This window comes from Salvelinus alpinus, chromosome 14 (genome assembly GCF_045679555.1).
Source record: "Salvelinus alpinus chromosome 14, SLU_Salpinus.1, whole genome shotgun sequence".
NCBI lineage: Eukaryota > Metazoa > Chordata > Actinopteri > Salmoniformes > Salmonidae > Salvelinus > Salvelinus alpinus.
The window spans coordinates 21,154,432-21,436,303 of NC_092099.1; the positions used below are offsets into that span (position 1 = coordinate 21,154,432).

Here is a 281,872-nt window from a genome sequence, read left to right on the forward strand (position 1 = left end):
ACCGGTTCCAACTCGCCCAACATGCCTACAAAGGATCTAATAAGTTACCTGTAAACTTGGTCCAAACATTTCAAACAATGTTTCTAATCCAACCTCAGGTACCCTAATATGTAAATAATCGATCAAATTTAAGATGGAATAAACTGTTTCCAATACCGGAGAAAAACAATGAGGGGCGCGCTCTCATTCACGCGCACCAAAAGTCTAGAGTCCAAAGAATACGACTACTTCTTCACTTTTAAAAAACCCCAACATTGAACAATTTCTAAAGACTGTTGACATCTGGTGGACGCCATAGGAACTGCAATCTGGGTCCTAATAATTATGCGTTCCCATAGAAAAGCATTGGAAAATCCAATGACCTCAAAAATATAATTTCCTGGATGGATTGTTGTCAGGGTTTCGCCTGCCAAATCAGTTCTGTTATACTCACATACATTATTGTAACAGTTTCAGAAACTTCAGAGTGTGTTCTATCCAATATTACCATGCATATGCATATCCTAGCTTCTGGGCCTGAGTAACAGGCAGTCTACTTTTGGCACCTCAGTCATCCAATCTTCCGAATACTGCCCCCTAGCCTTAAGACGTTTTAATGATCAAGGTGTTTAATCAGCTTCTTGATATACCACACCTGTCAGTTGGATGGATTATCTTGGCAAAGGAGAAATGCTCAATAACAGGGATTCTAAACAAATTTGTGCACACAATTTGAGAGAATTACAATTTTTTTGCATTAATAACATTTCTGGGATCTTTTATTTCAGCTCATGAAACATGGGTCCAACACTTTACAATTTGCATTTATATTTTTGTTCAGTAATACAATGGGAGTGTCACTCCCTGATCTGTTTCACCTGTCTTTGTGCTTGTCTCCACCCCCCTCCAGGTGTCGCCCATCTTCCCCATTATCCCCTGTCTATTTAGACCTGTGTTCTCTGTTTGTCTATTGCCAGTTCGTCTTGTTTGTCAAGCTTACCAGCTTTCGTCCTGTCAGCTCCTGTCTTTTCCCAGCCTCTCTTTTTATCATCCTCCTGGTTTTTGACCCTTTCCTGTCCTGACCCTTTACCCGCCTGCCTGACCATTCTACCCGTACCTGAGCATGCCTGCCGTCCTGTACCTCTGCTCCTACTCTGGATTATCGACCCATGCCTTGACTTGTTGTTTGCCTGCCCCTGTGGTTACAATACACATTGTTACTTCACACAGTCTGCACGTGGGCCTTACATTGATTCGTGAAAGGAGTATGTCAGTTACTTCTCCCATCCGTCAACTGATGCAGTATGCAGATGATGTATCATTGCCAATAATGTATATAAACTCTGCAGTGGAGGCTGCTGAAGGGAGGACAGCTCATAAAAATGGCTGGTATGGCGCTAATGAAATGGGATCAAACATATAGAAACCATGTGTTTGATACCATTCCACCAATTTCGCTACCACCATTACCACGAGCACGCCCTCCCCACGTCCTCCCCAACCAACCTCCTGTGAAACCCTGGATTGCTGACGCTATGTATTGTCCAATGAGAGGCTTTGAAGCCACCGGTTGTCAGTGGTGTAAAGTACTTTTGTAAAAATACTTTAAAGTACTACTTAAGTAGTTTTGGGGGGTATCTGTACTTTACTTTATTATTTATATTGTTGACAACTTTTACCTTTACTTCACTACATTCCTAAAGAAAATAATGTACTTTTTACATTTACCCTTACACCCAAAAGCACTCATTACATTTTGAATGCTTAGCAGGACGGGAAAATAGTCCAATTCACTCACTTATCAAGAGTACATCCTCTGATCTGACAAACTCACTAAACACACATGCTTAATTTGTAAATTATGTCTGAGTGTTGGAATGTGCACTTGGCTATCCATATATTAACAAAAACAAGAACATTGTGCCGTCTGGTTTGCTTAATATAAGCAATTTTAAAGGATTTATACTTTTACTTCTGATTCTTAAGTATATTTTTGCAATTACATTTACTTTTGATACTTACTTGAGTCATTTTCTATTAAGGTATCTTTACTTTTACTCAAGTATTACAATTGGGTACTTCTTCCACCACTGCCGGTCGGCCATATTTGCACTCCTCAGAAAAGCAGTCCTCAATAGCAGTGGTTCTCAAACCTCTACTCGGGGACCCTTCGACGTTACACAATTTAGCCCTGATCTAGCTCACCTGATTCACATATTCAAGGGCTTGATGATTAGTTGATAAGTTGAATCAGGTGTGCTAGCTCTGGAATAGATCAAATACAGTACATGGAACAGGTAGGGAATCCCGAGGAGAGGTTAAAGAACCACTGCTCCATAGCAATGAAAGGAATTCTACAGTATTTCATTTAAATGTTCAAGGACAAAATTTTATTTAAGTAAAAAAAAAGAAGTGAAATGGGGACAGTAGCATTCGTACTTTCTATATACAGTACAAGTCAAAAGTTTGAGTAGGACACACCTACTCATTCAAGGGTTTTTCTTAATTTGTACAATTTTCTCTTGGCATTCTCTCAACCAGCTTTAAAAATTGTCATAAGTCACCAAAGGCCATAGCACAGTAAAAGGCTGTCATACCCATCAGTATTAGGTGTAAAATTAAAATGGCCTTATGGAACACATTCTATCCTTTATATTTACTGTATCTCAATGTAAGCGGGTCCATTTTATTGCCATTCTTTAGCTCGTTTCCTCATGATTTATTCTGTGAGACAGTGGGATTCGACAGGGAATGTATATCATGGCGAAAGAAGAGGATAAAGTCCACCAGAAAAGCACAATCATCCTCCACCTGCTTTTGGACAACGTGCAAAAGTCCCCCAAAAAACAGCCGCAAGCGGGTTTGACAACATACCTGATGACTGCGCCCGTATATCCATCCGTTGCATCACTCATTCCTGGGTGTTTCTTGACAGTCTAGGCTGACAACACCTCTATAGGCTCGTCTGTAAACATGTCAGGAACACAAACTGCTCAAATTCCAACCATAACAGGACTGGGGTGGACTGAGTGGGAATGTAACATTTTTATATGGTCATGATCTATCAATTTTATAGTATCGTTAATAATGTGCCTGAGAGGGGCTTTTAAGAGGGGGAATCTATGTGTGGGCAGTGGCGACCCGTTATTCAGGGCAGGTGGGGCAGAGCTCCACCTTTCTAGCAAAATAATAAATAATACAAATAATACTTTTTTTGGGGGGGGATGCCTGTTTTACATTTTATTTTGGCATTAATACATGTCACATAAGTTTGCAAACAACGTAAAAAAAATTGTTAATAAGGCTGCAAGCAAACTTCATCTGTTTTTTGCTTTCTTTAGTAAGGCAGTTCCCGAAATGCAGGTGTTTCAGCCTAGCTCAGTGCTTTCTGTGGTGGTGGGGCAGTCAGCAGAAAATACGGAGCGTAGGGGTAGGTAATGTTCTCTAGTTGCGCGGTGACTGGCTCAGCGTTCTGTCACTCAAGGGGAAACTACTTCACTGCCAAATCTACTTCACCGCCAAAGCCATTCAAAAGCGAATGTGTAAGGCCGTTCAAAAACGTTGTACTTCTGATCCTCTTGATTTCTCCCCTCTCTCTTTGAGGATCATAAGTACAACATTTGGCAAACTGCTGTGGAAAAAAGAGCCTGGCTCTTTCAAGTTCTTCACGGGATAGAGGATATCGAGTCAGAGTAAAGAAAGTGCAGATTGTAAAAATTGACCAAATGTTCTCTTCGTGACACAGCTGGGAGATGGCGGAGGCCAAATTCTGATTTGATCTCCACAGGGCTGCTGGCTCGGGTTTGCAATGTCATCGGGCTTCAAAGTGCTCCGCTGTGTCCTCCACAGAGAGAGCTGTGTTGAACTCCTGTCAATAGTTGTCAAATTGCAATCGCTCCACCTCATACATGCTACAAATCACCAGCCGGTCAGAAAGATCTCCCCTCTGTTGGAAACTCTACTGGGCTTCTGAAAAAGTGCGATTCCCAATGTGAGTATTGAGTGCACTGCTCTTTTGAACCCGGGAAATTAGTTAGACTGGTTTGTGGATGAGTTACGAGTTTGAGGATGTTTCATAATTGTCAGTGACTATTTAGGACTTTTTTTACTGACATAGGGCTGGATTCAATACCTATCGCTGAAGTATCCCGGAAGAGCCACGTTAACATTTACCTTGGATGCAGACTCTGCAAATGCGGGAACAGCCAGCCCTAAATACACTGAGTGTATAAAACATTAAAAACACCAGCCCCTTCCATGACATAGACTGACCAGGTGAATCCAGGTGAAAGCTATGATCCCTTATTGATGTCACTTGTTAAATCCACTTCAATCAATGTAGATGAAGGGGAGGAGACAGGTTAAATAATTACTTTTAAGCCTTGAGTGAATTGAGACATGGATTGTGCATGTGTGCTAATTCAGAGGCTGAATGGGCAAGAAAAAACATTTAAGTGCCTTTGAACGGGGTATGGTAGTAGGTGCCAGGCGCACCGGTTTGAGTCAAGAACTGCAACGTTGCTGTTTTTTCATGCTCAACAGTTTCCCGTGTGTATCAAGAATGGTCCACCACCCAAAGGACATCAAACCAATTTGACACAACTGTGGGAAGCATTGAAGTCAACATGGGCCAGCATCCCTGTGGAACACTTTTGACAGATTATAGAGTCTATGCCTCAACGAATTGATGCTGTCCCGAGGGAAAAAGGGGTGTAGAAACTCAATATTAGGAAGCTGTTCCTAATGTTTGGTATACTCCATGTATGTTTCAACATCCCAGAGACCAGTTCTAGTCCATGGACTGAAGGTTGAGTACACACATCTATGAACTCGACGCAGCTAGAACTACAGGAATATCAGTACTTTATAAACCTCTTCACTCCCAAGTGTTGTTACACTATTTAATTTGATTTTACTAGGCAAGTCAGTTAAGAACAAATTCTTATTTACAATGACGGCCTAGGAACAGTGGGTTAACTGCCTTGTTCAGGGGCAGAACAACAGATTTTTACCTTGTCAGCTCGAGGATTTGATCTAGCAAGCTTTCAGTTACTGGCACAACACAACCACTAGGCTACCTGCCGCCCCACTAGGTGTGCATAAAAGATAGCAATATACAGTATTGTAGGTAATTATTTGTTATAATACTGTTTTAACACCCAGTCCCTCCACGGCCAATAAACTGCTAGTGCTTAACACGAGCTGCACTATATCCCTTATTTTGAGTTGTTACCAGATTACCATGGATGGTTTAAAGAGAATGGGTTTCTGCATCATCAAGGGGGGTACTATATGGAATTGTTTTAAGAAGGTCATACAAGGATCATTTAGCTATTTGATTTGGAATTTTAAGACCCCTTGAAGTATCCCCCCCAAAAATGTAAAAAAATATGTTTTATGAAAATGTTTTTGGGCCATACTACTATTATCCCATACGAACGCATTGAACGACAGATTCACTAGAAGGAGCAGATAGTACTCTCCAAAAATCTAAAGGAGTTTGTTCTGAATTGTCTGTCCTATATCTGAGAGATGTAATAAAGATTAGAAAACATTTGTAAAAAATACTTTTCTGAAGAGTCTCCATATATACTTCCATACATTTTTTCAACTGGTACCAGGAGACCTTCAGACGAGTCTTGCGAGAAGACAGATTTTTGGGATGTCACATGGTCTGACAAACACTGCTCTAACTTTGTCACCTTTCACCACAGATGCTGAAGTGCATAGGCGGATGAGGTAGATTGAGAAGCATCCAATGCAAAAAAAAAGAAGATATCTCTAGCTTAAATTGACCGATTTTTATAAAGTTGTGTTTGTTTAGTGTTAGTCTATAGTAAAAGGTGTGTATGCTACTTGATGTATGTCTTCATGTTCAGGCATAACTCCATCTCGTACATACAGTATATACTGTACAATCTATATCCTCCTTTATTTTTCTCCCTCTCTCATTCCCCGTCACTCTAGAATCACAGACTTGTGTTTTGTCTGGCCGAAGCCCTTGCATTTCTCCTGAGGTTGGGACCAATCACAAGGTCTTGGGTTGTTCTTAAAAATAACCTTATGGTTCTATTCCCTCCACCGACAGGCACTTGATCCCTTGATGTCTGCAGACAAGGCCAAGTGCACACGGTCCATGTAGCCTACACACTTTCTCTACTCCTTGTTCCATCTGTGTCACACACCCATTGACATATTTGGGTTGGTAATTAAGAAATACGAAGCAAAGCAAGGTATAAGATGAAAGGTCTGACTTTGGTGTGTGAGATAGTTGTGAGCCAATTCCTTTCGCACGAGAGCCTTGAGGAACTGGCATTGGTGGTAGTAGAAAAGAAAGGCAACTGCCAGAGACGTTCCCAATGGCAAGACAGACATTTTGGGCCTAGATTGAGGTGCACTTGCGTTATATTCCGTGCAGGAACATGTCATCATTTGAAAGGGGATCGTGTTGAAGTGGGGACTCTAATGGAACCACACCTTATCTAAACAAAGTACCCAATTTAGACATTGGCGTTTAAACACATTCCTTGCTGAAAAAGAGGGAGTCTTGAAGTTTGAATAGCCCCATCATTAAAGTGATTTGATGAAGCAGAAGAAAAACTCAAGAAAAAAATGAATAAATCTGCTGAAGGAAAATATGACCGTCCCAAAATATGACTTCAAATGAATGTCACTCCAGTAATTGCGATGAATAAATAATGAGTGATTGAGACAGGACAGAGTCAAGTACACAGGGATAGGGTTACAGAGTGCAAGGTCTGGCACATTTCATGGGAATATAGAGGAGGGGGGAAAGTATGAGACAGTGTTTGCAGTCCTGTATGGCTTCTTAAAACCAACACTGTAATTGTTTATCTGGGCAGAGCATAACAGAGACATACATATGTAATTTGTCGCCAATGCAATTTGCATTTCTGCTTTGTCCGATCACTTTTTCCCCTCTCTTCGACTTCTGGAAATATCCACAATGAGACATGCAGTATAGCAACAAGTTGTTATGGGGGTTGATACTACCTACGTGCACAGTTGTCAGAAAAATACTGCTTTAATTTAGGTAATATTTCACATTTAAATGTACAGTATCATAACCTTTATATTGTGGAACATCAGAGATAAAACAAAGGGTAGGACTATATCAACAATGGGTCACAACATTTGGTTGGTTTATAAGAGTGTAGCAGGTGTCACTAACAAGGTACAGTGCTTACATGGCAACACCCTTTTAGAGTGAATACTGTGGGCTATAGGATATAACTTCTAGTGCTTTCATCAGGCATAGATCACATCCTGAGGAGAATTGGGCAATACGTTCATTTGAATCATGTGTTTTGTATCCAGTAACGGTGTTATTATTTGAGTTGTTTGGATATTTGACTCATCCTTCTCAACCATTGAGGAAAACTTAACAAAGCCTACACAGCATTTCCTTCTGATCTAAGCCTTTCAGATGCACTATGTATAAAAACGTATGTGGACACCCCTTCAAATTAGTGGAATCGGCAATTTCAGCCACACCCGTTGCTGACAGGTGTATAAAATCGAGGACACATTCATGCAATGTCCATGGACAAAAAAAATACAAAAAATGTCAGATCTCAGTTTTAACACTCACTACCGAATTCCAAACTGCCTCTGAAGGCAACGTCAGCACAATAACTGTTAGTCTGGAGCTTCATGAAATCGGTTTCCATGGCCCGAGCAGCAGCACACAAGCCTAAGATCACCATGCTCAATGCCAAGCGTCGGCTGGTGTAAAGCTCGCCACCAATGGGCTCTGGAGCAGTGGAAATGCTTTCTCTGGAGTGATGACTCACGCTTCACCATCTGGCAGTCCGACGGATGAATCTGGGTTTGGAGGATGCCAGGAGAATGCTACCTGCTCGAAAGCATAGTGCCAACATTAAAGTTCGACGGAGGATGAATACTGGTCTGGGGCTGTTTTTCATGGTTCGTGCTCGGCCCCTTAGTTCCAGTGAAGTGAAATCTTAACTCTACAGCATACATTGACATTCTAGACGATTCTGTGCTTCCAACTTTGTGGTAACAGTTTGGGGTAGGTCTTTTCCTGTTTCAGCATGACAATGCCCCCGTGCACAAAGCGAAGTCCATTCAGAAATGGTTTGTAGAGATCAGTGTGGAAGAACATGACTGGCCTGCACAGAGCCCTGATCTCAACCCCATCAAACACCTTTGGGATGAATTGGAACGCCGACTGTGAGCCAGGCCTAATCGCCCAACATCAGTGCCCGACCTCACTAATGCTCTTGTGGCTTAATGGAAGCAAGTCCCCCGCAGCAATGTTCCAACATGTAGCGGAAAGCATTCCCAGAAGAGTGCATGCTGCTATAGCAGGAAAGGGGGTACCAATTCCATATTAATGCCCATGATTTTGGAAAGAGACGTTTGACGAGCAGGTGTCCACATACTTTTGGTAATGTAGTGTTGCTGGCTTATACAAGTATACAGACTTCCCCTGTGAGTCAGTTTGATCTTTTCATACACAGATGTAGAATCTTAATTTAAGCCAGTTTGCTACAGCAGGAAAATAATCGTGGAGCAACAGGAAATGTGAATTATTATGTGGATTATAAAGTATGGACATCTTTTTGTAAGGGTTGATATATTTTTGGTTAGGGCAAATCAAGTCTGAGATTTTAGAGTGGAAATTACAAACATTAGAAGCCATTTTAAACCTTGACTACATTACAGGTTTGCATTTCCAGCTGTGATGGAAAATTCTCAGGAAAAAAAGAGTGATCAAATTAAGATCCTCATCTGTAATAGAGGAAATATGAGAGAAAAGACTGTAGTGAGCGTGACAGGCCCAAATATAATTGGGGAAATGTTAGCCATCGGCAAGGAGCAGATAAGTAGTAAAACCACAATGCATCTGAATGGAAATCGGCATGGAGCCGTTTAAACATTGCCTTGTCAGTAATTTATGGCTTTCTCTCCTCAGGAGGATCCAAACTTGGCATACTGCATCCCTCTTTCAGTCTGCGCCGCGTTGCTCATGGAGCAACATGCACGCAAAGACACAAACAATCACTAGTTCATTTCTCAGGGTCAAAGAAACATGGATAGAATTTCGTCCAAGCAAGCAGAATATTTATTGGAGATGGAAAGAGAGTGGTGGGAGGGTTGGAAGGCAACAAGATGTAAATGTTTTGATGGTTAACAGGCTTTTAGTGGAGCAGCACTCCAGATGGCAAGAGTCCAATTTCATCAGTTTACACCTGGATTTGACTTGGTGATTATCTGAATGTTTAGATACAATATACAGTACCAAACAAATTTCTAATTTACTTTTAGCTCACAGTGAAGTTCATTGCACTGTTATGAGCATGTTACTGTGGTAGACTTGTAATATGTAGTTTGTGATATGATATTGCTCTACATTCTGTCAAATCTAGGTGTCCAGAACCAAATAATATGTTCATATTGATGCCACAGGAATGTTTATCTTAGGTACTTCATTTTAATTGGCATACTGACAACACAGTATACAGATACAGTATAATGCCAGCATTCAATATCACCAATAGTACATTATCGTGTATATCCCTTCTGTAGCCCTTTACACTCTTACCCGTACACATGTTGAAAATTGCAGATTTGGACACTGATAAGCGACTAAATTGATACGCAGTGGCTGTACAGTAACATGCTATACATGACGTCAGAGCTCAGGATCTCTGCTTCACAGCTCTGTATGGGTATGATGGACAGCCATTCTGAACTTGACCCCAACCCTCCCAATAATGTTGCAACTTTTGCAAATGTTTTGTTGTCTGAGTGAGGGAAATGCTGTACATTACGAGTGTAACGGATGTGAAATGGCTAGCTAGTTAGCGGGTACGCGCTAGTAGCATTTCAATCAGTTACGTCACTTGCTCTGAAACCAATATGTAGTGTTGCCCCTTGCTCTGCAAGGGCCGTGGCCTTTGTGGAGCGATGGGTAACGATGCTTCGTGGGCGACCGTTGTTGATGTGTGCAGAGGGTCCCTGGTTCGCGCCCGTGTCGGGGCGAGGGGACGACGTAAAGTTATACTGTTACATTGATGCTGTTGACCCGGATCACTGGTTGCTGCGGAAAAGGAGGAGGTTGAAAGGGGGGTGAGTGTAACGGATGTGAAATGGCTAGCTAGTTAGCGGGTACGCGCTAGTAGCATTTCAATCAGTTACGTCACTTGCTCTGAAACCAATATGTAGTGTTGCCCCTTGCTCTGCAAGGGCCGCGGCTTTTGTGGAGCGATGGATAACGATGCTTCGTGGGTGTCAGTTGTTGATGTGTGCAGAGGGTCCCTGGTTCGCGCCCGTGTCGGGGCGAGGGGACGTACTAAAGTTATACTGTTACACGAGGAAGCCAAACACCTGTGAGACCAAATGTGCACTTCACCTTTCCATATCATAAAACTCATGTAACATACAGTGTCAACGTTTATGATAACTATGTTTGATGTACAGTTACAAGATGACATGGCCTTGTGAAAGCCTAACACTGTAAGTTCATATTTTATAATTTAGCTAGTAGCTTTCAAATTATGCCCACCTGTCCCAGATTGCGATTTAAAAAGGACAATTTTTGGATTGCGTAAACAACAACAGTAGTTGTGTAAAGGCGGGGATGCAGGGCTGTGTTCCAAACAAAACAACTACATGTTTGCTTGCTCTAGTTCCTCAATGGCACAGCTAGAAGAGATTAAAAAAAGTACCTTATAAATTAAGACTATTCTTTGAACTGTGCATTGGAGAGTTGTGTGGCCACTTGGAAACACTAGTTAGACCTCTCACTCAAACCATTGTCATTTTTTGGTCTTATGTTGCATCTAACCAACATTTCCAAGAATATTCTTATCATGTTACTGAGTATTTTCAGATTTTGTTATCGACAAATGCAGCGAAAATTCCAGTTAATGTAAAATGCACATAAAATCAACAGTGTAATGTTTGGATTCAGTCTTTGTGTCAGGTGAACTGTTGTGTCTTCACCTTTAGTCTAATCATTTTCTCATAATCTCCAAATGATTACGTTTTAATTGCTACTATGGTTATGCATATGCTTTACATATTTCTTCTGTAATTTAGCCCTGACCATACAGGCCATTTCCCACGAGTGTAAGGGGTTAAGGAGAGCCTAACACAGTAATGTTCTGCTTGTCATTCATCTGGACTTAAATGCACATTCAAATGAGCTGTAACAATTTCAGAAATATTGTCATTAATTTGAACTTTCCTAAACAAATCAGCAATCATGCTGTTTTTAATCGTTATTTAAAGTCAATACATGAACTGTGGATACAATGCATCAAAGGCAGTGAAAATGAAATTTGATCCTCCAATTTTACATTTGTATTATATGTCATTAGATGACCATTGTATTTAGCTATTATAATTAAAGCAACCGTCTTTCATTTGTTTTCAGCCAAACAGCAGACCCGTCACTTGGTTTTCTACAAAGCTGAGGAGACTGGAGAAATGTAACCATGGGGTGGTAGGAAGGTTCTTCTAAATCATTTTATATTCATGAAAAAAATGGGTAATATCATTAATTAAAATGGCCATTGAACAACAGTAACGATTGTAGATTGTACCTTTGAGACCAACTCAATATGCATGGTGGGCTAACAGTTCAGTTTCACTCTCCCTCCATTATTAGTCTTTATACCCCACTGCCAGTCACGGGATAGTCACACCACATGACACAGCGATTCATATCCAAAGAGAAAAATACATCTTCAGATATTTAATTTGCTGAGCTTTGAAGTAAACTGGCTTTTATTGTTTTATTGTTAATCCATACATGGGGCTGGCGGAAGCGGCCAGGACAGTAAAGCTGTCATATTGTTTTAGAGTATTATCTCTGATGAGCTCTGGATGAGGAGAGTATGGATGAGATAGGTGGCTGGCTCAGGATGAAGTGCTAACCAGTGTTGTGGAGCCCAAACAGAGAAGCCACAGCAGGAGGTGAGTATCTGTTTTAATAATGGGATCACTATAAAGACAAATGTACTTAACTCTGAGAAACAGTGCAGGTTTCCAGTAGTGCAAGTTTGCTTTAACATGGCCCACAGCCATAACTGCGTAGAAAACCTTCTTGGCTGGGAGGGGCAGAGGGTGCATTTGTTACGAATCTCTTTATAGAGTATGAAACAGGATGGAAAAACATAACTGATCAATCGTTTTAACTGTGGTCACGTCTGTACTCTCTTAATTTCTGCAAAGGAGTGGGCAGGGTGTGTCAACCGGGTCTGTCTCTTTACATCTCCCCCTCTATCCCTGATGCCTGTCATAGTATGGTTGAAATAGACTGTCACAACTTTGTGGAAAGTAGATTTGTAGGTTCCATTTGTTTTCATAGGGCTTCATTGGTTCTGTGAGATTGCAAAAGTCCACATGTTGCAAAGCTCTGACGTTTCCCAAGAGAAGGAGATCAATGGTTTGTGAGAAATTGATGAATGATGGAGAAAAAAAATATATATATATAACAATTGCTTGCATTTATAAAATTGTGTTTTGCACCCACTTTACAGCATCAACACCTATCCAGTCACCTCTGTTGTCCTTTAATGTAGGTACTGCAAGTCTACATAGACATTTGCTAAAGTTTCATGATGTCTGCTTCCTACACACACTTTATTTTTCTAGCAGTGACATCGATAACATACTAACATCTATTCTGAAATACTGAACTGGGTTCAGTTCATGAGACAGCTCATAGCCAAGATACATATGTGAGCTAAAAAGCAGTTAAAAGCTTTATAAAAACACATTTTTCAAAGTACTCTGTCGCCTGAAGTAACTCTCCCACCATCAGAATGCTGATCTAATTCCCTGTTGGTTTATGACTTTTGTTATGGAAACTAATACATGCCCACACAAAGTGGATTTATGTCTAAGGAAAATTGCTCAACAATAGATTCGGCTGTGAGACCGAGTGGCTTCAAACTCAGGTCTCCTGCTTTCTAGGAAGCTGTGTTCGCCTGCTGAGCTAAACCCTAGGGTAGCTAGTGGAAGGGTTCAGGTCTCAGGCAAGGTTATTCATTGTGCAAGTGTACAGTCGTGGGCAAAAGTTTTGAGAATAACAAAAATATACATTTTCACAGTCTGCTGCCTCCGTTTGTATGATGGCAATTTGCATATAATCCAGAATGTTATGAAGAGTGATCAGATGAATTGCAATTAATTACAAAGTCCCTCTTTGCCATGCAAATGAACTGAATCCCCCAAAAAACATTTCCACTGCACTTCTGCCCTGCCACAAAAGGACAAGCTGACATCATGTCAGTGATTCTCTCGTTAACACAGGTGTGAGTGTTGACGAGGCCAAGGCTGGAGATCACTCTGTCATGCTGATTGAGTTTGAATAACAGACTGGAAGCTTCAAAAGGAGGGTGGTGCTTGGAATCATTGTTCTTCCTCTGTCAATCATGGTTACCTGCAAGGAAACACGTGTCGTCATCATTGCTTTGCACAAGAAGGGCTTCACAGGCAAGGATATTGCTGCCAGTAAGATTGCACCTAAATCAACCATTTATCGGATCATCAAGATCTTCAAGGAGAGCGGTTCAATTGTTGTGAAGAAGGCTTCAGGGCGCCCAAGAAAGTCCAGAAAGCGCCAGGACCGTCTCCTAAAGTTGATTCAGCTGCGGGATCGGGGCACCTCCAGTACAGAGCTTGCTCAGGAATGGCAGCAGGCAGGTGTGAGTGCATCTGCACACACAGTGAGGCGAAGACTTTTGGAGGATGGCCTGGTGTCAAGAAGGGCAGCAAAGAAGTCACTTCTCTCCAGGAAAAACATCAGGGACAGACTGATATTCTGCAAAAGGTACAGGGATTGGACTGCTGAGGACTGGGGTAGTCATTTTCTCTGATGAATCCCTTTTCCGATTGTTTGGGGCATCTGGAAAAAAAGCTTGTCCGGAGAAAACAAGGTGAGTGCTACCATCAGTCCTGTGTCATGCCAACAGTAAAGGATCCTGAGACCATTCATGTGTGGGGTTGCTTCTCAGCCAAGGGAGTGGGCTCACTCACAATTTTGCCTAAGAACACAGCCATGAATAAAGAATGGTACCAACACATCCCCTGAGAGCAACTTCTCCCAAACATCCAGGAACAGTTTGGTGACGAACAATGCCTTTTCCAGCATGATGGAGCCATAAGGCAAAGTGATAACTAAGTGGCTCGGGGAACAAAGCATCAATATTTTGGGTCCATGGCCAGGAAACTCCCCAGACCTCTATCCTATTGAGAATTTGTGGTCAATCCTCAAGAGGCAGGTGGACAAACAAAAACCCACAAATTCTGACAAACTCCAAGCATTGATTATGCAAGAATGGGCTGCCATCAGTCAGGATGTGGCCCAGAAGTTAATTGACAGCATGCCAGGGCGGATTGCAGAGATCTTGAAAAAGAAGGGTCAACACTGCAAATATTGACTCTTTGCATCAACGTCATGTAATTGTCAATAAATGCCTTTGACACGTATGAAATGCTTGTAATTATACTTCAGTATTCCATAGTAACATCTGACAAAAATATCTAAAGACATTGAAGCAGCAAACTTTGTGAAAATTTATATTTGTGTCATTCTGAAAACTTTTGGCCACGACTGTACTTAGAACAGTTGAGATTACATATATGCTAACAGTGTTGGGGTTGGTGCAAATGCTATTCACCATCACAAAAAGTTGTGGAGGCCCTACTCTCGAGGCATGGCAAATGTAGAAAACCTGACAAATTATTTTTGAAAAAGATTTTGTGCATGTGCTGCTTTTTCATGGAGCAGCGTGCTACATGGGGTATGTACTGCACACTCTTAATCCCTATGGTGTTTCAGAGAAATAAAGAGAGTAGTATTAGCTGTGGCAGGGAACTATGAAGTAGACAGCACTGAGAACCTGGATTCTACATCAAAGGGAGACTGGCATGGGTCTACAGTGGACCTCTGATTGGTAATCGTTTGCACATGCAAAAAAAAAAAACAACAACAACCTTTAAATGGATCCTCGAAGAACCTTTTGGGGTACATTTCTTTATTAACCCCCCCTATTGTTATTATAAGTAATAATAATACGCATAACAAAAACACAATATTTTAGTTGTCAGTGTTTATTATGATTTTAGTGGCAAAGTAGAATAAATAAATCTAAATATGAGGTAAATTCTCAGTCCAATGGGTTTTTCCTCTGGCGTGTTGATGTTAATGTGTTGATGTTCTCTGTATCCATAGACAGAATGATTTTGCACTGCATGTTGAGCAAACAGGTTTCCTGTTATATTAATTAATCAGCGGTGTAGGGAGTGTCTGTGAATAAAAAAAATAGTCATTATACAAATGTTTAACAAAACATGCATACGACAGTATTGATACCTTGGTTTGTGTGGTAAATGTGAATTTAAAAAAATGTGATGATGGTTTTCATACACATACCTTGTCCATAATGTAGAGGCTTATGGGATTTTCATTGAAGTGGTAAGGGAGGAGGATGGTACACACCATTACCGATTGACATATCTTTGTATGCCTCCTCATCTGTATACCTGCAGACACACACAAAAGTGAGCAGTTCAGTCATCTGTACCCAATACAGCTAGCCTTCAACATATTCTTATAGCATTCATATTCTTACCTCTTTGTTGATTGGTATCCATTGAATTGTCCTTTTTCTGTTTAGAAAGATTTGCACAACTGTGTAAAGATAGATGGTATCATCATAAAACAATATCAATTTAGATCAAATAAGGGACAAATCTTACCTTAAATTGAGGAGATCTTTACATTTTTCAGTTAACCTCACTAGAGTATGTGGGACGCTAGCATCCCACCTCGTCAACAGCCAGTGAAACTGCAGGGCGCCAAATTCAAAACAGAAATCCCATAATTAAAATTCCTCAAACATACAAGTATTTTACACCATTTTAAAGATGCACTTGTTGTAAATCCAGCCACAGTGTCCGATTTCAAAAAGGCTTTACGACGAACGCACACCAAACGATTATGTCAGGTCAGAGCCAAGTCACAGAAAAACACAAAACCATTTTTCCAGCCAAAGAGAGGAGTCACAAAAAGCAGAAAGAGATAAAATGAATCACTAACCTTTGATAATCTTCATCAGATGACACTCATAGGACTTCATGTTACACAATACATGTATGTTTTGTTCGGTAAAGTTAATATATATATCCAAAAATCTCAGTTTACATTGGCGCGTTATGATCAGTAGTTCCAAAACGTCCGGTGATTTTGCAGAGAGCCACATCAATTTACAGAAATACTCATAATATACATTGCTAAAAGATAAAACTGTTATGCATGGAATTTTACACCAACACTTGTCACGTTCACCGTCTTCAAACTCCCTGTCATAGATGAGCCAAGGCGCAGCGTGCATGTAATTCCACATTTCTTTTAATCGTAGTGAAACCTTCACAAAAAGAACAGGTAAACAGAAACAAACGTGACGCAACCGTGGCGCACACAAACACACACAAAAAATAAATAATTACCTACAACATTAGGTGGGAAAAAGGCAGCCTAAGTATGATTCCCAATCAGAGACAACGATAGACAGCTGCCTCTGATTGGGAACCACACTCGGCCAAAAACAAAGAAATAGAAAACATAGAATGCCCACCCCCAAATCACACCCCGACCTAACCAAATAGAGAAATAAAACGTCTCTCTAAGGTCAGGGCGGGACACACTTCTCCTTAATGCAACCGCTGTGTCAGATTTCAAAAAAAAATTACGGAATAAGCACACCATGCAATAATCTGAGTACAGCGCTCAGACACAAACAGAAGCCAGAAATAGCATTATAAAATATTCACTTACCTTTGATGATCTTCATCAGAATGCACCAACAAGAATCCCAGTTCCACAATAAATGTTTGATTTGTTCGATAAAGTCCATCATTTATGTCCAAATACCTCATTTTTGTTTGCGCGTTTAGTACACAGTCCAAACTCACGAGGCGAGAGCAAGTCCAGGCGAAAGTTCAGACAAAAGTCATATTACAGTTCGTAGAAACATGTCAAACGAAGTATAGAATCAATCTTTAGGATGTTTTTATCATAAATCTTCAATAATGTTCCAATCGGAGAATTCCTTTGTCTGTAGAAATGCAATGGAACGCAAGCTAACTCTAACTCGAACGAGCGTGGTCAACTCATGCCACTCTGGCAGACCTCTGGCTCATTCAGCTCCCATTCCCCCCTCCTTCATAGTAGAAGCATCAAATAAGGTTCTAAAGACTGTTGACATCTAGTGGAAGCCTTAGGAAGTGCAATATGACCCCATAGACACTGTATATTCGATAGGCAATGACTTGAAAAACTACAAACCTCAGATTTCCCACTTCCTGGTTGGATTTTTTCTCAGGTTTTTGTCTGCCATATGAGTTCTGTTATACTCACAGACATCATTCAAACAGTTTTAGAAACTTCAGAGTGTTTTCTATCCAAATCTACTAATTATATGCATATTCTAGCTTTTATGGCTGAGTAGCAGGCAGTTTAATTTGGGCACGCTTTTCATCCAAAATTCCGAATGCTGCCCCCTACCCTAGTGAAGTTAAGTGCCTGCACCTGCTGTCCTTTCAAATTCAAATCCAAATATTTCAGTTGGGCAGTTAGGTTTCTGCAAGAACCTCCACCAACTAAGGAGGTTCCTCGATGAAGCCCACCTCCTATGGATTCTTGGAAGAACATTTTGTGGGCAATTTCCAGTGCCAAGAACCCTAAGGTTCTTCAAAGAACTTTGAGGAGCTTAGAACCCCTACTTTTTAGAGTGTGAGGTGGAATGTTATTTATATCATAAATCATCGAATTGTAGAATACAATGGGGCCTGAAACAATGCCTTGATGTACACCAGATGAGATGGTACTGGATCTAATAAGGCATTTCCTATGGCATCATATGCAGTTGGAGAGGTAGGATGTAAAGCAGCTTAGAACAGTACTGTCAAGGTCTATGTGATCTCTCATTTAGGTGAACAGCAAAGCAGCAGTGGTGTAACAGGTGTCCAAACTCAGTGCGGTGGAAAATCTTGATAGTGCATAGATCAAGTGTTTTAGCTATTGACAATCTTTCACATACAATGTAGTTCATGGATTTAATAAGTAACAAAGCAGGAGTAAAGAACAAAGATCTTACAGGCTATATGCCTGATATACTATCAAATAACTGTCAGTATCAGAGACATTTTACAGCAGTGTCACGTTCCTGACCTGTTTTCTGTTGTTTTGTATGTGTGTGATGGTCAGGGCGTGAGTTTTGGGTGGGCATTCTATGTTGTGTGTTTCTATGTTGGTTTAGGGTTGCCTGGTATGGCTCTTAATTAGAGGCAGGTGTTTTGCGTTCCTCTAATTAAGAGTCATATTTAGGTAGGTTGTTTCACTGTGTTCGTTGTGGGTGGTTGTTACCTGTCTCTGTGTTTGTGTTCTGCACCAGATAGGTCTGTATCGGTTTTGCACGTTTGTTATTTTGTAAGTTGTTTGTAGTGTTCACTTGTTCTTATAATTAAACATGTTGAGCACTGGCTACGCTGCATTTTGGTCCTCTCCTTCACCCCAGGAAGAAAACCTTTACAGAACCACCCACCAAGACCGGACCAAGCAGCGTGGCAACAGGCAACGGCGGCAGCAGCAGCAGCAGCGGGAGCTAGCAAGGCAGAGTGGCTGGAAGCCCGAGAGGCTCCCCAAAAAAATTCTTGGGGGGGGGCACACGGGGAGTATGGCTGGGTCAAGTGGGAGATTTGAGCCAGTTCCCCGTGCTTACCAGAAGGAGCAGTGGGCTAAATTGAGGTACGAGTCGGAGAATGTGGAGGAGTTATTGGACAGATTGGAGGAAAGTGAAAGGATGGGAGATTATGAGACATTTGATGAGTTGTTGGTGATATTGGGGGAGAGCGAAGAGAGAGAGATGTTGGTTTGGCGTAGCATACACGGTACTCGCCCTGAGGTGTGTGATTACCGTGGAGAGCGGGAGTACGGGCAGACACCGTGTTATGCGGAAGAACGCACGGTGTCCCCAGTACGCGTGCTTAGCCCAGTGCGGGCTATTCCACCTTGCCGCACTGGGAGGGCTAGGTTGGGCATCGAGCCGAGTGCCATGAAGCCGGCCCAACGTATCTGGGCTCCAGTACGTCTCCTCGGGCCGGCGTACATGGCACCAGCCTTACAGGTGGTGTCCCCGGTTCGCCTGCATAGCCCAGTGCGGGCTATTCCACCTCGCCGCACTGGCAGGGCTACGGGGACCATTCAACCTGGTAAGGTTGGGGAGACTCGGTGCTCAAGAGCACGTGTCCTCCTTCACGGTCCGGTATATCCGGCGCCACCTTCCCACCCCAGCTCAGTACCACCAGTGCCTACACCACGCACCAGGCTTCCAGTGCATCTCCAGAGCCCTGTTCCTCCTCCACGCACTCTCCCTATGGTGCGTGTCTCCAGCCCAGTGCCTCCAGTTCCGGCACCACGCACCAAGCCTCCTGTGCGTCTCCAGAGCCCTGTACGCACTGTTCCTTCTCCCCGCACTCGCCCTGAGGTGCGTGCCCTCAGCCCGGTACCTCCAGTTCCGGTACCACGCACCAGGCCTAGAGTGCGCCACGAGAGTCCAGTGTGCCCTGTTGTTGTTCCCCGCACTAGCCTGAAGGTGCGTGTCCTTAGCCCGGTACCTCCAGTTCCGGTACCACGCACCAGGCCTACAGTGCGTCTCAGCCGGCCAGAGTCTGCCGTCTGCCCAGCGGCGCCTGAACTGCCCGTCTGCCCAGCGGCGCCTGAACTGCCCGTCTGCCCAGCGGCGCCTGAACTGCCCGTCTGCCCAGCGGCGCCTGAACTGCCCGTCTGCCCAGCGGCGTCTGAACTGCCCGTCTGCCCTACGCCGTCTGAACTGTCCGTCTGCCATGAGCCTGCAAAGCCGCCCGTCTGCCATGAGCCTGCAAAGCCGCCCGTCTGCCATGAGCCTACAGAGCCGTCCGCCAGACAGGAGCCGCTAGAGCCGTCCGCCAGACAGGAGCCGCTAGAGCCTTCCGCCAGACCGGATCAGCCAGAGCCTTCCGCCAGACCGGATCAGCCAGAGCCTTCCGCCAGACCGGATCAGCCAGAGCCTTCCGCCAGACCGGATCAGCCAGAGCCTTCCGCCAGACCGGATCAGCCAGAGCCTTCCGTCAGCCCGGACCTGCCAGAGTCCCTCAGCCCGGACCTGCCAGAGTCCCTCAGCCCGGACCTGCCAGAGTCCCTCAGCCCGGACCTGCCAGAGTCCCTCAGCCCGGACCTGCCAGAGTCCCTCAGCCCGGACCTGCCAGAGTCCCTCAGCCAGGACCTGCCAGAGTCCCTCAGCCAGGACCTGCCAGAGTCCCTCAGCCAGGACCTGCCGCCCCTTATCCCGGTGCTGCCCCTTATCCCGGTGCTGCCCCTTCATTTAGGTGGTTTTAGTTGGAGGGTGGTCATTGGGAGGGGGATACAGAAGCGGGGAGTGACTATGGTGGTGTGGGGACAGCGTCCGGAGCCTGAGCCACCACCGTGGTCAGATGCCCACCCAGACCCTCCCCTGGACTTTGTGCTGGTGCGCCCGGCGTTCGCACCTTGAGGGGGGGGTTCTGTCACGTTCCTGACCTGTTTTCTGTTGTTTTGTATGTGTGTGATGGTCAGGGCGTGAGTTTTGGGTGGGCATTCTATGTTGTGTGTTTCTATGTTGGTTTAGGGTTGCCTGGTATGGCTCTTAATTAGAGGCAGGTGTTTTGCGTTCCTCTAATTAAGAGTCATATTTAGGTAGGTTGTTTCACTGTGTTCGTTGTGGGTGGTTGTTACCTGTCTCTGTGTTTGTGTTCTGCACCAGATAGGTCTGTATCGGTTTTGCACGTTTGTTATTTTGTAAGTTGTTTGTAGTGTTCACTTGTTCTTATAATTAAACATGTTGAGCACTGGCTACGCTGCATTTTGGTCCTCTCCTTCACCCCAGGAAGAAAACCTTTACAAGCAGAGATACTGTATCTGTTCTATCTTTGAATTCCATGGGCCACATGGTGTGATTCCATAGGCTTTGTTCCAGAACCATAAAATATCAATATGATGCATTGACGTTAGAATAAATGTGGAGCCCACATATGGACTAACAGTTGAACACCAAGCAGTCCTTTTAAGGATTGCCCAAGATCTCTTGGCTATGTTCAGATTCCAGACACACATGCATACCTTCACATCTTCACTCTCTCCAGTACACTTGCCACACATGTATTATGCAAGTAGTGTGCACATGTATATGCACACACACACACACATGCATGCACGCACGCACACACTCTCTCTCTCACTCATCGTCATGGCAACTAATTTCCTAACAACATAAGGTCAACTCTTCAGTAGCTAAGCTAACCCCCATCATCCATCCCCCACAACCCTTTCATGGCCTGCTCTCTCAGGCCATGGTTGTGTGATTGTGGGAGGAGGAGAAACTGTCATATTTTCCTTCTGACTCGCATCTCCCCACAGCTGGACACAGCGTTCCCAGTTCCATTAGGCCGCAGCTGTGACTGTGAGCCAACCAGACACCTGGATCTGACAGCTGAACACTGCGCTCAGCAGAGGAGAGATACGGATGGCCCCTGTTAGTCAAGTCTTTGACTGGAATTCCCTTTCTTTGGGTCAGTCAACAGAGTTTCTTGTTACAGTACGCCATTTCCAATCAGAATGTGTCACTGCTGTAGTGCTTGATTTCTGAATTGTTTCTGTATTCTATCAAAATTACACATGGATTTTTTAGCCCATATTTAAAAAATGTATGTTCTTCAAGTGTCTGCAATCATGTGGCACTCTATTGTATTTTTGTAGGTATACTACATTATTTGCTTTGTTCTTATTGAGGCAATTCTTTAAACCAAATCATTGAGGTTACTCAGTAAATTGTGATGGGCCCTCAATATGAAATGCATGCATGGGCCTTTGGATCTAATAAGTGTTTGCTAGAGTTAATAAATACATGACAACAGTAAGTGCTCAGGCTGTAGACACACAAAAGCTTTTATATTAACTATAGTGTCCCACCTAAAAATCTAATTTTGTATAATTGTCCATTATTCATGCAAGTCTTTATGAGTGTCAATGGCACTTAAACATGACTTAATTTGAAAAGGGGTAATGGTGTTCCTCATTTATTGCCTGGGTGTATTTGAAACATAAAACGCCTGAACTCCGGCTAGCCTTGCGAAGCTAATCGTTTCTGCAATCGACAAACCTTTTTTTCTTCTTTCCTCAAGTTGAAGTGATTCAGGGCTCCTCACTCACACAACACCTGGGGAGTTTTGTTCCTTACAGTTCGTAACCATGACAGTTCATAACCATAACCATAACACAATGACTATTTTCCAATAACACACTTTTCATAGATCAAGCAAACAGTCCTTTCTGACACTCATCATTGGCATTTATATACAACAATTTCTTTGATTAACTTTTCTCCCATGGGAGCTCACAAATCTTCTAAGGTTCTCATGTGTTGCAATACTGTGGTTGCACATTTACTAAAGTGAACATCAATCCAGTGTTGATGATAGAGTATTGTCAGTGGTGTAAAGTACTTTTTGGGGAGAATCTGTATATTACTATACTATTTATATATTTTTACTACTTTTAAAACACTACATTCCTAAAGAAAATAATGTACTTTGTACTCCATACATTTTTCCCTGACACCCAAACGTACTCGTTACATGTTGAATGCAGGACAGGAAAGTTATACAATTCATGAACTTATCAAGAGAACATCCTTGATCATCCCTATTACCTCTGATCTGGCGGACTCACTAAAAACACATGCTTCGTTTGTACATTGCATTCAGAAAGTATTCAGACCCCTTGACTTTCCAAATCTTGTTACATTACAGCCTTATTCTAAAATTGATTATATCGTTTTTTCCCCCACGAATCAATCTATAAACAATAACCCATAATGACAAAGCAAAGATTTTTGCAATGTATAAAAAAAAAACTGAAATATCACATTTACATACAGTTGAAGTCGGAAGTTTACATACAATTAGGTTGGAGTCATTAAAACTAGTTTTTCAACCACCACAAATTTCTTGTTAACAAACTATAGTTTTTGCAAGTCAGTTAGGACATCTACTTTGTGCATGACACAAGTAATTTTTCAAACAATTGTTTACAGACAGAATATTTTACTCATAGTTCACTTTATCACAATTCCAGTGGGTCAGAAGTTTACATACATTAAGTTGACTGTGCCTTTAAACAGCTTGTAAAATTCCAGAAAATTGTGTCATGGCTTTAGAAGCTTCTGATAGGCTAATTGACATCATTTGAGTCAATTGGAGGTGTATCTCTGGATGTATTTCAAGGCCTACCTTCAAACTCAGTGCCTCTATGCTTGACATCATGGGAAAATCAAAAGAAATCAGCCAAGACCTCAGAAAAAAATGTGTAGACCTCCACAAGTCTAGTACATCCTTCGGAGTATTTTACAAATGCCTGAAGGTACTACGTTCATCTGTACAAACAATAGTTAGCAAGTATAAACACCTTGGGACCACGCAGCCGTCATACCACTCAGGAAGGATATGCGTTCTGTCTCCTAGAGATGAACGTGCTTTGGTGCGAAAAGTGCAAATCAATCCCAGAACAACAGCAAAGGACCTTGTGAAGATGCTGGAGGAAACAGGTACAAAAGTATCTATATCCACAGTAAAACGAGTCCTATATCGACATAACCTGAAAGGCATTTAGCAAGGAAGAAGCCACTGCTCCAAAACCACCATAAGAAAAGCCAGACTACGGTTTGCAACTGCACATGGGGACAAAGATCGTACTTTTTGGAGAAATGTCCTCTGGTCTGATGAAACAAAAATAAACCTGTTTGGCCATAATGACCATCGTTATGTTTGGAGGAAAAAGGGGTAAACTTGCAAGCCGAAGAACACTATCCCAACCATGAAGCACGTGGGTGGCAGCATCATGTTGTGGGGGTGCTTTGCTACAGGAGTGACTGGTGCACTTCACAAAATAGATGGCATCTTGAGGAAGGAAAATTACGTGGATATATTGAGGTAACATCTCAAGACATCAGTCAGGAAGTTAAATCTTTGTCACAAATGGGTCTTCCAAATGGACAATGACCCCAAGCATACTTCCAAATTTGTGGCAAAATGACTTAAGGACAACAAAGTCAAGGTATTGGAGTGGTCATCACAAAGCACTGACCTCAGTCCTATAGAACATTTGTGGGCAGAACTGAAAAAGCATGTGCGAGCAAGGAGGCCTCCAAACCTGACTCAGTTACACCAGCTCTGTCAGGAGGAATGGGCTAAAATTCACCCAACCTATTGTGGGAAGCTTGTGGGAGGCTACTCAAAATGTTTGACCCAAGTTAAACCATGTAAAGGCAATGCTACCAAATACTAATGAGTATGTAAACTTCTGACCCACTGAGAATGTGATGAAAGAAAAAAAAGCTGAAATAAATCATTCTCTCTTCTATTATTCTGACATTGCACATTCTTAAAATCAATTGGTGATCCTAACTGACCTAAAACAGCACATTGTTACTAGGATTAAATGTCAGGAATTGTGAAAAACAGAGTTTTTCAATGTATTTGGCTAAGGTGTATGTAAACTCAGTACTTTGTTGAAGCACCTTTGGCAGCGATTTGTCTTCTTGGGTGTGATGCTACAAGCTTGGCACACCTGTATTTGGAGAGTTTCTCACATACTTCTCTGCAGATCCTCTCAAGCTCTTTCAGGTTGGATGGGGAGTGTCGCTGCATAGCTATTTTCTAGTCTCTCCAGAGATGTTTAATCGGGTTCAAGTCCGGGCTCTGGCTGCACTCAAGGACATTCAAAGACCTGAAGCCACTCCTGTGTTGTCTTGGCTGTGTGCTTAGGGTTGTTGTCCTGTTGGAAGGTGAACTTTCGCCCAAGTCTGAGGTCCTGAGCACTCTGGAGCAGATTTTCATCAAGGATTTCTCTGTTCTTTGTTCCGTTCATCTTAACCTCGTTCAGACCAGAGAATCTTGTTTCTGTCTGTCCACTCTACCTGATTGGTGGAGTGCTGCAGAGATTGTTGTCCTTCTGGAAGGTTCTCCCATCTCTACAGATAAATGCTGGAGCTCTGTCAGTGTGACCATCGGGTTCTTGGTCATTTCCCTGACCAAGGCCCTTCTCCTCCGATTTCTCTGTTTTGCCGTGCAGCCAGCTCTTGGAAGTGTCTTGGTGGCTCTAAACTTCTTCCATTTAAGAATGATGGAGGCCACTGTGTTCTTGGTGACCTTCAATGCTGCAAAAAAATGTTGTACCCTTCCCCAAATATGTGCCTCGACACAATCCTGTCTCGGAGCTCTACAGACAATTCCTCATGGCTTTGTTTTTGCTCTAACATGCGCTGTCAACTGTGGGACCTTATATAGACCCCCAAAAAATTGACAGTTGTGTGCCTTTCCAAATCATGTCCAATCAATTGAATTTACCACAGGTGGACTCCAATCAAGTTGTAGAAACATCTCAAGGATCATCAATGGAAACAGGATGCACCTGAGCTCAATTTCGAGTCTCATAGCAAAGGGTCTGAATAACTATGTACAAGGTATCTGTTTTTTATTTAGAATTTGTTTTAAAAAATCTAAAAACCTGTTTTTGCCTTGTCTTTATGAGGTATTGTGTGTAGATTGATGAGGAAAATGTATTAGAATACAGCTGTAACGTAACAACATTTGGAAAAAGTCAAAGGGTCTGAATATTTTCTGAATGCACTGTAAATTATGGCTGTGTTGGAGTGTGCCCCGGGCTATCCGTAAATAAAAGTAAAATAAAAAACAAGAAAATGGTGATGTCTGGTTTGCTTAATCTGAGAAATGTAAAATTATTTATACTTTTACTTTTGATACTTGAGTATATTTGAGCAATTACATTTCCTTTTGGTACTTAAGTATATTTAAAGCCTAATGCTTTAAGACTTTTATTCAAGTATTATTTTACTGGGTGAATTTAACTTTTAAAGATACCTTTACTTTTACTCAAGTATAACAATTGGGTACTTTTTCCACCACTGAGCATTGTCAGTGTTGTATAAGCTTAGAATTTCCAGTTTAAATATGATGAAGAATTTTATAGAATAAAATGTTTGCGTGTTAAATAATCTTCGTCTTCCACTTCATGTTGTATCCTAAATATTTTGTTCTCTTTTGACACAGTAGAGAACTGAAGAGGAACCTTATACATAGGCACAGTAAGGGTTAACATGAAAAACATGTCTGTTTAGAGACAAACGTTGCCGCTGCTAAAACTGCAGCATAGGGGTGAGATGAAAGCCAAAGGTGAGGACATGCTGTAATTAGCAAGATTCTGGCCCTCTTTTCCTGAATCGATCTAATCAGGCTGTAAACACAGCTGCTGTCAAGGAATGCCACTTATATAAAACATAAGCTGGCTATGTGAAACTACCTTTGACCCAGCGGGAACCTGCCCCTGTGAGAAATATATAGCCATGGGTCGCTGTGGAGGGAGGGTTGAAAAGGATTATCATAGCTGGGTATAGAATATCATGTGGAGGAAAGAGGGGTGTTGTTGGGAGTCGAAGGTCGACTAGTGTCAGCATATACAGTACATGCCTCATCGTGGTGGGAGGCTGCTAGTGAAATATTAATATTCACTATGCCCCCACAGCATGGAATCTAAATCATCCCAAAGGGCCTTCTGATGCTAGAGCATATCATGCTTTTGAGTGAACAGCAAAATCCATTAGGCAGAGAAGGATGGCATTCTGAATGGGGAAGAGAGGAAGTATGGCTCTGAAATTTTAAAGAAGCCCAGACACTGTGCTGCTTTATTCTATCAACATCACCGCGGGTGAGTGCCTCCAATCAGGGTACGGGGTACTTTTCAGCGTGAAATAGGATGACGTCATCCCACTAAAAAGGATGATTCATTGGTTTAGAAGGGCCCACAATGTCCCCTTTAGAAATAAGAGATATGCTCAGACTTGAGTTGCTTACTTGTCTGATTGTTGACAATGTGATTTGGTGATGGAGAAATGGTTGTGAAAGAAGGAATAAGAGGTGCATGATGAGATCAGAATAAAGAAAGGAGATAAGTATCAACAAAGGGAAGACAAGAAGATGGCATGACAAGAGAATGAGAGAGCCAGTGAGAGCGTAGACGGTAATGGGCAATAAAAATAAAAAAGAGCTGTTTAAAAAGACCTGTTCCTCGAACCTCACTAGTAGAGGGTAGAGGAAAAGTATGGAGAAGACAGACAAGATCGTCCCTATGTTCTCTTGTGAAGCTGCAGTGTCTTGGACGTCTAAAGCCATCCCTGGGCAAGGGGCAGGCAGTGTTACAAACCTAGGGTAGCTCACAGCATGGGCCTGCATATCCAAACAGAACAAGTAAAGCAGGAAATCCAAAACAAATCTACTATTAAACTGTGGTACCCTGCCTCAAGTCTTTCTAGTGGAGGGTGGTGGGTAGAGGGAGAGAGAGAGATAAAGTTAGAGTGAAACCATTGTATTATCACGATGAAGCTTCTGTCAATGTTTTCTTTGGAGATATTAAGCTAAGAACTAGTCTTTTGAGCTAAGGACGATTGTTTGTTTCCTATTGTTTGTGGAGGGCCATGCTTGGCTAATGTTGAGATACATCTAAAGAGCACCAATATTTTCCAGGAAATTGAATAATGTGGCACGATGTGCCTAACTTCCCAGAACCTTGAGTTTACTTTGCGATGACTAAAGATGAAGGCATCTTCGCCGGCAGAAAGGCTGTACTCTGGATGAATAAATATAGGGTTTTTATTAGCTAAGCCAAGAAATGAACAAAAAATACCACTTTTCCACCAGCCCGGAAAGAGAAACTGGAGCGTTGCCCCACCTGTTGGAAGAATAAAACTCAACAAAACGGTATAAATTCACACCCTATAATCGCTATGGTTACTACTAACCACAGGAAAAGCAAAGTGATCCAGAGTAATGGAGGAATGGGGGAAAAATTGTCTCCTAAGGAGCCTGTCAGAAGCCTGTTCATTCTAATCAGGGATCATGGATTAGCATGTGCGAGTTCTGGGCGAGGGTAGCGGTAGAAAGGCGGTGGGAAGATCTGTCATATTGGTGTGCGAGTATGTACTGTTGCCTCCTCTTAACCCATGCTTAGCTCGGAGGAGAATGGAAGGGGAAAGCCATCCAAGTGTCAGTTCTCCGCTCCCCAGACTGGGACTCCTCTCCTCTAGATCTATGCTGCTATCCTCTGCTCTCCACCAACTCCAGACAGGCCCAAGCATTTCTATTCCAGGCAAGTTCAGCACTTGGCTGCTCTGGCGAGGAAGGGAGGGAGGAAAGGAGGGTGGATAGAGAAAGAAATGGACTTTGAGTTAATGCACTGACATGATGATCAGACTGTATGCATACAATCATCCCATGTCCCCATCCACAGCAATCACACTAACATCACGTTCAACCAGCATACAAGCATTTTAAACTCTTCACCACACCCTTTCAACAGAGCCTTTGGCCTAGATACATATTTGTTTTTATAGTCCTATGTCACTTTTGAATGCTGATATCAATATTAATGACAAATACTCAGCTTTAAGAGGAAGACGTGAAATTCAAACCAGAGCACATCTCTAGAGTTCACTGGTTCCTTGCATGAGAGCAGCACTACAGAGGTTTCCGTCTTCATTTACCCATCATCCACCTGTCTCCGTTTAAAGCCCCATAGAGGGTCATATTCAGCCGGGGTCCGAGCCAGCAGAACCATTAAAATCAAACGTGCTGGAGGGCCCGGCGTCTGTGCGTACGGAATTGTTTGGGCTGAATGCTCCCATGATTTATGCATATACACTTCATGACCACATACAGGGGAACTCTTATCTTTGGAATGCTAGCGAGAACTCGGTTAGATGGGCCAAGAGAACACTCGGTGGGCCAGGAGTTACCCAGAGCCATGCAGACTAGTGCCACATGCTGATCATACCTGGAACAGGCATTGTAGTCAAACTGTCTTCATTTCCCAAACAGTTTCACAATCCAAATCGCTCAAAACAGCAGTCAAACAAAAAACACTGTATCCTTCGGAGACAAATAGGGCAGGGTCTCGCAATAAAACAGATGAATGTGAAATTCATAGGGGGCCCCGAGAGTTTGACCCTGAGGTGAACCCTCGATTTAGGTGAACCCTCTGAGCCATCGACTATATGAACAGCTACTAATTCATAGCTAAGATTACCTGGGGCTACAGAGATATGAATCTCCACACACAATAAACACAATGGTGAAACACTATATAGATTATTTTATTGTAGCAGCTGACAAGAATAGGGGCAATGAGGGATTGAATGTCTTGGTGACTGAATGCCGAGGCTGATCCTGCTTGTAAATTGCTCTGGCTCTAACATAATGGGGTTTTGTGCAATTGCTCATCTTGTTTGGAGGTGGGATGGGACGTCGATGTTTGGTTGGGTGAACAGTGAGGGGACAGGTGTTTCTGAAGGCTTGCAGCGTGTGGTTTGTGGAATGGCGGAGGGGATAGAGACAATCTGTTTGCTCCGGCTCTGCATTTCGGCTCTGCATTTCTCAATTTGGGTTTAGGGTTACACGGAGAGGTGAGAATGGTTTAGTAATGCAAACCGTCCAACACACATGCAGCTCCCAAAACAACCCACATTTACTATACTCAGGGCTCTAAATTAAAATGTTTAACTTAAAAAAGTTAGGAGCATCATATAAAATTAAGGAACAACAGAAACATATTTTTTTATTGATTGAGATATAGCCTCCATTTGGCCCTATGAATCATACTTACTTTTGAAGCACAAGATATCACGTGTCCTTTCTTTCTGTGCCACCAAATGTTTGCATATACTGGTAAAGTCAAAAGGTTGTTAGTATTTTTGTTTGTTAACCAAATACTGCCATTTGACACTACAGTGGTTTCTACTTTAAAAGTTGTGTCATACTGCAGCACACCTTGCGGGCTGCTCCAGCATTCTGTGGCATTTATTTGTCAGGCATTTTTTAGTTAGTTAGTGCTAGTTTGATCACCAGAGGGCCTCTTTGAGAAGCATTTGATAGTCCCATATTGTTATTACCAAAGAATGTAAAACCTTTTTTGTGATAACCTAGTATATGCGATTGATTTTAAGAAATTTGGCTTAATTAATTTGATTAATATTATGGTGTTTCTATTCTGAGAAAAATGAAAAATGAAACCCTCAGGGTTTCCGTTAAGATGGAATGGAAAATATGGCGCTGTACAACGTGACGGCTGGGATTAGGCTACAGCATAAGAGGATTGTCAGATTCTAAATTAATATGTAAGGGGCATAACATTTCCACACCCTAATTGTAGTGTAACCGAACTTTCAGTTGAGCATACTTGCTCTTTGCGTTCTTTACTTCTCTACCAGAAGTTGATGCTGTTGCTATGCAACCTCTTGCTAGCTAGTTTGCATAACAAATTACTAGTTAGACATTTTTCAACTTTGGATGTGTTCTTAAATTCAATCTGGAGAGCCTGCGCTCATAAATTCAGAGCGTTGTCAGATTGTCAGTTTGTAAATTCAGAGCGGAGCGCACTCAAATGAGACCACTCTGACCATTTTACTCACCCTAGCAGAGCTGGTTAGGCATTTTTCATGTTATCCAGAGCGTTGGTGACTGTAACTGTGCTGCTGGAAACAATTTAATTACGTTTTTTTGCAGACATTTACTGACACTGGCTATATTCAACGGGTGTTGAGCTCTCGTAAATTCATTATTCTGCGCTCTGGTACACTCAGATGAGAGTGCTCTGAAAACATAGCTGCTGTCTCTGCCTGGCCGGTTCCCCTCTCTCCACTGGGATTCTCTTCCTCTAACCCTATTACAGGGGCTGAGTCACTGGCTTACTGGTGCTCCGTCCCTAGAAGGGGTGCGTCACTTGAGTGGGTTGAGTCACTGAGTCACTGATCTTCCTGTCTGGGTTGGCACACCCCCTTGGGTTGTGCCGTGGCGAAGATCTTTGTGGGCTATACTCGGCCTTGTCTCAGGATGGTAAGTTGGTGGTTGAAGATATCCCTTTAGTGGTGAGGGGGCTGTGCTTTGGCAAAGTGGGTGGGGTTACATCCTTCTTGTTTGGCCCTGTCCGGGGGTATCATCGGATGGGGCCACAGTGTCTCCTGACCCCTCCTGTCTCAGCCTCCAGTATTTATGCTGTATCCAGTATTTTGTCAGAAAATAATTATTTGCTCAGTGTATATCAGTGTATATTTGTTGTGTAGTTGGTTGGCTTTACTAGTTAGGAAGCTGAGATCTCTTTGTTGGCTAGCTAATGTTTTGAGAAGAACAGGCTAACGTTAGCTCCCTGTAGAATCTAGACAAGATGGGATGTGCAGCTGCTTCTATCCGGCTGTTGCAGTGCCCAGATGAGGTAAAAGCAAACTGCTACAGAGATAAAAAGGTAAAATCTCTCAGATTATATCTTGATTAGCTAGATTTCAATGTTGTACCAAATCAAAGATACACATTTTATTGGCTTGCTAAATGAGCTGATTTTCCTGAAAATGTCTATCTGATAAAGCAAGCTAATTGTTGTTGTTGTTCTAATGCAATGTCCATGAAATGTTACAGCCACAACATTGGTATTATATTCCGTATTAAGTTTTTATCTATTTGTACTGTATTGCTATCCATCTCATGTTGTGCAGATCATCAGCATGAAGAAGATTGAATTCTGTTGACTTGTCAAGTGGACTAAACTCTCATTAAAATAACATTGTGCCTCTTTCAGATCTGCCAAGCACACATCTGCCTCTGACAACTTCTCCCCATGCTGACCACCGATGGACACTACCCATGAGAGCTGCCGTTGATGCGTTCCTGGCCAAGCACCACAGGGAGAAAGACATCCTGAAGTGTGTGGATGGGATATACAGCTCCGCCATCAGCTCTACCACCAGTATCATGACTGTGTCATTGTCATTAGCTGCTACAGCTAAACTCATTTACTAATGTTTATTGCACCATACAGTCTTGTTTTTTCCCATACAAGATCAAGGGCGACAGAACCTCATAGTGTTTGGGTAAACTCCTTCCTGGTTGTCCCTGTCCGTTGAACAGAGCCACAGTGTCTCCCAACCCTTCTGTCTCAGTCCCCAGTAATTATGCTGCAATAGTTTATGGTCTGGGGGCTAGGGTCAGACTGTCTTATCTGGTGTATTGTGTGTTCTTAGGCATGCTCCCACTAATCCCTCCCCCCTCTCTCTCTGTGTCTCCACTCCCGGAAGACCTGAGCCCCTGGTAGTGCTACTGATCCCGTGCTGCTGGTCCAACAGCAGCTGTGGACCCCTGGCCTGATTTAACTGGGCGTGCTACCTTGTCCCAGACGCCTGCTGATTGAGGTCAGCCAGGTAGTGCTTCTGCCTTTGCATTGCTTGCTATTTGGAGTTTTAGTCTGGGTATCTGCAATGCACTTTGTAACAACTGCTGATGTAAAAAAGGGCATCAGAAAAATACATTTAATCGATTGATAATGAAATTCACAAAACATGGACGTGTTTGTAGTCCTATGTACCACGTGTTTGTATCCTGATCAATGTGACTTCCAATTCTCTGTGTTGTTGCAGCTTGATCAGGGGCCCCGGAGCTCTTCTCTGTGCACCATGAACCTGTATAAACTGCCCACATCTTGCCTGCCAATTTTAATGAGTGTAATTACCTACTACTCTACGTTTGTTCATGTGTCATCATGAAACCATAACAATAGACATGCATTTGTAACCTTGAACAGTGAATGCTCCTTTGGGGTTTTATGCAATTTCAAATATAAAAAATTGCTGATCTGGTCTACATTTATTGAAATTATTTTCTAAGATGACTAACATCCATCATTATCAATGACTACCATCCACATGCACTCCACCACCACTTTTCTAATTAACACTCTTCCTCAATCAGCATATTGTACATGGATCAACAAAGATTTCTGTATTTATGATTAATATTCCCTTTTGTCAATAACAGCTTCTACACAACATGGCAACATGCTTGATTGGAAATCTTTAATGGGTGTGGTGCTGTTGCTCTCTGTAATTATTCTTGCTGCTTCGGTGCTATTTGTGATTGTAGCTGCAATGTAAAACTATGATTTATACCTCAAATATGCACATTTTCGAACAAAACATAGATTTATTGTATAACATGTTATAAGACTGTCATCTGATGAAGTTGTTTCTTGGTTAGTGACTAATTATATCTCTATTTGGTCGGTTTTGTGATAGCTACCTATGCAGTAAAAAAATTGTGAAAATATGCGGTTGAGTCTTTTGCTATTGTGGTTAGCTAATAGAAATACATATTGTGTTTTCGCTGTAAAACATTTAAAAAATCGGAAATGATGGCTGGATTCACAAGATGTGTATCTTTCATTTGCTGTATTGGACTTGTGATTTCATGATATTTATATGCTAGTATTTACTTGTGGCGCTATGCTAGGCTATGCTAGTCAGCTTTTTACTGATGAGGATGCTCCCGGATCAGGGATGGTGATGAAGTAGAGGTTATCCTCTGCAGCAGAGGTAACTCTGGGTCTTCCTTTCCTGTGGCAGTCCTCATGAGAGCCAGTTTCATCATAGCGCTTGATGGTTTTTGCGACTGCACTTGAAGAAACGTTAACCTGTTAGTGTGTAGGGGGCGCTATTTTCACTTTGGGAAAAAATCGTGCCCAAATGAAACGGCCTTGTACTCTGTTCTAGATCGTACAATATGCATATTATTATTACTATTGGATAGAAAACACTCTCAAGTTTCTAAAACTGTTTGAATTATATCTGTGAGTAAAACAGAACTCATTTTGCAGCAAACTTCCAGACAGGAAGTGAAAAATCTGAAATCGAGGCTCTGTTCCAGGGCCTGCCTATTCAACTGGCTTATATCTATCGATATACATGCACTTCATACGCCTTCCACTAGATGTCAACAGGCAGTGGGAGGTGAAATGGGGTGTCTAGCTTGATCTGATGTCGAACAAGAGCTTTTGGAGTGACAGGTCTGGAAATTTCATTGTCTTCGAAGGCGCGAGAAGGAACCCCAGATTGCCTTCTGAAAAGCGTTCGGTATACATGGCTAATATCTCTGGCTCTGATTTTATTTGATACATGTGATAATTGTTATGCTGATGAATGAGGACCCAAAAGCGACGTAATAGTAACAGAGTCTTTATTCCAGTATTAAACAAATAATGATTCTCCTGGATATAATCAATGGTAATCCAAAACAGGAAACTGAAATCCTCTCGTCAATAGAGAGGAACGCCTGGAGACGCGACCACAGACTGCAGGTCGCTTCGGGAAGGCACTGGCCGTAGCTGACATTGACACCTGCTCACACGCAGCATCTGAAGAAGGCAAAGAACACGACAGGGCGAAACAAGGACACAGGAACAGCAAACATCAAACAAGAATCCGACAAGGACAGGAGCGGAAAACAGAGGGAGAAATAGGGACTCTAATCAGAGGGCAAAATAGGGGACAGGTGTGAAAGAGTAAATGAGGTCGTAGGGAGAATGAGAAACAGCTGGGAGCATGAACGGAACGATAGAGAGAGAGAAAGAGAAATAACCTAATAAGACCAGCAGAGGGAAGCACAGGGACAAGACATGATCAAAGACAAAACATGACAGTACCCCCCCACTCACCGAGCGCCTCCTGGCGCACTCGAGGAGGAACCCTGGCGGCAACGAAGGAAATCATCAATCAACGAACGGTCCAGCACGTCCCGAGATGGAACCCAACTCCTCTCCTCAGGACCGTAACCCTCCCAATCCACTAAGTACTGGTGACCACGTCCCCGAGAACGCATGTCCATGATCTTCCGTACCTTGTAAATAGGAGCGCCCTCGACAAGGACGGGGGGGGGGGAGGGAAGACGAACGGGGGCGCGAAGAAAAGGCTTGACACAGGAGACATGGAAGACAGGGTGGACGCGACGAAGATGTTGCGGAAGAAGCAGTCGCACAGCGACAGGATTGACGACCTGAGAGACACGGAACGGACCAATGAACCGCGGAGTCAACTTGCGAGAAGCTGTCGTAAGGGGAAGGTTACGAGTGGAAAGCCACACTCTCTGACCGCGACAATACCTAGGACTCTTAATCCTACGTTTATTGGCGGCTCTCACAGTCTGCGCCCTGTAACGGCAAAGTGCAGACCTGACCCTCCTCCAGGTGCGCTCACAACGTTGGACAAAAGCCTGAGCGGAGGGAACGCTGGACTCGGCGAGCTGGGACGAAAACAGAGGAGGCTGGTAGCCAAGACTACTCTGAAACGGGGACAGCCCGGTAGCAGACGAAGGAAGCGAGTTGTGAGCGTACTCAGCCCAGGGGAGCTGTTCTGCCCAAGACGCAGGGTTACGAAACGAAAGGCTGCGTAAAATGCGACCAATCGACTGATTGGCCCTTTCTGCTTGACCGTTAGACTGGGGATGAAACCCGGAAGAGAGACTGACGGAAGCACCAATCAAACGACAGAACTCCCTCCAAAACTGTGACGTGAATTGCGGACCTCTGTCTGAAACGGCGTCTAACGGGAGGCCATGAATTCTGAACACATTCTCAATGATGATTTGTGCCGTCTCCTTAGCGGAAGGAAGCTTAGCGAGGGGAATGAAATGTGCCGCCTTAGAGAACCTATCGATAACCGTAAGAATCACAGTCTTCCCCGCAGACGAAGGCAGACCGGTAATAAAGTCTAAGGCGATGTGAGACCATGGTCGAGAAGGAATGGGAAGCGGTCTGAGACGACCGGCAGGAGGAGAGTTACCTGACTTAGTCTGCGCGCAGTCCGAACAAGCAGCCACGAAACGACGCGTGTCCCGCTCCTGAGTAGGCCACCAAAACCGCTGGCGAATAGAAGCAAGCGTACCCCGAACGCCGGGGTGGCCAGCTAACTTGGCAGAGTGAGCCCACTGAAGAACAGCCAGACGAGTAGAGACAGGAACGAACAGAAGGTTACTAGGACAAGCGCGCGGCGACGCAGTGTGAGTGAGTGCTTGCTTTACCTGTCTCTCAATTCCCCAGACAGTCAACCCGACAACACGCCCTTCAGGGAGAATCCCCTCGGGGTCGGTAGAAGCCACAGAAGAACTAAAGAGACGGGATAAGGCATCAGGCTTGGTGTTCTTATTTCCCGGACGATAGGAAATCACGAACTCGAAACGAGCGAAAAACAACGCCCAACGAGCTTGACGTGCATTAAGTCGTTTGGCCGAACGGATGTACTCAAGGTTCTTATGGTCAGTCCAAACGACAAAAGGGACGGTCGCCCCCTCCAACCACTGTCGCCATTCGCCTATGGCTAAGCGGATGGCGAGCAGTTCGCGGTTACCCACATCATAGTTGCGTTCCGATGGCGACAGGCGATGAGAAAAGTAAGCGCAAGGATGGACCTTATCGTCAGACTGGAAGCGCTGAGACAGAATGGCTCCCACGCCCACCTCTGAAGCGTCAACCTCGACAATGAATTGTTTAGTGACGTCAGGAGTAACAAGGATAGGGGCGGATGTAAAACGCTTCTTGAGGAGATCAAAAGCTCCCTGGGCGGAACCGGACCACTTAAAGCAAGTCTTGACAGAAGTCAGAGCTGTGAGAGGGGCAGCCACTTGACCGAAATTACGAATGAAACGCCGATAGAAATTAGCGAAACCGAGAAAGCGCTGCAACTCGACACGTGACTTAGGGACGGGCCAATCGCTGACAGCCTGGACCTTAGCGGGATCCATCTGAATGCCTTCAGCGGAAATAACAGAACCGAGAAAAGTGACAGAGGAGACATGAAAGGCGCACTTCTCAGCCTTCACGTAGAGACAATTCTCTAAAAGGCGCTGGAGTACACGTCGAACGTGCTGAACATGAATCTCGAGTGACGGTGAAAAAATCAGGATATCGTCAAGGTAAACGAAAACAAAAATGTTCAGCATGTCTCTCAGTACATCATTAACTAATGCCTGAAAGACAGCTGGAGCATTAGCGAGACCGAACGGCAGAACCCGGTATTCAAAATGCCCTAACGGAGTGTTAAACGCCGTTTTCCACTCGTCCCCCTCTCTGATGCGTACGAGATGGTAAGCGTTACGAAGGTCCAACTTAGTAAAGCACCTGGCTCCCTGCAAAATCTCGAAGGCTGACGACATAAGGGGAAGCGGATAACGATTCTTAACCGTTATGTCATTCAGCCCTCGATAATCCACGCAGGGGCGCAGAGTACCGTCCTTCTTCTTAACAAAGAAAAATCCCGCTCCGGCGGGAGAGGAAGAAGGCACCACGGTACCGGCGTCGAGAGAAACAGACAGATAATCCTCGAGAGCCTTACGTTCGGGAGCCGACAGAGAGTATAGTCTACCCCGAGGGGGAGTGGTCCCCGGAAGGAGATCAATACAACAATCATACGACCGGTGAGGAGGAAGGGAGCTGGCTCTGGACCGACTGAAGACCGTGCGCAGATCATGATATTCCTCCGGCACTCCTGTCAAATCACCAGGTTCCTCCTGAGTAGAGGGGACAGAAGACACAGGAGGGATAGCAGACATTAAACACTTCACATGACAAGAAACGTTCCAAGATAGGATAGAATTACTTGACCAATTAATAGAAGGATTATGACATACTAGCCAGGGATGACCCAAAACAACAGGTGTAAAAGGTGAACGAAAAATCAAAAAGGAAATGGTCTCACTGTGGTTACCAGATACTGTGAGGGTTAAAGGTAGTGTCTCACATCTGATACTGGGGAGAAGACTACCATCTAAGGCGAACATGGGCGTGGGCTTCCCTAACTGTCTGAGAGGAATGTCATGTTTCCGAGCCCATGCTTCGTCCATAAAACAACCCTCAGCCCCTGAGTCTATCAAGGCACTGCAGGAAGCAGCCGAACCGGTCCAGCGTAGATGGACCGACAAGGTAGTACAGGATCTTGATGGAGAGACCTGAGTAGTAGCGCTCACCAGTAGCCCTCCGCTTACTGATGAGCTCTGGCTTTTACTGGACATGACATGACAAAATGTCCAGCAGAACCGCAATAGAGGCAAAGGCGGTTGGTGATTCTCCGTTCCCTCTCCTTAGTCGAGATGCGAATACCTCCCAGCTGCATGGGCTCAGTCTCTGAGCCGGTGGGAGGAGATGGTTGAGATGCGGAGAGGGGAAGCACCGTTAACGCGAGCTCTCCTCCACGAGCTCGATGACGAAGATCTATCCGTCGTTCTATGCGGATGGCGAGTGCAATCAAAGAGTCCACGCTGGAAGGAACCTCCCGGGAGAGAATCTCATCCTTAACCTCAGCGTGAAGTCCCTCCAGAAAACGAGCGAGCAACGCCGGCTCGTTCCAGTCACTGGAGGCAGCAAGAGTGCGAAACTCTATAGAGTAATCCGTTATGGATCGATCACCTTGACATAGGGAAGCCAGGGCCCTGGAAGCCTCCTTCCCAAAAACTGAACGATCAAAAACCCATATCATCTCCTCTTTAAAGTTCTGATAATCGTTAGAACACTCAGCCCTTGCCTCCCAGATAGCTGTGCCCCACTCCCGAGCCCGACCAGTAAGGAGTGATATGACGTAAGCGATCCGAGCTCTCTCTCTTGAGTACGTGTTGGGCTGGAGAGAGAACACAATATCACACTGGGTGAGAAAGGAGCGACACTCAGTGGGCTGCCCAGAGTAACATGGTGGGTTATTAACCCTAGGTTCCGGAGACTCGGAAGACCAGGAAGTAGCTGGTGGCACGAGACGAAGACTCTGAAACTGTCCAGAGAGATCGGAGACCTGAGCGGCCAGGGTCTCAACGGCATGACGAGCAGCAAACAATTCCTGCTCGTGTCTGCCGAGCATTGCTCCCTGGAACTCGACGGCAGTGTTGAGAGAATCCATAGTCGCTGGGTCCATCTTGGTCGGATTCTTCTGTTATGCTGATGAATGAGGACCCAAAAGCGACGTAATAGTAACAGAGTCTTTATTCCAGTATTAAACAAATAATGATTCTCCTGGATATAATCAATGGTAATCCAAAACAGGAAACTGAAATCCTCTCGTCAATAGAGAGGAACGCCTGGAGACGCGACCACAGACTGCAGGTCGCTTCGGGAAGGCACTGGCCGTAGCTGACATTGACACCTGCTCACACGCAGCATCTGAAGAAGGCAAAGAACACGACAGGGCGAAACAAGGACACAGGAACAGCAAACATCAAACAAGAATCCGACAAGGACAGGAGCGGAAAACAGAGGGAGAAATAGGGACTCTAATCAGAGGGCAAAATAGGGGACAGGTGTGAAAGAGTAAATGAGGTCGTAGGGAGAATGAGAAACAGCTGGGAGCATGAACGGAACGATAGAGAGAGAGAAAGAGAAATAACCTAATAAGACCAGCAGAGGGAAGCACAGGGACAAGACATGATCAAAGACAAAACATGACAATAATATCATTGTAAAGTATGTTTTTTCAACCGAGTTTTATCAGATTATTCAACGTTTATCGGGACTTTTGGAGTTTTCCGTTGTTTGTGTCGAGAGAAGATGGACATGTTCGCGCCACTTGGCTAGCTAAGGTTGCTAATTCGACAGGAGAAAAGGACATTCTAAAACCAAACAACGATTTATTCTAGACCAAGGACTCCTTGTACAAGATTCTGATGGAAGCTCAGCAAAAGTAAGAACAATTTATGATGTTATTTCGTATTTTTTTGGGAAATGTTTAGTCCTATTCTCCGCGCTTTTAGCGGGCGCTATCTCGCAATAACGCAAGCTGTATGTCGTACTAAAGTTATTTTTAAAAATCTAACACTGCGGTTGCATTAAGAACCAGTGTATCTTTCATTTGCCATACAACAACTATTTTTATGTAAAGTTTATGATGAGTTATTTGGTCAGATTAGGTGAGTGTCAGAAATATATCCGGACATTCTGGGAAAAAGTTGCCACATTTTCACAATGTATAACCACGGTTTTCAGCTCTAAATATGCACATTTTCGAACAAAACATAAATGTTTTGTGTAACATGATGTTATAAGACTGTCATCTGATGAAGTTGTCCAAAGGTTAGTGATTTATTTTATATTTATTGCTGGTTTTTGCTAAAGCTATCTTTGCGGTGAATAAATGTGGTTGTGTGTTTGGCTATTGTGGTAAGCTAATATATTTCTATATTGTGTTTGCTGTAAAACACTTAAAAAATCGGAAATATTGGCTGGATTCACAAGATGTTTATCTTTCATTTGCTGTACACCATGTATTTTTCATAAATGTTTTATGATGAGTATTTATCTATTTCACGTTGCTCTCTGTAATTATTCTGGACGCTTCGGTGCTATTTGTGATTGTAGCTGCAATGTAAAACTACGATTTATACCTCAAATATGCACATTTTTCGAACAAAACATAAATGTATTGTGTAACATGTTATAAGACTGTCATCTGATGAAGTTGTTTCTTGGTTAGTGACTAATTATATCTATATTTTGTCGGTTTTTTGAAATCTACCTATGCGGTGGATAAATAGCGTTGTGTGTTTGGCTATTGTGGTGAGCTAACATAAATATATATTGTGTTTTCGCTGTAAAACATTTTAAAAATCGGACAAGTTGGCTGGATTCACAAGATGTTTATCTTTCATTTGCTGTATTGGACTTGTTAATGTGTGGCGCTCTGCGAAGGCAGCGGAATGTTGTGGGTGTTCCGCTAGCGGAACCCCGGGGCGAGAAAGGTTAAAAGTCCTTGAAATTTTCCAGATTGACTGACCTTCATGTATTAAAGTAATGATGGACTGTAATTTATCTTTGCTTATTTGAGTTGTTCTTGCCATACTATGGACTTGGTATTTTACCAAATAGGGCTATCTTCTGTTTACCACCCCTACCTTGTTACAACACAACTGATTGGCTCAAACGCATTAAGAATGGAAGAAATTCCACAAATTAGGATTTTAACAAGGCACACCTGTTAATTTAAATGTATTCCAGGTGACTACCTCATGAAGCTAGTTGAGAGAATGCCAAGAATGTGCAAAGCTGTCATCAAGGCAAAGGGTGGCTACTTTGAAGAATTTCAAATATAAAACATATTTTGATTTTATTGGTTACTACATGATTCCATATGTGTTATTTCATAGTTTTGATGTCTTCACTATCATTCTACAATGTAGAAAATAGTAAAAATAAATAAAAACCCTTGAATGAGTAGGTGTGTCCAAACTTTTGACTGGTACTGTATATTCAGTCAAGTCACTTGGATTATTTTATGCTGCCTTGTGATTTTTTGCTAAAAATGATTATATATCTTTTTTTGTTAGTTTGTACATGGTGAAACAGTTTGCGCTAGACTATGATCTGTAAATGCCTACATCGCTTTTTAAAAAGTTGTTGAGTGAAATTAGCAATGTTGGCATTTGTTTTATGGTACTGTCTCTTGAGAAAGTGGGTAATATTGAATACATCGGAGGAAGGGAGAATGAATGAGTAATCAGTTTATGGATGTATACACAAAGGGCACCTTTAAAAGAACATGGACAACGTCAGGGAATAAGTAGGTGAAGTAGAGAAGTAACATTTAGCTTTCTAGGATAACATTAGATATTTGCATGTTATGTATTGGACAGCGGGCTAGCAAAGCTGTTTTCAGATTGGATTACCAAATTGAACAATGAGATCCCAGCTTGTTAGATAGCAGAGCCATCCAAATATACACCTTGGCAATCAATCATTTTGTAAACTAATGTTAGGTTCAAGTAAAATGACAAGTTCTCTGTAAAACAATGTTATATACCTTATATAATATTAGTCAGAAGGCTCTGATGCTAGCTAGCTAACCAGTCAAGTCTATGGAAGAGGCTAGCTAGCTAGCATCATCTTTGTAGTGGTTATACTATGTTGAAACACCTGTTTTCAAAAATGTCTCACAAGTGTATTGCTGTACCTTTTAAAGGGATACTTCTGAATTTTTGAGGCTATGTATCTACTTCTTCAGAGTCAGATAAATGGGTGGATATCATGTTTATGTCTCTGTGTCCAGTATAAAAGAAGTTAGAGCCAATGCTAACTAGCATGCTAGCAGATAGCCATAGACTTCCAGTCATTGCACTAATGCTAGTTAGCAATTGCGCTAGCACTAGTTAACCACTTCTTTCAAACTGCTCGCAGAGACATACAAATGGTATCCTTGAGTTAATCTGACTCTGGGGAAGTGGATAAAGATAAGGAATTTGATCCCTTTAACAAGATCTCCTCTCCGTTGGCAAAGCCTGACAATGCACTGGAAACGGCTCCCCTGATAAGAAGAGGACTTGGAACGTTCGAGCGTGGAATGTGCATTGAAAGCATTGCATACGCCATAGGCCTACAGGTTGCTACCAGTAGTGGTGTAGATCAGCATTGATTGTGCAATGGCATGTTCTGAATAAGGAGTATTTTCGCTTACACGGATGGGAGTAAAGAAAGCCAGAGGACCCTCCCCTCTGACCTTCTCCTTCAATGGGTTTTGAGAAGGAGACAAGGAGAGAGGACGCGAGGAGTATGCATTTTACATTTTCCCAAAGATTTTAGAACTCTCTCTTCAAGTTTTTGAAACATAGCTGTATAAAATGAGGATCACTGCCCAGTTCAGTACCAACTTGTTCATACATTTGTAGGCATTGGACCACAACCATGCTGTCTGCTTTGAAATAATCTCTTGGCTGAATTGCGGGACCTCTATTTGATTGCCAAGTCATGTTTCTTGGCTTCAAAGCCTTTTATCCTAAATCAAGAGCAAACATGGGTAGACTTGCAAAAGACTTAATATCACAGGGGTGGTGCAGAGGATGCTGGAAAGAACGCCTTGTAAAGGCAGTTCTCATCCAGAGTTGGCCTAAGCCCACTGCTATATCCTCAGTTAAACCTCTGCCAGGTATGCCGGGTCAAAGGGTGCAATATGTTTCATGGATCTAATGTTGAAGCCCATGAGTCTTCTCCCCAGTGCAGTCATGCAGAAGTACAGTATATTCACTTGTACGGATGGGAGTAGAGAAAATTCACTGAAGGATCTTTAATGCCTTTGATTTGCAACAACATAAGACAGCCTAAGACATACTATGATTCCATATATTACAGTCTAGGCAGAGTTTGGGCATTAAATGTTAAATGGTTGCCAGTTTGTAAAGTATTTTGGAAGATTGTGATTCATGCAATTCCAAGCTATATAATACATGGATTAAAAGTAGAACATAAAACATTAGTCAGCGCTGCCAAAATATACTTTTCCCATTACATTTGAAATATAAAATTTACGGAAATGAAATCGCCATAGAGAAATATATCTTTAGAGAAAGGTTAAAAATGAATTCAAAATGAATTCTAAACATTAGTTTCTTAGGTTGAGAAAAAGGCTAGCTGAACTTTGCAGTTTAGTTTAATCTAAATATGACACAAAAAAATACAATAAGCCCTTTGTTTCCTTTTCAGGACATCCCCTTCTAGCAACCCAAACAGTATCTGTAATCTCAAAGTCCACAGAACTGGACCGCAGAGAGACATTGGCTTGACTCTCATCAAAACCACAACAAGAAAGACCCAGGCATATCAAAGTATCCTGAGGAATGTCCGATTCTTTCAAACAAACCTTTGGGAAAATCTCTCTCGCTCTCTCGCTCTCTCTCTCTCTCTCTCTCTCTCTCGCTCTCTCGCTCTCTCTCTTCAATTGTTTTGTCAGCTGACCTGAAAGCAGCGGGCTCATGGCGGGTGACATTGTGATGACATCATGGTGGGAAAAGACAAGGATGAGCAGGCTGTGAGAGGAAGTGAAGCCGCCTACTCCCAGGGTTCCAGGCAACAGAGGGCCAGCTTGTAATGTCGTCATCCCAATGTGTGTTTCTCACTTACGCTCTCTCCCGATCAGGTTGAAGGGGTGGGAACTACTGGGAAAGACCTGCTTGTCTAACACGGAACCCAAACCGGCAGCGCGTGTGCGCCATAGTGCGCTATCGTGCATACATTTATTTTGCCCCCCCACACCAAACGCAATCACAACACGCAGGTTAAAATATCAAAACAAACTCTGAACCAATGACATTAATTTGGGGACAGGTCGAAAAGCATTAAACATGTATGGCAATTTAGCTAGCTAGCTTGCACTTGCTAGCTAACGTTAATTTGTCCTATTTAGCTAGCTTGCTGTTGCTAGCTCATTTGTCCTGGGATATAAACATTGAGTTGTTATTTTACCTGAAATGCACAAGGACCTCTACTCCGACAATTAATCCACAGATAAAACGGCCAACCAAATCGTTTCTAGTCATCTCTCCTCCTTCCAGGCTTTTTCATCTTTGAACTTATATGGTGATCACATCTAAACTTTCATAGTATTACCACGACAACCGGCAACAAAGTTTGTCTTTCAATCACCCACGTGGGTATAACCAATCAGGAGATGGCACGTGGGTACGTGCTTCTATAAACCAATGAGGAGATGACTTTCAGCGCAATCTGTGTCAGAAATAGGAACGACTTCTATTTTAGCCCTTGGCATCGCAGATGCTCGTTGGTGCGAGCGAGCAGTGTGGGTGCAATAATTGAATGACATGGATTTCAAAATTTATTTTGCAACGCTTGCGCACGTGACGTGTCCGGTCTGGTCAGCATGTAACACCATGCCCAGCTGAAGTCTGTAGAAGAATGTTCAAGTCTTTCATGATAAGGCCAGGGGGGCTTTGCATACTTAAAATCCCTTTAACCTCTTTAAGCTAGGGGGCACTATTTTTATGTTTGGAAAAATAACGTTCCCAAGGTAAACGGAATATTTATTGTGTAACTGGGAGTCTCGTGAGTGCAAACATCCGAAGATCATCAAAGGTAAGCAATTAATTTTATTGCTTTTCTGACTTTCGTGACAAAGCTAATTTGCGGCTAGCTGTTCTTACTGTTTTGTCTAGTGATTGATAAACTCACAAACGCTTGGATTGCTTTCGCTGTAAAGCATATTTTCAAAATCTGACACGATGGGTGGATTAACAACAAGCTAAGCTGTGTTTTGGTATATTTCACTTGTGATTTCATGAAAATAAATATTTGTAGTATTTTTTATTTATTTGGCTCTCTGCAATTCAGTGGTTGTTTACGAAAATGATCCCGTAAAAGGGATCCATGCGCCAAGAGGTTAACTGATGTAATGCTTGAACAGTTACCTGTTTTAGTGTGTGGGTTACATGTTTTAGTGCAGTGTTTCCCAACCCTGGTCCTCGAGTACAACCAACAGGATACAGTTTTATTGTAGCCGTTGACAAACACACCTCATTCATTGAGGGCTTGATGATTAGTTGACAAGTTGAATCACGTGTGCTTGTACAGGGTTACAATAAAAATGTGTACTGTTGGGGGGTACTCAAGCACCAGGGTTGGGAAACACTGTTTTAGTGTATGGAAGGTGTGGTAGGCCAATAACTTTTTTGACAGCCATTTTCATTTAGGGACATGACATCAAGATTCTGTATGTGTAGATTATAACTAATTCACAAAGCGTTATAGGAAGGGGTCAAGTTTGATATGCTGAACTAAACGTACGCTACAACCACCCAGCCTGAAGAAAACTTGTACTGACAGTGTCATATCCTGCATCGTTAAATTCTGGTAAAAGGCTGATAACCATTAAACAATAATTCACTGAGTCAGAGATTCATTGTGGTCTTACATCCCCTCCAAAGGAACTGTGGGCCTCGATGTGATGAGAAAAGCCTATAAATGCCATGGTAGTAGTCCCAGCGCATGGATGTCAGGGGTTGAAATAATTAAACTTGTGTGTTTTGGATCACAAAACAATGAAAGCTTCTCTTTGTATTCCGCCCAGGGTGAAAAGACCTTGAGAACCTCTGTGCAAACATGACAAAACCGGACTCTGTAATGTTTACTGTTATGGATAATACATTTACAGCCTGGCTCCCTCCACTTCAAGGAAGACTTGACTCATCTCCAAGAGATGGCGAGATGCTGGTCCCACTGGACTTATGATGGGAATTCATCTTGGCGCAGGCTTTGAGAAGACTCGCTATGAGATGGCTACTCAGTGGGAGCGTCATTTTCACAGATGCTCTCTGGCCGTCTGTGTGAACACACACTCTTTATCTGTCTGTCAATGTGAACATGGTTCATAGGCCTGGGAAAGTGGGATAGAGTTTGTCTTGTTTCTTACCATACTAATCCATGGGAAGAAAAGGGTTGAACAATTCCATTGTGTTATGTTGTAAAATTTACATAGTTATGTTGTTGAGTGAAGTGGCTTTTGTAAATGTTATTGTTATTTGTTATATTTGTAATATACATTTTAAAATTTTGGGCCTCATCTTCTGGTATTACACTGATTTGGGAAAACCACTCAGGAGAGAATTCGATTCAATGGGAGTTCCTCTGTTCCTTAGTTGGATTGGAACCTGTTTGTGGAGTCTAAGCTGACAGTTTAGTCTCCAGGATTTTCCAGGGTCCGTCAAATATTATCGCCCAACACCACTGGCATGTCTGGAATCCCTGTGTGGGCGCGCCCCTTGGCTCCGTCCTCAGCACCCTGTCATTGTGTCATACTAATTAAATGTGCACTCTGAAATAAACAAAGGGATTCTGTTTCACAGGGGAAAAGTCTACTGCAACAACCTCTTGGAGCACCTCAACTGCACACAGGGGAGGTAACAAACTAGCAAAACCCGCCCTGAAAGTTCAAAGCCGGAGCAAACGCAAGGTTCTCCCTCTTTTCTCCAGGAACTGCGCTGGTCGGTCTCCACCAGATGTCTTGCTAGCGTCTAATGGCTGGACTACAGCGTTACGCATCCAAGAAATGTTAGATGTTAGACAAAATAAGCATTCCCTTCTACCTCCTCCCATGGGGTATGACCAATAACTTGGAAGAGTGGATGTGTGTAACCCAAAACACACCCCGTCGTGCCAGTCTGGGCCAGCTCCTTGTCTACAAGTCAGACCAGACAGATGCTGTGTGTGTGTGTGTGCGTGTGTGAGACCTCTGCTCTGCGGAGGCTGCTTCCGCCCATCAGCACTGAGACTTGACTCTAAACACCAGGCATTATGATTCATACGTGAGAGCATGCACTGCATCAAAATACGGAGCAGCAACACAGAGGCACTGGTCCATGTTGAAAAAGTGTTGCATAAGGGCCTCAAAAGGACATGCTTTTGTTTGACTATTATGACATTGCACCGGAGAAAAGAAGACAGAGTGGCCCCTCCCAAATTAAAACTATTATCTGAAGTGAACTGGATTGAACGAGCCGCTGTCTGAGTTCCACGTTAAGCCATTACCAAAGAAAATATGCGCTACACTTCCAAAAAGCCTGTTTCTGTTAGTCAGGATGAAATGTTTAAAGTTCAACTACCACATTGACTGATTGCATTTGCCAAAGAGAAAGCAGACCAACTTAAACAATGAGCGGCCATAGTGCGGCCCAGCAGTTTCCGAGACACCTGTCTTTATACAAAGAGTAAAACCAATATGGTTGAAGTTATGTCTGAGTAACAGTGCCTACTTAATGAATGGATCCATTTTCAGGGATGACACACTGTCCAATGCTCGGGCTCTTTCATGTGTGGAACCACAGTGACCATGCCGCATCAAAAAGCCAGCCAGAATGAGTTCCATGTGTGTCTAGTGTATCACAGCAGTGTATGAATCGCCAACCAAAGGCACCGCTTTGAAGTCAAACTTTCAATAAAGGTTCAGGGGTGTTAGTTGATGTATGTCACACTGTCTAGCTTTTTTACTCCTGAACAATGCATTTGAACTACTTATCGAAGGACTGGGACTACACAGACAACATTGACCAAAAGTGGAACATTCTGAAAAACTCTTGGGTGGTACAGGTATTTATTTATTCTGTTGGCCAATTTGGCCTTCAAATACAGAAGAACATAAATATTGCTTTCCTGAGGAATTTGCACGATCGTCAAATTCATGTTGTGCTACCATGTGAAAGCTTGGCCGATGCTGCCTCTGAACAGAATGTTCAGGAAATGAGTTTATCCCAAAATTTATTGGCTGTTGTTTTTAAGTGAGATCTGTCATTTTCACTGTTTAGTTCATCATGTTCCAGGGGACCTCAAAATGGTGCAGAATGTTAACTGAGACCCTATCAGACTCCGCAGCAGCCATTGCTGTGGCCAATTTCAATTTCACCCTAAGATTATGCAGCTAATACTTTCAAGACATATGGATTCACTATGTCCCATTGGAATATCCAGTGTATCGCGGTCCAGGCCGACATCTTCCCAAAAGGCTGTTGGTTAGGAGATTTGATTGATCGGCGGATGATGAAGTCAATACTCCAGAAGACGTACACTGTAACGGAAAACTGTAAATTATAAGTAAAGAAAGTAAAGAAACTTTTTACAGCAGATGTTGTGGGCAGGGAAATAATTGCTGTATTTCTAATTATACTGTAATTCCACCCCACAGAATACAGTACTGTATCATTGGAGCACCAAATACTTTTTGACCACAAATGAGTGCATGGTATTGTTGTTTCCGGTTTCATATATTTTTGGGGGAGGCGTGCCTTGTAAGAGGCTATATTGGTTGCACACTTGAGAAAACTGAAAACTGTATCAAATGAACTCCTATGTGGAAATGGGGACAGATTTGAGGAGCAGAAAGTCTTAAACCTTAAATGGTTGAGGATTTTGCCATGACCTTTGGGTCTGTTTTGCCCTTTAGTCACTGCCAGTGTGGGAGCCTTTGTTAAGGCCTCTAGAAGTGCATGTGATATAAAACACCAAATATTAATTATTATTAAATGGGTGGTTCGAGTCCTGAATGCTGATTGGCTGACAGCTGTGGTATATCATACCGTATACCACAGGTATGACAAAACATTTATTTGTACTGCTCTAATTACGATGGTAGCCAGTTTATAATAGCAATAAGGCACCTCAGGGATTGTGGTATATTACCAATATACCACGGCTAAGGGCTGTGTCCAGGCACTCCGCGTTGCATGGTGCCTATGAACAGTCCTTAGCCGTTGTCTATTGGCCATATACCACACCCTCTTGGGCCTTATTGCTTAAATATGCTGTGATGTTTGTGAACACTTTACCTTGCAGCCAATCTGCTTGCACCAATCCCTTGTAATTAGAGTCAAATATTGTGAAATACAAACCCCTCCCCTCAATGTTTCATCCATTCATTCATTCTGATTATGGTGGCGTTGACATTTTTACAATATAATAGTCAATTTTACAGTATTGTAGTGTACACAGTACTTGCTTTGATACTGTATTTATATTGCAGTATGTGTATGTAATATGAAATACATAATTTTACTTGCCACCAAGCTGCATGTAAGCTACTGTCAAATTCACGCTAACTGCTTTACAGTGTATGGTTGAGGGAGAACACAGATGAAAGACCAGATAACTCTTCTACTTCGACTGCATGTATTCTGTGTGTTCGGTCTAAGTAACGCCCCTGTCCCATGGTAGTCAGTTAGCCAGTTACAGCTGTAGGCTTCCAGTCTGTCCACCACATCTCAACCACAACCACAACCACTGAAGGGGCAAATGGCCATGATAAGGCGATGCCAGTCTAAGACCTGATGCCTGAGGGTTAGAGATTTTGTGATTAACTCCTTATACCATTCCTCGCCCTTTAAAAGGACTGTCTACCGAGTGAAGACGGATTGGGAGGAGGAGAAAGCCTGCATGACCCTTTCACTATGTCTTCCCTTTGTGTGTGTGCTCGTGCATGGAGGAGCCGTCAGTAGTCATCCCCTGACATGGCTAAGAGGTGTGGGTGAAGTGTGAGTAACAGAGGTCAAGTGGAAAGGTTGCTCTCTTTGTAGACGCAGCTGCACTGCCTTGTGGATTGCTACAATATGCTGGGCTATCTCAATGTGAACTACTTTGCACTATATTCTACAGCTGATGTTTCATGACATTGTTGTTTACATGGTGCAAAAAAGTGACATTTGGTTGTTTATTTTTGGTCAGTTTATTGTTATGGTTGTAATGGAAAGGGACTACCTACGACAGTTTGATCATGTTAGGCTTTTGTTAAACAAATCGCACGTGTTGGGTTCAGGATTTTATTTATTTCGCAAGTGCAAGCTAATTATTAGTCATCCTAAAATACCATGGCATAACTTTGACTTTATGACTCAAAACTTCCCTTCATCCAAACATTCAGTATAATTAAATACGCTTTTGTTGGCTTGAATTGAAAAACACATTGTGGTTTAAACTGCTGGGGCTGGTGTGCTTAGTTTATGTGGTTCTCATTTCTGAGTAGATGCTATAAAGCTGTTTGACAGCAGCACACAACTAGGCATGTCAACTTCAGCTAATATATTATTTGTGTGGAGGCCGCTGGAAGTGAGGGTGCACAGCAAAAGCAATGGTGTACATTTAACTCAGAATGTGTCAAATTTACAGTTGAAGTCGGAAGTTTACATACACCTTAGCCAAATACATTTAAACTCAGTTTTTCACAATTCCCGACATTTAATCCTAGTAAAAATTCCCTCTCTTAGGTCAGTTAGGATCCTCACTTTATTTTAAGAATCTGAAATGTCAGAATAATAGTAGAGAGAATGATTTATTTCAGGTTTTATTTCTTTCATCACATTCCCAGTGGCTCAGAAGTTTACATACACTCAATTAGTATTTGATAGCACTACCTTTAAATTGTTTAACTTGGGTCAAACATTTCAGGTAGCCTTCCACAAGCTTCCCACAATAAGTTGGGTGAATTTTGGCCCATTCCTCCTGACAGAGCTGGTGTAACTGAGTCAGGTTTGTAGGATCCTTGCTCGCACACGCTTTTTCAGTTCTGCCCACAAGTTGAGGTCAGGGCTTTGTGATGGCCACTCCAATACCTTGACTTTGTTGTCCTTAAGCCATTTTGCCACAACTTTGGAAGTATGCTTGGGGTCATTGTCCCTTTGGAAGATCCATTTGCGACCAAGCTTTAACTTCCAGGCTGATGTCTTGAGATGTTGCTTCAATATATCCAAATCATTTTCCTTCCTCAAGATGCCATCTATTTTGTGAAGTGCGACAGTCTCTCCTGCAGCAAAGCACCCCCAAAACATGATGCTGCCACCCACGTGCTTCACGGTTGGGATGGTGTTCTTCGGCTTGCAAGGCTCCCCCTTTTTCCTCCAAACATAATGATGGTCAATATGGCCAAACAGTTCTATGTTTGTTTCATCAGACCAGCGGACATTTCTCCAAAAAGTACAATCTTTGTCCCAACGTGCAGTTGCAAACCGTAGTCTGGCTTTTTTTATGGCAGTTTTGAGCAATAGCTTCTTCCTTGCTGAGCGGCCTTTCAGGTTATGTCGATATAGGACTTGTTTTACTGTGGATATAGATAGTTTTGTACCTGTTTCCTCCAGCATCTTCACAAGGTCCTTTGTTGTTGTTCTGGGATTATTGTTCTCTAGGAGACAGAACGCATCTCCTTCCTGAGTGGTATGACGGCTGCATGGTCCCATGGTGTTTATACTTGCGTACTATTGTTTGTACAGATGAACGTGGTACCTTCAGGCATTTGGAAATTGCTCCCAAGGATGAACCAGACTTGTGGAGGTCAACATTTATTTTTGATTTTCCCATGATGTCAAGCAAAGAGGCACTGAGTTTGAAGGTAGGCCTTGAAATACATCCACAGGTACACCTCCAATTGACTCAAATTATGTCAATTAGCCTACCAGAAGCTTCTAAAGCCATGACATAATTTTCTGTAATTTTACAAGCTGTTTAAAGGCACAGTCAACTCAGTGTATGTAAACATCTGACCCACTGGAATTGTGATACAGTAAATTATAAGTGAAATAATCTGTCTGTAAACAATTGTTGGAAAAATTACTTGTGTCATTGTCACGACTTCCGCCGGTCGACGTCACCGGCTTTCTAGTCACCACCGATCCATGTTTCAGTTTCGTTTTGTTTTGTCTGTATTACACACACCTGGTTTCAATTCCCCTATCATGTTCCCTATTTAACCCTCTGGCATACATTTCTGTTCTGTCCGTGATTGTTTGTGTCGTTAGTGTTGTTATGTGCTAGTATGTTTGTTATTATTCCTATGTGGAATTTTGCTTGTGTCCTGCGCTTGACTCCGCTACATATCTGCACACAATCGCTGACAGAATCACGGACCTTTCAAATGGAGTCAGCAGGTGCAGCCAGCCCTTCTCTCCCAGTAGAGGAGCGCGTCCAACAGCACGCGACCATGTTAAACAGTCTAGGGACAGCCATGGATCGCCTGCTGCAAACAACAGATGGGAGAGAGGAGGTCTTCCGGTTAATCCTACCCCATCACCTCCGCCCGCACCTCAACCTACACCGATGTCCCCCCTTCCATCGTCAGGACCCAGTGGGATTCGGCTCTCGCTCCCAGGAGCGTATGACGGAACAGCTGCCGGGTGCCAGGAGTTCCTACTACAGCTGGAGCTCTACCTGGTGTCTGTTCAGCCGTCCCCTTCGGGACGCGAGAAAGTGGGCGCCCTCATCTCCTGCCTGACTGGTAAAGCCCTGGAGTGGGCCAACGCCATCTGGGGAAGGGAAGGCCCAACTCTGGATGACTATGAGGACTTCTCTCGCCGCTTCCGGGCAGTTTTTGATCATCCACCTGAAGGAAGAGCGGCGGGAGAGCGATTGTTCCATCTTAGACAGGGGATGAGGAGCGCTCAAGATTTCGCAATGGACTTCAGAACTCTGGCAGCTGGTGCGGGATGGAATGAGCGGGCCCTGATCGATCACTACAGGTGTAGTTTACGAGAGGACTTTCGTAGGGAGCTAGCCTGCAGGGACACCACTCTCAACCTGGACCAGATGGTGGACTTGTCTATCCGGCTGGATAACCTGTTGGCCTCCCGCGGACGTCTAGATCGGGGTCCGCCCGTTCCATTACCCAGCACCTTGGATCCAACACCGATGGAGTTGGGAGGGGCTGCTACAAGGGGTACCAGAGGGGGGACCATTCCCTGCACCAACTGTGGCCGCAGAGGGCACACTGCTGGTCGGTGCTGGGGTGTTTCTCCAGGAAGTCGAGGTAGCAGGCGGAGCACTGGTGGGTCATCCCAGGTGAGTAGGCACACGACTACTGTTGCACACATGTGGTTACCTATAGAATTTCCCGAGTTTTCCCCGCATCCCCAGCATAAGGCGCTAGTCGATTCAGGCGCAGCTGGGAACTTTATTGACCGCTCCTTGGCACATAGATTAGGGATCCCTATTGTTCCTGTTGATGTTCCCTTCCCTGTACATGCCTTAGATAGTCGTCCTTTGGGGTCGGGGCTGATTGGGGAGGTCACAGCGCCCATTGCTATGAGAACGCAGGGGGATCACAAGGAGAGAATTAGTCTCTTCCTGATCGACTCTCCTGCGTTTCCTGTTGTGTTGGGTCTTCCCTGGTTGGCCTCTCATGATCCGATTATTTCGTGGCAACAGAGGGCTCTCAAGGGATGGTCCTGTCAGTGTTCAGGGAGGTGTGTAGGTGTTTCCTAAGGTGCCACTACGGTGGAAAGTCCAAACCAGGTTTCCACCATGCACATTCCCCCCGAATATGCCGATTTGGCACTCGCCTTCTGTAAAAAGAAGGCGACTCAATTACCACCCCATCGACCGGGGGATTGTGCGATAGATCTCTTGGTAGCAGCTGCACTTCCCAGGAGTCACGTGTATCCTCTGTCACAGGAGGAGACGGTGGCTATGGAGACATATGTCACCGAATCTCTGGGACAGGGATACATTCAGCCTTCCATCTCACCTGTCTCCTCGAGTTTTTTTTTTGTGAAGAAGAAGGATGGAGGTTTGCGCCCGTGTATTGATTATCGAGGTTTAAATAAGATCACGGTAAAATACAGTTACCAGCTACCACTCATAGCCAGTATGACCGAGTCATTACACGGGGCGCACTTCTTCACAAAATTGGACCTCAGGAGTGCTTACAACCTGGTGCGTATTAAGGCGGGAGATGAGTGGAAGACAGCATTTAGCACCACTTCTGGGCATTATGAGTACCTCGTCATGCTGTATGGGTTAATGAATGCTCCATCAGTCTTCCAATCCTTTGTAGATGAGATTTTCAGGGACCTGCACGGGCAGGGTGTAGTGGTGTATATAGATGACATTCTAATATACTCCGCTACACGCGCCGAGCATGTGTCCCTAGTATGCAGGGTGCTTGGTCGACTGATGGAGCATGACCTGTACGTCAAGGCTGAGAAATGTCTGTTCTTCCAACAGTCCATCTCCTTCCTAGGGTACCGCTTTTCAGCATCAGGGGTAGAGATGGAGAATGACCGCATTTCAGCCGTGCGTAATTGGCCGACTCCCACCACGGTAAAGGAGGTGCAGCGGTTTTTAGGGTTTTCCAACTACTACCGGAGATTTATCCAGGGTTTTGGTCAGGTAGCGGCTCCCATTACCTCACTGCTGAAGGGGGGACCGGTGCGACTGCAGTGGACAGCTGGGGCGGACAGGGCTTTTGGTCACCTGAAGGCTCTGTTTACCTCGGTTCCCGTGCTGGCTCATCCTGATCCCTCCTTAGCATTCATAGTTGAGGTGGACGCGTCCGAGGCAGGGATAGGGGCTGTGCTGTCTCAGCGCTCGGATACGCCACTAAAGCTCCACCCCTGTGCATTCTTTTCGAAGGAGCTCAGCCCGGTGGAGCGAAACTATGATGTGGGGGACCAGGAGTTGTTGGCTGTTGTCATGGCTCCGAAAGCGTGGAGACATTGGCTTGAGGGGGCTAGACACCCTTTTCTCATTTGGACTGACCACCGCAATCTGGAGTACATCCGGGCGGCGAGGAGAATGAACCCTCACCAGGCAAGGTGGGCCATGTTTTTCAACCGTTTTGTTTTCACCCTTTCCTACAAACCAGGTTCCCAGAACGTTAAGGCAGACGCACTGTCCCGGCTGTATGATACAGAGGAGCGGTCCACAGATCCCACTCCCATAATTCCAGCCTCTCGCCTGGTGGCACCGGTGGTGTGGGAGGTGGACGCGGACATCGAGCGGGCGTCACGTGCAGAGCCCACTCCACCTGACTGTCCAGCTGGACGTCTGTACGTTCCGTTTGATGTCCGCGATCGTTTGATCTGTTGGGCTCACACGTCACCCTCCTCTGGTCATCCGGGCATCGGTCGGGCGGTGCGCTGCCTTGCTGGGAAGTACTGGTGGCCCACTTTAGCTAAGGACGTGAGGGTTTATGTTTCCTCCTGTTCGGTATGCGCACAGTGCAAGGCACCTAGACATCTGCCCAGAGGGAAATTACAACCCCTTCCCGTTCCACAGCGACCGTGGTCACACCTATCGGTGGATTTCGTGACGGATCTTCCCCCGTCGCGGGGTAACACCACGATCCTGGTCGTTGTGGATCGGTTTTCTAAGTCCTGACGTCTCCTTCCTTTGCCCGGTCTCCCTACGGCTCTACAAACTGCGGAGGCCCTGTTCACCCACGTATTCCGGCACTACGGGGTGCCTGAGGATATAGTTTCTGATCGGGGACCCCAATTTACGTATAGAGTCTGGAGGGCGTTTATGGAACGCCTGGGGGTCTCGGTCAGCCTTACCTCAGGTTTCCACCCCGAGAGTAACGGGCAGGTGGAAAGAGTCAACCAGGATGTGGGTAGGTTTCTGCGGTCCTATTGCCAGGACCGGCCGGGGGATTGGGCGGTTTACATCCCCTGGGCGGAGATGGCCCAAAACTCCCTCCGCCACTCCTCTACCAACCTAACACCTTTTCAGTGATGCACAAAGTAGATGTCCTAACCGTCTTGCCAAAACTATAGTTTGTTAACAAGAAATTTGTGAAGTGGTTGAAAAACGAGTTTTAATGACTCCAACCTAAGTGTATGTAAACATCCGACTTCAACTGGATGTCATTTTCAGTGAACATTTCAGTCCCACTGAACTGATGTTAAAATAACACTTTTGAAACTGTTAAAGATATAACTCTGTTGCTGTGTCCCAGGAGACAAAGGGCAGTGAGACAGGGGTTTAATTCTGGATACATGGAAAGGGGGATGTATACAGAGAGTGCGGGGCAACAGAAGGCAAACAGCAGAGGGGCTAAGGACCTTAGAAATGGGGAAAAGTCTAATAAAACGGGGAGAAAGTTTGCGGGCCTCCACCCGGAGGGGCATATCCCGAGTGCACAGCCATACCCTCTGTGCGAAACGGTAGCAGGGAGCAGGGGTCTGGTGGCAGTCCGCCTGTCATCGATACCTGGAGGTGGTCTTGAGGAGAACAGCCCGGGCTCTCTTTCAGGTACAACGACAGCGACAGACGAACATCTGGGCAGAAGGTACGCTGACCTCTTCCTTTTGCCCTGGGAAGAGCGGGGGCTAATATCCCAGGGAACACTCAAAAGGCAAGAGACCTGTAGCAGAACAGGAAAGGGTGCTGCGGGCATATTCAATCCACACGAGTTGCTTGCTCCAGGCGTTGGGTTTGGTGGAGACGAGGCATCGAAGAGTTGTCTCCAGGTCCTAATTGGCTCGCTCCGACTGACCGTTAGACTGAGGATGAAAACCAGAGGACAGGTTCGCTGACGACCCAATAAGGGTGCCGGACGCCTTCCAGAACCGTGACGAGAACTGAGGACCGCAATCGGAGACCAATGTCGACCGGAAGTCCATGGATCTGGAAGATGTGTTGCACCATGAGCTGGCCCGTCTCCTTAGCTGAGGGCAACTTACGAAGTGGAATAAAATGGAGGGTTTTGAAAAACCTATCCACCACCATAAGGATAGTGGTGTTGCCATCTGATGTATATATGGGAACAGGGGAGGTGAGAGACAGGGAGTGGTTGAAGGAGGCCAGCCGGAGTCTTGTTCTGCGCACACAGTACAGAAGGCAACGAATGCGGAGACGTCAGGAACCATGGTGGGCCACCAAAAATGTTGTCGGACGAAAGCCAAGGTCTGACAGGAGCCAGGATGACAGGTGAGTCTCAAGGACTGTGCCCATTCCAGAACAGGAGCAAACCACAGAAAATGTGCAGCTGCACTCTGGATGTGGGTTAAGGCCGATCTAAGACTGCTCTCACCTTGTCAGGGTCCATCTGAATATTCCCTGCAGCGATGACGTATCCTAGGAAGGAGGTAGTGCAGCGATGAAACTCACATTCCGCCACCTTCACGAAAAGCTGGTTCTCCAGGATACACTGGAGGACGTGCTCTTGAGCTGACCGGGAATACATGAGGATGGCCTAGTTTTAGTTTAGAAAAATGTATGTTATTTTATAGTGTAATCAATATAATATGCAAAAAAAAAGATTAAAAACAATCCAAAAAATCTACCTGCTGTAGAGCATTCTGGGATATTAGAATGCTGGGCGTGGTTTTGATGGGACTGTTTTACTCTCCAGTATAAGTATAAAACAATAACTTATTAACACCAACACTGGGTGGTATTTTAAACAACATAATGTTAATTTCACTCTTACAGATTTAACTCCTGAATCAACACTAGACATGTTACACTGAAAAATAAACACTAGCAAATTTGCTGTGTTTAATCGTAGGCCATACAGAATTCCGTCTAAATCAGGGGCCATAGGGAAGTCATAAGGTTAGCTATAAAACAAGTGGGACAAAGGTACAGGATGGCAGGCAGGCTCAGGGTCAGGTCAGGCAGAGGTCGGTAATCCAGAAGTGGGGTAAAGGTACAGAACAGCAGGCAGGCTCAGGCAGAGTGGATGAGGCAGGCGAGCTCAGAGACTGGACAGGCAAGGGTCAAAACCAGGAGGGCGAGAAAAAGAGAGACTGGGGGAAAGCAGGAGCTGAGACGAAAGCGCTGGTTGACTTGACAAACAAGACGAACTGGCAACAGACAGAGAACATGGTGAAGCCGAATTAAAGGCTTGGAAAATATAAAAAAATGTAGTCCTATTTGACACTACCACTTTTAATTACACATTACAATTTTTGCACTGTGAAAATAAGGCCACAGTTCACAGTACAACATTCAATATAAACACTCCATGGTGATAATCCCATCACAGATTGAAGAGATAAATCCCATTCAAAATCAATCACACGTACATCAACAGCGGATATAAACAAGATGGCGATCGTTCCATCACTCAACTAACTCTTTGTGTCCGTCTCAACGTTTTGCACAGTTGTTATTAAGTCCTCCAGTACCAGCACGCACCTCATTCAATATTTGCTTACTTAAGACACACAAATTACTATTTGAATTCAGTGTGAGAAATGCCAAAATGCTCCTTGAGTTCGATTGTTCGGTTTTATTTACTGCTGCTGAGCTGCAGACAATATGCGACACAATATTGCATTAATTTCCCCTCACTTGTCTAGGCAGACAGGTGTATTTAGTGTTGCGTGGATGTCCCTCCATTTCTCATTCGAAAAATGACCTCAGCATTATAATATTTGTGTTCTGTTGGTCTACAGTTCAGACTTGGTGACGTCTACAACTCCTCCAACAATATGAAAAAAGGTAAAGCAGGAACTAGGCTTGATTATGAACCAACACCTATTGTCTTAGCTTTGATGACACATTTGAGTTGTGTGCAATGCATTTCCTGTGTTCATACTGTCTAGACTGGTGTAATAACTAAAGGGCATTCACCTGGAAAAGGTGTGTGAATAGAATGGTACATATTGCAAGACTGTGGGTATGAGAGTGTGTGCATACCGTCAAGAACAAAAGACTGATTGACATCAGACACCCAAGTTACATGTTTGTGTGTTGTTGGAATTTACATATTGTTCAAATTCCCACTCTCAAGAACATTATGATGGTTCTATAATTAGACGCCATAGCTTCCAGAAATAGTTTCTGTCTCTCTGGGACAATTTTGAAATCCACAGCTCCATTCAACCTCAACCAGAGTGTCATATGATGATGAATAATGGTCTTCCCTATGGAATCTAGGGAATGTACCACTTTAAGCCACCCACAGGACAGAACAATGACTGGCATGGTCCGACTTTGTGTTTGATACTGATAAAGAAAAGCTATTCAATTAATAAAAATACATGTATTCCCATTATTTTCTACTGGCACTCTCTTCTTGTTTATGTGAAGTAAAAAGGGTATATACGCTGGCAGTCAGGTGGCACGACCAGCTCAGTTCTGTGATGGCAAACATGAATGAGAATTCACCCAGCGCACCTTACGAAATAACAACTTCTAAATGTGTCAACTTCCTCCTTGTGGGACACGGTGCTGTGAAAATCAAATGCACTTCTGAAAGCACTACCCAGAATCCCCCTATTTGCCAACAGACTTGAGATTTGATTGGTTCATACATCTTATTCAGAATGTTAACCAGACAAAAGGCAGGAGGAAAAAGATTTTCCCTCCAAATGAAAACACATCTATGTTGACCCAAAGATGGCACATACTGTAAGGACCTGGTAAGCACTTCAGTACCGCATGTCCCTCCCAAACATGACTCAACCAACGACGACTGTTTGATATTAACGTTGCTAAGGTGGCCCGGGTCTGACCAGGAAAGAGAACAGGAAGGGAATTCTTTGATGCTTAATTGGTGTCATGGCCACGAGAGGGGGCCGTGATATTACGTCGTAAAGCTAATTTAGGGGCCACTGTGTGTTTGGGCCGGGCTGCCCGCCCCTGCTGGGCCGGGGTACTGGGTTATGGTGTCCAGATGGATCCTTAATAGGATGCACCTGGGGCCTGCTGGGCCTGAACCCCATCACACTCTCCGCACCTCGGCCCCCAAAGCCTGACTCAGCCAAACACCACACACCCAGACCTCTCCTATAGCTCCTCCCACTGTGGTCGGCACCACAGCCTAACCAGCACTCACACACTAACCAGTGCAGTAGTGCAGCACATCACCAGCGTCATTTCCAGGCCTCTGTGGTGCCTCACCAGTTACTGTGACGCCCGAGGCATTGCTCATCTAAAAACATGTATTTATGGTGCGCTGCAAATCAAAAGATGGGTTGAGGGATGACGCCAGTGGTGTCCTCTACTTTCAACAATCAATGGTTTAATATACCCATGGAATTTCCCTGTCTATAACAACCATCATAAAACAGAAATAACCTTCGCTGGAGTTTTATTTGTGAGTTGATGTCTGTGCATGTGTGTACGTGTACGTGTATGCGTGTGCAGATGCTTGCATGTGTATTTGTCTCTTTGCATTGCCCCCCCATAAATATGTCATCAAGGTTTAAAATTAACAACTATATAAGTGCTCTCCATTTGTGACCGACCGGCTCTATTTGGTCTTATGTAGCAAGAAGTTTTTTTTTTGTATTGGATAATTTTTTACATTTAACTAGGCAGCCAGTTAAGAACAAATTCTTAGTTACAATGATGGCCTACCCCGGCAACGCTGGGCCAATTGTGTGCCACCCTATGAGACTCTCAATCACGATCGGATGTGATGCAGCCTGGATTCAAACCAGGGACTTCAGTGACACCTCTTGCACTGAGATGCAGTGCCTTAGACAGCTGCACCACTCAGGAGACTCAGAGTAGAGACTCAGAGCTAGAAAATGGTATATCATTAACTACAGTTGAGGAACAATGAGAAAGTAATTCTGCTATGAAAGTTGATAAACTTGTAACCTCAATTTTGAGAAAATGGCCTTGGAATATTTTGGTACACCTAATGGAGAGCTCTTCTTTGTCTACACCCATTCAGCATCGCTTTAGGCCCGCCCATCTCTTTAAGGATTCACATGTGAGGCCATGTACTAAAGAACCAAAGATTTCAAGACAAGTTTATACTACGGGTGTGTTCGTAAATTTAATCTGGAGTGCCAGAGTGTGCTCTGGGCGTTCGTAAACTCATAGTGCTGTCAGATTGTCTGTTTGTAAATTCAGAGAGTTTCGCTCTCGGATCATTCAGAGCGCACACTGGACACTATGGCCGTGGAGTAGGGTTGATCCGAGCGTTCTGACCTAATAACAGCAGTCAAGCGCCCAAGCTATCTGGCTAACATTGTCTAACTTGATAGTAACTTCCAGACATGAGGGAACAGCTCACTCTGACAATTTTACTCACCCTAGCGGAGATGGTTAGGCTGTTTCTATGTTATCCAGAGCATTGGTGACTGCAACTGTGCAGCTGGCAACAATTTAATCACGCATTTTTGCCAATGTTTACTGACATCGGCCATATTCAACGGGTGTTAAGCATTCAAAAATTAGTCAGTTAGTCTGCGAATTTACCAGCTACATCTATCAGCAGTTGTCGCAGTGACATCATGAACATTCTATTGAAATGGTTACTTGCATAGTGGAGTCTTTTGTTAAGACATGTAGCTAGCTAGCTAAACAATGAACAATAACCCCAACTCATGACTTTACTACTTTCCATGAATCTGCAGGTAGCAAACTAACCAGGCTATAACTAGCAAAGCAAATGGCTCTGAGATACGAATAATATTACTACTAGGATCATACACGTAACATTAACTAGCGAGCCGGCCAGGTAACGTTAGCTAGCTAGCTAACAGTACACTTTAACTTGAAATGAAAACAACTTTCTGACAAAATTAGAAATGTGTAATATCTGAAAATGTAGCGAGCTAGAATATCTTACCCGTATACATGGATAGACGCTTCTCCCTCTCTGTGACGGATGCCATGGTTGCCCTTAGTTTGAAGATATAATCCGGAGACAGGTGTTTTCTCCATCTCCTTAGCTATCATACTCTAATTTCACTGACTTCAAACCTTGGTCCTCCAGAAAGGAAAGAGCAACACTTATGGAGTTCTACTCTGTGATATCTTTAAAAAAAGCTGTGTTAGAAAGGATTACCTACACATACTGACCAGCTCAAATAGACAGAAGCATTCTACATGGGCAGACCAATCCGAACTCATCTCTCGGCATGTTCAGCCCACTCATTGTCTCAGCCAATCATGGCTAGCGGGAAGGTTGCTGACTTTTTCTGTGGCTAAACCAACTAGGCTCATAATTTGACAATGTTATTCGTATTTACAGATGGAATACACGTTTGTTATTAAGGCACATGAAAGTTCACATGTTCCAGAAGGCATTTCTGCCAAAAAACTCATTTTGATTAAAAAAAGTTTACATTCAAATGGCTTTCATGTGAAGTAGTGACGTAGTTTCCTGAAACGAGTCACATTTGAACTCTTATTTTAGCTGCAGTGTTATTTTAAGGTTAATTATCTATGTAAGGAAGAGCTCAATTACACCGCTTACTCGATGCTTAAGGTGAATTATTTAACTTGCAATGTACCACATACCTCCATCTCCCTCATACACAAACTTCTATATTTTGTCCTCAATGGAAAAATGAATATTGCCCACAGCTGTTTTTATATTACATCTGCATGAGTCTGAATTTCACTCCCCCACAGACTGTGCATGGCAGACACTGGCACTCAAAGGCCTCTCCCAAAGCCCTGTGTCTCCACTCGCTCCCTCACTTGCACTTGCACTTTTTTCTCTAACGGACTGGGAAACAGCTGTACAGCTTAGCCTATAAAACAATTATTAATCGGCAGATTTTTTCAATAGACGCGCTGGTGCTCCCAAATAAAAATTCCAAGTTGTCACACAGCAAGATGTTTAAGAGCATATGCGACCAAAATTGTCACATTTTAGAGCCCTGGATATAGCACCAACAGGTTAAAGAGCATGAGCGAAAGACATTGTTGGTATGTTTATACTGACATGGAATATTGAATGCTCTGGAGAGCCCTTCTCTGACAATTTCCCCTTCCTACCTCCATGGACATGGGAACAGTCTGCTTTTCATTGAGTGGTCATGAAGTATTTGAGCTGGGTCTCCAAAGTCCACACAAAGGCGATTTAGATTATCTGAGCTAAATGTGAATGCATGTCCGATTTGGTCCCCATGGATTCACTGATTAAGGCCAAGTTGTTTTATGAGAGGAAGATATCCCTCCTCCACCCTTTGACTAAGGTTAATGACAACCATAGGAAGAGTGGATGTGCCAGCTTGGACAGCTTGCAGCTCAAAGAGATCAACATCGCTGAAGAACTATTAACCATGCACATAAATAATTTGGCCTCCATTGTAGTTTACACTCTTAGAAAAAAGGTGCTAAGTAGAACCACAGTAGAACCGAGTTCTTCGGTTTGTCCCCACAGGGAATTTTTTGGGGGTGCTAAGTAGACCCTTTATGTAGGGTTCTTCATAGAACCCCCTGTATATGGTTCTACCTAGAACCCTCTATTAAGGGTTCTACCGAAAACACTTTTATCTTTGGAGAGTTATTCCTACAAGCCTCTATGAATGGTTCCACCAGCTTTATCAGCCTTTAAAATGTAATTATTTATGACAATACATTACATATATCATAAGGCCTTTCTTTGAGTGCCTAGTTATACTCTAACACAGTGATGTTAGGAAACTCCTGGTTTACAGGGCACATCAGGCCTGCAAGTGACATTATGCTGGCTTGCAAAGTGATGTTTAATTCCTATTGGGATCCAGCCAGAGTTAGGATATCCAACAAGTTACATGTTTTATCATCCTGCATTCAGAATGACTGTCATGGTAGGGAGGATGGAATGTTGAGACTACCTCAATCATCTGAACTGGAACAACCATCTCAGTAACAGGTGCAATAAATCCAACTACTAACAGATTGATTTAGTTGAGAAAAATGTATGCTATTTATCTTTGTGTAGCATAAAATGTGTCAATCAATCAATGTACATGCAAAACACAATTATTAAAATAAACTATTTTGAAAATCACCCTACAGTAGAGCATGTTGGGAAATATAATATATTGTTCTATGTAGAACATGTCTTGCCTTCCAAAGAATCATCACAGAACCCTTGTCTTCCAAAAACAATGTACATACAAAAACACAGATATTAAAACCCTTCTTGCCTTCCAAAGAATCCTTCTTGCCTACCAAATAATCATCAAAGGACCCTTATCTTCCAAAAGTGGTTCTTATGATGTTAAAAGGTCTTGGTAGAACCCTATCCCTCCGCAAATAACCATTTTGGAACACTTTTTTTCCAAGTGTACTCCCTTCTTTTTTTTAAAGAAAATAAAGGCATTATATCAACTAAATGTCCTGGGATCATATGCATTTGATCTAGGTGGATGTATATGGTATAACTATATTTGGTTGGATTCGGCTCATTCAAAACCAAAGTTACAGCAAATATTATTTTTTATTATACCCCTTTTTCTCCCCAATTTTGTGGTATCCAATTAGTAGTTACAGTCTTGTCCCATTGCTGCAACTCCCGTACGGAGTTGAGCTGTCAAGAGCTGTGTGTCCTCCGACACACAACCCAGCCAAGCCACACTACTTCTTGACACAATACCCACTTAACCCGGAAGCCAACCGCACCAATGTGTCTGAGGAAATACCATAGACCTGGCGACCGTGTCAGCATACACTGCTCCCGGCCAGCCACAGGAGTCTCTAGTGCACGATGGGACAAGAACATCCCTGCCGGCCAAACCCTCCCCTAACCCGGACAACGCTGGGCCAATTGTGCGCCGACCCATGGGTCTCCCGGTCAAAGCCAGCTGCAACAGGAAGGTTGTCATTTTCTGCTTTGCAATTAAGACTAGTCACTTTTAATCATTTTCAGTTCCCAATAAGTGTCTGTAGCATACATTATGACATTGGAATATCTTATAAAAGCCTCATGTACGTGGTTCATGAACATGTCCTTCATTCAACATGTACGTATTGCTTAGCACATACAGTTGAAATTTACATACACCTTAGCCAAATACATTTAAACTCAGTTTTTCACAATTCTTGACATTTACATCCGAGTAAAAATGACCTGTTTTAGGTCAGTTAGGATCACCACTTTATTTTAAGAATGTGAAATGTCAGAATAATAGTAGAGAGAATGATTTATTTCAGCTTTTATTTATTTCATCACATTCCCAGTGGGTCAGAAGTTTACATACACTCAATTAGTATTTGGTAGCATTGCCTTTAAATTGTTTAACTTGGGCCAAAAATTTCGGGTAGCCTTCCACAAGCTTCCCACAATAAGTTGGGTGAATTTTGACCCATTCCTCCTGACAGAGCTGGTGTAACTGAGTCAGGTTTGTAGACCTCCTTGCTCGCACACGCTTTTTCAGTTCTGCCCACAAATTTTCTGTGGGATTGAGGTCAGGGCTTTGTGATGGCCACTCCTATACCTTGACTTTGTTGTCCTAAAGCCATTTTGCCACAACTTTGGAAGTATGCTTGGAGTCATTGTCCATTTGGAAGACCCATTTGCGACCAAGCTTTAACTTCCTGACTGATGTCTTGAGATGTTGCTTCAATATATCCACGTAATTTTCCTCCCTCATGATGCCATCTATTTTGTGAAGTACACCAGTCCCTCCTACAGCAAAGCACCCCTAAAACATGATGCTGCCACCCGCATGCTTCACGGTTGGGATGGTGTTCTTCGGCTTGCGAGCATCCCCCTTTTTCCTCCAAGCATAACGATGGTCATTATGGCCAAACAGTTCTATTTTTGTTTCATCAGACCAGAAGACATTTCTCCAAAAAGTACAATCTTTGTCCCCACTTGCAGTTGCAAACCGTAGTTTGGCTTTTTTTATGGCGATATTGGAGCAGTGGTTTCTTCCTTGCTGAGCGGCCTTTCAAGTTCTGCCGTTATAGGACTCGTTTTACTATGGATATAGATACTTTTGTACCTGTTTCCTGCAGCATCTTCACAAGGTCCTTTGCTGTTGTTCTGGGATTGATTTGCACTTTTCACACCAAAGTACGTTCATCTCTAGGAGACAGAACGCGTCTCCTTCCTGAGCGGTATGACATCTGCGTGGTCCCATGGTGTTTGTACTTGCATACTATTGTCTGTACAGATGAACATGGTACCTTCAGGCGTTTGGAAATTGCTCCCAAGGACAAACCAGACTTGTGGAGGTCTACAATGTTTTTTCTGAGGTCTTGTCTGATTTCTTTTGATTTTCACATGATGTCAAGCAAAGAGGCGCTGAGTTTGAAGGTAGGCCTTGAAATACATCCACAGGTACACATCCAATTGACTCAAATGATGTCCATTATTAGAAGCTTCCATCAGAAGTTTCTAAAACCATGACATCATTTTCTTGAATTTTCCAAGCTGTTTAAAGGCACAGTCAACTTAGTGTACTTGTAAACTTCTGACTCACTGGAATTGTGAAATATAAGTGAAATAATCTGTCTGCAAACAATTGTTGGAAAAATTACTTGTGTAGAAAGTAGATGTCCTAACCGACATGCCAAAATTATAGTTTGTTAACAAGAAATTTGTGGAGTGGTTGAAAAATGAGTTTTAATGACTCCAACGTAAGTGTATGTAAACTTCCGACTTCAACTGTAAGTACCGCTTCTATCCAGTGATGTCTAGAAGGACTTGTTTTTCCATAGTCCTTCATCACAATGACAGAAAAAAAGCTTTCATGTATGTCACACCTTGTTAAATTCACCAGATCCCTAATCTTTTAAAAGCAGACTTTGACTTGAAGCTTTACTTAATGTCTAATTTATGGGAACAGGAGTGTTCGAGCGCTAGTCCATATCAGGTTGGTGGCAGTGGGGGGTTAACAACTTGGGTGTCCGGTGCCAGGCAGGAACCACCGTACACGCACTCACATATGCACACGTACATACACCAATACCTCACACACAAACATATGCCACACACAAACACAATGAACATACTACAGATGTATGATCTTAATTTGATCACTCTTTTGTTGCTGAGAAATGTCCTGCTCAGCAGGAAATGCGAACTTGTAGTGTATTTGAGTTAAAAAAATGCTCCACCAAACTTTACAGTTGGTACTATGCATTCGAGCACGTGGTGAAGCGTGATTCACTGCCAGATGGTGAATCCAGAGAACGCATTTCCACTTTTCCAGAGGCCAATGGCGGCAAGCGTTACACCACTCCAGCCGACGCTTGGCGTTGCGCATGGTGATCTTAGGCTTGTGTGTGGCTGCTTGGCCATGGAAATCTATTTCATGAAGCTCCCGACGAACAGTTCTTGTGCTGACGTCGCTTCCAGAGGCAGTTTGGAACGCAGTAGTGAGTGTTGCTTCCGAGGGAAGATTATTTTTATGCGCTTCAGCACTCGGCGGTCCCGTTAAGTGAGCTTGTGTGGACTACCACTTCGCGGCTGAGCCATTGTTGCTCCTAGATGTTTCCACTTCATAATAACAGCACGTAGATTTGAAGGGGCAGCTTCAGCAGGCTAGAAATTTGACGAACTGACCTGTTGGAAAGGTGGCATCCTATGACGGTGCCATATTGAAAGTCACTGAGCTCTTCAGTAAGGCCATTCTACTGCCTATGTTTGTCTATGGAGATTGCTTGGCTATGTGCTCAATTTTATACACCAGTCAGCAATGGATGTGGCTGAAATAGCCGAAACACTAATTTGAAGGGTTGTCCACGTACTTTTGTATATATAGCGTATACAGTTGAAGTCGGAAGCTTACATCCACTTAGGTTGGAGTCATTAAAACTCGTTTTTCAACCACTCCACAAATTTCTTGTTAACAAACTATAGTTTTGGCAAGTCTGGTAGGACATTTACTCTGTGCATGACACAAGTAATTTACCATCAATTTGGGTGGAAGGTACCCTAGTGGTTAGAGCATTGGACTAGTAACCGAATGGTTGCAAGATCAAATCCCGAGATGACAAGATAAAAAACTGCCCCTGAACAAGGCAGTTAACTAGGCCATCATACTATTTTTACTAGTATTAAATGTCAGGAATTGTGAAAACCTGAGTTAAATGTATTTGGCTAAGTTGCATGTAAACTTCCGACTTCAACTGTAATTGGTTTGGACCTTTTCACGTTCTGCTTCTTGTTTCTGATATGACCCTGGACTAGGTACACCTACAGCTGGTCCTGTTACATCCCTACATACCCAAATCTATCTGATACATTGAGAACACTACAGTGTTTCTGCTTTCTAATTAAGGTCATTACATTGCTATTAGAGTTGTAAGGACAACCTCCCAAATTCTGGAAAGTTCTAGATGTATCATGTAATATGTGTGTAACGTACTATATTATTTGAGCATTAACTTTTGTTAATTCAATTCTAGAATGTTGTAGATGTAAAATGTTGCTTGCTGAGGTGAAACTGCAGTGGACGTAGTTGGGTAGTTCCACGAAATGAGTGCCTTTTGCTTCCCTTTGATATTTTAAGTAGAAATTGTGCACCAATATTGAATTTACACTACCGTTCAAAGGTTTGGGTTCACTTAAAAATGTCCTTGTTTTTGAAATCACATTTTTTGTCCATTAAAATAACATAAAATTTATCATAAATACAGTGTAGACAATGTTAATGTTGTAAATGACTATTGTAGCTGTGAACGGCTGATTTTTAATGGAATACCTAGTACATAGGTGTACAAAGTCCCATTATCAGCAACCATCACTCCTGTGTTCCAATGGCACGTTGTGTTAGCTAATCCAAGTTTATAATTTTAAATGGCTAATTGATTATTAGAAAACCCTTCTGAAATTATGTTAGCACGGCTGAAAACAGTTGTCCTGATTAAAGAAGCAATAAAACTGGCCTTCTTTAAACTAGTTGAGTATCTGGAGCATCAGCATTTGTGGGTTCGATTACAGGCTCAAAATAGCTACAAACAAATGCCTTTCTTCTGAAACTCGTCAGTCTATTCTTGTTCTGAGAAATTAAGGCTATTCCATGTGAGAAATTGCCAAGAAACTGAAGGTCTCGTACTGTGTACAACTCCCTTCACAGAACAGCGCAAATTGGTTCTAACCAGAATATAAATAGGAGTGGGAGGCCCAGGTACACAACTGAGCAAGAGGACAAGTCCATTAGAGTGTCTAGTTTGAGAAACAGAGTCCTCAACTGGCAATTTCATTAAATAGTACCCGCATAACACCAGTCTCAAAGTCAATAGTGAAGAGGAGACTCCGGGAGGCTGGCCTTCTAGGCAAAGTTGCAAAGAAAAAGCCATATCTCAGACTGGCCAATAAAAATACAATATTAAGATGGGCAAAATGACACAGACACTGGACAGAGGAACTCTGCCTTTAAAAAACAAGGACATTTCTAAGTGACTCTAAACTTTTGAACAGTAGTGTATATATATTAATTTATGAAGTACCCTTCATTATAGACCACATGGAGTTCAATCAATCTGATTTTGCAAACTTGAGTAAAGGAAAACTCCACCCAACAACTATCTTTTGGTATTTGTTTAATTTGTCCATTGTTAACATAGTCCCAAAATGTTTTGCTTGTCAGCACCCAAGTTTCCAAGATATGTAACTTCAAAATACAGAAGTCATCCCCGTATGTTGCATTTTGCATCACATGATGCTGCGTTTTACATGCTGCATTTTCGGGTATGTGAAATTTTAACTGACTTGTCAGGAAGGGCCCGTACAGATCCGTACGTGACTGCTGCAGTAGAGAGAGAAATGCTGCTCTTTCATTTCTCGAGAGTAGAGGTGGCGCATGTAGCTTGTTGTTGTTGTTGGCCTATCATAAGTCATCAAAGCAGCAATAAACTACAGTCATAGAGCCTCAGTGTGTGGCAAAAGTTAGGAGTCATCTAATCAATGGAATATGGAATTGAAATGACAGAATGAAAAGTCAACAGGTAGGCTGCTACTTAATATTCTGAATGGAGTTGTTGCTTTTTGTAACTGTAGGATGAGAAAGTGCATGCACTGCGGCCTCAATTAGTCTGGCTTATGTTAGCTAGCTTGACTAGCTTCTCCCAGTTTGACGCAGTCAAGACAGGTACTAGATAATCATATTCGATGATAAATACCCTAGCTATGGCAGCTAATAGTCCACTGTAGCGCAAGATGGCTTGGTTGGTTGCTGTTTCTTGTATCACCCTCCCTCCTCCCTGCTCCCTTTTCACTCGCTCACATTATGGCCCCTCCCACACCTGCTAGAGTAGCACCTAGACCTTGCTCTTCCTCCTTTCGAGCTTTATCATCTCTGGTTGATAAAGTAGCTTAAAAATGACTTTTTCTGCCATTTCCCCCACTTGGATCCGACCGGGTCTGGATCTAACCAAGTCTATATGGAATTGGCCTAGTTGTCCTCGGGTCCATTCAGAACGGTCTCTATTTAAAAAGTGAATTCATGCATATTGGGTCCGAGGATACAGTGCATTCGGAAAGTATTCAGACCCCTTGACTTTTTACACATTTTGATACGTTAGAGCCTTATTCTAAAATAGATTACTTTTTATTTATATTTGATCAATCTACACACAATACCCCATAATGACAAAGCATAAACAGTTGTTTAGAAATGTTGGCAAATTTATTAAAAATAAACAACTGAAACATCACATTTACATACGTATTCAGACTCTTTACTCAGTACTTTGTTGAAGCACCTTTTGCAGCGATTACAGCCTTGAGTCTTCTTGGGTATGACGCTACAAGCTTGGCACACCTGAATTTGGTGAGTTTTTCCCATTCTTCTCTGCAGATCCTCTCAAGCTCTGTTAGGTTGGATGGGGAGCGTCGCTGCCCAGCTATTTTCTGGTCTCTCCAGAGATGTTCGACCTGGTTCAAGTCTGGTCTCTGGCTGGGCCACTCAAAGACATTCAGAAACTTGTCCCGAAGCCACTCCTGCGTTGTCTTGGCTGTGTGCTTAGGGTCGTTGTCCTATTGGAAGATGAACCTTTGCCTCAGTCTGGGGTACTGACCGCTCTGGAGTTTGTTTTCATCAAGGATCTCTCTGTACTTTGCTCCGTTTATCTTTCCCTCGATCCTGACTAGTCTCCCAATCCCTGCCACTGAAAAACATCCCCACATTATGATGCTGCTACCACCATTCTTCACCTTAGGGATGGTGCAAGGTTTCCTTCCGACGTGACACTTGGCATTCAGGCCAAAGAGTTCAATCTTGGTTTCATCAAACCAGACACTCTGGTTTCTCATGGTCTGAGAGTCCTTTAGGTGCCTTTTGGCAATCTCCAAGTGGGCTGTCATGTGCCTTTTACTGAGGAGTGGCTTCTGTCTGGCCACTCTACCATAAAGGCCTGATTGGTGCTGCAGAGATGGTTGTCCTTCTGGAAGGTTCTCCCATCTCCACAGCGGAACTCTGGAGCTCTGTCAGAGTGACCATCAGGTTCTTTCTCACCTCCCTGACCAATGCCCTTCTGCTCAATTTTGCCGGGCGGCTAGCTCTAGGAAGATTGTTGGTGGTTCCAAACTTCTTCCATTTATAAATTATGGAGGCCACTGTGTTCTTGGGGACCTTCAATGCTGCAGAAATATTTTGGTACCCTTCCCCAGATCTGTGCCTCAACACAATCCTGTCTCGGAGCTCTACAGACAATTCATTCGACCTCATGGCTTGGTTTTTGCTCTGACATTACATGCATTGTCAACTGTTTGACTTTATATAGACAGATGTGTGTCTTTCCAAGTCTTGTCCAATCAATTGAATTTACCACATGTGGACCCCAATCAAGTTGCAGAAACATCTCAGGATTATCAATGAAAACAGGATGCACATGAGCTCAATTTAGAGTCTCATAGCAAAGGTTCTGAATACTTATGTAAATAAGGTATTTCTGTTTTTTATGTTTAATAGGTTCTGCAAAATATCCAAAAAACCTTTTGTCACTTTGTCATTATGGCGTATTGTGGGTCGATTGATGAGGAAAACATTTAATTTTATAACTTTTAGAATAAGGCTGTAATGTGTAAAAATGTGTAAAAGGTCAAGGGGTCATTTCTGAAGATTATTATTTATTTAATGCGATTACTGATTAATTTACATCTGTCCCTCATTTTATGTTCAACCTCTTGTGACCTCTCATTTTGATATGGTGAAACTATTCTTTTTAAAATATATTTTTTCAAAATAAACATTGAACATCTAATAGTCAAATCACAGTGTAAAAGCAGGTGAGCTGGTTATACAATTTTTGACCATTTTCTGGTGTTTTGTGGTGGAAAACTGAGCGGTTCATACATAACACGTCAACCCTGTTACCCATAGATAATAATAATGAACGTAGGCTTGCATTCCATTCAATTGCCCCTCCCTGTTGCACACAAGCTTCCATTCCTCCAGTCACAAGAGGAGTTATGGCTGATTTAAGATAAAATCGTCAACACCTTTATTTGGCACATAATAGGCACTTACTATAGTACTTTTTTTATTTTACCTCTTGAGATTGGAAAGCATGTTTTTTTAATGAAGATATACATATGGTCTTTATTACAGAATGTTACACTTCGGTCAAATCAAGCAATTTTCTGATCAAGTTACATTTCTCAAAAGGCACCGAATTGGTGGAACGACCCATGTATGTTAGGTTGTCAACTCCTGGCCAACGTGCAGGCACACACACACAAACACATGCGCGGGCGCACACACACACATACGCACACACGCACACACACATACACACCCACACTACAGACCTGGCTGCCCTTCATAGCAGCAGCCCACTGGTAAAAGAAACCACACACTCAATGACAAAGGCATATGCTGCCATGTTTTGGTTCAGGCAGAAGTTGTCTTCAGCACTCATTGTTGAAATAAAGACGTGCTTTCTGACTTTTTAAAATTTGTATTTTTACATCTGGCCTCAATGCTGTTGATTTTATCGGAACATTGTTGAGCACTTAATGTGAAGAGTTGTAGGACATTTCAGTAAGGAAGAAGGCGATTTGTGGATATTGTGGAATCGTGAAATGACTCAAAGACTATTGTTTTTAATAAATTGACTATGAATGGAGGTGGAGGTTTTAAACCCAAACGGTTCATAGAAATCATTGGGCTCTAGAGACATAGAGATAATATGACCCACATTCCTTGAGTGGAATTAAGGTATTATTATATTCTCTATAAATACACCTTATGGCAATGTTGGCGGGTTCTGGGGAAAATATGCATGTCTGGTTTCTCAATATCTCCTAATCTGAAGTAATGTGTGGAAGATGTTAAAAACAGAACAATTTCTAGGTATGCTAAGACTAAGTTTGTGTTATGTTTCACTAAAGGCCTTAAACCATCATTCCAAACATACTGTATGATTTGAGCATAGACATTTGTGTGAAGCCAAGTGCTGTTCAAAAGGACCTGCCATTCTAAGAACTGAGAATGGCATTCTTTTCAAAATCATTCTTTTGAAATGCTAGTGTTGAAATGCTAAAGAATTCAGATCAGTAGCACATCAATCATATTATGCAGAAAAATGCTTTCATCATGAATAATTGATATCTTCTGAAATCTGTGAAGAATAAACCAACGCACTGACACACCCACTCACTCACACACACACACACAATCACCCACCCACACACACACACACACACACACACAGACACACACCCACACAAGCACACACACACACACACACACACACACACACACACACACACACACACACACACACACACACACACACACACACACACACACACACACACACACACACACACACACACACACACACACACACACACACACACACACACACCAGTACGTCAGTACAGTCTTCATCAATTTGATAATGGAAGTTCCAGATCATCCAAAAGGGGTTCCATCTGTGGTCATTAGTGAAAACATTATGATGAATTAATAACAAGATTGATTTCGACACATTTCTCCTGTGAGGTTGGCTCATCTATCCAGTAAAGGCACACTTGACATTTTCAGAGTAGAAAACCTCATAAAAGAGATTAAGATAAATGGAAGGGCCAGGGAAAGAATATGACTAAAATAACTGTCAAGGGGCACCGAAAAACTCTTCAGTTCATATTTGGTATTCACTTCAAAATGTTCCCTTGCACAGCTGTTGTAATAATATGTTAATGTGTTTACACTCATGCGCTTGCTTAAATGAATATGGCCCACAAGGTTATATTTGAGTTGTCTCTACACATACCTAATGTTTTGAATGTACTCTTAATAGCTCTCTTGAACATAAAACATCATATTTCATGTCTGGCCTCCACACTGAGAAAGGCTATTGAGCCTGAATGTTTGTTCATGATCCCTTGTTATGACTGAAATAAATAACATAAAAAGTGTAAGTTATTTTAGAGTAGTTATTGAGTGTGAACGTGTTATTTATAACTTTGAATGAATTACCAAATTGGTTTTACACACAATCTTGGGAAATTCAACCAATAAAATCACATACTGTATACATTTTGTTGGCTACAATGCTTTCAATGAAAATACACTGATTTGTAAATGCTTTGTAAACAGGCCAAAATCAGCAAGTGTGCAACCAAGTCATTAGCAAGAGCTGTGCTGTAAGTGACCAACTGAAAACAGTTTTCCTGGAAAGCAAACATGACTCATAATATCCTCAGACCGGACCCTGTATAGCGTGAGAGCCAGAAAACAGACGGGCCTGTTTCATATGCCAGTGCCATGGGCACCTATATGCCTTAAATCAGTCTAAGTGAGGCCAAACACCCCAAATATTTCATGAGATTTTCCCCCCTCAACAGTTGAATGATTGTATGAAATGGGCATAAATTATTTAAAGGAGGTGGCTTCGGAGCTCATAACCTACTTCAGTAACGATGACATCACAGTGGCTCAGTTTATTTCAGACGTCTTGCAACAACCCCAAGTGCCATAAAAGACTCTTTAAAACAACTTCTGGTGGTGCAAATCCAACGTCTGCCACAAACAAGGGGTTTGACAGAGCTTCCATTTGTATGCTCGTATGCTCTGATTCCCACACGAAGCCTCCCACAAAGCCTTGTAAAGACCAGAGACAGAAAATGAATTCCACTCACCACCAACTTAAGGGCCACATTGTGTTTCACTTGATGAAGAATGGTAGGAGTATGGTTGTGAGGGACACAGTGACCTATTTTTTAAATAATGGACCATTGGTGTTTTGTGTTTTCTCTCTGACAGATGGAGCTACCATCCAGACTGCAGTAGACTGCTGTTCAGCTCAGTGGAGGCTCCTCAGAAGAGGAAGGAGAGGACCATCCTACTTAGTGAATTTCATACAAATAAAAATTGTGAAACATTCAAAAAGTTATGTCACACCCTGATCTGTTTCACCTGTCCTCGTTATTGTCTCCACCCCCTCCAGGTGTCGCTTTTCCCCCCCAGTGTATTTATCCCTGTGTTTCCTGTCTCTCTGTGCCAGTTCGTCTTGTATGTCCAAGCCTACCAGCGTTTTTTCACGTTTTTCTGCTTTGCCTTTTCTCCTTCTTCTAGTCCTCCCGGTTTTGACCCTTGCCTGTTCTGGACTCTGTACCCGCCTGCCCGACCATTCCACCTGCCCTGACCTCAAGCCTGCCTGCCTGCCTGCCACTCTGTACCTCCTGGACTCTCATCTGGTTATGACCTTTTGCTTGTCCACAACCATTCTCTTGCCTATTCCCTTTGGATTTATTAAACATCTTAAACTCCAACCATCTGCCTCCTGTGTCTGCATTTGGGTCTCACCTAGTGTCATGATAAGTTATCCTTTTTCGATACAACTATACTAAATATATTCACATCACCAAATAATTGATTTATACACACTGTTTTGCAATTAAGGTGTACAGTAGCCTCAGCAGCACTCTGTAGGCTAGCACCTTGATGTAGCTAGCTTCTGTCCTCTTTTGGGTACATTTACTTCAACACAAAACCTAGGAGGCTCTTGGTTCTCACCCCCTAAAATAGACTTACGCAGTGATTATGACAACTTCCGGAGGACGTCCTCCAAGCTATCAGGAGTGGCAAGTAGCCTAGTGGTTAGAGTGTTGGACTAGTAACTGAAAGGTTGCAAGATCGAATCCCAGAGCTGACAAGGTAAAAATGTTGTTCTGAACAAGGCAGTTAACCCACTATTCCTAGGCCGTCATTGAAAATAAGAATTTGTTCTTAACTGACTTGCCTAGTTAAATAAAGGTAAAATATATATATTTTTAAATCAGAGATCTTGCAGCATGAACTGACATGTTGTCAACCCAATCAAAGGATCAGAGAACCCATCTAGAACTGAAAGCATAAGCTTCAGCTAGCTAGCACTGCACTGGTAGATGACTCAAAGAGATAGAAAGACAATATCAAAGAGAGAGAAAGACAATAGTTGAACAGTTTTAAAATTAAATTAAAGAGAAGCAAGAGAGAGAAGGAGTGAGAGCTAGCTATATTTCGTAGTATATATTTTTTTCACTTACTTAGCTAGTGTCAAATGCAGCTAGCTAGTATAGCCTACTCTAACAGAGAGGGATGTTATGTTAGCTAGCTGGCTATGGCTATCCAACACTGGAACTCTTCCAAGTCAAGCTATTGGCTTTATTACTCTATTGCCACCGGGGCCTGCCAGTGTAACTGCTAAACTGATTCCTGCTGACTACACTGTTCTGCATGATTGTAGTGGGTTTACTAACGCCATAGTTCTAGTAGCTATGTCTATGTTGACTATGACGTGACAACGATGTAAGCTGTGTGTAGCAGTTAGCAGTCATGATTTGAAGGTTTGCCTTGGAAAGTGTTTTTGCCTGGTCACAGACAGCTGATATGTTCTGCACTGAAGTCCACATGCAAAGGGAAAATGTGAAAGGTGGAGAGCGCATAGATAGATGAGAGAAGGAATTATATATACACAACAAGCTGTTTGTATGTGTCTGGTATGAAAGTTAACTTTGTTTGCGTGTGATCAGGGGTGTATTCATTGCGCCAATTCTTTTGAAAAACCTTTCTTAAATGGAAGCAAACGGAACGAAATAGGGATAAACTTACCTGAATTTGTCCTATAGAAAATCTCGTTTGGAACTGTTGGACTAATGATTACACCCTAGATCAGTTAGATGCAGGCAAGAGTGTGCAAAGCGGTATTGAATGTGTCACTGTCTGTCAACTTTAGAACTCAAAATGCTCTCGACCTGTGCTCCTACGTTGTAAACAGATTTAGGAACCTCATGATGGGTAGAGAGAAATTTTGAGTATCATGTTGTAGCCTAAACCTATAATTGTTACATTGAGCTGGGTTAATGGATATGAATGACAGTCATCCAATATGCTGTAATAGAAATAAGGCCATGTTCATAATTTTTTTTATAATCCTCCGTCATCTTAAACAGCACTGACCGCCACTGGCTCACTTCTTCTGGAAAAATGGGGGCCACCATACTGAAGGGCCATATTACACTTTAGAAACTTTAGGGACAACTTCCTCCATCAAAATCCTGGTCAATCCCTCTCCATAATCTGAATAGAGGCTGAAAAGAGAATGGACAGGAGGCATTTTTAGGAGGGAGCTAGGGGTTTCCGAAATGTGAAATATACACTAAGTATACCAAACATTAGGAAAACCTTCCTAATATTGAGTTGTGTCTATAAGGTGTCAAAAGTTTTCCACAGGGATGCTGGGCCATGTTGTCTCCAATGCTTCCCACAGTTGTCAAGTTAGCTGGATGTACTTTGGGTAGAAGACCCTTCTTGAAACACACGGGAAACTGTTGTGTGAAAAACCCTGCAGCGCTGCAATTCTTGACACGAACCGGGGCACCTGGCACCTACTACCATACCCCGTTCAAAGGCACTTAAATATTTTGCCTTGCCCATTCATCCTCTGAATGGTACACATATACAATCCATGTCTCAATTGTCTCAAGGCTTCCTTCTTTAACCTCTCCTCCCCTTCATCTACACTGATTGACGTAGATTTATCAAGTGACATCAACCAGGGACCATAGGTTTCACCTTGAATCACCTCGTCAGTCTATGTCATGGAAAGAGCGGATGTCCTTTATGTTTTGTATACTCACTGTAATGTTTTATAGATGGCAGGTGACAATCAATGCAATTTAGATGGTCCATAGTAGACAAGTACTCCTAACCCAAATGTAATTTCAACATGGTAGGTTTTTATGCTTTATAGGCTGCATATTGAAACAAATAAATATTGATGTGTTGGTTGTCTTTTATTCATGCAAAAAAATGCATTGTTGTGAAAAATGAATGGGCCTACATTCTGAAAGCCCCCAAGAAAAAATGATAAAGGTCCGGTCCCACAGTCGAACATCCTACATCTTTATTTACCTAGGTTTGTAGCAGAGATATCTTCACCATGTTCTCTTTGTAATGGAAACAGTGTCCTTTCCAGCCTGAATTTATGAAGTTGTAAACAGAGGTCAAGTCACACGAGGTTGCCCAGTCCGGGGCCCGCAATGAGGATGCCCAGTCTGGGGCCCCCTACGAGGGTCCCCAGTCCGGGGTTGGCGGTGAGGGTCCCCGCACCAGAAGCGCCACCAAAGTGGGGGGAGCCAGAGGCGGAGGGGGGTCTACGTCCCGCACCAGAGCTGCCGCCGTAAAGGAGGCCCACCCGGACCCTCCCCTTTAGAGTCAGGTTTTGCGGCCGGAGTCCGCACCTTTGTGGGGGGGTACTGTCACGCCCTGGCCATAGAGAGGCTTTTATTCTCTATTTTTGGTTAGGCCAGGGTGTGACTAGGGTAGGCATTCTAGTTTCTATGTTTTCATTTCTATGTTCATTTCTACATTTCTATGTTTTCTATTTCTTTGTGTTTGGCCGGGTGTGGTTCTCAATCAGAGGCAGCTGTCTATCGTTGTCTCTGATTGAGAACCATACTTAGGTAGCCCTTTTTTCCACCTGTCTTTGTGGGAAGTTGTCTATGTTGTTGGCACTATAGCCTTTAGCTTCACGGTTGTTTTCTCGTTTGTTGTTTTGTTGGCGTCATTTTTGAAAATATAGCAAAATGTACGCTGACCACGCTGCACCTTGTTCCTGTTCATTCAACAGCCGTGACAGGTCAAGACTACTTTCAGCACATCAAATTGTTATCCCATGGCTGCCAAGTTGGACTAAAAAAGCAATTTCCAGACTACAAAGGCAAAAAATCCATCCCGAGAGAGGAAATGGAGCTGAAATTAACTCTAAAATGTAATCAAGTACGTTCTCTCTGTTGGGTAGCGTATGGGTGGAGTGGGCGAAGAAGTTGTGTAATGACATTTCCATCTTCCTCTCAAAACAGTTCCTAGTTCCCTTTGCCCTTGTGCCAGGTCCCAGCTCTCCTGCAATGAGACTGGATCTTGAATACACAACATAGGTTTTTATGATTCTTCCGGGCTAGTGCAGCAACAGAACATTTAATTGAACCAGTTCATCCTGCAAGGCTAAAAAGATTACTCCTGTAATGGCCTCTTCTGAGTCACGGCAATAGCATGGTTTGCTGATTGTCAAGTGTCCCTGTAACACTTCCTGACATATAGAATATATAATACCCATCATAATAATGAAAGGTACTACACTATATCAAATTACATAGACTAAGTGTATAAAACATTAAGAACACCTTCCTAATTTGCCCTCAGAACAGACTAAATTTGTTGGGGCATGAACTCTACAAGGTTTCGAAAGCATTCCACAGGGATGTTGGCCCATGTTGACTCCAATGCTTACCAAAGTGGTGTCAAGTTGGATGGATGTCCCTCGGGTGGTGGACCATTCTTGATACACATGGGAAACTGTTGAGTGTGAAAAACCCAGCAGCGTTGCAGTTCTTGACACAATCCTGTGTGCCTGGCACCTACTACCATAACCCGTTCAAAGGCACTTAAATGTTTTGTCTTGCCCATTCAACTTCTTAAAATGGCACAGATACACAATCCATGTCTCAATTGTCTCAAGGCTTAAAAATCCTTCTTTAACCTGTCTCCTCCCCTTCATCTACACTGATTTAAGTTGATTTACAAGTTGACATCAATAAGGGATCATAGATTTCACCTGGATTCACCTGGTAGTCTATGTCTTGGAAATAACCATGTTCATAATGTTTTGTACATTCAGTGTAGCTAACTCCATGATAATGAATGAAAATGTAAACAAATAAGGAAAAAGATCAAAGATGAAGTCACAGAAATGTATATTTACTATTTAATGCCTCTTGCATATATGTCAATTAACTTTTGGATAGATTGGTCGGTCGCTTTAAACAAATCCTCATACTCCTCATATAACCTCACTGTCACGATCTATCACAAGGATGACGCTGGAGAGACGAAGCAGGTACGGGGAGTAACATTTAATAAATAACGGACATGGAACGAGACATAAACAGCTTAGCAAACAGAAAAACAATCAATGCAGAAGCGGGGAACAGAGCTGGGGAACTGACACATATAGGGGAGGAAATGAACAGGTGATAAGAGAGTCCAGGTGAGTCCAATAACGCTGATGCGCGTGACGAGGAAAGGCAGGTGTACGTGATGGATGGCAGGAGTGAGTGATGCAAGGCATTCTGGCGCCCTCAAGCGCCAGGGGGAGGGGAAGAGCGGGAGCAGACGTGACACTCACTAACATTTCAATGATTTTGTCACTCTTACACCAGCATTCTGTCGACTTTGACAGAGGACCTAACATGAGGTGTTGCCATAAACGTGCCATAAATAAATGACTCAAAGACTTGGTGGGCAGTGCTTTAGTTAGCACTGCTCTTTTTGTGGCCTCCTCTCTGCTCGGAAACAGTGTCGACTCTGGCACAGAGTCATGGTCCCTTTCAACTCCTGGCTGGCGGTGTAATTTGCCAATTCCTCACACTCTGACAAACAGGCCCTGACTGCCGGCCCCGAACCCCCCGTCAGCCCTGCTCTCATGGACAGGAAGACCCGGAGACGGCTGGGAGGGAGACAAGCATCTCTGGAGACGCCACAGCCTCACCCCGATGTGACCACATGGTCGGAAGAGAAGAGAGGGCCGGAGAGTGTCAGACAATGAACAAAAAGAAACCAACTAACCGCAGTCTGGCTCTCAGAGCAACACTACCAGCACCAGCCCTCTGTGTAACATCATTTCCCAATAAAAAGAGAGAGCCACTCTGGATGGCCTTTTCGCAATGTGACAGCTTGCCGCTACCTCAGAGAGCTACCCCTAAATTGCTCTCTGGACTATAAATGAGCTGCACTACAAGCTGGACCGCCTGCCCCAAGCTGGAACGCATGTGCTGGAGTCGGACACCCACACACAAAATGATGCATTTGATGTCGGTGGCTTGAACGGGACCAAATGTCCAAATGTGAAGGAATATTTAACAATATGTTGTCTGTGTCATGCTCTGATGTTGAGGCCACACTATAGTGGAGAGAGAGGGAGGGGGGGAGGTAAGGTGGAAGTAAAACACATGAGCATTCCTCTTTTCATCCTCCCATCAATAAAGCAGGCCTGCAGCATGGCCTGCAATTTCCATCCTTTTAACAGATTGAAATAAATGCTCAGGCAAATTATTCCCAGGCACTCCAGCTCTGCCTACGTCGGACAGGGCCTGTCAGGGATCCGACAGGGATCGGACAGAGATCCGGGGAAGTAAATAATCGGATTTTGTTTACCTTTATCTCCCAGACTCCATGGAGAAGGGAGGGGCTTTGAAATGCGATGTCTTCTTTTCACGACACCTTTGTATACCCCCTAGCTGTCTGCACACCCGGCCTTTAGATGCTGTCCCCTTTCCAAGGGGCTGGCAGGCACAGCCTCAAATAAACCTGCTGGAAATGCCAGCCCTGTTTTCCATGTTCCTCTCTTTTTTTCGCTTTTCATCTTCTTCTTTCCCAATGTTTATCAGTCGTTGGACTCTCTCGAAATGAGGAGTCTTTCTTGGTTACGGATGGGAGTTCATGTGGAGGTTGGTGGAAATTCACCAGGTCTTTAACAAAACTTTTGGTGAAAACAACAGAAAAAATGCTCAAGCCTGATCAACTGGATGCCAGCCATCTTAGGCTCCTTTGAATGAGTATACACAAGTAATAAGCATGTCTGCTGCGTGCTATTGGGTCTGGTCATGACATCTCCCTGGCGAGGGCCATGCCAGCTTTCTCTACAAAGACAGATTGTGCAAGGTGGAATTTCCTGGAGAGTAGCCGAATGTCCGGAACGCTCCCATTGTGTTCCTGCGCTCTGCAGGGACTTGCACATGGAGATTTAGTGGCATACTTGAGTCCTTGCCCCAGCAGCTCTTCACCAGGGAAATCCAGTGAAACTCCAGCCCAGCCACCTGATTCCTCAGTGACAGCCCTTCATGGGAAAAATGTTGGGGCTGTTCAGACAACTATGGGAATGATGGGGATTTGGGAATCCCTCCTTGGAGGCAAGATAGAGCCCCACCCTTTCCCTGGCAACCATGAACCAAAACACACAGATACATTTCTTGCTCCAATAGGCTGAATAACTCTCTGGCGTTGTGCAACCCATTTCAGGTGAAGCTTTGGGAGTTATTCAGTGGGCTGGAATAACACAGTTTCATACAGAGCAAGGATCTCTTGGAACTTCCTTCCATCTCCAATTACTCAAGGAAAACAGAGGAGAGATTGACTTCATCACTACTTGTGTATTTGTGAGAAGTATTGATATGTTGACTGCACCAAGCTGTCTGTTTAAAACTACTAGTACATAGCTCAAGTCCAGAACAGACATGAGCCGCACAGTACTATAGTACATAAAGCAATGACTACACGGAACTCTATTCCACATCAAGTAACTCATGCAATCAGTAAAATCTGGTAAAAAAATCGGATAAAATACAGCGGGGACTGTGAAAAGACACACACACACACAGGCACAGACACATACATACACACACACACACACACACACACACACAAACATACGCACTATGCACACACGTACATATGGATTTATGTTGTAGATATGTGGTAGTAGAGTAGTGCATGTGTGCACACACTTAATGTGTTGTGAAATCTGTTGTGAAATTTACTGTAATGTTTTTAATTGTACATACAGTGGGGAGAACAAGTATTTGATACACTGCCGATTTTGCAGGTTTTCCTACTTACAAAGCATGTAGAGGTCTGTAATTTTTATCATAGGTACACTTCAACTGTGAGAGACGGAATCTAAAACAAAAATCCAGAAAATCACATTGTATGATTTTTAAGTAATTAATTTGCATTTTATTGCATGACATAAGTATTTGATCACCTACCAACCAGTAAGAATTCCGGCTCTCACAGACCTGTTAGTTTCTCTTTAAGAAGCCCTCCTGTTCTCCACTCATTACCTGTATTAACTGCACCTGTTTGAACTCGTTACCTGTATAAAAGACACCTGTCCACACACAATCAAACAGATTCCAACCTCTCCACAATGGCCAAGACCAGAGAGCTGTGTAAGTACATCAGGGATAAAATTGTAGACCTGCACAAGGCTGGGATGGGCTACAGGACAATAGGCAAGCAGCTTGGTGAGAAGGAAACAACTGTTGGCGCAATTATTAGAAAATGGAAGAAGTTCAAGATGACGGTCAATCACCCTCGGTCTGGGGCTCCATGCAAGATTTCACCTCGTGGGGCATCAATGATCATGAGGAAGGTGAGGGATCAGCCCAGAACTACACGGCAGGACCTGGTCAATGACCTGAAGAGAGCTGGGACCACAGTCTCAAAGAAAACCATTAGTAACTGTAACGATTCTCTAATTCCTCCTCCTCCTCGGACGAGGAGAGGAGAGAGGGATCTGAAGACCAATGTGCAGCGAGGTATGATGACATAACTGATATTTATTGAATTACGAAACGAACACGAAAACACTTGAAAATTACAAAATAACAAACACGACGTAGACAGACCTGAACATGGAACTTACATACAACATGAAGAACGCACGAACAGGTACACGACTACAAACAAACGCTACAGTCCCGTGTGGCACGAACATACATACAGACACAGGAGACAACCACCCACAACGAACACTGTGAAACAACCTACCTAAATATGACTCTCAATTAGAGGAACGCCAAACACCTGCCTCTAATTGAGAGCCATACCAGGCAACCCTTAAACCAACATAGAAACAGACAACATAGAATGCCCACCCAAACTCACGTCCTGACCAACTAACACATACAACAAACTAACATAAATAGGTCAGGAACGTGACAGTAACACACTACGCCGTCATGGATTAAAATCCTGCAGCGCACGCAAGGTCCCCCTGCTTAAGCCAGTGCATGTCCAGGCCTGTCTGAAGTTTGCCAATGACCATCTGGATGATCCAGAGGAGGAATGGGAGAAGGTCATGTGGTCTGATGAGACAAAAATAGAGCTTTTTGGTCTAACTCCACTCGCCGTGTTTGGAGGAAGAAGAAGTATGAGTACAACCCCAAGAACACCATCCCAACCGTGAAGCATGGAGGTGGAAACATCATTCTTTGGGGATGCTTTTCTGCAAAGGGGACAGGACGACTGCACCGTATTGAGGGGAGGATGGATGGGGCCATGTATCGCGAGATCTTGGCCAACAACCTCCTTCCCTCAGTAAGAGCATTGAAGATGGGTCGTGGCTGGGTCTTCCAGCATGACAACGACACGAAGCACACAGCCATGGCAACTAAGGAGTGGCTCCGTAAGAAGCATCTCAAGGTCCTGGAGTGGCCTAGCCAGTCTCCAGACCTGAACCCAATAGAAAATCTTTGGAGGGAGCTGAAAGTCCGTATTGCCCAGCGACAGCCCCGAAACCTGAGGATCTGGAGAAGATCTGTAGGGAGGAGTGGGCCAAAATCCCTGCTGCAGTGTGTGCAAACCTAGTCAAGAACTACAGGAAACGTATGATCTCTGTAATTGCAAACAAAGGTTTCTGTACCAAATATTAAGTTCTGCTTTTCTGATGTATCAAATACTTATGTCATGCAATAAAATGCAAATTAATTACTTAAAAATCATACAATGTGATTTTCTGGATTTTTGTTTTAGATTCCGTCTCTCATAGTTGAAGTGTACCTATGATAAAAATCACAGACCTCTACATGCTTTGTAAGTAGGAAAACCTGCAAAATCGGCAGTGTATCAAATACTTGTTCTCCCCACTGTAAGTGCCTTAATTTTCCTGGACACCAAAAAAACAGATAAAAAAAACTCATGGAACGGAGCGGACTGTGATGGGATACACTCTAACACACATTATTCTTTAGTTGCATTATTTTGTAGTTAAATTGCTTGTATATCGTTGTATTTAAAATTTGTGTGACTTTCCTCGTTTATCAGTGTATCAGTGTTTTGTTAATTGTCATGTTTTCTGTTTTTTTGTGGACCCCCGGAAGAGTAGCTGCTGCTTCTGCAAAATCTAACGGGGATCCGAATATTGCATATTTACACTTTTCTGATTGGATCTAGGCCTTAATGTCAAATGTCCCTGAGCACTGCTACTTTTAGTTGTTGTTAGATAATCACACAATGATTGCCTTGATTACGGGCAACTTTTAGTAAAGTTCAGAAATGTATTCTTGCCAATAAACCTCTGGTTGATTTCTGATTCCTAGGGAATTCCTTAATACAGTTTATTGTTGTATATTTACTGACAAAATACAGTTCAGCTGTAGAAATACATTAAAAGTTGTTTCCACTATTTTCACTGCAAATCAGTAGCTGGTAATTTACTATAACATTTTCTTAGATACCATAAGTGCGTCTAAAGTATCCTATAAGTTTAAATGCATTTGCAAGTGACGCATGCCAAGTTAATTTGCAGGACGAGGCAAAAAGTACCCAAGTGCATTGTGATTGACAGAAAATACAGTATATAGCAAAACACTATTACAGTATCCTATTACTGTAGAAATTGGCCGTATAATGTCTGTAAAATTTACCACAAAATTAACAACAATGGCTAACAGTTGATTTCACACGTGTGTTTTGGAACACGTCACATGTGACAGTTCATGTCTCGTTGTATAAATGATTGGAGACAGGCGCAGGAATATGTAATAGTGGGTTTTAATACTCCACCCAACAATACATACCATGAAAAGACACGACGATGAAGCCCAAAACAAACACGTATACAAAAACACAGGGATGTAACCCAAACAAAAGAGCGAGGTAAAACCTCTAATAAAAACCTCTAATAAAAACATGGGACGAGACCTGCAATACACTATATGGGGCGGGACCCGTAATGACAAATGCACAACAATACACGGGACGAGGCCCGTAATAACAAGTGCACAATACACGCAGCATGAAAGCCGAAATAACAAAGCACAGGTACTTACAGACCAACGGACATGGGAACAATAACCAACAAGACAATGGTGAACAGAGGGCACATATATACAATTATTAATCAGGGGAATGGGAATCAGCTCAGTGACGCCTAGAGGCCGGTGACGTAGACCTCCGGAACTGGTGCACGGAATGAGCAGCAGTACCAGGGGGAATCTGTGACAGTGACCCCCCCCCCCCCCCCACGCGCTGCACCAGCAGCGGAATGACACCAGTCTTGGGGACGACCACAGGGACGCGGTGCAGGTTGGTCAGGGCGCCGATGGGGAAAATCCCTGGTCAGCAAAGCGTCCAGGATGTCTCTAGGCCGTACGTGTGAAATCATGTGAAAATGCACCCTTACCGAAAAAACGAGCTTCTGGCAAACAGTTGTGGCAAGCTCAAATTTTCAGTTTTTAGGCAAACTGTTACATTTGTGGCAACTTGTGAACTTCTGGCAAACAATTCTAGGAAACTTGTAGTGAACATTCTGTTTGCTGCAAATTTGCCGAAACTCAGTATGAAAATGCAAATTAGATCAGGTTTTTGGTTACTGTGTGATAACACTGAAATGGCGTATCTACATAAACCTAATCATATAACTTCAAATGAAATTACTTCTCAGAGAAAAAAAATTAAACATGAAATGTAGTTGTTACGTCCGTCGTTAGATGAATGAGACCAAAGCGCCACGTGGAAAGTGTTCATGATTTTTAATACTGAACTCCGACAAAACAACAAAATACAAAACCGAACGTAACGTTCTGCAGGGCTAGACAGCAACTATGCAAAAACAAGATCCCACAATCTAAGGTGGGAAAAACAGCTGCCTCTGATTGGGAACCATACTAGGCCAACAAAAAATAGAAACATATGCCCAGCGACTGCCCCGAAACCTGAAGGATCTGGAGAAGGTCTGTATGGAGGAGTGGGCCAAAATCCCTGCTGCAGTGTGTGCAAACCTGGTCAAGAACTACAGGAAACGTATGATCTCTGTAATTTTAAACAAAGGTTTCTGTACCAAATATTAAGTTCTGCTTTTCTGATGTATCAAATACTTCTGTCATGCAATAAAATGCAAATTAATTACTTCAAAATCATACAATGTGATTTTCTGGATTTTTGTTTTAGATTCCGTCTCTCACAGTTGAAGTGTACCTATGATAAGAAATTACAGACCTCTACATACTTTGTAAGTAGGAAAACCTTCAAAATCGGCAGTGTATCAAATACTAGTTCTCCCCACTGAATATACATTTGCAATAATGTTTAAAAACCTGTTTTACTTTGTCATTATGAGTTAATGTGTGTAGATTGAGGAGGAAAAACATGTATTTAATCCATTTTAGAATAAGACTGTAACTACAAAAATTGGAAAGTGGAAAAGTCATTCGGTCTGAATACTTACCGAATGCACTCTACCTTGCTCCAATACCTATCCACTAATGACTGTAAAACCTGTGATCAGTCCCCAAGAGCCAACATACATGGGTAGGATCTGGTCACCTCCACCTGGCTCAGGTACTCAACCATGTTGGTCCCAACATGATAGAAATCATTTGATTTTAGAATATGAGGACTTGTGCAAAGCATGGAGGCACACTGACAATGCCATGACAAACAATTTATTTTCTATACTATATAGCCATTTGCACATCAATATAAACACTAAATCCCTGTTTGATGCCTACTGTACATCTTCCATTAATTTGGGGTTGAGGTTCATTTACACAACAACGCCTTGGAGTTTGCAGTTAACCGAGTTTGGAATGCTGTTCCTTTCATTCAAGGTTTACAAATGCTATCATCTAATTTCACCGTCAATCTCCCTATGCCTATCCACCTTTTAAACTTACTATGCCTACTATGCCTATTCACTAAGTCAGTGAAGGACTTTCTGGTTTCTTCGAAGGTGGGTCAGAATGTCTTCCTGCTAATCTTGTAAACTGGTGTTGGGAGGACCACTGGCAGACGTCTTCAAGCGATGTCACCATTTTGTATCTGGATAGAAGAATGTTTAGTGAATAACTTGATTGTTTCAGGCTAAAAATGAATGAGCATGTGAGGCACCACCAACAGGTTCATTTCAAACTAAACCTGCAGAACATCTTGGGCATGCTTCTCTTGGCTGGCGATGTGAAGTTTTGTCCTTGGAGACCGCGATCCATGTGAAAATTTTTATCCACATGTTAAAGGTTAGGTGATCATGTGAAAATCCATATGTTAAATAAACACATGGTTTCACACAAATTCACATGTGCAAAAAAAAAAGGAAAGTTGTGAAAATGATGTGATTTTCCATGTGAAATTATTTGGTTTTTCCATAAGTGAATCTACACATCTTGGACATTTTTGAGACATTAAGTATTCTACATTTATTCCACATCACTTTTTTTTCTTAGCCTTTGAACTGATTATCAAATACCCCATTGTAGGTCTGATTCTCATAAACCTTGCAGCATAAATATGTATCAAAGCATTTTCCCATCCACTGTTTTAAGGTAAAAAGCTTTCAGTAACACCTCTCAATTTCATTTACAGAACTATGGATGCAAGAAGTGACCATCCATGATATCAAAATATAGTTTTAACCATGTTTGGAGGCAATACTTTGGGTTCTATTAGGCTATGACAGTTGAACTAAGCTCATCAAGCATTTGTAAGTTATATTATTCAAGAATCAATATGTACATATTACATATTTTTATGTTAAAAAAAATATGTAGCAACTACAAATCGGCCTTTACAAGTTATCTGATTATGTAGTGTTGGTACATTCCCTAAGCGGTTCCTGATTGGGTAGGTAGTATATTACAGTTACAGTGAGGGAAAAAAATATTTGATCCCCTGCTGATTTTGTACGTTTGCCCACTGACAAAAAAATGACCAGTCTATAATTTTAATGGTAGGTTTATTTGAACAGTGAGAGACAGAATAAAAACAAAACAATCCAGAAAAACGCATGTCAAAAATGTTATAAATTGATTTGCATTTTAATGAGGGAAATAAGTATTTGACCCCCTCTCAATCAGAAAGATTTCTGGCTCCCAGGTGTCTTTTATACAGGTAACGAGCTGAGATTAGGCGCACACTCTTAAAGGGAGTGCTCCTAATCTCAGTTTGTTACCTGTATAAAAGACACCTGTCCACAGAAGCAATCAATCAATCAGATTCCAAACTCTCCACCATGGCCAAGACCAAAGAGCTCTCCAAGGATGTCAGGGACAAGATTGTAGACCTACACAAGGCTGGAATGGGCTACAAGACCATCGCCAAGCAGCTTGGTGAGAAGGTGACAACAGTTGTTGCGATTATTCGCAAATGGAAGAAACACAAAAGAACTGTCAATCTCCCTCGGCCTGGGGCTCCATGCAAGATCTCACCTCGTGGAGTTGCAATGATGATGAGAACGGTGAGGAATCAGCCCAGAACTACACGGGAGGATCTTGTCAATGATCTCAAGGCAGCTGGGACCATAGTCACCAAGAAAACAATTGGTAACACACTACGCCGTGAAGGACTGAAATACTGCAGCGCCCGCAAGGTCCCCGTGCTCAAGAAAGCACATATACATGCCCGTCTGAAGTTTGCCAATGAACATCTGAATGATTCAGAGGACAACTGGGTGAAAGTGTTGTGGTCAGATGAGACCAAAATGGAGCTCTTTGGCATCAACTCAACTCGCTGTGTTTGGAGGAGGAGGAATGCTGCCTATGACACCAAGAACACCATCCCCACCGTCAAAAGTGGAGGTGGAAACATTATGCTTTGGGCGTGTTTTTCTGCTAAGGGCACAGGACAACTTCACGCATCAAAGGGACAATGGACGGGGCCATGTACCGTCAAATCTTGGGTGAGAACCTCCTTCCCTCAGCCAGGGCATTGAAAATGGGTCGTGGATGGGTATTCCAGCATGACAATGACCCAAAACACACGGCCAAGGCAACAAAGGAGTGGCTCAAGAAGAAGCACATTAAGGTCCTGGAGTGACCTATCCAGTCTTCAGACCTTATTCCCATAGAAAATCTGTGGAGGGAGCTGAAGGTTCGAGTTGCCAAACGTCAGCCTCGAAACCTTAATGACTTGGAGAAGATCTGCAAAGAGGAGTGGGACAAAATCCCGCCTGAGATGTGTGCAAACCTGGTGCGTCTCCCAGTAACTTCTATCCATACATTACAATCCCTCCCTTGGCTGTATCCCTTATTACTTTTCTACATTCTTCAAGAATCAATGGCTATATATCTTGAAAAGACATGAGCAGCCATTTGAACAGCAGGAAATATCCCACATTGGGACTTTAACCATGAGGGAGTAAACCTAAAACGGACCATAGATCATTGTCTAGGGGGAAATATTTCCTTGCACCACATATGAACCACTGGTCCCATAGTGTGATATTTGGCAATAGGCGAAAAGTGAAACTCACAGCCCAGAGAACAAAACAAGAAAGAGCAGGTCAATTCCACTCCATGATGTCATGAATGATGAATGTGTATCTGGTTAAGCTGATGGTGCAAGCCAAGATTAAAGGAATACATTTGGTTCAAATAAAGTCAAAATACTATTTAATGTTGTTTGGCAGATGAGGGGAAAGAAATATGGTTGTATTACAATATAGTGGTTGATTCACAGATCCAGGCAAAAACATATTGAGCGAGGTTTTCAGTACGACCTTACAATGACCGAAGAACCCATGACGTAGCACACAAGGCTCACACATTTGATGCATCCCGCTGGTCTTCAAAGTGAGTTAGACCACATCAGAAGCCTTCGGAGGATGACCAGCGGGTTGAGCAAATGGTCCATGAATCAAATAGCCCAAATAGACCATCCAGTCTGGGTCCACATCGGGTTCTAGAAAGCAGTATTTTTCTGTTTCTGAGGAAACTCAGGCCTCAGGCCGCTTGAAGGAGAAGTTTTTGTAGTATCCTGTTGAGAGTATGTCATTGTGATTAAATGGTATACAGATGTAGGATCTTAATTTGATCTATTTTGTTGATGAAAATGTTCCTTCTTGTAGTGTATTCAGGGTTTGACATGTCTTTTAAAGTTTGTAATATCCACTTTAAAATTTCAGACTTGATTTTGCCCTAACGTAAATGTATCAAACCCTACAAAAATGGTCCATTAATTATAATCCACATAAATAATCCTGCAGCAACAGGAAATGTGAATTATTTCCTGCTTTAGCAAACTGGCTCAAATTAATAAGAACCTACATCTGTAAGTTCACATACAGGTCACTTTCACGTGTCTTCCCTGTATAACAGAGTGGGCCTGGAACCCACAACCTTCTGGCCAACATCACACAACACTCAAAGCCAATCATATTAGCCTATAGAGCAAGACACTATTATTTCACCCCCTGAGCAACAATTGGCATTCAGATCTCAGGGAGGTGACACATCGGTATACTCCAGCCAACATGTTACAGGTTTCACATCCACTACACACACCTGCATATACTATATGTAGACTCTAAACAATGCTGGGTTAAAAGCAACCCAATTTGGGATATTTGGTAACCCAGCGCTGAGTAAATATTGGACAGAACACACTCTGGGTATTTTGACCCAGCCAGATGGGTTGAGTGAATAACCCAACACGTTGGGTTGTTGGGATTACCAAACATGGGTTAATTTAACCATAAATTGGGTATTTTTTACTCTTATGCTGGGTTGAGATGGGTGTTCTTGAATGTAATCCTTAGGTTATTTTCATGAGGCTTGGTTTATTAGGGTTGTGGCTTTCAGCTAGATCTGTTTGACCACCCATGAGAGTAAATGTCATTGCTGTTCGTCAGAAGTTTACGATTAAAAAATAATTGGCCATTTTACACTTCTATAATATTAAGATTATCTATTACATATTATAGTACGGTATACCACCTTATTGTATCCCTATAATGGGATTTACAAAGGCTTTTAGGGAACTCATACACTTCTGTGAGCCTCAATGAAGCTACATCGGTCATGTTACCTCCCTGATATCTGAATGTTAATCTGTATTCATTGGGTATGGATCAAACAGAGCAGGGTAGCATATTGTTAAGCTCGAGTATAATGGGTAGCATGGTAGTATGAGCTATTCATCCCTCATCATAGCTGCTGTGTGTGGTCCTTATCTCCCTGATATGTGACCCTCCCTTGTAACCTTGAACCGATTCAAGGCTGCTGGATTTATTGTGTTCTCCTTCGCTCTCCCCCTCTATCTTTCTCCTCCTTGTATTCTTCCCTTTCTCCTCCTCTCTCTCTTCCTCAGCTTTCCCTTTCTCCCTCTCCACTGTCCCTTCTCCCTCCTTCTCCATCCCCTTCTCTCTGTCTTTATTTTTCCTTCTTGTACTTGTTATCTTGGTCAGGCATTGACGTGGCCACTACCACCCCCTACCTCCCTATTTTTCTCTTTTGTTCCTCTCTCCCTCCTTCTCTTGCCTTTTGGCAGCCTCCATCCCACAGCAACCCCATCATCTCGGTGTCATTTGCGCATCGTGACCTGCTATTGGAAACGGATATCCAAACAAAGCACAACCTATCATCTTTACATCAGGCTAATGGGAGTATCAGAGGGGTGTTTCCAATAACAGAGCCACAGTACCAGGCGGCCACAAGGGTTCAGAGCGGGGACGGATAGACCGCAGAGAGAGAGAGAGGGGAGGAGTGGAGAGAGAGAGAGAGAGAGGAGAGACAGAGGGGGGTTGGGAGTAGATAGAAAGGGGGGGGGGGGGGGGGGAGAAAAAACTGCCTGAGGAAGTGGGGAGAGTGAGAGACACCGAGATCCACAGAAAGCTGGAGGCAGACAACACTGTCTGCTCCTCCCTAACCCGTACCAAACCCCTTGATTAATGCGAGGGAACGATAGTTCACAGACCTCTGTGCTAATGACTGGAGCTTATGGAGAGCTGCCACAGAAGTTTGATAACATTGAGTAGGAGAAACAGGCACGCAGACTTCCCATGCTCGCTTCAAGAGCATTTGAAAAACAATGTACATTATGTATTATGTTCTTGAAAACATTATAGCCCGACTCCTCGATTCCAAGGGAACAATGGCTGAGTGCATTGCTGGTCACTCATCCCAATTAAAATGCATTATTTATTCCAGATATGTTTGTGTTCTTTGGTTAAATGCACGTATTGGCTGCTTGCTTCGATTAAGTGCACGTATTGTCGACAGACTTTGGGTTACATGTTCCACATGGCAAACAACACTGAACTTGGCAAAAGATACTGATATAAATACCCACTTCATAATGCACTTTAACCTCATTCATAACAACTTATGAGCTATGTATAATAATACACTATAACACAAGACATGGGTGCTACAACACAAAGGGGAATTGACATTCACACTGAATGGTGTCACCATGGAGTTAGAACATTACAAGTTCGTATGACTGTTCATCTTCAGGACAAAGACACTTGTGTGTGATGTTTAGTGTGTGAGAAAGAGAAACAAAACAGCATGATTCCATCTGGTATAACCTACCACCTGGATATGGACACTAGTCATGGGAGAAACATCGCCATTACGCCAATGGATATATTGTTTCTCTCTACTTACCCCAACTCCCTCACTGCTTTCCTCCTTTCCTCCCTCCCTCACCACCCCTCACTACAAAATCAGTGGGCTGGATTGGCACTTATTTGGGCTTCCTCCACATCTGTGAAGGAGGCTGCCTTTTTGGTTTCTTAAGTGCTTTGCCCCTATGGGCTGTCTCTCTATCGATGCAGGACGCATTCACCGGGACTACAGAACCTTTTAGAGGACTAGCCTTTTGCACATGGTGAACGAGAGAGAGAGAGGAAAGGGGGAGAGAGAAGGAATGCGGGAGAGGGATAGAGGGAGAGAAATAAAGAGAGGGAAAGGGGGGAGAGAGAGAAAGATGAAGGAGAGGAAAAAAGAGAGAGAGGGAGAGGGAGAAAAAGAGAGAGGGCGGGGGAGAAAGAGATTGCTTTCAATTGCATCCTGCGTTGCAGAAATGAAATGGCTAGTGTCATAAAGGCCTATACAAACAATGGGCCCATTCACCCCATCGGAGTATCTGTCATGGCCGAGAACATACAATACTTCTGATTCAGTGCATTTGCTGCTTCGTTCTCAATGTGCCTCTTACCCTCATGCCACTTCTTCCACAGAGGGAAATGCCTAGTTTAAACCCCAAAACGTTGTCGTTGTTTCTGGCCTGATCATATGCAAGCAGAAGGGAGTTAAAAAGTGAAGATGATCATAATTAAATCTCATTTTGATCATCTGAATTCTAACATTACATATCATGATTTCTTTGGGAACATATGTTTAATATCTACATATTCTATGGAAAATCTATATTAAAAGAGCACAGATGAGCAAGTGTTGTAGAAAAATTTATTTTAGCTGGGCAGGTATCCAGTATATCCAGTCTGTTTTTCTTTGGGACGGGTATATTTGACATTACCTCACTGTCTTACTTAAATTTCTTAAATTTTATTGTTGTTCATATATTATTTTATACTTATGCTGAAGTTGTGTGCTTGCTCAAGTAAATGGAAAAAACACCTCAAGCAACTATCTACAAGGTGCAATATGTTCGGGGTGGGTGGGAGGAGAGAGAGAGGGGGGGGGGTTCCCAACAGACTGACATTTGGACTCATGCCCAAGGGCCTATCTCCTTTTCTCTCCCTCTCCCTGCCTGTCTCCTGTAACAGCTACAACAGCAACCGGGTTTCCACTCCCAACCTCTGAACCACTCCCCAGCTGGTTCTCCAGACATTTTTTCTTCATTTTGATTTCGATCATCTCTTTTTTGGTTCCAGGCGTAAATTTTGGGCTCCCCAGGAAATGGATGTAGCATGTGTGAGGGATTGGTGCTGCTCTCACCAGCCGCCAGTCATTGGTTCAGAGTGGCGAATCTATCCAACAGCAGGCCAAGGGAGAGCCCAGTCCTGCCCACATCCCCTCTCCTGCTCCTCCCCCTCACCTACGTCATCAATACTTGGGATGTGTTCAGAATGCTTTAAATGTTAAATGAGCGCTAGAAAAACAGTCACAGTGTTGAATTGAACACCTAGTTGCAGAGTGTTGTCAGTATGGCAGCTGAAAGTGTATTTGACTGTACTTTAATCTCACTGATAACTTTGCACATTTCATAGAATTGAATTTCCAAAAATGTTGAAGTTCTCTCATTCAAAATAAACTGTTCAAGTGTTTAACAGCATTACACACTCTGAGTGCACCTCTGGCCACAGATGCCTACTACCCCCAGGCCGTTAACCATCACATATCAGCCAGAGCAAATAAGGTTGTTTGAACTTCTAAACACAACTTGTAAAGATAGTCAGTCCATGCTTAAACAAGTCCATGAGGGGGGATCTGCTTTTGACGGTCTATTCTCCAACTGGGGCTTGCTTGCCTTTGGCCATGCTCAGGATTTGAATTATTGTAGAAAGTCCTTGAGTTTCACCAAACTGACAATGGTTGAATTCATGATCATAATTCATAATCCTCTAAGCTCCAAATGGAGACCTTGGGCAACAGACAAATCCTCACATTGGTGTATGGAGTTGGAGGTCAAGTTTCTTAAAAAAAAAAAGAAAGACACTGCAAGGCTTGCACAATAACAAAAAGAGAAGCCTACAGCAAATGAGCAATAAACCATATCAGCTGAATAACCGTTGGTTACTGTTGCTCTCTGTCCAAACCAGTAGATCTCAAATGGCAGCCTAGTCCTTGCCAACACAGGCTGTAGGCTACTCCAAACCCTTCAATTATCCCTGAAACACATTCTCGCTGCATGTTGTTTTGACTTTTGTCCGATTCTGTCAGACGGCCATGAAATGAATGGTCATTCATTGGGACTTAAATTAAACACTGGTTGTGTTGAACTCTGCTCCAGTAAACATGGTGGAGTACACCAAAATCATAGGAACAAACCTTGGGTTGGTACTATAGTGCACTGTACTGTACATCTCCCAGGGAAATTCTTTGTTTTTTAACTATTTTCTGTCTCCCTTTGTTCAGAATGGGAATTCAGTCATCGTGCCTGAATTGAAAAATGTAGGTCAATTTAAAGTTGGACTTGTTGCATTGAGCATCTCGCTGTAAATATGTATTTATTTTATTTAACATTATGTTTAACCTCTCCAGAGTGGCACAGTGGTCTAAGGCACTGCATCTCAGTGCTAGAGGTGTCACTATAGACTATAGACCCTGGTTCGATTCCAGGCTGTATCACTGTATCCGGCCGTGATTGGGAGGTGCAGAATTGGCATAGCGTCGCTGGCGTAGGCTGTCATTGTAAATAACAATTTGTTCTTAACTGATTTGCCTAGTTAAATAAATATATGTAATATGTTCCAATTAGTACCTTCTGGCATGAAGAGATTACTCTTACGGGAGAGTGGGGTAAGTTGAGCCATTTTTTTCATTCAGCGTCACTCCGTCAATGGAAATACAGTGCATTCGGAAAGTATTCAGATCCATTGACTTTTTCACATTTTGTTAAATTACAGCCTTATTTTAAAATGGAATAAATCGTTTTTTCCCCCATAATGACAAAGCAAAAACAGGTTTTTAGAAATTGTTGCTAATTTATTAAAAATGTAAAACAGAAATATCATATTCACATACAGTGGGGAGAACAAGTATTTGATACACTGCCGATTTTGCAGGTTTTCCTACTTACAAAGCATGTAGAGGTCTGTAATTTTTATCATAGGTACACTTCAACTGTGAGAGACGGAATCTAAAACAAAAATCCAGAAAATCACATTGTATGATTTTTAAGTAATTAATTAGCATTTTATTGCATGACATAAGTATTTGATACATCAGAAAAGCAGATCTTAATATTTGGTACAGAAACCTTTGTTTGCAATTACAGAGATCATACGTTTCCTGTAGTTCTTGACCAGGTTTGCACACACTGCAGCAGGGATTTTGGCCCACTCCTCCATACAGATCTTCTCCAGATCCTTCAGGTTTCAGGGGCTGTCGCGGAGCTATACGGACTTTCAGCTCCCTCCAAAGATTTTCTATTGGGTTCAGGTCTGGAGACTGGCTAGGCCACTCCAGGACCTTGAGATGCTTCTTACGGCGCCACTCCTTAGTTGCCCTGGCTGTGTGTTTCGGGTCGTTGTCATGCTGGAAGACCCAGCCACGACCCATCTTCAATGCTCTTACTGAGGGAAGGAGGTTGTTGGCCAAGATCTCGCGATACATGGCCCCATCCATCCTCCCCTCAATACGGTGCAGTCATCCTGTACCCATTGCAGAAAAGCATCCCCAAAGAATGATGTTTCCACCTCCATGCTTCACGGTTGGGATGGTGTTCTTGGGGTTGTACTCATCCTTCTTCTTCCTCCAAACACGGCGAGTGGAGTTTAGACCAAAAAGCTCTATTTTTGTCTCATCAGACCACATGACCTGCTCCCATTCCTCCTCTGGATCATCCAGATGGTCATTGGCAAACTTCAGACGGGCCTGGACATGCGCTGGCTTGAGCAGGTGGACCTTGCGTGCGCTGCAGGATTTTAATCCATGACGGTGTAGTGTGTTACTAATGGTTTTCTTTGAGACTGTGGTCCCAGCTCTCTTCAGGTCATTGACCAGGTCCTGCCGTGTAGTTCTGGGCTGATAACTCACCTTCCTCATGATCATTGATGCCCCACGAGGTGAGATCTTGCATGGAGCCCCAGACCGAGGGTGATTGACCGTCATCTTGAACTTCTTCCATTTTCTAATAATTGCGCCAACAGTTGTTGCCTTCTCACCAAGCTGCTTGCCTATTGTCCTGTAGCCCATCCCAGCCTGTTACATGTCTACAATTTTATCCCTGATGTCCTTATACAGCTCTCTGGTCTTGGCCATTGTGGAGAGGTTGGAGTCTGTTTGATTGAGTGTGTGGACAGGTGTTTTTTATACAGGTAACGAGTTCAAACAGGTGCAGTTAATACAGGTAATGAGTGGAGAACAGGAGGGCTTCTTAAAGAAAAACTAACAGGTCTGTGAGAGCCGGAATTCTTACTGGTTGGTAGGTGATCAAATACTTATGTCATGCAATAAAATACAAATTAATTACTTAAAAATCATACAATGTGATTTTCTGGATTTTTGTTTTAGATTCCGTCTCTCACAGTTGAAGTGTACCTATGATAAAAATTACAGACCTCTACATGCTTTGTAAGTAGGAAAACCTGCAAAATCGGCAGTGTATCAAATACTTGTTCTCCCCACTGTAAGTATTCAGACCCTTTACTCTGTACTTTGTTGAAGCACCTTTGGCAGCAATTACAGCCTCGAGTCTTCTTGGCTACTTCCATACGCTTGGCACAACTGTATTTGGGGAGTTTCTCCCATTCTTCTCTGCAGATCCTCTCAAACTCTGTCAGATCGGGAGAACAGCTATTGGATCGCTGCACAGCTATTTTCAGGTCTCTCCAGAGATGTTCGATCGGGTTCAAGTCCGGGCTATTGCTGGCCCACTCATGGACAGTCAGAGACTTGTCCCGAAGCCACTCTTGCATTGTCTTGGCTGTGTCCTTTGGGTCGTTGTCCTGTTGGAAGGTGAACCTTCAACCCAGTTTGAGGTCTTGAGCACTCTGGAGCAGGTTTTCATCAAGGATGTCTCTGTACTTTGCTCTTTTTATCTTTCCCTCAATCCTGATTAGTTTCCCAATAACAGCCGCAGAAAAACTTCCCCACAGCATGATGCTGCCACCACCATGCTTCACCATAGGGATGGTATTGGCCAGGTGATAAGCAGTGCCTGGTTTCCTCCAGATGTGACGCTTGGCATTCAGGCCAGAGTTCAATCTTGGTTTCATCAGACCAGAGAATCTTGTCTGAGAGTCCTTTAGGTGCCTTTTGGCAAACTCCAAGCAGGATGTCATGAGGAGTGTCTTCTGTCTGGCCACTCTACCATAAAGGCCTGATAGGTGGAGTGCGGCAGAGATGGTTGCCTTTCTGGAAGTTGCTCCCATCTCCACAGAGGAACTCTGGAGCTCTGTCAGAGTGACCATCAGGTTCTTTATCTCCCTGACCAAGGCCCTTCTCCCCCGATTGATCAGTTTGGCCGGGCGGCCAGCTCTAGGAAGAGTCTTGTTGGTTCCAAACTTCTTCCATTTAAGAAAGATGGAGGCCACTGTGTTATTGGGGACCCTCAAGCAAGTTGTACAAACATCTCAAGGATGATCAATGGACACAGGATGCACGTGAGCTCAATTTCAAGTCTCATAGCAAAGGGTCTGAATACTTATGTAAATAAGGTATTTCTGTTTTTTATTTTTAATAAAACATTTAAAATAAAATTAAACATGCTTTGTCAATATGGGCTATTGTGTGTAGATTGAGGAAAAAATGATTTAATACATTTTAGAATAATTGTGTTACGTGACAAAATGTGGAAAGAGTGAAGGGGTCTGAATACTTTAGGAATGCACTGTATAGTATAATTTCTAACAAAGATATCTACATATATTTCAGGATGTTGAAATAATCTGAATTCATGTAAAAATTACATTAAAGTGGACTCTTGGCATAACTTACCCTAGGTATGGGGTAAGATGTGTCACAGGACAGGATAAGTTAAGCCACCTTCAAACTTCTGTTCTGAATAAAATACTACCACTGACTTTTTAAGACCATAACTATCTTTATTTTCCAAACACAATTCAACACAATCACAATCAATTTTTTCCTTTTAATCATTTTAATGCATTTTTGCCTTTTAATCACCATGGCAGTCATTGTTGTTACAATACTGTAGTGATAGGAAGTACAAGCACCACCACCAATCAGCTTACACCACTGTGCATACACCCATCGTTGTTATGACAACTAGCATAGCAATGTCAGAATAAGACTACTGTATGAACACACACAAATCCGATTTGGTCACTTTTAACTTGTTGTTTGGACAGTCAGTATTCCAAAACTGATATGGACAGAAAGCTTAAATTGTTGTTAATCTAACTGCACTGTCCAATTTACAGTAGCTGTTACAGTGAAGGAATACCATGCTATTGTTTGAGGAGAGTGCACAATTATGAACATGTATGAATAAACCAATCAGGCACATTTGGGCAGTCTTGATACAACATTTTGAACATATATGAAATTGTTCATTGGATCAGTCTAAAACTTTGCACATACACTCCTGCTATCTAGTGGCCAAAGTCTAGATTGTGCCTGGGCTGGAATAATACATTATTGCCTTTCTCTTGCATTTCAAAGATGATGGTACAAAAAATATATATACAGTGGGGCAAAAAAGTATTTAGTCAGCCACCAATTGTGCAAGTTCTCCCACTTAAAAAGATGAGAGAGGCCTGTCATTTTCATCATAGGTACACTTCAACTATGACAGACAAAACGAGAAAAAAATCCAGAAAATCACATTGTAGGATTTTTTAAGAATTTATTTGCAAATTATGGTGGAAAATAAGTATTTGGTCAATAACAAAAGTTTATCTCAATACTTTGTTATATACCCTTTGTTGGCAATGACAGAGGTCAAACGTTTTCTGTAAGTCTTCACAAGGTTTTCACACACTGTTGCTGGTATTTTGGCCCATTCCTCCATGCAGATCTCCTCTAGAGCAGTGATGTTTTGGGGCTGTTGCTGGGCAACAGACTTTCAACTCCCTCCAAAGATTTTCTATGGGGTTGAGATCTGGAGACTGGCTAGGCCACTCCAGGACCTTGAAATGCTTCTTACGAAGCCACTCCTTCGTTGCCCGGGCGGTGTGTTTGGGATCATTGTCATGCTGAAAGACCCAGCCACGTTTCATCTTCAATGCCCTTGCTGATGGAAGGAGGTTTTCACTCAAAATCTCACGATACATGGCCCCATTCATTCTGTCATTTACACGGATCAGTCGTCCTGGTCCCTTTGCAGAAAAACAGCCCCAAAGCATGATGTTTCCACCCCCATGCTTCACAGTAGGTATGGTGTTCTTTGGATGCAACTCAGCATGCTTTGTCCTCCAAACACGACGATTTGAGTTTTTACCAAAAAGTTATATTTTGGTTTCATCTGACCATATGACATTCTCCCAATCTTCTTCTGGATCATCCAAATGCTCTCTAGCAAACTTCAGACGGGCCTGGACATGTACTGGCTTAAGCAGGGGGACACGTCTGGCACTGCAGGATTTGAGTCCCTGGCGGCGTAGTGTGTTACTGATGGTAGGCTTTGTTACTTTGGTCCCAGCTCTCTGCAGGTCATTCACTAGGTCCCCCCGTGTGGTTCTGGGATTTTTGCTCACCGTTCTTGTGATCATTTTGACCCCACGCGGTGAGATCTTGCGTGGAGCCCCAGATCGAGGGAGATTATCAGTGGTCTTGTATGTCTTCCATTTCCTAATAATTGCTCCCACAGTTGATTTCTTCAAACCAAGCTGCTTACCTATTGCAGATTCAGTCTTCCCAGCCTGGTGCAGGTCTACAATTTTGTTTCTGGTGTCCTTTGACAGCTCTTTGGTCTTGGCCATAGTGGAGTTTGGAGTGTGACTGTTTGAGGTTGTGGACAGGTGTCTTTTATACTGATAACAAGTTCAAACAGGTGCCATTAATACAGGTAACGAGTGGAGGACAGAGGAGCCTCTTAAAGAAGAGGTCTGTGAGAGCCAGAAATCTTGCTTGTTTGTAGGTGACCAAATACTTATTTTCCACCATAATTTGCAAATAAATTCATTAAAAATCCTACAATGTGATTTTCTGGATTTTTTTTCTAATTTTGTCTGTCATAGTTGAAGTGTACCGATGATGAAAATTACAGGCCTCTCTCATCTTTTTAAGTGGGAGAACTTGCACAATTGGTGGCTGACTAAATACTTTTTTGCCCCACTGTATGCATGTTTTTTTCTTTGTATTATCTTTAACCAGATGTAATGTGTTATATTCTCCTACATTAATTTCAAATGGTATCAATAATGTGCATATCCTTGCTTCAGGTCCTGAGCTAAAGGCAGTTAGATTTGGGTATGTCATTTTAGGCGGAAATTGAAAAAAAAGTGCAGATCCTTAATTGTTATTTTGTCTAAATAGGCTTAATTTATTATGCAGTGCCAGATGTGCTTGTCAGACCATTGGTTCAGCCATTCATTCACTGATTCCATTCATTTATATGATTATTCATTGACAGTTCTTTGATAGGGTTGCTTTTGAATGCCAGAGCACAATTTTACTAATTTGACTTCAGGTTCTGACATTTATCCATGTTTTTTTTAAACTAAATCATTAAAACAATATACTAAGTCGTTTGAATGAGATACTAAGTCGTTCGGACAAGATAATTCCAAAAGTAAACTTTTAATATTTCTTTCTGCCTTGGGCTTCTTTGCCTAACAAACGCTTTGTACTTTTTAAAACACTTTTAATATAGGACAGGCCCTGTTGTTACCTCATATTCCAGCAATAATGCCGTGCATTAAACCTGGGAAGAAAAAATGTTTTTGCTCAACTAGCTATTGCTTCACTTTCCCCATGGTCATTGGCTACATTTACCCCAAGGCAAATCTTTTGACTATATTATTCCACACAACTACAAAGATGCACTTTCATGACCTCAAAATCTGTTTTTTTGGACGTAACTTGCTTACCACTTTTTACATGTTTCTTTCTTCGCAGACTCTGATGACCTATTCGTAAATATTTGGTCTAATGATTAATTTGGTCTATGGTTTCCTAAAAACAAGGGACCTCAACTCACCCTTTTGGCTCAACTTACCCCACTCTCCCCTACATTGTGAACAGTGGTAGATATACACTGAATGTACAAAACATGAATAACACCTTCCTAATATTGAGTTGCACCCCCTTTTTCCCTCAGACCAACCTCAATTCATCAGGGCATGGACTTTGGTTGGTGGACCATTCTTGATGCACATGGGAAAATGTTGTTCGTTAAAAACCCAGCAGCATTGCAGTTCTTGACACAAACCGGTGCACCTGCCACTTCCATACGCCGTTCAAAGGCACTTACATTTTTTGTCTAGCCTATTCACCCTCTGAATGGCACAAATACACAATCCATGTCTCCATTGTCTCAAGACTTAAAAATACTCCTTAAACCTGTCTCCTCCCCTTCATCTACACTGATTGAAGTGGATTTAACAAGGATCCTAGCTTTCACCTGGGTTCATCTGGTCAGTCTATGTCATAGAAAGAGCAGGTGTTCCTAATGTTTTGTACAGTCAGTGTATGATGACTCTCTGTGGTATAGCTAAATTGAAATGGAGGTAAATCACTAAAAACTATTTTGAATATGTACGTCAATGCCTTCTTTGTATTATTACTGCAGTTGGTGTAACTTAAAACCGATCCCTGAGTACGCTAGTCAGGTTTATCAGGGTTAAACACATAACAGCAAAGACACTGAATGCTCAAAAGGCTGGAACCTGATCCTGAATTGAACGGAGTGGGGTCAACTGCGCACCTGTCATGGACAGTGGTTGACTAAACCCCCCCCCCCCCCCCCCGACCTGCACCTTATCTGGGCCCTACACGTGAAATAAAGGATCAGCTTGAGCATTAAACGTTACATTAAACGCAAGAACACTGCACAGCTTTGTCTGCGGAGTGGAGGCTTGCATTGCTGGAAATAAGTACTTTTCAGCCCGTCTAGTCGAAGCATACAAAGGCAATATTCTTTGTGGTGCATAGCCCAACCGCCCAACCCATTACTGGGACCAACCAATTTAACAAACTGATCTTGATGCCACAGCTCCCAACTCGTTAAATTTTTTTTTGAGATTATTCTTTTCTCTCTTCCTCCGAATCCAATCACAGGAAATTAAACGTGAAACCCACAGTACATTTTATTGGGAGTAGGTTCAGCCCCAAATCCTCGGCCAACTCCTGGAGATGATAGCCCTAAACTCCCAGACTAAAAGGCCATTTAAAGTATGGGTGCGCCACATATCCCACTGCAAGTGCACACTTCCAGGGTAGTAAATGTCAGGTTAATCCATTTCCTGTTGCTGCTTTCTTTAACAGGGGTTATTAAAATATTAATAGGATTCTCAACAAAATAAACCCAGATAAAAAACAGGCCCAGGAATTTTTCTTGATAGATCCTTCTCCACTAGTTATGTTCTGCTGAAAGGATCTGCTGCATCTATTCCAAAGAGAGAGAGCGAGAGAGAGGGAGAAAGAAGTGACAGAAAAACAAAGGGCCTATCAAAATAAAGGTACATTACCTACCCTCCCTTTTCTCCATGCCCTATTGGCGATGTTTGATCATCTGACTTTCTACCAGGTGTATTAGACTCACTGGCCTACTTGTAATGCACACACTGGCCCGCTGCTATGTGTTCATGTCTGTGAAATGGTGTAGAATACGTTATTTTTATACACAATATATTTTGACTTCCACATTTCGCTTTACAATTCAAGTAGCCCCTAAGAACTATCCATGAAGTGCCAGCATTGGGTTAAAAAATGATATAAAAAATAAAAGTGTTGTAAAGCTACAGTTCAATCCCCCTCATAAGAAGAGCTCTGGAGCTAGTAATGGCTTAAATTTGATCCATGGTGAAAATGATTTCTCTGGTGCTGATTAATGTGAATGACTTAAAATCGCCCTGTCAGACGAACACACTTGAGGATGGCTATATTTGTGGGTGTGTCATGTGATTACTTGGGCAGTGTACAGAGTGCATCTTGGGAGGTACAGTGCACCTGTAAGTGTTCTGGCTTAGATAGGCAGGGTCTGCGGCTGTGTGCTGACACGTGTGTATATTTGGTCTGATCTCTCGTCTCTTTTATTCTCTCTCTCTCTCTGTGCCCTCTCTCACTTTCCTTCTCTGACTATGCCTGAGAAGATATTATAAAAAAATAAATAATGGACACTTACACAACAGCACATTTACCTTTTTATAGGAGTACATGAATGCCCTTTCGAGATGAAAAGGACAGGGCACAACAAGAACCATAACACTATATTGCATAATAACCACCCAGCTAGCATATAAACCATATGTTTCTTAGAGCTTGGTGAGAGCGTGGTTGCCTTATAGTTGTTTTGCATACAACATTCCCACAATGTTCTGGGAAAGGTGCAGGATACCCAGCTAGCATATCACGTTCTGAGATCTTGTTAAGTGTTTTCAGGTGTGTTGGCCACACCTGATCTTAATGAGTGCTTTGTTCCTTCAAATTGTAGTCTGTTTGAATAGACTAAGATTAACAGCTTTGTATGAGTACAAAACAAACATGGCATGTTAGCTCCATCCTGATGCCGCGTTGGTTCTAATTTCATGGCTGGAGAACAAAAGATCATAGATTAGAATCTCACTGATGGCGTGCCATAATAAAAAAATATGTTTCTATCATTAATGTCTAAGCAAATTAATTTGCATGTGTTCTGTCTGTGCTTGGAGTTCAAAATAGTTAACCTAAGCTAGCAGTGTTATTCAAAGTGTGATTGAAATGTTCTCACAATGTTATTTAATTACCTTCAAATAACCTGTAATTTCCATTATGTTAATAAAACCTCACAGGAAAACTTTCAGAGAACAATAGTAAAACATTCTCAGAACATCCCTGCAACCAAACAATGAACATTTCCAAAATAGGCTCAATGTTCACTTCCGATCTCAGAACGTTTTTTAAAATGTTCTCTTTTACCGGTCGGGAAACTTATGGCTTCATTCCCAGAACCAGTGGGACATTTTGGGGGGAGTCCAGGTGCAGCGGGGTTAAGTTTCACTGCAGCTGTCCAGCTGAGAAAATATAGGCAAGGACAAGTGGTCAGAGAGAGTGATAGACCGGTTAGTCTCATAGCATCTCTCTCTCTCTTTCTCTCTCTCTGACTCTCGTTCACAAATACACACTTATTTTCGTGTTATCATTTTTATGTAAGACAACACAGTATCTGCCCAACAGAATAGCTACCCAAGAGAGAGGTGTTATTGTCGAGGCACGCTGTCGGCCAAGTGCCAAAATCCAAAACAATTATAAAGGCCATAAATGTCAATGTCTGTTTGTATTCAAGTGTTCATATGTATTCAACAGCAACCATCAATTAACTCCTCCCTGTCAGAATAGATAAAGACACTGTGAAGCATGGCAGACCCAGCTGGAGAGCAGTCAACACACACAATAACACAAGCACACACACACAGAGGGACAGAAACCAAAAGCAAACACTGGGGAACAATAGCTGTCAGTCTCAGAGTAAACAACTCCATCCCCAACCTCTGAACCTGTTGAACTTACCGCTACACACACACAAACACACACTCGCACATGCACACACACGCACACACATAGACAGAAAACACAATGCCCTCTAAATAAACTCGACTAGAGTTTCATTTGAAACACACCACCCTTACACTCCCAAACAACATTATTCAAACATAAAAGGCTTAGGGGAGATTTGCGATCTTTTAAACAGTAGAAAAAGGAGAATGCCTCCGAGTCATGGGGAGAATTGCACTTGTCAAACAGTACCTGTAGTCTGTGCCTTTCATGTTAGTGCATCAGCAGGAAAAGAGAGAGAGAAAGGGAGAGCTAGAGAGAGAGATAGACAGAGAGAGAGATGACTTGGTTTGGCAAAGTAGTCAACACTAATGAGCTGTGATATGGAGCTAGCTTTGATGGTGGGTTGGAGTGTGTTCAATGTTTCTTTGGCTCCAAGTCACACACACACAAACATGCATACAAAACACACACACACACAACACACACTCATCAGCTGCAACAGTCCATTGCTCTTTATACCAGAGATTACATGAGAGAAACCTAACTACGAACGACAGAACAGTTTTAAAATTCCAAGTCACCATTTGGCCATATTTCATGTTGTTAATGTCCGCCAGCTGGTGTCCCCACTTCCTGGCGTGTAAAGCAGAGTTGTTTTTATCACTCAGGTTAGGCAGGGTGCACACACGCATGCTAAGTTACTGACAGGCGTAACAATGTGTATACAGCAGTACAGCACATCACAGCATAGAAGTATAGAAGAGTATAGGATGGGAGCCTCACAAAGAAGACAAGCTATACAACAAATCTGAAGATTGTTTATGGCATATTTCACGAAACAAAGTTAAAAGTCTAAATATTAGATCCAAATGCATACAAAGCTCGTCCTCGCTCTCCATTTGGCAAATCTGACCATAATTTTATCCTCCTGATTCCTGCTTACAAGCAAAAATGAAAGAAAGAAGCAGCAGTTGCTCGGTCTATAGAAAAGTAGTCAGATGAAGCAGACGCTAAACAACAGGACTGTTTTGCTAGCACAAACTGGAATATGTTCCGGAAATCTTCCAATGGCATTGAGAAGCACACCACATCAGTCACTGGCTTTATCAATAAGTGCATCGAGGACATCATCCCCATAGTGACTGTACGCATATACCCCAACCAGAAGCCATGGATTACAGGCAACATTCGCACTGAGCTAAAGGGTAGAGCTGCCGCTTTCAAGGAACGGGATTATAACCCGGAAGCTTATAAGAAATCCCACTATGCCCTCCGACAAACCATCGAACAGGCAAAGCATCAATACAGGACTAAGATCGACTCGTTCTACATCGGCTCTGACGCTCGTCGGATGTGGCAGCTCCTGCAAACTATTACAGACTACAAAAGGGAAGCACAGCCAAGAGCTGACCAGTGACACAAGCCTACTAGATGAGTTAAATAACTTCTATGCTCGCTTTGAGGAAAGTAACACTGAAACATGCATGAGAGCTTCAGCTGTTCCGGACAACTGTGTGATCACGCTCTCTGCAGCCAGTGTGAGTAAGACCTTTAAACAGGTCAACATTCACAAGGCCGCAGGGCCAGACGGATTACCAGGATGTGTAATCCGAGCATGCGCTGACTAACTGGCAAGTGTCTTCACTGACATTTTCAACCTCTCCCTGTCTGAGTCTGTAATACCAACATGTTTCAAGCAGACCACCATAGTCCCTGTGGTAACAACACATCCGGCACGCTGATCCACAACACGGGGGCCCCTCAGGGGTGCATGCTCAGTCCCCTCCTGTACTCCCAGTTCACTCCTGACTGCACGGCCAGGCACGACTCCAACACCATCATTAAGTTTGCTGATGACACAACAGTGGTAGGCCTGATCACCGACAACGATGAGACAGCCTATAGGGAGGAGGTCAGAGACCTGACCGTGTTGTGCATGGACAACAACATCTCCCTCTACATGATCAAGACAAAAGGAGATAATTGTGGACTACAGGAAAAGGAGAACCGAGCACACCCCTATTTTCATCGACAGGGCTGTAGTGGAGCAGGTTGAGAGCTTCAGATTCCTCGGCGTCCACATCACCAACAAACTAACATGGTCCAAGCACACCAAGACAGTCATGAAGGGCACGACAATGCCTATTCCCCTTCAGGAGACTGAAAAGATTTGGCATTGGTCCACAAATCCTCAAAAAGTTCTACAGCTGCACAATTGAGAGCATCCTGACTGTTTGCATCACTAACTGGTATGGCAACTGCTTGGCCTCCGACCGCAAGGCACTACAGAGGGTAGTGCGTACGGCCCAGTACATCACCGGGGCCAAACTTCCTGCCATCCAGGACCTCTATACCAGGTGGTGTCAGAGGAAGGCCCTAAACATTGTCAGACTCCAGCCACCCTAGTCATAGACTGTTCTCTCTGCTACCACACGGCAAGCGGTACCGGAGCGCCAGGTCTAGGTCCAAGAGGTACCTAAATAGCTTCTTCCCCCAAGCCATAAGACTACATTTTAAAATGTACACTGAAAAAATATATAAACGCAACATGCAACAATTTCAAAGATTTTATTGAGTTACAGTTCATATAAGGAAATCCGTCAATTGAAATAAATTCATTAGGCCCTAATCTATGGATTTCACATTACTGGGAATACAGATATGCATCTGTTGGTCACAGATACCTTTATAAAAGGTACAGTGCCTTGCAAAAGTATTCATCCCCCTTGGCGTGTTTTCTATTTTGTTGCGTTACAACCTGTAATTTAAACTTCTTAAGCCTAGGCGTTCCGCTAGCAGGACAACATCCGGTGAAACTGGAGGACACCCAATTCAAATAAATAATCATAAAAATGATGAATATTAAACATTTAGGTACATATAAGTGTCTTAAATCGGTTGAAAGCTGAAATTATTGTTAATCTAACTGCACTGTCTGATTTACAGAAGCTATTACAGCGAAAGCATGCCATGCGATTGTTTGAGGACGGCGCCCCACATCAAAATATTTTTCCACCGAACAGGTTTCATAAATTCACAAATAGCGATTAAATATTCACTTACTTTTTGAATATCTAACTCTGATTTGTCATCAAAATGGTCCCACCTGTAACATGTAGTGTCGTTTTGTTAGATAAAATCCTTCTTTATATCCCAAAAAGTCTGTTTAGTTGGCGCCATCGATTTGAGTAATCCACTTGTTCAACATGCAGAGAAAGGAATCCAAAAATCTACCCCTAAACTTTGTTTCAACAAGTCAAAATCTGTTTGTATTTACTCCTCAGATACCCTAAAATGTAATCAAAATATAATACAGTATTTCTTACGGAAAGAAGTATGTTCAATAGGAAACCGATTTTAGCAGGTGCGTCTTCATGGCGCGCGCAAACAAGAATTTCCAAGTCCGTGTCCCTGTACTAAAACTGATATTTCTTCTTCGTTTTTGAAGATACAAGCCTAAATTGGTGAAGCCCAAATTGGTGAAGTGAAATTTAAAAAATTACTTGGTGCGTGCATATGTATTTATCCCCTTTGCTATGAAGCCCCTAAATAAGATCCTGTGCAACCAATTACCTTCAGCAGTCACATAATTAGTTAAATAAAGTTCAACAGTGTGCAATCTAAGTGTCACATGATCTCAGTATATATACACCTGTTCTGAAAGGCCCCAGACTCTGCAACACCACTAAGCAAGGGGCACCACCAAGCAAGCGGGACCATGAAAACCAATGAGCTCTCCAAACAGGTCAGGGACAACGTTGTGGAGAAGTACAGATCAGGGTTGGTTAAAAAAAATATATCTGAAACTTTGAACATCCCACAGAGCACCATTAAATCCATTATTAAAAAATGAAAAGAATATGGCACCACAACAAACCTGCCAAGAGAGGGCCGCCCACCAAAACACACGGACAAGGCAAGGAGGGCATTAATCAGAGATGCAACAAAGAGACTATAGATAACACTGAAGGAGCTGCAAAGCTCCCCAGCGGAGATTGGAGTATCTTTCCATAGGACCACTTCAAGCCATACACTTCACAGAGCTGGGCTTTACGAAAGAGTGGCCAGAAAAAAAGCCATTGCTTCAAGAGAAAAATAAGCAAACACGTTCGGTGTTCACCAAAATGCATGTGGGCGACTCCCCAAACATATGGAAGAAGGTACTCTGGTCAGATGAGACTAAAATTGAGCTTTTTGGCCATCAAGGAAAACGCTATGTCTGGTGCAAACCCAACACCTCTCATCACCTCGAGAACACCATCCATGTTTTTCATCGGCAGAGACTGGGAAACTGGTCAGAATTGAAGGAATGATGGATGGCGCTAAATACAGGGAAATTCTTGAGGGAAAACCTGTTTCAGTCTTCCAGAGATTTGAGACTGGGACGGAGGTTCACCTTCCTGCAGGACAATGACCCTAAGCATACTGCTAAAGCAACACTCGAGTGGTTTAAGGGGAAACATTTAAATTTCTTGGAATGGCCTAGTCAAAGCCCAGACCTCAATCCAATTGAGAATATGTGGTACGACTTAAAGATCGCTGTACACCAGCGGAAACCATCCAACTTGAAGGAGTTGGAGCAGTTTTGCCTTGAATGGACAAAAATCCCAGTGTCTAGATGTGTCAAGCTTATAGAGACATACCCCAAGAGACTTGCAGCTGTAATTGCTTAAAAAGGTGGCTCTACAAAATATTGGCTTTGGGGGGGGGGGGGGGGGGGGTTATAACTATATCTTAGTTATGCACGCTCAAGTTTTTTTTTTTTCTTACTTTTTGTTTGTTTCACAATCAAAAATATTTAGCATCTTCAAAGTGGTAGGCAACTAAAACGATACAAACCCCCCCAAAATCTATTTTAATTCCATGTTGCAAGGCAACAAAATAGGAAAAATGCCAAGGGGGGTGAATACTTTTGCAAGTCACTGTACTTATATGTTACAAGGACATTTATTGGTTAAAAACTATGCTGCCAGCAGGTAGGTCCTTATCGTTTGGTACATGCAGGTTCTACTTTTAGCCATCATCATGGTTACTCAGGCTGCAACAATGCCATACCTTTCTAAATCACTGTCAGTGGTGGATCACAAAACAAACAGTACAATATCCCTCATTCTCTTGCCAAAAGCCTGTGTTTATCAGCGTGTTCCCAGCTTTGCAACGGCAGCTCAACTCAACACCAGGTGAGGGAGTAGTGCATCATGGAGACATCGGCTTGAGGGGGGGGGGGGGGGGGCTAGAGGTAGACCAAAAAACCAGAGGCATGTCTCTTAATATCCTCCAATGATCTTGCTGTCAGCGATATGGGTGGATGGTGAGAGACACGTCAGCAATTGTTTGCTGTGTCTCGTACTGTAGTGGGTTTCTGGGAATGCCAAAGGGCACTGGAAGGTATTACCTATCCAGGGATTGTACGAGTTCTCACAACTACTTTTGTTTTTGATAATGCCCCCGTACTGTATGTTGCGTGTTACAAAAATCTGTGATAACATGATTACATTAGTAATGAATTTTCAAATGGCTCCAAAATTATATAAATCACTTTTAAGGTGTGAAGTTCTCTTAAACCTATGTGACATTGTCTCAAACTTGTATCTCTATAAACTCTGTCTGTTCTCTCTTCTTAAAATATAGGTTTCATTCATGGCTAATTGTACCAGCAGCCTTTAATGTTGTGGTATGTTAGGTGTGTGCAACATAATGCTGCATTATGTTGCGCCCTGTTGTTCAATCATGACTGAAGTGTAGTCACCAACTCATTCTACTGCTCTCTCTCCTTAAAACATACGTTTCACTCATGGCTAATTTACCAGCAGCCTTTAATTTTGTGTTATCTTTAAAAAGAAAAATGCCAATGCCAAGAGTGTGCAAAGCTGTCATCAAGGCAAAGGGTGGCTACTTTGAAGAATCTCAAATATAAAGTATGTTTTCATTTGTTTAACACTTTTTTGGTTACTAACTGATTCCATATGTGTTATTTCATAGTTTTGATGTCTTCACAAGTATTCTACTTGTAGAAAATAGTAAAAATAATAAAGAAAAACCCTTGAATGAGTAGGTGTGTCCAAACTTTTGACTGGTACTGTATGTAAATTGTAAATGTATTTTCTTGTTATGTGTCGGACCCCAGGAAGACGAGCTGTCGCCATTGGCGTTGGCTAATGGGGATCCCAATCAAATCTACATCCTACCACACTGGAATACTGCTGTATCTTCTGCACCCTCAGTCTGTTTTTAATGGCAAGTGTACCAAACGCCTAGATTATAAAGTGTTCAATTAATCCATGTCCAATAAGTTACGGACCTTGGTTTTTCCCATGCCTGACACAACTCATGACTTGTCAAAGCTCATGGTCATCTCCTGAAGTTCACGATCAGCTCCTTGATTTTGAGGTTATTTTCCTGGCACCACTACTCCAGGGACCTCTCCTCCTCCATGTAGGCTGTCTCTGCGTTTTTGGTAATCAAACCTACTTTTCACAGCTATGTTAAACCAATTATCACACACACACACACACATTCCAACAATATATGTTCTCAGTCGCGGAGCTATATGTCATTTTGACTTGTGAGAGGTAAACAAGAACAATGTAGGATCTCACCATAGGTATGCAGGCAATCATATTGGCTGTTGAGTTGTCTCACCTACAACCTGCCAGCACCCTCATTGGCTAAAGGAGGTGTTAAAGGACACTCAGAAGGTTGGACCTGTCATGTGGAGCCAGAGAGTGACCTCAGCACCTTCTCTAATTGCTACTTCTGTATGGAGCTATTGAATACAAAAGGATATGTGTTCGGCCAAGCAAAACTACAGTATACGTGTTTTTCTATTCCAGTAGCTCTCCACAATGAAAACGGAACAAAAGTCTGTGGCAGGCCATATGTTACATCTGGGCCTAGCATTTATCCATCCACAAGGGAACCTGAGATGCAGCGAAGCTATGCATTGAAAGTCAATAGATGGTATATTTAGTATACAAGGGAGGAGGCAGTTGCCATTTCATGTCTGTGCACTGGAGTTGGGATCTAAAAACAACTACCGACCCATCTTGATTTGTTAACCTTCACTATACTAAACAAAAATATAAACGCAACATGTAAAATCTTGGTCCCATGTTTTATGAGCTGAAATAAAAGATCCCAGAAATGTTCCATACTCACAAAAAGTGTATTTTGCTCGAATTTTGTGCACAGATTTTTTACATCCCTTTTAGTGTACATTTCTCCTTTGCCAAGATAATCCATCCAGATGTGACATATCAAGAAGCTGATTAAACAGCATGACTATTACAGAGGTGCACCTTGTGCTGGGGACAATAAAAGGCCACTCTAAAATGTGCAGTTTTGTCACACAACATAATGCCACAGATGTCTCAAGTTTTGAGGGAGCGTGCAGTTGGCATGCTGACCGCAAGAGTGTCCACCAGAGATGTTGTCAGAGAATGTAATGTTAATTTCTTGACCATAAGCCGCCTCGTTGTTTTAGAGTATTTGGCAGTACGTCCAACCGGCCTCACAACCGCAGACCACGTGTAACCATGCCAGCCAAGGACCTTCACATCCGGCTTCTTCACCTACGGGAACATCTGAGACCAGCGACCCGGACAGCTGATGAATCTGGCTTCAACTGTACCAGGCAGATGGCAGACAGGGTGTATGGCATCGTGTGGGCGAGCGGTTTTCTGATGTCAACGCTGTGAAAAGAGTGTCCCATGGTTGCGGTGGGGTTATGGTATGAGCAAGGCATAAGCTACGCACAACCAACACAATTGCAATTTATCGACCGCAATTTGAATGCATAGAGATACCATGACGAGATCCTGAGGCCATTCATCAGCCACAATCACCTCATGTTTCATCATGACAATGTACAGCCCCATGTCACAAGGATCTGTACAAAACTCTTGGAAGCTTAAATATTCCAGTTCTTCCATGGTTTAGATACGCTCAACGGGTGACATGTCTGGTGAGTGTTTGGGATGCAATGGATCGACGTGTACGACAGTGTGTTCCAGTTCCCGCCAATATCCAGCAACTTCGCACAACCATTGAAGAGGAGTGGGACAACATTCCACAGCCTACAATCAACAATCTGAACAACTCTATGCAAAGGACATGTGTTACGCTGCATGAGGCAAATGGTGGTCATACCAGATACTGACTGGTTTTCTGATCCACGCACCTACAGTAGCTTGCAAAAGTGTTCACCCCCTGTATTTAGCGCCATCCATCATTCCTTCAATTCTGACCAGTTTCCCAGTCCCTGCTGATGAAAAACATCCCCACAGCATGATGCTGCCACCACCATGCTTCACTGTGTGGAGGGTGTTCTCGGGGTGATGGAGGTGTTGGGTTTGCGCCAGACTTAGTGTTTTCCTTGATGGTCAAAAAGCTACATTTTAGTCTCATCTGACCAGAGTACCTTCTTCCATATGTTTGGGGAGTCTCCCCCTACTTTTCTCTTGAAGCAACAGCTTTTTTTCTGGCCACTCTTCCGTAAAGCCCAGCTATGTGGAGTGTACAGCTTAAAATGATCCTATGGACAGATACTCCAATCTCCGCTGTGGAGCTTTGCAGCTCCTTCAGGGTTTTCTTTGGTCTCTTTGTTGCATCTCTGATTAATGCCCTCCTTGCCTGGTTCGTGAGTTTTGGTAGGCGGCCCTCTCTTGGCATGTTTGTTGTGGTGGCATATTCTTTCAATTTTTCTTTCTTTCAAGTTTCAGATATTTTTTTCTAACCCAACCCTGATCTGTACTTCTCCACAACTTTGTCCCTGACCTGTTTAGAAAGCTCCTTCTCTTCATGGTCCCACTTATTTGGTGGTGCCCCTTTCTTAGTGGTGTTGCAGACTCTGTGGCCTTTCAAAACAGGTGTATATATACTGAGATCATGTGACAGATCATGTGACACTTAGATTGCACAGAGGTGGACTTTATTTAACTAATTATGTGACTTCTGAAGGTAATTGGTTGCACCAGATCTTATTTAGGGGCTTCATAGCAAAGGGGGTGAATACATATGTACAAACCACTTTTCCTTTTTGTATTTTTTTCATTTCACTTCATCAATTTTGACTATTTTGTGTATGTCCATTACATGAAATCCAAATAAAAATCTATTTAAATTACAGGTTGTAATGCAACAAAATAGGAAAAACGCCAAGGGGGATGAATGTGGAAAGAGGCTTTCTCAACAATACAGCTGGCTCATGGAATCACCAGTGCTAGATTCAGGCTTTGGCCTGTTTTTGCTATATATTTGTTGGCAGTGGCGATAGTAAGACCGCCGGTCGGCTCTATAGCAGCTGTCCAGCCTCAGGCTACCACATTAATCTTCTTGCACTAAGTCAGGCCTTGGCAGCTACCTCCTCTCTCCTCTCTCTCTCTCTCTCTCTCTTACACACACCAGACTTTTAGAGTAGGTGGGAAATGTATAAAGTTGTCAGTAATATTCATGGTCATGCTGCTCAAGTGCTTTATTGTGTATAAAAGTGAGGTGGAGGCCGCTGACTACTGTTCCTTCGTGGTCAGAGTGTGTCTTTCTTTTTGGACTCTCCAACGTGAGCTTGTGTGTGTGTCTGCACGATGACCCACTTAGGGTTGCTGAGTCTACTGAAAGCTATTTCCCCCATAATACAAAGATGCTCCCTGAAGAATGCACTTGTTCATCGCACCACATGGATTTACACTAGAAATTCCAGGTCTCTAGGAATCTTTTGGACATCAACATTCCAACAGTCTAATAAATACATTTGATAGAGGAAAAAGTATCCTTTGGTTGTGTTTATGAAGGTCTTCAGTAACAATATAATATGAACATCTAAATATTTAAAAGAACATAATAGAATGTATTATTTTCTTTATTTCTTTATTTGTTTTAGTAGTCAATGGCGCCAGAGGAGATTGTAGCCGTTTTACGGGCTCCTAACCAATTGTGCTATTTTGTGTGTTTTTTCGCATTGTTTGTAACTTATTTTGTACATAATGTTTCTGCCACTGTTTCTTATGACTGAAAAGAGCTTCTGGATATCAAAACAGCGACCACTCACCTCGAACTGAACAAAGATTTTTTCTTTAACGAGTCGGATGCGGAGGATTTACTCCAGATAAAAGAGGGCATGACAATGCCGATTCCCCCTTAGGAACCTAAAAAGATTTGGCATTGGTTCACAAATCCTCAAAAGGTTCTACAGATGCACAATCGAGATCATCCTGACTGGTTTCATCACCGGCTGGGATGGCAACTACTCGGCCTCCGACCACAAGGCACTACAGAGGGTAGTGCGTACAGCCCAGTACACCACTGGGGCCAAGCTTCCTGCCATCCAGGACCTCTATACCAGGCAGTTTCAGAGGAAGACCCTAAAAATTGTCAAATACTCCAGCCACCCTAGTCATGAACTGTTCTATCTGCTGCCTCACAGCAAGCAGTACCGAAACGCCAAGTCTAGGTCCAAAAGGCTTCGTAATAGCTCATTATTGTTATTTTATTGTTGCTCTTATTTTTTACTTCGGTTTATATAGTCAATATTTTCATATTTTTTTACTCTATTGTTGGTTAAGGGCTTGTAAGTAAGTATTTCCCGGTAAGGTCTCCCTAAACCTGCGGCAAATACAATTGGATTTGATTTTACTGTAGGTTATATGTGACCGACCGACCGCCTTGATTCCGTCTTATGTAGCAAAATTTGAAATCTTTTTTTTAGTTTTTTTTTTTACATTGGATAGAAGTACAGACTCAGAGCTAGAAAATGGTATATCATACACTGCAGTTGAAGTACAATGGGAAAGTAATTCTGCTCTGAAAGTTGATACACTTGTAAGCCCACTTTTGAGAAAATGGCCCTTGAATGTTTTGGTACACCTACTGGAGAGCTCTACTTTGTCTACACCCATTCAGCATCATTGACACGCTCTTAAGCTTTGGCCCCACCCATCTCTAAGGATTCACATGCGAGGCCATTTGCTAAACAGAGTGATTCGTTTTAGTAAACAACCAAATATTTCAAGACTAAAAGTTATGAAAGTAGTAGCCTACAATATGGAAAAACTCCAGGTAAAAATACACTTAATCTAGTCCTTGGCCTATATCCTAATCTGACTTTGGTGCAGGTAATGTTGTTCTTCACATTACCATCTCTGGTAAAACACTCACTATATCAAATGAAATAAACAGTTGATTTGTTACATGTAAAGGATACAGAAGGTGTAAACAGTACAGTGAAATGGTTACTTGCAGATTAGCAATATCAAAAACAGAAAGTGTCCAGAAATTTTTTCAAATTAAAATTTTATAATAATTTGATGATGCTTACCTGACACACTTGTCTAATTTGATGGGTCATGTTAAGGAAATGCTATAACCAACTCCCAGCCACATTTAGCTAAGTAGATGGGTCACTTTTGTCTAGACATGTACACATGTTCATCAAATACAAAAGATGGCCTTAATCCCTCCCGGCACACCTGGCTACCTTGATGGGTTATGTAATCATCTGGTGAAGTGTTTTGTTAAGACATGTAGTTTTCTGTGTTTTGTTAAAGTACACTTGAACTTGCAATGAAATTACTTTGACAAAATTAGAAACGTATAATATCTGAAAATGTAGCTAGACTCTTACCCGTATACATGGATGAACACTTCACGGCAGACTGGAAACATTTGTGACTGACCGGCTCGATTCGGTCTTATGTAGCAAAATTTGAAATTGTGTGTTTTACATTAGATAAAAGTAGAGATTCAGAGATAGAAAGTGATATATCATACACAACAGTTGAGGAACAATGGGAAAGTAATTCTGCTTTGAAAGGTGATGTATCACCTCACCTTTGAGAAAATGACCCTTGAATGTTTTGGTGTACCTACTAGAGAGCTTTTCTTTGTCTACACCCATTCAGCATTGTTCACATCCTCTTAAGCTTTAGCCCCACCCAGCTCTTTAAGGATTCACATGTGAGGACATTTACTAAACAACAACATATTTCAAGACTAAAGGCTGGTTTATACAACGGGTGTGTTCGTAAATTCAATCTGGAGTGCCAGAGTCTGCTCAGAGTGCGTTCTGGACGTTCGTAAACTCAAAGCGTTGTCAGATTGTCCTTTCGTAAATTCAGAGTGTTTTGCTCTTGGAGCTTTCAGAGCGCACACTGGACGCTTTGGCCGAAGAGTAGGGTTGATCCGAGCGTTCAGACCTAATAGCAGCAGTCAAGCACCCAAGCTAACTGGCTAACATTGTCTAGCTTGCTAGCTACTTCCAGACATGAGGGAAGAGCTCACTCTGACCATTTTACTCACATTTAACATTACATTTAAGTCATTTAGCAGACGCTCTTATCCAGAGCGACTTACAAATTGGTGCATTCACCTTATGATATCCAGTGGAACAACCACTTTACAATAGTGCATCTAACTCTTTTAAGGGGGGGGGGGGGGGTTAGAAGGATTACTTTATCCTATCCTAGGTATTCCTTAAAGAGGTGGGGTTTCAGGTGTCTCCGGAAGGTGGTGATTGACTCCGCTGACCTGGCGTCGTGAGGGAGTTTGTTCCACCATTGGGGTGCCAGAGCAGCGAACAGTTTTGACTGGGCTGAGCGGGAACTGTACTTCCTCAGAGGTAGGGAGGCGAGCAGGCCAGAGGTGGATGAACGCAGTGCCCTTGTTTGGGTGTAGGGCCTGATCAGAGCCTGAAGGTACGGAGGTGCCGTTCCCCTCACAGCTCCGTAGGCAAGCACCATGGTCTTGTAGCGGATGCGAGCTTCAACTGGAAGCCAGTGGAGAGAGCGGAGGAGCGGGGTGACGTGAGAGAACTTGGGAAAGTTCTCACCCAAGCAGAGTTGGTTAGGCTATGTTTATGTTATCCAGAGTGTTGGTGACTGCAACTGTACTGCTGGCAACAATTTAATTAAGCATGTGTTTAGCATTTGTAAATTTGTAAGTTATTCTGCAATTTGGCACACTCAGACGAGTGTTCTGAAATCTGAGTGGATAGCCAGAGCGAATTTACCAGCTACGTCTATCGACAGTAGTCACAGTGACATAAACATTCTATTGAAATGGTTACTTGCATAGTGGAGTCTTTTGTTTAGACATGCAGCCAGCTAGCTAGCTAAAAAAATAACCATAATCCCAACTCATAATGTTACTCTGCTGCATGAATCTGCAGGTAGTTAACCACCAGGTTCAATGTTAGCTAGCTAATATTAGGCTATAACTAGCAATGCAAATTACTTTCAGACAAAATTAGAATCATGTAATGTCTGAAAATGTAGCTATCTAGATTATCCTACCCATATTGATTTGTTATATGTACAGAATACAGAAGGTGTAAACACTACAGTGACTACCTGCCTGGGGCAGCAGGTAGTCTAGTGGTTAGAGTGTTGGACTAGTAACCGAAAGGTTGCAAGATCAAATCCTCGAGCTGACAAGCCCCTGAACAAGGCCATCATTGAAAATAAGAATTTGTTCTTAACTGACTTACCCAGTTAAATAAAGGTTAAATAATAATCAAATAAATATATATGGATGGATGCTTCTCCCTGTCTGTCACGGATGCCATGGTTGCCTTAGTTTGAAGATGTAATCCGGAGACAGACATTTCATACTACATCCATCTGTGTGTTCTCCTTTCGTCTGCATATTTGCAATCAAACGCCAGAATTTTCTCCATCTCCTTAGCTATCATACTCTAATTCCACCGTGCATTTCACTAATTTCAAAACTCGGTCCTCTAGAAAGTGTAAAGCAACACCTACTACGCGATATCATTCAAAAAAGCCTTATTAGAAAGGATTTCCTGCACATACTGACCAGCTCATGTTATGGACAGACCAATCCAAACTCATCTCTTGGCATGTCCAGCCCATACATTATCTCAACCAATCATGGCTAGTGGGAAAGCTCCTGTCTTTTTCTGTGGCTAAACCAACTAGGCTCGTAATTTAACAATGTTATTTGTATTTATGGATGGAATACAAGTTTGTCATTATGAAACATGAAAGTTCACATGTTCCAGAAGGCATTTCTGCCCAAAAATGTTTACGGTCAAATGCCTCTCCTGTGAAGTAGTGACGTGCGACATACGCCTAGTTTAATGAAACGAGACACATTGGGAATACAAAAAAACACTGAAAACACTACAATTCAGGAATTAAATCCATCACAAATAACGCTATTTTAATTTGGTTTTACCAGGTCTTAAGAAACAATATAGGTATAAGAAAATGTATTAAAAAAGAACAGCATGTCATATTTTAGGTTGTATTATGTTACTAGTCTTTGCTTAGTAGCCTGGGTGTGGAGCGCATGGACAGTGGTTATTCTTGGAAAAAGTAATACTCACCGCTTAAATTTTGAGAGTTGGCAAAGGTACATGTTTTAAAAATCAAAATGTGACTCTGTAGGAGGATTTGTAACAGTAACATTTTGGTGCTCCGTTTCCCTACCTCTGTGTAAATTCCAATTTGACAATTAAAAAATATTGTCACCGATCAGACTATTGTCAATTTAATCTTGTCTTTCAGCTAACTCTAATATTATATGTGTGACATTAGTTTCAATATAGGTAAGGTGCAGTTTCGATTTCCCATCAGCTGCACAGGCTGACTGGTGGTGAATGACTGGTGTTGAATAATGGGCAGGGGGGAAAAATGACATGTCCACGTAGAAATGCGGGTTATTAATGTTTCTGTATAATTTCAGCCAGATGTTTTGAAAGTAGTGCTCACGAGCCAAAACGGGTGCCTGAAAATGTTGCACAATTGTACTACCTCATCCATTCCATATGATATGTTACGTCCTGCAATCGTAAAATATATGTTAAGAATCTAATTTGTACAACATGTAACAGATTTTTTGAGCTTAAGTTACCGTTCAGTCTCTTTAAAACGGCTTTTAACACATTCTGTTTGTGATATCTAAATTCTAACAACATACGTGTGTTAAATAGATTTAGAAAAATGTAAGGATGGGGGGACAAAAAATGGCTGAGCAATTAAAATGTTTAATTTGTTTTCCATCCACATGTTGCTCTTGGCACTTCTAGTGTTAAAAGGAATTGTCTGGTGTGAGGCATGGTAGAAACTCCCTCAATCTCCACTGTTTATGCATCTTGGTTGGAAAGCGGTAAAAGTGGTAGCAACAGTATTTATTTCCCCCCAGAAACGACCTTGAATCCTTGGTTTCACCAATCCACTGTATTTCAATCCATGACTTGGAGTGAGCAAGTGCACACTTCATGGAGAATGGAATAGGGAATTGGAAGAGCCAGACACTCAAGTTACATAGAAATGAAAAAGCGGGAGGTGGGTTAGGGTTGGGAGAGACTATGAGAAAGCACTTTATATAGATAGGGTGGTAATAGACTTTCTCAACGTCAGCATATTTTCAGGAGGTAGATTAGATTTTTCTGTTTAAATGTTATTCTGAATGGGCTGAAAATGATAGATACCTTTAAACAGTTTCCCACCTTTTACAAATGAATTATGTATGTGGCACAAGACGACACCCCTTACCCCCAATCACCCACACCTCCCTGGTATAAGGTGAGGTGAATAAATATATTCTTGTATGTTTCTTCTTCGTTTAAGCAGTAAGGGAATATGATCATACAAGTAAACATCACACTCAGGGGAAAAATGAAGTAGAGATTAGAGCTTCCTTCCGCACTGACACACTGAAATCTGTGTGTGTGTGTGCGTGTAAGAAAGGTGACAGTGTGAACTTGTGGCCGAGTCCCCTGATAACTTTTCTCCTGTCGCATTTCGCAAACAGTCCCTCTACCTACATCCCCCCCCCCCCCCCCCCCCCACACACACACACACATACACACACACATCCACACACCGACACATAAATACACACATTAGTGATGCGCAGTTCATCTGATTGTTCACTCACACTGTTCGCAATTGCTTTTAAACCATCCACAAACGCCCTAATATATTTGATAAAGTGAAAATCTGAGGCCCGCACCCGACTGAGGATAATAGTGGACAATATTGCCACTCATATATGCTATATCTTCAATTTAAACCTACTAGAAAGTGTGTGCCCTCAAGCCTGGAAGAAAGCAAACGTCATTCCGCTACGCAAGAAAAGTAAAGCTCCTTTTACTGACTCAAATAGCCAACCAATCAGCCTGTTACCATCCCTTAGTAAACTTTTGGAAAAAATTGTGTTTGACCAGAAACAATTGTATTTTATAGTAAAAAAATTGACAACAGACTTTCAGCACGGTTATAGGAAGGACATTCAACAAGCACAGCACTTAAACAAATGACTGATGATTGGCTGAGAGAAACTGATGATAAAAAGATTGTGGAGGCTGTTTTGCTATTCTTCAGTGCAGCTTTTGACATTATCGATCATAGTCTGCTGCTGGAAAAATGTATGTGTTATGGCTTTACACCCCCTGCTATAATGTGGATAAAGAGTTACCTGTCTAACAGAACAAAGAGGGTGTTCTTTAATGTAAGCGTCTACAACATAATCCAGCTAGAATCAGGAATTTCCCAGGGCATCTGTCTAGGCCCCTTACTTTTTTCAATCTTCACTAACGACATGCCACTGGCTTTGAGTAAAGCCAGTATGTCTATGTATGCGGATGACTTAACACTATACACGTCAGCTACTACAGCGACTGAAATGACTGCAACACTTAACAAAGAGCTACAGTTAGTTTCAGATTGGGTGGCAAGGAATAAGTTAGTCTTAAATATTTCAAAAACTTTAAGTATTGTATTTGGGACAAATCATTCCCTAAACCCTGAACCTCAACTAAATTGTGCAATAAAGAGTGTGGAGACTGAACAAGTTGAGGTGACTAAACTACTTGGAATAACCCTGGATTCTAAACTGTCATGGTCAAAACATATTGATGGGGAGAAGTTTTTCCATAATAAAGCGCTGCTCTGCCTTCTTAACAGTACTATCAACAAGGCAGATCCTACAGGCTCTTGTTTTGTCACACCTGGACTACTGTTCAGTCGTGTGGTCAGGTGCCACAAACAGGGACTTAGGAAAATTGAAATTGTCTCAGAACAGGGCAGCACGGCTGGCCCTTGGATGTACACAGAGAGCTAACAATGTCAATCTGTTCTGGCTCAAAGTGGAAAAGAGATTGACATCATCACTACTTGTATTTATGAGAGGTATTGACATGTTGAATGCACCGAGCTGTCTGGCACAGACACATGCATACACACAATATGTTTTGTAATGTTTTTAAAATTGTATAACTGCCTTAATTTTGCTGGACCCCAGGACGAGTAGCTGCTGCTTTGGCATTAGCTAATGGGGATCCATAATAAATACAAATACTAATATCCTAACTTGCAAATCTAGAAAATGCACTGTAGATGCCTTTTTAGATATAGGCTTATGTTTTTGCTTATAATTTCCAACATTTTAGTAGGATATTTGTTAGTCAACTTGTATATAAGTAGATACATGCCGCTTCTCTTCTGTCATTACTTGTTGCCCTGGAAGACTAAATAAACCCTTGCTCACCAGAATCATGTCATAAATCAATAGAATGATTCAATCTAGTTGACATCGGTAAAGCTTGTTTTCTTTTACCTCTTTCATCTCTGCTTCTCTCGGGAGCAAAGACATTTAGGGGCCGAGGAGAAAATGTAATAACAAACAAAACAGGGAAAGATTTTCAGTGCCAAATTTCCAAATTACATCAGTTTGACCGGTTTTAAGAAAGCTAAAACGACCCAACATGTTTTTGATACGATTTCTGTTCGACTTGGATGCATATTATATGTGTTTGAAATACTACCAAATTGTATGATGCTGATAAAGATAGCACCTTTACAGAAGGCCCCTAACTGTACATTCATTCTCTCAAGATGCTGTAATAAATCAATCATATTTCTCCACTTATGCAGGAGTTAATATTATACAGTATTAGACTATGTGAGATGTTGTAGACCTACAGTCAGTATCCATATTTCAGTTAGGCTCAGGGCCTAGAATTAACACCTGCCGCCTGCTAAATGCGGGTAGATTTTGGCATTGGTGGGTAAGAATGTCTACATCATCAGCCACATTGGTGGGTGGTCACACTCAGGATAGTACAGTGCAAGCATTTCATAAAAAGTCTGAAGTCAAGTATGGGCACGTGCAAGTTGTGATTTATAGCCAAATAAATGCTGCAGTAGCTGTTTTCTAAATATTTCTGCTGTTTTTGTATCTGGTAATGCACAAAGAAATATGAATCCTATCGTTATAGCTATCCCATTTCGTGCAGCAACATTGCCTGTCTCGGGGGCTGTGGGCACTGTGAGTGAAGTGCTGAAATAATCTTTTTTAGAAGCAGGTTATAAAAGTTAGTCTATTTTTCTCTAAAGTCTACTAAAGTGAGACATTTTCCTTGTGTTTCTTGGGTATTTACATTGTTTTGCTCACAGACCTTGAAATACCTCCCAAACCATGACCAGACGGACATCTGCAAATACACAAGATGGCCACCACACTGCCCTGGGAACGTGGCCCCCTCTGGCCCAAGGGCTCCTCTCTCCCTCTCAGGAAAGGCTGAGAGGACTTGGGGCCAAAGGGATATCACTTATTCCCCCCAATCATAGACCTAGAGGGCTCGGGGAAGCCCCTGTTATCCTCAGAGTAATCCCCCTGGGAACATTCTGTGGAACTATGACCCTAGTTATACATCACTTAAGATGACATATTAGTTATATGTAATGTACTTTGAGGGCTACTGTAGATTTTCTCATGGCCCATCAAATTCTCCACCACACAAAATGAACAGTGAATAAAGCAGGCCTGGAAAATAACAAAGGGACCAATAGCGAATGCTATGGACTAAGAGCTGAAATTATGGATTTATAGAACATTTTCACATTTATAGGAATGACACAACCATGGAGGAACAACAGACGGCACACCGAGATTAAATAGTGCCCTTCATAATGTGTTTACATTTATAGGAATGACATCAGGGTAGACATCAGGGTAGCCTCTGTCAGGCTCTGTCAGAAGTCATAAGACATCATAACACCTACACCAAGTCCATCGTGAAAGTGTTATCAGACCTGAGTGTATATCTGCTGTCCAAGATTGTTAAGTCCTGTGATGTCAGGCATTGCATCAGACAGTTACTCTCTCTGACTGGCGCCTTATTTGTAACCCAATTTATGATAGGGTGTGGACTTCCGTCTTGGAGCGAAAAAATTAAGAGTTTATTACCCGTATATTAAAAGTCGGCTAGAAGTGCTGTTATTTTTTATTCATTAAAATGTTTTGGGTTCTCACTGATGTCGCAGCAGTGAGTTGGTAGTCTCTGATGAGACGCCCTTGTTGTGTTAGCTACTTGTGGAAATCGACCACACAAAAGTCAAACAGTATTGGCAATCTGCGGGTCCTACTAAAGTTATAATGAAGCAGTGGAAGAAGATGAGCTATGAGTTTTTTTCAGTTGCTTAACTGTCCTGTGATATTAACTGATCATGTCAATGTTTGACAGGGATTCAAAGCTGTCTGTGTGTCTCGTGACCATGTACGCCCACAGTGCCTAAAACTCTGGGATCGAACATGATCAAGTGTTCAGGTCGTAAGACAAGTTACTCATCACATGAACATTGTTCCCTCCATTACACATTTTTGTTTTCTTGAGACCTTTGTGGTATTTGAGGATTAAACCCTGTGTACTGAGACTAGAGAGGTGAATATATAGTGAGATATAGAGGAAAAATATATAACGAAATATACAGCATAGAGACTTCAACTCAAGGGTGGTATTTCAAAATCTTACATAACTTAGATGAGAGTCTTAAAGCCTGTTCTTGTCATTCAAAGTTATGTTCTTATTTATAACATTCCAGACAGGATGTGTCCTATAATTCTGGCAGACCTAATGATAACTATTAAGATATTATTACAGACGTATAAAGACACTAATGATATCTACAGCAGACAGAAGTGACGTTAAACGCATGGCATGGCATGGCTTTTTACTGCAGCAAGCCAGTCAGTGTGGCCGTTGTTCCAGGCAAACAGTTAAAAACCATGGGGGTGTTGCTCTTACTTCTCGATTTCAGTGCTCAGACCCACCCAGTAAATGTCAGTGGCGTGCAAGGAGAGTTCAAACGTGACAACGGGATCCCAGCCAGGTAATGGGATCATAATGAACTGCTTGCTAGATGTTAACGGAGAGACTGAGAAGAGCAGGAGGCAGAGAGAGATGTTAAAGAAAAAGGTGATTAAGACAGGAAGAGAGGAGAGGTGAGGGAGAGAGAGAGCAAGGGAAAGACTGCAAAAAGAGAGCTAAAGACAGGAAGATAAGAGAGACAGGTAATAGAGAGTGACAGAGACAGAGAGAGACAGACAGAGGGAGGAGAGGCAATAAGCACTCAAAGGCCTTTGGGCAGGGTTGTAACCTTAACCAGAGGAGCAAGGATGCACCTCACACACACACACTGCTGATTCATACGTCACTGTGGATCCATCCGTGTGCTTTTGGATGACGCCGTAATTCTACACCTACCTGTTCTATGGCAGCGGTCATTGTAGACAGAGGAGGGAGGGGGAAAACCGCAAGGGAAGGACGTTCTCTCTCAGAAAACAGAGCTGTTAAACCAAAGGATCTTGGAATATCCAAGGCCTGAGGTCATCTGCCTTTGGCCTAAAGAGCAGGAACCTGGAATTCATAAAAGAAATCGGAAATACAGACATTGTCATCCTACAAGAAACATTGTATAGAGGAGATGGACCCACTGGTTGTCCTCTAGGTTACAGAGAGCTGGTAGTCCCATCCACCAAACTACCAGGTGTGAAACAGGGAAGAGACTCAGGGGGTATGCTAATTTAGTATAGAGCAGACCTAACTCACTCTATTAAATGAATGAAAACAGGATCATTTTACATCTGGCTAGAAATTCAAAAGGAAATTATCTCAGCAGAGAAAAATGTCCTCCTGTATGCTACCTATATCCCCCACTAGAATCCCCATACTTTAATGAAGACAGCTTCTCCATTCCAGGTCCAGGTACATGTACTAGTCTGTGGCGACCTAATTGCCAGAAGTGGACAAGAACCTGACACACTCAGCACAAAGGGGGACAAACACCTACCTGGAGGTGACAGCATTCCCTCCCTCATATGCCCCACTGGGCACAACTACGACAACATAATCAACAAAAACGGGTCACAACTCCTGCTGTTCTGTCGCACGCTGGTTATGTACAATCATGAGGCATCAAAGCCAAAGGAACTGAATAATATTAAGAAATGCTATAGATGGAAGGAAAGTAGTGTGGAAACTTACAAAAAACAATTAGGCAACAACAAATTCAATCCCTTTTAGACAACTTCCTGTACAAAACATTCCACTGGAATAGTGAAGGTGTACACTAAACAGTATATTTGACCTCTCACCTTCCTTATCAAATCAAAAAATTTCAGACAGAAAATTTCTGAAAATTAACAACAATGACAAATGGTTTAATGAAGAATGCAAAAATCTAAGAAAGAAATTGAGAAACCCATCAAGCCAAAAACAGAGAGACCCAGAAAACCTGAGCCTATGCCTTCACTATGGTGAATCACTAAAACAATACAGAAATACACTACGGAAAAAGAAGGAACAGCACATCAAAAATCAGCTCAATGTAATTGAAGAATCCATAGACTTTAATCACTTCTGGGAAACACTAAACAAACAACAACACGAAGAGTTATCTATCCAAAATGGAGATGTATGGGTAAACCACTCCTTCAATCGTTTTGGCCCTATAACAAAGAACAAACAGCAATTGGATTATCCAATTACATTGAATGAACTACAGGACAAAATACAAACCCTCCAACCCAAAATGGCCTGTCGTGTTGATGGTATGCTCAATGAAATGATGAAATATACAGACTACAAATTCCAATTGGCTACTCTTAAACATCATCCTTAGCTCTGGCATCTTCCCCAATATTTGGAAGCTAGGACTGATCACCCCAATCCACAAAAGTGGAGACAAATTTGACCTCAAGAACTACCGTGGGATATGCGTCAACAGCAACCTTGGGAAAATCGTCTGCATTATCATTAAAATTACCGTACAACAGACCACGTATTCACCCTGCACACTCTAATTGACAAACAAACAAACCAAAAAAAGGCAAAGTCTTCTCATGCTTTGTTGATTTCAAAAACGCTTTTGACTCAATTTGGCATGAGGGTCTGCTATACAAATTGATGAGAAGTGGTGTTGGTGGAAAAACATACAACATTATAAAATCCATGTACACAAACAAGTGTGCAGTTAAAATTGGCAAAAAACGCACAATTTTTTTTCCACAAGGCCTTGGGGTGAGACAAGGATGCAACTTAAGCCCCACCCTCTTCAACATATATCAACGAATTGGCGAGGGCACTAGAACAGTCTGCAGCACCCAGCCTCACCCTACTATAATCTGAAGTCAAATGTCTACTGTTTTCTGATGATCTGGTGCTTCTGTTACCAACCAAGGAGGGCATACAGCAGCACCTAGATCTTCTGCACAGATTCTGTCAGACCTGGGCCCTGACAGTAAATCTCAGTAAGACAAAAATAATGGTGTTCCAAAAAAGGTAAATTTGCCAGGACCAAAAATAGACATCTAGACACCGTTGCCCTAGAGCAGTGGTTCCCAAATGTTTTATAGTCCCGTACCCCATCAAACATTCAACCTCCAGCTGCATACCCCCTCTAGCACCAGGGTCAGCGCACTCTCAAATGTTATTTTTTGCCATCATTGTAAGTCTTCCACACACACACTGTACGATACATTTATTAAACATAAGTCTAAGTTTTTGTCACAACCTGGCTCGTGGGAAGTGACAAAGAGCTCTTATAGCACCAGGGCACAAATAATAATATAATAATAATCAATAATTTTGATTATTATTATTATTACATATAAAACCTTATTTGTTCATCGAAAATTGTGAATAACTCACCACAGGTTAATGAGAAGGGTATGCTTGAAAGGATGCACATAACTCTGCAATGTTGGGTTGTATTAGAGAGAGTCTCAGTCTTAAATTAAATAATTTTCCACACACAGTCTGTGCCTGTATTTAGTTTTCATGCTAGTGAGGGCCGAGAATCCACTCTCACATAGGTACGTGGTTGCAAAGGGCATCAGTGTCTTAAAAACCTTTTGTCAATTTAGCACTTTTATTTGCCAAATTAAACTGCCTAGTAGTCAATTCTTGCTCGTACAATATGCATATTATTGTTATTATTGGATAGAAAACACTCTCTAGTTTCTATAACCGTTGGAATTATGTCTCTGAGTGGAACAGAACTCTATCTACAGCACTTTTCCTGACAGGGAGTGAGATTTCAGAAATCTTGGCCTCTGGTCCCAGGTCAGTTTTAATGTCCCTGTGAATGCTATGAGGATACAAACACTGCCTACACCTTCCTCTAGATGTCAGTAAGTGGTGACAATTTGAATGGAGTCGATTGCGCAATCAGGGCCTGTATAAAACAGAAAAGACCGGAAGTAGCTTTCTTTTGGATCCTGCGCTGGACGCATGAAGGACGTTGGACCGACCTCTTTCCAAGCCTTGGTTTAGCCAGTAATATATCGCCGGTCATGTTTTTACTTGTTATAGGTGTTAAAAACATCATAAGGTAGTTAATTTAAACCGTTTTATAGCAATTTATATCCGTTTAGTGCGATTTTGAGGCATTTATTTGTGACACCCTTCCATGAGCTGGGCACGTTTCCTGTACATACCGAACGTTATTGGCCATTTCGACGGGACAAGAGGACATCTTTCGACCAAAAGACGATTAGACCGGAGAAAGGATACATTGCCCAAGATTCTGATGGAAGAACAGCTCACAGTAAGAACTATTTATGATGATAAATCGCTGTTCTGTTGAAAAATTTTAAACGCATATATCGCCATTTTGTTTTGTGTAGCTTCGCTTGGCGGACCCGGTATTGCACAGTAAGGATAATTTTAGAAATGTAAGTCAGCAATTGCATTAAGAACTAATTTGTCTTTCGATTCCTGTCAACCCTGTATTTTTTAGTCAAGTTTATGATTAGTTATCGATTAGACTAGATCACTCTCAAAGACGGCGCCCAACATTTTCAGGCCAGTTTTGCTACTATTCTCATTGTATAACCACGTTTTTTTGTGGCTAAATATGCACATTTTCGAACAAACTCTATACAGTGGGGAGAACAAGTATTTGATACACTGCCGATTTTGCAGGTTTTCCTACTTACAAAGCATGTAGAGGTCTGTACTTTTTATCATAGGTACACTTCAACTGTGAGAGACGGAATCTAAAACAAAAATCCAGAAAATCACATTGTATGATTTTTAAGTAATTAATTTGCATTTTATTGCATGACATAAGTATTTGATCACCTACCAACCAGTAAGAATTCCGGCTCTCACAGACCTGTTAGTTTTTCTTTAAGAAGCCCTCCTGTTCTCCACTCATTACCTGTATTAACTGCACCTGTTTGAACTCGTTACCTGTATAAAAGACACCTGTCCACACGCTCAATCAAACAGACTCCAACCTCTCCACAATGGCCAAGACCAGAGAGCTGTGTAAGGACATCAGGGATAAAATTGTAGACCTGCACAAGGCTGGGATGGGCTACGGGACAATAGGCAAGCAGTTTGGTGAGAAGGCAACAACTGTTGGCGCAATTATTAGAAAATGGAAGAAGTTCAAGATGACGGTCAATCACCCTCGGTCTGGGGCTCCATGCAAGATATCACCTCGTGGGGCATCAATGATCATGAGGAAGGTGAGGGATCAGCCCAGAACTACACGGCAGGACCTGGTCAATGACCTGAAGAGAGCTGGGACCACAGTCTCAAAGAAAACCATTAGTAACACACTACGCCGTCATGCATTAAAATCCTGTAGCGCACGCAAGGTCCCCCTGCTCAAGCCAGCGCATGTCCAGGCCCGTCTGAAGTTTGCCAATGACCATCTGGATGATCCAGAGGAGGAATGGGAGAAGGTCATGTGGTCTGATGAGACAAAAATATAACTTTTTGGTCTAAACTCCACTCGCTGTGTTTGGAGGAAGAAGAAGGATGAGTACAACACCAAGAACACCATCCCAAACGTGAAGCATGGAGGTGGAAACATCATTCTTTGGGGCTGCTTTTCTGCAAAGGGGACAGGACGACTGCACCGTATTGAGGGGAGGATGGATGGGGCCATGTATCGCGAGATCTTGGCCAACAACCTCCTTCCCTCAGTAAGAGCATTGAAGATGGGTCGTGGCTGGGTCTTCCAGCATGACAACGACCCGAAACACACAGCCAGGGCAACTAAGGAGTGGCGCCGTAAGAAGCATCTCAAGGTCCTGGAGTGGCCTAGCCAGTCTCCAGACCTGAATCCAATAGAAAATCTTTGGAGGGAGCTGAAATTCCGTATTGCCCAGCGACAGCCCCGAAACCTGAAGGATCTGGAGAAGGTCTGTATGGAGGAGTGGGCCAAAATCCCTGCTGCAGTGTGTGCAAACCTGGTCAAGAACTACAGGAAACGTATGATCTCTGTAATTGCAAACAAAGGTTTCTGTACCAAATATTAAGTTCTGCTTTTCTGATGTATCAAATACTTATGTCATGCAATAAAATGCAAAGGAATTACTTAAAAATCATACAATGTGATTTTCTGGATTTTTGTTTTAGATTCCGTCTCTCACAGTTGAAGTGTACCTATGATAAAAATTACAGACCTCTACATGCTTTGTAAGTAGGAAAACCTGCAAAATCGGCAGTGTATCAAATACTTGTTCTCCCCACTGTATGTATGTTGTAATATGATGTTACAGGAGTGTCATCGGAAGAATTCTGAGAAGGTTAGTGAAAAAATTAATATATTTTGGTGATCATAACGTTATCGCTCCCGTTGCCTTGAATTCATGCTGGGGTAACGTTTGCACATGTGGTATGCTAATATAACGATTTATTGTGTTTTCGCTGTAAAACGCTTAGAAAATCTGAAATATTGTCTAAATTCACAAGATCTGTGTCTTTCCATTGCTATGCTTTGTCTATTTTTATGAAATGTTTTATGATGAGTAAATTGGTAATACACGTTGCTCTCTGTATTTATTCTAGTCGAGTTGTGATGGTGGGTGCAATTGTAAACTATGATTTCTACCTGAAATATGCACATTTTTCTAACAAAAACTATCCTATACAATAAATATGTTATCAGACTGTCATCTGATGAGGTTTTTTCTTGGTTAGTGGCTATCAATATCTTTATTTGGCCGAATTGGTGATAGCTACTGGTGGAGAGAAAAAATGGTGGACAAAGAAAAATGGTGTCTTTTGCTAACGTGGTTAGCTAATAGATTTACATATTGTGTCTTCCCTGTAAAACATTTTAAAAATCAGAAATGATTGCTGGATTCACAAGAAGTGGATCTTTCATCTGGTATCTTGGACTTGTGATTGAATGATATTTAGATGCTACTATTTACTTGTGACGCTATGCTAGCTATGCTATTCAGCTTTTTTACTGGTGGGGGGTGGGGGGTGCTCCCGGATCCGGGTTTCTGACTCGGTAGAAGTTAACAGCACAATTTGCCAAGGCAGGATACTCTGAGCGCAGCCCATTCCAGAAATCTGGCAGTGGCTTCTGATTAAATTCAAATTTCACAGAACCGCTTGTTCCAATTTCGATGAGGCTCTCTTGTTCAGATATCGGTAAGTGGACTGGAGGCAGGGCATGAAAGGGATACTAAATCCAGTTGTTTGTGTCATCCGTTTCGGGAAAGTACGTGCGTAATTGCGCACCCAACTCACTCAGGTCCTTCGCTATATCACATTTGACATTGTCCGTAAGCTTGAGTTCATTTGCACACAAAAACTCATACAATGATGGAAAGACATGTGTGTTGTCCTCGTTAATGCAGACAGAGAAGAGCTCCAACTTCTTAATCATAGCCTCAATTTTGTCCCGCACATTGAATATAGTTGCGGAGAGTCCCTGTAATCCTAGATTCAGATCATTCAGGTGAGAAAAAACATCACCCAAATAGGCCAGTCGCGTAAGAAACTCATCATCATGCAAGCGGTCAGACAAGTGAAAATTATGGTCAGTAAAGAGAACTTAAGCTTGCCTCTCAATTTAAAAAAAAAGTGTCAATACTTTGCCCCTTGATAACCAGCACACTTCTGTATGCTGTAAAAGCGTTACATGGTCGCTGCCCATATCATTGCATAGTGCAGAAAATACACGAGAGTTCAGGGGCCTTACTTTAGCAGAGTTAACCCTTTTCACTGTAGTGTCAAAAAAAAAAAGCCCCTGTTTGAAAATGTATTTATTTTTTAATTAAAAAAAAATGTGAATCACAAATATACTGTTTTATGGTACCCCCAATGGCATTGCCCAGTTTGGGAATACATGCCCTAGAGCACACAAAAACTATACATACCTCAGCATAAAAATCAGCGCCACAGGTAACTTCCACAAAGCTGTGAACGAGCTGAGCGACAAGGCAATAAGGGCCTTCTATGCCATCAAAAGGAAGATAAAATTCATCATACCAATTAGGATCTTTCTAAAAATACTTTAATCAGTTATACAACCCATTGCCCTTTATGGTTGTGAGATCTGGGGTCTGCTCACCAACCAAGAATTCACAAAATGGGACAAACACCAAATTGAGACACATATTTCCCTCAGATTACACAGATTCACAAAGAATTTGAAAACAAACTCAATTTTGATAAACTCAAATATCTACTGGGGGAAATATCACAGTAGCAAGATTTGTGACCTGTGGCCACAAGAAAAGGGCAACCAGTGAAGAACAAACACCATTGTGATTACAACTCATATTTATTTATTTTCCTGTTTGTACTTTAACTATTTGCACATTGTTTGAAATGTCTTTATTCTTTTGGAACATCTGTGAGTGTAATGTTTACCGTTAATTTGATTGTTTATTTCACTTTTATTTTTCTACTTCACTTGCTTTGGCAATGTTAACATATGTTTCCCATGCCAATAAAGCCCTTAAATTAAATTAGAGAGAGAGAGAGAGAGAGAGAGAGAGAGAGAGAGAGAGAGAGAGACCCAAACTTAATATCAAATATAAGAAAATATCACAGTAGCAAGATTTGTGACCTGTTGCCACAAGAAAAGGGCAACCAGTGAAGAACAAACACCACTGTAAATACAACCCATATTTATGTTTATTTATTTTAACTTGTGTGCTTTAACCATTTGTACATTGTTACAACACTGCATATATATAATATGACATTTGTAATGTCTTTATTGTTTTGAAACTTCTGTATGTGTAATGTTTACTGTTCATTTTTATTGTTTATTTGACTTTTGTATATTACCTACCTCACTTGCTTTGGCAATGTTAACACATGTTTCCCATGCCAATAAAGCCCCTTGAATTGAATTGAGAGAGAGAGAGAGAGAGAGAGAGAGAGAGAGAGAGAGAGAGAGAGAGAGAGAGAGAGAGAGAGAGAGAGAGAGAGAGAGAGAGAGAGAGAGAGAGAGAGAGAGAGAGAGAGAGAGAGAGAGAGAGAGAGAGAGAGAGAGAGAGAGAGAGAGAGAGAGAGAGAGAGAGAGAGAGAGAGAGAGAGAGAGAGAGAGAGAGAGAGAGAGAGAGAGAGAGAGAGAGAGAGAGAGAGAGAGAGAGAGAGAGAGAGAGAGAGAGAGAGAGAGAGAGAGAGAGAGAGAGAGAGAGAGAGAGAGAGAGAGAGAGAGAGAGAGAGAGAGAGAGAGAGAGAGAGAGAGAGAGAATGGGGGAGTAAGGAAGATGGCGGATGTTGAAAAAACTCACTTGATTGTAGTACCTTTTTATCCATTTTGTCTGCTGAATGTTCTGGATTGTAAATGTGCACACTCTCTCATAAAACGTCTCTCTCGCTCTCTCTTTCTCTCTCCCTCTCTCTGTCTCTCTCTCCCACTTTGTAAAGTTAACTGCAGGTGCCAGAAGAAGAACCCACATCTATAATTAGCCTAAAGAGGTACCAAGTCGCCACCCACGCACGAGGGGGAAAATAAATGATGTAGCATAATTGCACGTTGAGTGGGTTCAAGCGGAAATCCCTATGTTTGAGGACTAAACTGGTTACCTTTCCCATAGTGTGAAAGGTAAAGCCTAGCCAGCATAGAGCCAGTGGCGAGTCCTATACCGTCCTCCCTGCCCTACAGACACCACAGAGCAGCCAGGGAGAAGAGGGAGGAAGACAAGAGCGATGAGAGCCAGCAGTGGCACCAGCCATAATTACAGACATACATTGAGAGAGAGAGACAGAGAGGCGAGGAGTCATTAAAGACAGACAGAGCAACACTGCAAAAGAAAATGTAAAGCTAGTGAAATGGAGAGCAAGAGCAAAAAAAGGAAAGACAAGACGCTCGTTACAAATCTTCACCAGATTGTCCGTTTATTTTCCACGAGTCCATCCCTACTTTATTTTACCTCAGTGACCTGAAAGTATAAACCATCTCTCTGCTTTTGTCATCTCTGGTCAATGCCTTAACATCCCTGTCTACTGGTGACTAAATGTAGCCTGTATCACAGCACCATAGTTCTAGCCACAGTCCCTTGTCCCAGCATTACTACAGCCTTACCCTTACTGTAGTGTGACTGCAGTATAAATAGTCAAGGAACAAACAACTGCAACATAGTTGACTGAGAAGACAGTACAGTTTGTCTTTATAAAAGTTAGGTCATTCTGCAAAATCAACTTGTTAATAGATAAGCCTGCGCCTTTAATCAAACCATCAGTCTTCCCAAGCCTATTTTGAATGGACATAGGTTACTTGTGCTGAACCATGTGCCATGCATGGGAAGCTTTGACAGCAAAGTATCAGACAGTATAAGATAAAACCAGGCAACAAATTGTTGAATGTGTTGCCAATCTCTCTGAGTTGCAGAGTTGACAGTATAGTGGTCATTAGCGATACTCCAGTTTATTTTCACTCCGATTCATTTTTTATCTTTTCCACCCTTTTTATCAGCACTGTTATAAAGTCAAGAGCCAATGACAACACTGCTAATGTATTTCACAAACAAGCAGTTGGGAAGGAAATGCACTTGAGCTTGTATGGGTTCAGGGTAAACCAAGTTTCCAGACCCCCCCCCCCCCCAACCCTCCAACACACACGCGCCATAACCACCATCATCACCATAACACATCAAAAGTGGTGCCTATTGATAGTAGTTGCGAGGTAACAATCTCCAATCTTAATCTCCGTTTGTAGAGATGGAGCAAACGGGCCGTGAGGCGTGAGCACTGACGTCACTTAAGGGGTTGATTGTGGAGCTAAGACACACATAAACACACTCCAGACAAAGAACGGGGTCAAACTGTGCACATCCAGTAAATATTGATTCTACAAAGCAAATGTTTAACTTTGTGCTCCTTCAAGTGACTGCACTTTTGATTTATGCTAAGGGGACAGTTTAGTCAGTGACACACCTCAATCCAGTCTCGCATCAATCCCTCTCCACTTCATATAAACTCAAACCTGAACATATGCTGAATCGGCTGCCAAATTGCCAGCTCAGCAGTCTTATGGCCAGGTCTTATCATAACTATATTGAGAAGAACAAAAAAATTTACATTTGATGTAAGCATGTGGGTGATTCTTATCTGACCCGTAACAGAGAATTAGTATTTTCCTGAAGGTTGTGACAGTCAGGCCCATCTTGAGTTTAAGGTGAGGTCACCTGCTGAATGTCTGGCACACTGTCTCTCTTTGTGTGTGTGTGTGTGTGTGCAGACGTGTGTGTGTATTTGTGTTAGTAGCAAATACCTTGTCAAGGCAAACAAATGATCTAATGTCTCTCTCACCCAATGATGTGGTAAGCTAACATGGTCGCCCCGCACTTAGGCAAATGTCATATAATTGTTGCACCTCAGTTCAACTATTATAAAAACTTTTTTTTTTAAACAATACCAACGAGGCGTACACTAGGTTGATGATTCGGAAGGACAGAGAGGGAACTGTTTAGTTGTTAATCATCTGTCTACCTTGTACAAATACATACCTGGACTTGATTTGATTGTGTTTATTTTCCATCCGGGCTGTTTCTCTGTTATGATTAAATATATATTTTACATGAAGTACATGTAACTACCAAAATAAAGGAAACACCATAGTAAAGCTGCCAGAACAGCTTATATGCGTCTTGATATAGATTCTACAAGTGTCTGGACCACTTGAGAAATTCCATCACTTGGCGTTTTGTTTGCTGGTTGTGGAAAACTCTGAATCTCCCATAAGTGATCAATTGGGTTGAGATCTGATGACTGACACACACACACACACACACACACTTTAAACCCCTTATGCTCCTTTGAGACTCATCTTTCAAAGTCACTGAGATCTCTTCTTCTAGCCATGCCAGCCAAAAATTATGTGCAACTGAGCATTTTAATGCATGACCCTACTGTAAGCATGATTGGATGTTAATTGTTTAATTAACTCAGGAACCACACCTGTGTGGAAGCACCTGCTTTCAACATACTTTGTATCACTCATTTACTGAAGTGTTTCCTTTATTTTGGCAGTTGCCTGTACCTAGACCAAACAAAAACAATGAAAATTGTACACTAATAATTTGATTTTAAACTGATTATGGCTGCGTATGGCATTAGTCATGGAAACACCTCACCTCTGCTTATCTTAATCGGCGTAAGGTCAAAATCGAAGTAAGCATACGCTGATTAAAACACCTGGTTTTCTGATTAATATTTCAAATTATTATGACATGTTAACAGCTTAATCTGTGTTCCAGCAGAATATATGATCTGCCCATGTGTCAGCACCAGTATCGCAAGCCTCTAATGCGCAATTGAAGTGAGTTCTGAAAAACTGAAAGTATGCATCTTAGAAATAGTTGTCACGTACAAATGTTATATGTCCGAACTTAAAATAAAAAAATCTTTGCAAAAATAACATTGTCATTGTGTTAGAAAGTTTATTTTGGTTGCCGATTTTCTGCATTTATCAAAAGTCCCATCAGGTAGACTGATTTCAGATGTGTCATGTAAAACATATTACGAGGGAAATCCTTCATCTTGCAAAGCTTGTAAATGTTTTAAACAAACTATTATTAATCTGACTATCCACAATAATTGTGTAAATGTGTGCATGTAACTGGGCTTAGCGCTAAGTCCTTTGTACTGTAAAGACCAAAGCACAAACATTTGTTTCTGTTTTTATTTGTTTATCTTTCACAATTTCTTTCTTTGTTTTTTACATTATGGCATAGCCAGTCTACATTGAGAGTCTACATTGAGGCACTGGCCACTAGCAGTCAGATCCTACATGGATCCCAAGGGAAAACCAAAGGAGTGTTCTCGGAGGAGGAAGGGGAGGACCATCCTAATCAGTGACTTTCATAAAAATAGAAATAGTAAAACATTTAAACAGTTATCCTTTTTGGGTGAAACGATACTAAATATATTCATGTCACCAAATACAGTGCATTCGGAAAGTATTCAGACTCCTTGACTTTTTCCACATTTTGTGATGTTATGGCTTTATTCTAAAATGGAAAACATCATTTTTTTTGTTATCAATCTACACACAATACCCCATAATGACAAAATAAAAATATATACAGTTGAAATCGGAAGTTTACATAAACCTTAGCCAAATACATTTAAACTCAGTTTTTTACAATTCCTGACATTTAATCCTAGTAAAAATTTCCTGTTTTAGGTCAGTTAGGATCACCACTTTATTTTAAGAATGTGAAATGTCAGAATAATAGTAGAGAGAATGATTTATTTCAGCTTTTATTTATTTCATCACATTCCCAGTGGGTCAGAAGTTACACTCAATTAGTATTTGGTAGCATTGCCTTTAAATTGTTTAACTTGGGTCAAACGTTTCGGGTAGCCTTCCACAAGCTTCCCACAATAAGTTGGGTGAATTTTGGCCCATTCATCCTGACAGAGCTGGTGTAACTGAGTCCACAAGCAAAGGGAAAAGGTGAGAGGAGGAGAGCACGTAGATGAGAGAAGGAATTATACAATGAGCAAAGTGTTGATGCTGGCATGCATAGTGTGTGGCTGCTATGAAAGTGAACTGTGTGGCTGCTATGAAAGTGAACTGTGTGTGTTGGTGATCAGGGTGGAACGTTTTGCAATTGTTTGGACTAATGATTAATCAGATAGATGCAGGCAGGAGTATGCAAGGCAGTATTGTATGTGTCACTGACTGTCACCTTGAATACTCCAATTTGTCTCTCGCCCTGTGCACCTACGTTATAAACTTTCATTTGTAGGCTAGGTTGTAGCAACCTCACGATAGTTATACGGCAAATTTGAGTATCATGTAATAGCCTAAACCTATTGATTTTACATTTAGCTGGGTAAATGGAATATGAATGACAGTCATACAATATGCTGTAATAGAAATAATGCCATGCTCATAAAAAAAAATAAGAATGTCCTCCCTAATCTTAAACGGCACCGATCGCCACTGATAGGAACAGACAAACTCACACAGAGCTCTGTGGGCCTAGCTAGCTAAATGTGTTTGAAATGTTATAAACACTTCATATACTGTACAGTGTCCTGTAAGAGGAAGGCTGTTCAAGGATAGTCATATGCTTTATATACAATGCTCATCTAATTGATTGTGCAGAAATCATCCAATAACTTTTGTATATATATTTAACATTCTAGGAAACTGCAGTTCTTTGCGGAAACAAAGCTTTCCCAAGTGTGAATTCAAGGTACTGTTAATGTCTACTATATAGTTAACAATTTAGGAAATATTTGCGTGTTTTTGACTCCAAGGTAAAACATATTACCTATCATGTCACAATGATCAACATCTAAAGGACTGGGAAAACAAGGAACATCCAACTGTTTCCAACAGAGAAGTGTTTAAGCATAAATTCCCTCAGAACTGAGAGAGACACATGTTTACAGGTTTAAATGGATGACCACTGCATAGTATATTGAGATTCCATAAATACACACGAGTCATAGCGTGATGAATGAGAACACAGCCTTCCTAAATACCCGGGAGAACAGCATGCTGGGACAGCAGCCCAGGACACACTTAGAGAAGAACAAGATTTATGGGAAGAAGAGGAGAAAGGAGAAGGGAGGAGAGGAGAAAGGAGGATAAAGATGGAGAGGAAAGGAGGAGAGGGGAAAGAAAGGAGGAGAGGGAAGGAGAGGAAAAAATAAAAGATGGGAGAGGAAAGGAGAAGGGAGGCGAGAAGAAAGGAGGAGATGGGAGTCGAGGCAAAGAGAAAGGAGGAGAGAGAATAGAGGGAGAGAGAGTATCTGAGTAAGATAAATGCCATTCCTTTCCTGTAAAAAAAGAGAATGTTGGGTGGATGAAGAGGGAGATATGATGGGAAAAGAGATGGAAGCAGAGGAGAGGCAGGAAAGAACACCAAGGGGGGATATACAGTACATTGACAATATATTATCACCTAATATATACAGCACTTGAAAGACAGAGGAGAGAAACTTCTTGGAGACATGACAGCTTTTGTCACAGAGAGCCAGCCCTATCCTTTAACATGCTTGAGTTCATGTGGGTTGGAGGGGGTCAGAACAGGAATACCGTGGGGGTGGGTGGCATGCATTGTATGATGACAATGTCTGTGATGACAATGTCATGTCTGATGTCTGCAGTTAAGGGGGCAGAGAGCTAAAGTCACAAGCTGAACAACACAGGCTTTAAACAAGACAGTCAACCAACATCTCCCCTCCACACCCAACCCCACCTCCGCTACCAGTGAGCCAACAAACCAACACTCTGGGCATTGCATCAGGTTGGATCTTGGATCTTATACTGGGAAAGGCACAACCAACAAAGAGGGTAATACTTTCTGTGCCGAGTGCCAGGCTGTTGCGCGCCTTGCCCTGTCACACCACGGGCACTCCAGACTGGGCCCAGCCGCTTCTGTCCAATAAAGAGAGCCCTCAGCGGTGAGGTCGTAAATCATAACGCTGACCACGCTAGCTCAGGAGGGAGAGCCCCTTCCTGTTAATGGTGCGTTTAATTATCTCATGACTTTGTCGTTGTTTTTTCCCTCTCATTTAAATCCCACGCTGCATATCTGGCGGAGAAAGCAAACAAAAAACATGAAAAAAAGTGCACTTTAAGATTGGAGGACTATTTTTAGGGTGCAGAGTGAGTCTTATATGAGCTTGTTAGGCAGACCATAACATGAGCATTAATATGGAGTTGGTCCCCCTTTTGCTACTATAACAGCCTCTACTCTTCTGGGAAGGCATTCCACTAGATTGGGCCTGGCTCGCAGTCAGCATTCTAATTAATCTCAAAGGTGTTTGATGGGGTTGAGGTCAGGGCTCTGTGCAGGCCAGTCAAATTCTTCCACAGCTATCTCGACAAACCATTTCTGTATGGACCTCGCTTTGTGCATGGGGGCATTGTTATGCTGAAACAGGAAATGTCCTTCCTCACAAAGTTGGAAGCACAAAATCGGCCTAGCCCGAACCATGAAAAACAGCCCCAACACCAATCGGGCAGGTAGCATTTTCCCAGATTTGTCCGTCGGACTGCCAGATGGTGAAGCGTGATTCATCACTCCAGAGAACGCATTTTCACAGCACCAGAGTCCAATGGCGGTAAGCTTTACACCACTCCAGCCGACGCTTGGCGCTGCACATTGTGATCTTAGGCTTGTGTGTGGCTGCTCGGCCATGGAAACCAATTTCATGGAGCTCCCGACAAACATTTCTTGTGCTGACATTGCTTCCAGAGGCAGTTTGAAACTCGGTAGTGAATGTTCGTCGGACAAAGCAGCTCTTTTCCTTTCATCCTCTATCCATCAGTCAATCAATTATTTGGGGTACGTTTGAGAAAGACATTCATACCAGAATACAGTACTTCTCAAAATGAGCTGCACATTCTCAGAAAGAGCAAGTCTAAAGTGACAGTGGCATGATGAATTCATCCCTAGGCAGAAAGAAACCTGTAACTCGACATCTAGAAGTCTAATCCTGCATGTTTGTGTCTGTGCTCTGAGCCTTGAAGGATAATTAAGTCAGTCAGGTCCTACACGCCTCTAGCCTGTCAGTCTTTCCTTATGTTCCCTGTTTCTGTCTATCTACGCAACCACACTTGGGATTTGAACTCACGACTTCTTAGATGACAGCAACCTGAATTTCCTGCTTCGCCACCAGTTGCAACAATTGCTAGATGATTGCCACGCCTCGAATAAGCCACGCCTGCAATCTTCTGATAGGCTGCCGCTGATAAAGCATGCCACCAATCAGCAAGTGATGTGCATGTTGTCAACAGAAAAGTCAGTGAAGGCACAGTAGGTTACTGGCAAGATCGCTTGTGTTGAGTTGAGTTTGAGTTTATTAAAAATTTTACAGGGACAGTGCACATTAATCGGAGAAGGTGTGTTTGCAGAGGGGTGTGGTTTATATAGCTAGATAGCTACTCTACTGGTGCCAAAAATGTACTGTAGGGTGTCAACAAATATAATTAATAGTTTACCCTATTCATATATAGGAAAACCACAAACACTACATACACAAAAGTATGTGGCCATCACTTAAAATTAGTTGATTAGGCTATTTCAGCCATACCCGTTAATGACAGGTGTGTAAAATTGAGCACACAGCCATGCAATCTCCATAGACAAACATTGGCAGTAGAATGGCCTTACTGAAGAGCTCAGTGACTTTCAGTGTGGCACCAACATAGGATGCCACCATTCCAACAGGTAAGTTCGTCAAATTTCTGCCGTGCCAGAGCTGCCCGGTCAACTGTAAGTGCTGTTATTGTGAAATGGAAATGTCTAGAAGCAGCCGCGAGCTAGTGGTAGGCTACAAAGGCTCACAGAACGGGACAGCGGAGTGTTGAAGCGTGTAGTGCATAAAAGTAATCTGTCCTCGGTTGCAACACTCACTACTGAGTTCCAAACTGCCTCTGGAAGGAACGTCAGCACAATAACCTTTAGTCGGGAGCTTCATGAAATGGGTTTTTATTGACGAGCGGTCCCGTTCTGTGAGCCTAAGATCACCATGCACAATGCCAAGCGTCGGCTGGAGAGGTGTAAAGCTCGCTGCCATTGGACTCTGGGAGCAGTGGAAACGCGTTCTCTGGTTTGATGAATCCTGCTTCACCATCTGACACTCCTACGGACAAATCTGAGTTTGGCGGCTGCCAGGAGAACGCTACCTGCCCCAATGCATAGTGCCAAATGTAAAGTTTGGTGGAGGAGAAATGATGGTCTGGGGCGGTTTTTCATGGTTTGGGCTAGACCCCTTAGTTCTAATGAAAGGAAATCTTAACGCTATAGCATACAATGACATTCTAGATGATTCTGTGCTTCCAACTTTGAGGCAACAGTTTGGGGAAGGCCATTTCCTGTTTCAGCATGACAATGCCGCTGTGCCCAAAGCGAGGTCCATACAGTAATTGTTTGTCAAGATCGGTGTGAAAGAACTTGACTGGCCTGCACAGAGCCCTCACCTGAACCCCATCAAACACCTTTGGGATGAATGAAAACACAGACTGCGAGCAAGGCCTAATCGCCCAACATCAGTGCCCGACCTCACTAATGTGCTTATGGCTGAATGGAAGTGTAACAGTATAACTTTAGTACGTCCCCTCGCCCCGACGCGAACCAGGGACCCTCTGCACACATCAACAACGGTCGCCCACAAAGCATCGTTACCCATCGCTCCACAAAGGCCGCGGCCCTTACAGAGCAAGGGGCAACACTACTTCTAGGTGTTCAGAGCAAGTGACGTAACTGATTGAAACGCTATTAGCGCGTACCCGCTAACTAGCTAGCCATTTCACATCCGTTACAGAAGCAAGTCCCCGCAGCAATGTTCCAACATCTAGTGGAGAGCCTTCCCAGAAGAGTGCAGTCTATTATAGCAGCAAAGGGGGACCAACTCCATATTAATGCCTATGATTTTGGAATGAGATGTTAAACGAGCAGGTGTTCACATACTTCTGGTCATGTAGTGTATATGTTTCCCCTTTTGTCTGTGTCTGGCGTTAGCTAGTAACTGGCTAGCTTGGTCTTCAGGCATCATGAAACAAAATGGCTGGAAGGACCATTCAAAACACATCTGTGAGTGCTGCTGTGAACCACATCACAAGAGACATGGCAAACGGGAGACGTAGACTTATAAATAAAAAATGTCAATGTTTGGTTGAGATGATTGTACTGCATCACTGCTCACTACATCTAAGTTGCTTGACATAGGTGTTTCAAAGAGCTGCCAGTCAAGGCGAGTTCATGAATATAAGCTCCCTGCCTGTCTGTTAAAACTTCCTGGTAATTATCAATGAGAGAAAAATGTAATTCTCTCAAATTTGTAGCATTTCTATCCAAAACAAATATTATGGGTGATATTCTAGTCACTTAATATACATGGGAATCAGAATGACTGTGCGGAACCTTTGACATTAACCCCTGAAATTAGCTGTAGAATTAACTAGTTGTAGATGTATTGTATTTTCACAGCAACAACACAAAAACCTCCAGGGCACCATGACTGTTTGAATTAATGTCAATTATGCCTTTCAGAGTAAAATATTCTAAGTTACATTTGACACCTAATTATTCACGTGTTCAAATGTTGTCACATGTGTAGTGTTATGGTATCACGTTGTCATTTTGCATTCCCATGTTGTCATATTTAATTCACAAGAGATCGTGTTTTCACATGTGCTCAAATACTGTCATGTGTAATTTTATGTTATCACACGTTGCAATTTTGCATTCCCATATTGTCACATTTATTTCACATTAATTTCACATGAGATCATGTTCTCACATGTGCTCACATGTTGTCACATGTATAGTTTTATGTTATCACATTAACTTCACATTAGATCACATGTGATCACAAGTGTTCACGAGGAATTATCGTGGTTTTTCTGTAAGGGTCTAAATAGATACAAATTATTGGTTGCACTGGTGCTCCCAATTTAACAATTTGGAGCCTCACATATAATTTAGGAGCATCAGGAAAGAATAATTTTTAAATTGACTGAGTATTCATCCCCCTTTTCCAATTTTGTTGCAATACAACCTGTAATTTAAATAGATTTTTATATGGATTTCATGTAATGGACATACACAAAATAGTCCAAATTAGTGAAGTGAAAGGAAAAAAAAAATTGGTGCGTGCATATCTATTCACACCCTTTGCTATTAAGTCCATAAATAGGATCTGGTATAACCAATTACCTTAAGAAGTCACATAATTAGTTAAATAAAGTCCACCAGTGTGCAATCTATGTGTCACATGATCTCAGTATATATACACTTGTTCTGAAAGGCCCCAGAGTCTGCAACACCACTAAGCAGGGGCACCACCAAGCAAGCGGCACCATGAAGACCAAGGAGCTCTCCAAACAGGTCAGGGACACTGTTGTGGAGAAGTACAGATCAAGGTTGGGTTATAAAAAAATAAATCAGGAACTTTGAACATCCCACGAAGCACCATTAAATCCGTTATTTTAAAAAATGGAAAGAATATGGCAAAAGGTGGCTCTACAAAGTATTGACTTTGGGGGGGTGAATAGTTATGCACGCTTAAGTTCTGTTTTTTGTCTTATTTCTTGTGTTTCACAATAAAAAAGATTTTGCATCTTCAAAGGGGTAGTAGGCATGTTGTGTAAATCAAATGATACAAACCCCCAAAAAATCCATTTGAATTCCAGGTTGTAAGGCAACAAAATAGGGAAGGGGGTGAATACTTTCCCAAGCCACTGTATATTGGGCCTATATGAATTCTAGAAAATTTGGACAGACATGTTGTTTCCTAGAAACCAGTGCTTGGCTTGGACTGAAATAGGTGTCGGCACTCTTTTTTGGTGCCAGTACTGTTTACATTCAGGTGCAGGAGCTCCACAATACTTTTGAGGTAATATTCTATAAGAGGAACAGGAGCTCAAGCAGTAGAACATTTGAGGTGCCGGTACTCAGCTTCTGCCCAAGTCAAGCACTCCTAGAAACTAATATGTAACAATGTAATGACATCTGTTTATTATAAAATCTAAGCTGTGACTGACCGGCTCAATTTGGTCTCATGAGGCAAACTCTGAAATTGTGTTTTTTACATTGGATATAAGTAAAGACCCAGTGCTAGAAAATGGTATATCATGAACTACAGTTGAGAAACAATGGGAAAGTAATTTGGCTTTGAAAGTTGATTAACTTGTAACACCACTAGAGAAAGTGCGGCTTGAATGTTTTGGCACAACCAATGCAGAACTCTTATTTGTCTACAGCCATTAAGCCTTAGCCCCACCCATCTCTTTAAGGATTCACATGTGAGGCCATATACAGAGTGAGTACGGTAGTGTACTAAATAACCAAAGACTAAAGGCTGGTTTATACTATGTCTATTGACATGTCTGTAGACAGCTTTCGCAGTGACATCATGAACATTCGATTGTCATCCGGCATCAAACTTGTTGTCATTATGAAAAAGCATTAACACAAAAATTACAGGTTGCATGACATCAGCAGCCTGGTGGTCCAAAATAGCATAACTGGTGTATTTTAACACCAATAAACCCATCTGTTTAAAAAATTATGTATGACATGTCAATCTAACAATCCAGTCAACTTAAAGCACATGTTAGCTAGCTAGCTATGTTAAGTTCGCTGGCTAGCCAGTTAAAATAATGACCATATCATATACAGTGGGGAGAACAAGTATTTGATACACTGCCGATTTTGCAGGTTTTCCTACTTACAAAGCATGTAGAGGTCTGTAATTTTTATCATAGGTACACTTCAACTATGAGAGACGGAATCTAAAACAAAAATCCAGAAAATCACATTGTATGATTTTTAAGTAATTAATTTGCATTTTATTGCATGACATAAGTATTTGATACATCAGAAAAGCAGAACTTAATATTTGGTACAGAAACCTTTGTTTGCAATTACAGAGATCATACGTTTCCTGTAGTTCTTGACTAGGTTTGCACACACTGCAGCAGGGATTTTGGCCCACTCCTCCCTACAGATCTTCTCCAGATCCTTCAGGTTTCGGGGCTGTCGCTGGGCAATACGGACTTTCAGCTCCCTCCAAAGATTTTCTATTGGGTTCAGGTCTGGAGACTGGCTAGGCCACTCCAGGACCTTGAGATGCTTCTTACGGAGCCACTCCTTAGTTGCCATGGCTGTGTGCTTTGTGTCGTTGTCATGCTGGAAGACCCAGCCACGACCCATCTTCAATGCTCTTACTGAGGGAAGGAGGTTGTTGGCCAAGATCTCGCGATACATGGCCAAATCCATCCTCCCCTCAATACGGTGCAGTCGTCCTGTCCCCTTTGCAGAAAAGCATCCCCAAAGAATGATGTTTCCACCTCCATGCTTCACGGTTGGGATGAGGTTCTTGGGGTTGTACTCATACTTCTTCTTCCTCCAAACACGGTGAGTGGAGTTAGACCAAAAAGCTCTATTTTTGTCTCATCAGACCACATGACCTTCTCCCATTCCTCCTCTGGATCATCCAGATGGTCATTGGCAAACTTCAGACAGGCCTGGACATGCACTGGCTTAAGCAGGGGGACCTTGCGTGCGCTGCAGGATTTTAATCCATGACGGCGTAGTGTGTTACTAATGGTTTTCTTTGAGACTGTGGTCCCAGCTCTCTTCAGGTCATTGACCAGGTCCTGCCGTGTAGTTCTGGGCTGATCCCTCACCTTCCTCATGATCATTGATGCCCCATGAGGTGAAATCTTGCATGGAGCCCCAGACCGAGGGTGATTGACCGTCATCTTGAACTTCTTCCATTTTCTAATAATTGCGCCAACAGTTGTTTCCTTCTCACCAAGCTGCTTGCCTATTGTCCTGTAGCCCATCCCAGCCTTGTGCAGGTCTACAATTTTATCCCTGATGTCCTTACACAGCTCTCTGGTCTTGGCCATTGTGGAGAGGTTGGAATCTGTTTGATTGAGTGTGTGGACAGGTGTCTTTTATACAGGTAACGAGTTCAAACAGGTGCAGTTAATACAGGTAATGAGTGGAGAACAGGAGGGCTTCTTAAAGAAAAACTAACAGGTCTGTGAGAGCCGGAATTCTTACTGGTTGGTAGGTGATCAAATACTTATGTCATGCAATAAAATGCAAATTAATTATTTAAAAATCATACAATGTGATTTTCTGGATTTTTGTTTTAGATTCCGTCTCTCACAGTTGAAGTGTACCTATGATAAAAATTACAGACCTCTACATGCTTTGTAAGTAGGAAAACCTGCAAAATCGGCAGTGTATCAAATACTTGTTCTCCCCACTGTAGCTGGCAACTTAAACTTTAGCTAATTTGTATTTGTTATTACAGAAAAATAAACTTACAAGATCATTAATTACAGAAAATAGCTTATGGTTGTAGTGTGACGGAATAAAAGCAGGGCATTCTACCGTAGAATGTTAAAACTTGGACACTGTCTCGTTGGCCTAACACTATATCCTAATTTGACTTTGGATCAGGTCATGTTGTTATTCACATTTCAGTCTCTGGTAAACATAAACGATATCAAATAAAATCAAAGTTTGTTACATGCACAGGATACAGAAGGTGTAAATGGTTACTTGCATAGTGAAATATTTTGTTTAGACATGTAGCGAGCTAACTAGCTAAACAAATAACCATAATACCAACTCATAACATTACTACCCTGCATGAATCTGCAGGTAGCTAAAGCTAACCAACTAGCTAGGTTTAATGTTAACTATCTAGCTAACATTAGGCTATATCTAGCAATGCAAATGGCTCTGAGATACAAATAATATTACTACACAGATCATACATGTAACGTTAACTAGCAAACAGCCAGACACCTAACGTTAGCTATTTAGCTAACAGTAAGCTTTAACTTGCAATGCAAACGACTTTCTGGCTAAATTTGAACTATATAAATTCAGATAGCTAAATTGACTCTTAATAACCATATACAGTATATTGATGAACACTTCTCCCTCTCTGTCAAGGAAGCCATGGTTGCCCTTAGTTTGAAGATGTAATCTGGAGACAGATGTTTTAAACAACAGCCTTTTTCTGTGTGTTCTCTTTTCGACTCCTTACGTATTATTTGCAATCAAATGGCAGAATTATCTCCATCTCCTTAGCTATCATACTCTGCTTCCACTGATTTCTGAACTCGGTCCTCCAAAAAGTGGAGAGCATTAGCAACACTTATGCAGTTCTTCTTGATATCTAAAAAAGAAAGTTGTGTTAGAAGGATTACCTCCACATACTGAGCAGCTCATGTTAGACAGTAGCATGCTACATGGCAGTTCAATCCAAACTTATCTCTTGGCATGTCCAGCCCATCCATTATCTCAGCCAATCATGGCAAGTGGGATGGTTCCTCTCTTTTTCATGGCTAAACCAACTAGGCTTGTAATTGAACAATTGTATTCGTATTTACAGATGGCATTTACAGATGGCATTAATAATTGTTATTAAGGCACATGTTCTAGAGGCATTTCTGCCCAAAAATGCATTTGGATAAATAATAATAATTATTACATTCAAATGCCTCTCCTGTAATGTAGTGATGCGCGACATAAGCCTAGTTGATACAAATACCTGTTGATGAAATTATTATTATCTCTCCTATTGAGATGCTTTACATTGAAAATTGTTCACTATCTCTTTAAGAACATCAGGTTTGTGTTCAGGACATGAAAGAGATCTCCTGAAGAAGCTATCCCTTTTCCTTTCTTTCTGGGCCCTCAAATGTTTGGAGATGCTTGTAAAGTTATCAGGTTGTTAGCTAGCTAGCCAACGAGGTAAAATGTCTGAACAAAGTGTAAACAAATGCTGTCGCACGCGAGTAGTTTTAGAACGGCCGATGATATGGTTTATGAATGTAAATCTGCTATATATAGGAAGAAAAAAATGTTGCACCTGTAATATGGGTCAGCTATGAACATCATTACTACAGTTGATATTATGTATATAGTGCTATTTATATTTATATTGTTGTTGTTTTTCTTATTACCATTTTCATTGTTTTATTTCACTTAGTCCTGAATGTTGAATCTCAGAGCCTAAGATTTTCCCTGTACCCTGCATTCGCACCTGCAACCCTGTATATGTGATTATTAAACACTCTCGACCTGAGATCTTTTGAACTGTTTGACCTAAGAACAAGCCATTTTATGCTGTGGTAATAGTGCAACCATGACGCTAATAAGTCTGCACTCACTTTTTCTGTTGGCCACTCGTAAACAACGTCTTTTATATTTATCGGGTTTATTTTCGGATTTTTTTTACCCCTTTTTCTCCCCAATTTCATGGTATCCATTTGGTAGTTAGTCTTGTCTCATAGCTGCAATTCCTGTACGGACTCGGGAGAGGCGAAGGTCGAGAGCCGTGTGTCCTCCGAAACACAACCCAACCAACCCGCACTGCTTCTTGACACAATGCAACAGAGCCTGAACTCGAACCTAGAATCTCTAGTGGCACAGCGATGCAGTGCCTTAGACCACTGCTCCAGGCGGGAGGCCCGGTACAGTGAAGTCTAAACATTCCAGCAATTATCACCTGGGCAATTAATTTTCTAGACTGACTGGTGCTCCAAAAAACAAAAATCCAGGTTGCACAGCAAAATATTAACTTGCATATTTGACCAAAATGGTCACACTCTATTGCCCTGCTCCTAGCACCTGCTCATTCCGTGCCCTCTTTTAGAGCCACTATGGCAACGTCCCGCCCGCACCCCCTCACCCAGCCGTAATCCCCTGTCTCACCTGTACTGCTGCTTCAAGCTTCAACCTGGGGAAAATAACTGCAATTAAGGCTGTCTTTGAAGAGCCTGAGAGAGGCAGGTTATGACACATTACACAACACCAAGGATCACTGGAGGCGATGGGGAGTTCAGATATGGTCAATTGTGAAACAACAAAGACATTCATCGAAACTTGGCTATGTAATTATTGCCCTGAACATAACTTTGTCACAAACCACTGTGTAATTACTGTCTAATTATTTCTAACTGTAACACTAACCTACTGACCTCTAAACTCAACTAGAGGAGCAAAAAATAAGCAAATTAAATCAGAGATGAGTGCCATAAAAAATTAACTAAGTGAGAGAAACTGACAAGAGTGTTTGAGAGGGAAAAACAAGTTCAATGAATTGGCGAAATGTACGTTTTTCATCATGGGCAGAACAACACAAAAAAGTCTGTCCAAGTACAGTGTATTTTTGCTGGAATGTGTCCACAAACATATCACCACCATAGTTTCAGTATACTGTGATTGTGCCATCAAAACATTACAAGCAAGCTTATTATAGTTTTGTGATTTAATATTGGTTTTTATTTCTATTTGTTTTTAGATTTTTATTTGATATTGAGTTTAGTTTCAGTTAGTTTTCAGATTTGATTTACTCTTTTTTATTTAGTTTCAGTTTGATAAAAACATTTATATTTTGTTTTTATATTATTTACTTTCAGTTTTAGTGTTAGGGCCAGAAAGTAGCCTTTGCGTGTGAGGCTAGGAGCCATGTATGTGTCGTAGGCCTCTAGGTTTTTGGGGGGGATGAATTTGTTTGAGTTTGAGTTTATACATTTTTGCTCACAGATAAAAATAGAATAAATACAGAATTTACATCATAAAAAATTGCTAAACACTTATCTTAAAATACATAATACATGGCATAAATAAAATACAGGAAGTTGGTCGGTGGGTTTGGAACGGATCCAGCAACTTCACAAGCTGCTCATGGTTGTTCCAGTTGCTGGTCAGCAAGGTGTCCATATTCTGCTCCTCAAGAACTTCATTCAGGTGAGGCTTTGTCTCAAGCAGTCTCTTCATCATATCAAAGGTGCTGTTCCAGCATGTGGTGCATTCTTGGATGAAGGTTTTGCCACACTTATTGATCATGCTCTCATTGACCACTGGCAATTTCACGACAGCAGTTATCAGCCTCCTGGCTTTGGTGATAGCAGCCCAGTAATAGCCCCTTCAAGGACAGCTGTAGGGTATGATCAGGCATGGCATGACCTCTGACATTTTTAGAAACCCCCATCCTGGATCAGGCTAAGAACACAAAGAAGAAAATATGAATATAGCATTGAGTGAATAAATGGAAGCCACACACTGTAAAATGTAGGCTCTGTCTTTCATGCCACATCCCATGAAGAGGGAGCTACTAACACAAAAAGTACATTCCATTTTCAAAGATAATACTAGATTTATATAGCATATCTGTAATGTTCACCTGCACATAGAGCAATACTTTTGAAAAGGAAATTGAGTGGCACAATACCTCCGCAATCAGCTTTGTTGGCAAGCTATCTAGCTACAGCAATCCAATTGCAACAACATTAGACTTTATTAGCTAACTAAGGATACATGTTCCTATGGTTGTTCCAATATCTTAATCAATAGACTTGTTAGCTAAATGAATACTAACACTTGACGTTACCAGGTAAAATTATAAGGTACTAGCTAATACATTTAGCTAGATGGTATCTACATTCGCTAGCTAGCTACATGTCGCTGGCTATCCAACATTTAGCTGGCTAGCAGTAGCAACCAGACATGGTATAGAAACATTATCCACCATCTTTGGTAGCAACTTCAGTTAGTTAAGTAGCTCATAACATCCAACCTTAATTCACTGATGTTAGCTAGGTACACTGGGTGAAAGGGGTGAATATCAGGGGATATCTTTATCTATATATTTCTGGATATGTGTATAGATTTAAGGAGTAGACATGCTCCAGATATGCATGTCGTTAATTTCATATAAGGAGCTAGGATATTATACCTAATGGGACAGTTTCTACATGCGTTCAATTCAGACCTCAGAAATCTCACTGACTGTATCTGGGGTGAAAAACGTTCAAGACACGCACCTGATGCACCTCTACCCGCTTACGTATTTGTAGAATATAATAATTCGGTATTGGAACTGACTTTTAAACATTTCATGTATATAGCATGCTTACTTACTTTATTGGGTATTTCATATTTTCTATTCCTATTTATCGTGTTTTTTTCTAGTAATACATTGTTATTGATTATTGCATTGTTGGGTTTTCAGTTTGCAAGAAAGGCATTTCACTGTACTTGTGCATGTGACATCTCCCGAAAGGGTATGTGTCAATATGCTGACATAATTGTACTTAGGCATCCACATTTTTTCAGAAATCTATCATATCTGCATTCATTACCTGATCATTTATGTATCGTATATATCTAAATAAAAAAATATCGACATTTCTATAGATATCATTACATGATATGTAATTTTCATCCTCATATGAAATTTCCAGCAGACAAATTATTTGACCTGTTTAGGTGCCGAAAATCTTCGTACTTCTTCAAATGAAGGTGACATATCTGAGCATACATTTGCACCATATTCTGTAGTAGGCTATACAAGGCACAGACAGGTAATCACTGTTATACTTAATCCAAGTTGCTATTTCTGTTTTAAAAATGTAGCATAGCGAATACAGAGCTCCAATCACAAGACATGTTTTCTGTAAAGATGCAAACGTAAGCCTATCTTTGCAAAAAATATATTTGATTTATTTAACAGAAAATTACAGGTGCATACCCTCAATACACTTGCCTACCCTGCTTGTTATGGGCAACGGATGTGATGGGTGCAGATTGGGACGTGAGCGGCGGTCCCAACATAGTGGTAGTGTTGGTCTGTGATCCACTCCAAACTATCAATGCGTAAATCATGAACCAAAATTGTATAGCTACTCTACCTGCTTCAATCATGACGAGAAAACTAACTGGAAGAAGCTAGCTAGCTTATATTAACCAGTAAGAAAAAATATGCCTAAATGTTTTCAAATGTTAGCTGTCACCTTGAGGATTGATAGGGGGTAAGAATGTTTTTCCCTGAAGGAAAGGCCAATTTCATTATTTGTTAGCTAGCTAGGCTTCCAGTTAGCTTTTAACATTACGCCCCTGTCAAGCCTAGCTAGCTAACGGTAGCTAAAACGATTCCGTACACATTTTGCGTAACCTCAGCATTCAAACGAGGCTGCAATGGAAATGAATGGGACTGTAGTGACTGTGTTGGCATCAAAATCCAGGGTGTAAACTATGTTTCTATTCAAGCGTTGATTTACATGGTAATGGTCTAATAGTATTCAAGAAAAGTTGAAAAAACTGACCGCTGATGCTGTATGTTATATTGTGACGTGTTACGACGTAACATTCAGCATGCAATATGCAACTCATTGTGTGTCGTACAGCGGCTTGCCAACAGGGGTAGCGCTTCTCTCGCAGATTAAAAACAAGAAATGATCTACAGTGAGTGTATACAGACCACACATACAAATTCCATCTAGACACCGTTGCCCTAGAGCACACAAAAAACTATCCATACCTACTGTATTTATACTTGAATCAGTTATAGAACCCATTGCCCTTTATGGTTGTGGGGTCTGGGGTCCGCTCACCAACCAAGAATTCACAAAAACACAAAATTGAGACTGCATGCAGAATTCTGCAAAAAATATCCTCTTTGTACAAAATCCATAAAAGACAACCACCTACAGTGGCAAGAAAAAGTATGTGAACCCTTTGGAATTACCTGGATTTCTGCATAAGTTGGTCATCAAATTTGATCTGATCTTCATCAGTCACAACAACATACAAACATAGTGTAACTAATAACTTGTCTATATTGAATACATAAAAGTATGTGAACCCCTAGGCTAATGACTTCTCCAAAAGCTAATTATAGTTAGGAGTCAGCTAACCTGGAGTCCAATCAATGAGACAAGATTGGAGGTGTTGGTTAGCGCTACCTTGCCCTAGAAAAACACTCACAAAATTTGAGTTTGCTATTCACAAGAAGCATTGCCTGATGTGAACCATGCCTCAAACAAAGATATCTCAGAAGACCTATGATTAAGAATTGTTGACTTGAATAAAGCTGGAAAGGGTTACAAAAGAATCTCTACAAGCCTTGATGTTCATCAGTCCACGGTAAGACAAATTGTTTATAAATAGAGAAAGTTCAGCACTGTTGCTACTCTCCCTCGGAGTGGCAGTCCTGCAAAGATGACTGCAAGAGCACAGCGCAGAATGCTCAATGAGGTTTAAGAAGAATTGTAGTGTCAGCTAAAGACTTACAGAAATCTCTGGAACATGCTAACATCTCTGTTGATGAGTCTACGATAAGTCAAACACTAAACAAGAATGGTGGTCATGGGAGCACAACACGGAAGACGCCACTGCTGTCCAAAAAAAACATTGCTGCACGTCTGAAGTTTGCAAATGTGCATCTGGATGTTCCACAGCGCTACTGGCAAAATATTCTGTGGACAGATGAAACTACAGTTGAGTTGTTTGGAACGAACACACAATACTATGTGTGGAGAAAAAAAGGCACAGCACACCAACATCAAAACCTCATCCCAACTGTAAGGTATAGTGATGGGAGCATCATGGTTTGGGACTGCTTTGCTGCCTCAGGGCCTGGACAGCTTGCTATCATCGGTAGAAAAATGAATTCCAAGTTTATCAAGACATTTTGCAGGAGAATGTTAGGCTATCTGTCCGCCAATTGAAACTCAACAGAAGTTGGGTGATGTAACATGACAACGACCCAAAACACAGAAGTAAATCAACAACAGAATGGCTTCAACAGAAGAAAATACGCCTTCTGGAGTGGCCCAGTCCTGATCTTAACCTGTTTGAGATGCTGTGGCTTGACCTCAAGAGAGCAGTTCACACCAGACATCCCAAGAATATTGCTGAACTGAAACTGTTTTGTAAAGAGGAATGATAAAACATTCCTCCTGACCGTTGTGCAGGTCTGATCTGCAACTACAGAAAACGTTTGCTTGAGGTTATTGCTACCAAAGAAGGGTCAACCAGTTATTAAATCCAAGATTTCACATACTTTTCCCACCCTGCACTGTGAATGTTTACACAGTGTGTTCAATAAAGACATGAAAACGTATAATTGTTTGTGTGTTATTAGTTTAAGCAGACTGTGTTTGTCTATTGTTGTGACAAAGATGAAGATCAGATTACATTTTATGACCAATTTGTGCAGAAATCCAGGTATTTCAAAAGGGTTCACATACTTTTTCTTGCCATTGTAAAGGAAGCGATTCCAAAAAATGTCATAACAAACCCATCACCTACAGAAAGATGAACCTGTAGAAGAGTCCCATTAACAAGCTGGTCATTGAGCTCTGTTCACAAACAAACAGAGTCTCGGGACAGCAGCACAATTAGACCCAAACAAATCATGAGAAAACTAAAAATAATTACTTGACACATTGGAAAGAATTAACAAAAAAACTGAGCAAACTAGAATGCTAGTTCACCGTAAACAGAGAGTACACAGTGACAGAATACCTGACCCAAAATTAAGGAGAGCTTTGACTATGTACAGAGGCAGACATGGCTATACAGAGGCAGACCTGGCTTTGACAACTGAGCTGCACTTCCTATCCTCCTGTCAAATGTATGACCACATTAAAGACACATACTTCCCTCATGATTGTAAACATATGTTTCCAATGCCCAGGGTTGGGGAGTAACGGATTACATGTCATCTGTAAAAAATAAAAATAAAAATGTTTAACCTTTATTTAACTAGGCAAGTCAGTTAAGAACAAATTCTTATTTTCAATGACGGCCTAGGAACAGTGGGTTAACTGCCTTGTTCAGGGGCAGAACGACAGATTTTTACCTTGTCAGCTCGGGGATTCGATCTTGCAACCTTTCGGTTTTTGTAAGGGATTACAAAAAAATGGTTACTGTAATCCGTTACGTTGCCAGCAAAAATATTGTAATCAGATTACAAATAATTTTGAAAAACTAGAAGATTACTTCAAGGATTACTTTTAAATTCAGAAAGGATGTTTGCAAAAATAAATCTTTGACACCACTTGAGCAAGTCTGACCACAATTTAGAGACCACTATAATGACACACCAAATGTGTTTGATCAATCGTGGGAAAAGAGCAGGAATAGGTTTTTGTAGGCTACAGTCCAAGCTATGTTTTCCAATGGTATGACTGTTCCAATGGTGCAACTCATCCAAAGATTATCCAACTTGAATAAACACTTGGAGGTAAGGATGACAGCAGTGATGTAGTCTACGGTGATACGGATATCACTAGCAAGATGGTGCCGACAGAGATGGTCGCCTGGCTTCAGGTCCTTAGGAAACTATGCAGTCATTTTTTTACATTATTAGCCCAGAAAATCTCAAGTGTTAATACATACAGCTGGGAAGAACTATTGGAAATAAAAGCGACGTCAACTTACCAACATTACGACCAGGAATGCGACTTTCCCGAAGCGGAGGCCGACCCAAAACAACGTTGTCGCCGCAGGAGAGGCAGACGGAGCGGCCTCCTGGTCAGACTTAGAAGGCAAGCACACCATCCACCGCTTCCGAGCATCTTACCCGCCAATGTCCAATCTCTAGACAAGGTGAACAAAATTAGGGCACAAGTTGCCTTCCAGAGAGACATACAATTGTAACATTCTCTGTTTCACGGAAACATGGCTCACTCGGGATATGTTGTCAGAGTTGGTACAGCCAACCGGTTTCTTCATGCATCGCACCGACAGAAACTAGCATCCATCTGGTAAGAAGAAGGGCGGGGGTGTATTCCTTATGATTAACGACTTATGGTGTAATCATTTTTTATTTTTATTTCACCTTTATTTAACCAGGTAGGCTAGTTGAGATCAAGTTCTCATTTGCAACTGGGACCTGGCCAAGATAAAGCATAGCAGTGTGAACAGACAACAACACAGAGTTACACATGGAGTAAACAATAAACAAGTCAATAACATGGTAGAAAAAAAGAGAATCTATATACAATGTGTGCAAAAGGCATGAGGAGGTAGGCAATAAATCGAATAATTACAATTTAGCAGATTAACACTGGAGTGATAAATCATCAGATGATCATGTGCAAGTAGAGATACTGGTGTGCAAAAGAGCAGAAAAGTAAATAAATAAAAGCAGTATGGGGGTGAGGTAGGTAAACTGGGTGGGCTATATACCGATGGACTATGTACAGCTGCAGCGATCAGTTAGCTGCTCAGATAGCAGATGTTTAAAGTTGTTGAGGGAGATAAAAGTCTCCAACTTCAGAGATTTTTGCAATTCGTTCCAGTCGCAGGCAGCAGAGAACTGGAAGGAAAGGCGGCCAAATGAGGTTTTGGCTTTAGGGATGATCAGTGAGATACACCTGCTGGAGCGCGTGCTACGGGTGGGTGTAGCCATCGTGACCAGTGAACTGAGATAAGGCGGCACTTTACCTAGCATAGCCTTGTAGATGACCTGGAGCCAGTGGGTCTGACGACGAACATGTAGCGAGGGCCAGCCGACTAGGGCATACAGGTCGCAGTGGTGGGTCGTATAAGGTGCTTTAGTGACAAAACGGATGGCACTGTGATAAACTGCATCCAGTTTGCTGAGTAGAGTATTGGAAGCTATTTTGTAGATGACATCGCCGAAGTCGAGGATCGGTAGGATAGTCAGTTTTACTAGGGTAAGTTTGGCGGCGTGAGTGAAGGAGGCTTTGTTGCGAAATAGAAAGCCGACTCTAGATTTGATTTTGGATTGGAAATGTTTGATATGAGTCTGGAAGGAGAGTTTGCAGTCTAGCCAGACACCTAGGTACTTATAGATGTCCACATATTCTAGGTCGGAACCGTCCAGGGTGGTGATGCTAGTCGGGCGTGCGGGTGCAGGCAGCGAACGGTTGAAATGCATGCATTTGGTTTTACTAGCGTTTAAGAGAAGTTGGAGGCCACGGAAGGAATGTTGTATGGCATTGAAGCTCGTTTGGAGGTTAGATAGCACAGTGTCCAAAGAAGGGCCAGAAGTATACATAACAACATACAGGAACGCAATCAATCCCTATCCCAGTCTGCTGTCTCCACATGCTTCAAGATGGCCATAACAACATACAGGAACTCAAGTCCTTTTGTTCACCTGACCTATAATTCCTTACAATCAAATGCCGATCGCATTATCTCTCAAGAGAATTCTCTTCGATTATAGTCACAGCCGTGTTTATCCCCCCCAAGCAGATACCTCTACGGCACTGAAGGAACTTCACTGGACTCTATGTAAACTGGAAACCATATATCCTGAGGCTACATTTATTGTAGCTGGGGATTTTAACTAAACTAATCTGAGAACAAGGCTTCCTAAATTCTATCAGCATATCAAATGCGCGACACGAGCTGGTAGTATTCTGGACCATTGCCACTCTAACTTCTACAAAGCCCTCCCCTGCCCTCCCTTCGGCAAATCTGATCATGACTCCATTTTGTTGCTCCCATCCTATAGGCAGAAAGTAAAACAGGAAACGCCCGTGCTCAGGTCTATCAAACGCTGGTCTGACCAATCGAATTCCACACTTCAAGATTGCTTCGATCACGTGGACTGGGATATGTTCCGGGTAGCCTCAGACAATAACATTGACGTATACACTGACTCGGTGAGTGAGTTTATTAGCAAGTGCATTGGACCCACTGTGACTATTAAAACCTTCCCTAATCAGAAACCGTGGATTGATGGCAGCATTCGCGCTAAATTGAAAACGCTTTTAATCATGGCAAGGCGACAGGAAACATGAACGAATACAAACAGTGTAGCTATTCCCTCCGCAAGGCATTAAAATAAGCAAAGCGTCAGTATATAGACAAAGTAGAATCGCAATTCAACGGCTCAAACACGAGACATATGTGGCAGGGTCTACGGTCAATCACGGATTACAAAAAGATGACTAGCCCTGTCACAGACATCGACATCTTGCTCTCAAACAAATTAAACAACTTCTTTGCTCACTTTGAGGACAATACAGTGCCATTGACACGGCCCGCTACCAAAGCCTGTGTACTCTCCTTCTCCGTGGTAAAACATTTAAACGTGTTAACCCTCGCAAGGCTGCAGGCCCAGACGGCATCCCTAGCCACGTCCTCAGAGCAATCAATCCCTATCCCAGTCTGCTGTCTCCACATGCTTCAAGATGGCCACCATTGTTCCTGTTCCCAAGAAAGCTAAGGTAACTGAATTAAATGACTATCGCCCCGAGGCACTCACTTATGTCATCATGAAGTGCTTTGAGAGACTAGTCAAGGATCATATCAACTCCACCCTACCTGATACCCTAGACCCCCTCCAATTTGCTTACCTCCCAACAGGTCCACAGATGATGCAATCGCCATCACACTGCACACTGCCCTATCCCATCTGGACAAGAGGAATACCTACAGTTGAATTCAGAAGTTTACATACACTTAGGTTGGAGACATTAAAACTTGTTTATCAAGCACTCCACAAATTTCTTGTCAACAAACTACAGTTTTTGCAAGACGGTTAGGACATCTACTTTGTGAATGACTGTAATTTTTCCAACAATTGTTTACAGACAGATTATTTCACGTATAATTCACTGTATCACAATTCCAGTGGGTCAGAAGTTCACATACACCATTTTAACTGTGCCTTTAAACAGCTTGGAAAATTCCCGAAAATTATGTCATAGCTTTAGAAGCTTCTGATAGGCTAATTGACATCATTTGAGTCAATTGGAGGTGTACCTGTGGATTTATTTCAAGGCCTACCTTCAAACTCAGTGCCTCTTTGCTTGACATCATGGGAAAATCAAAGAAATCCACCAAGACCTTCAGGCAATTTCCAAATGCCTGAAGGCACCACGTTCATCTGTACAAACAATAGTACGCAAGTATAAACACCATGGGACCACGCAGCCGTCATACCACTCAGTAAGGAGATGCGTTCTGTCTCCTAGAGATGAACGTACTTTGGTGCGAAAAGTGCAAATCAATCCCAGAACAACAGCAGAGGACCTTGTGAAGATGCTGGAGGACACAGGTACAAACATATCTATATCCACAGTAAAACGAGGCCTATATCGACATAACCTGAAAAGCCGCTCAGCAAGGAAGAAGCTACTGCTCCAAAACTGCCATAAAAAAGCCAGACTACGGTTTGCAACTGCACATGGGGACAAAAAACGTACTTTTTGGAGAAATGTCCTCTGGTCTGAAGAAACAAAAATAGAACTGTTTGGTCATAATGACCATCGTTATGTTTGGAGGAAAAAGGGGGAGGCTTGCAAGCCGAAGAACACCATCCCAACTGTGAAGCATGGGGGTGACAGCATCATGTTGTGGGGGTGCTTTGCTGCAGGAGGGACTGATGCACTTCACAAAATAGATGGCCTCATGAGGAAAGAAAATGATGTGGTTATATTGAAGCAACATCTCAAGACATCAGTCAGGAAGTTAATGCTTGGTCACAAATGGGTCTTCCAAATGGACAATGACCCCAAGCATACTTCCAAAGTTGTGGCAAAATGGCTTAAGGACAACAAAGTCAAGTTATTGGAGTGGCCATCACAAAGCCCTGACCTCAATCCTATAGAACATTTGTGGGCAGAACTGAAAAAGTGTGTGTGAGTAAGGAGGCCTACAAACCTGACTCAGTTACACCAGGAGGAATGGGCCAAAATTCACCCAACTTATTTTGGGAAGCTTGTGGAAGGCTACCCGAAACGTTTGACCCAAGTGAAACAATTTGAAGGCAATGCTACCAAATACTAGTTGAGTATGTAAACTTCTGAACTACTGGGAATGTGATGAAAGAATTCAAAGCTGAAATAAATCATTCTCTCTACTATTATTCTGACATTTCACATTCTTAAAATAAAGTGATGATCCTAACAGACAGGGAATTTTTACTAGGATTAAATTTCAGGAATTGTGAAAAACTGAGTTTAAATGCATTTGGCTCAGGTGTATGTAAACTTCCGATTTCAACTGTATACGGTAGTCGGTATAATTTTGTTAGATTACTTGTTAGATATTACTGCACTGTCAGAACTAGAAGCGTAAGCATTTCGCTACACTTGCGTTAACATCTGTCTGGAAAAAGAGTATTCTGAGGTCATGAGGCCAATGTCAGATGGCTTAGCAAAGGCAAGGTTGTGGAACGCTTTTGTGCCATTCAGGAGTAAATCAAAGCTTTCTTATCAGAGCAAAAGAGTGACAAGTCAACTCAGTTTTCAGAGTTTTTTGAAGATGAGGAGAATATTTTTTGACAGACATTACATCACGCCTTAATAAACTGAATGTCAAGCTGCAGGGACGGAACAACACAGTGATATGATAACAGCAGTCCGGGCTTTCCAGAAGAAATTGGAGCTTTTCAAGATTGATCTCCAGGGAGAACTTGTCCACTTCCCCAATCTTCTGGTGCAAATGAGACAGATGTTCTCAACCATGTTGATTTCATCCAGAAGTTGGTGGATAACTTCAACGCTCGCTTTGATGACTTCACTGTTGGAAGAGAACTGCTGCTGCTCATCCAGCACCCCTTCTTGGTCACAAATGTGACAAAGTTGTCAGAAGAACCAAAATAGATCTTCAGATGGGTCGATGTTGCATCACTGCAAATGGAGTAGATTGAGCTGCAATAAAATGTGGCTTTGAAGGAGCATGGTGGTGATTGTGACCCCGTCACTTACTTGGGAAAAATGGTGCCTGCAGCTGATGTGGCTGTTTCTTGAGAACAGGGACTATACATCCTGACCATGTTTGGCTCCACATACAGCTGTGAATCAGCCTTCTCCACAATTTACTTTATTAAAAACAAATAACGCACCAGGCTCACCAATGAACACCTGCACCAGTGTCTCAGATTTTGTGTCAAAGTTCAAAGCATTGGCAAGAGACAGAAAGCGTAATTTCTCTCATTAATGCAGAGCAAGGCCCAGAGTGACTTATACATTAATATTGCATGGCCCACAGTGACGTTCTGTGCATTCAGATGATTATTTTTGTTCAACTCTCCTTTGTTCTCCAGAAAACATGCACTTTATTTTATTTGAAATAATAATATTCAAGGCCCATGGTTCACAGCGCACTTTTTGCATAGACAATAATGCACCCACTTTTGTTATTCAGCAGTGTTGATGCAATGTTGCACATGTTTACATTCGAAATAAGTTTTAATAATTTTTATGTACATTTTATGTAACAATATGTTTCCTAAGTCGTAGACAACTATGTTTGTTACTACGCTGTACCACAGAGCCGATAAAGGACGATATACATCCGGACCTTTGCCACCGAGGAAATATGTGTCACTGGACCTTCTCAAATAGTAGTTGAGTACCCCTGCTCTAGAGTCTGGTTATTGTGGAGCCTTTTCTCCTTTATCTGTCTGAAAGTGTTTGACTGTTTGTGTTTGATGAAGAGCCTCTCATTCCCTTAAAGGCAGCCAAATGTCTGTCTCTGCAAAAAGAGCTGCAGAAAAAAATATTTGGTGCCTGTCTGCTTAAACTCAAGGAAAGGAGCTCTGATCATTCTGCAGAGAGAGCACTTCTGTTTGTATGGTTTGCACAAATCAGCCAAAAAGTTGGCCAAAAGACAAGCTGAGCACACGTTTGTACAAATTACAAATTACTCATCTTGGGGGGAGAGTAGCACTTGGTCGAAACGTTGAGCTTTGTTTGAGGCATTTGACTCGGTTTAAGAGGAGCTTGTTTGGACTGCTTTGATGCATCCTGGAACACCTGATGACAGGTCCATGTGAAAGGAAGGCAAGAAGAGTATTTTTCGCATTGCAGACCTCATTAAAGAAGGGCCGGCCTGGGGGCCCCAAGAAGCCACCTGGGTGTTGGTGCCTCTAGGCTAGGAGTGACAGAACCCATTGTTTGATGCTTTCTTGGGGTTTCAAAATCAAAATAGCTTAAAACCCTTTCCTACAGTCAAATGACCTAGTGGCCTCATGAGTGGTGTTAGTCCACCACATGCAGGCCTGTTTTGGCTATAGCAATGAGTCTACCAGTGTCTGGTTTTGGTCTATAGCTGAAGATGTTCTCCAACATGTTAACTGACACTGTTTCCGATTAAAGCAATAAGGCACAAGAACACGCTGATTATCGTGTGAATAACTCCTGACTAAGGGCTGTTCTTAGGTTCACCAGAAGCCAATGGCTGGGTAAACAGCCCTTAGGAGGGTGTTATTCATGATAATTCCTGAGTTTGAGGGCATTATTAATTTTATAAAATGGAAACCAACATATTTTTAAAAACATTAATTACATGTTTTCATCGTTTTATTTCTTTAATTTAGTTTTATTTCATCGTTCCACCAAACAATATAGTCTGGGCAGAAGCCATTCGTTAGTTCTGAGAATCTGAACATGCTGGTTGTCCATTCTATTGGAATAGTTGTTATCCAAAGTTCTAAGCAAAAAAGTTTGCCATGGAAGCTAGCTACTTCTCCTTTGCTAGCTAGCCAATTTAATTAAGCTAACACACATTCACATCAAGTAGATGAAATGACAGCAAACTATGTGCATTTTAGATTGTTTTACCTTTGTTTCTATTGCAATTTCCTTGGATATACCCATTATAATGAGCTTGATAAACGTATTTGCCTGGCTCAGAGAATCTGTCCGTCTATACAAGTTCATTGTCTCTATGTCCCAAAAAAACTGCAACATTGTTGCACAGGTCGGAGATGAAGGCAGCACGGTTTAGACAACCCCCAACTGTTGCAAACCAAATGCTAGTCTAGTAAGCATGGGGAAATAATGTCTAGACATTTTTTTCAGGCCAGATTAAGTGTATGAATTGCCTGGCTGGGCTGTGGGACAGTGGATTAGCATTGATAAATCAAATGGAACTTTTAACAGGCATTACCCGGGGATTGTGGTGAATAACTCCCTGCTATCAACCAATCAACATCCAGGATCCAAACAACCCATTTTATAATGCTGAATATAACTCGTGCTGCGCTCAATTGCCCCTGAGTCTGGATAAGAACAGTTTCTTAATAGTACAACCAAGACAGGATTTAATGCCATGAGGTTTCGGTGTGTCTGAGTGTACTCACACCTTAATATACAGCCATCAAGGGACTTACCACACAATTGCAATACTTTGTTCTCATACCAAAAGTCGATTCAGTATATTCTCTAGGTGATATAAGTCAACTTCCAAAATATATAGAACATAGCTTTCAATACAGTTACCAAGGTGACAGTTTATGCATCAATGGCTAGCATCTTCTGACCGATCAAATCAGCTCTGAAAAAGATCTGATCTGAAAAGATTGGTCAAAATATCAGAATTGGGTTGCCTGTGTAAATGCAGCCATGTACATAAGAATTGGTCAATATCATAAAAAATATAGGAAATGCAGGGTAATTTGATTAATACATTGGGAATCAAAGGGACATCTGTGATACAGCCTTCCAATTATAATAGAAAATCCATAGTACCAGTAACTCTACTTTGTACATATGCTTATCTGAAATATATTTAGAATTATGAGCACAGCTCTTACGTGCACCAAAAGTGTTTGCCTGTTGAGAATACTTGCGAACTGAGTGCAAATCAGTTTTACATGTAGAATCACAAAAATGTCAGGCGGTCAGACGTCAACAGCGCTTTAAACAATACCATAGAAAATCATAAGATGACGCCGAAGAGGATGGCTGACCGTTTTACGTGCTCCTAACCAACTGTGCTATTTTGGTAGTTTTTTTGGATTGTTTGTAACTTATTTTTTTTAACGTATTTTGTACATAATGTTGCTGCTACCGTCTCTTATGACCAAAAATAACTTCTGGACATCAGAACAGCAATTACTCACCACAAACTAGAAAAAGTGTTTTCCTTTAATGAGTTCAACGAGAAGGATATACTGCTTTCCCGGGAACAGGCCCAAATCCCTGGGAAAGAGGGAAAGAGGACACAGATCGGGCGAGCGAGTAAACACCCACTGCCATTCGTTCTACTTGCTAACATGCAATCATTGGAAAATAAAATTGATGACCCACGATTACAATTATCCTACCAACAGGACATTAAAAACTGTAATAGCTTATGTTTCACCGAGTCGTGGCTGAACGACGACCACGGATAATATAGAGCTGGTGGGATTTTCCATACACCGGCAGAACAGAGAAGAAGCTGTTTCTAGTAAGACGAAGGGTGGAGGTGTGTGTCTTTGTCAATAACAGCTGGTGCGCAATGTCTAATATTAAACAAGTCTAGAGGTATTGCTCGCCTGAGGTAGAGTACCAATTGATAAGCTGTAGACCACACTATCTATCAAGAGAGTTCACATCTATATTATTCGTAGCCATCTATTTATCACCACAGACCGATGCTGGCACAATTACCGCACTCAACCAATGCTATAAGGCCATAAGCAAATAAGAAAATGCTCATCCAGAAGCGCCGTTCTTAGTGGCCGGGGAACTTAATGCTGGCAAACTTAAATCATTTTTACCAGCATGTAACATGTGCAACCAAAGGAAAAACAAGTCTAGACCACCTTTACTCCACACACAGAGATGCATAAAAAGCTCTCCCCTGCCCTCCATTTGGAAAATCTTACCATTATTTTATCCTCCTGATTCCTGCTTACAAGCAAAAACTAAAGCAGGAGGTACCAGTGACTCGCTCAATACGGAAATGGTCAAATAACGTGGATGCTACGCTACAGGACTGTTTTGCTAGCACAGACTGGAATATGTTCCGGGATTCATCCAATGGCATTGAGGATTATACCACCTCAGTCATCGGCTTCATCAATAAGTGCATCGACAACGTCGTCCCCACAGTGACTGTATGTACATATCCCAACCAGAAGCCATGGATTACAGGCAACATCCGCATTGAGCTAAAGGCTAGAGCTGCCGCTTTCAAGGAGCGGGGCATTAATCCAGATGCTTATAATAAATCCCGCTATGCTCTCAGACGAGCCATTAAACAAGCAAAGCTTCAATACAGGATTAAAACTTCTTCAGGATTGGTAGGTCCCCTGCGGGACGGTTGAGCTAACGTAGGCTAATGTGACTAGCATGAGGTTGTAAGTAACAATAACATTTCCAAGGACATAGACATATCTGATATTCTCAGAAAGCTTAACTTCTTGTTAAGATTGAATCCAACTACAATGGCTCTGATGTTCGTCGGATATGGCAGGGCTTGAAAACTATTACGGCCTACAAAGGGAAGCTAAACGCCTTTTATGCTCGCCTCGAGGCAAGCAACACTGAAGCATGCACGAGAGCACCAGCTGTTCTGGATGACTGTGATAACGCTCTCGGTAGCCAATGTGAGTAAGACCTTTAAACAGGTCAACATTCACAAAGCCGTGGGGCCAGAAGGATTACCAAGATGTGTACTCAGAGCATGCGCGTACCAATTGGCAATTGTCTTCACTGACATTTTCAACCTCTCCCTGACCGATTCTGTAATGTCTACATGTTTCAAGCAGACCACCATAGTCCCTGTACCCAAGGAAGTGAGGGTAACCTGCCTAAATGATTACCGCCCTGTAGCCCTCATGTCAGGAGCCATGAAGTGCTTTGAAAAGCTGGTCATGGCTCACATCAACAGCATCCTCCCGGATACCCTAGACCCACTCTAATTCACATACCACCCCAATAGATCCACAGATGACCCAATCTCAATCGCACTCCACACTGCACTTTCCCACCTGAACAAAAGGAACACATATGTGAGAATGCTGTTCATTTACCACAGCTCAGCATTCAAAACCATAGTGCCCACGAAGCTCATCACTAAGCTAAGGACCCTGGGACTAAACGCCTCCCTCTGCAACTGGATCCTTGACTTCCTGACGGGCCTCCCCCAGATGGTAAGGGTAGGCAATAACACATCTGCCATGCTGATCCTCAACACTGGGGACCCTCAGGTGTGTGTACGTAGTCCCCTCCTGTACTCCCTCTCCACCCACGACCGCATGGCCAAACATGACTCCAACACCATCATTAAGTTTGCTGATGACACAACAGTGGTAGGCCTGATCACCGACAATGATGAGACAGCCTATAGGAAGGAGGTCAGAGAACTGGCAGTGTGGTGCCAGGACAACAACCTCTCCCTCAATTTGAGCAAGACAAAGGAGCTGATCGTGGACTACAGGAAAAGGCGGGCTGAACAGTCCCCCATTAACATCGACAGGGGACAAAAAGTTCTACAGCTGCACCATCGAGAGCATTCTGACCGGTTGCATCACCGCCTGGTATGGCAACTGCTCTGCATCTCACCATAAGGCGCTACAGAGGGTAGTGAGTATGGCCCAGTACATCACTGGGGTCAAGCTTCCTGCTATCCAGGACCTACAGTAAATTTAACCTATACAGAAGACTTCCGAGCCCTGAAGCAAGCTTCCACAAAATTGGAACGGAAATGGTGCTCCACCAAATTGGAGGTCTTCCGACTAGCTTGGAAAGAAAGTTCCGTGCAATATCAAAGAGCCCTCACTACTGCTCAATCAGCCTATTTTTCCAACCTAACTGATGAGAATAAGAACAATACAAATGTTATTTTTGATACTGTCGCCAAGCTAACTAAAAAGAAGCATTGATCAATAGAGGATAGCTTTCAATTCAGCAGTGAGAAATTCATGAACTTCTTCGATGAAAAGATCATGGTCATTAGAGAGCAAATTACGGAAACTCAGTTGTTCTGAGTCTGCACAGAACTGGCAGGACCTAGGATCAATGGAGACACATACGTTTTGTAGTCCTCTATCTCTTTACACATTCACGAAAATAGTCATGGCCTTTAAATCTTCAAGCTGCAAACTGGATCCTATTCCAAATAAACTACCGAAATAGCTACTTCCTGTGCTATGTTGAACATAATAAACGGCTCCCTATCCTCCGGATGTCTACCAAACTCACGAAAAGTGGCAGTAATAAAGCCTCTCTTGAAAAAGCCAAACATTGACCCGGAAAATGTAAAAAACTATCAACCTATATCGAATCTCTCATTCCTCTCTCAAAGATTTTTTTTTAGAAAAGATACTGGGACTGCACTTGGCGTCAAACCGTCAATGGCGTCAAACCAAGGCTCTGCACCTGTCCTAGTGCTCCTAGACCTTAGTGCCGCTTTTGACACCATCGATCACTACATTATTTTGGAGAGATTGGAAATCCTAATTGGTCTACATGCACAAGTTCTTGCTTGGTTTAGATCTTATCTGTCGGAAAGATATCAGTTTGTTTCTGGATGGTTTGTCTTCTGACAAATCAATTGTAAGTTTCGATGTTCCACAAGTTTCCGATTTAAGATCACTATTGTTTCACTATATATTCTACCTTTTGGTGATGTCATTCAGAAATACAATGTCAACTTTCACTGCTTTGCGGACGACACACAGCTCTACATTTCAATGAAAACATGGTGAAGCCCCAAAATTCCCTACCCTGGAAGCTTGTGTTTAAGACATCAGGAAGTGGATGGCGGCAAATGTTTAACTTTTAAACTCGGACAAAACAGAGATGCTAGTTCCAGGTCCCAAGAAACAAAGAGATATGCTATTTGATCTGACAATTAATCTTGATGGCTGAACAGTTGTCTCAAATAAAACTGAAGGAGCCTGATCTCTCTTTTGTCGAACATATCAAGAATATTTCAAGGGCAGCTTTTTTGAAAAATCTGAACGTTTTTGTCCAAAAATTATACAGAAATGCTAATCCATGCTTTTGTCACTTCCAGATTAGACTACTGCAATGCTCTACTCTTCGGCTACCCAGATAAAGCACTAAATACACTTCAGTTAGTGCTGAGTACAGCAGTTAGAATCTTGACTAGAACCAACAAATGTGATCATATTACTCCAGTGCTAGCCTCTCTACACTGGCTTCATGTTAAGGCTAGGGCTAATTTCAAGGTTTTACTGCTAACCTGCAATGCATTATATGAACTTCCTAGCTATCTCTCCGATTTGGTCCTGCCCTACATACCTACACGTATGCTATGGTCACAAGACGCAGGCCTCCTTATTGTCCCAAAAATTTCTAGGCAAACAGCTGGAGGCAGGACTTTCTTCTATAGTGCTCCATTTTTATGGAATGGTCTGCCTAACTATGTGAGAGACTCGGCCTCAATCTTTAAATCTTTACTGAATTCTCATCTCTTCTGTAGGTCCTATGATTGAGGGCACTTGAAAGGCACTTGAATGACAAACCACCCTTGTTGTCTCTGCCTGGCTAGCTCTCCACTGGTATTTTCTGCCTATGACTCTATTATGGGTGCTCCTCCATGCCGCCCGTAGGAGGGGTGCGTCATGTCGTGCTAGGTGTTTTTGCGCTATACTCAACTTGAGTGGGATGTCCAGTCTTACTCCCCCTAGGGCTTATGCGGTGGAGGAGATCTTCATTGGCTATACTCAAATCAAATCAAATGTTATTTGTCACATACACATGGTTAGCAGATGTTAATGCGAGTGTAGCGAAATGCTTGTGCTTCTAGTTCCGACAATGCAGTAATAACCAACAAGTAATCTAACCTAACAATTCCACAACTACTACCTTATACACACAAGTGTAAAGGGATAAAGAATATGTACATAAAGATATATGAATGAGTGATGGTACAGAACGGCATAGGCAAGATGCAGTAGATGGTATAGAGTACAGTATATACATATGAGATGAGTAATGTAGGGTTTGTAAACATAAAGTGGCATAGTTTAAAGTGGCTAGTGATACATGTATTACATAAAGATGGCAAGATGCAGTAGATGATATAGAGTACAGTATATACATATACATATGAGATTAGTAATGTATGGTATGTAAACATTATATTAAGTGGCATTGTTTAAAGTGGCTAGTGGTACATTTTTACATAATTTCCATCGATTCCCATTATTAAAGTGGCTGGAGTTGAGTCAGTATGTTGGCAGCGGCCGCTAAATGTTAGTGGTGGCTGTTTAACAGTCTGATGGCCTTGAGATAGAAGCTGTTTTTCAGTCTCTCGGTCCCTGCTTTGATGCACCTGTACTGACCTCGCCTTCTGGATGATAGCGGGGTGAACAGGCAGTGGCTTGGGTGGTTGTTGTCCTTGATGATCTTTATGGCCTTCCTGTGACATCGGGTGGTGTAGGTGTCCTGGAGGGCAGGTAGTTTGCCCCCGGTGATGCGTTGTGCAAACCTCACTACCCTCTGGAGAGCCTTACGGTTGTGGGCGGAGCAGTTGCCGTACCAGGCGGTGATACAGCCCGACAGGATGCTCTGGATTGTGCATCTGTAGAAGTTTGTGAGTGCTTTTGGTGACAAGCCGAATTTCTTCAGCCTCCTGAGGTTGAAGAGGCGCTGCTGCGCCTTCTTCACAACGCTGTCTGTGTGGGTGGACCAATTCAGTTTGTCCGTGATGTGTACACCGAGGAACTTAAAACTTTCCACCTTCTCCACTACTGCCCCGTCGATGTGGATAGGGGGGTGCTCCCTCTGCTGTTTCCTGAAGTCCACAATCATCTCCTTTGTTTTGTTGACGTTGAGTGTGATGTTATTTTTCTGACACCACACTCCGAGGGCCCTCACCTCCTCCCTGTAGGCCGTCTCGTCGTTGTTGGTAATCAAGCCTACCACTGTAGTGTCATCCGCAAACTTGATGATTGAGTTGGAGGCGTGCATGGCCACGCAGTCGTGGGTGAACAGGGAGTACAGGAGAGGGCTCAGAACGCACCCTTGTGGGGCCCCAGTGTTGAGGATCAGCGGGGTGGAGATGTTGTTACCTACCCTCACCACCTGGGGGCGGCCCGTCAGGAAGTCCAGGACCCAGTTGCACAGGGCGGGGTCGAGACCCAGGGTCTCGAGCTTGATGACGAGTTTGGAGGGTACTATGGTGTTAAATGCTGAGCTGTAGTCGATGAACAGCATTCTCACATAGGTATTCCTCTTGTCCAGATGGGTTAGGGCAGTGTGCAGTGTGGTTGCGATTGCGTCGTCTGTGGACCTATTGGGTCGGTAAGCAAATTGGAGTGGGTCTAGGGTGTAGGGTGGAGGTGATATGGTCCTTGACTAGTCTCTCAAAGCACTTCATGATGACGGAAGTGAGTGCTACGGGGCGGTAGTCGTTTAGCTCAGTTACCTTAGCTTTCTTGGGAACAGGAACAATGGTGGCCCTCTTGAAGCATGTGGGAACAGCAGACTGGGATAAGGATTGATTGAATATGTCCGTAAACACACCAGCCAGCTGGTCTGCGCATGCTCTGAGGACGCGGCTGGGAATGCCGTCTGGGCCTGCAGCCTTGCGAGGGATAATACGTTTAAATGTTTTACTCACCTCGGCTGCAGTGAAGGAGAGCCCGCAGGTTTTGGTAGCGGGCCGTGTCAGTGGCACTGTATTGTCCTCAAAGCGAGCAAAAAAGTTATTTAGACTGTCTGGGAGCAAGACATCCTGGTCCGCGACGGGGCTGGTTTTATTTTTGTAATCCGTGATTGACTGTAGACCCTGCCACATACCTCTTGTTTCTGAGCTGTTGAATTGCGACTCTATTTTGTCTCTATACTGGGACTTAGCTTGTTTGATTGCCTTGCGGAGAGAATAGCTACACTGTTTGTATTCGGTCATGTTTCCGGTCACCTTGCCCTGGTTAAAAGCAGTGGTTCGTGCTTTCAGTTTCACGCGAATGCTGCCGTCAATCCACGGTTTCTGGTTTGGGAATGTTTTAATCGTTGCTGTGGGTACGACATCGTCAATGCACTTTCTAATGAACTCGCTCACCGAATCAGCGTATTCGTCAATATTGTTGTTGGACGCAATGCGGAACATATTCCAATCCGCGTGATCGAAGCAGTCTTGAAGCGTGGAATCAGATTGGTCGGACCAGCGTTGAACAGACCTGAGCGAGGGAGCTTGTTGTTTTAGTTTCTGTTTGTAGGCTGGAAGCAACAAAATGGAGTCGTGGTCAGCTTTTCGAAAGGAGGGCGGGGGAGGGCCTTATATGCGTTGCGGAAGTTAGTATAACAATGATCCAAGGTTTTACCAGCCCTGGTAGCACAATCGATATGCTGATAGAATTTAGGGAGTTTTGTTTTCAGATTAGCCTTGTTAAAATCCCCAGCTACGATGAATCTAGCCTCAGGGTGTGTGGTTTCCAGTTTACAAAGAGTCAGATAAAGTTCGTTCAGGGCCATCGATGTGTCTGCTTGGGGGGGAATATATACGGCTGTGATTATAATCGAAGAGAATTCCCTTGGTAGATAATGCTGTCGACATTTGATTGTGAGGAATTCTAGATCAGGTGAACAGAATGACTTGAGTTCCTGTATGTTGTTATGATCACACCACGTCTCGTTAATCATAAGGCATACACCCCCGCCCGTCTTCTTACCAGAAAGATGTATGTTTCTGTCGGCGCGATGCGTGAAGAAACCAGCTGGCTGCACCGACTCCGTTAGCGTCTCTTGAGTTAGCCATGTTTCCGTGAAGCAGAGAACGTTACAATCTCTGATGTCTCTCTGGAATGTTACCCTTGCTCGGATTTCATCAACCTTATTGTCAAGAGACTGGACATTGGCGAGTAGTATGCTAGGGAGTGGAGCGCGATGTGCCCGTCTCCGAAGCCTGACCAGGAGACCGCTACGTTTGCCCCTTTTACGGGGGCAAACGTGAAAAGCCAACTGACATTTACTCCTGAGGTGCTGACCTGTTGCACCCTCTACAACCACTGTGATTATTATTATCACCATAATTTGCAAATAAATTCATAAAAAATCCTACATTGTGATTTTCTGGATTTTTTTTCCTCATTGTGTCTGTCATAGTTGAAGTGTACCTATGATGAAAATTACAGGCCTCTCTCATCTTTTTAAGTGGGAGAACTTGCACAATTGGTGGCTGACTAAATACTTTTTTGCCCCACTGTACCTCTCCTTAATGCAACCGCTGTGTCAGATTTCAAAAAACTTTACGGAAAAAGCAAACCATGCAATAATCTGAGACGGCGCTCAGAACAATAGTCAAATTAGCCGCCATGTTGGATTCAACAGAAACCAGAAATTACATGATAAATATTCCTTTACCTTTGATGATCTTCATCAGAATGCACTCCCTGGAATCCCAGGTCCACAATAAATGCTTGATTTGTTCGATAATGTCCATTATTTATGTCCAATTAGCTACTTTGGTTAGAGCGTTTGGTAAACAATTCCAAAGTCACGAAGCGCGTTCACTAAAACCTAACGAAATGTCCTAAAGTTCCGTAACAGTCAGTAGAAACATGTCAAACGATGTATTGAATCAATCTTTAGAATGTTGTCAACATATATCTTGAATAACGTTTCAACCGAAGAATTACATTGACTTCAGATGAGCGATGGAACGGAGCATTCTCATAAAGAATGGTCACCTCATGCCAGTGGTGACTAATTCTCCTCTCATTCGGCCCCACTTCACAGTAGTCATCAGACAAAGTTCTACAGACTGTTGACATCTAGTGGAAGCCGTAGGAAGTGAATACTCATTCATATCTCGCTGTGATTTCAATGGGATCTTGGTTGAAACTCGACCAGCCTCAGAATTTCCACTTCCTGTTTGGATTTTTTCTCAGGTTTTTTTCTGCCATATGAGTTCTGTTATACTCACAGACATAATTCAAACAGTTTTAGAAACCTATATATTTAGCAACTATGACTGAGGAGCAGGCTGTTTACTCTGGGCACCTCTGTGCACCTTTCATCCAAGCTACTCAATACTGCCCCTGCAGCCATAAGAAGTTAACAAACCTCCAAATGAGCTTCAATGCCATACAACACTCCTTCGGTGGCATCCAACTGCTCTTAAAACGCTAGTAAAACTAAATGCATGCTCTTCAACCGATTGCTGACCACACCCGCCCGCCCGACTAGCATCACTACTCTGGACGGTTCTGACTTAGAATATGTGGACAACTACAAATACCTAGGTGTCTGGCTAGACTGTAAACTCTCTTTCCAGACTCACATTAAACATCTCCAATCCAAAATGAAATCCAGATTTGGCTTCTATTTCGCAACAAAGCCTCCTTCACTCACGCTGCCAAACATACACTCATAAAACTAATTATCCTACCGATCCTCGACTTCAGCGATGTCATTTACAAAATACCCTCCAGCACTCTACTCAGCAAACTGGATGCAGTCACAGTGCCATCCGTTTTGTCACCAAAGCCCATATAGCACCCACCACTGCGACCTGTATGCTCTCTTCGGCTGGCCCTCGCTACATATTCGTAGCCAGACCCACTGGCTCCAGGTCATCTCTAAGTCTTTGTTAGGTAAAGCTCTGCCTTATCTCAGCTCACAGGTCACCATAACAACACCCACCCGTAGCACGCACTCCAGCAGGTATATCTCACTGGTCATCCCCAAAGCCAACACCGCCTTTGGCCGCCTTTCCTTTCAGTTCTCTGCTGCCAATGACTGGAACGAGTGGTATGATGGCTGTGTGGTTCCCATGGTGTTTATACTTGCGTACTATTGTTTGTACAGATGAACATGGTACCTTCAGGCATTTGGAAATTGCTCCCAAGGATGAACCAGACTTGTGGAGGTCAAAAAAAAAATTATGAGGTCTTGGCTGATTTCTTTTGTTTTTCCCATGATGTCAAGCAAAGAGGCACTGAGTTTGAAGGTAGGCCTTGAAATACATCCACAAGTACACCTCCAATTGACTCAAATGATGTCAAGTAGCCTATCAGAAGCTTCTAATACCATGACATAATTTTCTGGAAATCTTCAAGCTTTTTAAAGGCACAGTCAACTTAGTATATGTAAACTTCTGACCCACTGGAATTGTGATACAGTGAATTATAAGAGAAATAATCTGTCTGTAAACAATTGTTGGAAAATTACTTGTGTCATGTACAAAGTAGAGATGTTCTAACCGACTTGCCAAAACTATACTTTGTTAACAAGAAATGTATGGAGTGGTTGAAAAGAGAGTTTTAATGACTCCAATCTAAGTGTATGTAAACTTCCGACTTCAACTGTACTAACATTGGGCCATTTATCAAACATGACAGTGTCGTGAATCTCCTTTATTTTAGCAGTAAATCCTCTCAGAACAGAACTGTGGATCAGTTGTGATTAATGGCTCCTAAACCTATATCCATACCGTCTTGCATTTAACCTAAGAATAGCTGAATTTAACCTAACCCCCTCTGGTATGTTAAACCAAGGCATTTTGTCCGACGCACAGCATTTCACCTAAATGACATTTTGCAGTGTTACATTTTATTCTACACAAGATAACTGTGCTTCTACTTTCAATTAATAACACACAAAATGGCATGAGGGAGTTTTGGCCCTAATAAATATGACCCAGACCTGGGCATTGTTGCTCAACATAAGCCTGTCTCAGTGGAGTCTCCGGTCTGTAAAAAAACCTAGGGGACTCATCATTCTTTTTTTCCTTCTCTCCAGCCGATCACTATCTCCATTACTGTCTTTAATCTCCCTCTGAGCTAAAGTGGCAGTTCTAAAAGCCACAGCACTGTCCCTGATCTCCCCGCAGGATTGCTTTACACTGTTTGACATTTCCCCCAGCCTTTTGAAATGCTCCACATGTCAGCTGGGCTGTGGGCTCCTATCTGTGCCCAGTGCTCACCGGCACACACCTCCACGCTCAAGAACAAGAGGCCATTCTCCTCTACAGCTGACCGTGAAGTAAATTCACAAGCTGTGCAAGAGCAATGCTTCAGATGATGAATTACAGCTAGTCATTTTTTGGGATTGGAGGGGTGGGTAGGTTGACATTTCATAACAGCAGAAAACAGAGCTTTTTTACTTGCTTCAGGTGTGTGATAGCCACATACAAATCCCCTTGTAGACCCGTGCCAACAACATCTATTAAAGTTGTACAGTATTATCAGGAAGTTCAATCTATGCTAAGACTTCTGTCACTCTATCTATGCCTAACTTTTTCAAGATTCACGTCAGAAGAGAGAATAAAGGTGATTATGTTGGAGGACCTGTGATGGAGGCTATGCAAAGACTGCACTTCCTAAAGGTTGCTAACAAAACACTGAGGGATAAGTCTTGTTCCATTGGAGTTCTTGCCTCTTTACCAACAACTGGTTTTGGATTGAGCTCATTTCTCAATGGAGGCATAATCAGAAATATTCACGCACAACAAGGTATCACTCTTTCAAGTGACACCTGCATTTGAAGGAGTCTAGGGAAATATATACATTACCGTTCAAAAGTTTGGGGTCACTTAGAAATGTCCTTGTTTTTGATTTTCTGGTCCATTAAAATAACATAGAATAGATCAGAAATACAGTGTAGACATTTTTAATGTTGTAAATGACTATTGTAGCTGGAAACGGCAGATTTTTTTATGGAATATCTACATAGTGTAGGCATACAGAGACCCATTATTAGCAACCATCACTCCTGTGTTCCAATGACACTTTGTGTTAGCTAATCCAAGATTATCGTTTTAAAAGGCTAATTGATCATTAGAAAACCCTTTTGCAATTATGTTAGCATAGCTGCAAACTGTTGTCCTGATTAAAGAAGCAATATAACTGGCCTTCTTTAGACTAGTTTAGTATCTGGAGCATCAGCATTTGTGGGTTCGATTACAGGCTCAAAATGGCCAGAAACAAAGACTTTCTTCTGAAACTCGTCAGTCTATTCTTGTTCTGAGAAATGAAGGCTATTCCATGCGAGAAATTGCCAAGAAACTGAAGATCTCATACAACGCCGTGTTCTACTCCCTTCACAGAACAGCGCAAACTGGATCTAACCAGAATAGAAGAGGAGTGGGAGGCCCCGGTGCACAACTGAGCAAGCGGACATTAGAGTGTCTGTTTTGAGAAACGGACGCCTCACAAGTCCTCAACTGGCAGCTTCATTAAATAGTACAAAACACCAGTCTCAACGTCAACAGTGAAGAGGCGACTCCGGGATGCTGGCCTTCTAGGCAGAGTTGCAAAGAAAAAGCTATACCTCAGACTGGCCAAAAAAAAGAAAAGATTAAGATGGGCAAAAGAACACAGACACTGGACAGAGATATGGCTTTTTTATTGTTCTCTCAAGTTGGATGATGGAGATATCATCCAACTTGCGAGAACATTTTTCCTGCAGACAGAGGTACACTTTCCATATGTACAGTCGATGTTATGTCCACGTTATATATGGTCACAATACAGTTATATCTGAGCCCTACTTTTGATTTCCATAGACACATGGAATAGCCTTCATTGCCTTTCTCCTCAGTGAACATGAGCCATTTTTTTCCACTGCAGCCATAAACACAGGCTCCCAGTTGCTGACATGAACTATGGCACCTTAGGTTAATAGAGCTGCCCATAACCACACACACACACACACACACACACACACACACACACACACACACACACACACAGTCTTGTACAGCTAACCTTGTGGGCACACACAATTCAGTACCATTCAAAATCCTATTTTTCCTAAACCTAATCTGTGCTCTTACCCTAACCCCAAAACCTAACCCTAATCCTAGCTCCTAACCCTAAAACTAACCCTAGCTCCTAACCCTGACCCTTAATGTAATTCTAACCTTAACCCTAACCCCCCTAGAAATAGCATTTGACCTCGTGGGGACTAACAAGATAGTTGGTCAACTTTTTGTTCGTTTACTATTCTTGTGGGGACTTCTGGTCCCCACAAGCATAGTTAAACACGTCCACACACACACACACACACACACACACACACACACACACACACACACACACACACACACACACACACACACACACACACACACACACACACACACACACACACACACACACACACACACACACACACACACACACACACAGCACCTGAAATGGAAGAGGTTTGTGGGTGCACAACCTATACGGGGGCCTCGAGTGTTGCACTGCAGGTTCTTTAAATACCTGGTCACACTTTTTCCATTGCAGTCATTACATTTCTTACCCCATAGACATATTGGTCTATGTGCACGACTGTCAATGGTCTCTACCTCTCTCTCCCTCGCTCGCTTTTCCACCCAAGCTCTATGCTACTTTGTAGAGTCTCACGCAAAGTGTAGAGATGAAGGCATGAGTGTGCAAGTTCACTAAACTTGACAGCTCTGCCAAGTAGTACTGGAGTTACATGTTTCATCTAATCTGACTATGGGAGCAAAGTGTAACACAAGCACTGTATCACTCTACTATAAGTAGAGAACTTTGAAGGAATGATATGGTTCGGTCTTTCCATTTAAATGGAAGGCATCTAAGTGTAATTTATACTGTATTGGTTCCTTGTTGGTTCTAAGACCAAGACTTGTGGTAGTAGTGTACAGTCATTGTAAGAAATTTGATCTTGATGGGACTGGTGTTGTGCCAATTTTAATTGTTGGTTTAAAACTACATCCGCAGAATGATCCAGGATAGATGACAGTGCAAGTTTCATTGATGATGAAGGTTATGTGTTTAGAAGCACTTACCCTCTGTTTACTTTAAATCTGCATAAACAAATCACCACTTTCTAAAATATATTGTAAAATAAAAGTTACAAGAGCATTTTCGGTTGTGGAGTGCAGTGCCCATTGAGAAGTGGAGTATATGAAGTATATGATTTAGATAAGTGTTAACTATTGCAATGATGTCAACACTATAGCTAAAATAAACTTGCTATAGCGAATGCTCTCCTTTTAACACAGTTGACAGCCTACCCATCACAAACAGAGCTTTAAAGTGTTTCAAAATGTCTCAGAGTTCACCCCAACTGTTAGAAGCTGACTGATACGGTCTGTTTTAGACAATGACTCCATTGCACAATCAATTATAGATAGGGAAGGTGGAAGGTGACCTCACTCTTGATGGATTTACCTTGTGTAAACTTGGTGTACACTAGATGTGCAGTGGAGAGGAGATGGAAGATAAGATGTTTTTTCTTGGCAGCCTGTTGCCTCACCCAAATCATTCCATCACAGCTGCTTAATTGAAGACATTATTTGAATATTTCATTAACTGCTGGTCTATTACCAGGAGGAATTGAGAATGAGTTTCTCCTACCTTGACGTCCTCTTTTATGAAATCAAATAGATTCCTGACCTATTAGGAGAGAACATTGAAAATACTTTAGATACATTTAATCTAAAAAGCTGTTTTGACACCATATTGTAAACTTAAATCTAAGGTCAGGTATATTAGGATACTGTTCCCAGACACAGATTAAGTCTTGGTCTAAAAAGCAAGATAAATGGAGAATCTCCATAGAAAGTGCTTTTTTGTCTATGGCTGGACTTAATCTCTTTCCGGAAAACCTTCTCAAGCATTTCAAGAAAAAGTGATTCATTTAAAACCTCTACTACATACAGTATGTTTGTATTTCAAAAGTTCAGTTTGAGTAGTTGAAATAACCGGTCACATTTAAAGCATTTGTTTGCCAAGTAAATTGACAATCTTTTTCTCACCCTAGTTTAGCTTCAGTGTTTCCAGCATGAACATTTGGAAGGAAAGAGAAAGGAGCCGCCATTGATTATTTGTGATGTTAGAAGTGCAAAATGGCCGTCAGGGGAGCTGTGGTTCTCAGGCCAAATGAGACGTGACAAGATGTACTAAAACAAAAAGCAAAAGGAAGAGAAACTACCTTTTCACCCGTCATCTCCCCTGTCAGTGAGGCTTGGCTTGTTGAGAAAGATTTGGGTCTGTTGTGACATTGAAAAAACCCTACTGAAATGTATATGATGATCAAATCAAATCAAAGTTTGTCACGTGCGCCGAAAACAACAGGTGTGGGTGCACAACCTATACCTTACAGTGAAATGCTTACTTACAGGCCCTAAACCAACAGTGCAATTTAAGTAAAAAATTGGTATTAGGTGAACAATAGATAAGTAAAGAAATGAAAAACAACATTATAAAAGACAGTGAAAAATAACAGTTGCGGGGCTATATACAGGCACTGGTTAGTCGGGCTAATTGAGGTAGTATGTACATGTAGGTATGGTTATAGTGACTATGCATATGTGATAAACAGAGAGTAGCAGTAGCGTAAAAGAGGGGTTGGCGGGTCGTGGGTGGCGGGACACAATGCAGATAGTCCGGGTAGCCAATGTGCGGGGGCACTGGTTAGTCGGGCTAGTTGAGGAAGTATGTACATGTAGGTATGGTTAAAGTGACTATGCATATATGATAAACAGAGAGTAGCAGTAGCATAAAAGAGGGGTTGGCGGGTCGTGGGTGGTGGGACACAATGCAGATAGTCCGGGTAGCCAATGTGCGATGGCACCGGTTAGTCGGGCTAATTGAGGTAGTATGTACATGAATGTATAGTTAAAGTGACTATGCATATATGATAAACAGAGAGGAGCAGCAGCGTAAAAGAGGGGTTGGCGGGACAGAATGCAAATAGTCCGGGTAGCCATTTGATTACCTGTTCAGGAGTCTTATGGCTTGGGGGTAAAAGCTGTTGAGAAGCATTTTGTTCCTAGACTTGGTGCTCCGGTACCACTTGCCATGCGGTAGTAGAGAGAACAGTCTATGACTGGGGTGGCTGCGGTCTTTGACAATCTTTAGGGCCTTCCTCTGACCGCCTGGTGTAGAGGTCCTGGATGGCAGGCAGCTTAGCCCCAGTGATGTACTGGGACGTACGCGCTACCCTCTGTAATGCCTTGCGATCGGAGGCCGAGCAGTTGCCGTACCAGGCAGTGATGCAACCAGTCAGGATGCTCTCGATGTTGCAGCTGTAGAACTTTCTGAGGATCTGAGGACCCATGCCAAATCGTTTTAGTTTCCTGAGGGGGAATAGGCTTGGTCGTGCCCTCTTCACGATCTGCACCAACGTGACAGTAAAGATATGAGCTAAAACTGACAGATATGATTTAATGCTTTATAAAAGTCCACCCGGACCCACAAAAAAATACACACCTAGTTGGTACAAATGTTCAAAGAATGCCTTTTGCGGTGTTGGTCCAATGCTGGATCATTTGCAGATTGTATGGAACATTAATCACTTACCAATTAGGACAGTACACTGACAAGTCACTATGTCTTTTCTTTTGGTTTCATGTCTTTTCAACATTAAAATTAGGTAAGGTCACATTTTCAGAAACAATCCAAGAGCCAGCCACTAGACTTATGAATCCAGTCTCTGTCAATGTCAAATAACACCTACATCTATTTCCTGCTTCACTGTAAAACAAAGCTGCATCGCAGTGAATCGCAGCGTCAACTCAAAAGGATTTTCCCCTTTTCAGTGAAATGCATTATTATTGGAAAATGGCGGGATCATCTTTCCCTCAGCTGGCTCTTAGTGAAGAGATCCACAGGGCTTGTTTGTGTGGAACAACAAGGGGGCACTGGAAATGAGACCCTGGGCAGGTATGTGCCGAGAAGAATGGGGGGATTGTCGTCATCTGAGTTTCAGAGTACAGAATCTCGTTAACCTTTAGAATCTGGCACAGGCTATAGGGCTGGCAGAGAGACAAGGCCTGGCACCTGCCCACTGATATGCCCGGGCAAGAGGGGGGGGGTATCAGACACAGTGGGCGTCACAAACACATACACACACGCATGCACACACACCCCCTGAAACTAACTACCCCCAAAGATCACAAACCAACCAAGTGATACATCTACAGAATCACATAGAGCTATTTCATAGATTAGCATGCATGGGAGGTCCTTAACATATGCATTAATATCTGTAAGGCAGTCTGTACAGAATCCATGAGTAAATACTGAGGGATATTAGCACTGTAGATGGTTCAGAGTACACATAATGTATGACAACAATCTTAAATACCTCATTATGAAGGAAACATATAATATACCTAAACAAAGCACTTTTATGTTTTGAAGAAAAATACAGCTGTCTCAAGTATCTTGTGTTGTATAAACCAAACAAACCTGTGCACATGATTCCTCTCATTTGGAAGCAATTCCAATGACTCCTTTGTGCCAACAACTAGCTAGATGTCTCTGCCAAACACGAGTATCAGAAAATCTTTATTTTTTCATCGATCTGATTCAAAACTCTTGTCCAGAAAGGGAGACTTTCTAGCGACCATTCCCTTCTTTGCTCTTGCTCATTGTCACACCAGCAAGATGTCCCTTCTTCCCTCCCACTTTCTCCTTGGCACCGTGCCAGACCTCCTCTTCTAAAGCCTTACCCCCTCCCTCTGGCTCATGACCAAACTAATGAGCCCCTAAGTGCCCTGGCAGTGGAGTGGTGGGGTTAGCATGGGTTGGGATTGCCAACAGGGAGCCACAGGTGTCTAGCTGATGTGGTTGTATCCATGTCCTTGCCCCTCTGACCTGATGGGCACTGGCACTGAGGGATCACAACCGAAATGCTGGCACTTTGGCCTGCTCCCAACGGGGGGGGTGGGGTGGGGGGGGGGCATTGTGTCCCTGGCCGGGAATTGTTGGACAATGGCACAGCAGGTCCGATAGACTGGGCAGGGACACTGGGGCAGCTGTAGCAAGGCAGACCCCTCTTCCAGGCATTGGCTACATGGGCCACAATGGCACAGCATGGGCATATACTAAGGAGACACACAGCCTTTGTAAATGTGGCCTGTAGCAGGACTCAGGAGTGGACGCACATAAGTGAAGCAGGGGAAGAATCTTGAATTCTCTGAAAACTATTTCTTCCCTCCTCGTATCCTCTGTTGCCTTGCTTAGTCTTACACACACGCACCCACACAAACACATCTCATCTACTCTTGAACCCCACTGGGCCAACGGAAGAGCACTGAAGGAATCCTCTCATAGATAAATCAGTGTTGAATGGTGATGATGAGGATGATGTATGCATGCTCCTTTTCAGCCTCCGCAGAAAACACTGCATTCCCCCACACCTGAAGGGCAAACTGGCAGACTCCACAAAAGGGCAAATCCCTGCATGAGTCAATGATGTCATCTCCACCATAAGTAATAGCTCTCTGGCATCGGCTTGGAAATCTATATATACCAGTCAAAGGTTTGGACACACCTACTCATTAAAGAGTTTTTCTTGATTTGTACTATTTTCTACGTTGTAAAATAGTGTAGACATCAAAACTATGAAATAACACAAATGGAATCATGCAATAACCCAAAAAGTTTTTTTTTTTTTTTGATTCTTCAAAGTAGCCACCCTTTGCCTTGACGACAGCTTTGCCCACTTGTTAAAAGTTTTGACTTGTACTGTATATATATTTTTTTCAACCAAGGATTTAAACAAAAGCAGCAGCATCTCCTGAGTATGAAGTTACCATGTTTTATAGTATATTGTGTACATAGCTGGCTAGTCTCCACAGTACCATTGCCTCGCTGTCATTGACATCGAATGAGATCAAGGGGCCAAAGAAGCTGCTGCTTTGTTTCCAACAGTGTGCGGTGAGGGTATTCCTGTCCCCTCACCTTTCTCTTTATCATTACTGAAGACATGCTGTAACTCTCTCATCACTTTGGACATGCTGTACCCATGGGTGAAAGTATAATTAATTTATTCCGGTACGAGAGCTCCTATGTTTGCACGCACTTGTAAAAAAAAATCACTTCAAAAGGGCTCCTTTACTAGGCTACCCACGCATGTTTAGCCACCCGCAACATTTTTCCAGCCCCCAAACATTGGTGAATGGAAAGAGACATCTGCTACACAAAATACCATAGTGCCTTACTTTCTCCCCTGGCTGTACCTCTCTCTTCTACTTTTCTCTTTATCATCACTTTAGACATTCTGTGCTTCTCTCTCTTTTTTCCCTCTCTCTTTCTCTCTGCATTAGGACAGTGAGCTCCTCCCTTTACTTTTCTCTCTTTATCAGTCTGTTCCCACTTGTCCCTTTCTCTCCCTCTGTTATCTCTTTCTTTTTTGTTCTCCTCCATCTCTCTCTCACGCACAAACAAGCATGTGCGTGCGCACACACACACACACACACACACACACACACACACACACACACACACACACACACACACACACACACACACACACACACACACACACACACACACACACACACACACACACACACACACACACACACACACACACACACTAAAGACCCACTGTTTGGGGATAATAAAATCAAGCTTTCATGTCCACTGGTTTTCCCGTTAGGCTAACTCATATTACTAATGTGCATTAGACCTTTCTTAGGATGGGATGAAAATGGTACTATCTACCAATGTAGCAATGCACTCAATAGGCTCTACCGGACCCAGGTGATAGCTCCTTAAATACAAAGACATGTAACTGGTTAAATTGAACTGGAGACATCTCACATGCCAACCCAATGTCTTATCCATTAGACCAAGAGGGAATCCTCAGGCAGGGCTTCCTCATAGAGATGGCAAGATTCCAAATCACCTCATCTCTGCTACAAACAACTTTGGCAAGACAATTATGGGTAATTAATTGATGCCTGCATATCTCCCTTACCGCAGACGTGTCAACATGTCTGACGCTCGCTGCGTCCCGTCAACTCTCTCTTTGAATCTCTTTGAGATATTTTGAAAAAAGAATAAGAAGAAAACAGAGCATGATGATTCACGGGACTATCTCGGAGCCCTCCCAACTCCAATTAACGAGTCTAAGAGTGAAAGTAGAGGATCAAGAAGAACAAACAGTATATCTGCCAGAATTCGAGAGACTTTGACAGTTTAATACCAGGAAAGGATGAGACTGACATTCTAAACCCACTTAACCTCGGCTAAACCTTTCGCCTTGACATCTACGGTAATAGGCAACGTTGTATGTTGATAGCAAACAATTGAAGATTAAATAAAAAGTGTATGCCCTGATGAGATGGGCCCTTATTCATGTAGCAACTCAGAGTAGCAGTGCTGATCTAGAATCAGGTCCCCCCTGTGCTTGTAATATTATTCATTATGATCTAAAAGCCTAAACTGATCCTAGATCAGCACTCATACTCTGATTATCCGCTAGATAGGCAGCTGTGCATATTAATGGAGTTTTGAATGCAGCCTGACTCAGTTGGCTGCAGAGCCTTGTTGGATGATCTCAGAACCTGCTAACACTGAATTTTGTTGGACATCTGGTGCGATGTTATATGAAGAACCTTCCTCCTATGCCACGTGAAATACTGCTGCACTATCAAGTCACAGACACGCATCCACGGACGCATACACACACATATACAGAAAACCATGTCACTCCCTCAAAGTTCAGATGATGATCAATCATTTCACAAACACACTATTTGAAAATGACATTTTCCCAAGTTTGTCGTCCATTTTTCCTTTCAAACTCCAAAGTCCTCGTTGTAATTCTGAAAAGACCAGATCCGACTTCACCATGTGGAGTGCAACGATCCAGCCTGGGTCACATCCCTTGTTTAGTTTTTTTCATCCAGGCTATCGTGGTTAGCAGTCGGCCCTTCACCTGCTAAGTGTATTTTCATTACATAGAGAGGACACCCAGACAGCTTGCTATCAGCTCCTCAAATTAGTCACTGATAACACCCCTTTCCTACGACATGCTAACTCACTCTGGACAGTGGGGGTAACTTTACATTGCTCGGCGGCAAGATTTTCCAGAGATCTGAAAGTGTCAAAAACATCTTCACTCCGACTTCGAGAGCTTCTTGAAGGTCCTGAACAGTCATTCTAAAAAGTACTTTTTCTCTCATTGCTAACTACCAGCAAGTTTGAAAAGACAGGCTGAGTGGGCAGTGAGTTTATATTCATGAGCTCGCCTTGACTGACAGCTCTTTGAAACACGTACGTCAAGCAACTTGGATGCAGTGAGCAGTGTTGCAGGAACATCATCAAGAAAATTTGGTGATACACAAAGCAACTCAAACCAAAACCAAAATCTCCCGTTTGGCATGCCTCTTGTGATGCAGTTCATGGTAGTACTGACGGATATGTTGACTTGACAACTGCGTTTAAGTTTTGAACGACCATCCCCCCCTTTTGTTCCATGCTGGCTGAAGACCTAGCTAGCCAGTAACTATCTAACACCAGACACAGATTAAAGGGATACAGATAAATAGGGTAATTTTTTATGACAAACTTTTAATTGTATTTGCTGACACCCTACAGTAAAAGCACTCACAGGCTTTGTTTAAATCCTCATCAAAATCTGTCAGGTTAACCTAGAGACATCTGCCTATGTCGGCCTTCTGCATCTACAGTGAAAGGTGGCAGAGCTACAGCTGTGTTTGTCTGACCATGAGATATCCCGAAAATTGGTCTTCTCACGAAAGCGTCTGTAGCGTCCAAACGGTTTGGCCTACAAAACGAATATGACCCCACTATCGAAGGGGTCAAACACGATGGTGTTCTCTATCTTGCTCCCACGACCCTCACAAGTGTGACTGGAGTCGTCTGAAGGGAACTCACACAAGTTAATGGACGTATGGAGGTAGTTTTTGTGCCCCCCCCCCCAATGGCTTAGACTTTTAGAGGGTTTAATGCCAGTGGTAAAAAAGAAGAGTAGAGGGCCAAGAGATCTGCCATGCGCTACACCACACTTTACATGTTTAACATTTAACGTTCTCTAACATTGGAGAAGCTTCCATTAAAGGAAACCCTCTGTGGTCTATTAGTTCGAAATCTACGATATGGCAGAGGTTGAAAAGCCATAACACTAACGTTTTTTTCCAACGCAGGTTATGGTGAATAATATCAAAGGCTGCTCTGAAATCTAACAGTACAGCTCCCACAATCTTCTTATTATCAATTTATTTCAACCAATCTGTAATTTGTGTCAGTGTAGTACATGTTGATTGCATGCTGAAAATTGGTCAATGTCACGTATACTCCCTCGCTGGCCTCTAGGTCATCAGGCTGCTGATGATTCCGCACACCTGTCACCATCGGCAAGTGCACCAACGCCTCATGACACTCACCTGGACTCCATCACCTCCTTGATTATCTTCTCTACATCTGTCACTCCCCTTGGTTCTTTCCTCAGGTGTTATTGACTCTGTTTCATGCCGGTGCGTTGTTTGTGTTTCGTGTTTATTGTTTATTTATTAAAAACACTCACTCCCTGTACTTGCTTCCCGACTCTCAGCGTACTCGTTACAGAATAACACCCCACCTAAGGGAAGCATCAGGGTGTTTTTTTTTGTGCCAGTGTAAATGATGTCGGGTCCGTGAGCCGATACAGGCTCATGCCTCAGCCAGATCGCCAGGCTCCCCTATCTCCGCCGGCTCGTCAGGCTCTCATGCCTCAGCCGGATCGTCGTGCTTTCATGCCTCCGCCGGATTGTCGTGCTTTCATACCTTCGCTGGATCGCCAGGCTCCCCTGCTTCCACCGGCTCATCAGGCTCTCATGCCTCAGCCGGCATGACAGGTTCCCGCGCATCAGCAGGGGTGACCGGTCCGCTCCTGATCCCCCGGGTTTGTCCCCTTTGTCGGCGTCCTGTGGCTGGAGCTGCGCGTCAGGGAGGGGGCACTGTCACGTATACACCCTCTCTGGCCTCTAGGTCATCATGCTGCTGATTACACACCTGTTGTAACGGTTTTCTTCCAGGGGTGAAGGAGAGGACCAAAGTGCAGCGCGGCTAGTGTTAAACATGTTTAATAAAGAACAAGTGAAACACTACAAACAACAATACAAAATAACAAATGTGCAAAAACCGAGACAGACCTATCTGGTGCAGACAATCACAGAGACAGGAAACAACACCCAACAAAATCCCAACACAAAACAAGCCTCCTATATATGATTCTCAATCAGGGACAACGATTACCATCTGCCTCTGATTGAGAACCATATTAGGCTGGACATAGAAACAGACAAACTAGACACACAACATAGAATTCCCACCCAGCTCACGTCCTGACCAACACTAAACAAGCAAAACACATAATAACTCTGGTCAGGACGTTACAGTACCCCCCTCCTGAGGTGCGGACTCCGAACGCACCCCTACAACTCAAGAGGAGGGTCTGGGTGGGCATCTGTCCGCAGTGGCGGCTCCGGCGGTGGACGAGGACACCACTCCACCACTGTCTTTGTCCCCCTCCTTAGCGTCCTTTGAGTGGCGACCCTCGCCCACGACCTTGGCCTAAGAATCCTCCCCAAGGCCCCCACATGATTTTGGAGGTAGCTCAGGACAGAGAGGTAGCTCAGGACAGAGAGGTAGCTCAAGACAGAGGGGCAACTCCGGACAGAGGGGCAACTCCGGACAGAGGGGCAACTCCGGACAGAGGGGCAACTCCGGACAGAGGGGCAACTCCGGACTAATGGCAGCTCCGGACTGAATGGCAGCTCCGGACTGAGTGGCAGCTCCGGACTGAGTGGCAGCTCCGGACTGAGTGGCAGCTCCGGACTGAGTGGCAGCTCCGGACTGTAGGGCAGCTCCGGACTGTAGGGCAGCTCATGACTGTAGGGCAGCTCATGACTGTAGGGCAGCTCATGACTGTAGGGCAGCTCATGACTGTAGGGCAGCTCATGACTGTAGGGCAGCTCATGACTAGCTGACGGCTCTGGACGCTCATGGCTGGCTGACGGCTCCGGCAGATCCTGTCTGGTTGGCGGCTCTGGCAGATCCTGTCTGGTGGCGGCTCTGGCAGATCCTGTCTGGTTGACGGCTCTGGCAGATCCTGTCTGGTTGGCGGCCCTGGCAGATCCTGACTGACGAATGGCTCTAGCGGCTCCTGACTGACGAACGGCTCTGACGGCTCGGGACAGACGGGCGGCTCTAACGGCTCGGGACAGACGGATGGCTCAGACGGCGCTGGGGAGACGGATGGCTCAGACGGCGCTGGGGAGACGGATGGCTCAGATGGCGCTGGGGAGACGGATGGCTCAGATGGCGCTGGGGAGACGGATGGCTCAGATGGCGCTGGGGAGACGGATGGCTCAGATGGCGCTGGGGAGACGGATGGCTCCGATGGCGCTTGGCAGACGGCCAGCTCAGACGGCGTTGGGCAGACGGACAGTTCAGACGGCGTTGGGCAGACGGGCAGTTCAGGCGCCGCTGGGCAGACGGGCAGTTCAGGCACCGCTGGGCAGACGGGCAGTTCAGGCACCGCTGAGCAGACGGCAGACTCTGGCCGGCTGAGACGCACTATAGGCCTGATGCGTGGTGCCGGAACTGGAGGTACCGGGCTGAGGGCACGCACCTCAGGGCGAGTGCGGGGAGCAGGAACAGGGCACACTGGACTCTCGAGGCGCACTATAGGCCTGGTGCGTGGTACCGGAACTGGAGGTACCGGGCTGAGGGCACGCACCTCAGGGCGAGTGCGGGGAGAAGGAACAGTGCGTACAGGGCTCTGGAGACGCACAGGAGGCTTGGTGCGTGGTGCCGGAACTGGAGGCACTGGGCTGGAGACACGCACCATAGGGAGAGTGCGTGGAGGAGGAACAGGGCTCTGGAGATGCACTGGAAGCCTGGTGCGTGGTGTAGGCACTGGTGGTACTGGGCTGGGGAGGGAAGGTGGCGCCGGATATACCGGACCGTGAAGGAGGACACGCGCTCTTGAGCACCGAGCCTCCCCAACCTTACCAGGTTGAATGGTCCCCGTAGCCCTGCCAGTGCGGCGAGGTGGAATAGCCCGCACTGGGCTATGCAGGCGAACCGGGGACACCACCTGTAAGGCTGGTGCCATGTACGCCGGCCCGAGGAGACGTACTGGAGGCCAGATATGTTGGGCCGGCTTCATGGCACCCGGCTCGATGCCCAACCTAGCCCTACCAGTGCGGCAAGGTGGAATAGCCCGCACTGGGCTAAGCACGCGTACTGGGGACACCGTGCGCTCCACCGCATAACACGGTGTCTGACCAGTACGACGCCCTCTCACTCCACGGTAAGCCCGGGGAGTTGGCTCAGGTATCCAACCCGGCTTCGCCACACTCCCCTTTAGCCCTCCCCCAATACATTTTTGGGTGAGCCTCTCGGGCTTCCGTGCTAGTCGCGTACCCTCATACCTCCGGTTCCTCTCTCCGGTTGCCTCTGCTCTCCTCCCTGCCTCCAGCTGTTCCCATGGGAGGCGATCCTTTCCAGCCAGGATCTCCTCCCATGTGTAGCAACCCTTGCCGTTGAAGACATCTTCCCATGTCCATTCCTCTGTCTGTCTCTGCTGCTGTCGCTGCCCGTTGCCACGCTGCTTGGTCCGGGTTTGGTGGGTGTTTCTGTAACGGTTTTCATCCAGGGGTGAAGGAGAGGACCAAAGTGCAGCGCGGCTAGTGTTAAACATGTTTAATAAAGAACAAGTGAAACACTACAAACAACAATACAAAATAACAAATGTGCAAAAACCGAGACAGACCTATCTGGTGCAGACAATCACAGAGACAGGAAACAAACACCCAACAAAATCCCAACACAAAACAAGCCTCCTATATATGATTCTCAATCAGGGACAACGATTACCATCTGCCTCTGATTGAGAACCATATTAGGCTGGACATAGAAACAGACAAACTAGACACACAACATAGAATTCCCACCCAGCTCACGTCCTGACCAACACTAAACAAGCAAAACACATAATAACTCTGGTCAGGACGTTACACCTGTCACCACACACAAGCGCACCAGCATCTCATGACACTCACCATCACCTCCTTGATTATCATCCCTATATCTGTCACTCCCCTTGGTTCTATCCTCAGGTGTTATTGACGCTGTTTCATGTCGGTGCGTTGTTTGTGTTTCATTAAAACACTCACTCCCTGTACTTGCTTCCCGACTCTCAGCACAGTCAAACACATTTTCTTCCAACAGTTTTCTAAGAGCTGGCAGCAAGCTGATAGGTCGGTTGTTAGAACCAGTAAAGGCCGCTTTACCATTCTTGGGTAGCGGAACTACTTTGTCCTTAGGCTTCCCCCCAGGCCTGAGGACAAACACTCCATAGGAGTGGCTATAGAGTCAACTACCATCCTCAGTAGCGTTCCATATTTATTTAACCAGAGTTGTCAGTTAAGAACAAATTCTTATTTACCATGACGGCCTACTCCAGCCTCCCCTAACCCGGACGACGCTGGGCCAATTGTGCGCCGCCCTATGGGACTCCTAATCACGGCCAGTTGTAATACAGCCTGGAATCGAACCAGGGTGTCTGTAGTGATGTTTCTAGCACTAAGATGCAGTGCCTTAGACCGCTGGCCCACTCGGGGGCCCAAACATGGATTGTGTATGTGTGCCATTCAGAGGGTGAATGGGCAAGACAAAATATTTAAGTGCCCTTGAACGGGGTATGGTAGTAGGCGCACCAGTTTGTGTTAAGAACTGCAAAGCTTCTGGGTTTTTTCACACTCAATAGTTTCCCATGTGTATCAAAAATGGTCCACCACCCAAAGGACGGGAGGGTAGCTCTCCAGGAACTGGGTTGGAGAGGTAAGATGGCGGACTGAACACAGTGGTGCAGATGGCCTCAAGATAAATACGTAATATTCAATAGCTGTACATTTGACTAAATATTAGCACTTCACTCCACATACTCGTGGGTAATAACCTTCAATCTGGATAACACAAAATAAATTCTAAGGCTAGAGAAGTTTATCGACCAATATTACCAAAACAATCAACACCCAAACATGACAGAGAGTAAACATGGAGAATGAAAAAACTGCGACAATGGAAAAAGAGAGTGGATAAAATTTTAACGTTAATGAACTTAAAAAGGAGAACATGTCTCTGAGAGAAGCCTTATTTGACATAGATCTATGCTGTATGAGAGAATCTGGTACTTACTGGTATCAAAGAAAAGGAAGGCGAAGATAATTATTTCTTACAGTGCTACAGATCCCAGGGGATGTTGTCGACAAAATCCAGCTCCAACTCAAATGTATACCATTTCGAACAGAGAAGACTGAGATAGGAGCTCCCAATTGTTGCCAAATGTGCATTCTTCAAAGATAAAATAATTGTTAAAAGCCTGGGTAAAAGACTCGCTGGCACAGAAATGGGCATGAATGATCAGTTCCTGAAGAAAATTGCAGAACGGTGCAAAGTTCTGTACCCACACTATAACCCTCCCGTGGTCCTCGGGTCAGGGTGACCCAGGTCCTGTGTGTGGAGGGCTCCCCGCTCTGTGCTTTGTGCTCGGTGGGTCAGAGCGACCCAGACCCTGTGTTTCCAAGGCTCCCGCTCTGTGCTCTGTGCTCGTGGGTCAGAGCGACCCAGCCAACCACTACATAGGTCCAGACATGCTTCGCTGTGTGCTCATGGGTCAGAGCGACCCTGCCAGCCACTACACCGGTCCAGACATGCTCCGCTGTGTGCTCGTGGGTCAGAGCGACCCTGCCAGCCACTGGCGAGGCGTATGCCGTTGAGTGTAGAGAGTCTGCGAGTGTGCCGAGTTTGCCCGTGGCTCCCCGCTCTGTGCTCCCCGCTCTGTGGGTCAGAGCGACCCAGCCAGCCACTACACAGGTCCAGACATGCTCCGCCGTGTGCTAGAGAGAGCAGCCAAGTGTTATTGTGGTTCGGGTGGGTCAACTGCACACGGCTACACACTCGCGCGCAAGCGAGCCTCGTGCATTTTCAGGCCTTGGTGTCCAGCGTAAGCGGCCTGCCGTAGAGAGGATACTAATATTGTCAGCGGCACACACACACACAAACACACAAAGTGACTGGCGCCCCACCCGTGCCAAGTGCGCTCTTCCCCGCAGCTCAGTGGACCCGATCAGAGGAGCCGAGTGGCCATTGCCGTGCGTTTCACGGCCGCGCAGGTTCTAGAACAGATCTTGTCCAGGGTGGACGGAGAAGACAACTCAGATTCCGAGGAGGAGGAGGAAGAGGTTTCGGAAGACGAAGACGGGGAAGAATACAACCCCGAGCGCCGCCAGGTCGACGAGGCTTCTCCTGCCTCTTCTGAGGAAGAGCCCGAGGAAGCCCCTGAGGACGAGCGCGAGGACCAATGCGAGGAAGATATCTCCTCGGCGCCGGACCAAAGGGAGATGCCGTTGCTGTCGAAAAATGGCAAAAACAAATGGTCCCCCGTGGCCTACGGCCGCCTCCACCACCGCAGGGCCCGTGCGATCTGCCACGTCGGGCGAGACTCCGGGCCCCACGGCCTACGCCGCGACCCAGGCGCGTGACATCGCGTCCGCCTTCCACCTGTTTGTCACACCGGCCATAGAAAGGATAATTGTGGAAATGACGAACCTGGGGCCAGAAAATACGGCGACGGCTGGCGACCCATGGACGCCACGGACCTGCGCGCCTACGTAGGGCTGCTGATCCTAGCGGGCGTCTACAGGTCCCGAGGCGAGGCCGCGGCCAGCCTGTGGGACGCCGAGAGCGGCAGGACCGTGTTCCGAGCCACCATGCCGCTCAAGGTCTTTCACAGGTACTCGAGGCTGCTGCGATTCGACGACCGCCAGTCGAGACCCGCAAGACTCGCCACGGACAAACTCGCAGCCATCAGAGAGGTCTGGGACCTGTGGGAGGCGTGGCTGCCGGCCCTCTACAACCCGGGGCCCGACGTGACGGTGGACGAGCAACTGGTCCCGTTCAGAGGTACTGTGCGTGCGTGCGTTCGCGTGCGTGTGTGTGTGTTAGCAGCGTGTGTAACACAAAAAGGCCGTTGGCCCCAATGGGAAATACGGCATCAAGTCGTGGGTGGCCTGCGACGCCAAGTCCAGCTACGCTTGGAAGATGCAAGTGTACACCGGCAAGGCGGCCAGCGGAGGCCCCGAGAAGAACCAGGGGATGCGTGTCATCCTCGACCTGACAACGGGACTGAGCGGTCGCAACGTCACCTGTGACAACCTCTTCACCTCCTACGAACTGGGCCAGCGGCTCCTCGAGAGGAACCTCACCATGGTGGGCACGGTGAGAAAGAACAAGGCCGAGCTCCCGCCCGCGTTGCTCGAGTCCAAGGGCAGACAGGTCCTGTCCTCCAGGTTTGCCTTCACGCCTACGGCCACTCTAGTGTCCTACCTGGCAAAGAAAAACAAGAACGTGCTACTTTTGAGCACGCTGCACACAGAGGGCGACATTAGTGATCGCCGCGACAGGAAGCCGGCCCTCATCCTAGACTACAACTGCAACAAGGGCGGCGTTGACAACCTAGACAAGGTGGTCGGCACCTACAGCTGCAGACGGATGACTGCCCCTGGTCGTCTTCAACAACATCCTCAACGTGTCCTCCTACAACGCCTTTGTCATATGGCGAGAGATCAAGCCTGACTGGATGCCTCACAAGCGGAACAAGCGCAGGGTGTTCCTCGAGCAGCTGGGAAAGGCACTCGTGAAGCCGCCGATCCAAAGAAGGCAGCATCTCCCCCGCAACGAAGCAGCCTCAGCACTTGTCAAAGTCCTACAGAGTGCTACGGCGGCGGCTCGTGATCCACAGCGCGAGGAGCCCGCCGCTGCCCCGGCCGCTGCCCCGCTCGCTGCCTTGGTGTCAGCTCTGCCCACCCAAGAAGGACTCCAAGACACACACGGTGTGCTGCAGGTGTAAGAAATACATCTGCAAAGGCTGTTCACATGCATACTGTCACACTTGCGCACATTGGGCCTTTAGCCAGGACGGGACAGGGTGACCCGGAGGATGCGGGGACTAGACACAATACGAGGACGACGGGAGGGTTAAGGACGGCAGGTAGCCTAGTGGTTAGAGCGTTGGACTATTAACCGAAAGGTTGCAAGATGGAATCCCCAAGCTGACATGGAAAATATCTGTTGTTCTGCCCCTGAACAAGGCTGTTCCTAGGTTGTCATTGAAAATAAGAATGTGTTCTTAACTGACTTGCCTAGTTAAAAAGGTAAAATAAACAAACACATTTAAAAGGAGAATAGATTAAAAGGGAAACGTATAGCTCTTGTAGTCGATAAACAGTGTATTGATAACAAAATGTTCCGAGACACCAAGACTACTCCAAGGCTATTCTAAATATCAAGTTCCCATAGAGGAGTCAAATAATGGAACACCCAATACTATCCATGGTAGGGATTGTAATAACAAAAATTACCTCAGCAAAAAAAAGAAACGTCCTCTCACTGTCAACTGCGTTTATTTTCAGCAAACTTAACATGTGTAAATATTTGTATGAACACAAGATTCAACAACTGGGACATAAACCGAACAAGTTCTACAGACATATGAACAAAGGGGGGGTCAAAATCAAAAGTAACAGTCAGTATCTGGTGTGGCATTAAGTACTGCAGTGCATTTCCTCCTCATGGACTGTGCCAGTTCTTGCTGTGAGATGTTACCCCACTCTTCCACCAAGGCACCTGCAAGTTCCCGGACATTTCTGGGGGGAATGGCCCTAGCTCTCTCCCAGACTTGCTCAATGGGATTAAGATCCGGGAACTTCGTTTGCCATGGCAGAACACTGACATTCCTGTCTTGCAGGAAATCACGCACAGAATGAGCAGTATGGCTGGTGGCATTGTCATGCTGGAGGGTCATGTCAGGATGAGCCTGCAGGAAGGGTACCACGAGTGAGGAGGATGTCTTCCCTGTGACCCACAGCGTTGAGATTGCCTGCAATGACAACAAGCTCAGTCCGATGATGCTGTGACACACTGCCCCAGACCATGACGGACCCTCCACCTCCAAATCGATCCCGCTCCAAAGTACAGGCCTCAGTGTAATGCTCATTCCTTTGACGATAAATGCGAATCCGACCATCACCCCTGGTGAGACAAAATCACGACTCGTCAGTGAAGAGCCCATAAGGCAACGTTGTTGCCAGTGATGTCTGGTGAGGACCTTCCTTACAACAGGCCTACAAGCCCTCAGTCCAGCCTCTCTCAGCCTATTGCGGACAGTCTGAGCACTGATAGAGGTATTATGCGTGCCTGGTGTAACTCGGGCAGTTACCATCCTGTACCTGTCCCGCAGGTGTGATGTTCGGATGTACCAATCCTGTGCAGGTGTGGTTACACATGGTCTGCCACTGCGAGGACAATCAGCTGTCTGTTCTGTCTCCCTGTAGCGCTGTCTTAGGCGTCCGAATGAAAGCGTGCCCAAAGTCAACTGCCTGTTACTCTGGCCCAGAATCTAGGATATGCATATAATTGGTAGATTTGGATAGAAAACACTAAAGTTTCTAAAACTGTTAAAAATATGTCTGTGAGTATAACAGAACTGATATGGCAGGTGAAATCCCGAGGACAAATCATCCCTACCACAAAAAAAAAAAATATCAGCCTACCACTATTTAATGGCTGTCACTTTCATTATAAGGCGAAGTCCTCCCAGATTGCTGTTCCTAGGACTTCCACAAGATGTCAGTCTTTAGAAAGAGTTGCAGGCTGGCTTAACAAGACGTTAAGCTTTATTTTTTTGTATTACACTTGTGATTTTATGAAAGTTAAATATTTATAATTCTGTAGTTTGAATTTTGCGCTCCGCAATTTCACCGGATGTTGGCCAGGTGGGATGCTACCGTGCCACCTGCCAAAAAGAAGTTAACAATAAATTTGTGGAGTGGTTGAACGCCTTGAAAAATAAGTGTTAATGACTCCAACCTAAGTATGTAAACTTCTTACTTTAACTGTATGGCGCATAATGTATTAAGTTTTATTCACATGTTTGCAAGTACTGGTGACAATGCATTCCGATTATTGCATAGATCGTAATGGACACCTATGATGTGTGTAAAAAACTTTTTTGAAGGTTGTACTGATTTAAAATGAGCTAACGCTAAGCTATTTTCCAGCTTATTGTGGCGCCATGTTTGTTGACATTATACAATTCATTCTGGGTGTCACGTAAACATCTGTCAGACGAAGACGTTATAATGAAGTGAAGGAATGGTTCACTCATCTTTCGGGTAAACTTCTGGAATTGAATGTTCGTACACAACACACCCTTCAACATGCATACTGCAAACAGACCAAAGTCATGGCGGCATGCAGGAACTACCCATCGTCGGATTACTTTCGATTTCTAGAAAATATTTTACAAAATTATTTCGCTCAATATTGAGCTCACGTGTGATGTGACGAATTATAAATAGCAATTGCTATTAGCTAATTCATATTGTGGTTTCTGTCAGCTGAGAGTTATCTAAATTTGACCGCTTGTGTTACGTCAGTATTTCATCAGTTAGTGCTAGGACTAATGTAGCGCATACAATTAAAAAAGTATTGTTGGATATTATTCATCCTGATCAGACAGGCTTTTTACATGTATGATACATTGGAGATGATATAAATACTAGAACAAATCTGGGAAAACCAGGCCTGGTATTCATAGCTGACTTGAATCCTTTTGATAAAGTATGACTGGAATTTATATGTAAATGCCTGGAATATTTACAATTCGGAGAATCTCATAAAATGGGTTAAAGTTATGTATAGTAACCCTTGGTGTAAAACAGTAAATAATGGCCACTTCTCAAAGTATTAAACTGTATAGAGGAGTAAAACAAGGTCGTCCACTATCGGCATATCTATTTATGACAATTGAAATGTTAGCTATTAAAATCAGATAATAATATCAAGGGGTTAGAAGTCTAGGGCTTAAAAAAAAAGTGTCTATGTACGCTGATGATTCATATTTTCTTTTAAATCCACAACTTGGATCCACCCACAGCCCTGTAGAGGATCCAGGTAGTTTTTCAAACCTCTGGATTACAACCAAATTGTTGGTTGTTCCCCCTCAAGCCGATACCATGACGGACCTCAAAGAACTTCACTGGACTTCATGCAAACCATATATCCTGAGGCTGCATTTATTGTAGCTGGAGATTATAACAAAGCAAATTTGAGGAAAACGCTACCGAAGTTGTTTCAACACATTGACCCTAATACTTGCGCTGCTAAAACACTGATACTCCAACTTCCGGGATACGTATAAAGGCCCGCCCATTGGCAAATCTGATCACAACTCCATTTTGCTCTTGGCTTTCTATAGGCAGAATCTCAAACAGGAAGTACCCATGCTAAGGACTATTCAACGCTGAAAAGGCGACTCCAGGATGCTGGCCTTCTAGGCAGAGTTCCTCTGTCTAGTGTCTGTGTTATTTTGACCATTGTAATCTTTTCTTTGTATTGGCCAGTCTGAGATATGGCTTTTTATTTGCAACTCTGCCTAGAAGGCCAGCATTCCGTTGTCGCCACTTCACTGTTGACGTTGAGACTGGTGTTTCGCGGGTAATATTTAATGAAGCTGCCAGTTGAGGACTTGGTGTCTGTTTCTCAAACTAGACACTAATGTACTTGTCCTCTTGCTCAGTTGTGCCCCGGGGCCTCCCACTCCTCTTTCTATTCTGGTTAGAGCCAGTTTGCGCTGTTCTGTGAAGGGAGTAGTACACAGCATTGTACGAGATCTTCAATTTCTTGGCAATTTCTCGCATGGAATAGCCTGACGAGTTTCAGAAGAAAGTTCTTGGTTTCTGGCCATTTTGAGCCTGTAATCGAACCCACAAATGCTGATGCTCCAGTGTTACGGACGCCTCTTGGAGGGAACGCAACACCCTGCTACTCTCAACTCCCCGTGGAGTGAAAGAGGTATGTGACTGCAGGTGCGGGTAAGGATGACAGAAGCAGAGATTTTTACCGTTTACTGGGAATTTATTACAATTTAGCATTAACACTGGCATTAACACTGGCATGATAGATGTGCAAATTATGATGTGCAAGTAGAGATACTGGGGTGCAAAAGAGCAAAAAAATAAATAACAATAAGGGGATGAGGTAGTTGGTTGTGCTATTTACAGATGGGCTGTGTACAGGTACAGTGATCGGTAAGCTGCTCTGACAGCTGATGCTTAAAGTTAGTGACTTTTGGAATTCATTCCAGTCATTGGCAGCAGAGAACTGGAAGGAAAGGCGGCCAAACGAGGTGTTGGCTTTGGGGATGACCAGTGAAATATACCTGCTGGAGCGCGTGCTACTGGTGGGTGTTGCTATGGTGACCAGTGAGCTGAGATAAGACGGGGCTTTACCTATACCAGTGGGTTTGGCAACAAATATGTAGCGAGGGCCAGCCAAAGAGAGCATACAGGTCGCAGTGGTGGGTAGTATATAGGGCTTTGGTGACAAAACGAATGGCACTGTAATAGACTACATCCAGTTGGCTGAGCAGAGTGTTGGAGGCTATTTTGTAAATGACATCGCCAAAGTCAAGGATCGGTTGGATAGTCAGTTTTATGAGGGTATGTTTGGCAAGATGAGTGAAGGAGGCTTTGTTGCGAAATAGGAAGCCGATTCGAGATTTAATTTTGGATTGGAGATGCTTAATGTGAGTCTGGAAGGAGAGTTTGCAGTCTAACCAGACACCTAGGTATTTGTAGTTGTCCACATATTCTAAGTCAGAACCGTCCAGAGTAGTGATGCTAGTCGGGCGGGCAGGTGCGGGCAGCAATCGGTTGAAGAGCATGATTTAGTTTTACTAGCATTTAAGAGCAGTTGAAGGCCACGGAAGGAGTGTTGTATGGCATTGAAGCTCGTTTGGAGGTTCGCTAACACAGTGTCCAAAGAAGGGCCAGATGTATACAGAAGGGTGTTGTCTGCGTTGAGGTGGATCAAGGAATCACCAGCAACAAGAGCGACATCATTGATGTATATAGAGAAAAGAGTCGGCCCGAGAATTGAACCCTGTGACACCCCCATAGAGACTGCCAGAGGTCCAGACAACAGGCTCTCCGATTTGACACACTGAACTCTATCTGAGAAGCAGTTGGTGAACCAGACGAGGCAGTCATTTGAGAAACCATGGCTATTGAGTCTGCCGATTAAAAATGTGGTGATTGACAGAGTCGAAAGCCTTGGACAGGTCGATGAATACAGCTGCACAGTACTGTCTTTTATCGATGGCGGTTATGACATAATTTAGGACCTTGAGTGTAGGCTGAGGTACACCGATGACCAGCTCGGAAACCAGATTGCATAGTGGAGACGATACGGTGGGATTCTAAATGGTCAGTGATCTGTTTGTTAACTTGGCTTTCGAAGACTTTAGAAAGGTAGGGCAGGATGGATATAGGTCTGTAACAGTTTGGGTCTAGAGTGTCTCCCCCTTTGAAGAGGGGGATGACCACGGCAGCTTTCCAATCTTTAGGGATCTCAGAGGATACAAAAGAGAGGTTGAACAGGCTGGTAATAGGGGTTGCAACAATTTCGGGAGATCATTTTAGAAAGAGGGTCCAGATTGTCTAGCCCAGCTGATTTGTAGGGATCCAGATTTTGCAGCTCTTTCAGAACATCAGCCATCTGGATTTGGGTGAAGGAGAAGCAGGTGGGGGGCTTGGGCAAGTTGCTGTGGGGGGGTGCAGAGCTGTTGGCCCGGGGTAGGGGTAGCCAGGTGGAAAGCATGGCCAGCCGTAGAAAAATGCTTTGAAATTGAGATATTCTCGATTATTGTAGATTTATCAGTGGTGACAGTATTTCCTAGCCTCAGTGCAGTGGGCAGATGGGAGGAGGTGCTCTTATTCTCCATGGACTTTACGATGTTCCAAATCTTTTTGGAATTAGTGCTACAGGATGCACATTTCTGTTTGAAAAAGCTAGCCTTAGCTTTCCTAACTGACTGTGTATATTGGTTCCTGATTTCCCCGAAAGTTGCATATTGAGGGGGCTATTCGATGCCAATGCAGTACTCCACAGGATATTTTTGTGCTGGTCAAGGGCAGTCAAGTCTGGAGTGAACCAAGGGCTGTATCTGTTCTTAGTTCAATTTTTTTTGAATGGGGCATGCTTCTTTAAGATGGTGAGGAAAGCATTTTTAAAGAACAACCAGGCATCCTCTTCTGACGGGATGAGGTCAATATCCTTCCAGGATACCCGGGCCAGGTCGATTAGAAAGGCCTGCTCGCTGAAGTGTTTTAGGGAGCGTTTGACAGTGATGAGGGGTGGTGGTTTGACTGCGGGCACATTACAGATGCAGGCAATGAGGCAGTGATCGCTGAGATCCTGGTTGAAGACTGCATAGGTGTATTTAGAGGACAAGTTGGTCAGGATGAAATCTATGAGGATACCCATGTTTACGGATTTAGGGTTGTACCTGGTAGGTTCCTTGATAATTTGTGTGAGATTGAGTGCATCTAGCTTAAATTGTAGGATGGCTGAGGTGCTAAACATATCCCAGTTCAGGTCACCTAACAGTACAAACTCTGAAGATAGATGGGGGTCAATCAATTCACATATGGTGTCCAGGGCACAGCTGGGGGCCTGTAACAAGCAGCAACGGTGAGAGACTTGTTTCTTGAAAGGTGGATTTTTAAAAGTAGAAGCTCAAACTGTTTGGGCACAGACCTGGATAGCATGACAGAACTCTGCAGGCTATCTCTGCAGTAGATTGCAACCCCCGCCCCCTTTGGCAGTTCTATCTTGACGGAAAATGTTGTAGTTTGGGATGGAAATGTCAGAATTTTTGGTGGCCTTCCTAAGCAAAGATTCAGACACGGCTAGGACATCAGGGTTGGCGGAGTGTGCTAAAGCAGTGAATAAAACAAATTTAGGGAGGAGGCTTCTGATGTTAACATGCATGAAACCAAGGCATTTACGGTTACAGAAGTCAACAAATGAGAGCGTCTGGGGAATAGGTGTGATGCTGGGGGCTACAGGGCCTTGGTTAACCTCTACATCACCAGAGGAACAGAGGAGGAGTAGGATAAGGGTATGGCTAAAGGCTATAAGAACTGGTCGTCTAGTGCGTTGGGAACAGAGAACAAAAGGGGCATATTTCTGGGCGTGGTAGAATAGATTCAGGGCATAATATACAGACAAGGATATGGTAGGATGTGAGTACAGTGGGGGTAAACCTTGGATTGAGTGACGGTGTCTGGAGACACCAGCTAAGCCAGGTGCGGTCTCCCCATGTGTTGGGTGTGTGACAAAAGAGCTATCTAAGGCATTTTGAGCTGGACTAGGGGCACTAAAGTGAAATAGAACAATAACCAACCGAAACAGAAGAAGACAAGGCATATTGACATTAGAAAGAGGCATGTGTAGCCGAGAGGTCATAGGGTCCAATGAGCAGCAATAGGTGAGTCTGGGAGCCATTCGGTAGTCACTACTATGTTAGGCGTTCAAAAAGCTAGCGGGCCGGGGCTTGCAGATCGGTCTTCGGTGACATCACAACGGAAAAGCCTGTTGAAACCACATCGGATGATTACGTCGGCAGACCAGTCGTGATGGATCGGCGGGGCTCCGTGTCGGCAATAAAGGATCCAGGCCAATTGTCAAAATAGGTATTGTAGCCCACGAATTAGCGGGTATACCTCTTCGGCTAGCTGGGAGATGGGCCTAGCTCGAGTCTAGCTCAAGGCTAACTGGTGCTTGCTTCGGGACAGAGGCGTTAGCCAGCGGTAGCCACTCGGTTGCAGCTAGCTAGCTGCGATGATCCGATGATTCACATACATAACTGATTTCCTCTCTAAATGACTTAAAGATTGCTGTCATCCTGCTGTTCTCCTGTTTAAATTCATTGAGCAGACCCTGGAAGAACTGCAAACTGTTCTTCAGGTCCTGGACCACTCTAGACAGATTGTCCATTATTTTATTAGTTGACTCCACCAGTATTTGGATACAACACATGAAGCTATTTTCGAACAACTGCTTGTAGAACTCTTTATGTTCGTTTAACCCATAACAGTCTAAGCCCTGTCTAAGTCGGGGGAGGGGGTTCTACTAAACTATATGGAATTGTTTTAAGAAGGTCATACCAAGGACCAGTTAGCTATTTGATTTTAAATTTTAAGACCCCTTGACGTATCCCAAAAATATATTTAAAAAAATAGTTTGATGACAATGTATTTTTGGTCTTACAGCTATTAGCCCAAACAAATGCATTGTGAGGCCTGTGGACACACTATAGCAAAACAACTGACACGCACATGTTCATGAGTCTCACCTTTCATAAGAAAATAAGTATGTTAATTCATAGTTATTTTGCTAAAGAAAGCCACGAGATAGATACATGTTTCAATGCATGCCAAGCATTGGTCATGAAGAATGTCACTCAAGAGTAGCTAGTAGTTGGGAGTAGCTCTACATTGAATATGAAGACTTAAATCCTGATGTAAGACTCTATCTTAACACTGTTTTCCCCCTGCTAGACACCCAGGCCCATCGTGTCACTCATAGTGGTTAACTACTAGGCCTGATCTTAGGCCGAAGCCTGGGCCTCTGGTTGTACTGCAGCCAATGCCGCGTGGCAGGACCATGGGCCGGCCCTGTAGCGTGCTGCTGAGTGCAGCTGAGACCTGACGTCGGGGCTCTGTTTGTGTGTTTTGGATGGAGATGGACCATGGAGGATCTTCCTCCTAATTGCGTAGCACTAGCAGAGCTCCAATGAGGCGGAATGCCTGCTTTGTTTTAGGGGTGGCTCCTCATGTCAATGTCCTGGGTGAGTCCTCTCTTGGGCCATAATTTAAGAGCGGAGAAGAGAGAGTGTGACCAAAAGCAACATCCAAATGATGGAAGGATGGGAAGTGGAAAAAAGAAGGGGAAAGAGAGAGCAGGCTCCTGAGTAATGTGGTGAGAGATGTGCTGTTGGGCCGGTGGATTTGAGGATTTTTACAGAGCAGATCACGATGGGGAAAGGGGTTTGCCAGCACATACTCTGCTTACACGTTTCTGCCATAGTCTTAAAAAAAACATACAATCAGAATTTGGACACTGAAATATGATATGTAGAGCAGGGTTGAACAATTGTACTAGAGAAGTTTCATCACAACACCAAGGATAATAGACAGATTATGATCTTGATATTTGTTCATTCAAACAGAGGTCATAACTCACATCAAGCAGAGGCATATTAAGTTTGTCTTCCGTTGTTTGTTATTTTTGGATGTTGAATAAGCTGATTCTGACCAAATTCCCCAATCTAAATAGAACACTCTGTACTAGGAGGTCATGCTATTTCTGAAGCACAGCAGCCAAAGCACAGAAAGTAAGGCTCTTACACCGATTTATGGCAATCCAACATCTACAGGGTTATGCTCCTGGTTTTACTGGTGTTGAATGATAACTTAAGTAGGATAGCACAGGTAAAACAAGTTGAAGGTTTACATAGAAAGCACACATGAATAGCACACACCTGCACATGCTCATAAAAATACACATACTTTAGGCCTACATGTGGGAACACAGACACACACATGGACATTCACACAAACATACATGGTTTAAAAGGAGTGCCCGATTGCATGACTGTAGATCGCATGGGGTTAGCTCTAATCCTCATACACACAAACACACACATAGACATGGCTCACATCAACACTATTATCCCAGAAACCATAGACCCACTCCAATTTGCATGCTGCACCAACAGATCCACAGATGATTCAATCTCTATTGCACTCCACACCGCCCTTTCACACCTGAACAAAAGGAACACTTATGTGAGAATGGTATTCATTGACAACAGCTCAGCGTTCAACACCGTAGTGCCCTCAAAGCTCATCACTAACCTGAGGACCCTGGGACTAAACACATCCCTCTGCAACTGGATCCTGGACTTCCCGACGGGCCACCCCCAGGTGGTAAGGGTAGTCAACAACACATCCGCCACGCTGATCCTCATCACGGGCGCTCCTCAGGGGTGCGTGCTCAGTCCCCTCCTGTACTATCTGTTCACTCATGACTGCACGGCCAGGCATGACTCCAACACCATCAAGTTTGCAGTGGTAGGCCTGATCACCGACAACGATGAGACAGCCTATAGGGAAGAGATCAGAGACCTGACCGTGTGGTGCAAGGACAACAACCTCTCCCTCAACGTGATCAAGACAAAGGAGATGATTGTGGACTACAGGAAAAGGAGGTCCGAGCACGCCCCCATTCTCATCGACGAGGCTGTAGTGGAGCAGGTTGAGAACTTCAAGTTCCTTGGTATCCACATCACCAACAAACTAACATGGTCCAAGCACACCAAGACAGTCGTGAAGAGGGCACAACAAAACCTATTCCCCCTCAGGAGACTGAAAAGATTTGGCATGGGTCCTCAGATCCTCAAAAGGTTTTACAGCTGCACCATCGAGAGCATCCTGACGGGTTGCATCACTGCCTGGTATGGCAACTGCTCGTCCTCCGACTGCAAGGCACTACAGAGGGTGTGCGTACGGCCCAGTACATCACCGGGGCCAAGCCCCCTGCCATCCAGGACCTCTATACCAGGCGGTGTCAGAGGAAGGCCCTAAAAATTGTACCCCCAAGCCATAAGACTCCTGAACACCCGGACTATTTGCATTGCACCCCCCCCCCCCCCCCCCCCCCCCCCCCTACGCTGCTGCTGCTCTCTGTTGTTATCTATTCATAGTCACTTTAATAACTCTACCTACATGCAAATATTACCTCAATTACCTCGACACCGGTGCCCCCGCACATTGACTCTGTACCGGTACCCCCTGTATATAGCCCCGGTATTGTTCTTTAATTATTTGTTATTCTTATCTCAAAATTTTGTGCCAGGGATTTTCTTAACTCCATTGTTGGTAATTGCTTGTAAGTAAGCATTCCACTTAACTTTTGTATTCGGCGCATTTGACAAATTAAATTTGATTTGATTGTACACAAAAGATCTTCAGACAATCTCTATCACAGCACATTCTGTATCAGGATAAGGTCTCACCTAGTTGACGTCTCTCCCAGTGACTCTCCTAGTTGATGTGCTCTCATTTCATTTTATGTTTTTGATGTTGAAATCAATTAAACTGTGATCAGAAATGCATTATATTCTCTCTCAGACTGCTGGATTAGTAGAAAGGAGATTTAGGTTTTGAGGAGACTAGGCAAAAAAATATATACACTAGCGTTCAAAGTTTGGGATCACTTAGAAATGTCCTTGTTTTTGAAAGAAAAACATATTTTTTGTCAAGTAAAATAACATCAAATTGATCAGAAATACAGTGTAGATATTGTTAATGTTGTAAATGACTATTGTAGCTGGAAACGGCTGATTATTTTATGGAATATCCACATAGGTGTACAGAGGTCCATTATCAGCACACATCACTCCTGTGTTCCAATGGCACGTTGTGTTAGCTAATCCAAGTTTATCAGTTTATAAGACTAATTGATCATTAGCAAACTCTTTTGCAATTATGTTAGCACAGCTGAAAACTGTTGTGCTGATTGAAGAAGTAATACAATTGGCCTCCTTTAGACTAGTTGAGTATCACATCAGCATATGTGGGTTCGATTACAGGCTCAAATGGCCAGAAACAAAGAACTTTCTTCTGAAACTCGTCAGTCTATTCTTGTTCTGAGAAATGAAGGCTATTCCTACTCTTTCTCGCATGAAATAGCCTCCATTTAATGGACAAAAACTATGCTTTTCCTTCAAAAACAAGGACCTTGATAAGTGTCTCCAAACTTTTGAACGGTAGTGTATATGACGACACCAAAAAAGGGGATTTGGATTTCATTGCACCAGACCTCTCAGTTAACCCCTATAGCTAGAAAAAGAAGATTAAAGGCATGTCAGGACATTTTAGTTGGGTTCTCATCTTACATGCAGCTTTAGAATAAGGTAAGGTAAGCCTTTATTTGAGAAATTTGCTGCATGCCATTAAAACATGCTGTCCACTACTAGATAGATAGGTCTACAGAAACATGCAGTAGCCTACACAAGCCTGAGCTATTCAGAGTTACTCATGTTTATCTTGTATTAACAATGTGCATTTTGGAATCAACAGCACTGTAAGTACTAACTAATTGCCAAATTCTGACATCATACACTGTAAATCCTACAATGAAGTCACTGAATGAGCGATGAGTGCAAATATTTAAGTTGCATGTTCACACTGTGCTAACCTCTTACAAAGGTCGTGACGTGTTGTCATTTACTGTCATGATGAAAATACTGTCATCTACAGTGTCCGTATTTGGCCAGAATGACACCAACACGTTGTGATTTTGACACATCTTAGGTTTATCTAAATACCACACTCAATCATTTCCCCTAGTGTCTTCACTCTAGTGGTCTTCCAGGCAGCCCTAAGTACTGGAAAATACCCAATAATGTTTGTTTGGTTTGAAACTGTTATTTCTCGCCACATATGCTATTTCTGCTTCTGTTTATCCTTATCCAATCTTAACATACCCAATAACAGTAAACCCATATTGAGTTTATATGCATGATGATTTTGTAATTTGACATAACACCCCTTTTTTTTGCCCATAATTGCAAACACAAATATACTTTAATATATTTATTTATTTTGGTTAAAACAATGACTTATTACTTAAAGCTTAGTTGTTTCCCCTTTGTGTGACATGAAGATGGTGTCACACCAGAGGAAATAGCTGTCACTCAATGGGATCTAATGCATTAGTAAACTAGTACACTCTATAATGAACTTTTATAGACTTGTTTTCACCCTTATTTGTATTATACCTATTTGTATCCTGTTGCAATTTTTATTATTTCAAGTGGTTGTGAGTGCAATATTTACATTTAAATTCTCCCACACCTTCAATTTTTACACGCTAGCATCAGAGACATGTTGTGTTTTTATACCTTGTCATTGGCTCCATTGTGCAGTATACTCCAAAAACCCTCTAACAGAACCCCTCTCGAGTGATGCCTTGGCTCCCACGGCTTTGGCAATTGGTAGGTCGGGGTCTCCAACTGGGTGCGCTTGGGTCTCCTCCATCACTAGACAACCGTGCGCCTCGCTGTGCGACCAGGTACACCTCAATGTTGTGGGGATCTACCAGAGTGATCCTGTAAGTCTTGTCTCAAATATTAAGCCATGCAAGACTTAGTAGACACAGCTGGTACAGTGAAACTGTGAATGGCTCATTATATTATTCTGAACAAAAATATGAACGCAAAATGCAACAATTTCAATGATTTTACTGAGTTACAGTAAGTAGCAGAGGTGGCCCCAAGTCATTGTTTTACTAGTCACAAGAAAGTCTCAAGTCTTAGCACTCAAGTCCCAAGTCAAGACAGGCAAGTCCGAGTTAAGTCTCAAGTCAAGGCCGTCAAATCTCAAGTCCTACATTTTGAGTTTCGAGTTCTAAACAAGTCATAAAGTGCTCTTCACCAAATGTAATACCCTTTCATATTTTTAACAAGAGTAATAGTATATTACAGTTACGCAAATAATGAATTATTTTAAAGATATCTATATATTTATTACTTTCCAAATAAATGTTATATTTACATGGAAATACATTGGTAGCCTTGAGAAAGACCTCCCCAAAAGTTATCGACTTTCGAGGATCGCTATGGGGCGCAATCGGGCGATGTAGGCTTGTATACAATCGCCAAACCTTAACACACACACACACACTCTCTGTGTGGTTACAGTAGGCTAACGTATGTCAATGGTTTTAGGAACAGCAGTAACATCAGGCAGGATTTAGGCTACCAACTGCCTAGCCAGTTGTACCTCAATCTTGGGTGCAATGATCACGTTCCCGCACTGACTGACTGTGTCGTTGCTCATTGATTTAACGTTACGTTAGCCTACATGATACACCAGTAAGTAATAAAATATATAGCTGTCGGCTATATTAGCCACGACTTACCGTTCTATGTGCAGCTTCAAATGTCGAACAAAGTTGGAAATTGTTGCGCCTCTGTCTGTAATTTATGTTTTGCAAGTTGCAATCCGTTTTTTGTTGATACAGCGTCGTCTTTATATCCTAAAATAATAATTTGGGGTATCATCTTTCCAAGGGCTCCATCTCAATTCACCCACCGACGTTCCTCTGCACTGCCACGCACAACTTTTTCTCAGCTGGCACAATTTGATTGGCTGCTGTCCGATTCAAACTGTAATCCGTTAAATGAAGAGTTGATGCGCAGCACACTTTTTTAATAGCATCATTTTTTATATTTGGGCTTGGGGGGGGTATCAAGTCAGGTCGAGTCATAAGGTTCAAGTCAAGTAATGAGTCATTGGTGTCAAAGTCAAGTTGCAAGTCATCATATTTGTGACTCGAGTCTGACTCGAGTCCAAGGTATGTGACTCGAGTCCACACCTCTGGTAAGTAGCAACCCGTCATTCAGGGCAGGTGGGCCAGAGCATGTTTAGGAACTTTTTTATATTTGTATATATAGAGTACCAGTGAACATTTTGGACACACCTAGTTGAAATTTTCCAGATTGACTGACCTTCATGTCTTAAAGTAATGATGGACTGTCGTTTCTCTTTGCTTATTTGAGCTGTTCTTACCATAATATGGACTTGGTCTTTTACCAAATAGGGATATCTTCTGTATACAAACCCTACCTTATCTCAACACAACGCATTAAGAAGGAAAGAAATTTCACAAATTAAGGCACACCTGTCAATTGAAATGCATTCCAGGTGACTACCTCATGAATCTGGTTGAGAGAATGCGAGGAGTGTGCAAAGCTTTCATCAAGGCAAAGGGTGGCTACTTTGAATAATCTCAAATATAAAATATATTTTGATTTGTTTAACACTTCTTTGGTTACTACATGATTCCATATGTGTTAATTCAATCGTTTTGATGTCTTCATTATTATGCTACAGCGTAGAACATAGTAAAAATAAAGAAAAACCCTAGAATGTGTAGGTGTGTCCAAACGTTTGACTGGTACCTTATATAATTTTGTTGTTGACGCCTGTTTTGCATGTCATTTTGGCATTAATTTACATGTTGCATTTATATTTTTGTTCAGTATAGTTATTGTTCCTTTGATTGCTCCAATGTTACTTGAATTATTGCAGCAATTTTAGAGCCTATACATGCCAACAAAGTGCTGAAATTTGCTGATGCATGCATTTATTCAGACCCCAAAACCTTGTGGAGTACTCTCTTGGGCACCACAGACATTTTTGGTGACTCGATAACCCTGAGCAGTGTCTAATTTCAATGTCTGCCCTATCAACTTTCAATGGTACTTTCTGTGCATGCCACGGTGACCACAGGTAACGGGGAATCAGGGTTACAGTGCATTCGGAAAGTATTCTGACCCCTTGACTTTTTCCACATTTTATTACCTTACAGGCTTATTCTAAAATTGATTTAATCAAAAAATTTCCTCATCAATCTACACAAAATACCACATAATGACAAAATGAAAACAGGTTCAAAGGCATTTTTGCAAATGTATTAAAAATATAACACAGAAATACCTTTTATTTACATACCATAAGTATTCAGACCCTTTGCAATGAGACTCGAAAATGAGCTCAGGTGCATCCTGTTTCTACTGAACATCATTGAGAAGTTTCTACATCTTGATTTGAGTCCACTTGTGGTAAATTCAATTGATTGGACATGATTAGGAAAGGCCCACATCTGTCTATATAAGGTCCCACAGTTGTATGTGTACGTCAGAGCAAAAACCAAGGTCAAAGGAATTGTCCGTAGAGTTCTGAGACAGGTTTGTGTCGAGGCACAGATCTGGGGAAGGGTACCAAGAAATGTCTGCAGCAATGGTCCCCAAGAACACAGTGGCCTCCATCATTCTTAAATGGAAGAAGTTTGGAACCAGCAAGACTCTTCCTAGAGCTGGCTGCCCGGCCAAACTTAGCAATCGGGGGAGAAGGGCCTTGGTCAGGGAGATAATCAAGAACCCCGGTGGTTCTTGATTATTATTATGACAGAGCTCCAGACTTCCTCTGTGGAGATGGGAACACCTTCCAGAAGGACAACCATCTCTGCCGCTCTCCACCAATCAGGCCTTTATGGTAGAGTCGCCAGATGAAAGCCACTCCTCAGTAAAAGGCACATGACAGCCCGCTTGGAGTTTGCCAAAAGGCACCTAAAGGACTCTCAGACCATGAGAAACAAGATTCTGTGGTCTGATGAAACCAAGTTTGAACTCTTTGGCCTGAATACCAAGCGTCACATCTGGAGGAAACCTGGCACCATCCCCACGGTGAAGCAGGGTGGTGTTAGCATCATGCTGTGGAGATGTTTTACAGCAACAGGGACAGGGAGACTGGTCAGGATCGAGGGAAAAAATGAACGGAGCAAACTACAGAGAGATCCTTGATGAAAACCTGCTCCACAGTGCTCAGGACCTCAGACTGGGACTAAGGTTTACTTTCCAACAGAACAACGACCCTAACCACACAGCCAAGACAAAGCAGGAGTGGCTTCGGGAATAGTCTCTGAATAACCTTGAGTGTCCCAGCCAGAGCCCGGACTTGAACCCAATCAAATATCTCTGGAGAGGGGAAAGGGGGATACCTAGTCAGTTGTACAACTGAATGCATTCAACTGAAATGTGTCTTCCGCATTCGGAGACCTGAAAGTAGCTGTGCAGCGACGCTCCACATTCAACCTGACAGAGTTTGAGACGATCTGCAGAGAAGAATGGGAGAAACTCCTCAAATACAGGTGTGCCAAGCTTGTAGCGGCATACCCAAGAAGACTTGAGGCTGTAATCGCTGCCAAAGGTACTTCAACAAAGTACTGAGTAAAGGGTTGGAATACTTATGTCAATTTCTAAAAGCTTGTTATTGCTTTGTCATTATGGGGTATTGTGTGTAAAAAAAAATCTAAATTTCTTTTTGAACAAGGCTGTACTGTAACAAAATGTGGAAAAAGTGAAGGGTCTGAATACTTTCAGAATGCCCTGCATATATACAGCTGAAGTCGGAAGTTTCATTAAAACTCTTTTTTCAACCACTCCACACATTTCTTGTTAGCAAACTAGAGTTTTGGCAAGTCGGTTAGGAAATTTACTTTGTGCATGACAAATTTCCAACAATTGTTTACAGATTATTTCACTTATAATTCACTGTATCACAATTCCAGTGGATCAGAAGACTACATACACTAAGTTGACTGTCCCTTTAAACAGCTTGGAAAATTCCAGAAAATGATGACATGGCTTTAGAAGCTTCTGATAGGCTAATTGACATCATTTGAGTCAATTGGAGGTATACTGTGGATGTATTTCAAGGCCTACCTTCAAACGCAGTGCCTCTTTGCTTGACATCATGGGAAAATCAAAAGAAATCAGCCAAAACCTCAAAAAAAGATTTGTAGATCTCCACAAGTCTGGTTCTTTCTTGGGAGAAATTTCCAAACGCCTAAAGGTATCACGTTCATCTGTACGAACAATAGTACGCAAGTATAAACAATCTGGGACGTCATACCAATCATGAAGGAGACGCGTTCTGTCTAGAGATGAACGTACTTTGGTGCGAAAAGTGCAAATCAATCCCAGAACAACAGCAAAGGACCTTGTGAAGATGCTGAAGGAAACAGGTACAAAAGTATTTATATCCACAGTAAAACAAGTCCTATATCGACATAACCTGAAAGGCCGCTCTGCAAGGAAGAAGCCACTGCTCCAAAACCGACACAAAAAAAGACAGACTTCGGTTTGCAGCTGCACATGGTGACAAATATCGTACTTTTTGGAGAAATGTCCTCTGGTCTGATAAAAAACTAAAATATAACTGTTTGGCCATAATGACCATCTGTCACGCCCTGGCCTTAGTATTCTTTGTTTCCTTTATTATTTTAGTTAGGTCAGGGTGTGACATGGGGAATGTATGTGTTTTTGTATTGTCTAGGGTGGTTGTATGGTTTAGGGGGTTAAGTAGAGTAGATGGGTTTGTGTTTAGTGTAGGTGTCTAGCTGTGTCTATGGTTGCCTGAATGGTTCTCAATCAGAGACAGATGTCATTAATTGTCTCTGATTGGGAGCCATATTTAAGACAGCCATAGGCACTAGGTTAATGTGGGTAATTGTCTATGTTGTACGTTTGTAGCTTGTGTGTGCACTTACGTCTTTAGCTTCACGATCGTTTGTTGTTTTGGTTTCAGTTTGTTAAAGTGTTCGTTGCGTGTTTTTCCTTTTCTCTAAAATAAAAGAGAATGTATTTTGCACACGCTGCGCCTTGGTCCACTCTCTCTCAGCAAGACGATCGTGACACCATCATTATGTTTGGAAGAAAAAGGGGGAGGCTTGCTAGCAGAAGAACGCGATCCTAACCGTGAAGCACGGGGGTGGCAGCATGATGTTGTAGGGGGGCTTTGCTGCAGGAGGGACTGTCGCACTTCACAAAATAGATGGCATCATGAGGTAGGAAAATTATGTGGATATATTGAAGCAACATCTCAAGACATCAGTCTGGTAGTTAAAGCTTGGTCGCAAATGGGTCTTCCAAATGAACAATGACCCCAAGCATACTTCCAAAGTTGTGTCAAAATGTCTTAAGGACAACAAAGACAAGGTATTGGTGTGGCCATCACAAAGCCCTGACCTCAATCCCATAGAACATTTGTGGGCAGAACTGACAAAGCGTGTGCGAGCAAGGAGGTCTACAAACCTGACTCAGTTACACCAGCTCTGTCAGGATGAATGGGCCAAAATTCACCCAACTGATTGTGGGAAGCTTGTGGAAGGCTACCTGAAATGTTTGACCCAAGTTAAACAATTTAGAGGCAATGCTACCAGATACTAATTGAGTGTATGTAAACTGCTGACCCACTGGGAATGTGATGAAAGAGATAAAAGCTGAAATAAATCATTCTCTCTACTATTATTCTGACATTTCACATTCTTAAAATAAAGTGGTGATCCTAACTGACCTAAGACAAGGAATTTTTACTAGGATTAAATGTCAGGAATTGTGAAAAACTGGGTGTAAATGTATTTGGCTAAGGTGTATGTAAACTTCCCACTACAACTGTATATCGGGATTGGAAATAATGCATACAATTACGTTGATAGAAGCCACATTTTACGTTGATAGAAGTCACATCTATCTGCAATATTAAAGCTGATCTACCCCTAAAGAAAATAAATAAATAACACACACACACACCTGTCTTAGACAAACACAGTATTTCAGTGCTTTGTAAACATAGCATCCAGCATGTTGCATAAGTTATAATAGCTGTATGATTCTGTTTGAGTGATCATGCCCAGAGGATGAAACATATGGCGCCTGTGTAGATAATGACTCTGATGATCTGTCTGTGTGTGTGTGCGTGTGTTTGGGGGGGGGGGGTGTGTATGTCGATCTAGCCGAGCCTCCAAGACAGGGCAGATCGAAGTCTGAGTGACAGTTGGCAAGACCACTTTGAGCTAAACTTGATGTCATAAATCAAGATGGAGCCTTCACCTCAACCAGAAACACCCCAGGGTCATGAGTTCGAAAAGAACACAGTTAGGCTCTAGTGTGTGTCATCGATCATCTTCTTCTCTCACTGCATGTGTGGCCCCCTGCCTCTGTAATTTGGTTTGGATGTACAGGGCTCAATACTAGTACACCCACACCCACACCCAAGCATACACACATATATTTGCATACACCCTCACAACCACACACATTCATCCACACATGTTTTTACTTATTTATTTAACTAGGCAAGTCAGTTAAGAACAAATTCTTATTTACAATGACGGCCTAGGAACATTGCCTTGTCCAAGGGCAGAACGACAGATTTTTACCTTGTCAGCTCGGGGATTCGAGCTTGCAACCTTTCGATTATTAGTTAAATTTGTGTGCAGTACAAACCTGATTCAGTTACACCAGCTCTGTCAGGAGGAATGGGCCAAAATTCACCCAACTTATTGTGGGAAGCTTGTGGAAAGCTACTCAAAACATTTGACCCAAGTTTTTGACCCAATTTAGAGGCAATGCTACCAAATACTAATTGAGTGTATGTAAACTTCTGACCCACTGGGAATGTGATGAAAGAAATAAAAGCTGAAATAAATCATTCTCTCTACTATTATTCTGACATTTCACATTCTTAAAATAAAGTGGTGATCCTAACTGACCTAAGACAGGGAAATTTTCCTCTGATTAAATGTCAGGAATTGTGAAAAACTGAGTTTAAATGTATTTGGCTAAGGTGTATGTAAACTTCTGACTTCAACTGTATGTACAGTATACATGTTCAGACACACACACAGACACAAATTGAGTCCTTAGTGTAGCCTGCACATGTTCATGTTTGTTGTGTGCTTATAGCCTACACTACTTTTACACTGATAAGATAAAGGGATACAGACATATTTGGCTTTTTCAGTAAGAAAACACAGGATGACTTCATATCTGATAACCCATGTCTTTTGGTGTCATAACCAGGCTCCAGGCAGAGCAGGAAGAAATCTGGAATCTATCTGCTGTACAGTGAGTGTACTATATGACACAGAGCACTTCTGAGGCAATGATGAAAACCAGACACTTACACATTGTCCCATCACAGGGCTGTGTTTTACAACATGCTTCAGCTGACCTCCCAAGAACACACACCCAGTTGTTCCTGGGCATCTCATTAGGGGTGTAAACACAAAGTCTCACAAAAATGGCCTAGCAAAAATACTTACTATTACCTACTATTACATAAACTTAGACACATATACTAAAGACCCATTTGCAAACACAAACTCATGCAGAACCATACATTCCAATTGTGTAAGACAAAGGGCCAGAAACCAGCATACAAATACACACACACACACACACACACACACACACACACACACACACACACACACACACACACACACACACACACACACAGTCTCAGATAACATTCTGTGTTTCTGTCTTTGATTGAGGTGGTTCAAGACACTGTTAACAGGATTGAGCTTCTCAATTAGGTGCCTTGTGGGTATCATGTCTGCTACAGAATTCTCATGACTCACTCTGGCTACCAGATTCTCAGAAGCAACCAAAGGCGTGAAGATACTGTATCTTGGAAAACAGGTGGAAAGCCTTAACTTCAGACACGACAGCACTGAACACACTTCATATCGAACATTTTATATTATGCCCATATAAAGCAATGCATAGTTGTCTTAGTTTTCATTCCATAAATACCTGGTTGGATCAAAGGTATGGAGATTAAAACTTGGCCCAAAATAAATTCACCAGGGGGAAATGATCTGTTTTAAAGACGTCTCTGTTCTGTTTATTTTAAAATAGTCCTAAACTTGACCAATGCAGTCTTGTCTGGTAGTCTGGTATGCGGGTCATAGAGGATGACACTTAGTTTCTTCATTGTACTTTTTACCATTAGGAAAAAGCCAAATATAGTCGGCTGCAGCATTGTCATGATTACTTACAGTATGTGGGTATATATTGTGGAATGATGAATGGAGAAATGAAATGCAACTACTTCTCTGGGCTAATCTGTTCATCACGCTCAGTTAGACGGGTAGTGTGTTCTAGCAGTGATCCATGAATGAGGTTGACTATCAAATCAAATGAAATTGTATTGGTCAACTACATGTGTTTAGCAGATGTTATTGCCGATGTAGCGAAACGCTTGTGTTTATAGCTCCAACAGTGCAGTAATATCTAGAAAGTCATGTCTAACAATTTCACAACAATACACTCAATACACACAAATCTAAGTAAAGAAATGGAATTAAGAATTTGCTTTGATCCACCTGTACTGACCGCGCCTTCTGGATGATAGCGGGGTGACCAGGCAGCGGCTCGGATGGTTGTTGTCCTTGATGATCTTTTTGTCATTCCTGTGACATCGGGTGCTATAGGTAACCTGGAGGGCAGGTAGTTTGCCCCTGGTGATGTGTTGGGCGACCTCACCACCCTCTGGAGAGCCCTGCGGTTCCGGGCGGTGCAGTTGCTGTACCAGGCCGTGATACAGCCCGACAGGATGCTCTCAATTGTGCATCTGTAAAAGTTTGTGAGAGTTTTAGGTGCCACATTTCCTGTTGCGCCTTTTTCACCATACTGTTTGTGTGGGTGAACCATTTCAGTTTGTCAGTGATGTGTACACCGAGGAACTTGAAGCTTTCCACCTTCTCCACTGCAGTCCAGTCGATGTGGATAGGGGGGTGCTCCCTCTGCTGTTTCTTGAAGTCCACGATCAGCTTCTTTGTTTTGTTGACATTGAGTGAGAGGTTATTTTCCTGGCACCACACACCCAGGGCCCTCACCTCCTCCCTGTAGGCTGTCTCGTCATTTTTGGTAATTAGATCTACTACTGTTGTGTCGTCTGCAAACTTGATGATTGAGTTAGAGATGTGCGTGGCCACGCAGTCAAGGGTGAACAGGGAGTACAGGAGGGGGCTGAGCACGCACCCTTGTGGGGCCCCAGTGTTGAGGATCAGCGAAGTGGAGGTGTTGTTTCCTCAGCTTAATGATGAGCTTGGAGGGTACTATGGTGTTGAATACTGAGCTATAGTCAATTAACAGCATTCTTACATAGATATTCCTCTTGTCCAGATGGGATAGGGCAGTGTGCAGTGCGATGGCGATTGCATCGTCTGTGGATCTATTGGGGCGGTAAGCAAATTGATGTGGGTCTATGGTGTCAGGTAAGGTGGAGGTGATATAATCCTTGACTAGTCTCTCAAAGCACTTCATGATGACAGAAGTGAGTGCTACGGGGCGATAGTCATTTAGTACAGTTACCTTTACTTTCTTGGATACAGGAACAATGGTGGCCATCTTGAAGCATGTGGGTACAGTAGACCAGGATAGGGAGAGATTGAATATGTCCGTAAACACTCCAGCCAGCTGGTCTGCACATGCTCTGAGGACGCGGCTAGGGATGCCGCTGGGCCGGCAGCCCTGCGAGGGTTAACACGCTTTAATGCCTTACTCACATCACCCACGGAGGAGGAGAGCTCACAGTCCTTGGTAGCAGGCCGCATCGGGGGCAGTATATTATCCTCAAAGCGGGCGAAGGTGTTTAGCATGTCCGGAAGCAAGACTTCAGTGTCCGCGAAGTGGCTGGTTTTCCTTTGTAGTCCGTGATTGTCTGTAGACCCTGTCACATACGTATTGTATCTGAGCCGTTGAATTGCGATTCCACTTTGTCTCTATACTGACGTTTTGCCTGTTTGATTGCCTTACGGAGGGAATAACTGTACTGTTTGTATTTGGCCATATTCCTAGTCGCCTTGCCATGGTTAATGCGGTGGTTTCTGCTTTAAGTTTTGCACGGATGCTGCCATCTATTCACAGTTTCGGGTTAGGGTAGGTTTTAATAGTCACAGCGGGTACAACATCTCCTATACACTTCCTGATAAACTCAGTCACCATATCGGTGTATTCATCTATGTTATTCTCAGAGGCTGCCAGGAACATATCCCAGTCCGCATGATCAAAACAGTCTTGAAGCATGCATTCCGATTGGTCAGACCAGCATTGAATAGTCCTTAGTACAGGTACTTCTTGTTTAAGTTTCTGCCTATAGGAAGGGAGGAGCAAAATGGAGTCGTGATCAGATTTTCCAAAGGGAGGGCGGGGGAGGGCCTTGTAGGCTTCCCGGATGTTTGGTGTAGCAGTGGTCAAGTGTTTTAGCAGCGCGAGTACTACTGTCAATGTGTTGATAGAATTTTGGTAATGTTTTCCTCAAATTTGCTTTGTTAGAATCCCCAGCTACAATAAATGCTGCCTCAGGATATGTGGTTTCCAGTGTGCATAAAGTCCAGTGAAGTTCTTTGAGGGCCATTGTGGTTTCGGCTTGAGGAGGAAAATACACGGCTGTGAAGCATACAACCCCGCCCTTCTTCTTAACGGAGAGATAGAAATTCCTCTTTGCGCAATGGACTGAGAACCCAACTGGCTGTATGGACTCAGACAGTATATCCGTGAAACAGAGTATGTTGCAACCTCTGTCTTTCTCTCTCTAATGTCAGTGTTCCTTATCATAGTGTTGCCTAATATAAAATTATGTACATGAGGAATTTTGCATTTCAGCTATGTTTTAATTGCATGATCTTTCCTTCTCTGAAGAGGACTATGATTCTTTATTTCTTCAGTTGCTCCATTGTTTTGAGTTAATCCAACCAACACAGGAGAGGAGAGATTGTGTGGAAGTAAAACAACTTTTAACAGATTAACCAAGATATGTACACACATTTTAATGGAGGAAATGGGAGTTGTGAGTTTTGCCAGGCATTTAATTCAAGTCTTTTTGACTACTGAAGGGCCACAATAGTTGATATCAACCTCAGCAACTTTCCTCGGGTCTGTAAGCAAAACTGATTCCTTACCGAACAGAACAAGATGTTTTTCTACAGTCAGAACCATGTTAGCTGTGCAAACTCAACCAATCTGTGTCCTTGTGTGTAGCACATTTGGTACAGTAAACACACAGTTGGTCTGTAATGTGTGGAGTACTTACAGGGTGTGTTGAAAACCTGCCATCTCAAACGAATTACACTGCATGTAAACAGTGTGACAAGGTCCTTCTCTCACAAAAAATTACTGTTGTTTCAGCCCCAACAGGTTCTTGGCTGATTCACTCTGAATGACTGATTGGCTTCCAGTCAAGAGTCTTTGTCCTGACACTGCTTGGCGAGTCAATAGAACAATATTGGGCTGTGTCAATTGAAATAAGTATTCCATTACATTGCATAAGATTGAGTGGATTGTATAGAAATATGTGGTGAGTTAATTGGCATTGTGATAAAAAACCTTGTCATTTGAAGCTGGATGATGCCAGTTAGAACTAGCTATGACAACCAGTCTTACATGACAGGTAACACTGGTTTATAATAATTGGACTATGTTCTGTAAATGACAATGTATAATGACTATTGGAAGCAGAATGAAATACAGACACACACAATTCCAAAACTATCATGTGGGTCAAACAATATTGATTTTGATGACTGCTTTCTTACAATTTTGAGCCAGTGACAAATTAAACAGAGTATGAAAATGGCAGCTCAGTGACCATCAGAAAACCTGTTCTGAATGTGAACCTCTTCTCAAACCAAATAAATGAAGAATAAGCAAACACAGAGAAATATCTTCTATTGACTATTGCGTCCAATAATTACAGTGGAAACATTTTCAAGTGTTTGCAATGAATAGGCGGCAATAATAATGTGAAGGAACCTATGTGGTCTGATGGCTGCCAAAGAGGGACCTACTAATCACCCCAAACAACCCAAAACAACCAAAAAGTACATCAAATCAGTACCCAAAACAACCATAAAGTATCCAAAAGAACTCAAAAGAACACAAAATTACCCAAAGGAACCCCAAACAACCACAAGCAGGTACCCCCTAAAAACAAAAGTACCCAAAAGAACCAGAAAGTACCCCAAATAACACAAAAGTACCCAAAATAACCCCAAACAGATACCCAAAAGAACCCCATACAACCCCAAACAGGTACCCAAAAAGGCTCAAAGAGAGGGCAGGCAGGACAGAGCAAAGCGGACAAGGAGTATAGGCCTGAAGGTCTGTACTTAGGCTATGGAGTGAAAAAATGGAGTTCCATGTGTGGGGGTAAGATGGACTCTTAGGCCCAGGGAGAGGGCAGAGCAGGGAGTGTAGGGTCTGGAGGTCAGACAGTGGTGCCTCAAGTGGGGGTGAGGTCACCAGATCACAGTGGTGGCCTGACTAGAGATCAAGCAGGCCCTAGGGAGAAGGCCCATATTAGTAGGTGTGTGAGTGACACTGTTCTTCAGGGGCACAATGCAGGCAGCCTCTTTGGAGGTTGGCTGCTCTGTCCCCTTTTTTTGCCTACTGGGCCTCTGGTGTGTGGAGGGAGGGCTGGCTGAGGGCTAGAGCTGGGTGGCATACACTGTCCTTCAGGGGTACACAGCATGCAGCCTCTGTGGAGGTTGGATGCTCAGTCCCCCTTTTCCTTTGACCCACTGGGCCTCTGGTGTGTGCAGGTAGAGCTGTGTGAGGCCTAGAGCTGGGTGACTGGGTGAGTAAGTGAGTGAATGACCTAGACTCTCCTTTTTTAAATTTAACTAGGCAAGTCAGTTAAGAACAAATTCTTATTTACAATGACAGCCTACCCCGGCCAAACCTTAACCCGTATGACGCTGGGCCTATTGTGCACCGCCCTATGGGACTCCCAATCAAAGCCGGTTGTGATACAGCATGGAATTGAACCAGGGTCTGTAGTGATGCCTCTAGCACTGAGATGCAGTACCACTATGGAGCCCTTCAGGTGTGCAGAGCAGGCAGTTTCTGTGGAAGTTGGCTGCTCTGTCCCCCTTTTTTAGGGTGCTTTTGTATTCTTTTGGGGGTAATTTTGTGTTCTTTTTGGTACCTGTTTTGGGTTGTTCGTGGTTCTTATGCGTACCTGTTTGGGTTACTTGTGGGTTCTTTTTGGGTACCTGTTTGTGGTTGTTTGGGGTACTTTTGGGTCTTTTTGGTACCTGTTTAGTGTTGTTTGGGCACTTTTGTGTTCTTTTGGGTTGTTCTCTGTACCTGTTTCTGGCTTCTTTTTTGGTACTTTGAGATTCTTTCGGGTACCTCTTTGGAGTTATTATGTTTACTCTTGGGTTGTAATGGGTACCTGTTTTGGGTTCTTTTGGGTACCTGTTTGAGTTACTTTTGGGTTATTTTACACTCTTTTAGGTACCTATTTGAGGTTGTTTTAGGTTATTTGGGGTACCTATTTGCTGTTTTTTTGGGGGGGGGGGGGGTTCTTTTAGGTACCTCATTTGGGTTGATTTAGGTAATTTTGGGTACCTGTTTTGGCTTGTTTTGGGAACTTTTGGATTCTTGTCGGTTCTAGGTATCTGTTTGGGGTACTTTTGTGTATTTTTGGGTTCTTTTGGGTACCTGTTTGGGGTTTGTTTGGGTACTTTTGGGTTCTTTTTGGTACCTGTTTGGGGTTGTATGGGGTAATTTTGGATTCTTTTAGGTTATTTTGGTACCTATTTGGTTTTATTTGGGGTTCTTTGGGGTACCTGTTTGATACTTTTGAGTTAATTTGAGTTCCTGTTTCATGTTCTTTGCGTTACTTTTGGGTTGTTTTGGGTACCTGTTTGGGGTTGATTTGGATACTTTTGGGTTATTTTTTGCACTTGTTTTAGGTTGTTTGTGGTACTTTGGGGTTATTTGGGGTACCTGTTTGGGGTACTTTTGATGTTGGGGGGGAATTGTAGGTACCTGTTTGGGGTACTTTTGGGGTCTTTTGTTTTTTGGGGGGAAACTGTTTTGAGTTGTTTGGGCACTTTTGGGTCATTTTAGGTTCTTTTGGGTATCAATTTTTGGGTATCTGTTTGGGTACTTTTGGGGTTATTTTGGGTACCTGTTTGGGGTACTTTTGTTTTGTTTTGGGGTGATTGGTACTACCTGACAATGACAGCCAGATGAACATGAATTCCCAAGATGCCGAGTGATTTCCTGTTATCTGTTATCATGACTTCTGAATGGCATCCAAGGAATTAAAGTGCAGTGAAGTTGAGTGATATTTTATTATGTGGTGTAATGTGTCTTAAAAAATATATGGAAAAAAGTATAGTGTGTTGAGTGAGATTTGAGTGAGATTTTATTAAAAAAGGAGATCCGCACACGTTTTCCCATATTGACATGAAATTACATGTGGACCAACATGTGGGTCTAAGTTCTTGAAAATGTTTTATTTGTTAAAATTAAAGTAGTAACCCAACACAAAAAGCCAAAAGTTTGTGGGCTGAGTTCAGCATGCCATCAAAGCATCTCCATCTATCAAATGTACCCTATTACTCAGTAAAACTATGCAACATTTTAGACAAGGGGTAAAATAAAACGTGTGTGCGTTGTCAGGATATTGTGTGAAACTGTTAAACCCGTCTTGTTGACCTAACCCGATCAGATACTCTCCAGTACATGTGGCTGTGTGTACCCTTTTCCACACGCTGCTGCACAAAAGACTCTATAGGACGACTCACATTGCACACCCGCGCATCTGTTTCTTCGGATTTCACACGAACAAAAACGTCATCTCACCTCACTGAACCCCACCTGTCACCTTTCATTTGCAGCTCGACCTGTTATTGTTCCACCCCAGGTTAACTGCTGTTCTGTCCACCCTGAGAACTCAACTCTACAGAACTCTACAGAGCAACGCACTCTGAGTCCTCACCCCATCTGGCTTTGATTTGCCTGCATAAGCCTCCAGCCTTGGCCTAACCATACAGTAAGCAGCAGCCTTGCTCACAACACACAGCACAGTGCGCCGGAGCGCATGGAGTCCGATCAGTTAAGCGTAAGCTTCTTGAACATTTCTAGATTAGCCACTTAATGTTGACATCTAGTCAAGGGATTAGTTTGGGGAGGGGTCCCCACCCCTCCGCCAAGCCACGACTCTTGACCATGACAACCCTCCTGTCCCGTCTCCCTGACTTGGAGCAGCTAAATGGTTGTTCTTTTTCTCCAAAACTGTTATTTAATCCACTTGATCTGGGCTGGGCCTTCTCCTCTCGGCTGAATAGAGGTGTGTTTGGGATGAGCTAAAAAAGCCTCAGGCTTGAGCTCTCTCTACTGGATGGTAACCGGAGACGAAGAAGGGAGAAGAACAGAAAGGAGAGGAGAAAAAGAACATAGGAAAATAAAGAGAGAAGAGAAGAGAAGGCAGAGAAAATAAGTTAGGGTAAACATAAGAGCATAAGTATTTTTAATAGTCAGCACCAGCTCCATGGAGATGAGGGTGGGGATGCCTCACTGGGGACAGAACCTCCTCGATTGAAACCTGGCAAGCCCCAATCAGAAACCAGCGGGGATTTTGCTATCGAGAGGAAGGTCCCCAATCAACGTTAAACACCTCCTCAGTGTGAGGTCATACATAGGCACTAGGAAAAGATGTGACAGATGTCATGATGTTCTGCTGCTATCGCTTTCAAACATCTGCCTGTCTGCCACGAGTACAGGGGAAAAGAACAACAGTAAGGAAAGTACAGAAAACAACAAAAGTGAGGAAAGTATTGAGTCCTTTAATGGAAAACTGTGAAAAACTCCAAACTATTAAGCTGATTGAGAGCTCTCATATTCCTGTGTGGCGACGGAGAACCAAAACAAAAGGCAAGGCCCTCCTACTTAAAGTTCTAATCTTACCAGAACAATGGGTCCACCTGCAATTTAGATCCCCGTCTGGACCACGAGTGCCTGCCATCACAAACGGCTTGGTTACTCCGCAACCTAACATGACAATGTGCCTAAAAATGGGAAAAGCAAACATGTTTCGACACAGAGGGATAGCAACAGCAGGATGGGGATTATGAGTCAAAAGTTTATTTAAGAATATGGAATGATTGATGAGAAAGCTGTCACATGTGAGGTCTGGGATCAAGCCCCTGCGCATCAACTAAGAAAGCCTCCCCATTTGACACAGCACAAAGCCCCATATCTCAACTTTACCAACCAGGAATTTGGAGCACAACCCGCTTATTAAATGTTATTTCATGTCGGGCACAAACTGAGTATGAAAATGTCTTGTATGCATGCTGTGCATATAGGGAGAGGGTGTGTGTGTGTGTTTTGAGCACTGTGAGATAGCCTTTGCAAGGTATTTCAGCAGCATGCATTACAAGAGCTCCAAAAATGTTAATGTGAATACATGACTTGAAACCATACCATGTAAGGATTTTCTGGTATGGAACAGCTAAAAAGACAAACATGGGAATACCAGAAAATACATATTTATCTCCTAGGGTAAAGTTATTGTCATAAACTTGGACTAGACTGCAGAGGACTTTCCATTAGGTACGAAGAGATCTGTTGACAAAAACTCTCAGGGCATAAAATACAGGTCCCAATATCATTCCACTGTGACAGTATATAACTTCTCTGACATTTAAAAGCTTGTTTTCATAATTCATTACCATAATGTACCATTTTCCCTACATGATCCATATAGTCGCAGGGAGTTCCATTGCCTGTAGGCACACTTTTCTAAATTTGAAGGAATGATGGAGTGCTTTACATTTACATTTAAGTCATTTAGCAGACGCTCTTATCCAGAGCGACTTACAAATTGGTGCATTCACCTTATGATATCCAGTGGAACAACCACTTTACAATAGTGCATCTAACTCTTTTAAGGGGGGGAGGGGGGGTTAGAAGGATTACTTTATCCTATCCTAGGTATTCCTTAAAGAGGTGGGGTTTCAGGTGTCTCCGGAAGGTGGTGATTGACTCCGCTGACCTGGCGTCGTGAGGGAGTTTGTTCCACCATTGGGGTGCCAGAGCAGCGAACAGTTTTGACTGGGCTGAGCGGGAACTGTACTTCCTCAGAGGTAGGGAGGCGAGCAGGCCAGAGGTGGATGAACGCAGTCCCCTTGTTTGGGTGTAGGGCCTGATCAGAGCCTGAAGGTACGGAGGTGCCGTTCCCCTCACAGCTCCGTAGGCAAGCACCATGGTCTTGTAGCGGATGCGAGCTTCAACTGGAAGCCAGTGGAGAGAGCGGAGGAGCGGGGTGACGTGAGAGAACTTGGGAAAGTTGAACACCAGACGGGCTGCGGCGTTCTGGATGAGTTGTAGGGGTTTAATGGCACAGGCAGGGAGCCCAGCCAACAGCGAGTTGCAGTAATCCAGACGGGAGATGACAAGTGCCTGGATTAGGACCTGCGCCGCTTCCTGCGTGAGGCAGGGTCGTACTCTGCGAATGTTGTAGAGCATGAACCTACAGGAACGGGTCACCGCCTTGATGTTAGTTGAGAACGACAGGGTGTTGTCCAGGATCACGCCAAGGTTCTTAGCACTCTGGGAGGAGGACACAATGGAGTTGTCAACCGTGATGGCGAGATCATGGAACGGGCAGTCCTTCCCCGGGAGGAAGAGCAGCTCCGTCTTGCCGAGGTTCAGCTTGAGGTGGTGATCCGTCATCCACACTGATATGTCTGCCAGACATGCAGAGATGCGATTCACCACCTGGTTATCAGAGGGTTGCTTACAATACCAAAGATATTTTCATTCCTGTAATAGGTTTCTCACATTGTCATGCAACTGGAAGAGCATATCCATGCCTGTTGGACATGACTTCTCTTCTCTTTTACTCATTTCTCAGACAACTGATCAGGTTTCCTGGTGTTTAGCTTTTGGCTAGTGTTTCTAAATGCCTTTGTCTATTTCCACCTTTTATCTGGAGTATACAAAAGGCAGACAAAGAGACAGGCTATCTCCCTCTGGTAGCTTTGTTAGCTGAAATAGGTTAGGGACCACTCACCTCAGTGCTGGCGTCTTAATAACGCTGAACATCGAACACTTTCATTGATTGTTCTGTTCAGACTGAACACACACACATAAACTCTAAAAAACACACTAACATAGAGTGAGAGAGAAATATACAGTTTCATAGACTATGCAAGTAAGCCTCTTATTGAATACTGTATATCATACAGTTTTATTCAAATCGATTTGGTGATATTGTTACAAGTATGTGGTGAATTTTCTAAACTCTTAGTACAAAACTCCAAACTGGTAACACTTGTAATGCAGCAAGTATTATATTCAAAACCTTTTATTATGCATTCATCTTTCACCAGACAACCGTATATCCAAATATGAGTTTACTGTGAAATACCATGTGAACATTAATTGAATCACCAAAACACAACATAATGACCAAAAGTATGTGGACACCTGCTCATTGAACAGTTCATTCCAAAATCCCTGACATTAATATGGACTGGTACTGTATGTAATTAAGGTATTTCTGTTTTGTATTTTTAATAAATGTGCAAACATTTCTAGAAAGCTGTTTTCGCTTTGTCATGTGGTATTGCGTGTAGATTGAGGAGGATTTTTTATTTATTTAATCCATTTTAGAATAAGGCTGTAACGTAACAAAATGTGGAAAAAGTCAAGGGGTCTTAATACTTTCTGAATCCACTGTATTGTGTATCTTCTCAATTTAGTTGTTATAACAACCAGTTAATAAAATAGCGAAAAATGCAAGATACATCCTTTATGGAAAAACCACATGATTTTACAAGTGGAAATGTGTGACATTTCCACATGTGTAACCATGTGGTTTTGGAACACTTCACATTTTATGATATTTCACATTAAGTTTCAGATGTGGATTTACACATGTGAAAACATAAACCAAAATTTACACATGAGATTTCACAGGTGATACCCTGCAACCAAAAATGAGTTGTTATGATACACACACAGAGTTTTAACATATCGTTCTCAACTTAAATGACTACATATGTATGTTTGTTTTTACAGTAATTATTATTCAACATATCCTTACCTTGGATTTCAACTGACAACCTCTTGGTTTACGCCATTCAGATCTTCCTGCTACTCCACCATGGCTGTTTCTTTAACTGATTTCACCAGTATTCCTACACTTTGGACCTCAAAGTGAATTTCAACTTTGCTAAAAATACACTCAAGGAAAACTATTATATTTATCATAGTGATTTAGGAGTAGCATTAAAACAAAATAATATACCCCACCAACATTAGACAACCTTACAGAAAACCCTCAAATTGCTGAAATAAGTCAATTAAATCAATGATGAGAGAATAGTCAGAGTAGCTGACTAAAATAACAGTATGAGTGACGCAGTGGTCTAAGGCACTGCATCGCAGTGCTAGCTAGCTGTGCTGCTAGAGATCCAGGTTTGAGTCCAGGCTGTGTCGCAGCCAGGAGACCCATAGGGTGGTGCACAATTGAGTTAGGGGAGGGTTTGGCCAGCCAAGATGTCGTGTCCCATCGTTCTCTAGCGACTCATGTGGCGGGCCAAGCACATGCACGCTGATACAGTTGCCAGGTGTACAGTGTTTCCTCTGACACATTGGTGATTCTGGGTTGAGCAGCCATTGTGTCAAGAAGCAGTGTGGCTTGGCTGCGTTGTGTTTTGGAGGATGCACAGCTCTCGACCTTTGCCTCTCCCAAGTCCATACCGGAGTTGCAGTGATGGGACAAGACTGTAACTACCCATTGGAGAGAGAAAGGGGTAAAAAGTATATATATAATAAAAAAACTAGCAGTGTAAATGGCACTCTTTTGCTTCGTGTAGAGATGTATTATAGGTAATGAATCGTAAGGGAATACTAGTCTTTGTGGCTCCTCAGAAAGATTAGTGCACTTCTAATCCAGAGGTTGCAGGTTCAAATCCCAGATGGGTTTCAAATGTGATCATGTGAGTGTTTCAAGAAAAATGTGAAATGTTCCAAAAATACATGTTTTCACATGATTTCAAATTATTTTCCACATTGGCAATCATTTGGTTCAACATGTGATAACATTTAAACTACTTTGTTAGCCATTGCTGTTAATTTTGTGGTAAATTTAAGAGTCATTATACGGTACATTTCTAAAGTAATAAGTGTTAGTGTTTTGCTATATATTTACTGTCAATCGCAATGTAGCTGGGTACTTGGCATGCCTCACTTGCAATTGCATTTAGGGCCTAGATTCAATCAGATTAAGCTTTATCCGGCAAAATCAGACACCTGCATAGCGGAAATGCATCTGTGTTGGAGCCGTCAAATCGGCGAGCAGCCACTCTTGCGATCATTGTCACGAAGCCACATCCTCCCAGCTCATGTTAGAAGTTCAGAAGGAGAAGGTGTAGGATATATCAAAATATTTACAAATGAAAAAAATTAATGCTGCATGGGATGTCTGATGAAATGTGACTCTGTGCAGCCAATGGCAATGTCAGATTGAGGTATAATTCCAGGAGCCACTTGTGGCTTTGATAGCTCTAAATCAGTTCCACCTCTGACACTGTCAAACCAATCACTACATCGATATACTCCCAACCAAGAGGTTGCAAGTTCAATTTTCCAAATAGTTTATATATACTCTATCTCAAGTGTCCTTGAGCACTGCTAGTTTTACGTTGATGTGACATTGGTGGTGATAATTGGAAAATGATTTACTTGATTTTGGGCAGCATTTAGCATTTAGCAAAGTGCAAAATGCATTCGCGCAAATAAGTCTATGGCCATATTTCTGTTAGGCTCACAGGTCTGGTGGTGTATCTGCACTGTGGCAGGATATTTCAGGTTGCTAGCAACTAAGAGGTTATCTGTTCAAATCCCATTTAAGACTGAGTCCCAAGTGTGGTCACAGTATAAAACTATACCAGTCTTTTTACACTAATTGAAAGAAGAATACAGCAGCATACTGTCATTTAAATAGAAATAACACCAAGTTGTTTTATATATTTACTTTATTTTTACTGCAACTTTAGGCAAAGTGCAGATATGTATTCATGCTAATCTCCAGTTGTGCTACAGACCTGGTGGCGCAGCAGGTACTACAGGTAGCTAGGAACCAAGAGGTTGTGAGTTTGAGTCCAAAGTAACCAGCATACTGTCCATGAACACCTGAATGTAGCTGTAAAAATACAGTCATTCGTTGTAGATTTAACATATTTTCACCACAACTAGACAAAACCTTACAGGGGACCATGACGAAACATCCCTTGAACAAACCATTAACTAGACAAAATCTTCAGGGGACTATGACTGTTTAAATTAAATTAATGTAAATTGTGCCTTTGAAAGTAAAATATTCTTAATTACATTTGACATATGGGTATTCAAATGTGCTCAAATGTTGTCAAGTTTCATGTTATCACATGTTGAAATGTTGCATCCCCATGTTGTCACATTTATTTCACATTCATTTCACATGCGATCATGTTCTCACGTGTGTTCACATGTTATCACATTAACTACAAATTAAATCACAGGTGATCACATGAGATCACACGCGATCATGTGTTCACATGAAATTTTTTCCATAAGGGATGATTCAAAATTGCCCTTTGAATGTAATATGCTAAAGTACTGTAAATGACAGTCCATTACACTGTTTTAAAATGTTCTCATTAAAAAGACCCCAGCAACTACATTTTGGATGCATCTTTACTGTATAGGAATGTATCAGATTCTCAAAAATGTCTACAGCGACACCATTGAGAGCATCTTGACTGGCTGCATCATTGCTTGATGTGGCAACTGCTTGGCATCTGAGCTTCTAAACAAGACTGCTAAATAGGTAATCAAATGGCTACCCGGACTACCTGCATTGGCAAATTTTTTGCCCTAACTCACTACATTATCTGCATATACTGTACGCTGCTGCTACAGTCACAGTGTCTCCTGACCCCTCCTGTCTCAGCCTCCAGTATTTATGCTGCAGTAGTTTATGTGTCGGGGGGCTAGGGTCAGTTGGTTATATCTGGAGTACTTCTCCTGTCTTATCCGGTGTCCTGTGTGAATTTAAGTATGCTCTCTCTAATTCTCTCCTTCTCTCTTTCTTTCTTTCTCTCTCTCTGAGGACCCGAGCCCTAGGACCATGCGTCAGGACTACCGGGCATGATGACTCCTTGCTGTCCCCAGTCCACCTGGCCTTGCTGCTGTTCCAGTTTCAACTGTTCTGCCTGCGGCTATGGAACCTTGACCTGTCCACCGGATGTGCTACCTGTCCCAGACCTGCTGTTTTCAACTCTCTAGAGACCGCAGGAGCGGTAGAGATACTCTTAATGATCGGCTATGAAAAGCCAACTGACATTTACTCCTGATTATTATTTGACCATGCTGGTCATTTATGAACATTTGAACATCTTGGCCATGTTCTGTTATAATCTCCACCCGGCACAGCCAGAAGAGGACTGGCCACCCCTCATAGCCTGGTTCCTCTCTAGGTTTCTTCCTAGGTTTTGGCCTTTCTAGGGAGTTTTTCCTAGCCGCCGTGCTTCTACACCTGCATTGCTTACTGTTTGGGGTTTTAGGCTGGGTTTCTGTACAGCACTTCGAGATATTAGCTGATGTACGAAGGGCTATATAAAATAAACTTGATTTGATTTTGATTTATGTATCCTGTTGCCTAGTCACTTTACTCCTACACTACCATTCTAAAGTTTGGGGTCACTTAGAAATGTTCTTCTTTTCCATGAACACATACATGAAATGAGTTGCAAAATCAAAAGGAAATATAGTGAAGACGTTGACAAGGTTATAAATAATGATTTTTAATTGAAATAATTATTGTGTCCTTCAAACTTTGCTTTCGTCAAAGAATCCTCCATTTGCAGCAATTACAGCCTTGCAGACCTTTCGCATTATAGGTGTCAATTTGTTGAGGTAATCAAAAGAGATTTCACCCCATGCTTCCTGAAGCACCTCCCACAAGTTGGATTGGCTTGATGGGCACTTCTTACTTACCATGCGGTCAAGCTGCTTCCACAACAGCTTAATAAGGTTGAGATCCAGTGACTGTGCTGGCCACTTCATTAAAGACAGAATACCAGCTGATTGCTTCTTCCTTAAATAGTTATGGCATAGTTTGGAGTTGTGCTTTGGGTCATTGTCCTGTTGTAGGAGGAAATTGGCTCCAATTAAGCACCGTCCACAGGGTATGGCATGGGGTTGCAAAATGGAATGATAGCCTTCCTTCTTCAAGATCCCTCTTACCCTGTACAAATCTCCAACTTTACCATCACCAAAGCACCCCCAGACCATCACATTGCCTCCACCATGCTTGCCAGATGGCGTCAAGCACTCCTTCAGCATCTATTGCAAAGTCTCATGAATGTTCTTTCTTTGTTACCTCAAACTTAGATTTGTCTGTCCATAACACTTTTTTCCAATCTTATTCTGTCCAGTGTCTGTGTTATTTTGTCCATCTTAATCTTTTCTTTTTATTGGCCAATCTGAGATATGGCTTTTTCTTTGGAACTCTGCCTAGAAGGCCAGCATCCCGGAGTTGCCTCTTCACTGTTGACGTTGAGACTGGTGTTTTGCGGGTACTATTTAATGAAGCTGCCAGTTGAGGACTTGTGAGGCATCTGTTTCTCAAACTAGACACTAATGTACTTGTCCTCTTAATCAGTTGTGCACCGGGGCCTCCCACCCCTCTTTCTATTCTGGTTAGAGCCAGTTTGCACTGTTCTGTGAAGGGAGTAGTACACAGCGTTGCACGAGATCTTCAGTTTCTTGGCAATTTCTCGCATGGAATAGCCTTAATTTCTCAGAACAAGAATAAACTTAAGAAAGATCTTTGTTTCTGGCCATTTTGAGCCTGTAATCGAACACGCAAATGCTGATGCTCCAGATACTCAACTAGTCTAAAGAAGGCAAGTTTTATTGCTTCTTTAAGCAGAACAACAGTTTTCAGCTGTGCTAACATAAATGCAAATGGTTATCTAATGATCAATTAGCCTTTTAAAATGATAAACTTGGATTAGCTAACACAATGTGCCATTGGAACACAGGAGTGATAGTTGCTGATAATGGGCCTCTGTACGCCTATGTACTTATTCCATAAAAAATCAGCCGTTTCCAGCTACAATAATCATTTACAACATTAACAATGTCTACACTGTATTTCTGATCAATTTGATGTTATTTTAATTGACAAAAAATGTGCTTTTCTTTCAAAACAAGGACATTTCTAAGTGATCCCAAACTTTTGAACGGTAGTGTATATTTACAGTACAAAGCTTCCTCAATTACCTTGTACTCGGTAATGGTACTCCCTGTATATAGCTATGTTATTTTATACTCCCTATTTATTAATTCTTCACTGTGTATTTATTCATTTTGTCACCATTTCTTATTTTATTTTGTATATTATCTTTAACTCATTGTTAGAAAGGACCCGTAGGTAAGCAATTCACTGTTAGTCTACGCCCGTTGTCTACGGGCATGTGACAAATTAAACTTGATTTCAATTGATTTGTTACATACAGTACATCTCTGATCTTGTCAATATCAGAGTTTTTAAAACTTACTCTGAAATGTAATCATAATAGCAATCCTCATAATATTACATTACAGTATATACCATTTTTGACACTGAATGTTATCAGCTATTCAACCAAAACCTAATATTAGATAAAGGGAACATGAGTGAAAAAAGAACACAAAAAAACATGTACTTATTTCTTTAAAAAAATGTAAACAAAGTTATGCAACACCCATTGCCCCTGTTTGAAAAACAAATGTCCCTCTTACACTCAATAACTGGTTTTGCCACCTTTAGCTGCAATGACTGCAACCCAGCACTTCCTGTAGTTGTTGATCAGTCTCTTACATCACTGTGGAGGATTTTTGGCCCACTCTTCCATGCAGAACTGCTTTAACTCAGCGACATTTGTGAGTTTTTGAGCAGGAACTGCTCGTTTCAGGTCCTGCCACAACATCTCAACCGCGTTTAGGTCTAGACTTTGACTAGGCCATTCCAAAACTTTACATTTGTTGTTTTTCAGTCATTCTGATGTAGACTTGCTTGTTTGTTTTGGATCATTGTCATGCTGCATGACTCAGCTGCAATTCAGCTTTAGCTCATGTACAGATGGCCTGACATTTTCCTGTAGAATTCTCTGATACAGACCAGAATTCATGGTTCCTTCTATGATGGCAAGTCGTCCTTGTCCTGAGGCAGTAAAGCATCCCCAAACCATCACAATACTACCACCATGCTTGACCACCATTCTTGGTTTAGCAAGCTGAATCCACAAGTGTCCTACATGTAAGTCGAAACGCATGAGATGCCCAACTGAAGCGTGTCCTTCGTGTGGACCCCAGCACAAAGGAATCTCATCCTACCAGTGTTGGCATTCCCAAGTCACCCTATCCAAGTGGCCCCCCAGCAACTTTATATGACCCATCTCTGGCAGCGGCATGAGAATTCAAGGGAATAGATGTTTACCAACTCTGGTTTCAGATACATAGGAATGGTGAGGCCCCCGGTTCATGTTACCCTCTCATGTCACCAGAATGCTAATCTGCTAGCACAGCTTCATAAGACGTGGAGTGTGTGACACGGACACCAGGCCAAGCATGAGCGCTCCTCAATGCAATGTTTTCCCAGGTGTCATTTTCTCATTCTTTCTAATATCATTGAGCAGGGGGGTCGGGAGCGCTTAGAGTTTAGACTTTTGGCATATACTGTAGCTGTGTAGATACTGACTGTAGGCCTATATATGACCCCTTCTGGGTTAGTTGGCCTGCATCCATTGAATGCGTGGTTTTGAAGAACAAATATATAATTAAGTTACAGTTGAAGAAGACTGAAGATGTTTTGATTCAGTGGATGTTTTGATTTGGAAAATGTCTTACTCGGCGAGGAGTCCTAGCCTCAGTGTTCAAGGACAATTTCTCCATTGGCCAAGTTCACAATGAAGTCTTCACACACAAGGAGTAAGTCGCTTACAAAGATCATTAAAGCAAGGCTGATGCTTGACAAACTAATCCAAGAGAGTGTCTTCTGTCTTCCACAGGCTTGTGTGCCAGCATTTGACACAGCAATGTGGACATCTCTCTTGCATGACAAGTGCACAGAATTGTTAGCTTGCAAGAATAGAAAGCAGAGACAGGCGGTAGTTGGTGAAGGGAAAGCAGGCAAGCAAAGAGCTAGTGATCCGAACTTGATAGTTCATTTGAATTGTGGTGACAAGAGCCCTAGTGTCTCCATATCAAACTGAAGCTATAGATGCTGCCATGGGATGAAAAACTAAAAGGCATGATGAATGGGTAATAAGTAGGCAACGGCGGCAACGGCGGCTAATTGTGTTGGAAAAATGCAGCACAAGGAGAGCAATGAGATTGAACCGTCAGTACTTTCATTGTATTTTCACAAGCTTTTGGCAAGAGGACCCGAACATCTTCAAGAGCACATCAATATCAATGGCCACATACCAGCGTTGGCCAAGTTACAGTCTGTCTGACAACTTATACAGTATGTGATAAACACATTGAGAGGATCACGCTCCTCATACAGTTTCTAGGAACCATCTCCAGTCATTGCATGAGCTTTCCTGGTCCAAAGCCCGAAGGACTAGTTCCAAAATGTGCCACTGACATGTGTTCTGGAAGATGGTCAGGTTAGCAAGATGGAGACCCAGTGCTCTTGTCAATAAATTAATTACAGTATCCTCTACAAAGAATAGAGTAAGAAAGAAAATATAACATATTTTCTTCAGTAAGTCAAATCGAGAGTTCACACTTATGACCAGTGGTGTAATGTACTTCAGTAAAAATACTTTAAAATACGTCTTAAGTAGTTTTTTGTGGTATCTGTACTTTACTATTTATATTTTTGACAACTTTTAATTTTACTTCACTACATTCCAAAACATAATTATGTACTTTTTACTCCACACATTTTCCCTGACACCCAAAATTACTCGTTACATTTTGAATGCTTAGCAGGAAAGGAAAATAGTCCAATTCACACACTTATCAAGAGAACATCCCCAGTCATTCCTACTGCCTCTGATCTGGAGGACTCACTAAACACAAATGCTTTGTTTGTAATTGATGTCTGAGTGTTGGAGTGTTTCCCTGGCTATCCGTAAATAAAAGAAAATAAAAGAAAATTGTGCCGTTTGGTTTGCTTAAAATAAACAATTTGAAATTATTTATACTTGTACTTTTACTTTTGACACTTAAATATATTTTTGCAATTACATTTACTTCTTATAGTTAAGTATATTTTAAACCAAATAGTATTTTACTTGGTGACTTTCACTTTTACTTTGAGTCATTTTCTGTTAAGGTATCTTTTACTCAAGTATGAGAGTTGGGTACTTTTTCCACCAGTGCTTATGACGTCCATGAGCAGATAATGTTGATTAGTTTGCATAGTCGTTTAACTTTCTTTTGTTCAGTTTTTCTTTGTGTTTGATGAATTCATATACCAGCATTCCTTGGCTGGGATGTGTTTGTTTAAGCCAGCCTTTTTTGTGTTTTACCCCACCTCCCTGTTAAACTGTGTGCATTTATTTTCTGCTTGTGCTTGCTGAACTTGTGGGTTCATTTGTGCTTAATTTTGCGATCGTTTTCACTGGGCACGATGGTATTACTCAAATTCCGATTTTTAAATGTGCATCTCTCTAACGACTTCTCAGATCATGTCATTAATTGTTTTATATCTGTTTATGCAATAATGCCCTTGTTCTGGTCCCCCACGGGCCAATCAGGGAAGACTACAACACTATATGACTGAAAATGTGTTGGCCATTCCAGGGGTCACATCCCAGTCAGCAAATACAGCATATTGATCAATCATTAGCACATGATCTTCTCATGAACCATCTGTTACTATGAGCTATTCTTGCTTTGATCAGTTGTCACAAAAATCCCCAAGGTGTTGTATAAGTGTTCACTAGATTGATCCACATCTAATCTTCTCAGAGAGGACAGTAGCCAGAGGGAACATCTTCCTTCCATCCACCACATAACAATGTTTAAACCCTCCTGTCATGTTGTTGTAAAATATATAGTAACACAACATGCTCACCTGTTTATCATTGAATATATTTTCTGATCTGAGGACCATGTGGTCTACGTGTGCACTAGTGCATCAGAGTACATGCTCGTTGACAATAGCAGAGAGAATACTGTGATGACCCGCCCACTCTGTCTGCCGTATTATTTCTCTTTGCTCTTGTTTTCCTTATTAGGATGTCGGCGGGCGGAGCTGAGAGAGTTGTCAGCGACATGGGCCCAGGTGTGTCCCGGGATAAATACACCTCTTCCCCATTCATTGAGGAGACTCTCTCCATGCAGACACACTGATAGAGTTTGGTTGTGGCATTTTGTTTGTTTGTTTGCACCTTTCAACACCCCTCATTATCAAATGTATGTACGCAAACACTCACTTACACTACTGATTACTGACTACACACACCATTGTTAATTGTATTTAGTTAATAAACATATTTTCTTATTACTTATCTCCACTGTCTCCCTTTTTCTTACGAACTTCGAGCCGGTTCGTGACAAGTGGAGGCTCGTCCGGGATCATAAGGTTGGTTCCTAGACATTTTGGCATATAGCACTTTGTTGCATGATGAAGGACTAATACTAGTGTTGTTGGGCTTACTAGTATGTCTGTTGTGTTTGGGAGAAAAGGTGGAGTTCATGTTAAACTCTGAAGGTGCTTTGTTTGCATCTTTTGTTACAGCTTTTGAGTTGTAATGTTTGTTGTCCAGTACTGGTTGCCTTTGTTTGTTTGGTAAACTTGCCACTGCGGTGGATCGTTTGTTGTGTGCTACGTTGGAGAGAGTACATTGGTTAGTTTCCAGGCCCCTGCCCAGGCTGGAAACTCTTGCTCTACATGCTGTTGGGACATTGATCCGAGGAGGTGAGTACAATCGGCTGTGAACCTCTGGGAGATTTGGGTAGGGTAGTGACACTTACTACCCGGAGCTGTAGCATTTATTTTTCCCCTGTTAGGCTCAGCGACGTGTTTCACTTTGGAATACGTTGGGCAGAGTTATTTTGTTTATTTTTGTGTGGTGTCCGCGGACTGAGCATTTGTCTCGGGGGCACATCCGTGGCTTGGGGGAATCTGCCAGCGTGCTGGTTGTTTTTATTTTTCCTTGCCAGCGGGCTACAGTGCGTAATTACCCACCGCAAATCCGCACGAAGTCTAGGGTTGAGTTATTGTAGGCTTTGGGGAAGCTCCATATATATCTCATCTCTCTTCTGTGGTGCCGTGTGATTGTCATTTCTCTTGTGGTCTGGTGTGCTCAGCAGAGGGGAAGAGCAAGATTATTATTTTTTTGTATTTACTTGTGGCTATGGCATCTTACGTAGATTAGTTTATTTGCTTTCCATCAGAGGAACTGTTAGAATTATGTACTAAAGAACAGCTGTTGAAGATTGCTGAACACTACAAGATTGAAATTAGTGATAAACGTCTAGAATTCTTATGTTGATATTGAAAGCCAATCTGATGGAGAGTGGTATTCTTGAAGTTACCCCTGGGGCAGCCTCTGCCGAGGACTCGCCACCTCCCCAGCCGTCTCCCCGTTTCGTTACAATGGCCGCCCCATCTGTTAGACCTAGTGGTCTGTCTTTTGAACAACAGAAAGAACTGCTTCTGTTACAGCTAGAGCATGATTGTGTAAAGTATGAAAAGGAATTGGCATTTAAACAGGATTTGGAGCGTGCAAAAATCAAGTTGCAACCAGAGTGGCTACAGCTGGTTAGGGAAGGAAAGCTCTCAGGGGAGTTTGCTCTGGGAAGGTGACCCAGATTTATCTAGCGGTCGCTCCTCTCGGTCGTGCCCTGGACTCATTTGATATTGTTGGAAACTTAGTTGTTGCCAAAATTTAATGAGAAGGACCCTGAGACATTCGTTTCCTTGGAGCTTGTTGCTGACGCGCTCTCTCGTGCACCCTGTTCCTGAATGTCTACGTGATTGACCATTGTTTATTTTGTTTGGTATTGTCCTGTTCTGTCGCTCCTGTATGTTCCCTTCTGGTCTTGTTTTCTTCTTTCCTCTTAAAGTTTGCTGAGGTCTGGGGAGGATGAGGTTGGCTGTGGCAAGTGGAAGTATGAACACGTACCCCTCATGGATTTGGGACTCAGGCTGGGTCAATTTGGGACGCAGGCTGGGTCAATTTGCTTATGTGTGACTGGTATGGTGTTCTGGGGTCCTTGTTGGTCTCTGGTTTTATGGGGAGGGGTGATGACCCTCCCACTCTGTCTGCCGTATTCTCTCTTTGCTCTTGTTTTCCTTATTAGGATGTCGGCGGGCAGAGCTGGGAGGGTCGTCAGCGACAATGGACACACCTGGGCCCGGGTGTGACCCGGGATAAATACACCTCTTCCCCATTCACTCTTCTCCATGCAGACACACATAGTTTGGTTGTGGCCGTTTTGTTTGTTTGTTTGCTTTCAACACCCCTCATTACCTCATTTATGCACGCAAACACTCACTTACACTACTGATTACTGACTACACACACTATTGTTAATTGTATTTAGTTTACTTTAGTTAAGGAATAACAAAATATATTTCTCTCCACATTGTCTCCCTTTTTTGTTATGAACTTCGAGCCGGTTCGTGACAATACCAAGACCTTTGCACATAAATAACCACACCTGAAACATTGAAAAATAACTATTCCAACCAAAGGCCAACTTTGAGTGATTACATGCATCATTCAATTTGTATATTTGCTTTAAGAGCGAGTAACTTAAATAATAAGAAAAAAATGTTTCATAAAACTGGTTTAAAAGCGAGTCAATTAAGCCCATGACAGAACACTTTCAGTGTTTCATTTTTGTGGTTCATGGGGTGGCCAGTCTTTATTCTTCGTCATGTAAATCAATGGAAATGTAAGACCCCTCAGCAAACCCCCCCAGATGTCTTTGAAGAATATAAAGACTGCTGGAGTGGTTGAGCAGCGGCAATTTCTAGGCCTTCTTGGCAAGGGTAAATTGGGGCTGTTGGGTGAAGTTCCCATTAAGTGAATGTGACTTGAAGGCCATATGATATGGAAGAGACAGTCATCAATTTCTTCTGTTAACATGAAAAAATTTATATGACACAAGATCAACAGGCAGCAAAATGTAATATCAAATCAAATGTATTTATATAGCCCTTCTTACATCAGCTGATATCTCAATGTGCTGTACAGAAACCCAGCCTAAAACCCCAAACAGCAAGCAATGCAGGTGTAGAAGCACGGTGGCTAGGAAAAACTCCCTAGCCAAAACCTAGAAAGAAACCTAGAGAGGAACCAGGCTATGAGGGGTGGCCAGTCCTCTTCTGGCTGGGCCGGGTGGAGATTATAACAGAACCTGGCCAAGATGTTCAAATGTTCATAAATGACCAGCATGGTCAAATAATAATAATCACAGTAGTTTTCAAGGGTGCAACAGGTCAGCACCTCAGGAGTAAATGTCAGTTGGCTTTTCATAGCCGATCATTGAGAGTATCACTACCGCTCCTGCTGGCTCTAGAGAAAACAGCAGGTCTGGGACAGGTAGCACGTCCGGTGAACAAGTCAGGGTTCCATAGCCGCAGGCAGAACAGTTGAAACTGGAGTAGCAGTACGGCCAGATGGACTAGGGACAGCAAGGAGTCATCATGCCAGGTAGTCCTGAGGCATGGTCCTAGGGCTCAGGTCCTCAGAGAGAGAGAAAGAGAGAATTGGAGAGAGCATACTTAAATTCACACAGGACACCGGATAAGACAGGAGAAATACTCCAGATATAACAGACTGACCCTAGCCCCCCGACACAAACTACTGCAGCATAAATACTGGAGGCGTCAGGAGACACTGTGGCCCCATCTGATGATACCCCCGGACAGGGCCAAACAGGCAGGATATAACCCCACCCACTTAATACCTAATGCATAAAATATGTTAACCCCCTAGAGTCGATGCCCACGTAGGAAATCAAATTAATATGTATGAATTTGTTATTCAATGTGTTTCTATGGGCTAATAGCAGCAAGGCAAAATTCAACGTTTCATAAAAATATATTTTTGTATTTTTTGGGGATACCTACAGGGGTCCTAAAATTCTAAATCAAATGGCTAAATGATCCTTGGTATGACCATCTTAAAACAATTCCATATGTTAGCTTAGTAGAATCCCATTCCTGGGCCTTTTCAGCTTTACATTTAGCACAGGTAGCCTGTATTTCCATCAGTAAACTGTCCCTGTTACATAGTAATTGAAGAGAGCTGATAATTCAATCACAACTAATGTCGCAAAGCTAATACAACTCTACCTGTCCGCCAACTAGGTCAATGTATTTGTCGCACACTTCTATGCTGCTTCCGATACTTTAATATCTCCTAAGCCTGACACTGCAGAACCAGGGGTTGGGAATTTCCACTCCAAGATTGTTATGGGCCAGTGGAAAATCCCAGTGGACATACTGGGACCGTCTTAAATGACATGCAATAAAATGAAAGCATGTGCATGCGTGTGTGTAAACATATTTGTGTATGTGCGTGTTTTGGGGGTTAGGGGTCATTACAGTGCTCAGGTTACATTCTAAAGGGTCTGTCATATATCACTTTACATGTTATAGCTTACAGTTTCACACAAAACAAGGTATTTTGTCACCAAAGGTACATTTTTGTACACTGTGGAAAAAACAACACTTCTCTCCATTTCATGTTACACTAACACTAAGTCTGAAAATAGAGGACCATGATTTACAGTGCCACGTTTCTACGCTAACTAAAGCGACTCAAGGCCCTGTTAGATGCTAATGCTATCTTACCAGTTGAAGTTCTTCTGGTAAAGTGAGCTGCCTGGTGATTTATTACCCATGAGCCCTTGGTGAGCCCCATGTCAGAGGAGTGTCCAGAGCTCAAGCTGACTCAGGCAGAACACTCAACCACACAGGCAGGTGCACAAGTGGTTTGCTGGAAGAGGGTGAGGGTATGAGGCAGGTTTTTTAACCCAACAGGCATCAGGTCAATTGAAAGCTGATCAATGACATGGCTGAGTGGAGTCATAACCATGGCTTTGTCCATTTTAGGTCAGCCTCAGCCCTTGAGTAAATCATCAAGCCTCAAGGGTGAGACTGAGGGATTCCTAAAATGTACACCATAAGCTGCTTCCCTCGGAACATGGCATTTCAGATGGCAGCATTCAGAGGCGCATGGGAAGATTGTATTGTCAAAACTGTGAATAAATGTAGAAGCCAGACAACATAGTTTAAATTGAGTCTTTAAAATTGAAATATCAATATATCCCCACGCAACTGGGAGAGAGTGAGTGGTCAGTTTTTATTTATTTTATTTTATATTTTTCCATTATTTTACCAGGTAAGTTGACTGAGAACACATTCTCATTTACAGCAACGACCTGGGGAATAGTTACAGGGGAGAGGAGGGGGATGAATGAGCCAATTGTAAACTGGGGATTATTAGGTGACCATGACATCAAACCAATCTGTGAGTAAAGCGACGCTGAGACTTGAACCCAACAAACCATGCCTTCCCTTAAAGGAAAAGATAAAGAACAACTTGGAGATACAAATGAGAGCAACGAACAGCTGAAGCATGTCCAAGAAAACATAGCTAAAATGCAAACAATGCTCACCAAAACAAACTGTTATGAAAAAAGTAGATTTGCTCGAAATGAAAGTACAGTCTATCGTGTCAGATATGCATATACAAGGCAGGCACCTGGATGAACAAGACAACAAAATTGACCTTTTGAAAGATGAACTGGATCAGCTAGATAACAGATCGAGACAAAATAATATGAGAATATTGTCCCTACTGGAAGATGAGGAAAAATAGTGTATTTCCAGCTACGTGTTCAAGCTGATATCGGAGGAGCTTGGCGTGGATGTATCACCGGAGGATCTGGAGCGCTGCCATTGGATTGGCGTGAAACAGAAGAACGCTAAATACCCTTGCATGGTAACCTTTTAGCTGTGGAACTTTTAGACTAAAGTCAACATTTTGAGGGCACGGGGGTAAAGGAAAGGATCCATGGCCAGTCCAATCGATTCATCCACCACCTACCTGTGTGCTAGGTAAAAAAAACATCTGCAAGCAATTCATCCACCACCTACCTGTGTGCTAGGTAAAAAACATCCGCAAGCAATTCATTCCGATCAGAATGTCACTTGAGGAAAAAGGAATCCAGTCTCAACTCCAATTCCTGGCAGTACTGTGGGTATGGAGAACATAGAATGGAGTTCACAAGCGCCTGAACAGGCTGCAGGGAACATTTCCAGTTGGAAGAGAGATCAGTACCCTGAGGAGAGGCAGAAGCAGAAAAAAACAGATAAGTGGACTAGGCAACATACTATATTATATCTCTGTCAAGTCCTCACTAGTATTGTGTTGTCCAGACATACAAAATAAGGAGAGTATCTGTTGGTCCCAGCAGATGCATTTCTCTCCTGGAGGCCATTACACAAAAACCCTATCCACAAAATAGCTTTTTAAAGTAAAAAAATATATATCTTCCTCCCCTACTCTCTAAAATGTATGCACTGTATATTCTTAGGGGTGGAAGTCTTTTGTTTCGCTATGTACAGTTGAAGTCGGAAGTTTACATACACCTTAGCCAAATACATTTAAACTCAGTTTTTCACAATTCCTGAGATTTAATCCCAGTAAAAATTCAGTTTTAGGTCAGTTAGGATCACTACTTTATTTTATGAATGTGAAATGTCAGAATAATAGTAGAGAGAATTATTTCTTTCAGCTTTTATTTCTTTCATCACATTCCCAGTGGGTCAGAAGTTTACATACACTCAATTAGTATTTGGAAGTATTGCCTTTAAATTGTTTAACTTTGGTCAAACGTTTTGGGTAGCCTTCCACAAGCTTCCCACAATAAGTTGGGTGAATTTTGGCCCATTCATCCTGACAGAGCTGGTGTAACTGAGTCAGGTCTGTAGGCCTCCTTGCTTGCACACACTTTTTCAGTTCTGCCCACACATTTTCCATAGGCTTGAGGTCAGGGCTTCTTAATGGCCACTCCAATACCATGACTTTGTTGTCCTTAAGACATTTTGACACAGCCTTGGAAGTATGCTTGGGGTCATTGTCCATTTGGAAAACCCATTTGTGACCAAGCATTAACTTCCTGACTGATGTCTTGAGATGTTGCTTCAATCTATCCACATCATTTTTCTTCCTCATGTTGACATCTATTTTGGTAAGTGCACTTCTTCCATATATTTGGGGAGTGTACCACATGCCTTTTGGCGAACACCTAAGGTGTTTGCTTATTTACTCCAATCTCCGCTGTGGAGCTTTGCAGCTCCTTCAGGGTTATCTTTGGTCTCTTTGTTGCCTCTCTGATTAATGCCCTCCTTGCCTGGTCTCTGAGTTTTGGTGGGCGGCCCTCTCTTGGCAGGTTTGTTGTGGTGCCATATTCTTTACATGTTTTAATAATGGATTTAATGGTGCTCCATGGGATGTTCAAAGTTTCTGATATTTTTTTATAACCCAACCCTGATCTGTACTTCTCCACAACTTTATCCCTGACCTGTTTAGAGAGCTCTTTGGTCTTCATGGTGCCACTTACTTGGTGGTGCCCCTTGCTTAGTGGTGTTGCAGACTCTGTGGCCTTTCAGAACAGGTGTATATATACTGAGATCATGTGAAAGATCATATGACACTTAGATTGCACACAGGTGGACTTTATTGAACTAATTATTTGACTTGTGAAGATATTTGGTTGCACCAGATCTTATTTAGGGGCTTCATAGCAAAGGGGGTGAATACATATGCACAAACCACTTTTCCTTTTTTTATATATACTGTATATATATATAGAAACATTTTTTAAAGTAATTTTTTAAATTTCACTTCACCAATTTGGACTATTTTGTGTATGTCCATAACATGAAATCCAAATAGAAATCAACTTAAAATACAGGTTGTAATGCAACAAAATAGGAAAATGCCAAGGGGGATGAATACTTTTGCAAGGCACTGTATTTTGACATTGTTTGCAAACTGATATGACACAAATTAATGCCAAAATAACATGCAAAGTTGCAACATGCAAACAGGCAAAGTTGAAGACCTTTATTTTCCATCAGTACAACACATTGTTAAGATGTTTTCAGACAACAATGCTGTTTATTAAAAGTGTTTGTTTCATCATATGTTCTGTTGCTACTGTTCCAATCACATATTTGCTTTCTTATATGTCCTAGATATAGGACAGATTCTTCAAATCCTTTTTCCTTATGATACATGTTTTAACTGTCTTTTTTACCATTTATGAATGTGTTAATTAATGCGTTTCTATGGGCTATAGTTATAAAGGACAAATTCAATATGTTTTCAAATAATAGCTAAACTATCCATGGTATGACCATCCTTAAACAATTCCATATGTTAGCTTAGTAGAACCCCCCCCCCCCCCTCCTCAGAGGTTCAATCTGTTAAAACATCAACTCGGAATGTGGCTTGTGCAGCCAGCTGGGGTAATGCTAACATGAAGAGAACTTAAGCACATGGAATAAATTAAGAGTTTTAATGAGTCCTTCTATTCTCCTATCAGCGGAAGCTTTGCTTAACCTGCCTTTAGTTTGCATCTCCTCCCACGACTATTGGTCTCTTCCCTCAATGCTTCCTTCCTCCCCTCCCTTAATATGATGACTTCTCCCTGGATCTCAGTAGCAGCCTTTCCCCTTGTTCACTTCCCTCGCAACCCCCACCCATCCCCACCGTGCCTTTGTTCTGACAAATTAGGTAATGCTGGAACCATCTCTGTGGGACCAGTGTGATACAAGTCTGAACAGAGGGGTGCCAGAAGTCTTTTCACACAGGAGATCAAGATAGAGAGACATGTTCTAACAGACAGCCCCACAGGTGGGGGGAAGAGAGAGAGAGAGAGAGAGAGAGAGAGAGAGAGAGAGAGAGAGAGAGAGAGAGAGAGAGAGAGAGAGAGAGAGAGAGAGAGAGAGAGAGAGAGAGAGAGAGAGAGAGAGAGAGAGAGAGAGAGAGAGAGAGAGAGAGAGAGAGAGAGAGAGAGAGAGAGAGAGAGAGAGAGAGAGAGAGAGAGAGAGAGAGAGAGAGAGAGAGAGAGAGAGAGAGAGAGAGAGAGAGAGAGAGAGAGAGAGAGAGAGAGAGAGAGAGAGAGAGAGAGAGAGAGAGAGAGAGAGAGAGAGAGAGAGAGAGAGAGCAAGCAATGGACTACAGTGCATACATTATTATTATGTTAAGGACAATTATGAACGCACTCAGAACTATTCAGGTTTTGTTGATCTTTGTACTGGACTGTGCATCTGCACGTTTGCCTGACAGCCTTTTATTTGCTACTTCTCAGTAGGACCATAATACATGATCCTTTTCTTCCTGTGAAGGGGAAATGTGCTGTGAATTGTGAGGGGACACTTCCTTTCGGTCACACCATGAGATTCCTTGACATCCAGAGAACACACCGCTATAAGCCATTTTTTTTTAAATGTAACCTTTTTTTAACATAGAACAACCATGAAACACAAGAGACAAGATAGGCGGTGCAAGAGAAGAATCTCAAAAGCTTGTTGAAGTTTTGTTGGCTACTGGGGTAAAAATAAGGGACTACAGTAGACCAAAGGGAAACTGTGTTGAAAGAGCCTCCCACACTAAGTCTAATGCCTTTTTGATACAGTAATGATTGGCAAGGCTTTTTAAAGCCGTCCATAGACAGAGTAACACAACGTCCTCACCAGTCCTAGACTTGTAACTTCACTGTCTCGCTATTTAAAACATACCTAACCTAGACAGACTACCACTCCAGTGGCCCGCACCCTCCACCCCCACGTCCCACAAGGCTACTCACTTAGACCCATAAATGCCTGGTAACACAAGCACTCCAGTTCCCCTTAAATGGGGGATTACTTGAGTGCCTCAGAGTAATCGGTGTATTTCTGGGACTGCTTATAACATTTCGTCAAGTCTTTGCTGTGGTTTATTTGCTGTAGTTTCTCTCAAATTCATTAGCTTGTGTGTGTGTGTGTGTGTGTGTGTGTGTGTGTGTGTGTGTGTGTGTGTGTGTGTGTGTGTGTGTGTGTGTGTGTGTGTGTGTGTGTGTGTGTGTCAGCTTGCAACAGGCTGGGCTGGCTTTGGCGTGACATACTGTATGTTCATTCTTCCCACATGCAATACAGTTTGCTATATACTAATTTCAGAAATCCTTTGATTTGTTGGATTATTTGGTTATTTTACATTACTCAGATAGAGTTTGTGGGTAAAACATGTGGCAAAGCATTTTTATTGTATGCCATCTTCCACACTTGAATGTAATCCCTTGTACAGTGCCTTCAGAAAGTATTCATACCACGACTTATTTTGTTGTGTTAGAGCCTGAATTGAAAACGGATTACATTTTTAAAAAATATCACCAATCTACACACAATACAATAAAAATATGTTTTTAGAAATTTTTGCAAATGTAATGAAAATGAAAAATAGAAATATGCAATTTACATAAGTATTCACACCCGAGTCAATACATGTTAGAATTGCCTTTGGCAGTGATTGCAGTTATGAGTCTGTCTGGGTAAGTTACTAAGAGCTTTCCACACCTGGATTGTACAATATTTGCACATTCTTATTTTTAAAATGATTTAAGCTCTGTAAGAGTTGGTTGTTGACCATTGCTAGACCAATGGTGAAGTCCCTGAGTGGTTTCCTTCCTTTCAGCAAAATGAGTTAGGATGGATGCCTGTATCTTTGTAGTGACTGCGTGTATTAATACACCATTCAAAGTGAATATCAAAGAGATATTCAGTGCCTGCTTTTTTTTATTTTCACCCATCTACCAATATTTTAATAGGGAAAACCTCCCTGGTCTTTGTGGTTGAATCTGTGTTTGAAATTCACTGCTTGACTGAGGGATATTACAAATAATTGTATGTGTCGGGTACAGAGAGGAGGTAGTCATTCAAAAATCATCTTCAATACTATTATTGAATGCAACTTGAGTCCATGCAACTTATTATGTGACTTGTTAAACACATTTTTACTCCTGAACTTATTTAGGCTTGCCATAACAAAAGGGATGAATACTTACTGACTCAAGACATTTCAGCTTTTCATTTTTAATGAATTTGTAAAAAATAAAAAAAATAAAAACATAATTAGAATGTTATATTATGGGGTATTGTGTTTAGGCCAGTGACACTTCTTAATTTAATAAATGTTAAAGTCAGGCTGAAACACAACAAAATGTGGAAAAGTCAAGGGGTGTGAATACTTTCTGAAGGCCCTGTAAAGCCTCAGTGAAAACTTCCATTCCATATTCTCTGTAGAATTATGTAAGACGTGTCCTATATCATTGGAGGCTCCTCATAGGAGGACGGGGAGGATCATCCTCCTCAGTGAATTTCATAACAATTGAAATTTTAAAACATTTAAAAATGTGTCATTTTTTGATAAAACTATACTAAATAAAGTCACATCACCAAAATAATTGATTATAACACACTATTTTACAAAGAAGGTCTACAGTAGCCTCAACAGCATTCTGTAGGGTAGCACCATGGTGTAGTCGGAAGAAAGCTAGCTTCCGTCCTCCTCTGAGTACATTGACCTTAATTCAAAACCTAGGAGACTCATGGTTCTCACCCCCTTCCATAGACTTACACAGAAATTATGACAACTTCCGGAGGACATCCTTCAACCTATCGGAGCTCTTGCAGCATGAACTGACATGTTGTCCACCCGATCAAAGGATCAGAGAAACAATCTAGTACTTAAAGCATGAGCTGCAGCTAGCTAGCACTGCAGGGCTTAAAATGTGGTGAGTAGTTGACTCAAAGAGAGAGAAAGAAAATAGTTGAACAGTTTTGAACAAATTAATTTATTCCTAAATGAAGGAGAAGCAAGAGAGAAATAGAGAGAGAGAGATTATAATTTTTTTTCACTTTCAGTTTCACTTACTTAGCAAGCAAATGCAGCTAGTTAGTTTAGCGTACTGAAACACCCTGGTCAAATAGAGGGATGCTATGTTAGCTAGTTGGCGATGACTATCCAACACTGGAACTCTTCCAAGACAAGGTAAGCTTTTTGTTTTACTAATTTATTGCCACCAGGGCCCGCCGGCGTAACTGCTTAATGACTGTGCACTGTAACGTTACTGCATGATTTGGCGGGTTTACTAACTCATTAGTTCTATTAGCTACGCTGACTAATATGGTGACAACAACGTAGGCTGTGTGTTGCTGTTTGGCTTTCTTAAGGTTTTTTCGCCTGGTCACATACAGCTGATGTGTTGTGCATTGAAGTCCACAAGTGAAGGGAAAAGGTGAAAGGAGGAGGGCGCATGGCTGCTATGAAACTGTGAACTGTGTTTACGCGTGATCAGGGATGCATACATTCCTCCGATTCTGTTGAAAAACGTTTCTTAAACAGAAGCAACGGAACAAGACTAACATTTCATTTTCAACAGTGGAGATTTGTATAAACCTTGCTGTCTGTCTCTCCGACATTTACAACATTGTTTCAATATTCAAATTTGATCTCCTGCTGTCCCATAGTAATCAACGTATCGGGAGTCGGGACGAGACAGACAGACAGGCAGTGTTTCTCAGCCAGTCAAAATCATGAATCGGCTGGCTTCATTTTTATGGATATATACAAAAAAAGTTACATTGAAAAAAAGTAAAACAAAACGCAGCTAATTTGCAGTCTTTCCAGCTTCAGTTGGAAGTTATTGTGTAACTGTAGCTGTGTTGTTGGCTAGCTCCTCTGAACAAAAGTGTACTGATGATTGAGCACATTTTCTATGCCAGGCGAAATCAAGCCTCGTTAGCTCATTGTTATGGATGTATCCAAATAAATGCCACTACAAAACAGCTTAAACAAATGCAAATGCAGCTACTTAGCTGTTAACCTGGCTTCACTTTTTGACGTGACTGTAAGTTAGCCGTATTTGGCTAGCTAGCAAGCAAGAGATAAAACGTTGCCAGCCCGTATGGCAATGGAACATTTAGAACAAAGGACTTGGACGCGCCATAGATACAGAACAAAAAAACTGAACGACTGGGTCGCATCCATAGATACAGAACATAGATATGGCCCGAGACGAACAATGACAATATATCCTCCAAACTCCGGCTTCTCCGGCATTATCACTTAAACATTTAACTGGGTGAATGGAATATGAACGACAGTCATCCAATATGTTGTAATAGAAATAAGGCCATGCTCGTGAAAAAAAATTATCCTCCATCTTAAACTGCACTGACCGCCACTGTCCTATATATAGTAAGCCTAACTCGAGTTTGTCTCTTCTCTCAACACCAGTTTTGTTTGTAATAATTGCCCCTGAAGGCACTAATAAAGTTGTAGTGAATTGACATGATTGAGGTGAATAAGACTCATCACCGCACTTGAGAGAAATGCCACATGAGGATGAAGAGGTGTGAGCTGATGAGAGAAGAGGGCTTGACAGGAATGAAGCATTAGCTCTCTCAATCCTCTCCACTTCATTTGGAGGCTTTGAGAGTGGAAGAAGAGCGTCTGGCAGATGGTCTGCTTTCTGTTAAGTGCACTGGCAACAAACATTATATAGCTACAGGCTCTTCAACAATCGGTCTTTACTTGTTCTGAATTACCTTGAATCTGACATGGGGGTAGGTGCTGTGCAGCTTTAAAAACGTCTCATGCCCATGCCTGTTGTGAGAGAGAAAGAGAGAGAGACATTTAAGCACTCCGTGTGGCTTCATTTCACTGTGGGCAACAATTTAATATCACTGACACAACACATTGATGGGGTGTTTGAGTAATTGTATGTGTGGATGAGGGCAACTCGTGTGGGTGTTATACTTCCAGTCAAATCTCTCACTGATGCAGGATTTGGCAGGCAGGCTCAGCTCAGCGCCTGCCATGTCATCCGAAGGTCTCCTCATCCGGGGGTGGTCTCCCAGCGTTGTCATCAAAAAAGATCAACGCTGTCTTTGTTGTGCCATACTGATGTGGACTGTGCCGGTACCGTTGCCAACTCTTTTCTGAAAATATACACAATGGATCCATGACTTCAGTGAGCAGACTAAACAAAATAAATGGTTGTGTAAGAAGTTGGGCTCTTGTGCTTAATGTCCAGTATACTGTATCAGGAGCCATCGTCCTTGGTTAGTTGTGGAGTTTCTGTTCATTTGGACTGTCAAGCCACAAAGTCATAAACATCATGGCCACGTTGGTAATGAACTCTGGGAACTATCAGTAATGAACTTATCTGGCTTGCAGTAGCATTGCTCAGATCCTCAATTGAGCCTTGGTTCCCTTTTCATCAAAGAGTCCTCCCTCATCTTTTTACTCCAGAAAATGCCCCAGATGTTTTACATTCAACTCACTGTGCAATGTAATCCTATGTCCATGTGAATCTACTGTATTTTGTTGCATTAGATGAAAGGTAGGAGTTGTAACACATTGAACTGTGTTTTTTAGCAATATTGTGGCATATGTATGATACCTTACTTGGAGTATATGTGCAGTATTAGATGCGAGTTGAGATATGTATTTAGTTGAGGGCTATCCTTTAAGCCAGTGTTGGCACAGGGGGCAATGGCAGCCTTGATGTCATCAGTGGCTCTGTTTGCTTTGGATACTGCTTGTATTAAATATCTCTCCCCAAAGGCCAACTTTTCTTTACAATTAGTGACAGGGAAGAATTTATCTTGGCACCGAGAGGAGTCCTTGTTTTTCTAGCCGTAATCTAGAGCTGGCCCCCTTTCTTTTTCTTTTTTTCCTGTGGACCAGTTACGGCCTGTGGGTACTGCTACAGCCTTGAAAAAGTGTAATACTGAGTATGTCTCCCTTGGGCTGATCTAATCCCCACAATAGTGCTGCTGCGCCATCTCAGTGCCACATCATTCATAACTTAACACACCCAATAAAAGGGCTCTGCTAATGTTTAAAGGCACTGTCTGGAGACAATGGTAACAAAAATCCACAGTAACATGGACAATGGCCTTTTTCTAACAGTATAAGAGGATATAAAGTGGCTCGTAACCCCTGTAAGCAGTTATTTATTTCAAGAAGTGGACGGGTGTTTAGCTTTGACTATAGAGGAATAAAAAAAAAAATGCAGGAATTTCAGGCACCAGGCTGGCAAGATGCACTCTGGGTACTCGACAAGGGCTGCGCCTGTGTAATCCTAGCTTGGCGGCCGGGAAAGTATGTCGGGGTTGAGCATGGGAGCCCACGTGGCGGCCGTTGCGGAAGCTTGCAGGACCATGGAGCATGTCATCTCAAGCAGCCTGGAAGGGATCCCTAGAGCAGGGCGGCATCGGCTCCGACTGGCTAGTGGCTACAGGAAGGAAGTGGTTACTGGTCACTAGGAGGAGCACTGTTTCACTGGCCCTCACTGACTGGAGAGGGTCCAGTAATTCATAAAAGCTGGACATTACTGCAGGATTGAGGAATGAATGTTCTTAAATTCTACAGGCCGGAAGAGTTTGTGTTTGTCACTAATCAAACTCATGTTAAACCATCATGTATGAAAACGAATTCAACTACCTCATCATGTATGAGCAATAACTCAACACAATGGGAGCACAACATAATCTAAGCTTTCCCATAATTGAATCACTCCTTTTTGGTACTACATAGTACCGTTTCCTCTAGCAGTGTGTATCATCATGCAACATTATTTTCAATGGTTGCACAGTTAAACAATAGTTATTTTCTCACTTTTGGGTGTGATGCTTTGTTGCTCTGTCCCTGGAACAGTAATGGTTGGTTTTCAGATGGTCAACTCTCATGGCGTGTCTTGCACCACGTTTGATGATGCATTGTTACACTTAATTATTCCAGGATTGAAGGCTTCTTCTGAAGATCTCAAGCCATATTATTGAGGTGGTTTGCTGGTTTTGGAGAAATTCCCCCGACTTTGTGAGATCTGTGTTGGTCGACGTGAGTAAAATATTTAAGCGTGTTATCCCACGCAGGGCTGCCGGCCAGACGTCATCCTTAATCGTGTCCTCCGAGCATACGCAGACCAGCTGGCTGGACATATTCATTTTCTCCCTATCCCAGGCCCGACTTGCTTCAAGATGTCCACCATTGTTCCTGTACACCAGGAAAGCGAGGGTAACTAAACTAAATTACTTTCGCCCCGTAGTACTGACTTTTGTCATCATGAAGTGCTTACAGAGGCTAGTTAACTTCTCTAGGATAGGGGGCAGCATTTTCACGTTTGGATGAAAAGCATACCCAAATTCAACTGCCAGCTACTCACCCCCAGAAGATAAGATATGCATATTGTTAGTAGATTTGGATAGAAAACACTCTGAAGTTTCTAAAACTGTTTGAATCATGCCTGTGAGTATAACAGAACTTATTTAGTAGGCGAAACCCCGAGGACAAACCATTCAGATATTTTTCTTTTGAGGTCACTCTCTTTTCAATGGACTTTCATTGGGAATACAGCTTTCTAATTGACCTTATTGCAGTTCCTACCGCTTTCACTGGATGTTAACCGTCTTTAGAAATTAGTTGAGGGTTTTTCCTTTGTGTAATGAAGAAGTACGGCCATTTTGAATCAGTGTCACTTGTTGTGTACTGTTAGATAGAGGCGCATGACCAGAAAGCATGCTACAGATTGTTTTAATCCTGTATTGAACACAGATCATCCCGTCTTCAATTTTATCGATTATTTACGTAAAAAATACCTAAAGTTGTATTATAAAAGTAGTTTGAAATGTTTTGGCAAAGTTTACAGGTAACTTTTAAGATTTTTGTAGTCATGTTTCACGAGTTGGAACCGTTTTTTTTCTGGATCAAACGCGCCAAATAAATGGACATTTTGGCTATATATCGACGGAATTAATCGAACAAAATGACAATTTGTGATGTTTATGGGACATATTGGAGTGCCAACAACAGAAGCTCGTCAAAGGTAAGGCATGAATTATATTTTTATTTCTGCGTTTTGTGTCGCGCCTGCAGGGTTGAAATATGCTTATCTCTCTTTGTTTACAATGGTGCTAACTCAGATAATAGCATCGTTTGCTTTCGCTGAAAAGCCTATTTGAATTCTGACATGTTGGCTGGATTCACAACCAGTGTAGCTTTAATTTGGTATCTTTCATGTGTGATTTAATGAAAGTTAGATTTTTATAGTAATTTATTTGAATATGGCGCTCAGCATTTTCTCTGGCTTTTGGCTAAGTGAGACAGTAGCGTCCCGCCTAAACTCAGATTATTGAATATAAATATGAACTTTACCGAACAAAACATACATGAAGGTCTATGAGTGTCATCTGATGAAGATCATCAAAGGTTAGTGATTAATTTTATCTCTATTTCTGCTTTTTGTTACTCCTCCCTTTGGCTGGAAAAATGGCTGTGTTTTTCTGTGGCTATGTACTGACCTAACATAATCGTTTGGTGTGCTTTCGCCGTAAATCCTTTTTGAAATCAGACATGTTGGCTGGATTCACAACAAGTGTAGCTTTAATTTGGTGTCTTTCATGTGTGATTTCACGAAAGTTGGATTTTTATAGTAATTTATTTGAATTTGGCACTCTGCATTTTTACTGGCTTTTGGCCAAGTATCCCAGACAAGTTAAGGAGCATATAACCTCCACCTTACCCGACACCCTACCCACTGCAATTTTATACCACCCAATAGATCCACGGATGATGCAATCGCAATCGCACTGGACATTACCCTATCCCATCTGGACAAGAGGAATACCTATGTAAGAATGCTGTTCATTCAACACCATAGTACCCTCCAAGCTCATTATTAAGCCTGGGGCCCTGGGACTGAACCCCGTCTTGTGCAACTGGGTCCTGAACTTCCTGAGAGGCCACCCCAGGTGGTGAAGGTAGGCAGCAACACCTCCACTACACTGATCCTCAATTAGCGAAAATATAAAAAAAAAAAAAATGTTTTTTTCTTTGACATTATGGGGTATTGTGTGCAGATTGATGAGGAAAAAAACTATTTAAGGAATAAGGCTATAACGTAACAAAATGTGGAAAAAGTGAAGGGGTCTGAATTCTTTCCGAATGCACTGTACAGTCGTGGACAGAAGTTTTGAATGACACAAATATAAATTTTCACAAAGTCTACTGCCTCAGTTTGTATGATGGCAATTTGCATATGCTCCAGAATGTTATGAAGAGTGATCAGATGAATTGCAATTAATTGCAAAGTCCCTCTTTGCCATGCAAATTAACTGAATCCCCCAAAAACTTTTCCACAGCATTTCAGCCCTGACAAGGCTGGAGATCACTCTGTCATGCTGATTGAGTTTGAATAACAGACTGGAAGCTTCAAAAGGGGGGTGGTGCTTGGAATCATTGTTCTTCTTCTGTTAACCATGGTTACCTGCAAGGAAACATGTGCCATCATCATTGCTTTGCACAAAAAGGTTTTCACAGGCAAGGATACTGCTGCCAGTAAGATTGCACCTTAATCAACCATTTATCGGATCATCAAGAACTTCAAGGAGAGCGGTTCAATTGTTGTGAAGAAGGCTTCAGGGCACCCAAGAAAGTCCAGCAGGCGCCAGGACCGTCTCCTAAAGTTGATTCAGCTGCGGTATCGGGGCACCACCAGTACAGAGCTTGCTCAGGAATGGCAGCAGGCAGGTGTGAGTGCATCTGCACGCACAGTGAGGCAAATACTTTTGGAGGATGGCCTGGTGTCAAGAAGGGCAGCAAAGAAGCCACTTCTCTCCAGGAAAAACATCAGGGACAGAATAATATTCTGCAAAAGGTACAGGGATTGGACTGCTGAGGACTGGGGAAAAGTCATTTTCTCTGATGAATCCCCTTTCCGATTGTTTGGGGAATCCGGTAAAAAGCTTGTCCGGAGAAGACAAGGTGAGCGCTACCATCAGTCCTGTGTCATGCCAACAGTAAAGCATCCTGAGACCATTCATGTGTGGGGTTGCTTGTCAACCAAGGGAGTGGGCTCACTCACAATTTTGCCTAAGAACACAGCCATGAGTAAAGAATGGTACCAACACATCCTCCGAGAGCAACTTCTCCCAACCATCCCGGAACAGTTTGGTGACGAACAATGCCTTTTCCAGCATGATGGAGCACCTTGCCATAAGGCAAAAGTGATAACTAAGTGGCTCGGGGAACAAAACATTGATATTTTGGGTCCATGGCCAGGAAACTCCCCAGACCTTAATCCCATTGAGAACATGTGGTCAATCCTTAAGAGGCGGGTGGACAAACAAAAACCCACAAATTCTGACAAACTCCTAGCATTGATTTTGCAAGAATGGGCTGCCATCAGTCAGGATGTGGCCCAGAAGTTAATTGACAGCATGCCAGGGCGGATTGCAGAGGTCTTGAAAAACAAGGGTCAACACTGCAAATATTAACTCTTTGCATCAACTTCATGGAATTGTTAATACAAGCCTTTGACATTTATGAAATGCTTGTAATTATACTTCAGTTTTCCATAATAACATCTGACAAAAATATCTAAAGACACTAGAGCAGCAGACTTTGTAAAAATGTATATTTGTGTCATTCTCAAAACTTTTGGCCATGACTGTATATGTGCACTGTATGTATAGATTAGGTCAATCTGTTCAATTTATGTTTCACAGCCTATATACACTACATGGCCAGAGGTCAAACATCTCATTCTAAAATCATGGGCATTAATATGGAGTTGGTAACCAATTTGCTGCTATAACAGACTCCACTCTTCTGGGAAGGCTTTCCACTAGATGTTACAACATTGCTGCGGGGACTTGCTTCCATTCAGCCACAAGGGCATTAGTGAGGTCGGGCACTGATGTTGGAAGATTAGGCCTGTCTCGCAGTCGCCGTTCCAATTCATCTGGGCAGGCCAGTCAAGTTCTTTCAAACCGATCTTGACAAATAATTTCTGTATGGACCTCGCTTTGTGGATGGGGGTATTGTCATGCTGAAACAGGAAAGTGCCTCCCCAAACTGTTGCTACAAAGTTGGAAGCACAGAATGAAATTGTATGCTGTAGCGTTTCCCTTCACAGGAACTAAGGAGCCTAGCCCGAACCATAAAAAACAGACTATTATTTCTCCTCCACCAAACTTTACAGTTGGCACTATGCATTAGGGCAGGAGGCATTCTCCTGGCATCCGCCATACCCATATTTGTCAGTTGGACTGCCAAATGGTGAAGTGGGATTCATCACTCCAGAGAACGCGTTCCCAATGCTTCAGAGTCCAATGGCGGTGAGCTTTACACCACTCCAGCCAACGCCTGGCATAGCGCAAGCTTGTGTGCAGCTGCTCGGCCATGGAAACCCATTTCATGAAGCTCCCGACTAACAGTTCTTGTGCTGACAATTTTTCCAGAGGCAGTTTGGAACTCGGTAGTGAGTGTTGCAACCGAGGACAGACAATTTTTACATGTTACGCGCTTCAGCACTCGGCGGTCCCGTTCTGTGAGCTTGTGTGATCTACCACTTCGCAGCTGAGCAGTTGTTGCTCCTAGATGTTTCCACTTCAAAATAACAGCACTAGCAGTTGACCGGGGCAGCTCTAGCAGAGAAGAAATTTGACGAACTGACTTGTTTGGAAGGTGGCATCCAGTGACGGTGCCACGTTGAAAGTAACTGAGCTCTTCAGTAAGGCCATTCTACTGCCAATATTTGTCTATGGACATTGCATGGCTGTGTGCTCGATTTTATAGATATGTCAGCAATGGGTGTGGTTGAAATAGCCCGAATCCACTCATTTGAAGGGGTGTCCACAAACTTTTGTACATATAGTGTACTTCACTGCCTCCAACTCTTCAACTTAGAATCAGTAAGTTTTTACAGTCAAACAACTACAACCACATTAAGATTTAGCTGGTTTTCAAAGTGTTGCCAAAATCAAAATGTAGATTACTGAGCTGCCCTTTAGTTACCAATACATTTTTTTTTTAAATGTAAAGTGAAGTTAACTTTTTACTAAACAGCTTTAAAATATGTTAATTTCTAGGTTGTTTGGTGACAATTCCCTTGTAAATAGTTTTCTAAAATGAAAGCAATTACACTCAATGTTCCTTCTAAACTGTGCATATGCGCAGCCGCACACCTCGTCCAGGACTGCTGCACAGAAGAAATATCTGAATGGTCTGCCTACTCATGTGAGAGATGCAGACTCGGTCTCAACCTTTGTCTTTATTTGACAACTCATCTCTTCAGTAGGTCCTATGATTGAGTGTAGTCTGGCCCAGGAGTGTGAAGGTGAACAGAAAGGCACTGGAGCAACGAACCGCCCTTGCTGTCTCTGCCTGGCCGGTTCCCCTCTCTCCACTGGGATTCTCTGCCTCTAACCCTATTACGGGGGCTGAGTCACTGGCTTACTGGTGCTCTTCCATGCCGTCCCTAGGAGGGGTGCGTCACTTGAGTGGGTTGGGTCACTGACGTGATCTTCCTGTGGGTTGTGCCGTGGCGGAGATCTTTGTGTGCTATACTCACAAAATAATATTTTGTGGCCTAATCTTTGTGGCCTTGTCTCAGGATGGTAAGTTGGTGGTTGAAGATATCCCTCTAGTGGTGTGGGGGCTGTGCTTTGGCAAAGTGGGTGGGATTATATCCTGCCTGTTTGGCCTTGTCCGGGGGTATCGTCGGATGGGGCCACAGTGTCTCCCGACCCCTCCTGTCTCAGCCTCCAGTATTTATGCTGCAGTAGTTTGTGTCGGGGGGCTAGGGTCAGTCTGTTATATCTGGAGTATTTCTCCTGTCTTATCTGGTGTCCTGTGTGAATTTAAGTATGCTCTCTCTAATTCTCTCTCTCTTTCTCTCCTTTCTTTCTTTCTTTCTCTCTCTCGGAGGACCTGAGCCCTAGGACCATGCCTCAGGACTACCTGGCCTGATGACTCCTTGCTGTCCCCAGTCCACCTGGCCATGCTGCTGCTCCAGTTTCAACTGTTCTGCCTGCGGCTATGGAACCCTGACCTGCTCACCGAACGTGCTACCTGTCCCAGACCTGCTGTTTTCAACTCTCTAGAGACAGCAGGAGCGGTAGAGATACTCTGAATGTATCTCGAAAAGCCAACTGACATTTACTCCTGAGGTGCTGACCTGTTGCACCCTCGACAACCACTGTGATTATTATTATTTAACCCTGTTGGTCATCTATGAACATTTGAACATCTTGGCCATGTTCTGTTATAATCTCCACTCGGCACAGCCAGAAGAGGACTGGCCACCACTCATAGCCTGGTTCCTCTCTTGGTTTCTTCCCTTTCTTCCTTTCTAGTGAACCATGCTTCTACACCTGCATTGCTTGCTGTTTGGGGTTTTAAGCTGGGTTTCTGTACAGCACTTTGAGATATCAGCTGATATAAGAAGGGCTTTATAAATAACTTTGTTTTAATATCTGGCTCTGCAGAGACGCAAGAGATTGAACTTCACTGAGTTCGCCCCATTAGTTTGCACTATACAGATCAATGTTTTTTCTGTGATCAAATCAATGTTATATCAGCCCCTTTTCAATTCAACAAACCAAAACCAATCTAACTTTCTAAGATTTAATCTGTGATCTTGTTATAGGCAGAGCCAGAGCATGGGGGTAGCCCCTAAGTGGTCATTCAAGCACCCAGGAGTGAAAGCACTTTTCAGGTCAGAGCAGAGCTGCGTGTGTGTGCACATTAGTTAATATTATTTGCTAGTTAGCGAGCTATTCGCCCAGTGATACATTTAGATATGTATAGGTCAGCGATGGGGAGGTACTGTTTCCTACAAGAGCACAAAATGTGTAGGCTACATTTCAATTTGTCTTTGAAAAGCCAGTCAGATAAAAATCTTGCCGTATGTCTTAATAAAAGGGGCAGTGTTGTATTTTGACACAGGCTTGCATATGCAAATAAGCCAATAAACAGAGGGGTAGCCTACATTGTCTAATTCTCTGTATGGAAATAATAGTTAATTATATATTGTAAAGTGCTTTCTTGCATCATACAATACAATGCAATTTAGAGTCACATATTTGGCCTATGGTGTTACATACCAAGTAAAAAAAGGATTAATTAATGTCATAATGCAAAAACATTTTTAAAAGTCTCATGCAATGTACACCACATATAGGCTAATGTAGGCTATATCATAGAAATCAAAAGCTGTTTCCATGTGAAAATGTTATGGGATTTGCTTCATTAGTTTTGTTGGTAGACCTACATTATGCTGAAATAGTCACAATAGCCTGTTGGCTATTGTCTAAAACTGTACGGGTACAACCTCAGTGTTCACTGTAAACGAGCACCGTAAGATTCACAAAATTCTCACCAAGTTCAAGTTTCCGCTCACAAGACCTAAAATTTGCTCAGTGCCCCAAATTCTTTTAGGGAACATTTATTATACTTTAAAACCAAGGTCATGACAATTGGTTGAAGTGCACTTGAATAAACATTCAACTAATATTGAATTGAATTGACTGTAACACAATCTACTAGAATGTTTTTTTCCCCTCAGATATAGCAGCAAACAGCATGTTTATCCCCGAATGGAAGAGCTCATCTGAAACGACTGCACCTCGACTCACAGGGTTAAAGTAACAACTCACAGGGCTTTGAAGTTTAAACATCCTGTCTACACAAACACTTCCTGCTCCTGTTCCTCTACTAAATCCCTGCGTACCAAATCCGAGGCAGTTAGACCTCTGAGATTTCAATGGTTTCCAATTATTGGCTTCTGAAAAGCCTTGAACAGCCTTTTGAGGCATGTTTATAATTTGTTATTTTTTTCAACACTTTCAAGAATTATCATCGTGATCATCGATGAAATGAAGCTACCTCAGATAAGTAGCGACTTGAATTGACCTATCGTTTCATCACATCCTCTTTGCTGACGCAACAGTTCAAACGGAGGCTTTTCTCATGTCTTCTTCCTAACAAAACAGAGGGCAAATCCTAATGTGATGATAACGTATTTGAATAACCTTAGCTATGTTTACAGAGAATAGCCCATTTGCAATATCGATGTTCTGGACTCAATGGATTTGTAATGCAAGAGAGAAAAGAATAAGTCTGAAGAAAGCACAATCCCGTTAGGTCAGAGGGAGATCATTTCTTCCCCCCACTTTGTTTCTTGGGCTTAGGTTCATGGGAAGCGGGCGGAGCCAGAGAGAGAGAGTGAGAGAGCTTGGGACAACTCTCCCTTCGGACTCGAGCTTGGCGGCTTTAGTGGGCTGACTTCACACCACGCACCTGAGTACACAGATTTATACGCAGCGCTCGCGCAGAGGCTGGAATATTCAACATACTGCCTATTGACATCATTACAGCTGCTGTGAATTCAGAACAACCAAACCTAGTCAAGCTCTCAGTGCTCACTCTCTTTCTCCCTCCTTCTCTTGCTTCTCCTCCTCTCTTTTTATATTTTTTATTTTCTCTCCTCCAAGGCCCAGCTGATTTGGGCAGGTCCCATGCGGTAGACCCGGCTTTAACAGTGTCCAGCAGCCCAGGACCACCAAGTATGGGTCAGGTCTGCCTGGTATGAGTGTACAGCAGTGGCTAAAGCAAACTGCTTGACAGACTTGAGGGCCCTACATGTTTGTCAAGTTACCCATGGGAGGCCACCTATTCAACCTGCAAGACTATGGTATGCCACATGTGTGTGATGTACACCTATTCAACCCGCAAGAATCTACAAGTGTCCACTGTATTTATAAACTAGATCCATATATCATGGGCTGTGTTGTAGTAGCTAGCTATATCTTAGCACGGACATTGAGTGTTTTTATCTTAATGATGTTATTTTACAGTTTTTCTAACATGTCCAAATGTGACCTTGTGAGGCTAGGTTGCTACTTTCATAAACATAATTAAAATGTTCCCTCAGCAAGCCAAGTTTCTCCTGAAAATGCTGTATAGTTATGTTGGTTTCACAGTCACGTCATTTAAAAAAATTATTAATAATAATATTTCACCTTTATTTAACCAGGTAGGCTAGTTGAAAACAAGTTCTCATTTACAACTGCGACCTGGCCAAGATAAAGCAAAGCAGTGCAACACAAACAACACACAGAGTTACACATGGAATAAACAAACATATAGTCAATATAGTCATATAGTGTGTGCAAATGAGGCAGGATAGGAAGGTAAGGCAATAAATAGGCCATAGTGGCAAAATAATTACAATATAGCAATTAAACACTGGAGTGATAGATGTGCAGAAGATGAGTGTGCAAGTAGAGATACTAGGGTGCAAAGGAGCTAAATAAATAACAGTATGGGGATGAGGTAGTTGGATGGACTATTTACAGATGGGCTATGTACAGTTATAGTGATCTGTGAGGTGCTCTGACAGCTGGTGCTTAAAGTTAGTGAGAGTGAAGTGAGTCTCCAGCTTCAGTGATTTTTGCAGTTCGTTCCAGTCATTAGCAGCAGAGAACTGGAAGGAAAGGCGGCCAAAAGAGGAGTTGGCTTTGGGGTGACCAGTGAAATATACCTGCTGGAACGCGTGCTATGGGTGGGTTCTGCTATGGTGACCAGTGAGCTGAGATAAGGGCTTTACCTAGCAAACACCTATAGATTACCTGGAGCCAGTGAGTTTGGCGACGAATATGAAGCGCGGGCCAGCCAACGAGAGCATACAGGTCGCAGTGATGGGTAGTACATGGGGCTTAGGTGACAAAACGGATGGCACTGTGATAGACTGCATCCAATTTGCTGAGTAGAGTGTTGGAGGCTATTTTGTAAATGACATCACCGAAGTCAAGGATCGGTAGGATAGTCAGTTTTACGAGGGTATGTTTGGCAGCATGAGTGAAGGATGCTTTGTTGCGAAATAGGAAGCCGATTCTAGATTTAATTTTGAATTGGAGATGCTTAATATGAGTCTGGAAGGAGAGTTTACAGTCTGACCAGACACCTAGGTATTTGTAGTTGTCCACATATTCTAAGTCAGAACCATCCAGAGTAGTGATGCTGGAAGGGCGGACAGGTGTGGGCAGCGATCGGTTGAAGTGCGTGCATTTAGTTTTACTTGCATTCAAGAGCAGTTGGAGGCCACGGAAGGAGAGTTGTATGGCATTGAAGCTCGTCTGGAGGTTAGTTAACACAGTGTCCAAAGAAGGGCCAGAAGTATACAGAATGGTGTCGTCTGCGTAGAGGTGGATCAGAGAATCACCAGCAGCAAGAGCGATATCATTGATGTATACAGAGAAAAGAGTCGGCCCGAGAATTGAACCCTGTAGCACCCCCATAGAGACTGCCAGAGGTCCGGACAACAGGCCCTCCAATTTGAGACACTGAACTCTATCTGAGAAGTAGTTGGTGAACCAGGCGGGGCAGTCATTTGAGAAAGCAAGGCTGTTGAGTATGCCGATAAGAATGTGGTGATTGACAGTCGAAAGCCTTGGCCAGGTCAATGAATACAGGTGCACAGTATTGTCTCTTATCGATGGAGGTTATGATATCGTTTAGGACCTTGAGTGTGGCTGAGCTGCACCGATGACCAGCACGGAAACCAGATTGCATAGCTGAGAAGGTACGGTGGGATTCAAAATGGTCTGTGATCTGTTTGTTAACTTGGCTTTTGGAGACCTTAGAAAGGCAGGGTAGGATAGATAAAGGTCTGTAGCAGTTTGGGTCTAGAGTGTCTCCCCTTTGAAGAGGGGGATGACCGCGGCAGCTTTCCAATCTTTGGGAATCTCAGACGATACGAAATCGAGGTTGAACAGGCTAGTAAAAGGGGTTGCAACTATTTCAGCGGATAATTTTAGAAAGAGAGGGTCCAGATCGTCTTGCCCAGCTGATTTGTAGGGGTCCAGATTTTGCAGCTCTATCAGAACATCAGCTATCTGGATTTGGGTGAAGGAGAAATGGGGGATGCTTGGGCAAGTTGCTGTGGGGGGTGCAGGGCTGTTGACCGGGGTAGGGGTAGCCAGGTGGAAAGCATGTCCATTTGTAGAAAAATGCTTATTGAAATTCTCAATTATTGTGGATTTATCGGTGGTGACAGTGTTACCTAGCCTCAGTGCAGTAGGCAGCTGGGAGGAGGTGCTCTTATTCTCCATGGACTTTACAGTGTCCCAGAACTTTTTGGAGTTTGTGCTACAGGATGCAAATTTCTGCTTGAAAAAGCTAGCCTTTGCTTTCCTAACTGCCTGTGTATATTTGTTCCTAACTTCCCTGAAAAGTTGCATATCACGGGGGCTATTTGATGCTAATGCAGTACGCCACAGGATATTTTTGTGCTGGTCAAGGGCAGTCAGGTCTGGAGTGAACCAAGGGCTATATCTGTTCCTGGTTCTACATTTTTTGAACGAGGCATGCTTATTTAAGATGGTGAGGAAAGCACCTTTTTTTTTTAACCAGGCATCCTGTACTGACGGAATGAGATCAATATCCTTCCAGGATACCCGGGCCAGGTCGATTAGAAAGGCCTGCTCGCTGAAGTGTTTTAGGGAGCGTTTGACAGTGATGAGGGGTGGTCGTTTAAACACAGACCCATTACGGACGCAGGCAATGAGGCAGTGATCGCTGAGATCCAGGTTAAAGACAGCAGAGGTGTATTTGGAGGGCTGGTTGGTTAGGATGATATCTATGAGGGTGCTCGTGTTTACGGATTTGGGGTTGTACCTGGTTGGTTCATTGATAATTTGTGTGAGATTGAGGGCATCAAGCTTAGATTGTAGGATGGCCGGGGTGTTAAAGCATGTCCCAGTTTAGGTCACCTAACAGCACGAGCTCTGAAGATAGATGGGGGGGCAATCAATTCACATATGGTGTCCAGGACACAGCTGGGGGCTGATGGGGGTCGATAGCAAGCGGCAACGGTGAGAGACTTGTTTCTGGAAAGGTGGATTTTTAAAAGTAGAAGCTCAAATTGTTTGGGCACAGACCTGGATAGTAAGACAGAACTCTGCAGGCTATCTTTCCAGTAGATTGCAACTCTGCTCCCTTTGGCAGTTCTATCTTGTCGGAAAATTTTATAGTTAGGCATGGAAATTTCAGGGTTTTTGGTGGTCTTCCTAAACCAGGATTCAGACACGGCTAGGACATCCGGGTTGGCAGAGTGTGCTAAAGCAGTAAGTAAAACAAACTTAGGGAGAAGGCTTCTAATGTTAACATGCATACAATCTTGTCTCAATGCTGCAACTCCCGTACGGACTCGGGAGAGGCAAAGGTCGGGAGCCGTAGGTCCTCCGAAACACAACCCAACCAAGCCACACTGCTTCTTGACACAATGCCCAATTAACCTGGAAGCCAGCCCACCACAGGAGTCACTAGTGCGCAACGGGACAAGGACATCCCTGCTGGACTCTGGAACTCTCATTATGGCGATCCATCCCTGCTATGGAGACATTGGATGGGGGGAGGAAAGTAACCGCTGCTTCTCAGAGTTGTGACAATGGGGGTTGGCAAGACCAACACAGAGAATGCTGAATTCCTAAGACAACAGAGGAAATTATTGCATACAGTTGATAAGAAGAGTCACTTTGGGGGCTGCCCTACAGTATCACCACCAACCTTCCCGTATGATAGCATAGTATTAGTATCACTGCTTCTACACTATATGTGAAACATTCAATGCCTTGAGCAATGGAAACAAGCACGTGGTTCTAGTTCATAAACAAAACTTTCCTCCCCCCATCCAATGTCTCCATAGCAGGGATGGATCGCCATAATGACAGTTCCAGGGTCCAGCTATTTTTAAGACTTGAGACACGCCAGGCTGTTATTGCAGTCGAGGTAGTGAGGCCTTTGGGTGTTGGATCACTCCGCAGAACTGCACTCAAGAATTTATGGACCTGAAAATAACTGTCCTACCTAGCCCACTAAATACTCCCCTGTTAATCACAAAGAGCGGCCATCCATAAATGAGCTGGGTATCTGCTGAAGCTGTACAAAAGCTGAAGAACATGCGCACATCCAGGTACTTTCCGCAGGTGCTGGAGTTGTAGGCAAACTCACAGAAAACAGGGCCTCCCGAGTGGAGCAGTGGTCTAAGGCACTGCATCGCAGTGCTAGCTGTGCCACTAGAGATTCTGGGTTCGAGTCCAGCATCGTCCGGGTTAGGGGAGGGTTTGACCGGCAGGGATGTCCTTGTCCCGTTGCGCACTAGTGACTCCTGTGGTGGGCCGGGTGTACGGTGTTTCGTCCGACACATTGGTGTGGCTGGCTTCCAGGTTAAGTGGGCATTGTGTCAAGAAGCAGTGCGGCTTGGTTGGGTTGTGTTTCGGAGGACGCACGGCTCCCGACCTTCGCCTCTCCCGAGTCCGTACGGGAGTTGCAGCAGTGAGACAAGACTGTAACTACCAATTGGATACCACGAAATTGGGGAGAAAAAGGGGTAAAAAACTAAAATAAATAAGATTTTAAAAAATTATAATAATAATGGAAAACAGAAAGGAAAATGCTGCACGCTGCTCATGCTCCCAGGTGAAATGTATTTCTAACAATGTTTCGATCCTTAGGTCATTTAACCAATATTAGTGCAAATGCAAGTCAGAAACTGGTCGAACAGATCTCAGATATTCTTCCATCCTCGCCTATTTTCTCGCTTTGAACCTCTCTTCAGTCAGGACAATTCTGATTAATAATAATACCCTAAGAGCTTATAGAACAAACAGCAAAGAAACTAGGGCATTGAAGCAACTTTACTGTAACTAGCTAAACGAGCATGAGATGGGGTCGTAACCAAAGACCTGGAGCTCACTAGCTGTAAATACATTTAAACAACTCTGCTAGTTAACAAGCTAGCTCTTTTGCTAATCCAATTGGTTACTTCACGTTTTGCTGTTTGTGAAGATGGCCATACTCTTTCATAGCATATTTCTGACACATGAAGTATACACTTAGAAAAAAGGTTTTCAAAAGGCTTCTTCAGCTGTCCCCATAGGAGAACCGTTTTTGGTTCCAGGTAAAACCCTTTTTTGGGGTTCCATGTTGAACCTACTGTAGAAATGGTTCTACATGGAAACTAAAAGGGTTCTACCTGGAAACAAATGGGTTCTTTATTAAGGATTCTCCTATGGAGAAAGCCGAAAACCCCTTTAAGGTTATAGATAGCACCTTTTTTTCTGAGAGAATAGGGGCATTAGTATGTGACATTCGTCATGTCTAGACTGATTTTTCCCTGATGCTCCTCCTTATTGGGGGGTGGGGTTTGCCATATAAAATGGAGGTGTTTCCCTGTGCTCGGTAGATTCCCATGACTTGAGAAAGTGAGAATGTGAATTCTAGTGGTGGCAGTCTGGTTGCCTAGAAAATCTGAATTTACAAATCTATTGCTGCTGAATAATATTGTGCAGCAGAAAATAAAACAGCTTATATTTTGCCACTCAGAATAGAGGTGTAGGACCTATGTTTATTAGTATTTAGATGTTATTGTTATTTATCGGAGGACCTCACATCAAAAAGGTGGCATAGCGGCTACAACCTTCATCTAGTCACAAGTTGATACTACTTCAATACAATTAATTTGCTTTCTCATCAACTCATGTAACCGCAAAAGTAACATGTTGCTTTCTGTCACGCCCTGATCTGTTTCACCTGTCCTTGTGCTTGTCTCCACCCCCCTCCAGGTGTTGCTTATTATCCCCGGTGTATTTATCCCTGTGATTCCTGTCTTCCTGCCAGTTCGTCTTGTTTTGCGAAGTCAACCAGCATTTTTCCTAGCTCCTATCTTTCCCAGTCTCTGTTTTTTCCTAGCCCTCTTGGTTCTGACCACTCTACCTTTGCTGACCTCGAGCCTGCCTATCCCCTTGTACTGTTTGGACTCGGACCTGATCACTGAACCCCTGCCTATTCCTGACCTCGAGCCTGCCTATCGCCTGGTACTGTTTGGACTCGGACCTGGTTTATGAACTCTCGCCTATCCCCGACCTGCCTACCCTTTTTGTTATAATAAATGTCGGCGCTCAACCTTCTGCCTCCTGTGTCTGCATTTGGGTCTCGCCTTGTGCCCTTATAGTTTCCAACATGGGGTGTTTGAGGATATAACGCATTCACAAATTCCAAAACGAAGCCAACCAAATAAGCCAATCAAATAAACAAAGGACTGCATTTGCTTGGGTTAAATGTATTGGTATGTAGTGTTTTTTATATTGCATATTACACTTCCCACTACCATCTGCTATGAGGAAAAGGCCCCAAACTTCATAAATGGACAACCAGCAGTCCATGCAGGGCAGGGGGAGTGTTTTTTTTCAGGTGTGGTCTGGGCATTCACAGAGAATGAGGAAATAAGAATATAAAACCAGCATGGGTCTGATACAGCCCCTTTGATATGATTCCAGCAACCTCTTTGGTTTTGATGGCCGTCTGAGAGAGCGCAAACAAAGGCCTTCGTTCAAAGATGCACAACCTTCTGCTGCTTCTAGTTTCTTAAGTCATTCATACAACCTTTTTTTGGAAGACTTCTTTTGTGTTTTTCAATTCACAGTGCACATATATTGGGCACATCATTCCGGCATTTGTAACAGATTGAGTAGTATTTAACTTGATGTAAAAATAATTATTGCGAAATGTGATTTGAATGACCTTTTGTTGACATCTAGCAGGGCATACATGCAGACACGATGGGGGTAGGATCAGAGTGAAAAGTAAAAAGCTGACTAAAGACAAAATAAAGGTGAGTTCTGTATGAGCCAAAACCACATCAACCTGTGATTGATTGTACAAGGTCTGTAAATCCCTCACCCAGCATTGTTTGAAACCCCATATAAACAACATAGTGGTTATATTAGGCTACATGCGCTGGTCATCAACATGTGAAACTAATCAACATACTGAGAAGGTCCTTATACAGCAATCCTTGATGGAAAGGTGGATCAACTACATTATGTGTGGAAACAATGACTCGTGCTAAGAATCCTCAATTTGACATCTCCTGCACTCAACAATTCAATGGGTATACATATAGCTTAATTAACCTCTCTATGCTAGGGGGCGGTATTTTCACGTCCGGATGAAAAGTGTGCCCAAAGTAAACTGCCTGCTACTCAGGACCAGAAGCTAGGATATGCATATTATTAGTAGATTTGGATAGAAAACACTATGAAGTTTCTAAAACTGTTTGAATGATGTCTGAAATGGCGAAACCCCGAGGACAAACCAACCAGGAATTATTATTTGGGGGTCACTCTCTTTTCAATGCGGTTTCTATGGGGATCTAGATTTCTAAGGCACTTGCTTGCAGTTCCTATCGCTTCCACTAGATGTCAACAGTCCTTAGAAATTAGTTGATGTTTTTCCTTTGAGAAATGAAGAAGTAGGGCTGTTCAGAACGAGGGTCGAGTCTAGTGTACTGTTGTGGTTGGAGCGCACGACCTGAAAGCTCGCTCCACTTTGTTTTTATCCGCAATTGAACACAGTTTATCCCGTCGTAAATTGTATAGATTATTTACATAAAAAATACCAATTTTTTTTTGAAATGTTTGGACAAAGATTACAGGGAACTTATTAGATATTTTGTAGTCATGTTGCGCGAGTTGGAACCGGTGTTGTTCTGGATCAAACGCGCCAAATAAATTGACATTTTGGAGATATAACGACGGAATTAATCGAACAAAAGGACCATTTGTGATTTTTATGGGACAAATTGGAGTGCCAACAAAAGAAGATATTCAAAGGTAAGGCATGACTTATACATTATTTCAGAGCATTGTGTCGCGCCTGGCGGGATGAAATAGGATTGTCTGTGTTTGTTTGATGGGGTGCTGTCCTCCGATAATAGCATGGTTTGCTTTCGCCGTAAAGCCTTTTTGAAATCGTACATGGTGGCTGGATTAACAAGAAGTAAAGCTTTAATTTGGTGTATTGCACTTGTGATTGTATGAAAGTTAAATATTTCTAATAATTTAATTTGAATTTGGCACTCTGCCATTTCACCGGATGTTGTCAAATCGATCCCGTCATCGGGATTTGATCTCTATGAAGTTTTTAATCAGTAAGGCACAAGCTCTGGGTCTGTCATTGATATATATTTTTTTATTATACTGATTATAAATCCTTTTGATGGTAACCCTCCAAAAATTAATTCATAAACCTTTTTACTTTGTACTTGGAAGCTAAGTGTTTGTTTCTTGGGCTTCAATAATGTGACTGATCAAAGTGCTTCAGGGTTGAAAGATAAATAATTGAACTGATTGAAAGTAAGGGGACATAGGTGAAAACATGCCATGGTCATGGCTATGACGGCACCAGTGCAATGGGTGGAGCTTACTCAGGTGTTAAAAAGCTCATATCAGACCGAGAGCCTAATGCTTCCTACAGTACAGTTGAAGTCGGAAGTTTACATACACCTAGGTTGGAGTCATTAAAACTTGTTTTTCAACCACTCCACAAATGTATTGTTAAAAAACTATAGTTTCGGGAAGTCGGTTAGGACATGTACTTTGTACATGACACAAGTAATTTTGCCAACAATTGTTTACAGAAAGATTATTTCACTTATAATTCACTGTATCACAATTCCAGTGGGTCAGAAGTTTACAAACACTAAGTTGACTGTGCCTTTAAACAGCTTGGAAAATTCCAGAAAATGATGTCATGGCTTAAGAAGCTTCTGATAGGCTAATTGACATCATTTGAGTCAATTGGAGGTGTAACTGTGGATGTATTTCAAGGCCTACCTTCAAACTCAGTGCCTCTTTGCTTGACATCATGGGAAAATCAAAAGAAATCAGCCAAGACCTCAGAAAAAAAATTGTAGACTTCCACAAGACTGGTTCATCCTTAGGAACTATTTCAAAATGCTTGAAAGTACCACATTCATCTGTACAAACAATAGTACGCAAGTATAAACACCATGGGACAACGCAGCCGTCATACCGCTCAGGAAGGAGATGTGTTCTGTCTCCTAGAGATGAACGTACTTTGGTGCGAAAAGTGCGACTCAATCCTAGAAAAACAGCAAAGGACCTTGTGAAGATACTGGAGGAAACAGGTACAAAATAATCTATATCCACAGTAAAATGAGTCCTATATTGACATAACCTGAAAGGCTGCTCAGCAAGGAAGAAGCCACTGCTCCAAAACCGCCATTTAAAAAGCCAGACTACGGTTTGCAGCTGCACATGGGGACAAAGATTGTACTTTTTGGAGAAATGTCCTCTGGTCTGATGAAACAAAAATAGAACTGTTTGGCCATAATGACCATCGTTATGTTTGGAGGAAAAAGTGGGAGGCTTGCAAGCCGAATAACACCATCCCAACCGTGAAGCACCGGGGTGGCAGCATGATGTTGTAGGGGTGTTTGCTGCAAGAGGGACTGGTGCACTTCTCAAAATAGAAGGCATCATGAGGCAGGAAAATTATGTGGATATTTGAAGCAACATCTCAAGACATCAGTCCGGAAGTTAAAGCTTGTTCACAAATGGATCTTCCAAATGGACAATGACCCTAAGCATACTTCCAAAGTTGTGGTAAAATGGTTTAGGACAACAAAGTCAAGGTACGGTAGTGGCCATCACAAAGCCCTGACCTCAATCCTATAGAAAATTTGTGGGCAGAACTGAAAAAGCGTGTGCGAGCAAGGAGGCCTACAGACCTGACTCAGTTACACCATGCTCTGTTAGGAGGAATGGGTCAAAATTCACCCAATTTATTGTGGGTAGCTTGTCGTAGGCTACCTAAAACGTTTGACCCAAGTTAAACAATTTAACGGCAATGCTGCCAAATACTAATTGAGTGTGTGTAAACTTCTGACCCACTGGGAATGTGATGAAAGAAATAAAAGCTGAAATAAATAATTATCTCCACTATTATTCTGACATTTCACATTCTTAAAATAAAGTGGTGATCCTAACTGACCTAAAACTGAATTTTTACTGGGATTAAATGTCAGGAATTGTGAAAAACTGAGTTTAAATGTTTTTGGCTAAGGTGTATGTAAATTTCCGACTTCAACTGTATGTAGTTCTTTAAGAGTTTTAGTTTGGAAAACATTCTCTCCACAGAAGCAGCAGTTAAAGGGATGGTTAAGAACAGCTTGATTGCCATAGCAACATCAGGGAAACTGGGCAGAAGGGAGTAGCGCTTCAAATAAGCAGTTCCACAACATCTTTAATTGAGACTTTCATTCTCCTTAATTGCCGGCCTCAGCACGTTACGGAAAGAGATCAACTGTATGTGAAGCTCTGGGGACAGGTCGTCTGGATAATGGGCATCCAATAAATTGGCAGATTGCAAACAGATTATCATCTTTAGCGGACAACAGTTCTTGAGGGCTCAAACAAAAAAGTGGTTCGATATTTCGTTCATACTGGTGAATCAGCGTTTGAGTTGTGTGGTTGCAATATCAACAGTTTCTTTTCTCTGGTATATCTTGACATGCATTATTCAAGACTAGGTTGAAATTGTGTGCAGCACAATGAACATATAATGCACAATGTCTCAGGAAAGACTGTCTGTATTGTAAATACATAGTATAGAAAACAGTCGGGTTCAACCTAGGCCTACAGGCCGTGGTGAAATGATTTGCAACGTGACACAGTCGTATACTGTCGCTACTAAAACCCGCTACGTAGAAAAAAATTGAGACAAGCACAGACACAAATACACTTTTTTCTAAGAGAGAGAAAGAGAAGAAGTGACAGACACAGAAAGAGACACAGCAAGGAAGACTTCAGGAGAATTGTTAGGCTATTTACTGTATATAGCTATAGATAGTAGGCTACACTGCATAATAAAACAATCCCTAGTAAGCTAGTGTTTTGAGGGTGGACTGACTATATTGTAACGACCCGGTATTGTGTTCTGTGTTTGTGGGTGTGTTATGGTTCTCATGGCTACTAGCAGGGGTTAAATATGTCAGGACAGATGGAAAGGTTGGGGGGGTATGATGGGTAATACCGCGGGATTTGGAAATGCATAAATAGGGATTACTGTCTCATTGTTCTCTCTCTTCTGTTCGGGCCTTGATCTGTTCATATGAGAGTGACCCTTAACTCAACATGTATAATTGTGTACGTTCGGCATTTAGCGGCGTGGGCTGTGGCCTGAACAATAGCCCAGTTTAGGAATAAACCTGTGTTCTAACCTGTACACCTAGAGTCCGTCTCTTTCCTCTTTAATGACCCAGTCGGGTCATTACATTGGTGTCAGAAGTGCTTTCGAACTACGGGATCGAGACTAGGCGAGTTAGCTGTTCAGTATAGGCCGGGTTGGCTTTAGCGTGACTCGCATCTACGGTCATGATGCCTGGGGCGAGGCGGAAAATTAAGGAAGAGTCGGACAAAGTGTCCGTTGTGGGCTCGGGGGTACCCGGTCGGGAGGGTCAGGCGGCGACTGCTGTAGAGGGGCTTGAGAGCCACTTGGCGGGAGTTAAATTGTCAGTCAGCAAGATGGCAGAACTGGCGGGTTTTCCTTCACATCGCTCGAGAGCAGACGTCACGGCGACGGGGATATCGACGTCACCGGGTGCGGAAATGGCTGGGCCTGCTTATGTAAACAGAGATGGCAGCGACCTATTGCCATTAGCCACGGTAGCGGCTAAACTACCAAAGTTCAATGGACAAGGTAAATGGGAAGTTTTTTTCACTCAATTCGAGTTGTTGGCTAGAGCCGGGAGGTGGTCTGACGAGACGAAAGCATTACAGCTTGCCCTGAGCCTGGCGGAGGAGGCGTCGGAATGCCTGCTAACGCTAGCCCCGAACGATAGGGGCGACTACGGTGCGCTAGTGGAGGCATTGGGGGGCCGTTTCGGCAGCGACGCGCAGCCCAACATGCTGCGGATTGAACTGTGTAACAAAAAGAGACTTCAGGGGGAATCATTAAAGGCGTTGGCAAGTGGTATTCTGAGCCTGACCAGGCGGGCTTATGCAACTATGCCGATTGGGGTGCAAGACGAGCTGGCACGGGACAGTTTTATTAGAGCGCTCTCTTCCACCGAACTGGGTAAGCATGTTCAGATGGCGGACCCACCATCTCTGCGGGCTGCAGTGGAGATAGCCAGGAAGAGGGAGCTGATCTGGGGTGAGGGAGTGAGAGTGGAAGTCACCAGTCAACCAGAGGTGAGAGCAGCGGTGGCTGGGGTGCCAGGGGTCACAAAACCAGAGTGGGTTGACGAGTTGGGCGGGCTAGTCAAGACTGCTTCGCTTGTCATGGAGAGGGGCTCCAGGCAACGTCGCAGTGTCAGCTCAACTCCTATTGTCTGCTGGGGTTGTGGCCAACCTGGCCACATTCAGCGGGAGTGTGGCAGATTCCCCCGTCACCAGGGAAACGACAACGGGTTCTCGCGCAGGGGGCAGCGCGGGCCCACCCCCCCGCCCCCGAACCCACTGTAAGCAAAGGAGGTACCCAGCAGCGCAGACAAGAGGGTGGGGACCTGCTCCCCCAGGGTGTAGCTGCCGCCGTGTTTCCTAGTCCGGTAGTTGTGGTGGGACGTACCACCGTTGGGGACTTCTGCAATGTCATCGTCAAGGTAGAGGGGGTGGAATGTTTGGCCCTGGTCGACACGGGCTCTACAGTAACCCTGGTGAGACCAGACATACTACCTGTTGGGGTGCGGGTGGAGCCGACCCTTGTCCAGCTACGGACTGTCACGGGGGAGCTAGCCCCCATGTTAGGGAAGTGTCAGCTATCTGTGACTGTGGGGGGGAGAACTGTGGGGTGTCCGGTGTGGGTAGCAGCGGTGCAGGACCCCTGTATACTGGGAATGGACTTTTTGAAAAACTGTGGGGCTCAGTTGGACTTAGCGTCAGGCACTTTGAGGCTGTCGGGGGGGCCCACAGTGGGAATGTCGCCTTCGGGAGGGCCAGCAGGGGGCAGGGCTGTCCCTCCGTCTTCCTCCAAGCTTGCAGAAACTCCACCGGTCATCCCGGCTGCTCCCTTGGTCGTTGTGCCATCCCAGCAGCTGTCTCCGGCGGCGACGGCCTTCACTCCCCATCATGGTGCAAGCACAGGCAGCCCAGTAGCCCAAAACACACTGGCTCCTTCAACCCATCAGCCCGACGGGGGGAAGGAGGAAGCTATCGACGCCGTCGAGGCTGTGTGGCTGAAGAACTGTCAGGGTCTGGATGAGGGACAACAGAGACAGTTAAAGCAGCTGCTGTTGGACTTTAAAGATAGCTTCGCTTGGGGGGAAGATGAGGTAGGACAAACGCACCTAGTTCAGCACGAAATAGACACTGGGGACGCCCGACCCATTAAAATTCGGCCCCGTCGTATTCCCCTTGCCAGGAGGGAAGCAGCAGACACAGCTATTGTTGACATGTTGCGGGCTGATTTCATTGAGCCATCAGATAGCCCATGGTCCGCGCCGGTCGTCATGGTGCCTAAGAAAGGGGGTAAACTTAGGTTTTGTGTTGACTACAGGGGCCTAAATTCTGTCACCACTAAAGACTCTTATCCCCTACCGAGGATTGATGAGTCGCTAGACCACGTGAGAGGGTCCTCGTGGTTCTCCTCCCTTGATCTGCGCAGTGGCTACTGGCAGGTGCCCCTCTCACCAGGGGCACGTGAAAAAACGGCCTTCTCCACAGATAGGGGCCATTGGCAGTTCAAGGTGCTGTGCTTCGGGCTCTGTAATGCTCCTGCCACCTTTGAGAGGCTCATGGACAGAGTGCTGGCGGGGGTTCCGAGAGACGAGTGTGTTGTGTACCTAGACGACATATTGGTGCACGGCACATCGTTTGAGGGGGCACTGGGGGCAATTAGGCGAGTGTTGGAGAGAATCTCGGGGGCGGGGCTAAAATTACATCCGGGAAAGTGCCATTTCATGCAAAGGGAGGTGGCGTTCCTGGGGCATCAGCTGGGTGGTGAGGGCATCAGCACGATGCCAGACAAAGTAGAGGCTGTGAGGGGGTGGCCAGTTCCGAGGGGGTGGCCAGTTCCAGGGGGGAAAAAAGAGGTTAAGAGCTTCCTGGGGCTGGCATCCTACTATCGTAGGTTTGTGAAGGGGTTTGCGGGGGTAGCGGCTCCTTTGAACCACCTTCTCAAGGAGGACACTGTTTTTCAGTGGACCGAAGAGCACCAGCGGGCGTTTGAGGCCCTCAAACGTGCCCTGATGGAGGCCCCTGTCCTGGCCTCACCAGATCCGAACCGTACGTTCATCCTGGACACCGACGCAAGCAATGAGGGCTTGGGGGCTGTGCTGGCTCAGCGTGGCCCTGATGGGGAACACGTAGTAGCTTATTACAGCAGAACTTTTGATAAGGCTGAAAAACGCTACTGCGTGACAAGGAGAGAGCTTTTGGCTGTCGTGGCAGCAGTACGCCATTTCAAGTACTACCTGGGGGGCCTGCCGTTTGTGGTCCGGACGGATCACTCCGCCCTGCAGTGGCTTCTCTCCTTCAAGGAGCCAGAGGGTCAGATTGCCCGCTGGCTGGAGGAGCTGCAACCCTACGACTTCCAGGTGGAGCACAGAGCCGGCCTTCGCCACAGCAATGCAGACGCCTTGTCCCGCCGCCCGTGTGCTGAGGATGGCTGTGGGTACTGCGCCAAACGGGTGGAGCGAGAGAGAGAACTGTGCAGGGAGGAGGGAGTCACCGCCACGGTGAGTCAGCTGAGTGTGACAGAGTGCCGGGAGCTTGAGGCTGTGGACGTTGGGGAGTGGAGGCGTCGCCAGGAGGAGGATGCAGAGCTGCGTCCTGTGCTGCGGTGGGTGGAAGAGAGAAGACGACCGCCGTGGGGGGAAGTAGCCCCTCTATCACCAGTCACCAAAGGACTGTGGGCTAAATTCACAGTCCTTAGAGTGGCTGAGGGAGTGCTCCAGAGGGGGTGGAAAAAGCCAGCGACTGGAGAAATTACGTGGCAGGTAGTGGTGCCCAAAAGGCTGCAGGGGAGCGTGTTACAGCAGCTTCATGGGGGAGTAGGCGCAGGGCATTTTGGGGTCTCCAAAACGTTAAAGCGCATGCGTAAAGGCTTCTATTGGGCAAGGCACAGGAGGGATGTTGAGGACTTTTGTAGGCAGTGCGACGAGTGTGCTGCTAAAAAAGGACCTCCAGGTCAGTCACACGCCCTCTGTACAACAATTCCCAGTAGGGGAGCCCATGGAGAGACTGGGGGTAGACATAGTAGGGCCGTTTCCAACCACAGACAGCGGTAACAGGTGGATTCTAACCGCCATGGACTACTTCACCAAGTGGCCGGAGGCTTACGCTCTCCCAGACCAGGAGGCGGGGACAATAGCTGATGCGTTGGTGGGGGGAATAATCAGTCGGTTTGGGGTGCCACAGTCTATTCACAGCGACCAGGGAAGAAACTTCGAGTCACGGGTGTTCTCAGAGTTGTGTAGACGGTTAGGCGCGGAGAAGACGCGCACTACTCCGCTTCACCCCCAGAGTGATGGGCTGGTGGAAAGATTTAACAGAACATTAGCACAGCAGCTGGCCATCGTTACCTCAAAACACCAGAGAGATTGGGACACCCACTTACCGTTTATTCTTATGGCGTGTAGGTCGGCTGTTCAAGAATCGACTGCGTGCTCCCCAGCACTACTAATGTTAGGTCGTGAGTTGCGCACCCCAGCCGAACTGACGTTTGGCCACCCTCCTGATAATGACGACGGGGTTTTGCCTGGCCCGAACTATGTGTGTCGTCTGCAGAACCGGTTAGAAGCGGCTCACACCTTCGCAAGAGAGCAACTCGAAAACGCAGGGGTGCGCCAAAAGCGCCACTACGACTCGCGCGCTAGGGGGAGGTACTTTGGAGCGGGAGAATGTGTGTGGCTTCACAACCCCACGCGCAAGAAGGGGCGGTGCCCAAAGCTGGACAGTGCATGGGTGGGGCCGTGTCTGGTGATAGAGAGAGTGGGGGAGGTGACGTACCGGGTGGAGGTTCCCCCACGGAGCAGGAAGGTGGTGGTCCACCGGGATCGATTGGCACCCTACAGAGGGAGGAAAACGGTAGGGAATGGGAGTGAGGGCTCTGATGTGAGCCCACGGGAACAGTCTAACGAGGAGACTCTAGCACAACCTGAGCCTGGGGAGGGGGCTGCTTCTTCGGAGGGCGCTGGAAATGACATTGGGGCAGAGGAGCGTTCTGGGGGGCCACCGCTGAGAGTCACGGGGAGGCCCAAGAGACTGATGCGACCTCCGGGTCGTTTTAAGGATTTTGTTGTGTAACCCTAGGGGCTAGGGTTTAGAAAGGGGGGGGCTATGTAACGACCCGGTATTGTGTTCTGTGTTTGTGGGTGTGTTATGGTTCTCATGGCTACTAGCAGGGGTTAAATATGTCAGGACAGATGGAAAGGTTGGGGGGGTATGATGGGTAATACCGCGGGATTTGGAAATGCATAAATAGGGATTACTGTCTCATTGTTCTCTCTCTTCTGTTCGGGCCTTGATCTGTTCATATGAGAGTGACCCTTAACTCAACATGTATAATTGTGTACGTTCGGCATTTAGCGGCGTGGGCTGTGGCCTGAACAATAGCCCAGTTTAGGAATAAACCTGTGTTCTAACCTGTACACCTAGAGTCCGTCTCTTTCCTCTTTAATGACCCAGTCGGGTCATTACAATATTATTTGGTGTTAATAGACTGGTTTGACACACCACAACGTTCTATCCAAGCTGGGAGCTGCAGGTTCAGGTAGGTTACACAGGACAGTTGTCACGTTCCTGACCTTATTTTTCCTTTGTTTAACTTTGTTTAGTTGGTCAGGACGTGAGCTGGGTGGGTAGTCTATGTTTTGTGTTTCTATGTTGGGGTTAATGTGTTGCCTGATATGGTTCTCAATTAGAGGCAGGTGTTTGACGTTTCCTCTGATTGAGAACCATATTAAGGTAGGGTGTTCTCACTGTTTGTGGTTGTCTTCCGTGTCTGTGTATGTTGCACCACACTGGACTATTTCGTTTGTCGTTCGTGTATGTAGTCTGTTCCTGTTTGTGCGTTCTTCGTAGTTTGTAAGTTCTCAAGTCAGGTCTGTCTACATCGTTTATTTGTTTTGTAGTTTGTTAAAGTGTTTTCGTGTTTCGTTCTATCATTTAAATAAATCATTATGTCAAACTATCACGCTGCGCTTTGGTCCAATCCCTACTCCTCCTCTTCAGACGAAGAGGAGGAGAACGACCGTTACAACAGTTGTATTTATATTCTCCAAAAATAAGAGATTTGATAGGCAGGCGTATAGACATGTCGTAATTTCAGCACCATGGACAGCGATCGGTAATCTATATTTTTTGATTGGCGTCTGGCTGACACATTCTATTTATTTTTATGTTTTTAGGAAAGGGGGGGGGGGCAGCAACATGATTATCTCTTATGGATGCGCAGTGATAATTCAGATGGAACTGTTAGCAGGCATAGATGCAATCATCATCCAATCAGCATCCAGGAACCGAACAACCATTTTATAAATTAAGGTCAAACATGACAGGCAAGGCATATAATAATGGTATAGCATGAAACATAAATTACTACATATACACAATTTGTTTACATAGTTGCATTACTTATTAATAAACAAATATAAATACTATGCATGGATAATATATGTGTCCGTTTAGCATTTATTTATCATTTAGTATTTTTACTCCCATGACGTTTTAGACTGTACAGTTTTACAGTGTACATATGTAAAGCAGCCCTGCGCAATTTTGCCCAAGCATTGGCTTGGAAAGTCTCAGAAGGAACTGCTTACATCACTGGAAGATGAGTGGTGTGAAGCTATATTACAATTTCATAATTACATAGACAGACAAGATAATCCTTAACAACATCATTTAATCAGGTTACAAACCAACAAAGTGGTACACCGCTGAGCAAAAAGAATGTCTAACAGACACAAGTGGTTTCCATTCCTGGTTTCCATTCCTGGTTTCCAGCTGAGCTCAGAATATGATTTTGTTGCCTTGGACACTAACATGCCTTCGCTCTAAAGCAAACATATCTCACTTTATGATATGCAATTACCCCAAAACCACTTAAAAAAAACATTTGACTTCCATGTGCAGTTGTTAGAAAAATTCTAATGTATCTATCAACTGTGAGAGGATCAATATATTCAAGATATTTAGCATTATTTACTGTATGACCTAACTTTTGTCTATAAAAATGTAGTACGTTTAAACACACAAGTACTTGTCAATGAAGAAAAGTAATGTACTGTACTGACAGTGCTATATTCCAGCTGAATAACGGAGCACATAAGGTCTTTCGTTTAAAAAGGAAACATAACAATGTGGACCCCTGAAATGAGAGATAGCTTTGCTTACTTGTTGCTGTGGAGACAGAGGAAGCAGTCTCAGCCCAGGAGCAGACTCTGTTGGCAACCGGGGTCGTTGCATGTCATTTGTGTTGATAATTGTCTATCGTATCATAACATATGATTAATCTCGTATTACAATTCGCCTTTCCTTTCCACTATGTTTTTTTATGACTAGAGGGACACTCATACAGTGCCTTCAGAAAGTCTTCAATTCCCCTTGACTTATTTGACATTTTGTTATGTTACAGCCTGAATTCAAAATAGATTCAAAATATTTGTTTCTCACCCATCTACACACATAACACCATAATGACAAAGTGAAAATGGGGATGCTTTTCAGCGGCAGGGACTGGGAGACTGGTAAGGATAGAGAGAAAAATGAATTGAGGCAAATCCTTGATGAGACCTTAGACTGGGGGTGAAGATTTGTGTTCCAACAGGACAATGACACAAGCATACAGCCTAAGCAACGCTGGAATGGCTTCAGAACAAGAATGTGAAAGTTCTCAAATCCCATTGAAAATCTGTGGAAAGACTTGAAGATTGCTGTTCACCACGCTCCATCTCTAACTTAACATAGCTTGAGACAATCTGCAAAGAAGAATGGGAGAAAATACCCAAATCCAGAAGCTCATACAGACGTACCCATGGTGACTCAAAGCTGTAATCACCGCCAAAGGTGCTTCTACAAAGTATTGACCCAGGGGTCTGAATAATTATGGAAATGAAATATTTCTGTATTTAATTTTTTATACATTTGCTAAAATGTCTAAAAACATGTTTTCACTTTGTTATGGGGTATTGTGTGTAAATGGGTGAAAAAAAATACATGTAATTCATTTTGAATTCAGGCTGTAACACAACAAAATGGTATGAATACTTTCTGAATGCACTTGTCAGGGTTTTTGCTGCTGGTCATTCGAGTCAAGTGCAGGAGAGCAGAGAGTAGGTGATCAGGCGACTTTATTAGCCAAGAGCAACAAACAGACGGGCGCAAACAGCTACAACTCAAGCCAACCGGCAAAAGTGACAAGCGCAAAATACCGTCAATAATATAACAATAAGGTTCACCAATAATTCCCCAAATAGGGTACAGGCAATGCCCAGGGTGAAAAATCAGACTGGCGCGATACAACAAACACAAAACAAACAATTCCACACAAAGACATGAGGGGTCCAGGGGAATATATATATGCAGAGTGATTAGGGAATGTAAACCAGGTGTGCGGGGAACAAGACAAAACAAATGGAACAATGAAAAATTGAACAAGGAGGGGAGCCGACTTCGGCGGAAGTCGTGACAGTACCCCCCCCTTGACGCGCGGCTCCAGCAGCGCGTCGACACCGGCCTCGGGGACGACCCATAGGGTGAGGCGCCGGGTGATCCGGCCGGAAACAGTGGAACTCCCGCAGCATTTCAGGATCCAACACGTCCGCCACCGGAACCCAGCACCTCTCCTCTGGACCGTACCCCTCCCACTCCACGGGGTACCTCCCGCACCTCAGACTCCTGGAATGGACCAACCACCACCGGCCTGAGGAGAGAGAGTTAATATGGTAATCGGGGGGAAGCTGTAACCTGTAACAAACCTCGTTCACTCTCCTCAGGACTTTGAATGGCCCCACAAACCGCGGACCCAGCTTCCGGCAGGGCAGGCGGAGCGGCAGGTGTCAGGTCGAGAGCCAGACCTGGTCCCCCGGTGCGAACACCGGGGCCTCACTGCGGTGAGCGCGGCCTGCTGGAGGTGAACATGGGTGGCTTCCCATGTCTCCTCCGCGCGCCTGAGCCAGTCGTCAACCGCAGGAGCCTTGGCCTGACTCTGATGCCACGACGCCAGAACCGGCTGTTACCCCAATACGCACTGAAAGGGGGAGAGGTTAGTGGAGGAGTGGCGGAGCGAGTTCTGCGCCATCTCTGCCCAGGGCACGAACGCCGCCCACTCCCTCGGCCGGTCCTGGAAATAAGACAGCAGAAACCTGCCCACATCCTGGTTCACTCTCTCCACCTGCCCATTACTCTCAGGGTGAAAACCTGAGGTGAGGCTGATCGAGACCCCCAGATGTTCCATGAACTCCCTCCAGACTTTCGAAGTGAACTGGGGACCCCGATCAGACACTATATCCTCAGGCACCCCGTAGTGCCAGAAGAAGTGTGTAAACAAGGCCTCTGCAGTCTGTAGGGCCGTAGGGAGACCGGGCAGCGGGAGGAGACAACAGGACTTAGAGAAACAATCCACAACGACCAGGATCGTGGTGTTTCCATGTGAGGGGGGAAGATCGGTCAGAAAATCCACCGGCAGGTTTGACCAAGGCCGT

General features: G+C 43.1%; 1 pseudogene; it reads left to right on the forward strand.

Moving 5' to 3' along the window:
• Positions 1-77,925: 77,925 nt before the first annotated feature.
• On the forward strand, positions 77,926-195,235 carry LOC139538225 (piggyBac transposable element-derived protein 4-like; annotated as a pseudogene).
• Positions 195,236-281,872: the final 86,637 nt, after the last annotated feature.